This window comes from Mus musculus, chromosome 9 (assembly GCF_000001635.26).
Source record: "Mus musculus strain C57BL/6J chromosome 9, GRCm38.p6 C57BL/6J".
NCBI classification, from domain to species: Eukaryota; Metazoa; Chordata; class Mammalia; order Rodentia; family Muridae; genus Mus; species Mus musculus.
In genome coordinates this window covers 12552169-12840526 of record NC_000075.6, presented here as the reverse complement: position 1 = coordinate 12840526, position 288358 = coordinate 12552169, and the positions used below count along the sequence as shown (strand labels likewise).

Here is a 288358-nt window from a genome sequence, read left to right as displayed (position 1 = left end):
TAACACATTCACAAAGGAACTCACACAATATGTACTCACTGATAAGTGGATATTAGCCCAAAACCTAGGATACCCAAGATATAAGATACAATTTCCTAAACACATGAAACTCAAGAAAAATGAAGACTGAAGTGTGGACACTATGCCCCTCCTTAGAAGTGGGAACAAAACACCCTTGGAAGGAGTTACAGAGACAAAGTTTGGAGCTGAGATGAAAGGATGGACCATGTAGAGACTGCCATATCCAGGGATCCACCCCATAATCAGCATCCAAATGCTGACACCATTGCATACACTAGCAAGATTTTATCGAAAGGACCCAGATGTAGCTGTCTCTTGTGAGACTATGCCGGGGCCTAGCAAACACAGAAGTGGATGCTCACAGTCAGCTAATGGATGGATCACAGGGCTCCCAATGGAGGAGCTAGAGAAAGTACCCAAGGAGCTAAAGGGATCTGCAACCCTATAGGTGGAACAACATTATGAACTAATCAGTACCCCGGAGCTCTTGAGTCTAGCTGCATATGTATCAAAAGATGGCCTAGTCGGCCATCACTGGAAAGAGAGGCCCATTGGACACGCAAAATTTATATGCCCCAGTACAGGGGAATGCCATGGCCAAAAAGGGGGAGTGGGTGGGTAGGGGAGTGGGGGTGGGTGGCTATGGGGGACTTTTGGTATAGCATTGGAAATGTAAATGAGCTAAATACCTAATAAAAAATTTTAAAAAAATACTGATATTCTCATTGTTAGTTTTTACCATTCTTCTCTGTAAACAAACTGGCACCTCATTCTTGAATCTAACAAAAACTAATTAAAACTCACATCTTAGAAACTTTAAGATAAGTGGTGATTTAAGTATCAAACATCTATCCCTACGTGATAAGGAAGCTAGAAGTCCAAGATAGGGAGCATGGTTATATTCTTGGTGAGGATTCCCTTCTTGGTTATTTCCTCACAAGTCTTTCACTGATAAGTATTTAGGGAGCAGAGATTTAAGGGCTCTTATTTTATACTTGTGACCTCTCCTAAATCTAGGTGCCTCCTAAAGGCCCTACTTAAATGCTGTCACGTTTAGGATTAGAGGGTTTTTTGTTTGTTTGTTTTGTTTTTTAAGACAGGGTTTTTCTGTGTAGTCCTGGCTGTCCTGGAACTCACTCTGTAGACCAGGCTGACTCCAGTACAGGGGACGGCCGTGGCCAGAAAGAGAGAGTGGGTGGGTTGGTGAGCAGGGGGAGGAGGTAATGTAAATAAAGAAAATATCTAATAAAAAAAAAAGAAAAAACTATTAAAAAAGGGATTAGAGCTTTAACATAAAATTTGAGGAAGGGACAGAAACAATCATTCCACAGTATCTACCATGTGTCAAACATTCTAGATACTAGAGGTACATGAGTTTCTGACATAGCTTTACCTTAATGAAATCTGTGCTGAATTGAGAGAGCTGGGAAAGAATTATATAATAGAACTCAGGAAGGGGACAATGGCTAACAAACCAAGATTCTACATTATAGGTGGTCGTCAAGTAGGATTGTCACTTTTGTGAATGCCTAAGTGAGGATATCTCAATCAGGTCCCCATGGTCCTGACCATTGCCTCTGGTGTGATAGCTTCTGACTGTAGCTGGAACTATACACCAGGGAGAAATTCTCTGCCTACAATATTTTACTAGTTTTAGAGACATAAGCCAGAGAAAAGGACGTAGCATCCAGAAATAGTCTCTAAGTTATGCTGCATCTGAACCGATGGTTAATGAGCTCCATCTTTCATTGAGTTACCTATTCATTTTCTTGCCTTTCTCAACTTCCTTCACCTCTCACACAAAAAACTCATTTGCCCACACTTCCTACAGCTATTTCCCAGACTTGTTACTTGCTCTAAAATAGTGATGTTTGCTTTATAGAGCACATGGTATAGAGGAAGTAGCTGAATAAGGTGTCTCAACAAAGGAAATTTCATGTTATAATTTAATCCTGTGGCTGTGCTCATTCCTGATAATCAGTGTTGACGTTATCAGAGTTTAGTAGCCAGACACTTTCTTTCATGAACTGAACTTTTAAAGCCTTGTTTGGGATACCTTCACGTCCTCTGTTACCCAAACCTTCAGGCCTTAGGGTACCTGGAATTGAATGTCAGAAACAGTCAATTTATTTCTTTTCCATATGAGAAAAATGGTCTAAGAAGTGTTCACTCCAAGTCTACCTATTTGTCTCACCTTGACTGAATATTACTCACATTCCTTGCTACAAAGATGTCAATATACAAAGTAATTCAGTATAAATGATGATCCCAATCACCATTATTTTGATGTTAAAATCATATTTTGTTACCATTGTGTATGGTATTTTTTACTGTAGACTTAGGGTAAATAAAATTTCACAACTTAAGGAAAATTTCATTTATATCTATTATTTTTGATAGTTTTCTTTTTAAAATTACAAATACCCTTTTACGTCATTGAACATTTCTTTTTCTACTCATGAAATGCAACTGTGTTTTTTCTCTTTTTCTTGGAAGGTGGCACTTGTTTTAGATGCCTAGTCTTTAGAATTTGGCACATCTGTGATATGATCTGATTCCTGTCTTTCCATTTAGGAGACTATGAGGTAGTTCTTAACACCATTTTTACATTAAATTTCACCATCTATCGATTAAATATAAATAAAAACTATATTGTATAACTTTGTGAGTGAAACATAACTCTTATAAATTACTAGATCTTTAGAACTTTATCAAAAGTTATAAGATACTGAAGTAAAAAAATCTATGTAAATACTCTTTGTTCCTAATGATAAGCAAGCATTTGCAACATTCTGCTTTTGTGAATTGCATTACAGAAGGCATTACGATGAAAACAATCGAATAAAATCAACAAAAACATCTGCTTCACTCCTGGCCATGTAATGAAATTAATCAGGAGCTACTGACTTACAGATGGAGCACAAGAACCATAAACCATGTGACTTCAAATAAAAGAGATCTTTCGAAATTTGCCCCAATGAAAACATAGTGTTCAGACATATGAGGCATGGGCATGAATGGGAACAAAGGTGGAGCCATTGCCAGCAGGTAGAGATTTTGAGGAAGCACTACACAGGTTTCCTGTTGGACACTTGCTAGTTTATCCAGGGTAAAGTGTAAAAACACCTATGGTGTATACTTATTTTCTGTTTTAAATAAAGTAATAATTTTGATATTTTTGTAGGTTTTTAAGTACAATGTGCAGTATACACAATCTCATTTAGTCTTTTGAAATATGTGAGACCACTTTCAGCAAGTCTGGTGAACTTTTTTTTTTTTTTTTGATAGTAGTAGTAAGTGTAAAACTGGTTCAATTGGTCTACAATTGATCATCTTGCCTGAAGTAAAATTTTATCTCTTGCCATTGTCTCTAAAATTCTGAAGTATAACCATGTGTTTCCAGAGACTATGCTTAAAGGAGCCAATTTTCCTGGCACACTCAGAGTTATTACTAGTGAGATCCTTATTGTCAATAACTATTTGTGTCTGAGGGATGTTGGTAAAATTCTTGGTGCATAAGCATGGACAGCTAAATTTGATGTCCTGAGTGTACAAATAAAACAATCCAGATATTGTAAACATGCTTTTGTCCCAGAACTGGGCAAGTGAAGACAGGCGGGTTTCAGATCCCTCAGTATTTCTTCCATTAAAATCTCCCATCAGCCATCAGCTCTTGTGGGATGCTCTTGGCCAGAGAGTCTCTGTCTCAAAACACAAGATGAGGTGGTTGTCACCCAAGATTGTCTGAGGACATTAAATGCACAAACTCATATATGTGTGACCCCACATCTGTAAACCCACATGCACACACCACCACCACCGCTACCACCACCACCACCACCAGAAGCAGCAGCAGAATAGGAAATATTATTCTCCAATCCTCAGTTTCAATTCTATCTGTATATTTTATAAATGTACTATTGTCAAAATTAGAATAAACTTTAAGAAAATACCTACATTCCAATCACCTTTCATATTGCAATGCCATCGTATTGAATTTTAATTAAAACATCTTCAGAATTGGCTGACCTGAATTCAGTGGTTCAGTTAATAAGCATTTTGTATCTTTGTATTTTTTCCCTTTTGCCTCCTATTTTTATATAAGAAGTTGTTTACACCTAGACAGCAAGATTGCCATTTCTACAAATCAAGAAAATAAAGAGGAAGATCATTTTTATAACTCATAATATGCTTTGTGTTTTCACTTCTTTATAAACAATATTTGTTTATTTTTTAATTTTCTCTCTGTGTGTGTGTGTGTGTGTGAGTGTGTGTGTGGTTTGTGTGTGTGTGACTGCTTGGCATGCATGGAGTGCCTACTGAAGCAGGAAGAGCATGTTGTAGCCCCTGGAGCTGGAGTTACTTGCAGTTGTGAGCTGTCTAGCCTGGGTTCTGGGAAGTAAAATCAGGTTTTCTTCAAGAGCACGAGGTGCTGTTAACCACTGTATCTCTTGATACACAGAATCCTGAAAGCAAACATTAGGCTGAACTCAGGGCCCTTCATAGGAGGGGGAAGAAGTATAAGAGGAAGCAGGGTGATCTGGAGCACACCAGGAGAACTGGACTCACAGGACCTACTGACCAGGACTCACAAAATTTGCAGAGATTAGGGAGCCTGTAGGGGTCTGACTTAGAACCTCTGCATGTACATTATGACTGATTGATTGGTTTTCTTGTAGAAGTTCTAATGAGAGGGGCATCCCAGACTCTTTTGCCTACTTTTGAAACCCCAATATGGATGGTCTTACTGTAAAATGTTATGCAGTTTTTGGTTGATATCTCTGGGAGGCCTGCTCTCCTCTGAGGGGGAGGGGGACAGGTGGGGTAGATCTGAGGGCAAGGGAAGGTCAGGAGCTGGGGAATGAGAAACTACCACCAGGATGTAATATATGAGAGAAGAATAAAAACAAACAAACAAACAAAAAAACAAAAAAACAAATGAATGCAGATGAGGCAAACAACACTGGGTGTGTGAGCCCATTTTCTCAGTCATCCTTGCAGCACATGCTTATGCTTTTGTAACTCTACATATTTTATATCAGATTTTTACATTTTAAAAACCACTGAGTCAAATATTTGCATACTGTTAATTATTTCATGTGAGAAAATTTGCTTAATGCTTCCATTTTTCACTCCTGTGTTAAAGGCATTTGGTTGTAATTTTGTATCTTCAACTGTCAAAAGAGTCAGAGTGACATATCAGAAGGAAGAGTGAATGCATTTGCTCTCATTACCTCTGTAGGGGGGCCATTTTTTAATTTATATGAAGTTTCTAATGGTGGCTGACTTTTATGGTAAGGAAAAACAAATTGTACCCTAAGGTGATAGTCCCATCTTGATGGACTATAAAACAAGTTAAAAATTGGCCATTATGAACTATAATTATTTGTGGTTTGAAGCATGGTTAGTATAATTATTTGAATTATAAATATAAGATCGACTTACTTTCTGACACTGAGTGATAGTATATTCAAACCATAGCACCGCAAAAAAGGCAACACCCAAATCAAGGTCTAGTGTGTTTGTATTAATGGTATTTTTAAAAATTTTGTTTTGTTTTCCTTTAAATTATTTTCAAGAATTCCTGATTGTTGTATTTGAATAATTTCTGTTCCTCCCTCCCCACTTCCAGCTCCTCCCAAGTCCTCCCTGCTCTTTAAATTCATGATCTCTTCTTCTATAACTTTTACTGTGACATGTCTATATATATGCATTCATACAAGCAACATCAAATGGAATAAGTCCTAAAATAAAAGGGTACAAAAAATGTGCTCTCTTCAAAACAGGGCTGAATAGAAAGAGAAATCGATGCCTAGCTGAGCTCCATCAACAGTATGCCACTGTGTAAGCACATGCTCAAAGGTGCTGCTATGGAAAATAATCTTAAATGAGTTTCACCATCAAACCTTCCAGCCAGGAAAGACGCTATCACATTTTATAACTCCAGGTTCCAGCCTTCCCCATCTCCACCAGCCAAGCAAAATAAACCCCAGAAAGACAGTTTGAGCCAAGACAACTGGATGTGATTTAGATCCCAGTGCTCAGTGCAGGTTTATTTAAGGCCTTGTTGGAGTAGGTGTGTCACTTTAGATGTGGGCGTAAGACCCTCATCCTATCTGCCTAAAAAACAGTATTCTGCTAGCAGCGTTCAGATGATGATGTAGAACTCTCAACTCCTCTTGTACCATGCCTGTCTGGATGCTGCCATGTTCCTGCCTTGATGATAATAGACTGAACCTCTTGTACTAGCTGGTTTTCTGTGTCAACTTGACATAAGATAGAGTTATCACAGAGAAAGGAGCCTCCATTGAGGAAATGACTCCATGAGATCCAGCTATAAGATATTTTCTCAATTACTGCTCAAGGGTGGGAGGACTCAATGTGGATGGTGCCATCCTTGGGCTGATAGTCATGGGTTCTATATGGGTTCTTTCTATGGGAAAGCAAGCCAGTAACATTTCTCTATGGCCTCTGCATCAACTCCTGCTTCCTGACCTGCTTGAGTTATAGCCCTGACTTCCTTTGGTAATGAACAGCAGTGTGGAAATATAAGCTGAGTAAACCCCTTCCTCCCCAACTTGCTTCTTGGTCATTATGTTTGTGCAGTAATAGAAACCCTGATGAAGATACCTCTGAACATGTAAGGTAGCCCAAAATAAGTGTTTTCCTTATAAGAGTGGCCTTGATCATGGTGTCTGTTCACAGCAATAAAACCCCAACTAAGACAGAAATTGGTACCAGGAGTGGGTTATTGCTGTGATAGGCCTGACCATGCTTTTGTTTGGAAGAATGTGAATTTTTGGACTTTGGATTTGGAAAATGGTGAAATAGTTTAAATGGTCCTTAAAGGGCTATCCTAGTAGGAATATGGAAGACTCTGTTATTGAGAGTGATTTGAATTATGTGGACTTAGCCCAAGAGGTGTCAGTGAAGAATTTCAATATATGGCCTAGAGACTGTTTTTGTGGTATTTCGGTAAAGAATATGGCCATTTTTTACCCTTGCCTGAAGAGTTTGCCTAAGGCTAAAGTGAAGACCCTCAGATTAATTGCATTGACAAAGGAAGTCTTAGAAATTCATCATAGACTTTGTTCTCTGGTTAAGGCTCATGAAGTGCATATTGAATAAACATACCAAGCTTAGAAATGAAAAGACATAAAATATAAGATTGAAATATTAAAGGGGCACCAGGAAGTGAAATGGAGTTGAGTCCTATGTTTTAAGAAAGAGCAGATTAAGGGAATGAGACATTGGAGCAAGATCCTACCCAGCTAAATTTAGATCCAGGCATGGTAGTACATAACTTTAATCCTAGGAGATAAAGCCAAGCAGATCTCTGAACCTGGGACAGAGCTAGTTCTAGGTGAAAAAAAACAAAAAACCATTAAATCCAGGTCTGTTGGACTACACCTTTAATCCCAGTGGTTAGGAGACAAGCATGCAGATCTCTGAGTTCAAAGTCACTCTACAGAGCAAGTTCCAGGACAGCCAGGCTGAGCCAGTGAAGAAGTTGAAAAACAGAAAGCTGGTGATAATGTAGTAGAACAAGGGTGGCATTTTCCAGCCTCAGCAAGCAGCAGAACTCAGCAGATTTGGCCACGTGGCCCTGGTTTTAGTGTCCTAGAATAGAAGGACAATAGAAGGACCTACTGGGAAAATTGATGATGCTTTGCTAGAGCTAAGAAATTAGTGGTTATTAAGAAGAGATCAGCACCACTGAAGTGAAATCTTTTGAGAAGTATTTTCTGAGAGCACAAAGAAGCTGTGTTCCAGAGATAGCCAATGTTGTTCCTTGTGCTGCAGATCTACTCGATAATATGTAAGAGTCACCCAAGTGGTTTTGGTTTTGAAGGCATGAAAGGGTCATGAAGAGCAACTGAGGCTTAGCACTGTGAGAGGCCATAGAAGACCATTGGTGAAGGTACAGCCTCAGTTGCAGTGGATGTCCCAGTACTGAAGGGGTCATGCAGAGGAATTGAGGCTTGGCACCATGAAGAAAGTCTATGAGAGGCTTTTGGTGAAACCTAGTTGCAGCAGAAGACCCCAGTGTATTGGAGTTGCCATTACCATGTGGTGATCACCAAGAACAGCAGTAGCAGTGGAATGGATCAACCTGAGCTTAAAGTACTACAGAGGGCAGAGCTGAATATGTAATCAAGGCCTTTGGGGGAGCCCAGAAGATCATGTGTGGAACCCAAACATTGAAACAAGAAGATGTAACATTGAAGTTGCCTTGGAGACCCCAAGATTTTCAAGATACCAGAGCCATAGGATATCTGCTGAAGAATTCTGCTAACAGGGAGTGGAAACAGCTCAGGAGAAAGAAGTTTGTTGCAGTCAATAAAGAAAAAAAAGGAGTTGGAGATCTGAAGAGTGCTTTGATGTGAGGCATTGAGATGTAGAATTTGAGGTTTGCCCCTCTGGTTTCTGTTATTGATTTGGGGATTAGTTAAGTGATTGTATGAATCTCAAAAAAAACTTTGAACTTTGTCCTTTTAACATTGTTGAGACTGCTATAGATTATGAAGACTTTAGGACCTGAATTAAATGTACTTTTTTATTAAGCTATGGCTAGATATGTCCCTCATCGACTCATGTGTTTGAACAAGCCTATGGGGTCAGGAAGTGGGATGTGATGGTTTGTTTATACTTGGTCCAGGGTATGGCACTGTTAGGAGGCTTGGCCTTATTTGAGGAAGTGTGGCACTGTGAGTGTGGGATAAGACCCTCACCCTAGCTGCCTATAAGCCAGTATTCTGCTAGCAGCCTTCAGATGAAGATATAGAACTCTCAGTTCCTCCTGCAGCATGCCTGCCTGATGCTGCCATGTTCATGGCTTGAAGATGATGGACTGATTCTCTGAACATGTAAGCCAGTCCCAATTAAATGTTGTCCTTATAAGAGTAGCTTGATCGTGGTGTCTGTTCACAGTGGTAAAACCCTAACTAAGACAACAACTAAGGAATAAAATACCCATTCAACAAAGACAAACATAGAAATGGAACCTAGACCTATAATTATCCTAAACCTGGATGCCTACACACCATCCTATGAACAGAATCAACAACCAGGCCAACAACTCATCACTAGAAACCAGATGTCATAATATAGCAAGCCATGAAAATGCCAACATAGTTGAAGCACAATAAAATAACCTCAAAACATACTTGATGAAGATAATAATGGTTACTAAAGAGGGAATGAAAAAAAATCAATTAAAGAATATAGGGGAATGCTGATGCTAAAGTTCTATTCCCCAGTTGGTTCTTGGTTTGTCAGTAAAAAGCCATGGGCTAATTGCTGGGCAGAAGTAGGTGGGGCTTCTGGTTTTTTTTTTTTTTTTTTTTTTGGAGAAAAGGGGACAGACTCAAGGGAGAGAGGTGAGTTTTCCATGCTTTGGAAATCGAAGAACCAAGCAGCCATGTGAGGTCTCAGGAGGAGCAGGGACTGTGGCCACTCCTATAGGTGGTTGGTCAAGGATGCTTAGCAGGGACTAGATGTATTCTAGCATGAAAAATTTAGTGCAGGTGTGAGGTGCAGAGCTAAGAGTATTGATAAAGGCATGTTTTTCCAGATGAAAGATAGTAGTACCTAGGAATTGTGTCAGAAGTCAAGCTGAAAATGAGAAATATGTATGTGTGTGTGTGTGTTTGTGTGTGTGCGTGTATGTGTCTGTTTCTTTTATCCATGAATTCAAGGGAATCTGGATTGCAGCTGGTAGTTTAGCCATTCCTGGAGCTTAGGTGGGGTAGTGAAAAACTACAAGCAACAAAAGAAAGCAAATAAAGGCAAAAGAAAATAGAGTTGAAAGAAAAGTAAAAAAACTGGTTCAGATATGAAAATGGAAAGAGAAGCAGTAAAAAAAAAAACACAAAGTAAGAGAATCTTGGAATTGGAAAAATCTAGGTAAGTTAACAGGAACTACAAGTTCATCACTACAAAAGCATCACCAACAGAATACAAGAGATGGAAGAAAGAATCTCAAGTGTTGAAGACACAATAGGAGGAATAGATATACCAGTTAAAGAAAGTGTTAAATCTTAAAATTGCCTGATACAAATCATACAGGAAGTCTGGGATACTATGAAACAACCAAAAATAAGAATAGCAGGAATAGAAGAATCCCAGCTCAAAGGCCTAGAACATATTTTCAACAGGGTCATAGAAAAAAATTTTTCTTAACCTAAAGAAGGAGATGCATATAACAGTACAAAAAAACATACTGATCCTAAATATATTGTTCAAGAAAAGGAAGTCCCTTTATCACATAATAATCAAATCAATAAATATAAAGAACAAGAGAATATTAAAGACTGTGAGAAAACATAGATAAGTAACATAGAAAAGTAGACCTTTTGTGGTTTACATGTGAGAGTAATTGTGGGTTCATAGAATGAATTGGGTAGAGTACTTTCTGTTTCTATTTTGTGAAATAGTTTGAGGAGTATTGGTATTGGGTCTTCTTTGAGGGTCTGATAGAACTCTGCACTAAAGTCATCTGGTCCTCGGCATTTTTTGGTTGGGAGACTATTAATGACAGTTTCTATTTCTTTAGGGAATATGGGACTGCTTAGGCCATTAATCTGATCCTGATTTAACTTGGTACCTGGTATCTGTCTAGAAAATTGTCCATTTCATCCAGATTTTCCAGTTTTTTTGAGTATAGACTCTTACAGTAGGATCTGATGATTTTGGGGATTTCCTTGGTTTCTGTTGTTATGGCTCCCTTTTCATTTCTGATTTTGTTAATTAAGATACTGTTTCTTGTGCTCTCTAGTTAGTATGGCTAAGGATCTATCTATTTTGTTGATTTTCTCAAAGAACCAGCTCCGGTTTGGTTGATTCTTTGTTTCTATTTGATTGGTTTCAGCTGTGAGTTTGATTATTTCCTGCTGTCTACTCCTCTCAGGTGAATTTGCTTCTATTTGTTCTAGAGCTTTCAGATGTGCTGTCAAGCTGCTAGTGTATATTCTCTCCAGTTTCTTTTTTGAGGCACTCACAGCCTTGAGTTTTCCTCTTTGGACTGCTTTCATTGTGTCCCATAAGTTTGGGTATGTAGTAGCTTCATTTTCATTAAACTGTAAAAAGTCTTTAATTTCTTTCTTGATTTCACCTTGACCAACTTATCATTTAAGTAGAGTGTTGTTCAGCTTCCACGTGTATGTGGGCTTTGTATTGTTTGTGTTGTTATTGAAGACCAGCCTTAGACTGTGGTGATCTAATAGGATGCATGGGATTATTTCACTCTTCTTGTATCTGTTGAGACCTGTTTTGAAAAATAGTCAATTTTGGAAAAGGTACCATGAGGGGCTGAGAAGAAGGTATATTCTTTTGTTTTCGAATAAAATGTTCTATAGATATCTGCTAAACCCATTTGCTTCATAATTTCTGTTAGTTTCACAATGTCTTTGTTTAGTTTTTGTTTACATGATCTGTCCATTGCTAAGAGTGAGGTGGTGAAGTCTCATACTATTATTGTGTATGGTACAATGTGTGCTTTGAGTTTTAATAAAGTTTCTTTTATGAAAGTGGGTACCCTTGCATTAGGAGCATAGATATTCAGAATAGAGAGTTCTTCTTGGTAGATTTTTCCTTTGATGAGTATGAAGTGTCCTTCCTTATCTTTTTTGATAACTTTAGGTTGGAAGTTGATTTTATTTGATATTAGAATGGCTATTGCAGCTTGTTTCTTGGGACCATTTGCTTGGAGAATTATGTTCTAGCCTTTTACTCTGAGAAAGGGTCTGTCTTTGTCACTGAGGTAGGTTTCCTGTATGCAGCAAAATCATGGGTCCTGTTTGTGTACAGTCTGTTAGTCTTTGTCTTTTAATTTGGGAATTGAAACCATTGATATTAAGAGATATTAAGGGGGGGAAAGGTGGTTACTTCCTGTTATTTTTGTACAGTTAGAATTATGTTTTTGTGGTTATCTTCTTTTTGGTTTGTTAAAAGAAGATTATTTTCTTGCTTTTTCAATGCTTCAGACTCAAGCACATGGGCACAGGGGAAATTTGTGAACAGAACACCTATAGCCTATGCTCTAAGATCAAGAATCAATAAATGGGACCTCATAAAATTTCAGAGCTTCTGTAAGGCAACAACTGTCAATTTGACAAAAAAGCAACTAATAGATTGGGAAAAGATGTTTACTAATTTTACATCTGATAGAGGGCTAATATCCAATCTATACAACAAACTTAAAGGAGATAGACTCCAGAAAAACAAGGAAACCTATTAAACATGGGGAACAGAGCTAAATGGAATTCTTGACTGAGGAATACTGAATGGCTAAGAAGCACCTAAAGAAATGTTCAACATTCTTAGTCATCAGGGAAATGAAAGTCAAAACAACCCAGAGATTCCACCTCACACTAGTCAGAATGGCTAAGATCAAAAATTCAGATGACAGCATATGCTGGAAAGGTTGTAGAGAAAGTGTAACATTCCTCCACTGCTGGTGGGATTGCAAGCTGGCACAATCAATCTGGAATCAGTTTGGCGGTTCCTCAGAAAATTGGACATAATACTACCTGAGGACCCAGTGATACCACTCCTGTGTATATACCCAGAAGATGCTACAACATGTAATGAGAACACATAGTTCACTATGTTCATAGCAGCCTTATTTATAATAGCCAGGAGCTGGAAAGAACCCAGATGTCCCTCAACTGAGGGATGGATACAGAAAATGTAGAAATGTAGTACATTTACACAATGGAGTACTACTCAGCTACTAAAAACAATGGATTTATAAAATTCTTAGGCAAATGAATGTAACTAGAAAAAAAATCTTCCTGAGGGAGGTAACCCAATCACAAAAGAACATACATGGTATGCATTCACTGATAAGTGGATATTAACCCAGAAGCTCAGAATACCCAAGATACAATTCACAAACCACATGAAACAAAAGAAGAAAGAAGACCAAAATGTGGATACTTTGATCCTTCTTATATAGGGGAACAAAATACCCATGGAAGCAGTTACAGAGACAAGGTGTGGAGCAAAGATTGAACGAATGGCCATCCAGAGATTGCCTTACCTGGGGATCTACCCCATATACACCAAACCCAGACACTTTTGTAGATCCTAACAAGTGCTTACTGACAGAAGTTTGTTATACCTGTCTCCAGAGAGGCTCCACGAATATAAGTACAAAGGCAGATCCTCAAAGCCTCCCATAGGACCATCCCCTGCATCCTATCAGATCAACACAGTCTAAGGCTGGTCTTCAATAACAACAAAAACAATACAAAGCCCACATACCCTGATGAACAACAGCTGAACAACACCCTACTTAAATGATAACATGGTCCCCAATGAAGGAGCTAGAGAAAGGATCCAGGGAGCTGAAAGGTTTAGCAGACCCATAGGAGGAACAACAATATGAACTATGAACTAACCCATACCCCCAGAGCTCCCAAGGACTAAACTACCAACCAAATAGTACACATGGTGAGACTCATGGTTCTAGCTGCATATGTAGCAGAGGTTGGCCTAGTCAATCATCAATCTGAGGAGAGGCCCTTGGTCCTGTCAAGGCTCTATGTCCCAGTATAGGGGAATGCCAGGGCCAGGAAGTGGGTGTGGCTTGGTTGGTGATTAGGGGGAGGGGAGTGAGAATAGGGGGTTTTCTTTGGGGAAACCAGGAAAGGGGACAATATTTGAAATGTAAATAAAGTAAATATCTAATTTTTAAAAAGGGAGACCTATTAGAATTATACCTGACTTCTCAACATAGATTTTGAAGTCCAGAGGGGTCTGGATAGATTTCCTGCAGACTGTAAGATGCCAGCCCAGAGAACTATGTCCAGTAAAACCTTCAATCACCACATATGGAGAAAATATGTTCCATGAAAACATCAAAATTAAACAATATCTATCTACAAATCCTGCCCTACAGAAGTTACTAGACCACAAATTCTCACCCAAAAAGGATAACCACACAGATGATAGCATATTAAATAAAGAATCTCACACAGCCAACACCAAAAGAAAAGCAGCACACATCACCACCAGCACTCAAATAATAGGAATCAAGAATCATTGGCCATTATTACTTCTCAATATTAATGGGTTCAATTTCCCAATAAAAAGATACAGAATAACAGAATGGATGGGAAACAGGATCTGTCTCTCTGGGGCAAAAGAGAAACATGCTTTAAAATAAGATAGATACTACCTCAGAGTAAAGGGTTAGAAAAAGATTTTCGAAGGAAATGTTCCATAAAAACAAGCCGGTTAAGCCAATCTCATATCTAACAAAATAGAGTTCAAACCAAAAGAGAGAGGGGAAGGGAGAAGGACATTTTATACCCATCAAAGGAAAAATCCATCAAAGTGATCTTTCAGTTCTTAACATATGTGCCTGAAATGCAATGGCACCAAAATTTGGAAAAGTGAAATTACTAAAATTTGCATCACACATCAGCTCTCCTACATTGAGAGTGAACAATTTCAATACCCTGTTCTCACCAATGGACTGATCACTTAGACAAATCCCAATTAGAGAAATAATTGAGCTAAGAGATATTATGAACCAAATGGACCTAATAGATAACTGCTGAGCATTTTACCCAAACACAGAAGAATATACTTTCTTCTCAGCATCTCACAGAACTTTCTTCAAAATTGAGCATATACCCAATCAGAAAGTGAGTCTCAACAGATACAAAAGAACTGAAATAAACCCCTGTATCCTATCAGACAACCATAGATTAAAACATAATTTCAACAACAACAGAAAACCTATAAATCCTCAGAAATTGATCTTATCTCTACTGAATGAAAAATAAGTTAAAGTAGAATAAAGAAAGAAATTAAAGACATCATAGAAGTCGATGAAAAAGAATGTACCACATACCTGAACTTTCTGGACACAATGAGAGTAGTGCTTACAACAACAAATGCTTTTATAAATAAATTAGAGAGATTTCATAGTACCAACTTAACAACACAACCCAAAGCTCATGAACAAAAAGAAGGTAGCACACCCAAGAGGATTAGATGACAGGAAATAGTCAAACTGATGGCTGAAATCAATAAACAGAAACAAAGAGAATAATACAAGAATCAGGGAAAGAAAGAGTTGGTTTAATGTTTGAGAAAATGAACAAGATAGGAAAACTCATATTCAAACTAGTAGTTGAAGAGAGAAATTAATCAAAACAGAAATGAAACAGATGATATAACAACGTACACCTAGGAAACCTAAAATGTCTTTAGGTCATACTTTACAAAACTGTACTCCACAAAATTGGAAAATCTTAACGAAATGGATGATTTTCTAGACAGATACCACTGACCAAAGTTAAATCAAGATCAGATAAACAATTTAAATAGACCTATAATTCCTAAGGAGATAAAAGAAGTTGTTAAACATCTCACACACAAACAGACAGCCCAGGGCCAGACAGTTTTATTATAGAATTCCACCAGAATTTCAAAGAAGAGCTAATATCTATACTCCTCAAATTTATTATACAAAATAGATACAGAAGCGCCATTTATTTCTTGAGGCCACTGTCACCCTTATATACAAATCACACAAAGATTCAAAAAAAAAAGAAAGAGAATTATAGACTGACTTCCCTTATGAACATTGATGTAAAAATAGTAAATAAAATACTCACAAAGCAAATTCTAGAACACATGAAAAGTATCATTCACCATGTTCAAGTAGGCTTCATCGCAGAGATGCAGGGATGATTCACCATAGGAAAATCTATCATTGTAATCCACCATATAAAAATCATCCCCATCTCTTATTAGATGCTAAAAAAAGCCTTTGGAAATAATTCCAACACCTCTTCATGAAAAAAAGTTTTGGATAGTTCAGGAATACAAGGAACAGACCTAAACATAATAAAGTCATTTTACAACAACCCTATAGAGCCAACTCCAAGTTAAATGGGGAGAAACTCAAAGCAATTCCACTAAAACCAGGAACAGCACAATGCTGACCACTTTTTCCATATTTATTTGGTAAAGTACTTGTACTGAAGTATTACTTAAAACAATAAAACAACTACATGCTATAAAGGGGACACAAATTGGAAGAGAAGAAGTCTGAGTACTTTTATTTGCCGATGATATGACAGTATATATAAGCAGTCCCAGAAATTCTACCAGGGAACTCCTAGAGTTCATAAATACTTTCAGTGAAATGGCTGGATACAAGACATACAATAAATTAGTAGTCCTTCCATATACAAATGGGCTGACAGTGAAGTCATAGAAACAATGCCCTTCTCAGTAGCTACAAATAATATGAAATATCTTGAAATAACTCTAACTAAGCAAATGAACTACGTGTGTTACAAGAACAAGTCACTGAAGAAAGAAATTGAAAGAGATATCAGATGATGAAAAGATCTGCCATACTTATGGGTTAATAGGATTAACATAGAAAAATGGTCATCATACCAGTCAGAAATTCACAATGGAAAAGATAGCATCTTCAAGAAACGCTGTTGAGCTGCCTAGATGTCTGTATGTAGAAGAATGTAAATAGATCCATATATATCACCCTACACAAAATTCATGTCCAAGGGGAATCAAAGATTTCAACATAAAACAACATACATTGAGCCTGACAGAAGAGAAAAAATGATATTATTAAATGCACAAGCAAAGGGATGGAACTAGAAAAGATCATCCTGAGTGAGGTAATCCAGACTTAGAAGATCAAACTCACAGGCTGATATTAGCCATGAAGTAAATGGTAACCTTATGCTACAATCCACAGACCCAGAGAGGCTAAATACTAAGGATGGTTCATGAATCTCCCTGGGAGGTAGAGATAGAATAAATTTTGTGAATAGACTAGGACTGATTGGGAATGAGTTGGGGGGGGGTATGGAAAAATACAGTACAAGGAGAGAATGGGATGGTGGGCTTATTTTTAGGGTAAGGTAGAACCCTAGTGCAATGGAAACTCCTTGGAATCTATGAGACTCCTAATCAGAAATACAGAGCCCAAACTGGCCTCTTCTGTAGCCAGATGTATAGAACACAAGGCCTCAGAGAGCATTTTCTGATGCTGTAAAAGCTGACAGCAGCCTCAGCGTTGGGCCTCCACAGCTGTACTCCCAGCAGCTGCACTTCTCAAGGCCACAGATAGTTGTGAAAACCAAAGTTTTGAGAGTGGATACTTGCGAGTGATAAAGAACAACTCATGCCCACCAGCTGAGCCCGGGCCCTAGGTAACTATGAAAACTAGGCCATAGAGAGTGCTTATGTGCATGTGAGTGATAAAGAACTGCATGAAGTAATGTGTGGAACGCCCTAGTTGTAATCTGCTGAATTTAGCTTAAAAACTCTGGTCTGGCATGGCAAAATCGCTCAACTCTCTCTAGCTCCTTCACTGGGGGCTCTGTGTTCCATCCAATAGATGACTGTGAGCATCCACTTTTGTATTGGCATAGCCTCACAAGAGATAGCGATATCAGGGTCCTATCAGCAAAATCTTGCTGGCATGTGCAATCGTGTCTGGGTTTGATGGTTGTTTATGGGATGGATCCCCCAGCGGGGCAGTCTCTGGATGGTCCTTCCTTCCATCTCAGCTCTGAACTTTGTCTCTATAACTCCTTCCGTGGGTATTTTGTTCCGCATTAAGGGTCTGCAACCCTATAGGAGGAACAATATGAACTAACCAGTGCCCCCCCCCCCAATTGTGTCTCTAGTTGCATGTGTAGCAGTGGATGGCCTAGTCGGCCATCAATGGGAGGAGAGGCCCTTGGTCTTACAAAGATTATATGCCCTAACACAGCGGAATTCAAGGGCCAGGTAGTGGGAGTGGGTGGGTTGGGGAGCAGGGTGGGGAGTATAGGGGAGATGAAATTAGAAAAGGGGATAGCATTTGAAATGTAAATGAAGAAAATATATAATAAATATTAATATTTTAAAAAATCACTCAACTCATGAGGGCCCAGCAGAGTAACAGCATTGTGCTCAGAAATAATCTGTGTGGATCCCATGCTCACATGGACACCCGCCACTTGCCACTCAGACAACAAAGCCTGCACTGCCACAGCTCAGTTCCAGAGGATCTGAAAGCAAGGAACATCTAGTCGTGTTTACCTGTGAGCAGTCAGGCGCTAGGCTATGCCTGCCAGACTGAAATGTTAGTGAGGAGAGTGTGTGTGAACAAATGTGGGTCTCTTTCACCATTTATTTGCTTTTTGCTGTTTATTAATAAAATGTGTTAGAACCTTTTCCACCAGGTTTCAAAGAATTTGCTTTCCTTCCCGTTTTACGGCAGTTCATGACACAAGACCAGGCTTCCAGTGGAGGGACTGACACTTCGAGACAGCTACAAATCCTTCAATCTATAATTTGTTCAGCCTGCAAGATGTGTTTGGATAAAGGTGGTACAGAAATAGTGAGAGTAACTAACCACCTTGTTCCACCTTGAGACCCACACCTTGGAGGGAGCCCAAGTCTGAAATTGCCTGGATGGACAGGTTTCAGAGGCTGGATATCCCAGAGACCTAGGATAAAACCAAATACGATTAAATGAAGAAAAAAGAATCAATGAAATTGTTTCTAACAATATTCTCCTATACTCAGTGCCTAGTAGAATTGCTACCAGTTAGTATTCATTCAGCAACTTATGGGAGCATATGCAAATGCAAAGACTCACAGTTCAAGGAGCTCAAGAAACCCAGTGCTAGAGGAGAAGGACGAATAGTAGCAGTCAAATCAATCAAGGACACTGGAAGAACACAACCTACAGAATCAACTAAGCTGGTGGTGGGTCTCAAAGAGGCTGAAGTTACAAACACAGACCCTGTATGGGTCTGAGGTAAGTTCTCTGCTTATTTCCTATGGCTGAGTAGCTTGATGTTCTTATAAGAGTCCTAACAGTGGAGCAGGTGGTGTTATTGAGTTTTTTGCCTGATTTTGGAGCACACTTTCTCCTACTGTGTTGCCTAGTTCAGACTTGATATGACGGTTTGTGTGGAGATTTATTTTAAATTGTTGTGCAATGTTTGGTTGATATCTCTGGAAGGTCTGCTCTTTTCTGAAGGGAAATAGAGGATGAGTAGATCTGAGAGAGAGAGAGAGAGAGAGAAGGTCAGAGGAAGGGGTTAGGAGGTTTGGAGGGAGGGGAATCTACTTTGGGTATGAGAGAAGAGTAAAAAAGTACCAGTAGAGTCTTTACACACAGAGTTTGTCAACACATCAAGCAGTTCATATGTCATAATGAAGATGTTTTCACACTAGTACTGCAAATATTTTCAACATGTTAAATAAATAATAGAATAGAATAGAATAAATGACAAAAAGTCATAATCACTTGAATAAATGCAACATCTTTCTATGATAAGAACTAAGAAAAATAATAATGCAAGTATAGTATATATTGATATTGTCAAGGTTCTGACTGAAAAATTGACAGCCAATATTTTACAAAATGAAGTAAAATAGAAATTATTGATCAGGTCATGAATAAAGCAATGGTGTCTTCTCTTTCAAAATTTACTCAGTATAGTTCTTAACCCATTCAATTGAGCAAAGAAAGAAATAAACATGAAATAATTAAGTCAATCTATACCCATTTATAGACAATATCATCTTTTTTAAATTATAAAAAAAATATTCAGTTCATAGTTCTGGTAGTACAAAGTTGAAGGATCTTATCACAGGATAAAATCTTGTTGGTAAAGCCCTGAGCTGAAAAATGGTATGGCAGAGCAAGCAAGAGGGAAAGACAAGGTTGGTATCCATGTGTGTGTGTGTGTGTGTGTGTGTGTGTGTGTGTGTTCTGGTCACTCCCTTCTTATAAAGCCACTAGGTTTCAATCATGGGGCTCTACTGTAAGAATCTCTCTCTCTTTTTAAACTTTATACAAAATTTTGTTACACAAAGTTTGTTACATAATTGGATACTTCTCTACTTTTTTACACAATCATTCCCACCCTCCACAGAAGGCTGCTTCTGAACTCTCATGTGGTGACAGCACTACAATCCTGATGCTAACAGAACAGTAGAGATGCCTCAGTGATGTAAGTTGAAAGCAGGATACTGGTATATGGCTCTTGCTCCCAGCATCACAAATGCACAAATGTCTTTATTCAAAATTACAAAATATAATATCTATAGGCATGGACAATGACAGCAGTAAACCATTATATATTGTCAAAGGAAACCTGTAACTAATGGTTTCAGTGCTCTGCCAGTCTTTTCCTTCAGGTGACTTCTCAGAAGTTATCAGTGAGGAACCTGCCTTGAGCTTCCTGTTACAGTTCATTGATAAGGGCATAAGCACTATTCTCAGAGTTAGAATATGCCACCTCTCCTATCTCCTCCCTTTGTATCCATTGCATCCATTCCAGGGTCCTTCTCTTCTTTAAGAATTTCTGTCAGTGCAGTTTCAGCTGTGGTTAGCAAGGAGTCCACCCAGCAGAACCCAGTAAAGTAGTTCTTACAGCCTTTGTTGGATCAATGATTTTCTTTTCCACCATGTGTACAAAATCTCCAAGCATGGCACCATAACTAACTTTTGAGGAACTCTGTGGAATTTTCTCTATTAAAGATCCTTCAATACCAGCATTCTTAGCAATCATCATTGCAGGAATTTTAAGTGCTCTTTTAATAATTTCTATACCTATTTTCTGAACTTCATTAGCAGGCTTTAATGAATCCAAGGCTGAGATGCACCAAAGCAGAGAGCAGCCTCTTCCTAGAACAATGCCTTCTTCAACAGCTGCTCTTATAGCATTGAAAGCATCTGTAACTCTGTCTTTCTTCTCAGTCACTTCAACATCACTTCTCCCTCCAACCTTCAACACAGCTACTCCGTCTGAAAGTTCAGCAAGTCACTCGTTCAGCTTTTCCTTTTCATAATCACTAGTTGTGATGTCTCTCTGCTCAGTGAATTCTTGAATATATTTATCAATGTGAGCTTTGTCACTTTTTTTCAAAAGCATGGCTTCATCTTTGGTGACAATGACCTCTCAAAGTTTTCCTAAGTCATTCACTGCTAAGAGACTCTTAGATTTGATAATCACTCATGGGAAAGCAATAGGGTCAAACATAAGCATATAAAAATTAGTAGCTTTTTTATATCTTGGCATTGAAGTAATTGAACACATGTCAGGAAATACCCTCATTCATAGTAGAGTAAAAAAAAATACATGCTTACAATGAAAAGATGTTAAATACCTTTGAAATAAAAACTGAGAAATGCTTAAAAATTGTGTATGTCAGTAGGAAAAGAAAAGACTTCCCATGTTCACGTATGGGCAGAGTTAATATTATAATGGTTACAGATCCAACATAATTCCTATTAGAATTTCAGTGGCATTATTCATTTAAATAGAAATGATGATCCTAATACTGATTTAGAAACACAAAATATTCAGAATCACCAAAGCAATCCTGTGGGAAAGTAACAATGCTGGAAGGATCATGGTATTGTAGTTCTCACTATACATGAATCAAAAAGAGCACACCAAGGCAACCATATAGACCCATTGAATAGCATAAATGGTTTCTAAATCAGCTCACATAGCTACGGCCATAGGTATCAAAGATTATTTTGGATAAAATCCTCTCGGAAAAGTAGTGTTTACAGAAAACTGAACCCTTATAATTGGATAAAATTCTAGTCAAAATACATCAGACATTCATGTTTTACCTTTAACTTTGAAACTGATAACATTTGATGGCATAGACACTGACTTCATAAGTAGAACTCAAATAGCTCAGAGAATTAGAAGATTTGACAATAGAGTTTGCTTTGAACCACAAAGTTTTGCACAGCAAAACCAAAGCAAAGCAAAGCAAAGCAAAGCAAAGCAAAGCAAAGCAAAGCAAAGCAAAGCAAAACAAAGCAAAGCAAACCAAATTAAATCAAACTGAACCAACAAGCAAGCAAACAAACAAACAAACAAAAAAAACGAAACACCAAACACTATGGCAAGAAATCCAAAACTATCACGAGTGTGGAGACATTTCAGGATGGAGAAAATCTTGGCCAGCTATTCATACAACTGAGGGTTGATATCAATAATATATACAGAACTCTATAAATTAAACAACAAAAGAGCAAAACCCCAAGAGATAAATAAAAATTAGATGAAAACTTTCAAAAGAAATAGAAGATGATACATACAGCCAAGATTTATCAACCTTTTTGGATGCCATGCATATGAAAATGCAAAAGAAAACCACATTGTGATTTCATCCTCAGTTCCTGTGGCTGCACTCAAGGAAGTTATACAAAGCCAACATTTGCAGGGATATAAGAGGAAAGGAATTCTACACTGCTAGATAAAAAGGTTACACTGTGGAAAATACTATGTGCTTTCTTCCAAATACTAGAACGTGAAGATATCATTTAATCTATCCATACTACTGGATATAACTAGAGTCATCTAAGTCAACATACTACAGATCTATATTTTATTTATACACATAGATCACAGCCCTCATTGCAGTAGCCAAGTTGTAGAGTAAATCTGGTATCCATAAATAGGTAAGTGAAGAGGGAATAATATCTTCACAAAGATATGTGAAAATTTTAGAGAATAATCCACCCACAAGGAATAGAATTATATTTTATTTGAGTTTCATAAGAATTTTCCTTGTTGGTAAAAATCAGAAGCATTTTTATCATCTGCCCTATTTTGCTTCATGAAAATGTTATCCAACTTCTTTGATATGTCAAAATTGTCAGTATCTCCTTCTAAAATTTAAATACTTGATTATTTATGTGCTTGTCATTTCTTTACCCATGTCCATTCATCAGTGGATACTTAGATTCTTTTCATATCTTGACTATGTTAATCTGCTACTGATATAAATGCAATTACAAATGAAAGAGGAGGCATTGCAAAGGATAGCTCAGAGGTTGAAAGCATCATGAAGGGACTATTATAAATAATTATGTGACAACAATAGGATGGCCTAGTGGAAAGTGAAGAATCTCTAGGCACACGATATCTGCCAAGAATGGATGAAGGAAAATAAAGAATAAAAAGCAGGCCAATTACAAATACAGATATTATCTAAGTTGCAATTACAAACACAGTGAAGTAAAGTCTGAAACAGGTAGCATCATGGCAGAGTTTTAAAATGTTATCAAAGAACACCAGTCCCTTGTAATTGTTCCTGACAAAGAAGTAGATTCTCAAACAATGCCATGTCCGTATCTATTATGTGATCACTGTCTATAGACTATGCTTCCTCTCACCTTTTAAAATATCTTCTAGTGCCATTTATTGAGGCCATGTGAGATGTCTGTAATCCCAGGTAAATAAATTCTGGATGCAGGATAGCACACTTTTCATTAGTCATACTTTTCCTATTGCTGGGTGTAGTGTCGATGATGAATCCCGAAAATCCCTAACCTCTTGTTCTCCCATCTCTGGCTCTCAGACCCATCAGAGTATAACTGAAAGGGTCCTTTAGTATTTCTAGCTGTAGTTCACTGCTGTGACTGATCTTGTTAGATTTTTTGGTGGAGTGGGAGTATAGGAAGGAGGGATTGTCCTTTTGATATCCTTCTCATTTCTTGGTGAGAAACTTCACAAATTATGTGGGAGCCCCTTTGAGTCTATAGCTCAACAATGCTCATCTTTCTCTTGGTTGTTTAAATTCTACTTTCTAGAATTCATAAAAAAGATATAAACATATTTTAATCAACACTGCTCTAAGCTGTACTAATACTTCAGAAGTGGTTCTCCATTGCTGCACTATTCCTCTGGAATATATCCCTGGATATATCCCTGTGTATCTTCCCACTTCTGAGTTATCCCTCTGCATAGGTCCCTGTATATCTTCCCACTTCTGAGTTATCCCTCTGCATAGACCCCTGTATATCTTCCCACTGATGAGTTATTCCTCTGCATATGTCCTTGTATTTATCCCTCGTTTTCTGCTCTTCTGCATTTATCCCATTTTCAGTTATCCCAGACTTACCTAATTCTTAAAATGTACATAATAATTTCCAAATTACTTGCATATGAAAGTAGAAATGAAAATCTTAGAGAGATAATTTAGATTTTTAGTAGTAGTGGCTTTATCTACATTTGTATTATTGGGACAAAAATTCAATTTGTGATGGTTACTTTTTGTGTGTGGCTGTTCTGTGACAGTTTGAACCTTCAATCTTCTCTCCACTTTCTTTTCTCTCACTATCCCTGCATCCCACTCCCCGCCTCTCCTGTCCTCTTGCCTGCTCTCCACTCTCTTCCCTTTTCTCTTCCCTCTTCACCCCTCCTCATATCTCTCTTTCCCCACTGCCTCTCTGATTTCCTTCCTTTCCCTTCATCGGTACCTCTTCACCATGCGCTGACACAGTGTGGCTAATGAATCAGGCTCTGAGGTTGATGGTATGTTCAGAGGGATAAGGCTGTGCCTGTGTCCAATGCTATGTCTAGAGGAACCTAGTTAACAGTTAGAGATCTTAGGTCTCAGATAGTATTTGACTTGACCGGTTTCCATTACCACTGTTAAGTACATATAGGGAATATAGTTGTTCTCATCCATCCTGCTTAATTACAGAAGTTTTTAAGTATTTGGTGAAACTGAACAAATGTATTCCAAAGTGACATGCTGAGTAATTTCCAGTCCCTTGCAGCTGATACCTTTGTTTTCTTTGCTGTATTTGTTGCCTTTTCTCACCTGGAATGTATTTGGATGTGACACCCTTTTCTCTTCCCAATTACCTTTTTTTTTCTTCTCCTTTTAACCAGCTAGCTCTGTTTGCTTTTATTTTCAGTGCTTCCCATTGCTTTTGGCTATATCTATTTTGCCCCTGTCTGGAACTTAATTGTCCACCAATCACTAATATTTGCTTCATTTTTTATTCTAGTGATAAAATGGTATTCATGTTCTAAATCCCATATCCTTTAGAAAGCCTGTGTGGGTTCTTCCAGAACTCCCACCTTGCAGCTTTCTGTGGCTGCACCTCTACTGCTTTGTTTGCTAATTTTCTTGCCCTCAAAGGGATATGTGCCCCTTGGGCATGTTCTCTACAACTCTTCCTCCACAGCTTGGTAGAGAATTGCCTCCCTGTACCTACTCTGTACACACAGCTAAGGGGCTAAAAAAGTACTAAGTCAACAGCTGAGGTATCATGAAAGCTAACTTCATTTGCCCAGTTTCTCACATTCTCCCTTTCTTTTTCAGACTGCACTTACATTTTGAGCTACTAAATATGGGCAACACCTTGTTTACTTTTGCAAACTGTTGTTATACACCGTGCCTAGATTAGGAGTATTTATTTTGGTTAGGTATATGTTTAGTGTCTAGGAGCAAGTTCCACTTTCATATCTGCTTCTCAAATTACACCAACGTGACTGGTCCTACTTTATAAGTAATTTCTTCACATGGACTCATTATGCCCTTTGGACTTAAAACATAACTACAATTTTCTCTCTCTCTTTCTTTCTCTCTCTTTCTCTCTCTCTCTCTCTCTCTCTCTCTCTCTCTCTCTCTCTCTCTCTCTCTCTCTCTTTCTTTCTTTCTTTCTTTTCCAGAGCTGAGGACCAAACCTAGGGCCTTGCACTTGCTAGGCAGGTGCTCTACCACTGAGCTAATTTTCTTAACCCTGCATCATTCGTCATTCCTACACAGTCAATGCTGTGTTTGCTGCTCGCACATGTAGTTTTAAAAGAACATTTCTAGAAATAAAGAACAGACATAAAAATTTCATACTTGAAAGACGAGCTTGTTAATGCTTATCTTCTTGATAACTGTGTTTGCCACTTCTATTTCTCCTATGAAAACACTTTTCCAGATTATCTTTAGAGTAAACACTTTCCAGAACATTAATTCCCTCATCTAATTCTCACACTTACATGATGGGATAATTGTTGCTACCTTACCCGGTTTGCTGAGGAGGAATTCTATAGGTGGTGGCAATCTGGAACTGAGCTGTTATCACTCTTCCCCTAAGGATGGCTGCACACAAATCATCTCTGCTCTATTCCTTATATATGTTCCTGCCTCAGCTCTGCTAATGGCACCATCCATTATCCCAAATCCTGCAAGCTGCAGTAGGACCACAAATCTCATCCTGACACCCCAAACCAGAGAAACTGAGCAAGGATTTCTCTTATCTATGGACAGTTGAGAAAGACTGTTTTTCATTACTCTGTCCCTATGCCCAAATGTACCATCAAATATTTGAAACAGTGGTTCTAAGATTGAGAATCAACTGGCCAAGAAATCTATGAAGATGAAGAAAGGTCTGTAAAGACAGGATACCATGGCAAGGGGGCATCCCAGCACCTGTGACAGAAAATTTTTATTTTTAAGCTCAAGATGCAAGAGCATTCTGTCTGGAGCTGCAAGTGCTGGGAAGCCAACCCTAGTTCCAACAAAGGGGTCTTTTTCTCTAAACCTTGAGACCTGTGTGTGCACTGTAACATTTATGATACATTTGTCCTTTGGTGAACTAAAGTGGTTGACATTTCTACTTTAGGCTGTAAAGTACTGGAGGCTATTAAGTGGGTAGTTTAAAACTCTGTGGTTCATGAAAGAAAACAGTGAGAGGACCGTATTATCTGATCATTGTCACAGCCAGTTTGAGCCGCTTATCTGCTTTCTTTGCATCTGGTTGTAGAGATAAACTATCTTTAACATCATAGCCTCAATGTGCCAGTGAGCCACTGGAAGCTTTCTGATTGACATTCACAGAGACTTCTCAGTCTCCTGTCTTAACATTTCCTGTTGGGAATCAGTTACTAAGCAGGCTTTACTGCACCGTGGTTTTCCAGTGGTCCAGTAATTAGATTTGTGAAAATAATCTGACTAAAGAATAGAGACTTTTTTCAGTGTTGATAACACCTTGGCTATCTTCGTTAAAAATCTAAATACCATTGATTTGGGGGATTTAATTTATTACTGTGTAGGGCAATTCTTTATAAAGGAATCTATGCCTTTCCCAAGAGCATTCAGCACTCCAGTTGACAGAAAATCATTTAGCAGGAAAGGGAATGTTTAATATTGCCTTGGGGCATAACTCAGGTACTCACTTTAATACACACTTCTCATCCTGGAAGGAATTGATAAGCAACATCTCCCAAAGTAAAATATTCTGATGTAACTGAGCCTGGGATCAACAGAGATAAAAGTTTTTGAGGATAGATCAGTGCTGCTGGAGACTTCCCCTGAGGGGCTTTCTCTTTTACTTTGGGGCAAGTAGGAAAGCACGAAGGGATTTTCTGGATTCTTCATAATCAGATTCAAATCTCTCAGAGAGCAGTAAATAGATATTTGAAAAGATGGTTGCATGCATGGACTTTTGTTCCTTCACATTGATTTTCAGAAAGGCTGAAAATCAATGTGAAGTGAAACCTGCAAAGCGTCATGATGGAAGTGTTCAGCATTGTGGTGATTTAGAGCATCACTTGTTCTTAAGAGATCAACTGACCCTGTGTTCATGTTCCAGTGTTTTTATACATACATACACACACACACACACACACACACACACACACACACACACACACACACTTATATATAGTGTGTGTGTTGTGTGCAACTATTAATAGCATATTTGTTCACCCTCAAACATCTTCATATGTATGAGTTTTTATTTTTCTATATTTAAGAAGTGATATGATGATTAGTTTTAATTGTTAGCTCTATATAGAGTAGAATCATATTATAAGAGAATCTCAATGAGAGATTTGTTAGAGCAGGTTGAACTGTGGGCATGTCTGTGGAGGATTTTCTTGGTTGTTATTTGTTATAGGAAGATTCAAGATCACTGTGGATGGCACCATTCCCTAGGTGGGGAATCCTAGACTTTAGAGAAACAGAGAAAGTATTACACATATATGGATGTACGTCTTTCTGTGCTTGACCGTAGATGTAATATAGTCAGATAATGTAACCAAAATCCCCTTAGTTGCTTTTTGTCAGGAGCAACAAGAATCAAACCTCAATGAGGTCAACAAATATTATGAAGGCACATTAAACTTAGACCAGCTGCTTATTTTAGTGGGTTTAGAACTGAATAACATAACCCAAAAAATCAGACCCAGCTGAGTAACAGGGGCCTATGACAAAAGCATTCACAGTCTCCCTGCTTCAGTCAGGATAAGAACTGCTCTCATGTATATAGAAGGTAGATTCTTACATAGCTTCTTTTCCATGTCTTGTTTCCTACTGTGTCATGATGGGGTACTTATCTAGGCTGTGTGTAGACTTCATTCTCATTTCATTTCATAATAATAATATTATTATTATATTCAATGTGGTGAACTTTATCTATTGTACAGTTGATAAGCTTTTGGACTTTAATCCAATTGCTGGTTAGAATTGAGAAATATGAAAGCTTATTTTGAAGCTAACTGAAATAATTTTCATTAGTCATTCTAAATCACTTTAGTGTGTATTTTTCTATTTTGGGATATTGTTTACAGCTCTTGCATGATAGAAAATGATCTATAACACATAACATATTAAGTATACATTGTTGAAGTTGTGTAATGAAATTATAATTTAGGTAAATGTATATCATTACTTATAACTATATACACTTAAAACAGTCATATTTTCTCTTTTTATGTTTTATAATTTCACAGGATCCCTTTTTATTAGTTATTTTCTTCATTTACATTTCAAATGCTATCCCCAAAACTCCCTATACCCTACCCCCACCCTGCTCCCCAACCCAACCACTCCCACTTCCTGGCCCTGGCATTCCTCTGTACTGGGGCATATGATCTTCGCAATACCAAGGTTCTCTCCTCCCACTGATGGCTGACTAGGCCATCCTCTGCTACATATGCAACTAGAGACACAGCTCTGAGGGGTACTGATTAGTTCACATCATTGTTCCTCCTATAGGGTTGCAGACCCCTTTAGCTCCTTGGGTACTTTAGCTCCTTCATTAGTGACTCACAAGGTCCTTTTTAAATTAGATTTTGTTTCTCTTTCTTTCTTCCTTTCTTCCTTTCTTCCTTCCTTTCTCTTTCTTTCTTTCTTTCTTTCTTTCTTTCTTTCTTTCTTTCTTTCTTTCTTTCTCTCTCTCTTTCTTTCTTTCTTTCTTTCTTTCTTTCTTTCTTTACTTCCTCCCTCCCTCCCTCCCTCCCTCCCTCCCTCCCTCCCTCCCTCCTTTCTTTCTTTCTTTCTTTCTTTCTTTCTTTCTTTCTTTCTCCCTTTCTATTTTTACATGTAAAGTGCCTTTATTTCAAAAATCCATCTACTTTCTTTACTAGGAAATAATTTCCTCTTGTAAAACTCTCACATTATTCAAAAACAGAAAACTGGCTTTCAAACTATATGATTATTTATTTATTTATATTATTAATTATTCACTTTACATTCCAATCAGAATTCACCCCCTCTCCTTTCAGTCCCACCCTTACAAATCTCCCTTATTTGTGTCCCTTCTCCTCAGAGAAGGGGAGTTCCCCCTTGGCTACCACACCACCCTGGGACATCTGGTCCCAGCAGAACTAGGCATAACTTCTCCCACTTATGTCTAACTAGGCAGTCCAGGCAGGGGAAGGAGACCTAATGTCAGGGAACAGATTCAGAGACAGGTCCCACACCACTTGTTAGGGTACCCACGTGAAGATCAAGCTGCATATTTGCTACAAATATGTAGGGGTTCTAGGTCTAGCTCTTGCATGCTTCCTGGCTGGTGGTCTAGGCACTGTGAGACCTCATGGTCTCAGGGTAGTTGGCTTTGTAGGTATTTTTTTATTTTTTATTGGTGTCCTTGACTCAGCTGCCTTTCTCAGTTCTATCCCCTACTCTTCCACAGGACTCCCTGAGCTCCACCTCATATTTGACTCTGCGTCTATGCATCTGCTTCTGTCTGCTGCTGTATAAAGCCTCACAGAAGAAAAATATGCTAGGTTCCTTTCTACAAGCATAGCAGAGTATCCTTAATAGTCTCAGAGGTTGGCTCTCTCACATGGGACAGAACTTAAGTCGGGGCAGCCATTGATTGACTGTTCCTTTCGTCTCTGTTCTATCTCTATCCATGTACATTTTGTAGGCAAGACAAATTTGGGGTTGACGGTATTGTAGGTGGATTTATGTCCACCCTTCTCCTCTGGAAGTCCTGCCACAGGACTACAGAAGGGGACCAATTTAGTCTCTATATCCCCCTCTGGTAGGAATCTCAGCTACTGCCACCTTCATTTACTCTATATATCTTCCCCAGTCCCATGCCTCCACTTAGTCACTAGAGATGCCCCCATCAATTTTTATTCTCATTTACAGATTTCTCTGGCCCTGTCTTCAAGCACTTAATCACCATTCCATCCCCTCTCCCCACCCTCCTCTAGTCATATTTTCTGGATTGTTCTTTATATATTGCTTAGGAATCACAACAAATCACAGAAGCAATGATCCCAATGCTTCTGATTTTAACAGAAGATTAGAAGAACTCATAATCAGATGACGAAAAGAACTCAACTATTGGAAGAGCAATTGAAAAGATTAATTGAGCAATGCATTGAGCAATGCGATGTAACATGATATCAATAATATATTGAGTCATAAAAGATTGCTCCTCTTATTGACAATGCAGATAAGACTAATACATAAAATAACAATGGTAAATTTAAGTTAGATTTAATTTATTATTCTATGTATTGTGTGTGGGTGTGTTCAGGTGCCAGAGGCCAGAGAAGGCTGTCAGAGTTCTTGGAGGACAAGTCCCAGCATGCAGTTAGTTGTATGCCTCTTAGTGTGGGGTGCTGGAAATTGATCTCAGGTCCTCTTCAAGAATGCTATATACTCTAAAACTCTAAGCCATCTCTATAGCTGTTCCTTAGCTATTTTGGATTTAAAGTATCTTCTTTTATTTAAACATACAGATTTTAAGCCTATTAAGCTAAAGTATTAAGAATTTCAAGTGTGGGCTCCAAACCTCTATAAGAGAGAGAAACAAAATAATCCAAGTACTCAGACAATTTCTAAGTACAGTCTGCAGATTGTATCGATATGGCTTGTGTTCACTTCCATTGCTTACAAATAATGCTTCTTTGAACATAAGAGGTAGCATAGAATTCAGTACAATGCTAAGGAGGGATTACAACATTAAAGGTAACTTAATTGTTAGGAATCATCAAATCAGTACCCATGAACACTATAAACATTAGTGCCAACAACATGATGGCAGTGTTAAGAAAGAACATTTATGCGTGAGAACTAACCTCTAAATTTCATTTGCTCTGGAAGTCAGATACTACTTACCATAAGAGACATCTTATTTTACTTAGCAAGTCTGCTAAATGAAGTGGGAATTATAATAATGATTTCTGAAAGGTTTAATGACCATAATTATCTTGCACCCAGTTCCAAGTTTTTAATACTTCCCAGAGTCCTGCGGGATGAGCTTTTCTAAGCTTAATGTATCATTGATCTGTTTCAAGGGATGCTGATTTAATAAGGGGACCATCAGGATGGTCCTCTGGTGCACTCCAGTTTGGTACCACCTGTGCTAGACTACATGTTCACTTTTGTGGTAACTACTCATTTATTGGAAGCCACATGATTTGTAAAGAATACTTATTCACCTGAAGATACTCAGATTTTCTTTAGTGAAATAAAAATGATTCTATTGAGTTTGCTTGTTATTTGAAACAGAATCTACTGTATTTCTTCCAATAGTGAAGTACTGTCATGAACTACAATAAAGAAGAGCAGCTAATTCTTGCTTTGGATGTCCATGTGGACATAGGTATGCTCTAAGATAATTCAGTGATGTAAAAGTCATGAGTTGTTATGAGAAAGAAGTGCTAAACACGATTAAGATGTTGTATGTCCAACCATGTATGGCTTTCTCTAAGGTCAAAGATTGCTATTTAAGTATTGTCAATTAACTTCAGTAATAAAACTGTAACAGCGAAAGAATATAATTTGGATTGTTGGAAATTACAATTGGAAAGAAACACTCAGATTACAATAAAAGTGGGAGGCGGCGCCATCTTCAGCTCCAGACAGCCGGCCACCTTCCTGGTGAGAGCACGGGGGTCTGCCCGGCCTGAGAGGTTTGTGTCACAGGCGCCAGCAGGAGCCTTCTTGGCTCCGGGACTCCGCGGAGGGCAGGCTGCACGGGTGACCGTGTGGAATACAGAGGCCAGCCATTTCTGGTACGGGCGAGAGTCGCAGAGCCTCTGGGGCAGCGCCATCTTCGACTCCAGACAACCGGCCACCTTCCTGGCCAAAGCAACACAGCTTCTGGGAAAGATCCTGTTTTGGGCCTTCACCTTCAGCCAGGAGGAGGTCCAAACACCAGATAACTGTACACCTTCCCCGAAAGAGGAGAGCTTGCCTGCAGAGACTGCTCTGACCACTGAAACTCAGAGGAGAGAGCTTGTCTCCCACGCCTGCTGATTGAGGGTAACAAAATCAACAGAGGAACAATCTCTTAACAAAGACAACTATAACAACTAACTCCAGGGATTGCCAAATGGCGAAAGGTAAACCTAAGAATCCTACTAACAGAAACCAGGACCACTCACCATCATCAGAACCCAGAACGCCCACTTCGCCCAGTCCAGGACACCCTAACACACCTGAAAAGGTAGACCTGGATTTAAAAGCATATCTCATGATGATGGTAGAGGACATAAAGAAGGAATTCAATAACTCACTTAAAGAGATACAGGAGAACACTGCTAAAGAGTTACAAGTCCTTAAAGAAAAACAGGAAAACACTGCTAAAGAGTTACAAGTCCTTAAAGAAAAACAGGAAAACACAACCAAACAGGAAGAAGTCCTTATAGAAAAACAGGAAAACACATCCAAACAGGTGATGGAAATGAACAAAACCATACTAGACCTAAAAAGGGAAGTAGACACAATAAAGAAAACCCAAAGTGAGGCAACGCTGGAGATAGAAACCCTAGGAAAGAAATCTGGAACCATAGATGCCAGCATCAGCAACAGAATACAAGAGATGGAAGAGAGAATCTCAGGTGCAGAAGACTCCATAGAGAACATCAGCACAACAATCAAAGAAAATGGAAAATGCAAAAAGATCCTAACTAAAAACATCCAGGAAATCCAGGACACAATGAGAAGACCAAACCTACGGATAATAGGAGTGGATGAGAATGAAGATTTTCAACTCAAAGCACCAGCAAACATCTTCAACAAAATTATTGAAGAAAACTTCCCAAATCTAAAGAAAGAGATGCCCATGAACATACAAGAAGCCTACAGAACTCCAAATAGACTGGACCAGAAAAGAAATTCCTCCCAACACTTAATAATCAGAATATCAAATGCACTAAATAAAGATAGAATACTGAAAGCAGTAAGGGAAAAAGGTCAAGTAACATATAAAGGCACGCCTATCAGAATTACACCAGATTTTTCACCAGAAACTATGAAAGCCAGAAGAGCCTGGACAGATGTTATACAGACACTAAGAGAACACAAATGCCAGCCCAGGCTACTATACCCAGCCAAACTCTCAATTACCATAGATGGAGAAACCAAAGTATTCCAAGACAAAACTAAATTCACCCATTATCTCTCCACGAATCCAGCCCTTCAAAGGATAATAACAGAAAAAAACCAATACAAGGACGGGAACCACGCCCTAGAAAAAACAAGAAGATAATCCCTCAACAAACCTAAAAGAAGACAGCCACAAGAACAGAATGACAACTTTAACAACAAAAATAACAGGAAGCAACAATTACCTTTCCTTAATATCTCTTAATATCAATGGACTCAATTCCCCAATAAAAAGACATAGACTAACAGACTGGCTACACAAACAGGACCCAACATTCTGCTGCTTACAGGAAACCCATCTCAGGGAAAAAGACAGACACTACCTCAGAGTGAAAGGCTGGAAAACAATTTTCCAAGCAAATGGTCTGAAGAAACAGGGTGGAGTAGCCATTCTAATATCGGATAAAATCAACTTCCAACCCAAAGTTATCAAAAAAGACAAGGAGGGACACTTCATACTCATCAAAGGTAAAATCCTCCAAGAGGAACTCTCAATTCTGAATATCTACGCTCCAAATGCAAGGGCAGCCACATTCATTAAAGACACTTTAGTAAAGCTCAAAGCAAACATTGCACCTCACACAATAATAGTGGGAGACTTCAACACACCACTTTCTTCAATGGACAGATCGTGGAAACAGAAACCAAACAGGGACACAGTAAAATTAACAGAAGTTATGAAACAAATGGACCTGACAGATATCTACAGAATATTTTATCCTAAAACAAAAGGATATACCTTCTTCTCAGCACCTCACGGGACCTTCTCCAAAATTGACCATATAATTGGTCACAAAATAGGCCTCAACAGATACAAAAATATTGAAATTGTCCCGTGTATCCTATCAGACCACCATGGCCTAAGACTGATCTTCAATAACAACATAAATAATGGAAAGCCAACATTCACGTGGAAACTGAACAACACTCTTCTCAATGATACCTTGGTCAAGGAAGGAATAAAGAAAGAAATTAAAGACTTTTTAGAGTTTAATGAAAATGAAGCCACAACGTACCCAAACCTTTGGGACGCAATGAAAGCATTTCTAAGAGGGAAACTCATAGCTCTGAGTACCTCCAAAAAGAAACGGGAGAGAGCACATACTAGCAGCTTGACAACACATCTAAAAGCTCTAGAAAAAGAGGAAGAAAATTCACCCAAGAGGAGTAGATGGCAGGAAATAATCAAACTCAGGGGTGAAATTAACCAAGTGGAAACAAGAAGAACTATTCAAAGAATTAACCAAATGAGGAGTTGGTTCTTTGAGAAAATCAACAAGATAGATAAACCCTTAGCTAGACTCACTAAAGGGCAAAGGGACAAAATCCTAATCAACAAAATCAGAAATGAAAAGGGAGACATAACAACAGATCCTGAAGAAATCCAAAACACCATCAGATCCTTCTACAAAAGGCTATACTCAACAAAACTGGAAAACCTGGACGAAATGGACAAATTTCTGGACAGATACCAGGTACCAAAGTTGAATCAGGATCACGTTGACCTTCTAAACAGTCCCATATCCCCTACAGAAATAGAAGCAGTTATTAATAGTCTCCCAACCAAAAAAAGCCCAGGACCAGACAGGTTTAGTGCAGAGTTCTATCAGACCTTCAAAGAAGATCTAATTCCAGTTCTGCACAAACTATTTCACAAGATAGAAGTAGAAGGTACTCTACCCAACTCATTTTATGAAGCCACTATTACTCTGATACCTAAACCACAGAAAGATCCAACAAAGATAGAGAACTTCAGACCAATTTCTCTTATGAATATCGATGCAAAAATCCTTAATAAAATTCTCACTAACCGAATCCAAGAACACATTAAAGCAATCATCCATCCTGACCAAGTAGGTTTTATTCCAGGGATGCAGGGATGTTTTAATATACGAAAATCAATGTAATCCATTATATAAACAAACTCAAAGACAAAAACCACATGATCATCTCGTTAGATGCAGAAAAAGCATTTGACAAGATCCAACACCCATTCATGATAAAAGTTTTGGAAAGATCAGGAATTCAAGGTCCATACCTAAACATAATAAAAGCAATCTACAGCAAACCAGTAGCCAATATCAAAGTAAATGGAGAGAAGCTGGAAGCAATCCCACTAAAATCAGGGACTAGACAAGGCTGCCCACTTTCACCCTACCTTTTCAACATAGTACTTGAAGTATTAGCCAGAGCAATTCGACAACAAAAGGAGATCAAGGGGATACAAATTGGAAAAGAGGAACTCAAAATATCACTTTTTGCAGATGATATGATAGTATATATAAGTGACCCTAAAAATTCCACCAGAGAACTCCTAAACCTGATAAACAGCTTAGGTGAAGTAGCTGGATATAAAATTAACTCAAACAAGTCAATGGCCTTTCTCTACACAAAGAATAAACAGGCTGAGAAAGAAATTAGGGAAACAACACCTTTTTCAATAGTCACAAATAATATAAAATATCTCGGCGTGACTCTAACTAAGGAAGTGAAAGATCTGTATGGTAAAAACTTCAAGTCTCTGAAGAAAGAAATTAAAGAAGATCTCAGAAGATGGAAAGATCTCCCAAGCTCATGGATTGGCAGGATCAACATTGTAAAAATGGCTATCTTGCCAAAAGCAATCTACAGATTCAATGAAATCCCCATCAAAATTCCAACTCTATTCTTCAAGGAATTAGAAGGAGCAATTTGCAAATTCATCTGGAATAACAAAAAACCTAGGATAGCAAAAACTCTTCTCAAGGATAAAAGAACCTCTGGTGGAATCACCATGCCTGACCTAAAGCTTTACTACAGAGCAATTGTGATAAAAACTGCATGGTACTGGTATAGAGACAGACAAGTAGACCAATGGAATAGAATTGAAGACCCAGAAATGAACCCACACACCTATGGTCACTTGATCTTCGACAAGGGAGCTAAAACCATCCAGTGGAAGAAAGACAGCATTTTCAACAATTGGTGCTGGCACACCTGTTTGTTATCATGTAGAAGAATGCGAATTGATCCATACTTATCTCCTTGTACTAAGGTCAAATCTAAGTGGATCAAGGAACTTCACATAAAACCAGAGACACTGAAACTTATAGAGGAGAAAGTGGGGAAAAGCCTTGAAGATATGGGCACAGGGGAAAAATTCCTGAACAGAACAGCAATGGCTTGTGCTGTAAGATCGAGAATTGACAAATGGGACCTAATGAAACTCCAAAGTTTCTGCAAGGCAAAAGACACCGTCAATAAGACAAAAAGACCACCAACAGATTGCGAAAGGATCTTTACCTATCCTAAATCAGATAGGGGACTAATATCCAACATATATAAAGAACTCAAGAAGGTGGACTTCAGAAAATCAAATAACCCCATTAAAAAATGGGGCTCAGAACTGAACAAAGAATTCTCACCTGAGGAATACCGAATGGCAGAGAAGCACCTGAAAAAATGTTCAACATCCTTAATCATCAGGGAAATGCAAATCAAAACAACCCTGAGATTCCACCTCACACCAGTCAGAATGGCTAAGATCAAAAATTCAGGTGACAGCAGATGCTGGCGTGGATGTGGAGAAAGAGGAACACTCCTCCATTGTTGGTGGGATTGCAGGCTTGTACAACCACTCTGGAAATCAGTCTGGCGGTTCCTTGAAAACTGGATATAGTACTACCGGACGATCCAGCAATACCTCTCCTGGGCATATATCCAGAAGATGCCCCAACTGGTAAGAAGGACACATGCTCCACTATGTTCTTAGCAGCCTTATTTATAATAGCCAGAAGCTGGAAGGAACCCAGATGCCCCTCAACAGAGGAATGGATACAGAAAATGTGGTACATCTACACAATGGAGTACTACTCAGCTATTGAAAAGAATGAATTTATGAAATTCCTAGCCAAATGGATGGACCTGGAGGGCATCATCCTGAGTGAGGTAACACATTCACAAAGGAACTCACACAATATGTACTCACTGATAAGTGGATATTAGCCCAAAACCTAGGATATCCAAGATATAAGATACAATTTCCTAAACACATGAAACTCAAGAAAAATGAAGACTGAAGTGTGGACACTATGTCCCTCCTTAGAAGTGGGAACAAAACACCCTTGGAAGGAGTTACAGAGACAAAGTTTGGAGCTGAGATAAAAAGATGGACCATGTAGAGACTGCCATATCCGGGGATCCATCCCATAATCAGCTTCCAAATGCTGACACCATTGCACACACTAGCAAGATTATGCTGAAAGGACCCTGATATAGCTGTCTCTTGTCAGAGTATGCCTGGGCCTAGCAAACATAGAAGTGGATGCTCACAGTCGGCTATTGGATGGATCACATGGCCCCCAATGAAGGAGCTAGAGAAAGTACCCAAGAAGCTAAAGGGATCTGCAACCTTATAGGTGGAACAACATTATGAACTAACCAGTACCCGGAGCTCTTGACTCTAGCTGCATATGTATCAAAAGATGGCCTAGGCGGCCATCACTGGAAAGAGAGGCCCATTGGACACGCAAACTTTATATGCCCCAGTACAGGGGAACGCCAGGGCCAAAAAGGTGGAGTGGGTGGGTAGGGGAGTGGGGGTGTGTGGCTATGGGGGACTTTTGGTATAGCATTGGAAATGTAAATGAGCTAAATACCTAATTAAAAAAAAAACAATAAAAGTGAATGCTTGCTCCAATGCTTTCATTGTTCAAGGCTTCCAAGAGGAAGGAAAAGCTAACAGCAAAAACATTTCTCAATTCAAACACAAAGAGAGGGATTGATACAGATAAGTGGCCATAGGTTCAGATCATATACCAGTAACACATGCATGGCTGATCTCCAGGGCTATGGGGACAAGAAGAGCCCATGTGTATTAATTAAAATATTCTAGTTATTTTTCAGGTTTGGATCATTTAAAATGTTCTCATTCCTGTGTCATATTGAGAAGAACATATTTTTCCAGACACCAATCTCCTGATTCATTCTCTAGTGACTGTCTGAAGTTTGAAATGTCCTCAAAGTGTTCATTTGTGATCTGCTTTTCCACAATTTTCTTCAGAAAACAGAAGAAAAATGGTAAATGAGTCTTTATGAGTTGAACAACCTGGATTTGGTTAAGGGAAGAAGCATGTCTTTGGCTTTCAAACAGACAACAGAGAAAGTAATTTAATGATTGGCCCAGTTTGGGCATGCTTGTAATCCCAACATTCAGGATGCTGATGTGGAAGGATTGGAGTTTCAAGACTAGTCCTTTATACAGAGCCCGGGAAACCTACTGAGATTTTTCTATAAATAAGAGAAAAAAGAAAGCTTGAGCATTAACTTAGTAGTATAATGCCTCACTATCAAGAGCAAAGCTATGGGTTCATTTCTAGTACAGTGCCTCCCTATCAAGAGCAAAGCTATGGGTTCGTTTCTAGTACAGTGCCTCCCTATCAAGAGCAAAGCTATGGGTTCATTTCTAGTACTGAAAAAAAATTGAGCATGATAATTGTAGATGTGTCAACTGTCAGGGCCAAACATCAATAAGCAACTAAGTTTTCTTCATGACAATCTGTGGGTGAAGACTTGAAGAATTCTTTCACAGTGTGTGCTTTAGTATCGCAGTCTAGCTTGAAGACAGCATTTATCTGTAGGCTACTCCAAAACCCTGTGACAGGCCTAAGACTATATCCTCCTTGTAATCAAATAAGTGAAGTTTCTAGAACTTTTTGGCCACTGAAAGGGGCAAAAAGATGTTTGTTACAAGATATTGCTCATTGAATGGCAGCAATACAAGACACATATTCATCATTTCCTACTGGTTACCAGTCTCCTGGAGCGATGGAATAAGATCATATACAGGTTTATCACATCTATGAAAATTCAACTTGAAGAAAGTCAAATACTGTGTGTTTGTGTGGGAGTGTGTGTGTGTGTGTGGGTGTGTGTGTGTGTGTGTGTGTGCATCTTACTTAGGGTATCTATTGCTATGATGACACATCATGCCAAAAAAAAAAAAAAAAAAAAAAAGGCTAGCAGTGGAGAGCAGGTCTTATTTGGCTTACACTTCCATATTGCTATTTATTACTGAAAGAAGTCAGGACAGAAACTCATACAGGGCAGAATACTGAAGGTAGGAGCTGATGCAGAGGCTATGGAGGAGTGCTGCTTACTGGCTTTCTTCTTATGCCTTGCTGAGGTTGCTTCCTTATAGAACCAGGAGCACGAGCCCAGGCATGGCACCATCCACGATGGGCGGGGACCTTCCTCATTGATCACTAATTGAGAAAATGTCTTATAGTTGGCTGTGTACATGTTTGTGTGTTGCTTAAGATGCTACAAACACCTGTGTGTATTTATGGGAATGGAGGCCAGAGGTGAACATTTCTTGTTTTCTTTATCTTAGTTTTTTAAAGACAGGATCTATCTCCCAAAGTTCACAAAGTTGTCCAAGATGGCTGGCCACTGAGCCTCAAAGATTTTTCAGTACCAGTCTCACCCATAATGTGATTGCGGATGTATGATATGCACCTTATGTTTTATGTGGATGGTGAGAATAAAAGCTCTGATCTTCATATTTGCACAGCAAAGAGTTTACTGACTGAGCCATCACAGGCTCTAAAATTCATTATGGACCAAAAGTAATTCTACCCTATGTAAAAGGAGAAATTATCTTTATTGTTCTAGGCAGTAAAAATCTCCTCTATTGCATCTATAAAGAGACACTACATCTATTTTCCAGTGCTGTTCATTTCACACATGCCTTTGGAAAATATAATGCCCATATTCTGCTCACAGGAAGATAGAAACATGAAAGACACATGGAGAACTTAAATAGCCATGTTTTTTTATTAGGTATTTATTTCATTTACATTTCCAATGCTATCCCAAAAGTTCCCCACACTCTCCCCCACCCACACTCCCACGCACTCCCCCACTGACTCCCCCAGGCACCCACTCCCACTTCTTGGCCCTGGCATTCCCCTGTACTGAGGCAGATAAAGTTTGCATGACCAATGGGCCTCTCTTTCCACTGATGGCCGACAAGGCCATCTTCTGATATATGCAGCTAGAGACATGAGCTCCGAGGGGTACTGATTAGTTCATATTGTTGTTCCACCTATAGGATTGCAGATCCCTTTAGCTCCTTGGTTACTTTCTCTAGTTCCTCCATTGGGGGTTCTGTGATCTATCCAATAGCTGAATGTGAGCATCCACTTCTGTGTTTGCTGGGCCCCGGCATAGTCTCACAAGAGACAGCTATATCTGGTTCCTTTCAGCAAAATCTTGCTAGTGTATGCAATGGTGTCAGCATTTGGAAGCTGATTATGGGATGAATCCCTGGATATGGCAGTCTCTAGATGGTCCATCCTTTTGTCTCAGCTCCAAACTTTGTCTCTGAAACTCCTTCCATGGGTGTTTTGTTCCCACTTCTAAGGAGGGGCAAAGTGTCCACACTTTGGTCTTCGTTCTTCTTGAATTTAATGTGTTTAGCAAATTGTATCTTATATCTTAGGTACTCTAAGTTTCTGGGCTAATATCCACTTATCAGTGAGTACATATTGTGTGAGTTCTTTTGTGATTGGGTTACCACACTCAGGATGATGCCCTCCAGGTCCATCCATTTGGCTAGGAATTTCATAAATTCATTCTTTTTAATAGCTGAGTAGTACTTCATTGCGTAAATGTACCACATTTTCTGTATCCATTCCTCTGATGAGAGGCATCTGGGTTCTTTCCAGCTCTGGCTATCATAAATAAGGCTGCTATGAACATGGTGGAGCATGTGTCCTTCTTACCGGTTGGAACATCTTCTGGATATATGCCCAGGAGAAGTATTACGGGATCCTCCAGTAGTACTATGTCCAATATTCTGAGAAACCTGCCAGACTGATTTCCAGGTTGGTTTTACAAGCTTCAACCCCACCAACAATGGAGGAGTCTTCTTCTTTCTCCACATCCTCGCCAGCATCTGCTGTCACATGGATTTTTGATCTTAGCCATTCTGATTGATGTGAGGTGGAATCTCAGGGTTGGTTTGATTTGCATTTCCCTGATGAATAAGGATGTTCAACATTTTTTTCAGGTGCTTCTCAGCCATTAGGTATTCCTCAGGTGAGAATTCTTTGTTTAGGTGTCTTTTGCCTTGTTTTGCAATTTTATGAGGTCCCATTTGTTGATTCCCAACCTTACAGCACAAGCCAATGCTGTTCTATTCAGGAATTTTCCCCCTGTACCCATATCTTCCAGGCTACTCCCTACTTTCTCCTCTATAAGTTTCAGTGTCTCTGGTTTTATGTGGAGTTCCTTAATCCACTTAGATTTGACCTTAGTACAAGGAAATATAAATAGATCAATTCGAATTCTTCTACATGATAACCACCAGTTGTGCCAGCACCATTTGTTGAAAATGCTGTCTTTTTCCACTGGACAGTTTTGTGCTCCCTTGTCAAAGATCAAGTGACCATAGGTGTGTTGGTTCATTTTTGGGTCTTCAATTCTATTCCATTGGTCTACTTCTCTGTCACTATACCAGTACCGTGCAGTTTTTATCACAATTGCTCTGTAGTACAGCTTTAGGTCAGGCATGGTGATTCCACTGGAGGTTTTCTTATCCTTGAGCAGAGTTTTTGCTATCCTAGGTTTTTGTTATTCCAGATGAATTTGCAGATTGCCCTTTCTAATTCTTGAAAATTAGAATTGAGTTGGAATTTTGATGGGGATTGCATTGAATCTATAGATTGCTTTTGGCAAGATAGCAATTTTTACTATATTGATCCTGCCAATCCATGAGCATGGGAGATCTTTCCATTGTCTGAGATCTTCTTCAATTTCTTTCTTCGTAGACTTGAAGTTCTTATCATACAGATCTTTCACTTCCTTAGTTAGAGTCATGCCAAGGTATTTTATATTATTTGTGACTATTGAGAAGAGTGTTGTTTCCCTAATTTCTTTCTCAGCCTGTTTATCCTTTGTGTACAGAAAGGCCATTGACTTGTTTGAGTTAATTTTTTATCCAGCTACTTCATTGACGCTGTTTATTAAATTTAGGAGTTCTCTGGTGGAATTTTTAGGGTCACTTATAAGTACTATCATATCATCTGCAAAAAGGGATATTTTGATTTCTTCCTTTCCAATTTGTATCCCCTTGATCTCCTTTTGTTGTTGAATTGCTCTGGCTAGAACTTCAAGTACAACGTTGAATAGGTAGGCAGAAAGTGGGCAGCCTTGTCTAGTCCATCATTTTAGTGTTCTTGGATTGGTTACTGAGAGCTTTACTGAGTATTTTTGCAACGATATTCATAAGGGAAATTGGTCTGAAGTTCTCTATCTTTGTTTGGGTCTTTTTGTGGTTTAGGTATCAGAGTAATTGTGGCTTCATAGAATGAGTTGGGTAGAGTACCTTCTGCTTCTGTTTTGTGGAATAGTTTGTGAAAAACTGGGATTAGATCTTCTTTGAAGGTCTTATAGAACTCTGCACTAAACCCATCTGATCCTGGGCTTTTTTTGGTTGGGAGACTATTAATGACTGCTTCTATTTCTTTAGGGGATATAGGACTGTTTAGATTATTAACCTGATCTTGATTTAACTTTGTACCTGGTATCTGTCTAGAAACTTATCCATTTCATCCAGGTTCTCCAGTTTTGTTGAGTATAGCTTTTTGTAGAAGGATCTGATGGTGATTTGGATTTCTTCAGCATCTGTTGTTATGTCTCCCTTTTCATTTCTGATTTTGTTAATTAGGATGCTTTCCCTGTGCCCTCTAGTGAGTCTGGCTAAGGGTTTGTCTATCTTGTTGATTTTCTCAAAGAACCAGCTACTATTTTGGTTGATTCTTTGAATAGTTCTTCGTGTTTCCACTTGGTTGATTTTGCCTCTGAGTTTTATTAATTCCTTCTGTCTACTCCTCTTTGGTGAATTGGCTTCCTTTTGTTCTATAGCTTTTAGGTGTGTTGTCAAGCTGCTAGTGTGTGCTCTCTCTAGTTTCTTTTTGGAGGCACTCAGAGGTATGAATTTCCCTCTTAGAAATGCTTTCATGTGTCCCATAAGTTTGGGTATGTTGTGGCTTCATTTTCATTAAACTCTAAAAAGTCCTTTATTTCTTTCTTTATTCCTTCCTTGACCAAGGTATCATTGAGAAGAGTGTTGTTCAGTTTCCACATAAATGTTGGCTTTCTATTATTTATTTTGTTATTGAAGATCAGTCTTACTCCATAGTGATCTGATAGGATGCATTGGACAAATTCAATATATTTGTATCTATTGAGGCTTGCTTTGTGACCAATTATGTGGTCAATTTAAGAGAAGGTACCATGAGGTGCTGAGAAGAAGGTATATCTTTTTGTTTTAGGATAAAATTTTTTGTAGATATCTGTTAGACCCATTTGTTTCATAACTTCTGTTAGTTTCACTGTGTCTATGTTTAGTTCCTGTTTCCATGATCTGTGAATTGGTGAAAGAGGTGTGTTGAAGTCTTCCACTATTATTGTGTGAGTTGCAATGTGTGCTTTGAGCTTTACTAAAGTTTCTTTAATGAATGTGGCTCCTCTTACATTTGGAGCATAGATATTCAGAATTGAGAATTCCTCTTGGAGTATTTTACCTTTGATGAGTATGAAGTGCCCCTTCTTGTCTTTTTTGATGACTTGGGTTGGAAATCGATTTTATTAGATATTAGAATGGCTACTCCAGCTTGTTTCTTCAGACCATTGCTTGGAAAATTGTTTTCTAGCCTTTCATTCTGAGGTAGTGTCTGTCTTTTTCCCTGAGATGAGTTTCCTGTAAGCAGCAAAATGTTGGGTCCTGTTTGTGTAGCAAATCTGTTAGTCTATGTCTTTTTATTGTGGAGTTGAGTCCATTAATATTAAGAGATATCAAGGAAAAGTAATTGTTGCTTTCTATTATTTTTGTTGTTAAAGTTGGCATTCTGTTCTTGTAGCTGTCTTCTTTAAGGTTTGCTGAAGGATTACTTTCTTGCTTTTTCTAGGACGTGGTTTCTTTCCTTGTATTGTTTTTTTTTTTTTTTTTTTTTCTGTTATTATCCCTTGAAGGGCTGGATTCATGGAAAGATGATGTGTGAATTTGGTTCTGTTGTGGAATACGTTGTTTTCTCCATCTAAGGTAATTGAAAGTTTGGCTGGGTATAGTAGCCTGGACTGGCATTTGTGATCTCTTAGTGTCTGTATAACATCTGTCCAGGATCTTCTGGCTTTCATAGTCTCTGGTGAAAAATCTGGTACAATTCTGATAGGCTTGCCTTTATATGTTACTTGACCTTTTTCCCTTACTGCTTTTAATATTCTATCTTTATTTAGTGCATTTGTTGTTTTGATTATTATGTGTTGGGACGAATTTCTTTTCTGCTCCAGTCTATTTGGAGTTCTGTAGGCTTCTTGTATGTTCATGGGCATCTCTTTCTTTAGGTTTGGGAATTTTTCTTCTATAATTTTGTTGAAGATATTTCCTGGCCCTTTGGGTTGAAAATCTTCATTCTCATCTACTCCTATTATCTGTAGGTTTGGTCTTCTCATTGTGTCCTGGATTTCCTGGATCTTTTGAGTTAGGTTAGGATCTTTTTGCATTTTGCATTTTCTTTGATCGTTGTGCCGATGTTCTCTATGGAATCTTCTGCACCTGAGATTCTCTCTTCTTTCTCTTGTATTTTGTTGCTGATGCTCACATCTATGATTCCAGATTTCTTTCCTAGGGTTTCTATCTCCAGCCTTGCCTCACTTTGGGTTTTCTTTATTGTGTCTACTTCCCTTTTTAGGTCTAGTATGGTTTTGTTCATTTCCATCACCTGTTTCGAGTGTTTTCCTTTTTTTCCAGAAGGACTTACAACTCTTTAGCAGTTTTCTCCTGTATTTCTTTAAGTGAGTTATTAAAGACCTTCTTGATGTCTTCAACCATCATCATGGGATATGCCTTTAAATCCGGGTCTAGGTTTTCGGGTGTGTTGGAGTGTCCTGGACTGGCTGAGGTGGGAATCCTCAGTTCTGATGATGGTGAGTGGTCTTGGTTTCTGTTAGTAAGGTTCTTATGTCTGCCTTTCGCCATCTGGTAAACTCTGGAGTCAGGTGTTATAGTTGCCTCTGGTTAGAGCTTGTTCCTCTTGTGATTCTGTTATTCTCTACTAGAAGACCTGGGAGACTAACTCTCTCCTGAGTTTCATTGGTCAGAGCACTCTCTGCTGGCTCTCCTCTTTCAGGGAAGATGCACAGATATCTGGTGTTCAGACTTTCCCCCTGGCAGAAGATGAAGGCCTGAAACAGGACCTGTAGCAGAAGCTGTTAGCTTCTGTAGTCCACAATCTCACCTGTGCATACTAGTCTTGGTGGAGTCCGGGAACCAGTATGTCTCCTGCAGATGCTCTGGCAATTCCCTCCCGGGCTGGGCAGACACCTCTCCTCTGGCAGGGAAGGTGCCCAATGTCTGTGCAGACTGGTCTTCTTGGAGTCCACGAACCAAGATGTCTCCCACAGATGCTCTGGCAAAGCCCTCCCGGGCCGGACAGACACCTATCCTCTGGCAGGGAAGGTGCCCAGATGTCTGGATCCCGAAAAGGGGGCTGCCTCAGAAGCTCTGTGGCTCCTGCCTGTCCCAGAAGCTGTTAGCTTCTGTAGTCCACACTCTCACCTGTGCAGACTAGTCTTGGTGGAGTCCTGGAACTGCCATGTTTTTTGTGGTGTACATTTTTATTAGTTTATCTTTGCTTAAAGAGGATGTTGAGGGGTTGTAGTAGGTTATGGATAAGAAGCTAATGTAGCTTTAACCCTAAATAACTTGTCTCAGACATTTTATAAATACATCTCACTGTTTTAGTGATTTTTTTGGAATAACAGTATGAACTAGAAAGTTTGTACAAAATGTTGATCACATGAAATCTTTTCCATGATGTCCTTAATAGGTAGAAGCCAGAAACTGCTTACCATTTGTAGGATAGAAATATTTAACCTATATAGTCACTTAAAATGACGTTTAGATTCGAAAAAAAGGAAAAAAAATGACTTTTAGCTGAGAAGTATATCAAGAAGGCTATCTGTCATCTATCTATCTATCTATCTATCTATCTATCTATCTATCTATCATCTCTATCATCATTCATCATTCTGTTCTGTTCTATTCTATTCTATTCTATTCTATTCTATTCTATTCTATTCTATTTATCCCATCCTATCCCATTCTATCCCATCCTATCTTATTCCATAGCAGCATGAATTGAGTGTTATATGAGAAAAACACAGAAGAAAGACAGGTAAACTCAGACCCATCAAGCCATTTTGAAATATTGACAGGTAAGATTTCTGTGGATGAAAAGAATGCTGTGATAATGTCAAGCAATAGATATTCTAAGACATGGAAACTTGTGTGTAAAGTTTTGGTAATATATATATGGTTAGATTTTAGGGGAGGCTGGTGATATAACTATATGTCATTTTGGTATTTTCTTTCAATAGTCTTGAGGAGAATTGATTAAGGGAGGGATTGAGTATAGATCAGAAGATTGGAAAAAGAAGAGACTCTTAGAATTCTATTTTAATAATCAAGATCTGAATTAAGGGTTTTTCAAAGCAAATGGTGAGAAAGTGAGTTGAAGAGGATATTTGGAAGTAGAATCAATAGAGCTTGGTGAATAATTCACTGATGGGAGTTATAGATTCCAGGGTGACTTTATTGTGTATAACAGAAAAACTAGAGAAAAATATTGCCACTGGAGAAGGATTGTGTGCATGTATGTGCATGGAGTGAGAAAGGAATTATGAGGTAATTTTGGATATAGTGACTTTGTGCTAAATGAAATTTAAATAAGGTCCCTGCAAAATGGCAGCAACATAGGGTCAACAATAATGGTCTAGGTAACTTCAGCTTTTACGGGGGGCAGAGGGGTACTGAGATTAAAGATCATTAATTTATGTAATTGTTTCCTAATTTCTAGATGTTGATGAGTTCCACGTTTGACTATTATAAAATTTTAGGTAACTTCAGCTCTTATAGGGGAATGCTGAGAATAAAGAAATTAAACCATATGACTGTTTCACAATCCCTAGATGTTGATGAGTTCCATCTGGGACTATTATTTCTTCTGGAAATAAAACAAATAGTAAAGCCTTGGAGAAACAGAAAAAATGTTTTCTAATTACTTTTATCTGGCAATACATACTGATAACTTTTTAAAAAGGTGTCATTTCCAAATAAGATGAAAGATTGACTCTTCTAGAAAAGAAAGCATTAGAGTAACTGTTTTGTCGCAACTATGTACTTACCTTTATGCAATGGTTATGTTAAAGGAAAAAGTAACCATAGTTGTCTTTAAAGAACTATAAATGGGACTTTTTAAAAGAAGAAAACATTGACAGCTTTTATGTTTTGACTCGAAGAAAATGTACTTTCTTTTGAAAAATATAGTTATCTGGCCTACAGTGGATTCTACTTTGATTCTGATTGTTATTATACTTACTTTTAGGCATCTATTTCGAGGGTTTTATTATTCTGGTAAAGCTGTTTTAGTGAGTAAAAATCATTCTTTAGGAAGGTTAGTATTCTGTTAGCTTTATCAGGCTCTGCAGTGCATCCTTATGGACCTTTTAATCATGTTTCTCTTTAAGCATCTCAAGCAAATAATAGTTATATTCTTAGATGCAGTGAGATCTATTGGAATCTTCTAAGTGTCTAATCTTCACCATTTATTGGCCAGTTAAATTGTTTCTTTTGTCATTATCAGACAAAGAAATTCACAAGTATCTTTTGACTCTTTTTTTTTCCCCTAGGAGTTTGAAAAAAATGATGATCAATACATAATATAATCATGGCTAGGTAAAAGTCAACCTTGTCATATCTAATTGGCTATCAGGGGCCATGAGACTAAATAATGTGTATTGCTTTTGGCCCATAAACTATACCCTGACAGACAGCTTGGACTAAATTTCTATTAATATATTAATGTCTGTAGGCCTTCATCTATTTGAAGTGTACAGTATAAGAGTTTTTGACCTCCTATGATTATAAGAGCCAAATTAAGATATGTGACTTGTAGTTGCATGTTTGAATGCTATTTATAGTTCTTTTTTCTTTGGGAGTCTATTTTCTGATTTTTATCTTTCTCATATTTCATTTTTATTGGTATTTTATTTATTTACATTTCAAATGTTACCCCCTTCCCAGTTTCTCCTCCACAAAACTCCTGTCCCCTCCCTCCTGCTTCTATGAGGGTGCTTCCCAACTCACCTACCCATTCCCACTTCACCATCCTAGCATTCCCCTAGATGGGGTGTTGAGTCTCCACAGAACCAAGGGCCTCCCCTCACATTGATGCCAGATAAGGCTGCCCTCTTCAACATATGTGGCTGGAGCCATGGGTTTCTCCATGTGTATTCTTTAATTGGTGGCTTTTAGGTCCTCGGGGATCTCGTTGTTCGATATTATTGTTCTTACTATGGTGTTGCAAACCCTTTCAGCTCCTTCAGTCCTTCCCCTAAATCCTCCATCGGGGTCCACATTTTTAGTCCGATGGTTGGCTGCAAGCATGTAAATCTATATTGGTAAGGCTCTGGCAGAGCCTCTCAGGGGACAGCCATACCAGACTTTTGTAAGCAAGCATTTCATGGCATCAGAAATATTGTCTGGGTTTTGTGGCTGCATATGGGATGGATCACCAGGTGTAGCAGTCTCTGGACAGCCTTTCCTTCAGTCTTGCTCCACTCTTTGTCCCTTTATTTCCTTTAGACAGAAACAATTCTCAGTTAAAAATTTTGAGATGTGTGGGTGGACCCATCCCTAAACTGGGAGCCTTGCCTAACCTCTGGATATGGTTTCTACAGGTTCTCTCTCCCCTTTGTTGGATATTTTACCTAATGTCATCCCAGTTGGGTCCTGGAAGCCTCTTGATTTCCTGCATCTGGGACTTTCTGGTGGTTACCCTATTACCCACTCCCCATACTACACACCTAGGTTCAAAGTCCTGACCCTCTGTACATCTCTCTTATCTCCTCCCACATCTGACCCTACTCCTTTTTCCCCCTCTCCCTCCTCTATTCCTTCCTAGTCCCTCCCATACACTATCTCCATTGATTATTTTGTTCCTCCTTCTAAGTAGGACTGAAGCATCTACACTTTGACCTTCCTTTTTCTTGAGCTTCATATGATATGTGAGTTATATTGTGGTTACTCCAAGCTTCTTTTTCCTAATATCCAGTTATCAGTGAGTACATACTATGTATTTTCTTTTGTGACTGAGTCACCTCACTCAGGATGATATTTTCTAGTTCCATCCATTTGCCTGCAAGTTTCATGAAGTCCTTGTTTTTAATAGCTGAGTAGTACTCTATTAGGTAAATGTACCACAGTTTCTGTATCCATTCCTCTACTGAGGAACATCTGTGTTTCCAGCTTCTGGCTATTATAAATAAGGTTGCTATGAACATAGTGGAGCATGTGTCCTTTTTATATGTTGGAACATCTTTTGGGTATTTTCTCAGGAATGGTATAGCTGGGTCCTCAATTAATCCATTCTTATCTCCTTGTAGAAATCTCAAGCCCAAGTGTATCAAAGACCTCCACATAAAACCAAATATACTAAGTCTAGCACAAGGGAAAGAGGGAAAGAATCTCAAACACATTGACACAGGGGAAAATTTGCTGAACAGAACACCATGGCTCAGGCTCTAACATCAACTATAGACAAATGGGACCTCATAAAATTGAAAAGCTTCTTTAAGACAATGGAAGAAAAAGGCAACCTACATAATGGAAAAAGGTTTACCAACCCTACATCTGATAGATGGCTAATATCCAAAATGTACAAAAATCTCAAGGAGTTAGACTCCAGAGAACCAAATAACCTCATTAAAAATGGGGTACAGAGCTAAACAAAAAATTCTAAACTGAAGAATCTTGAATGGGTGAAAGGTACCTAAAAAAATGTTCATCATCCTTAGTCATTAGGGAAATGCAAATCAAAATGACCCTGAGATTCCACTTCACACCAGTCAGAATGGCTAAGATTAAAAATTCAGGTGACAGCAGATACTGGCGAGGATGTGGAGAAAGATGAACACTTCTCCTTTACTGATGGGATTGCAACGTTGGACAATTCTATTAGAGGTTACAAAATAAGAAAAGAAAAGAAAAGAAAAGAAAAGAAAGGAAAGGAAAGGAAAGGAAAGGAAAGGAAAGAAAAGAAAAGAAAAGAAAAGAAAAGAAAAGAAAAGAAAAGAAAAAAGGAAAGAAGAGAAAAGAAAAGAAAATTAAAACATCCCAGGGCAGGTATCATATGGATCTCAGCAAAGCTCTAAGGAGAATAAAGAAGAAAGTGCAAAAGGTAAAAACCAAGGAAGATAAGTAAGTAAGTAAGTAAGTAAGTAAGTAAGTAAATAAATAAATAAACAATGATGCCCCTTGAGCCACTTGGTGGCAGTCAGCCAGATGATTGGGAAGGAGATTTTGGAGCACACAAAAGAAAGAAGAGGAAATGCATGCAACATCCTCAGACAAGAGATAAACAAAGAAATGAAAAGTAATATTTTTTTCTGGGTAGTTCAGAAAAGTGGGTGGACTCATGAAGCCCTTGTATACTACTCATTAGGAGACTTCACTAATGTGTGGGAATCTTGAAAGGAAGGAACATTTTCTCATTATAGGGCTATTATTTCTGCTATTCCATACTGTAACATGAAACCATATTGTAAACCCATCTCACAATTCTTGCCCTATCTTTCAGCAGATTGATTTTTAGACAGGTCATGACTTGAGTCATAGATTAACTCCTCATAAAGAAGGTTGTGGCATAGTTCCACCTGGAGGTTGATTATAATCTTTGAGTAGCATTCTCCCCTGACAGAGGTTAAGCAGAAGACATTTATGAGATGGGCTGAAATTGGGGAACAGATATAACCAATTTTACCATGGAACTAGAGTTCCTTTAATTATGTATATTAAAGTTATTATTGTTTGCTGGCTTGTAGTTATTTAAATATAACATCTTTTCTATTAGTGCCATTAGAATGTGCATAGTGGACACCATAAGGAGACCTTAAACTCAGGTTTCCTCTACTTTGTGTCTCTCTTCACCCTCCAAAATCGTATCAACTTATCCATTAGGGGAAGGTAGAGAGTAATGAGATGTGTTGTAAATCTGTTTATATGGACAGACAGACAGACAGACAGATGATAGATAGGTAGTATTGCTGTGTATGTTTGTTTCAGAGTATACTTTCATCATGATTTTTTCAGGATTTATGGATCTTTATTTTCTGATGATGAAGGAACCTGTAGAACCTGCCTTCATATTTTACCTTAGGTTTGATGTTTATACACAGCTAATGTTTAAGAGCTATTCTTTGTAGTGGGTTTTGGTGTGCTCAGCACTGATTAGTATTCAAAGAGGGCTTCTTTACATTTCCTTGGCCATACACAGATGGCTAAACTATGATTTGAGAAAGTAGAACCCTAGATATCATGTTCTCAATAAGCACTTGTTGAGCCTTTTGGATATTAAGGTTTGTAAAAGACTTGTCTCTCACTCAGACTACTTGCTAGTTAATTTTAGTTGTGAATCTACTGGGAAACCATTATGAGACACAGGTCAGGGGAAGAGTTTTAAAAAATCTTATCAGGTTTTGGTAATGTCTAATCTACTATTTTTGGGGGAAGAGAGGATGATAAGTACTAAACTGGATTAATGTTGAAGTTTTACAATTTAATACTGTCTGTGGATCATTGACTGTATCCTTTCTCAAACAATTAGTTTCTTCTATTCTTACCTGCTACCAAATGCATCTTGGTTTTCATGATAGATATTTTATCTATATTATCTCTGTACAGAATCACTTTAAACACTGCACACATTTACTTTTCAATAGATCTTCTTTTCTGGATGAAACAACACTAATATAACTGTGAATGTGAAAATGATTAATGATCAGTCTTCCCCAGGAAGAAAAACAAACATATTTAAGAGGCAGAACAGGGAGATCATTTTCTTGGGCCAATGAGTTAGATATGTTCTGTGGAAATTTACTAAAATTAAAAGAATGTAAAACTCATCAAATGTCATTCAGTTTCCTGATATTTGATAATCACCACCCTTTCCTTCCTTCCTTGAGTTATACTATCTGACAATCAAAAGATCAGGAAGAGCCTTTATGAGGCAATTTATATTCTGCTGAATGAATTTGATATGTCATGTTCTTGTACATCTTACTTTTGTTGAATGATGGCCAGAGAAAAGATTCCCAAAGAGAGAGTGAACTGCATCCTTCTTTCTAGTAAGTAACAGTGATACTGCTGTGCTCTTTATAATGTAAATCTGAACTTGCCAGACTTAATTTAGTACTATCAGAAAAAGAATTATATAATAATTGAATTCCCTGTGGGTAATTATGTGGGTGTTCTCCAATACTTGGACCACAGCTTAAACATGATTTTCTGATACTTGTCTAATTAATGCTTTATCAGTATACACCTTTGATGTTTCCTTCATTATAATTGATATTAAGATTCATGTGTAGCTAATTTTCTGTAATATTTTCTTGTGCAACATGAAACTCATTATACATTTTTGTAACAATAAATTATTTCTTTACTTTAAGTATCTCCCTGCTTGGATTTCAAATCTTTTGCTAGAAATAGCTTTTCTTACACTGTGATGATAATGCTCTATGGATAGACGCAGTCCTGACTCTCTTGAGGTATAATGACACATCAGGTCAAAGGATGGAAAGCCCAGTCTGATCACACAGAGCCCCTGGATGCTAACTCATGCTTTGTAAGTCCATGTGCATGTCTGTGAGTGTGTGCCTGAAGAGGCAGTGGGCCTTTTACCGCAGGTACCTTTTTCTCACTTGATTGGTTTTGGATGTGAGTTCATGCCACTTGTGCCACTCAATTTTTAAGACATGTTTATGCTTGTTGGATGCCAGAACATAGCTATAGAACCTTACCTGGTGAAAGGATGTACTGACTGATGTACTCATTGTGTCCTGAATCTGGACATGGCCTTCTGCCTTGCTTTCCTGCTTTCCCAGATACAATTTTAAGTATGTGCCAGGCAACTGTGATTAAATTATTCTGTCCTGTGAAAGGGCTGCTCTGTTAATATTTAGTATGTGCTTATTGACATTTGTTTACATGATCGTGTTTTTTTGAACTCAAGAAACCTTCCTTGGATCATTACTTTCTTTGTTATAGTCATGTACACTGAAAGTGAAATAATGCTGTCTATAGCATTAATCTGAGGTTTGTCCCATTTTTCCAGGTCCTCTGATCTCAGGTGTCAGAGACACAGATCTGAATAGATCAGGGAAAGTCAACAAGTAGGAGCCATTACCTTGTGTTTTTGTGCCATGTTCTATCATTGGCCTAAAGTACACCAGCTAGATTAGGCCAAGTGGCCAGGAATCCTCCTGCCTCTGTCTCCACAACACTGAGATTACTCAAATCTCTACCACACCTTAAATTTTATTTTTGTTAGTTCTGATGCTTGACCACAGGTCCTTGTGCGTATGTGGAAAGCACTCTGCTACCTGAATTTTTGGTGTAACTCCTCTCTGGCCTCTGGATAGACTTCTCTTTGTTCTAGTGTGGATTGCATGGGGAAAGCAATTGTAATCACTCATAGTGACTGCCAATTTGAAAAGATCTAAGAGACACCCCCTTGAACATGTCTTGAGGGGACTTTCTAGTTTTTGCTAATTAAGGTGGGAAGACTAAATGTGAGTAGCACCGTTCCAATGTTGGATTTGGGACTGAATAATAATGAAAGAGCTGAACACTAACATCCATCTCTCTCTACTTCTAACTGAGGACATAGTACAACCAGCTGCCTCAGGGTCCTGCCACCATGACAGCCTGATACAGATGGGCTCTACCCTGCTTCCTCCCTTCCTTTCCTTGTTAGGAGGTTTATCATCTCAATGAGACAAGTAATTACTGTAGCCAGTAGCACACATGTGCAGCAAGCAGCACTGGTTGGGTTTCAGCAGGGAAGTAAACATTTATCAAACTTTTGGAAGTTCAGATAAAGATGAGAGAAAGATAGCTAGGGACCCTTCATTAATATATTTCTACTCTGAAAGCCTGGCATTAGTTACAGATTTGTGTCTTATGGAATCAAAGCATAACGTGCTTCATAGCTAAATTACAGTAACTGTGTTGCTACAGACTAATGAAGGTAAATTGACAGCTACGATGAAAGATACATCTATATTGGTAGTTACATTCCTATCTATGTGTTACTATTTGCATATATTTAAATAATTCTATGTGCATAATTGGTACAGTAGACTGTGTTCTGATTATATAATTATTTGACTGTTTGTATACCTTCCAGGTAAAATTTTCTTCTAATTTCAGTAAGGGTTTTTCACTTAATAAGACTCATTAATATTTACTTTCCATTACTTATTGTTCATTCTGGGCAGAAATAATTTCACTTGGAAATACTATAAGGTCAGGGATATTTCCTTAAAATACTACCATTTTACATGGGTAAATTCTAAAGGTCCTAATTTTCAACAGCATGCTTAATTATGTTTTCAGTTCTATTTTAACACACGGTTCTCTCCAAACCATGTCTCTTGCTCCATTCCCTCCTAAACTCTTAACCTTCACTCAGAATGGTATATTTTTTTTCAGTGATCCCCAGACACTCTGTTCTAGAACCTGCTTAACATACTTTACAGTGGTGGTAGATTGTAATGTTTCTACTCACATCAACATGTATTAATGCTGCCAATGGGTCTGTCCAATCCTATTCAACCCACTAACACTATTAGAAATACCCTTAAGTACAGAAATCAGGTTTTATTCTCCCATTTTTAACTTCATGGAGTGCCTTGTATCTTCCATGTAACATAACACAGTTTTGGAACTGTGTAACTTATTACTTCTGTTATCTTGGTGTCTTACAGTTTCATTGCTGTGAAAAGATCCATGACCATGTAACTCTTATAAAGGAAAACAAGTAATTGGGACTGGCTATAAGTTCAGAGATTTATCATGGCATGAAGCATGGCAGCATTCAGGTAGATATCATGCTGGAGAGGAGCTGAGAGTTCTATATTCAGAGCTACAGACATCAGAAGAGAGAGAAGAGAGACAATCTACCTGGGTTGAGCTTCTCTAAGTGATAGTGGCACACTTCTTTCAACAAAGCTATACATTCTTATAGTGCCACTCTCTATTGGCCTGTTGGGGCCATTTTCAAAGAAACACATTCCATTCCATGGCCCACATTGGCTTGTATCCATATCATAATGTTGCAAAAAACCGCATTTAGTGTAGCTTCAAAGGCCCTTTTAGTCTATTACAGTCTAAGTACTATTTAAAGTCCAATGTTCAAAGTCTCTTCTGAGACTCATGTAATATATTAACTGTAATGTGCTATAAAATCAAAATTGAAAAGCAGATCAGATACTACCAACACATGATATACGTATAATTAGTGTTCAAAGGAGAGTAAAAGGAGCATCATGAGGAAATTCTGGACCAAAGCAAGACCAAAAACCAACGGGGGAAACTCCAAAATATTTATTTCCGTGCCTGATGTCAAAGTGCTCTTCAGATCTCCAACTCCTTTCATCTTTGTTGACTACAACACATTTTTTTTTTCTCTTGGAATGGTTCTACTTCTTGTTAGCAGCTTTCCTTGGCAGGTATCCCACAACTTTCGCATCTCCAAATCTTGGGTTTTCAAGGCAATCTGGGCTTTATTTTCACAGGTTCATGTAATGATCTCTCTAGGACTCTATACTGGGGCATCCCTGACATATACCTGGCCTCATCAGCTTTTCATAGTCATGGAGGGGGAGACTCTAAAGTCAAACCATGTGGCCAAAGCTCCCAAATTTTGCTACTTGCTGGGGCTGGAAGATTCCTGCCCATTCAAATACACTTTCACCAGCTTTCTGTTTTCAGTGGTTTCCTTCATTGCCTATGTTTGGCTAGCCTGAAACTCCCTCTGTAGAACAGGTTGACATTCAACTCAGAAATCTATTTGTATCTGCCTCTCTTAAAAGTGTGTGCCACCATGTCTGTACCTAAACTTTTCTTTAATTCCTTTCCACAAATTGGAAGCATAGCTTGGTGGAGTCTTGCCCTGAGGTCATTACTTCCTTTATTCCATTTAGCATCATGCTTATCTTTAATCTGTTTATCTCTTTGAATACATTACACTTCCTGGTGTCCCTTTTGACTCAAACTGTAATTTTTAGTTTTTCTGCTTAGCTTGTTCCTTAAGACTGGCCACTAATAACCATAAGACAAAATCAATAATTCCCTGTTTGGAAATCTCTTCTGCCAATGCTACTACTAATCCAAAAGTCTTCATTTAGCCCCAGGGTTATGTTTTTTTGGATAAATGTAAAAAGCATTTCCATTCTTTGCCAAAAATATCACAAGATATTTAGGCCACATACTAATATTATTCTCCTCTGTAATCTCTTGAACCAGAACCCACAGTTCAAATATCTCTCCCTACCAGTGTCTGCTATGCTTGACTGGTATGACCTACTAATCTCACTTAAATCATTTAGCTGTTTTCTTAATCCAAAGTACCAAAGTCCATAGTCCTTCAAATAAAAGCATTGTCAGGTCTATCACAGCAATACTCTACTTCTAATATCTTTGGATCTCTTTTGCTGTGAAGAGACACTGTGACCACAGCAACTTCCATTAAAGAAAACATTTAATTGTTGAGTGTGGCTTGCAGGTTCAGTCCATTATCTTCATGGCAGGAAGCATAGTAGCATTCAGGTAGATATGGTGCTGGAAAGGAGCTGAGAGTTCTACATCTGGCAGGGAATGTGAAACTGAGCCTAACTTGAGCTTCTGAAATCTCAAAGCCCATCCCCCAATGACACACTTTTTCTAACAAGTCCACATCGGCTCTAAGGCCACATCTCCTAATAGTGCCACTCTTTGTGGGCCTATGATGGCCTTGTTAATTATCACCATCACATCTACTAAATGATTTGTTATTGGTGACAGGAAACACAGCCTTTTAATTGTCCCATATCATATTAAAATCTTAAAGATGAGTTTGTCACAGCGAGTTTCCTCAAGTAAACAGTGCATGGGACAGACAGCTTGGTGAATTAGTTAAATAAAATACATAGTTGCTATGTTTCTAGTTATTGATTGTTTGATTTATTAAACCTATTGCCAAAGTAATCAGTTTTGTTAAAGTAGCTACATTGTAGCTGATACATCACCACATACCATGAGCAATGCATTAACAGCAAGGAGTCTGCTTCATTACATAAGTAAGTTGTAACAAAGGAAGCTTTTTGGTTTTAATAGCATCATTTCTACAAAGAACTGAAATTACTTTTATTTTTCGTAGAGTGGCTTCTGATATTCAGGTATGTCTGACAGATAAGGGATTCTTATATTAGAAATTCTACCTGTGATGTGCCAAAGCAGACACTATCCTGTGCAATATTAGCAAATTTGGATAGACTTGCTTCTGAACCAGTTTTCTGATCTTAGATCAGTGAAAAAGTAACAAATTAAAGTAAATATTTAAAAGATGGATACTTCTAGAACAATTATTAGATATATGATTTACTTTAGTTTGCTTGGATAAAATACCATTTCACCCTGTCTTTCTCCTCTTGGAAGGGGGAGGGTCCACTGGCTATCACTCCACCCTGGCACATCACATTTCTGAAGGGCTAGGCACGTCCTCTCCCACTGTAGCCAGATAAGGCAGCCAGGTTAGGGGAACTGGATCCATAGACAAAATCAGATTCAAGGACAGATTCTGCTCCAGTTGTTGGGGGATCCACATGATGACCAAACTGCACATTTGCACATATATGCTGGGGCCTAGGTCTAGCCTGTTGTTTAGTGTTCAGTCTCTGGGAGCCCAGTTTCTGGGAGCCTCCATAGGTCCAGGTTAGTTGACCCAGTTGGTCTTCCTGTGGAGTCCCTATCCTCTTCTGGTCCCTCAGTCATTCTGCCAATTCTTCCTCAAGACTCCTCAAGCTCTATCTAATGTTTGGCTATGAGGGTATCTGCATCTATTTCTATCGGCTACTGGGCGGAGCCTCTCTGAGGACACTTATGCTAGGATACTGTCTGCAAGCACATCAGAGTATTATTAATAGTGTCAGTGATTCTTTTTTTTACATTGTTTAATACTAGCAAATGTTCATGAGTGACTAGGTTACCAATTATTCTAAATAAGTCTCAATTGAAGAACATTGATGACTGACACAACTTGGTAAATGATTCTTTTCACTCCCTCTTGTAGTAACAAGATTATCTCCTATGTAATGCTATAAAAAGTTATAGAGTGCTGTGTAAAGTGTCAGATTAGGGTTTAACTGCTAAAATGACTAGGTACCATGGATGTTGGTGAAAGCCAGCACCAGAGTGATTGCACAGTACAATGGAGCATTAAAAACATCACATTAATAAATTATTGGTTAAATATAAATTATAAAGGATAAATGCAGATTATATGCATTTAATATAAGTTATATATACCAAATATAATATATATTCTTTAGTGTATATTTTATATAGAGTGAATAAAATTATATATATTAAATATTAATAGTATAATTTAAAGGAAAATTATATATGTTAAATATAAATTATATATGTTAAAACATGAATTAAATATGAGCTAAAAGTATCAAATACGAGTCATAATCTATATAAAATACATAATTTTGCATGTCTACAAGGACAGGGAACTATGGAAATAACCCATGGAGCTCTAAAAAAATCAGTTGTATAAAATAAAAAGGAGGAATTGTATAATCCTTTTTTTTTTAAATTTTAACCTAGGATGTCAAGGGATTCTCTGCTGCTGAGTGTTTATGGCATTCTATAATTAGAAATCCTTATGCCCATGTAAAATGGAAGGACTTGCTTATGGGCATATGGCATAGTCCTGATCTGTTATTAATATGGGGAGAAGGGCATGTTTGTTTTTCCACATGATAGGTCAGTCAGCAAAAGCATGAGGTAATTCCTGTTGTCTGATAGGCATATCTTAATTATATTTCTAAAATATTGATTTCAATACAGTGGTAAATACTAATGTATATCCTCTTGTAAACTGAAGCTCACATTAGCTTCAAGAGCCCTAATACTTGGATTCACCTGTCACAGATCAAATGGACTCCAGATAAGAGTACACCTGCCTGTCCTTGAAAATTGGATTTTTTCCCCTTGGTCTTGGAATTTTTCACCTTACACAATGACTAGATAATTTTAAATTCTGTTCCTAGTCTATATTTCCGTAGATTTCACTTAACTGGTAGACGTTATCCAGGGATCACCTGTGGAGTTGCTGGACATGGTCTGTACCCACCAAGTTATGTCACTTGTCCCAAGATTTGCTTTAATATATTAGAACTAATATTTTTATACAATTAAAATTCTTGTACAGTTAAAATTCCCTCTTGGGATTTATGCAATTCCTCGTTGAAAGTGGAAAAATTTCAGTATTACTTTGGATCTTGGCTGTTCTGCAGTAGAATGTGGTTCGGATTCTTGCTAATTCTTGTATGAAGCACATGTTTTTGGTCTATTGAGGCACAGGCTGTAAGAGTCAGGAGGATGCTGAAGTTTCACCTTTAGCTTTTCCAGACTGAAAAATTCTGGATGTTTGAGGTAAACAATTTTCTGAGGTTTCATAGCTGGATAAAAAATAAAGGGGCCAATCACAAAATTTTCATTACTCTAATGTGTTATTATTTGATTCATGCTATTCTGACTCACATTGGATTCAGTCTCAAGTAGAGGAGAAACAAGCTGAAAAGGCCAGTGATAGCCCAGAAAATATGTGATAGCTGAAGCCTTTCACCGTCAGGCTTTCACCGTGATCTCTCCCATCCAAGTACTAACCAAATCTGACTCCGCTTAGCTACAATGTTCAGGGGAGATTGGATAAGTTCAGGGTGGGATAGCCACAGAACTCTTATCATTTAAGCCAAATTCTAAAATACAGTGCCTTACTATGTTTTATCTATTTATGACACTTCTTTCAACTTATTCCTATTCAATATACATGAATACACATTCATTTACATGTCTTCAAGCTACAATAAACAATCTATAACCAGTAACCTGTGTAGAAACCTTTTGGAAAAAATGGAGGGTATTAATATAAAATTCCTTTGAAAATTATGGGCTAGTCTTATGGGCCTTTGCTACCTCATGGATCTATTTTATTATTAGTTGAGAACAATACATTTAAAATGTTGATTATTTTTACTTGGTGTGTGTGTGTGTGTGTGTGTGTGTGTGTGTGTGTGTGTGGTCACAAAATGCCAGAGTAAATGTGTGGAGATCAGAGGGCAACCTGCAGGAGTCATTTCTTGCCTTCTACCATATGAATCCTAGGGATCACTCCTGGGTCTTCTAATTTGGTACTAAGTGCTGATCTACCTTGCCAGCTGGAGAATACATTTTAGATACATATTGTTTATATTACTCTTTTCTAAGTCAGTGTCTGAATCTGTACTTGCCTTCCTGAAGAAAAAATTAACTGCAATCATTTGTTTTCCTTTCCTGTTCTTCCATTTCTTGGAAAGTTGGTACTGGTGGGTCCCTTGCAGCTAGGCAAGTTGCACTTCCAATAGTGTTCTCAACCTGAGCCTGAGTGCCAATAGCTTACAGGCAGGACTTACAGACCCATAGGCTTACAGTTCTAGACCCTCAGAACTAGAGGCTATAGTGTGAAATTTCCAAAGCCACATTGTTGTAATTCCACGTGATTTATTGATACAAACATCTAATCATATGTCAGAGGCAGAGTTTTATTTCCAAGGACTCTAGGATGTTTGTACACATTTTAATGTGTTTTCTAACTTTTTGAAGGTTTTGCATGAGGTATTTATTGGTCTTTGAGTATGAATGAGGAATGTTTTCTTTTAAGAGGCAGGTCTCTGCTGTCATAGTGAAAGAGCTGCTGTAATTTTGTAAGTGAGCTTTTTTTCACTCCACTTCGAAACCCACTTAGTCTGCAGCAGATGGAGACAATGCACAGCCTTGAGGATGGGAGAATCTGTATGAATGAGAAACAAAGATTCAATTTTATACTCCCAAGGTCTAACACAAAGAAAATAGTTTCTTTTAAATCCCATACTTACTTTATTTAACCCAGTATGTCTAAAACATTATATTAACCAAAATTCAATGTGAAATTATTAACAGGATACTTCCCCTCTTTTTTTTATACTAACTATTCAATTTCAAAAGTGTCTTTTGAACATCTCAGTTCAAACAAGTCATATTCCAAGGGCCCAGTCCCCTTTTAACTTGTGTGTTTATTGTTAAGAACTTCTAGCTGAGTTTTTCAATACTGTCATTGAATTATTGTGCAGGGCATGTCTTGCTAAATCCCAGGAATTTTGTCTAATAGAGAGTCCTTGATTTAAATCTGTCCTTACAGTTTTCTCTGCCCATATGACAGAGAAAGCTCATAATGACTTGATTTTATTTATTTATTTATTTATTTATTTACTTACTTACTTACTTACTTATTTATTTTGAGCTCTTACTGAATCTTAGGCCCTGCTAAGGTTGTCATACCTTGAAGCTTAAATCATCTCCATACAGCCAGGCAAGTGATGCCACATTGCTATGACTCAAGCACCTTCACCAAGAAAATAATGCAGCTATCCAGCTAACTTCCAGGTGATCTGCCTGCACAAATTCCAGAAGAAACCTTACTCTTGTGGTCTTTCAGCATTGCTCCTTGGCTAGGCCCAGCGTTCTTATGATATCTTGAAACCAAATCTCAGCAGTAGCAAAACAAAGATGATTCGCTGGATTGGTTATGTACATCTACGTATACTGTAGGTATATCAAAGCTGTCTCTCTATCATCTCTCTCTCTCTCTCTCACACACACACACACACACACATCTATATTTGTCTATCATCTATCAAACTATTATCTTTCCATCTATATATATATTGAATTATCTATCATATATATCCAGTTTTTATTACATCTCATCTGCCTATTTATTGTGCAATCTGTCATCTACTTTTATCTATCTGTCTATCTATCTATCTATCCATCTATCATCTATCTATCATCTTTTTATCAACTATCAATCTTCAGTAATAGAACTTAATTTGAACAATGTTGAAAGTTGTATGAAAATTTATTTATTTTCATTGATTTTTTTTTGCTCACATGAGTAGTGACATTTTATTTTTATTTAATTTATTTTTTAGTTGATATATATGTAAAAAACTGTGCCATTATGGACAATACAGTGTTTCAAAGAATTTGTACATTGTAGGCTGATTAGATTGTTCTATTTAACATAATTCAAGTATGTCTCACCTCATATAATTCTCATTTTTGTGGTAAGAATATCCAACACCCACTCTTAATATTTTCTAAGAAGATAACACATCATCCTTAGCTTTAGTGATCCAGCTGTGTGTCTTTTGCCTTCAATCCTCCAATTTAGTGGCAATTTTTCATCTGGAAAGAATGAAATGATACTGAATGCTTGGCTTTGTTTGCAAACTATACTTCCTGCTCCTATTCCAGGCATCATTATTCTGTTGTCTGTGAAATTTACCCATTAAAGTTTTTACTAAATAGTTAACTTATCTATTATGCTAATTTTACAGGGATAAGAGCAAGGATAATTAATTCTTTTGTACATTAAAGAATTCCTAATCTGCAAAATAAGGTCTGGAGTGGAGACAGCACGACTCTGGAAATTTATCCATCATCATTTCTTTATGACATCATGAGTGATCCCTCTAATGAAGAACTATGCAATCAGCCAACTTGCACACCAACTTCTGTGCTATAAGCAGTGGAAAGCAGTGGGGAGAAAATGAATTATTTTCATATAGCTCTGGCCATACACACAAAAAGTATGTGAACGAAACAGACAGTTGCCAAATGTATTGTTTACTCACTTATCTATAATATTTTATTGTGAGCATATGTCAACCATAACAATGGTTAGTGAGTTTAACACAGTTTATAGTATGTAAGTAAGACTATCAAGAAAAAAATGGTTATTGTGATCCTGGGAAATCACTTTGTCTAGTCAGTGTGTATCTAAGAAGAGTGAATGAGTGTAGTTACAGAAATGGAAACATAGAGATGTTGAATATGCTGTTGGATTATCTTAAGTTAAACAATCCCTATTTTCTTAAGTTTTTTTGTGTTTTCAAACTTTTTTTCTGTAGATAGACATTATAAAAAGGAAGGGATGAAAGTTGTATCTTTGTCCTGGCATCATTTAAAATATTTAATACACATTAGCTACAATTATATAATAGATATTAACCACAAAGTTGAATACTAAAAAATCAAAATTAACCATTTTAAAGTATTGATATTTACATATAAATTATTACAGCTACTTTTGGTTTCAAGTTGCTTTATATATTACTAGTGTATGATACTATGAAGGTTCATTATAAATTATTTAGTATGTAAATATGAATGCAGTTTATTTTTGTGCAAATGAATAGCAAATCTCTATATTTTTTAAAAAATTAAGACACGATTACTACAATATAATTGAATTTTTATTACATTTATTTAGTGTATGTGTGTCTCTGTGTGTGTGTAAATGTGTAAGAAACTTAACACTTCTGTGGAGGTCACAGAATGACCTGCAGGAACTGTTTCTATTCTTCTAGAGTATGACTGTAGTGTCTGCTGTCAGAGACCCATTGCGTCGGCCAGCAACATTTAATGATTTAGAATCACCAGCAGTGTTTGTGATATGTGGTTAGTTGTGCAGTGGTGGAAGGATCTGAAATAGAGAGTTGTTAAACAGAAAGGCTCAGAGATCATAGGGAAACTACTAACATTTCTCCTAAAGCCAATGTCAATCTTGAGCAAATGGGAATTTTAAGGGTGTATCACTAAAGATCTGTGACAAAGGGGTACCTAATAAGACAGTGTTCCACGAGTATTTGTGGCTCATGAGTAGGCATCCCCTCTGTGAATGCAGAGGGAAACATCTGCTGGGAGCCTGGAATTGTTATTGGCCAGTTTGGTTAACTTTTGGAACAATCTGATAACAGATTAAATGACTAAGAAGCGAATCCCACTGGGAAAGGATGTGCCTTCACTAGAGATTGAGAGTCAAAGCCCTTCAGATCATGATAATAATTTATACTGAATTGAGTCTTATGGACCTTTCCTAATGATGGCCTTCTAGTCTCCAAGGCAGAAGTAATAGAAAGTGAACACTTTGGGAGATGTTTAGCTTGTGAGAGTGAAGCTGTTGTGAATGAATTTTGTGCCATTTGTATACAAGAGAGACCTCAATCCTGATGGCCCATGAACATGCAGTGAGGAGATTGGCATCTCTCAGGAAGTTAATCTTAATTAGACAGAAGATATGTTGAGATCCTGATGCTGAAATTTTTAGATTGGAGAACCATGAGAGAGAAACTGTAGTTTAAGCCATGCATTATTAGCTTTTTGATTTGTCATTTTGGATGTTATAAAGCATGGCTCATTTGTATTTGTCACATTTGATATAACTTCATATTTCAGAACTTTAACTGGGAACTATGTGGAGAAAGGAATTGCAGGTTTCTACCTGTGTATGATTGGCAGGGATGTGATCATACCTAATACTAAGTTTCAACAGTTTCTTACAGTTTCAACAGTTGCTTACTGTCTTCAGTCTTATGGTATCCGAGTTCTCGGTAAGTTGTGTGAATAGTGTGGTAATTTAGAGGTGCTATGCTTATAGAGTTTTGCTTCTTAGTGTCTTTGGTCAAAGTGAGGCTAGAAGAGTCAAGTCAATCACCATTGTTAAAACCATGCTTGCAGCCCATATATCCAATTCATTCCTGTTTTCTGAACTTGGCTAGATAACAAGGGGCTTAGATTCTCGTTCTTTCTCTCAGTCTAGGACAAAGAAAGCACCATTTAATTTACAAGTTTTCATGATGACTCTAAATGATGTGGGTACATTAACTAATATAAAACCTTAGTTTATTTAATTCAGCTCAATTTATCAATGTTCCATTTAATTCAATGAACATTTTCTCATCCTTTCTCTATTCATGTCACTACCCACATGCTGTAGAGGAAGGATTTTCTACTAGAGGTGAAAGTCATAGAAAAGACAACATCAAAATTTTAAAGATAGATTATGGCCAGAGAGACATGGTAAAGATAAAGGACAGTAGACAAAATGCAGTGATGTTAGTAGTGGTAGTTAGAACTCCTTGGTTGTTTTTTCATTTCCTGTTAACCTTTTACTATTTACTGGTACTTTTCATTGACTAAGTTCTCAAGAAGCCAGATAAGACACCATATAGAGGACAGTCATCCACTTCAAAGTCACCCAGTCCCATAATGAGAAGAGCTGACCAAGGACCATGAATAGATCTGTGGCCAATTACCCTCCAGTCTTTATGACCATATCCTGGTTCCCAACTATGACAGAGGCATTCTCTGAATCAGAGGACATGCCAGCCACCAGAACCACAGGTATCTTACCTGTCCTGATACTGTCTCCACTCAGAGCCTACCTATCATACTTCCAATGATCCCACCCTTCTTCATCAACATATTCCAGCCCCCAACTCCTACAAAGTACCAGAATGGAGCAGAGGCCATACTAGCTTCCAGAACATCAGGCTTCAATTCAGGTAAAGACCCTCATCTTAACCACAGGCCTTCCAGCTAGAATCCCAGAGAGCTTCCAAGGCAAAACCATCCATCAACAAAGATAAACCCAGGGAGCAAACTCTGAGGACAGTCCCATGATCCTCAGGACTCTCCACCTCCACCCAGGCACCCTAGCACTCCCAGGATCTTAGGATCACTGGTGAGTGGAACACATCTGTTATAACAGAAGCAGGACCGTCTGTGGCCAGCAGGTGTTGGGAGCCGCGCCCACATTCGCCGTTACAAGATGGCGCTGACAGCTGTGTTCTAAGTGGTAAACAAATAATCTGCGCATGTGCCAAGGGTATCTTATGACTACTTGTGCTCTGCCTTCCCCGTGACGTCAACTCGGCCGATGGGCTGCAGCCAATCAGGGAGTGACACGTCCGAGGCGAAGGAGAATGCTCCTTAAGAGGGACGGGGTTTCTTTTTTTCTCTCTCTTGCTTCTTGCTCTCTTGCTTCCTGCACCCTGGCTCCTGAAGATGTAAGAAATAAAGCTTTGCCGCAGAAGATTCTGGTCTGTGGTGTTCTTCCTGGCCGGTCGTGAGAACGCGTCTAATAACAATTGGTGCCGAATTCCGGGACGAGAAAAAACTGGGGACTGGCGCAAGGAAGATCCCTCATTCCAGAACCAGAACTGCGGGTCGCGGTAATAAAGGTTCCCGTAAAGCAGACTGTTAAGAAGGATTCAACTGTATGAATTCAGAACTTTTCAGCTGGGGAACGAGAGTACCAGTGAGTACAGCTTTACGAGGTAAGTCCGATCTTGAACTTTCTAACGAAATTCAAGACAGTCTATCAGAAGTAAAGTGGAATATGTTTGGCCTTGAATTTTTTCTGGTGTTAGGAGCCCTTTTGTTCCTTTTCACATGTTATCAAGTGGTTAAGATAGGGCGGATTCTAGATGAAATTCAGGACAAGCTATCAGAAGTAAAGCGGGGAGAGAGAGTAGGAACAAAGAGGAAATATGGTACACAAAATAAGTATACAGGCCTTTCCAAGGGTCTTGAACCCGAGGAAAAGTTAAGGTTAGGTAGGAATACCTGGAGAGAGATTAGAAGAAAAAGAGGAAAAAGGGAAAAGAAGAAAGATCAATTAGCGGAGGTTTCTAGGAAAAGGAGCCTGTGCTCATCGCTGGATGAGCTCGGGGAGCCAGCTCTTAGTAGCTCTGAAGCAGGTGAAGAATCCTCCTCTGAGGAAACAGACTGGGAGGAAGAAGCAGCCCATTACCAGCCAGCTAATTGGTCAAGAAAAAAGCCAAAAGCGGCTGGCGAAGGCCAGTTTGCTGATTGGCCTCAGGGCAGTCGGCTTCAAGGTCCGCCCTATGCGGAGTCCCCGCCCTGCGTAGTGCGTCAGCAATGCGCAGAGAGATGCGCAGAGAGGCAGTGCGCAGAGAGGCAGTGCGCAGACTCATTCATTCCCAGAGAGGAACAAAGGAAAATACAACAGGCATTTCCGGTCTTTGAAGGAGCCGAGGGTGGGCGTGTCCACGCTCCGGTAGAATATTTACAAATTAAAGAAATTGCCGAGTCGGTTCGTAAATACGGAACCAATGCTAATTTTACCTTGGTGCAGTTAGACAGGCTCGCTGGCATGGCACTAACTCCTGCCGACTGGCAAACGGTTGTAAAAGCCGCTCTCCCTAGTATGGGCAAATATATGGAATGGAGAGCGCTTTGGCACGAAGCTGCACAAGCGCAGGCCCGAGCAAACGCAGCTGCTTTGACTCCAGAGCAGAGAGATTGGACTTTTGACTTGTTAACGGGTCAGGGAGCTTATTCTGCTGATCAGACAAACTACCATTGGGGAGCTTATGCCCAGATTTCTTCCACGGCTATTAGGGCCTGGAAGGCGCTCTCTCGAGCAGGTGAAACCACTGGTCAGTTAACAAAGATAATCCAGGGACCTCAGGAATCCTTCTCAGATTTTGTGGCCAGAATGACAGAGGCAGCAGAGCGTATTTTTGGAGAGTCAGAGCAAGCTGCGCCTCTGATAGAACAGCTAATCTATGAGCAAGCCACAAAGGAGTGCCGAGCGGCCATAGCCCCAAGAAAGAACAAAGGCTTACAAGACTGGCTCAGGGTCTGTCGAGAGCTTGGGGGACCTCTCACCAATGCAGGCTTAGCGGCCGCCATCCTCCAATCTCAGAACCGCTCCATGAGCAGAAATGATCAGAGGACATGTTTTAATTGCGGAAAGCCTGGGCATTTTAAGAAAGATTGCAGAGCTCCAGATAAACAGGGAGGGACTCTCACTCTTTGCTCTAAGTGTGGCAAGGGTTATCATAGAGCTGACCAGTGTCGCTCTGTGAGGGATATAAAGGGCAGAATTCTTCCCCCACCTGATAGTCAATCAACTGATGTGCCAAAAAACGGGTCATCGGGCCCTCGGTCCCAGGGCCCTCAAAGATATGGGAACCGGTTTGTCAGGACCCAGGAAGCAGTCAGAGAGGCGACCCAGGAAGACCCACAAGGGTGGACCTGCGTGCCGCCTCCGACTTCCTATTAATGCCTCAAATGAGTATTCAGCCGGTGCCGGTGGAGCCTATACCATCCTTGCCCCCGGGAACCATGGGCCTTATTCTCGGCCGGGGTTCACTCACCTTGCAGGGCTTAGTAGTCCACCCTGGAGTTATGGATTGTCAACATTCCCCTGAAATACAGGTCCTGTGCTCAAGCCCTAAAGGCGTTTTTTCTATTAGTAAAGGAGATAGGATAGCTCAGCTGCTGCTCCTCCCTGATAATACCAGGGAAAAATCTGCAGGACCTGAGATAAAGAAAATGGGCTCCTCAGGAAATGATTCTGCCTATTTGGTTGTATCTTTAAATGATAGACCTAAGCTCCGCCTTAAGATTAATGGAAAAGAGTTTGAAGGCATCCTTGATACCGGAGCAGATAAAAGTATAATCTCTACACATTGGTGGCCCAAAGCATGGCCCACCACAGAGTCATCTCATTCTTTACAGGGCCTAGGATATCAATCATGTCCCACTATAAGCTCCATTGCCTTGACGTGGGAATCCTCTGAAGGACAGCAAGGGAAATTTATACCTTATGTGCTCCCACTCCCGGTTAACCTCTGGGGAAGGGATATTATGCAGCATTTGGGCCTTATTTTGTCCAATGAAAACGCCCCATCGGGAGGGTATTCAGCTAAAGCAAAAAATATCATGGCAAAGATGGGTTATAAAGAAGGAAAAGGGTTAGGACATCAAGAACAGGGAAGGATAGAGCCCATCTCACCTAATGGAAACCAAGACAGACAGGGTCTGGGTTTTCCTTAGCGGCCATTGGGGCAGCACGACCCATACCATGGAAAACAGGGGACCCAGTGTGGGTTCCTCAATGGCACCTATCCTCTGAAAAACTAGAAGCTGTGATTCAACTGGTAGAGGAACAATTAAAACTAGGCCATATTGAACCCTCTACCTCACCTTGGAATACTCCAATTTTTGTAATTAAGAAAAAGTCAGGAAAGTGGAGACTGCTCCATGACCTCAGAGCCATTAATGAGCAAATGAACTTATTTGGCCCAGTACAGAGGGGTCTCCCTGTACTTTCCGCCTTACCACGTGGCTGGAATTTAATTATTATAGATATTAAAGATTGTTTCTTTTCTATACCTTTGTGTCCAAGGGATAGGCCCAGATTTGCCTTTACCATCCCCTCTATTAATCACATGGAACCTGATAAGAGGTATCAATGGAAGGTCTTACCACAGGGAATGTCCAATAGTCCTACTATGTGTCAACTTTATGTACAAGAAGCTCTTTTGCCAGTGAGGGAACAATTCCCCTCTTTAATTTTGCTCCTTTACATGGATGACATCCTCCTGTGCCATAAAGACCTTACCATGCTACAAAAGGCATATCCTTTTCTACTTAAAACTTTAAGTCAGTGGGGTTTACAGATAGCCACAGAAAAGGTCCAAATTTCTGATACAGGACAATTCTTGGGCTCTGTGGTGTCCCCAGATAAGATTGTGCCCCAAAAGGTAGAGATAAGAAGAGATCACCTCCATACCTTAAATGATTTTCAAAAGCTGTTGGGAGATATTAATTGGCTTAGACCTTTTTTAAAGATTCCTTCCGCTGAGTTAAGGCCTTTGTTTAGTATTTTAGAAGGAGATCCTCATATCTCCTCCCCTAGGACTCTTACTCTAGCTGCTAACCAGGCCTTACAAAAGGTGGAAAAAGCCTCACATGTGATTCAACATTGTCTTGAGGCATGGAGTGCTTGGGGGAAACCCAGACTCCTTAAGACTGATAATGGACCAGCTTATACGTCTCAAAAATTCCAACAGTTCTGCCGTCAGATGGACGTAACCCACCTGACTGGACTTCCATACAACCCTCAAGGACAGGGTATTGTTGAGCGTGCGCATCGCACCCTCAAAGCCTATCTTATAAAACAGAAGAGGGGAACTTTTGAGGAGACTGTACCCCGAGCACCAAGAGTGTCTGTGTCTTTGGCACTCTTTACACTCAATTTTTTAAATATTGATGTTCATGGCCATACTGCGGCTGAACGTCATTGTTCAGAGCCAGATAGGCCCAATGAGATGGTTAAATGGAAAAATGTCCTTGATAATAAATGGTATGGCCCGGATCCTATCTTGATAAGATCCAGGGGAGCTGTCTGTGTTTTCCCACAGGATGAAGACAACCCATTTTGGGTACCAGAAAGACTCACCCGAAAAATCCAGACTGACCAAGGGAATACTAATGTCCCTCGTCTTGGTGATGTCCAGGGCGTCAATAATAAAGAGAGAGCAGCGTTGGGGGATAATGTCGACATTTCCACTCCCAATGACGGTGATGTATAATGCTCAAGTATTCTCCTGCTTTTTTACCACTAACTGGGAACTGGGTTTGGCCTTAATTCAGACAGCCTTGGCTCTGTCTGGACAGGTCCAGATGACTGACACCATTAACACTTTGTCAGCCTCAGTGACTACAGTCATAGATAAACAGGCCTCAGCTAATGTCAAGATACAGAGAGGTCTCATGCTGGTTAATCAACTCATAGATCTTGTCCAGAAACAACTAGATGTATTATGACAAATAACTCAGCTGGGATGTGAACAAAAGTTTCCGGGATTGTGTGTTATTTCCATTCAGTATGTTAAATTTACTAGGACAGCTAATTTGTCAAAAAGTCTTTTTCAGTATATGTTACAGAATTGGATGGCTGAATTTGAACAGATCCCTTCGGGAATTGAGACTTCAGGTCAATTCCACGCGCTTGGACCTGTCGCTGACCAAAGGATTACCCAATTGGATCTCCTCAGCATTTTCCTTCTTTAAAAAATGGGTGGGATTAATATTATTTGGAGATACACTTTGCTGTGGATTAGTGTTGCTTCTTTGATTGGTCTGTAAGCTTAAGGCCCAAATTAGGAGAGACAAGGTGGTTATTGCCCAGGCGCTTGCAGGACTAGAACATGGAGCTTCCCCTGATATATCTATGCTTAGGCAATAGGTCGCTGGCCACTCAGCTCTTATATCCCATGAGGCTAGTCTCATTGCACGGGATAGAGTGAGTGTGCTTCAGCAGCCCGAGAGAGTTGCAAGGCTAAGCACTGCAATGGAAAGGCTCTGCGGCATATATGAGCCTATTCTAGGGAGACATGTCATCTTTCATGAAGGTTCAGTGTCCTAGTTCCCTTCCCCCAGGCAAAACGACACGGGAGCAGGTCAGGGTTGCTCTGGGTAAAAGCCTGTGAGCCTAAGAGCTAATCCTGTACATGGCTCCTTTACCTACACACTGGGGATTTGACCTCTATCTCCACTCTCATTAATATGGGTGGCCTATTTGCTCTTATTAAAAGGATAGGGGGAGATGTTGGGAGCCGCGCCCACATTCGCCGTTACAAGATGGCGCTGACAGCTGTGTTCTAAGTGGTAAACAAATAATCTGCGCATGTGCCAAGGGTATCTTATGACTACTTGTGCTCTGCCTTCCCCGTGACGTCAACTCGGCCGATGGGCTGCAGCCAATCAGGGAGTGACACGTCCGAGGCGAAGGAGAATGCTCCTTAAGAGGGACGGGGTTTCTTTTTTTCTCTCTCTTGCTTCTTGCTCTCTTGCTTCCTGCACCCTGGCTCCTGAAGATGTAAGAAATAAAGCTTTGCCGCAGAAGATTCTGGTCTGTGGTGTTCTTCCTGGCCGGTCGTGAGAACGCGTCTAATAACAAGCAGGAGCAGGGACACAGGGACCCACCCAACCAGTGGCTCTGGTTCCTTCCAATCAGCGCTGGTCTACATTACTTCCAAATTCAGCAGACAGCCCTATGGAGAGTCACGACTTCCAGGAACTCTAACACTCCCAGGATCTTAGGATCCCAGAATCCCAGCAGCTTGGTCACACCAGGATCTCAGGGTCTCAGAGGAAGTTTGACTGCCAAGAACTCTGACACACCCAGAATTTCAGCATCACAGGATCCCAGAATCACAGGATCACAAAGAAAGCTGGACTCTGAGAAGTTCGGACTCAGATTCTGATTACAGAAGGAGAGGCTCCACTTATATATATTGAGAGCTTGGAGCAGTTGAGATAATCAGATGGCGGGAGGCAAGCATAAGAACAGAAGGAACAGAAACCAAGGTTACTTGGAATCATCAGAACCCAACTCTCCCACCATAGCAAATCCTAGATACACCATCACACTAGAAAAACAAGACATGGATCTAAAGTCACTTCTCATGATGATGATGGAGGACTATAACAGGGACATAAATAATTCCCTTAAAGAAATACAGGAGAACCCAGGTAAACAGGTAGAAGCCCTTAAGAAACACAAAAATCCATTAAAGAATTACAGAAAACACATCAATACAGGTGAAAGAATTGAACAAAACCATTCACAATCTAAAAATGGAAGTAGAAACAATACAGAAATCACAAAGGGCTATATAACTCTGGAGATAAGAAACCTAGGAAAGAAGTAAGGAGCCATAGATGCAAGCATCATCAACAGAGTACAAGAGATAGAAGAGAATCTCAGGTGCAGAAGATAACATAGAGAACATTGAAACAACAGTCAAAGTAAACACAAAATGCAAAAAGCTCCTAACCCAAAACATCCAGGAAATTCAGGGCACAATGAGAAGACCAAACCTAAGGATAACAGGTAAAGACAAGGAGGAAGATTTCCAACTTAAAGGGCCAGTAAATATTTTCAACAAAACAGTAGAAAACTTCCCTAGCCTAAAGAAAGAGATGCCCATGAACATAAAAGAAGCCTACAGAACTCCAAATCATTGGGACCAGAAAAAAATTTCTCCTGTCAAATAATAATCAAAACTCCAAATGGACAAAACAAAGAAAGAATATTACAAGCAGTAAGGGAAAAAGGTCAAGTGACATATAAAGGAAGACCTATCAGAATTTCATCATAGACTATGAAAGCCAGAAGATCCTGGGCAGATGTCATACAGACCCTAAGAGAAAACCAATGCCAGCCCAGGCTACTATACCAGCAAAATTCTCAATTACAATAGAAGGAGAAACCAATGTATTCCATGACAAAATCAAATTTACACAATATATTTCCACAAATCCATCCCTTCAAAGGACTATAATGGAAAAACTCCAACACAAGGAGGGAAACTACACCCTAGAAAAGGCAAGAAAGCAACCTTTCAACAAACCTAAAAGAAGATAGTCACATGAACAAACTCCAACTCTAACAACAAAAATAACAGGAAGCAACAATGACTTTTCCTTAGTATCACTTAATATCAATGAACTCAGCTCCCCAATAAAAAGACATAACTAACAGACTGGTTGCATAAACAGTACCCAAATTTTTGCTGCATACAGGAAACCCACCTCAGAGACAAAGACAGATACTACCGCAGAGTAAAAGGGGAAACAAGTTTTCTAAGCAAATTGTCCCAAAAAATAAGCTGGAGTAGCAATTCTAATATCAAATAAAATCGACTTTCAACCTAAAGTTATCAAAAAATATAAGGAGGGACACTTAATACTCATCAAAGTTAAAATTTACCAGGATGAACTCTCAGTTCTGAACATCTATGCTCTAAATGAAAGGGCATCCACATTCATTTAAGAAACTTTACTAAAGCTCAAAGCATATACTGCATCACACACAATAATAGTGGGAGACTTCAACACCCCACTCTCATCAATGGACAGAGCCTGGAAACAGAAATTAAACAGAGACACAGTGAAACTAACAGAAGTTATGAAAGAAATGGATTTAACAGATATCTATAGAACATTTCATCCTAAAACAAAAGAATATACCTTCTTCTCAGCACCTCATGGTATTTTCTCCTAAATTGACCATATAATTGGTCACAAAACAGGACTCAACAGATAAAAAATATTGAAATTATCCCATGCAACCTATCGGGTCACCACAGACTAAGGCTGATCTTCAATAACAACATAAATAATTGAAAGCCAACATTCATGTGGAAGTTGAACAACATTCTACTCAATGATACCTTGGTCAAGGAAGAAATAAAGAAAGAAATGAAAGACTTTTTAGGGTTTAATGAAATGAAACCACAACATATCCAAACTCATGGGGCATAATGAAAGCAGTCCTAAGAGGAAAACTCATAGCTCTGAGTGCCTAGTAAAAGAAACTGGAGAGAGTATACACTAGCAGCTTGACAGTAAAAAAAGCTCTAGAACAAAAGGAAGCAAGTTCACCTAGGAGGAATAGATGGCAGGAAATAGTCAAACTCAAGGCTGAAACCAACCAAGGAGAAACAAAAAGAACTATACAAAAAATCTACCAAACCAGGAGCTGGTTCTTTGAGAAAATCAACAAGATAGATAAACCTTTAGCCTTAAAAACTAGAGGGCACTGGGACAGTATCCTAATTAACAAAATCAGAAATGAAAAGGGAGACATAACAACAAAACCTGAGCAAATCCAAAACATCATCAGATCCTACTTAACAAAACTGGAAAACCTAGATGAAATGGACAATTTTCTCAACAGATACCAGGTACCAAAGTTAAATCAAGATCAGATTAACGATCTAAACAATCCCATAACCCCTAAATAAATAGAAACAGTCATTAATAGTCTCCTAACCAAAAAAAGTCCACGTCCAGATGGGTTTAGTGCAGAGTTCTATCAGACCTTCAAAGAAGACCTAATTCTAATTCTCCTCAAACTATTCCACAAAATAGAAACAGAAGGTACTCTACCCAATTCATTCTATGAAGCCACAATTACTCTGATACCTAATCCACACAAAGGCCAACACAGAAAGAGAATTTCAGACCAATTTCCCTTATGAATATCAATGCAAAATAATCAATAAAATTCTCACAAACCAAATCCAAGAACACATCGTCCATCAATATCAAATAGGCTTCATTTCAGAGATGCAGAGATGGTTTACTATATGGAATCCATCAGCATAATCCACTATATAAACAACTCAAATTCAAAAACTACATGATTGTGGGGCAATGGGCTATGCACAGACAGCCTTGTCTCCAGTGGAGCTTAGGTCTTGAAGCCCGGTGGGTGGCAATTTCCACCTACATGGGATGGAAGGCATTCAATCATATATCCTGGACCCCTGGCTCCTGTCGAAGTTACCACCCCCACAGCCCCCACAGGAGAGGCATGTGGCCATCAGTCATGTAGACAATGTCCCAAGCTTCTGGCATTCTGGCTAGACTCCTCCCCACAGTTACCTAGCAACAGCAAGATATCCCAGCCCACTAGAAGAGGGGCTGCTTGGCTCCATCTCACTCTCTCTCTAAGCTTTTACCTATCTTGCTCTCTAGCCTTCCTTCCTTCTCTCTCTCTCTTCCCTCTTCTCTCTACATGGCCATGGCTGACCTCTCCTCTCTCTTTCTAACTTTTCTCTTTCCTCCTGCTTTTCTACAATAAAGCTTTAAGACCATAGACGGTCTGTAACCACTGCCTTGCTTGAAGGATGAGATAGGCTTTCTTCTAAGGAGCTGCATCTAACCACACAGAAGCTCTTCCTATGCTGCAGCTATGGACAAGAGTAAGGACTCTCTCCTTCGTGGGAACCACCCAGAGTCCCCTCTCCCCTTGACCTCTGTTCCCTTCCTCTCCAAGGCCAAGTGCCATCGTAGGGCATCCTATTCTGTTCTCAGCTTCTCTGCCATATCCAGCATAGGATGCTGGATGCTGAGAACCTGGTACCTAGGGCTGCCACTTGTCCACTTAACACAGCCAGATGGCCACTGGGGGCTGCATGGAAAGCATGCACAGTCCTCCCACATCTATCTGCCCAGAGCACTAGAACTCTCACAGGATGCAGGCTCTCTCCCACTCCTCTCTTTCCCCACACCCACAGCCCTGCACATGATCATCTCATTAGATGCTGAGAAAGCATTTGAAAAAAATCCAACACCAATTCATGATAAAAGGATTGGAATGATCAGGAATTCAAGGCTCATACCTAAACATAGTAAAAGCAATATACAGCAAACAAGGAGCCAACATCAAACAAAATGGAGAGAAACTTGAAGCAATCCCAATAAAATCAGGGACTAGACAAGGCTGCCCACTTTTTCCCTATCTATTCAATATAGTATTTTAAGTCCTAAGCAGAGCAATTTCTCAACAAAAGGAGATCAAGGGGATATAAATTGGAAAAAAAAAAGAGGTCAAAATATCACTATTTGCAGATGATATGATAGTATATATAAGTGACCCTAAAAAATTCATCAGAGAACTCTTAAACGTGATAAAAAAAATCAGTGCAGTAGCTGGATATAAAATTAACTCAAACAAATCACTGGCCTTTCTCTACTCAAAGGATAAGCAGGATGAAAAAGAAATCAGGGAAACAATACCCTTAACAATAGTCACAAATAATATAAAATACCTAGGTGTGACTCTAACTAAGCAAGTGAAATATCTGTATGATAAGAACTTCAAGTCTATGAAGATAGAAATCAAAGAAGATATCAGAAGATGGAAAGATCTCCTATGCTCATGGATTCGCAGGATTAATATAGTCAAAATGGCTCTTGCTGAAAGCAATCTACTGATTCAATGCAGTCCCCATCAAAATTCCAACTCAATTCTTCACTGAGTTAGAAAGGGCAATTTGCAAATTCATCTTGAATAACAAAAGACCTAGGATATCAAAAACTATTCTCAACAATAAAAGTAACTCTGGTGGATCCCTGACCTCAAGCTGTACTACAGAGGAATTGTGAGAAAAAGTGCATGATACTGGTACAGCGAAAAACATGTAGATCAATGGAATAGAATTGAAGACCCAGAAATGAACCCACATACCTATGGTCTTTCACAAAGCAGCTAAAACCATCCAGTGGGGGAAAAAAAACCCAGCATTTTCAACAAATGGTGCTGGCTCAACTGGCATTTATCGTCTGGAAGAATGTGAATTGATCCATTCTTATCTCCTTGTACAAAGCTGAAGTCTAAGTGGATCAAGGAACTCCATATAAAACCAGAGAAACTGAAACTTATAGAGGAGAAAATGGGGAAAAGCCTAGAAGATATGGGCACAGGGGAAAACTTCCAGAAGAGAACAGCAATGGCTTATGTTGTAAGATCAAGAATTGACAAATGGGACCTTATAAAATTGCAAAGCTTCTGAAAGGAAAAGGGCAATGTCAATGAGACAAAAATGCCACCAACAGATTGGAAAAAGATCTTTACCAATCCTAAATCCAAAATGAGACTAATATAAAATGTATATAAAGAACTCAAGAAGTTGGACTCCAGAAAACGAAATAACCCTATTAAAAATGGGGTACAGAGCTAAACAAAGAATTCTAAACTAAGGAATAACGAATGGCTGAAAAAATGTTCAACATTCTTAATCATCAGGGAAATGCAAATCAAAACAACCCTGAAATTCCACATCACACCAGTCAGAATGGCTAAGATCAAAAATCCAGGTGACAGCAGATGCTGGTGAGGATGTGGAGAAAGAGAAACACTCCTCCATTGATGGTGAGAATGCAAGCTTGTACAACCACTCTGGAAATCAGTCTGGCGGTTCCTCAGAAAATTGGACATAGTATTGCCTGAGGCAATACCACTCCTAGGCACATACCCAGAATGTGCTCCAACATGTAAAAAGGACACATGCTCCACTATGTTCATAGCAGCCTTATTTATAATAGCCAGAAACTGGCAAGAACCCAGATGTCCCTCTACAGAGGAATGGATACAGAAAATGTGGTACATTTACACAATGGAGTACTACTCAGCTATTAAAAACAATAAATTCATGAAATTCTTAGACAAATTGTGGCTCTAGAGATATCATCCTGAGTGAGGTAAGCCAATCACAAAAGAACACACATCGTATTCACTCAGTGACAAGTGGACATTAGTCCAGAAAGTCAGAATATGCAAGATACAATCACAAACCACATGAAACTCAAGAAGCAGGAACACCAAATTGCAGATACTTTGATCCTTCTTAGAAGGGGGAACAAAACGCAGATGGAAGGAGTTACAGAGACAAAGTGTGGAGTAGAGACTGAGTAAATGACTATCCAGAAACTGATCCACCTTGGGATCTATCCCATATATAATCACCAAACCCAGACACTATTTTGGATGGCAACAAGGGCTTGCTGACAGGATCCTGATATAGCTCTCTCTTGAGAGGCTCTGTCAGTGCCTGACAAATATAAAAGTGGATGCTCACAGCAATCCTTTGGACTGAGCATAGTGTTCCCAATGAAAGAAGTAGAGAAAGGACCTAAGGAGCTGAGGGCGTTTTGCAGCCTCATAGGAGGAACAACAATATAAACTAACCAGTACCCCCAGAGCTCCCAGGGATTAAGCCACCAACCAAAGAGTACACATAGTGGGACTCATAGCTCCAGCTACATATGAAGCAGAGGATAGCCTAGTCAAAAATTAATGGTAGGATAGGCCCTTGGTCCTTTGCAGGCTCTATGCCCTAGTGTGGGGGAATGCCAGGTCCAGAAATTGTGAGTGTGTGGGTTGGTGAGCAGGGGGAAGGAGAATGGGATATGGGGAGTATGTTTTCAAAGAGGAAACCAGGTTGGGGTTAATGTTTGAAATGATATATAGAAGATATCCAATAAAAAAAAAGATTCATAGGAAAAAAGAAAAAGAAAGTCCTACCTGTAAAGGTACAAGAAGTTTTCAGAACACTAAATAGATGGGACCATAAAATAAGGTACCTCCACGACCATCCAGAGACATCCAGATCCCACCTGGGGATCCATCCTATAATCAGCCACCAAACCCAGACACTATTGCATATGCCAGCAAGATTATAGGTCCCTGATATAGCTGTCTCTTGTGAGGCTATGCTAGTGCCTGGCAAATACAAAAGTGGATGCTCACAGTCATCTATTGGATGGAACACAGGACCCCAAATGAAGGAGCTAGAAAAAGTACCCATGGAGCCAAAGGGGTCTGCAACCTTACAAGAGGAACAACAATATGAACTAACCAGTGTCCCCTAGAGTTTGTGTCTCTTGTTGCATATGTAGAAGAGGATGGCCTAGTACGCCATCAGTGGAAGGAGAGGCCCTTGGTCTTCCGAAGATTATATGCCCCAATACAGGAGAATGCCAGGGCCAGGAAGTGAGAGTGGGTGGGTTGGGGAGCTGGGCAAGAGGAGAGTATAGGGGACTTTCGGGATAGCATTTGAAATGTAAATGAAGAAAATATCTAATAAAAAAAATAAGGTACCTCCACTTATAAGAATCAAAACAATAAACTTACAGAATTTAAAAAAATATTAATAGTTGCAAGGAAAAGGACCAAGTGACATATAAAAGTACTGGAATTATTCCTGGCTTCTCATTATAGAAGATTAAGTCCAGAGAGGCTTGGACAGATGTCCTACAGACACTAAGAAGTCACTGATGCTAGATGTTCCATGACATAGTCAAATTCAAACAATATCTATCTACAAATTTATCAGTACAGAAGGTTCTAGACAAAAATTCCAACCTCCAAAAAGATAACTACTGTAATAGCACAGGAAATAAAGAATCTCATAAGGCATCACCTAAAGAAGGGTAGCACACACACACACATAAACACACACACATGCACACACACGCACACATACACACACACGCACACACACACACACACACACACATACACACACAGACACAGACACACACACACACACACCCACACACACACGCACACACGCACATACACACACACACACACACATCTTACACGCGTTCGCGACCGGCCAGGAAGAACGCAACAAACTGGAATCTTCTGCGGCAAAAGCTTTATTGCTTACATCTTCAGGAACCAGAGAGCAAGAGCAAGAGAGCAAGAGAGCAAGAAAAAGAACAAGAACAAGAAAGCAAGAGAAAGAATGGCAAAACCCCGTCCCTTTTAAGGAGAATTATCCTCCGCCTAGGACGTATTACTCCCTGATTGGCTGCAGCCCATCGGCCCAGTTGTCATCACGAGAAAGGCAGAACACATGGCGGGAAAACTGCCCCTGCACGTGTGCAGATTATGTTTACCACTTAGAACACAGCTGTCAGCGCCATCTTGCAACGGCGAATGTGAGGGCGGCTTCCCCCCCTCCCCCCCCCCCACACAAACCTTACCGTGACCACCACCATCATCACCCCTGCTACTTCCACCAAAATAACAGGAATTAAAAATCATTGGTCTGCATTCTAACCAGTACCCCCTCCCCCAGCTGTGTCTCTAGTTGCATATGTAGCAGAGGATTGCCTAGTCATCCATCAATGGGAGGAGAGGCCCTTGATCTTGTGAAGATTATATGACCCAGTACAGGGGAATGCCAGGGCCAGGAAGCAGGATTGTGTGGGTTGGGGAGCAGGGCAGAGGAGGGTATAGGGTATAGGGGACTTTCAGAGAGGAAACTAGGAAATGTAAATGAAGAAAATATGTAATAAAAATTAACATTTAAAAAAAATCATTGGTCATTAAGGTCTCTCAATCTCAATGGATTCAGTTCCCCTATAAAAAGACATACACCAACAGAATGGATGCAAAAACAGGATTCATATTTCTGCTGCATACAAGAAAGTCACATCAACATCAAAGATAGGCATTACCTCAGAGTAAAGGGTTTTAAAAAGATTTTCCAAGCAAATGGTCCCAAGGGAAAAAAGAAAACTGGTGTAGCCATTCTCATATATAACAAATGGACTTCAAACAAAAATTAATCAAAAAAGACATGGAATGACATGTCAGACTCATCAAAGAAAAGATCCAAGATGATATTTCAATTCTTAATATCTATGCCCCAAATGAAAGGGCACCAAAATTTGTAGAACAAACAAAACAAAACAAAACAAAACATTACTTAATCTTAAATCACACATCACCCTTCACACACTGATAATCAGAAATTTTAATACCCCATCATCCAAACAAAAACTAAACAGAGAAATACTTGAGCTAAGAGATATAATGGACTTAATATACCTAACAGATATCTACAGACCATTTAACTCAAACATAAAACTCAGTACCCCACTGAATTTACTCCAAAATTGGCCACATATTCAGTCACAAAGTAAGTCTCAACAGATCCAAGAAAATTCAAATAACACCCTCTATACAGTGCAACACCAAAGACTGGCACTCTATTTCAACAACAACAACGATTACAACAACAGAAAACTTACAAACTCAGAGAAACTGATCAATTCTCTACTGAATGAAAAATTGATTAAGGCAGAAGAAAATTGAAAACTTCTTAGAACTCAATGAAGATGAGCACACCACATACCCACACTTATGGAACATAATGAAAGTTGTGCTAAAGAAAAAATTTCATAGCACTCAATGCCTATATGATGAAATTGAAGATATCTCATAGTAGCAACTTAACAGCACACCTGAAAGCTCTAGAACAAAAGTTAGACAGCACACTCTTGACGAATAGATGGCAGAAAATAATCAAATGAAGAGTTTACATCAATGGAATAAACACAGAGGACAGGACAAAGAATCAGTGGGGAAAAAAGAGTTGATTCTTTGAGAAAAGCAACAAAATAGATTAAACCCCTGTCCAGACTTACTAACAGAAGGAGATAGAAACCCATTGGCCATATCAGAAATGAATATGATATTGTTTGTTGTAACAACAAACAACAAAACTGAGAAAATCCAAAGAATCATTAGGTCATACTTTAAAAACATTTACTCCGCGAAATTGTAATATCTAAAAGAAATTGATAATTTTCTTGATGACTTTTATCATTTTTTCTTGTTCTTCTATTCCAATTGTAGGCAGAGTTTGCCTTTTTTTTTTTTCAAAACTAAGATCACCTGGATGTATAGATGTCTTTCTGTTGAAGTCAATATTATTTAATCCCAGAGCAGGGCTCAGCTACCTTTCCCAGTGGTTTAGGTTCCTGAATAAAAGACACACATACACAGCCTTTATATTTTAATATGCTTTAAACAGCACAATAGCTGGAGAACTGCCTTACCTCCATGCTGTTAACCTCTACCTTCCATGAATAATCTCCAGTTAATACTTACTAACTTTATGTTCTATTGAGGCTGCTCTAGACTCAGTTGGGCACCCTCTGGGCCACACTCTCCCTGCTTCTTCAGAGGGCAGCCATGCCTCTCTGTCTTGCACTCCTCTCAGGCATGGCATCTCTCCTCTCCTTCACAGTCTCCCGGCATGGCAGATGTTCCTCTTGCTCTCCTCCTGATTCCTAAAATCTCTGTTTGTCCTTCCCAGCTATTGGCTTCTTTATTTCTGGTAAGTCAGAATCAACTGGGGCAGGTTCCCAGAAGCTCCATGCTCTCTAGTGCATTCCAATGCAAGCAGTTTTTTTTTTTTGGTGTGTGTGTGTGTGTGTGTGTGTGTGTGTGTGTGTGTGTGTGCATAATTAGCATTTGTAATACAAGCAGCTACATCTGTCCCTGGTGTGATTCATCAAGATGCAGGGCCTTTTCTATCTTTTTATAATAGAGACGATCCATTAGAAGCTTCTGGCAATGAACATGCAAAAGAATGCATGTATGAACTGCTTCTAAGGAAAGTGGGGGCTCTGCTTACATCATTTACCTGTGTTGAGTTTGCTTTTGTATTAGGGATATGGATGTGATTCAGGAAAAATGCTTAGTCCTGGGCATCTCCAACAAAATATTGAGAGAGACAACGGCTACATTTATACCACCAACCCACTCGAATACAGAGAATACAATGCAAACTTCCAAAACATGCATTCTGATATAAGTTCTTCATAGAAGGACTTTGTTCCCTCCCTCCCCGTGCTGTGGTGACATGAAGCGCTTCAGATAACCCACTCTGTTTTTCAATGTGTACAAAACAGAGGGTCCTATTAGCCTAGTGACCCTCAAAGCAAATGTGCTCAAATAGAAAGTTCACTTCAATCTGAAAGTTGCAAGTGTAATTTAGGGCCTTGAGCCTCCAGGTTTGCCATTAGCAGGGATCTTTCATCCCTTCTCTTTATTAAATTTTTATCTTTTTCAGTAACATCAATAATTAATGCAGCTACCAAAGCTTCTCTTTCTCTGAGGTGAATACTAAGTTCTTTGATGTAATTAATATATTTCATTCACCATTCAAGATAGGCTTCTGGCCTTTCTGAGGTTCATCTCTTCCCCTAAGTCTTTGCCCATTTGAAGGCTGTACATCTTGGTTGGTGGGGAAAGAGGAAAGCTCAATATCTGTTTGTGAGATGGGGAGGGTAAATGAGAGCACCTTCCTTGCCAGTTTGCCTTGGTCTCCTATGTGTGCTCTCACTGGCACAGACCTTTTATGCTTTACTTTCAGAAGTTTTCAGTGGGACATCTCTACTACTTATAAAATAGAAGGACCTTGCATCTTACTTGGATCTTGTTAGAAACATATACCTCAGCTCTCTTCTTTGGCTTTTACTTTCTGTGCATGACTGGGGTAGAAATATATGAAAAGTAGTTTGGTTATACACTACCTCCCACAGATCAATCATTAGAATACAGTTGAGGGAAAGCAGGCTGATCTGCCCACAATTAAGTCTATCCAATCCATCAAGAGAAACATAAATGACACATACCTGATATTCTGCTTCATTGTCCTAGAAGATGGAAGGATGGTGAAAAGGAACATGAGGTCATGTTTCCAGCTTTGAGTATACATTTATCTCAAAAATATTTCCTTAATCTCCTGAGAAATATTAACAGAAAACTTGTCTCTCTAATGTGTGTTGTATAAAAATAAGTCAATCTATTTGAACACTGCCAGTGTTCAAAATGTCAAAGTGTCATCTCTTTATCTTAAAAGTAACGCAAAGAATAAAATTCTTGAATTGTAGAATGAGATTTAATTGGAGGACAGGAGAGAAAAATATATGGGTAAAATGAATTCTATCAGTAATTTTAATTTTTGTTACACATGATCTATAAACTGGTTTAATTATTTTTATAAGTAGATAAGATATTAATTGTTAATGAATATATCAATTGATGCTTTATATTTTATTTTTATATATATTATGAATCTAGACTATTTATCAATCAAGAGAAAGCAGAAATAATTTTGTATTAGCTTATATCTTATGTATCAATATTGTGGCCTTAGTTCTAATAGTCTTAATGAAGCATTGTTTGGACTATAGGCATGTCTGTAGGGGATAATCTTAGTTAATTATTAGAGAAGACCCAGCTGGTCTGTGGTGGCGTACACCTTTAATCCCAGCGCTTGGGAGGCAGAGGCAGGCGGATTTCTGAGTTCCAAGCCAGCCTGGTCTACAGAGTGAGTTCCAGGACAGCCGGGACTGTACAAAGAAACCCTGTCTCAAACAAAACAAAACAAAACATCAAAAACCAAAACCAAACCAAACCAAAACAAAACAAACAACAACCAAAAAGAAGACCCAGACCATGGACAGGACAGATTTTGAACACTAAGAATGGGGAATTCAAGCTGGGTACAAACAAGTAAGCATGCATGCATTTATTTCTGTTACTGGTGTGGAATGAATGTGTGTGATCAGCTGTCTCGGGATTCTGCTGGTTTGACTTCTCTACTGTGATAGACTATAACCTGGAACTGTAAATAATCCTCTTTTCCCCTTAAATATATTTTTTCCAGTCAGGATATTTTACCATAGTGACGGAACTCAATCTAGAATAGTTATAATGTAGTTTTAGCTTTATTATGAGCTTTCTGTCTTTATGAACTGAGATAAGGATGTAGGGTCATTTACATTAACGCATAAAAATTTACATTCTTTTCCCTCTATTAACATTTTGTAAGTAATTAGTTTATGGGAAGCAACTAATTTAGAATATTGTTAATTTGGATTATATTTATAATTGTAAACTTATTTATGTCCTAAGGAGACCTTTTGTCACCTTGTCCCATTTGAAATGTATCCTCCTTTTGAAGAGCTTCCTTGCATTCCACAAGGTCACTTTTATTTTACTCCATTTCTAAGTCTTTCTTTGGAAGAAGACATGCTTATTTACTTATCCACCAAGTACCTGCTTCTCCATGTTCCAAACATGCTTTTATGACTCACGTTTATTCTCTAAGACATAGAACATATAGTGTTAGAATCTGACATGTTAATCTCAGTATAATTTTTCTTTTTATTTGTCCATTAACAATAATATTGGTGGTAAAAATGATTCGTAGAAAAAGATAGCTTTTGCAAGAACTGATGTGAAGAGTTATTTGTGAAATCAGTCCAATTGTGTGAAGTTTCTCAGCTTATAATTGATGTTTTAAATCACAGGTCATGTGGTTAAACCTCTGAGCACTTCAATAAAAATGATCCAAACTTTCAGCCTCCCACAGCTTTCAATTGCAGGCAGAGCTCCGTCTTGCCTATAAACTTGGGGTCAATAAACAGGTTAGAGATATTAGAGGAGAATTTTATTAAAAATGATATGGGATAGTAAGGAAAGGTTATCTAATTGTAAGAGAAAAATAGGGATCTGAAGAGATTTGGTATTTAGAAGCAGGGTATCTATGAGTCACTGGAAGAAGACTGGCCCAATGATGTCAACTTAGAATCCTGCATTAGATTGTGACCAGTTGATTTTTGAAACATTGTCCCCACTTCTAATGAGCTCCTCAGAAGCATATAATTTTCTTTCAGATGCACTAGCTTTATTTTTTTATTGGATAGTTTCTTTATTTATATTTCAAATGGTTTCCCCTTCCCCATTTCCCCCCTGAGACACCCTATCCTATCCTTCCTTTCCCCGCTTCTATGAAGGTGTTCCCCCACCCACCCACTCCTGTCTCCCCACCCTTAAGTTCCCCTACACTGGGGCATCAAGTCTTCACAGGACCAAGAGCCTCTCCTCCCATTAATGTCCCACAAAACCAACCTCTGCTGCATATGCAGCTGGAGCCATAGGTCCCTCCATGTGTACTCCTTTGTAGCCTCCCCTCCCCAGCCTGAAACCTGCCTGCTCAGGTTTCACTGCCACGCCCACTGCTGGAGCCTGCGCTTTGCTGTTCCGGAGCCATACACGTGGTCACCCTGCTACTGGACTCCAGGATTATTTGGCGGGAATCGGGCCCCTTCCCCTCCTTCATAACTGCGTGTCGGAATAGAAAAAATTGAGCTTTGATCAGAATGACTTTCTTAGCTACATCTTCCTCTGGCGCAGCCTAGCCCCTCTTCTCTTCCAGGTTTCCAAGATGCCTTTCCAGACTAGAAGCCAGACATGTGAGCCACTGGCCGGACACAACACTCCTTGGTTGGTGGTTTAGTCCCTGGGAGCTCTGTTGGTGGGGCGGGGGGGGGGGGGGGGGAGGGGGGTCTGGTTGGTCGATATTATTGTTATTACTATGGGGTTGCAAACCCACTCAGCTCTTTCAGTCCTTTCTCTAACTCCTTCATTGGGACCCCATTGGGGACCCCACTGTGGGACAGGCTGTGAGCATTCACCTCAGTATTTGTCAGGCTCTGGAATAACCTCTCAAGGAGGCTGATATATCAGGCTCCTGTTAGCATGCACTTCTTGGCATGCACAGTAGTGTCTGTGTTTGGTGACTGTATATGAGTTTGATCCCCAGGTGGGGAAGTCTTTGGATAACACTTCCTTCATTCTCTACTCCATGCTTTGTCTCAATATTTTCTCCGTAATTTTTTCCACTCTGTAAGAATGAGAAAAACAACCACACTTTGGTGGTCTTCATTCTTCCTGAGCTTTGTATGGTCTGGGAATTGTATCATGGATATTCCTAGCAGTGATTTGTTTGAGTTAATTTTATATCCAGCTACTTGACTAAAGTTGTTTATCAGGTTTAGGAGTTCTCTGGTGGAATTTTTGGGGTCACTCAAGTATACTATATTATCATCTGCACATAGTGATATTTTGACTTCTTCCTTTCCAATTAGTATCTCTTTGACCTCCTATTGTTGTCTAATTGTTCTAGCTAGAACTTCAAGTACTATATTGAATAGATAGGGAGACAGTGGGCAGCCTTGCCTAGTCCCTGATTTTAGGTGGATTGTTTCATGTTTCTCTCCATTTAGATTGATGTTGGCTACTGGTTTGTGGTGTATTGCTTTTACTATGTTTAGGTATGGGCCTTAAATTCCTGATCTTTCCAAGACTTTGGGGTGTTGGATTTTTTTTCAAATGATTTCTCAGCATCTAATGACGATCATATGGTTTTCTTCTTTGAGTTTGTGTATTTTGTAGGTTACATTGATAGATTTCCATATACTGTCCCATCCCTGCATCCCTAGCATGAAGCTTATTTGACATTGATGAATGATCCTTTTAATGTGTTCTTGGATTCGGTTTGTGAGAATTTTATTGAGTATTTTTGCATCGATATTCATAAGGGAAATTGGTCTGAAGTCCCTTTCTTTGTTGGGTCTTTGTGTGGTTCGGTTATCAGAGTAATTGTTGCTTCATAGAATGAATTGGGTAGAATACTTTCTCTTTCTATTTTGTGGAATAGTTTGAGGAGAGTTGGCATTACACCTTCTTTGAAGGTCTAATAGAACTCTGCACTAAACCCATCTGGTCCTGGGCTTTTTTTGGTAGGGAGACTATTAATGTGTGTTTCTATTTCTTTAGGAGATATGGGATTGTTTAGATTGTTTATCTGATCCTGATTTAATTTGGGCACCTGATATCTGTCTAGAAAATTGTCCAATTTACCAAGGTTTTCCAGTTTTATTGAGTATAGGCTTTTGTAGTACAACCTGATGATTATTTGAATTTTCTCAGTTTCTTTTGTTATGTTTCCCTTTTCATTTATGATTTTGTTAATTAGGATGCTGTCTTGGTGCCCTCTAGTTAGTCTAGCTAAGAGTGTACCTATTTTGTTGATTTTCTCAGAGAGCCAGCTCTGGTTTGGTTGATTCTTTGTATGTTTCTTTTTGTTTCCACTCGGTTGTTTTCAGCCCTGAGTTGGATTATTTCTTGCCCTCTTCTCCTCTTGGGTGAATTTGCATCTTTTTGTTCTAGAGCTTCCAGGTGTGCTATCAAGCTGCTAGTGTATGCTTTCTCCAGTTTCTTTTTGGAAGCAATCATAGTTATGAATTTTCCTCTTAGGACTGTTTTCATTGTGTCCCATAAATTTAATATGTTGTGGCTTCATTTTCATTAAACTCTAAAATGTTTTTAATTTCTTTCTTTATTTCTTCCTTGACCAAGTTATCATTGAGTAGAATGTTGTTCAGTTTCCATGTGTTTGTGTCTTTCCCACTGTTTTTGTTGGAATTTAAGACCAGCCTTAGTGTGTGGTGAGCTCATAGGGTGTATGGGATTATTTTAATATTATTGTATCTGTTGAGGCCAGTCTTGTGGCCAAGTATATGTCCAGTTTTGGAGAAGGTTCCATGAGGTGCTGAGAAGAAAGCATATATTTTTTTGGCTTTAGGATTAAATGTTCCATAAATCTCTGTTAGATCCATTTGCTTCATAACTTCTTTTAATTTCACTGTGTCTCTGTTCAGCTTCTGTTTCCATGATGAAAATGGGGTGTTGAAGTCTCTCACTGTTATTGTATGTGGTGCAATGTGTGCTTTGGGCTTTAGTAAAGTTTCATTTATGAGTATGGGTGCCCTTGCATTAGGAGAACAAATATTCAGAATAGAGAGTTCATCTTGGTAGATTTTTATCTTTGATGAGTATGAAGCATCACTCCTTATCTTTTTTGATAACTTTGGGTTGAAAGTCGATTTTATTCGATATTAGAATAGCTACTCCAGCTTGTTTCTTGGGACTATTTGATTAGAAAGTTATTTTCCAGTCTTTTACTCTGAGGTAGTGTCTGTCTTTGTCACTGAGGTGGGTTTCCTGAATGCAAAATTGGGTCCTGTTTGTGTAGCCAGTGTGTTAGTCTATGTCGTTTTATTGGGGAATTGAGTCAATTGATATTAAGAGATATTAAGGAAAAGTAATTGTTGCTTCCTGTTATTTTTGTTGTTAGAGTTGGAGTTTGTTCATGTGGTTATCTTCTTTTAGGTTTGTTGAAAGGTTATTTTCTTGCTTTTCTAGGGCATAGTTTCTCTCCTTGTGTTGGAGTTTTCCCTTCATTATTATCCTTTGAAGGGATGGATTTGTGGAAAGATATTGTGTAAATTTGGTGTTGTCATAGAATACCTTGGTTTCTCTATCTATGTCTTTCTGTGTATAGTAGCCTGTGCTGGCATTTGTGTTCTCTTAGAGCATATGTCCAGGATCTTCCTGCTTTCATGGTCTCTGGTGTAATTCTGATACGTCTTCCTTTATATGTTTTTGACCCTTTTTCCCTTACTGCTTTTAATATTCTTTCTTTGTTTTGTGCATTTGGTGTTTTGATTATTATGTGACAGGGGGAATTTTTTTTCTGGTCCTATAGGTGTTCTATAGGCTTCTTATGTGTTCATGGGCATCCCTTACTTTAGGCTAGGGAAGTTTTCTTCTTTAATATTGTTGAAGATATTTACTGGCCTTTTAAGTTAGAAATCTTCACTCTCTTGTATACCTATTATCCTTAGGTTTGGTATTTTCATTGTATCCTGAATTTCCTTGATGTTTTGGGTTAGGAGCTTTTTGTATTTCACATTTTCTCTGACTGTTGCTTCAATGTTTTCTATGGTATCGTCAGCACCTGAGATTCTCTCTTCTATCTCTTGTATTCTTTGGTGATGCTTACATATGGCTCCTGACTTCTTTCCTAGTTTTTTTTTTTTTTTCTTTTCTCCAGAGTTGTCTTCCTTTGTGATTTCTTTATTGTTTCTATATCCACTTTTAGATCCTGGATGGTTTTGTTGAATTCTTTCACCTTTTTGGATGTGTTTTCCTGTATGTCTTTAAGGGATTTTTGTGTTTCATCTTTAAGGGCATCTGTTTACCTGTGTCCTCCTGTATTTCTTTAAGGGAGTTATTTATGTCCTTCTTAAAGTCCTCCATCATCATCATGAGAAGTGACTTTAGATTCATGTCTTGCTTTTCTTGTGTGATGGTGTATCCAGGACTTGCTATGGTGGGAGAGTTGGGTTCTGATAATGCCAAGTAACCTTGGTTTCTGTTGCTTCTGTTCTTATACTTGTCTCCTGCCACATGATTATCTCAAGTGCTGCCTGCCCTTGAACCTGTCCTTCCTGTAATCCCCGTTGAGTCAGAACTCTTCAGAGTCCAGCTTTCTCTGTGATCCTGTGATTCCAGTATCCCGAGATTATGAAATTCTTGGTGTTTCAGAGTTCCTGGAAGTCAAGCTGCCTCTGAGACCCTGAGATCAGAGTGTGACCAAGTTCCTGGGATTCTGGGATCATGAGATCCTAAGATTCTGGGCATGTTAGAGTGTCTGGGAGTGGTATCTTCTCTGGGGACCATGGGGCTGTCTGCTGTGTTCTAGACCAATCTTTCTCTTGTTTGGTTAGAGTCACAGCAAGCTGAACAAGTATTTGACCAAATTCAACATTCCTTCACGATAAAAATCTTGGAACAATCAGGATTTCAAGGCCCATAACTAAACATAGTAAAAGCAATATACAGCAAACCAGTAGCCAACATCAAACTAAATGGAGTGACTTGAAGCAATCCCATTAAAATCTGGGACTAAACAAGGTTACCCACTCTCTCCCTATCTATTAAATATAGTACTTGAAGTTCTAGCTAGAACAATTAGACAACAAAAGGAGGTCAAAGGGATACTAATTGGAAAGGAAGAAGTCAAAATATCACTATTTGCAGATCATATGATAGTATAATTAAGTGATCCCAAAAATTCCACCACCAAACTCCTAGATCTGATAAATAACTCCAGCAAAGTGGCCTGATATAAAATTAACCAAAAAAAAAAAATCCCTAGCCTTCTTATAATCAAAAGATAAAGAGGCAGATAAAGAAATTAAGGAAATGATACCCCACACTAGCTTTATTAATAAGGATCTATTTTCATTTGATAAGTCAGGTGCTTTTGCTAAAATTGCTATATTTCAATTCAGAACATTAAATATAGACGTCATTAAGAGGTATTATTTCCAAAGTGTGACATTTTCATCTATTTTTTATATGCTACACATTTTAAATCTGTGTATATTGATAGTACACTAGTACAAAAATTAGAAGTTGAGTTAATGTTTTTTATTTACACTATTAATCAGGTCTGTGAGTATGGACAGATGACTTACCATCTTAGTCAGAATTTGTAGTTCTGTACAAAACATCATGATCAAGAAGCAAGGTGGGGAGGAAAGGGTTTATTCAGCTTATACTTTCACATTTCTGTTCATCACCAAAGAAGTCAGAACAGGAAGTCACACAGGGCAGGAACTTGGAGGAAGGAACTGATGCAGAGATCATGAATGTATTGCTTCCCCTGGCTACCTCAGCTTGCTATTTTATAGAACCCAGAACTACTAGTCCAGGGATGGCACCACCCACAATGGGCTGGGTCACTAATTGAGAAAATGCCTTACAGCTGGGTGTCATGGAGGCATTTCCTCAAGGGAAGCTCAATTCTCTGTGATAACTCCAGCTTGTGTTAAGTTGACACATAAAACCAGCCAGTAAACCTTCTGTGTGACCTTAGCTTCAAAGTGAGGATAAAGACAGCCAAGGAAGTATATTCATTCTTTAGCACCAAAGTTACTCAGAAGACAGAAATTATCTGTGTCTTGCCATATCTATATCCTGTGTGCCCATATATTTTACTCTCCAGTGTATCTTCCTTGCTATAATACTTGTATAAAAAGAAAGCTAGTAACAAAGTGGTGCACCCTTGAAAGACCTAGATAATTATAAGATATTTTCAGAGACTTTGCTCAGTAGGATTAGATTAGGATATAGACAATAGTTACAAGCAAGAGGCATCTCTTCATGTGAACTTGTGAAATTATCTCACCATGAAGAATTGTGCTATTTAGATGAAAATCCTTAGAAGATAAAACAAAAACAAAACAAAGGAAAAAAGATGAAAAAAGGTGATGAAATACAATAAGAAAATGCCAACAGTTAATAGGGGAAAAAAATAAAAGGCATACTTCATTGCCTCAAACAAAATTGTAGGTCTTAGTTTTCTATTTTTGTGATTAGATACCACAACCAAGGTAACATATAAAATTAGATATTTATTTGACTCATAGTTTCAGAGGGTTCGAGATCATAGTGGCGAATGTGGTTGCAGGTGTGCAGGCTTCGCACTGGAACAATAGCTGAGAGCTTACATCAGCAACAGGAGGCAGAGAGAGAGAGAGAGAGAGAGAGAGAGAGAGAGAGAGAGAGAGAGAGAAAGAGAGAGAGAGCTAACTGGGAATGGTGTGAGTTTTTTGCAACTTCAAAGCCAACTTCCAGTGACACACCCTCTCCAACAAGGCCACACTTCCTAATCCTTTCAAAAATAGTTTCAAACAGTTCTACCAAGTAGAGAATAAAAATTTCATCATATGAACTTGAGGACACTTCTTTTTCAAACCACTGCAAGGACTGAAGTATTTAATAGAACAAAAATAGTTTTTATGAAGTAATAACATTTTAGCTCCTAAGAAGTTCATAAACATCCATATTGTAGAAATATTATTATAGGGACACATAATCTAATGTTAACAAAATAAACAGAAAACACCCAAACAGCAAGCATATTATCATGTCCCATCTCCTTCAGAATTGCTGTAATGGATTTTGTTTTGTTTTGTTTTCGAGACAGTGTTTCTCTGTATAGCCCTGTCTGTCCTGGAATTCACTTTGTAGACCAGGCTGACCTAGAACTCAAAAATCTGCCTGCCTCTGCCTCCCAAGTGCTGGGATTAAAGGTATGCGCCACCACTGCCCGGCATCTTTTTGTATTTTTATTTCTCTTGCTTTTTATAATTTCTCTTATAATTTGTGAACCCTTCATTAAAATAAAATAAAAATTTTAGTTTGCCCTCAAAACTAAAATTAGAAATTGCTTGCAAGATAGTCTGTTTTCTGAATTTCCATATTTAACTGAGCTCAAACAGTTAAAGGGAAAATGATGAATATGTGGGTTGGGAATAGAGGAAACATCAGTGTCTGACGGGGAAAGAGATGTCCACAGAAGACAAGAGCTCAGTTTTGGAGCAGGAATGACGTAAAATATGTCTGTGAAACTTTAAACAAGGAGGCTTGTAAGGATCATCCTGAGGGAGGTAACCCAGAAAGATAAACACAGTAGATCCTCAACATTGAGACCCACACCACGAGAGGGAGCCCACTTTTAACTTTTTTTTTTTTTTCATTTTTTTTATTAGGTATTTAGCTCATTTACATTTCCAATGCTATACCAAAAGTCCCCCTTACCCACCCACCCCCACTCCCCTACCCACCCACTCCCCCCCCTTTGGCCCTGGCGTTCCCCTGTACCGGGGCACACAAAGTCTGCGTGTCCAATGGGCCTCTCTTTCCAGTGATGGCCGACTAGGCCATCTTTTGATACATATGCAGCTAGAGTCAAGAGCTCAGGGGTACTGGTTAGTTCATAATGTTGTTCCACCTATAGGGTTGAAGTTCCCTTTAGCTCCTTGGGTACTTTCTCTAGCTCCTCCATTGGGAGCCCTGTGATCCATCCATTAGCTGACTGTGAGCATCCACTTCTGTGTTTGCTAGGCCCCGGCATAGTCTCACAAGAGACAGCTACATCTGGGTCCTTTCAGTAAAATCTTGCTAGTGTATGCAATGGTGTCAGCATTTGGAAGCTGATTATGGGGTGGATCCCTGGATATGGCAGTCTCTACATGGTCCATCCTTTCATCTCAGCTCCATACTTTGTTTCTGTAACTCCTTCCATGGGTGTTTTGTTCCCACTTCTAAGGAGGGGCATAGTGTCCACACTTCAGTCTTCATTTTTCTTGAGTTTCATGTGTTTAGGAAATTGTATCTTATATCGTGGGTATCCTAGGTTTTGGGCTAGTATCCACTTATCAGTGAGTACATATTGTGTGAGTTCCTTTGTGATTGTGTTACCTCACTCAGGATGATGCTCTCCAGGTCCATCCATTTGGCTAGGAATTTCATAAATTCATTCTTTTTAATAGCTGAGTAGTACTCCATTGTGTAGATGTACCACATTTTCTGTATCCATTCCTCTGTTGAGGGGCATCTGGGTTCTTTCCAGTTTCTGGCTATTATAAATAAGGCTGCTATGAACATAGTGGAGCATGTGTCCTTCTTACCAGTTGGGGCTTCTTCTGGATATATGCCCAGGAGAGGTATTGCTGGATCCTCCGGTAGTACTATGTCCAATTTTCTGAGGAACCGCCAGACTGATTTCCAGAGTGGTTGTACAAGCCTGCAATCCCACCAACAATGGAGGAGTGTTCCTCTTTCTCCACATCCTCGCCAGCATCTGCTGTCACCTGAATTTTTGATCTTAGCCATTCTCACTGGTGTGAGGTGGAATCTCAGGGTTGTTTTGATTTGCATTTCCCTGATGATTAAGGATGTTGAACATTTTTTCAGGTGCTTCTCTGCCATTCGGTATTCCTCAGGTGAGAATTCTTTGTTCAGTTCTGAGCCCCATTTTTTAAGGGGGTTATTTGATTTTCTGAGGTCCACCTTCTTGAGTTCTTTATATATGTTGGATATTAGTCCCCTATCTGATTTAGGATAGGTAAAGATCCTTTCCCAGTCTGTTGGTGGTCTTTTTGTCTTATAGACAGTGTCTTTTGCCTTGCAGAAACTTTGGAGTTTCATTAGGTCCCATTTGTCAATTCTCGATCTTACAGCACAAGCCATTGCTGTTCTGTTCAGGAATTTTTCCCCTGTGCCCATATCTTCAAGGCTTTTCCCCACTTTCTCCTCTATAAGTTTCAGTGTCTCTGGTTTTATGTGAAGTTCCTTGATCCACTTAGATTTGACCTTAGTACAAGGAGATAAGTATGGATCGATTCGCATTCTTCTACATGATAACAACCAGTTGTGCCAGCACCAATTATTGAAAATGCTGTCTTTCTTCCACTGGATGGTTTTGGCTCCCTTGTCGAAGATCAAGTGACCATAGGTGTGTGGGTTCATTTCTGGGTCTTCAATTCTATTCCATTGGTCCACTTGTCTGTCTCTATACCAGTACCATGCAGTTTTTATCACAATTGCTCTGTAGTAAAGCTTTAGGTCAGGCATGGTGATTCCACCAGAGGTTCTTTTATCCTTGAGAAGAGTTTTTGCTATCCTCGGTTTTTTGTTATTCCAGATGAATTTGCAAATTGCTCCTTCTAATTCGTTGAAGAATTGAGTTGGAATTTTAATGGGGATTGCATTGAATCTGTAGATTGCTTTTGGCAAGATAGCCATTTTTACAATGTTGGTCCTGCCAATCCATGAGCATGGGAGATCTTTCCATCTTCTGAGATCTTCTTTAATTTCTTTCTTCAGGGACTTGAAGTTTTTATCATACAGATCTTTCACTTCCTTCGTTAGAGTCACGCCGAGATATTTTATATTATTTGTGGCTATTGAGAAGGGTGTTGTTTCCCTAATTTCTTTCTCAGCCTGTTTATTCTTTGTGTAGAGAAAGGCCATTGACTTGTTTGAGTTAATTTTATATCCAGCTACTTCACCGAAGCTGTTTATCAGGTTTAGGAGTTCTCTGTTGGAATTTTTAGGGTCACTTATATATACTATCATATCATCTGCAAAAAGTGATATTTTGACTTCCTCTTTTCCAATTTGTATCCCCTTGATCTCCTTTTGTTGTCGAATTGCTCTGACTAATACTTCAAGTACTATGTTGAAAAGGTAGGGAGAAAGTGGGCAGCCTTGTCTAGTCCCTGATTTTAGTGGGATTGCTTCCAGCTTCTCTCCATTTACTTTGATGTTGGCTACTGGTTTGCTGTAGATTGCTTTTATCATGTTTAGGTATTGGCCTTGAATTCCTGATCTTTCCAGAACTTTTATCATGAATGGGTGTTGGATCTTGTCAAATGCTTTTTCTGCATCTAACGAGATGATCATGTGGTTTTGGTCTTGGAGTTTGTTTATATAATGGATTACATTGATGGATTTTCGTATATTAAACCATCCCTGCATCCCTGGAATAAAACCTACTTGGTCAGGATGGATGATTGCTTTAATGTGTTCTTGGATTCGGTTAGCGAGAATTTTATTAAGAATTTTTGCATCGATGTTCATAAGAGAAATTGGTCTGAAGTTCTCTATCTTTGTTGGATCTTTCTGTGGTTTAGGTATCAGAGTAATAGTGGCTTCATAAAATGAGTTGGGTAGAATACCTTCTACTTCTATCTTGTGAAAAAGTTTGTGCAGAACTGGAGTTAGATCTTCTTTGAAGGTCTGATAGAACTCTGCACTAAACCCGTCTGGTCCTGGGCTTTTTTTGGCTGGGAGACTATTAATAACTGCTTCTATTTCTTTAGGGGATATGGGACTGTTTAGAAGGTCAACTTGATCCTGATTCAACTTTGGTACCTGGTATCTGTCCAGAAATTTGTCCATTTCGTCCAGGTTTTCCAGTTTTGTTGAGTATAGCCTTTTGTAGAAGGATCTGATTGTGTTTTGGATTTCTTCAGGATCTGTTGTTATGTCTCCCTTTTCATTTCTGATTTTGTTAATTAGGATTTTGTCCCTGTGCCCTTTAGTGAGTCTAGCTAAGGGTTTATCTATCTTGTTGATTTTCTCAAAGAACCAACTCCTCGTTTGGTTAATTCTTTGAATAGTTCTTCTTGTTTCCACTTGGTTGATTTCACCCCTGAGTTTGATTATTTCCTGCCGTCTACTCCTCTTGGGTGAATTTGCTTCCTTTTTTTCTAGAGCTTTTCGATGTGTTGTCAAGCTGCTAGTATGTGCTCTCTCCCGTTTTTTCTTGAAGGCACTCATAGCTATGAGTTTCCCTCTTAGAAATGCTTTCATTGTGTCCCAAAGGTTTGGGTACGTTGTGGCTTCATTTTCATTAAACTCTAAAAAGTCTTTAATTTCTTTCTTTATTCCTTCCTTGACCAAGGTATCATTGAGAAGAGTGTTGTTCAGTTTCCATGTGAATGTTGGCTTTCTGTTATTTATTTTGTTATTGAAGATCAGCCTTAGTGCATGGTGATCTGATAGGATACATGGGACAATTTCAATATTTTTGAATCTGTTGAGGCCTGATTTGTGACCTATTATGTGGTCAATTTTGGAGAAGGTACCATGAGGTGCTGAGAAGAAGGTATATCCTTTTGTTTTAGGATAAAATGTTCTGTAGATATCTGTCAGATCCATTTGTTTCATCACTTCTGTTAGTTTCAGTGTGTCCCTGTTTAGTTTCTGTTTCCATGATCTGTCCATTGGTGAAAGTGGTGTGTTGAAGTCTCCCACTATTATTGTGTGAGGCGCAATGTGTGCTTTGAGCTTTACTAAAGTTTCTTTAGTGAATGTGGCTGCTCTTGTATTTGGAGCATAGATATTCAGAATTGAGAGTTCCTCTTGGAGGATTTTACCTTTGATGAGAATGAAGTGTCCCTCCTTGTCTTTTTTGATGACTTTGGGTTGGAAGTCAATCTTATCAGATATTAGGATGGCTACTCCTGCTTGTTTCTTCATACCATTTGCTTGGAAAATTGTTTTCCAGCCTTTCATTCTGAGGTAGTGTCTATCTTTTTCTCTGAGATGAGTTTCCTGTAAGCAGCAAAATGTTGGGTCTTGTTTGTGTAGCCAGTTTGTTAGTCTATGTCTTTTTATTGGCGAGTTGAGACCATTGATGTTAAGAGATATTAAGGAAAAGTAATTGTTGCTTCCTGTTATTTTAGTTGTTAAAGGTGGCATTCTGTTCTTGTGGCTGTCTTCTTTTAGGTTTGTTGAGGGATTACCTTCTTGTTTTTTCTAGGGCGTTGTTCCCATTCTTGTATTGGTTTTTTTCTGTTATTATCCTTTGAAGGGCTGGATTCGTGGAGAGATAATGCGTGAATTTGGTTTTGTCGTGGAATACTTTGGTTTCTCCCTCTATGATAATTGAGAGTTTGGCTGGGTATAGTAGCCTGGGCTGCAGTTTGTGTTCTCTTAGTGTCTGTATAACATCTGTCCAGGCTCTTCTGGCTTTCATAGTCTCTGGTGAAAAATCTGGTGTAATTCTGATAGGCTTGCCTTTATATGTTACTTGACCTTTTTCCCTTACTGCTTTTAGTATTCTATCTTTATTTAGTGCATTTGATGTTCTGATTATTATGTGTCGGGAGGAATTTCTTTTCTGGTCCAGTCTATTTGGAGTTCTGTAGGCTTCTTGTATGTTCATATGCATCTCATTCTTTAGATTTGGGAAGTTTTCTTCAATAATTTTGTTGAAGATGTTTGCTGGACCTTTGAGTTGAAAATCTTCATTCTCATCCACTCCTATTATCCGTACGTTTGGTCTTCTTATTGTGTCCTGGATTTCCTGGATATTTTGAGTTAGGATCTTTTTGCATTTTCCATTTTCTTTGATTGTTGTGCCGATGTTCTCTATGGAATCTTCTGCACCTGAGATTCTCTCTTCCATCTCTTGTATTCTGTTGCTGATGCTCAAATCTATGGTTCCAGATTTCTTTCCTAGGGTTTCTATCTCTAGTGTTGCCTCGCTTTGAGTTTTCTTTATTGTGTCTACTTCCCTTTTTAGGTCTAGTATGGTTTTGTTCATTTCCATCACCTGTTTGTATGTTTTTTCCTCTTTTTCTGTAAGGACTTCTACCTGTTTGATTGTGTTTTCCTGTTTTTCTTTAAGGACTTGTAACTCTTTAGCAGTGTTCTCCTGTATTTCTTTAAGTGATTTATTAAAGTCCTTCTTGATGTCCTCTACCATCATCATGAGATATGCTTTTAAATCTAGGTCTAGGTTCTCAGGTGTGTTGGGGTTCCCTGGACTGGGCGAAGTGGGTGTGCTGGGTTCTGGTGATGGTGAGTGGTCTTGGTTCCTGTTAGTAAGATTCCTCCGTTTACCTTTCGCCATCTGGTAATCTCTGGAGTTAGTAGTTATAGTTGACTCTGTTTAGAGATTGTTCTTCTGGTGATTCTGTTACCGTCTATCAGCAGACCTGGGAGACAGATTCTCTCCTCTGAGTTTCAGTGCTCAGAGCACTCTCTGCTGGCAAGCTCTCTTACAGGGAAGGTGCGCAGATATCTTGTATTTGGACCTCCTCCTGGCCGAAGAAGAAGGCCCAAAACAGGACCTTTCTCAGACAGTGTGTTGCTTTGGCAGTTCCCAGGTGGTACAGACTCTCACCTAAGCAGACTAAATTCCTAAGTTCCTTGGAGTCCCGGGACCAAGATGGCGACCGCTGCTGCTGTGGCTTAGGCCGCCTCCCCAGCCGGGTGGGCACCTGTCCTCCGGTCCGGACGGTGGCTGGCTGTCCCCGGCCCACACAGGGTGCTGCCTCAGCGCCTCTGTGCTTCTGCCTGTTCCAGAAGCTGTCAGGTTCTCTGGCGCACCCTCTCACCTGTTCAGACTAATTTCCTAAGTTCGGCGGGTCTCGGACCAAGATGGCGACCGCTGCTGCTGTGGCTTAGGCCGCCTCCCCAGCCGGGCGGGCACCTGTCCTCCGGTCCGGAAGGTGGCCGGCTGTCCCCGGCCCACACAGGGTGCTGCCTCAGCCCCTCTGTGCTTCTGCCTGTTCCAGAGGCTGTCAGGTTCTCTGGCGCAGCCTCTCACCTGTTCAGACTAATTTCCTAAGTTCGGCGGGTCCCGGACCAAGATGGCGACCGCTGCTGCTGTGGCTTAGGCCGCCTCCCCAGCCGGGCGGGCACCTGTCCTCCGGTCCGGACGGTGGCTGGCTGTCCCCGGCCCACAAAGGGTGCTGCCTCAGCGCCTCTGTGCTTCTGCCTGTTCCAGAAGCTGTCAGGTTCTCTGGCGCACCCTCTCACCTGTTCAGACTAATTTCCTAAGTTCGGCGGGTCTCGGACCAAGATGGCGACCGCTGCTGCTGTGGCTTAGGCCGCCTCCCCAGCCGGGCGGGCACCTGTCCTCCGGTCCGGACGGTGGCTGGCTGTCCCCGGCCCACAAAGGGTGCTGCCTCAGCGCCTCTGTGCTTCCGCCTGTTCCAGAAGCTGTCAGGTTCTCTGGCGCACCCTCTCACCTGTTCAGACTAATTTCCTAAGTTCGGCGGGTCCCGGACCAAGATGGCGACCCCACTTTTAACTTTTTGTTTGTTTATTTTGCCATACGTGCAGACAGGAGCCTAGCTTTCATCAAAGCAGCTTCACCCAGCGACGGATGGAAACTAATAGAGAGACCCATAGCCAAACATTGGGCAGAACTTGGTGAGTCAATTCTGAGGAAGAAAGACAAGAAGAGTTGAAGAAACCAAAGGGTCACGAACACCACAAGAAAACTCACAGAATCAAGTAACCTGGGCCCACAAGAGCGCACAGAGACTGAACTGCCAACCAGAAAGCATGCATGGAACTTACCCAGGGCCTCTGCATATATCTTACAGTTATGCAACTTGGCCTTCAGTTGGACCTCAAACAATTGGAGCAGGGACTGTCTCTGATGCCTGCCTTTGGGTTTTTTTTTCCTCCTAACTTGGCTTGTCTAGCCTGAAAAGAATATATGCCTAGTCTGATTGCAACTTGATATACAAAGGCTAGTTCATAACTGTGGAAGGCCTCTGCTCTTATGAGGAGAAAGGGAGAATGGGTAGATGGGGAGAGAAGGTAGGTGAGAGTGAGGTACTGGGAGCAGTAAAGGGATGGGAAGCTGGAATATGAGATGTAAAGTAAATAAACTAATTAAAAATAGAGAAAAAAGAACATTGATATGTGGAATGGTAAACTTTTTATAAGTTACTTATCATTTGTGTTTTTAGTGTGCATTATGTGTATGTGTGTATCTGATGTGGGTATGTGTACGTGAATATGGCAGTTGCAGAGGGCTGAGGAATCTCATTTCTGCCCTGGACCAGGACCTAGTACTATAGGCTGTTACAAGTTTCCTAGCATATATACTGGGCCAAAATTGCTCCCTCAAGAAGAGCTATAAGCACTCATGACTGCTGAGTCATCTCTCTAGTATAGCAAGTTTCTTAATCAATATTTTTTTAAAAAAATAATTAATTAATTAAATGTTTACACTCCTTAAAAAAATGGACACCTTACCCCTGTCCACTCTCCTACTGTTCCACATAACATACCTCCTCTCCACCCCCTGTCACCACATGAATGTCCCCACCCCCGACCCGACCTGACCTCTAAACTTCCTGGGGCATCCAGTCTCTTGAACGTTTGTTAGGTGCATCATCTCTGAATAGACACAGACCAGGCAGTCCTCTGCTGTATGTGTCCTGGTAGCCTCATATCAGCTGGTATATCCTGCCTGTTTGGTGGTCCAGTGTTTGAGATATCTCAGGGGTCCAGATTAATTTAGACTGCTGGTCCTCCTACAAGGCTGCCCTCCTCCTCAACTTCTTTCAGTCTTTCCCTAGTTCAACAACAGGGGTCAGCTGCTCTGTCCATGTCCCGAGAGCTATCATCTCGCCAGCAAGAACATACGCAGACAACTGGATCCTTCTGCGCAATGCTTAATTGTGCTACCCCGAGCCCCCAAAAGGCGCTGCTTATATACACCTCAGTGTGGCATGTCCACACCTGATTGACTGCTCTCTCAGCACACCCTGGGATGGGCAGTGACTTGGTGCGAACACACTCTTGCACATGCGCATATTGCTTGTTTACCAGTTAGGCCACGCAGGCACAGCGGAAACCGCTTCCCACATGTCCACTGGTTAGGGGCAATTCTCTGCTTCTGACTCTTTCAGGTGCTTGTTGGGTCTTCCTCAGTGAGGTTATGCTAGGTCCCTTTTTGTGAGCACTCCATAGCCTCAGTAATAGTGTTAGGCCTTGGGACCTCCCATTGAGCTGGATCTCACTTTGGGCCTGTTGCTGGACTTTCTTGAGCCTCCTCTCCATTTCCATCTCTGTAACTCTTTCAGACAGGAACAATTATGGGTCAGAGATGTGACTGTGGTGTTGCCTGCTTCTCCCTCATTTGATGTTCTGTCTTCCTGCTGCAGGTAGGCTCTATAAGTTCCCTCGCCCTACTGCCAGGGATTTCATCTAAGGTCCCTGCCTTTGAGTCCTGAGAGTCTCTCACCTTCCAGGACTCTGGTGCATTCTGGAGGGTCCCCCCAACCTCCTATCTCCTGAGGTTGCCTGTTTTCTTTCTTTCTGCTGGCCCTCAGGAGTTCAGTCCTTCTCCCTCACCCAATACCAGATCAGGTTCCCCTCTCCCCCCACCATATCCGTCCCCCTTGTCCACTTTTCCTCCCAGATCCCTCCCTTCCTCCCTCCCCACTTGTGATTGCTTTCTCCTCACTCCCAAGTGGGACTAAGGCATCCTTACTTGCGCAGTTCAGCTTGTTGAGCTTTTTGAGTTCTCTGGACTGTATCTTGCATATTGTGTATTTTTTTTTTTTTTTTGGCTAATAACCACTTATTAGTGAGTACATACCATGCATGTCCTTTGCGGTCTGAGTTACCACACTCAGGATGATATTTTCTAGTGCCATCCATTTGCCTGCAAAACTCTAGATGTCCTTGTTCTTAATAGCTGAGTAGTATTCCATTTTGTAAATAAAACCTTGTTTTCTGTATCCATTCTTCTGTCATGGTACATCTGGGTTGTTTCCAGCTTCTGGCTATCACAAATATGGCCACTATGAACATAGTGGAACACATGCCCCTGTGGCATGGTGGGGCATCTTTTGATATATTCCCAAGAGTGGTATAGCTGGGTCTTCAGGTAGATCTATTTCCAATTTTCTGAGCAACATCCAGATTGATTTCTTGAGTGGTTATACTATTTGGCAATCCCACCAGCAATGGAGGAGTATTCCTCTTTCTTCACATCCTCTCCAACGTGTATTGTTACCTGAGGTTTCGATCTTAGCAATTCTGATTGGTGTAAGGTGGAATCTCAGGGTTGTTTTGATTTGCATTTCTCTGATCACTAAGGACTTTGAACATTTTTTAGGTGCTTTTCAGCCATGTGAGATTCTTCAGTTGAATCACATGATCATCCTCTTAGATGCAGAAAAAGCATATGACAAAATACAACACCCCTTCATGTTAAAAGTATTGGAGAGATCAGGAATTAAAGGCCCATACCTAAACATAATAAAAAGCAATTTACTACAAACCAACAGCCAATATCAAATTAAATGGAGACACACTTCAAGCAATCCCACTGAAATCAGGGACAAGACAGGGATGCCCACTCTTACGAGAGAGAGAGAGAGAGATATCAAGGGATACAAACTGGCAAAAAAGAAATAAAGGTATCATTATGATGAAATGATAGTATACATACAAATGACCCTAAAAAATTCTACCATAGAACTTCTCCAGCTGATAAACAAGTTCAGCAAAATGGCTGGATATAAAATTAACTCAAATAAATCAGTAGCCTTCTTTCATACAAATGTTAAACAGACTGAGAAAGAAATTAAAGAAACAACTCTTTTCACAATAGCCACACATAATATAAAATATCTTGAGGTAACTCTAATCAAACAAGTGAAAGACCTGTATGACAATATCTTCAAGTCTCTCAAGAAAGAAATAGAAGAACTTAGAAAATGGAGATATCTCCCATGCTAATGGATTGACAGAATTAACATAGTAAAAATGGCCATCCTACCAAAGGCATTCTATATATTCAATGTAATCCCCATCAAAATCCCAACACAATTCTTCAAAGACATTGAAAGAGTAATTCTCAAATTCATCTGGAAAAGTGAAACCCTCCTGAATAGGGAAAACAATTGTCAACAATAAAAGAACTGCTGGGGGAATCACCATCCCTAACCTCAAGATTTACCACAGAGCAATAGTGATAAAAATTGCATAGTATTGGTACAGAGACAGACATGTTGATCAATGAAATGGAATTGAAGACCCAAAGTAAAACGACATATTTACAGTTACTTGATCTTTGACACCAAAAATATACAAGGGAAAAAAAAAAAACATCTTCAATAAATGGTGCTGGCCTAACTGGCTGTCTGTATGTAGAAAAATGAAAATATTTGTCACCTTGCACAAAGCTCAAGTCCAAGTGGATCAAGGACCTCAACATAAAACCAGATACACTGAATCTAACAGAAGAGAAAGTGGGAAAGAGCCTTGAACTCATTGGCACAGTGGGGAAATTTCCTAAACAGAACTCCAATGGCTCGTGCTCTAAGATCAAGTATTGATAAATGGGACCTCCATGAAACTGGAAAGCTTCTGTAAGGCAATGGACATAGTCAGTAAGACAAATCAGCATCCTATATATTGGGAAAAAAAACTTCACTAATCCCACATCCGATAGAGGGCTAATATCCAAAGTTTATAAAGAACCCAAGAAGCTAATCACCATAAACCCAAAAAACCCAATCAAAATATGGGGTATCAAACTAAACCAAAATTTCACAACTGAGGAATCTTGAATGGCTGAGAAGCATTTAATCAATATTCTTATTAGTTAATTTTCATTTTCAATTTGTCAGTATAGGTGATTTGAATAAGGTAGCTAAGCTATGTACCACTGAGATTCATCCCAGCCTTTTCCCTCATTTTAACTATTATTTTGACATGTGGTCTAAGGCAGGACTTGAGCTTAGAATCCTCCTGCCTTAACACACACACACATATATGTATATGTGTATATATACATATATATATACACATATACATATATATTCACATAACATAACTGAGTTCTTAAAGAAATAAAAATTCTCAGTACAGTACCCCCATAGCTTTTTCCCCATTACTGTGATTCACCGAGTTTCACTGGAGTTGTTTATAGGAAAATGGGTGTAGGGTTAGCTACACCACTGGAAAAAAATATTTTTTTTTTTTTTTAGAAACCATTAACTTCCCTAAACCCTCAGAGAGGAGATGGACCTCATGAGCCTTTCCTTTCTCCATGCAGTGTATTTAAGGGTCTTCCCTTATGGAAGTTTTGTGCTAGATGTAACTGTCCCTGTGAGTCCATGCACTTGCCATGTCTTCTTAGAAACCACTTATCCTATTTTGTTTTGTTTTTGTTTTTCTTCTGTTGCTTTTCTGTGACATTCCAGAGAACAGAGGATATGACAAAGATTTCTCATAAGCCAACATATACAACCTAATGTGTCATCTATCTAAATAACAGTTATGCAAATGTATTAACAATGCATTCTGCTCAGGCAATAGAAGCTTCCATTTGCAGTGGGCAGTAACTGGTCAAAATGATAAGAATAAGTTGATTATTGCAGTCACAATAACCTGGTAAGAGGAACTGGCTGGGCCAGGTGCATCAACAAGTTCAGGTAAGACCCAATATTGTAGGATGTCTTGCAGAAAGTGGTGGGGGGAGAGAAGGTGCTTACATAGCTTTAGTGCCTTCTTGTGTAACTATGTTGTTCCATTTGAGATGGCTCATCTTGAGACCCATTTCTCAAATGACTGCAATACAATGGTCTCTCCTGTGACATTAGCAAGTATAACACACACAGTATAGCCCCTGGGTGATTCACACAGTTCTTTTGACTTAACCCTCTTAAGGCTTAAAAAAATGGTTGTCTTCTATGTGCTAATATTAATTCAATGATATAAATGGGACAATGAAGCAGAAATAAGTTGAATTAGAGACCTCCAACTGGTGGCCATTATTTTAAAATTCTTCTTTCATACTGGGAATGAATGAATTCAGTCTGCAAGGTTCAGTCATATCTCTAAGTCATGCACTTTATATTATCTTTAAAAATTTGGTTTATTTTTTCATACAGTAGGTTTTAGTCATATTCTTTTCCCTCTCTCGACTCAAATTTCTTTAAAGGGACAACTGTCAGCTATTTGCTGTGTCACAAGTTTATATTTTTTCATTGACTATATTAGATGTACATACACTATAATGCCTGATTTAATAATATATTTGTAATGACATTCTCAGACCTATTATCTAATGGATTTAAATCATACCACATTCCATTCTCTTTCCTTCCCTGATGATCCTCTTCTTTCCAAATCCTTCATCTACTTTCATAATTTTTCTGTTTGTGTGGTCTAGCATTTGTCTTGTAATTTTGATTTATTTAAATGTATATATTAAGAAAAAAATAAAATTGTCATAGATCTTCATATTCTTATGATTGGAACTCTTTCTTCACAATTACACAGCATAAATTCTTCCCTAGTTTAGTTATAGATGTGTATATGAATTAAAGCTTAAGAGCTACTGAGTGAGATGAACAAGGATTCTATGCATCATTTGGATAGGAGAGAGATTAGCATGTTACTGTGTCTTCTTGATATTCTGTGGTGAATGATGCTTTGAAGAACCTCAAACATGGACTCTCTCTCTCTCTCTCTCTCTCTCTCTCTCTCTCTCTCTCTCTCTCTCTCTCTCTCTCTTTCTCTCTCTCTCTCTCTTTCTCCTCTCTATTCTAAAAGTATATGTTCTTGTTACACTAATGTCCAGTCTGCTTTATTAACTCACTGAAATTCAATATACTCTATGTTGTGAATATGGATGAAGGAATAATTTACCTTCACTTTAAAGAAGAGATTACTTAAAAGTCCTTTTGTGGATAATAATTTATCTGTTCCTTTAAGAGAAAATCACCCCCACACACACTACCAACACACAAATGTGGATATCTGTGCTGCATTGGCTCAGGTTGTGAGTTTGCATGTGGGACTGTGAAAGGCAGCCTGTTTTGGTTGAGCAAGGTCTGGAGATCCAGTAGAAAACTCTACAAGGGACAGAACAGTGAGCCACGTTCCCAGAGACAGGTGTCTGACACCACATAGCCCCAAACTTCATAATCCTATGACTATCAGTGATTTAGACAAAGCCCCAAGCTCCTGGCATTCTAGCTAGACTCCACCCTCACAGTTACATGACAATAGCCAGGTATGATCCTTCCCACAGCTACCCTGCAACTGAAAGATAGGCCAGCCCACTATAAAAGGGGCTGCTTGCTCCCTTCTCTCTGTCTTAAGCTCTCACCTTTCTTAATCTCATCTCTAGCTCTCCTTATCCCCTCCTTTCACTCCCTCCCCAACCTTTCTTGCCACATGGCCATGGATGGCCTCTTTCTTTTACCTTCTTTATTTCTATCTGCCTTTTTACAATAAAGCTCTAAAACCATTGACTCTCTCTGCTCAGCAAGGCCCACTGTGCTTGAACGATGGAATAGGCTTTCCCCTGAAGACCCATTTCTATCCTCCTGCCAGAAGGCCTTTCTGCACTCCAGCCACAGACCAGACCAAAGACTCTCACCTGCATGGGAACCACCCAACGCCCCCTCGCCCCTGCCCACAACTGGGCTGGAAACTCCTCTGCAAGAACTTAGTTGAGAAAACCATTTCCTCATTCATAGCACAATTACAACAGAAAAAAAAAATGTAAGAAAGAACAGGAAAACATCGTACAAATGTAAGTCACTCTGCTTGATCCCAGGAAACTAGCCATGGATCTGGGGTCAAGAACTGATTCCAACATTGATTACTTAAGCAAATTAGTCTTTATGATATTAATTGTTTTAATATAAAAGCTTTGAAACAATACACACACACAAACACACACATGTCAGGACTGCTATAATGATTACTGAAGACACATAGATATCTGGCAGTGATTAGAGGTGTAAAAGTTTATTAGTTGGCTTTTCAAGTTTCTCTTCTGTCATCTGTATGTCCTTGAAGTCAGTTACATGTCCTTCTGTATGTTGAGGTCACAGACAGAGAAGAGGGAGGACGTTAATCAGTATGAGACACAAGTCACAGATTGATTCCAGGTAGGTGAGGCATTATGGGATCTTCAAAAAAATACCATCTACAGCCAAGGGTAAAATGTCACTCTCACAAATTGCAATCAATGTCATTGTCCTTGTAATTGCTCACTATGAGAGAGACTTGGCCTATTAAGAAGAGTCCTTGGGACAGGCATTCATAAGTAATGGTGAACAAAATCCACTTAGTATATTCTATTTTCTTTCTTTCTTTTTAAGTATATTCTTCTAGCAATGTTTATTTTTGGCTTTGGGAATTTAAAAGATGCTGAACTTCCATTATTCAGGATGACATCGCCTATGCAGATTCAAACTCAGACAGAATTCAAATTCAGACATTCCACATATGTTCTTCTCTTCATTTTCCAGAGTGCTTCAGCACATTGAAAGAGAAACCACAAGACAGGAATCACAGCATGTGTGCCTCACTGGCCAGGCCTGTATTACCAAGATAACTTTACCAGTGAGAGTCTGACTTTTCTTAAACTGCACAATTCTACCCCCACCTTCTCATGTGTTTATGATGCTGCATACTAATTAGCTTTGAATTATTTTCCTCTCTACAATGCTTTAGAATATATAATATTTTAATAGCATTATGATTTTAAAGCATTTTTCATATTTATTATTTCTCCTACTCCTACTAATAGATCACATTTGATTTGTATTTTATTTTTCTTGTACAATGTCTGATTATTGTCATAAATTTCAGATCCGTTAAACACCTTCTAGCACTTATTGTTATGGTACGCAAAATTTAGATTTTTATCAGATATAACCACGGAAAATAGATTAATGCCCTCCATATGCAGCCAAGTTTATCAAGTTTTTCTGATCCTATTGTTACTATAAAAGGTGAATAGAAAGAGTCAAGTATATCTAACTATTGCAAGGCTGATTAAATAATAGCATGGCTCTCAGGAGCAGGTATGAGAGATGTTTTGGATTTTCCACTGATTTCCTGACTGAAGGCCAGGATTATTTCCTCTCCTTTACAAAAAGAGGGCCTTGTCCAGTCTCACAGAGTTAACACAGTTGTTTTGAGTACTTGAAGTATTTCCTTTTCATTATCTGCCATGTATACTAATGTCACTAATTTAATTGGCATTTTTGGGCATTGATACATATTGTGATTGTCCCTTATATTTTCAATCTGTCTCTGATTGACCATAACCACATTTCAAACATTTTGTAAGAGGAAACATTTGGAGGAGAAATACCTTGGCATCAGGATATTTGATTTTTATTACTGGTTCTACAAAGAGGTTCAGAATCCAGATATTTCTTTACTACAATAAGAAATTCCACCAAAGCTGGATTTGGTGAGTGTAACTTTTTTTTACAAATTATTTTTCTTCATAACATCATTTGAATATTCTCAATATGGAGGGCATCAATAATAATAATACTGTGAGCAGAAGGTTGGAATACACTGGCTGTGTATTTGGTTTCAGGAAAGACCATGTGACATTTGCTGATAACAAATGTCCATATGAAACCCTCTTTTCAGTGTCCTTAATCTTGACACCTAGATAGAACTGTCAAGACCATCCATCTCTTTCTACAGCCTCTGAGCCTATTTCCAATACTTATGTTGCTTCTATTTATAGATGGGGGGAAAAGCTAAGTTGAAGAAAAGGAGATGTTTCTTTCTTAAAAAAAGAAGGCAATCTAAACATAGTAATTTATCTTTCCAGGATTTAATGAACTGATCTCATTCTAGCCTAAGCATTTAAACTTGTCAAAGAACAAGTTTTTGAGTAACATGTACTTCTGGCTTCCTTTGCCATCTTGAAGAGTAATGGGATCATTCCCCATATGGATTAGTTATGAATAAAATGACAGCTCCCTTGGATCCATGCAGAGGAAGTTCAGTTGATGTAGAAAAAGTATTTCAAGGTGACAGAATTCACTATTCTAAATGTTTCCTAAGGGAGTTCAGAGGCACTAATACTATCCATCGCACAAGCCTCTCTGCTAGGACCCTGCATAATCAAGGCATCAGAATTGACATATTTGTTGTAAACAATCATATTGGCAACTTTCTGAATCTGTAAATAGTGGCTAGGGCATGTATAATAATTTATAGATACAGAGATATGGCTCTTAATCTTGATGCAATCTACAGGGGGAAGAGCCCAGGTGCATTCATATGGAGTGCTCATTATTGGTGTATGACACACAAGACTCCTGAGATTCCTCAAGCTTCTGGGCTCTATGAGATGTTTGTAGCATATGTGCACCAGCCTTTCTCCCTTAGGTGAATCATCCTGGTAACAGTAATACTATACTTTCTTACATTTTCTTCTGAGATAAGTATGCATAACTTCAACATTTACTATTAATTAATAACACATTGTACATGGTAGACACTCATCCCAGAACCTTATACATTTCTAACTAATATTTACAATATCTTTATTAGAGAGAACCATTCTTATGGCCATTGCTTTATGGATGAGAAACCTATAACTCAAGAACACCTATGGGTCAGTGTTAGTTAATATTCTATAATAGGCTATTAGGTTTAAATAGGTTTAAAGTATGTTTGTGAACCTTATTCTTTAAAATATTTTTTATCCTTTTCTAGCTCTGTAAGAGTGGGCTAAAAATAGGGGTACAATTTTTGTGCCTTAGTGTTCTCCTTGGTAAATTGTGGATACTAATTGTTGCTATTTAAATGTGTATAAAGCATCAGAATACTGTGGCTCATAACACAAGTTGATTATTTAATCAAATACAGTATATTCAATCATTACCACATTCTCCATCAAGGTGATCTAAGGTTACAATATAAGGCTTTCATAAAACTACTGCTGCCAAACACAAGAAAATCAAGAAGAAGGAAGACCAACGCATGGATATTTCATTCCTCCTTATAATAGGGAACAAAATACACATAGAAGTAGTTACAGAGACAAAGTTTGGAGCTGAGATGGAAGGATGAACCATCCAGAGACTGCCCCACCTGGAGATCCATCCCGTAATCAGCCACCAAACCCAGACACTATTTCATATGCCAGCAAGACTTTGCTGAAAGGACCCCAAGGAGATATAGCTGTCTCTTGTGAGGCTATGCCGGGGCCTAGCAAACACAGAAGTGGATGCTCACAGTCATCTATTGGATGGAACATAGGGTCCCCAATGTAGGAGCTAGAGAAAGTAACCAAGGAGCTGAAGGGGTCTGCAACCCTATAGTTGGAACAACAATATGAACTAACCAGTACCCCCAGAGCTCATGTCTCTAGCTGCACATGTAGCAGAAGATGGCCTAGTCAGCCATCATTGGGAAGAGAGGCCCCTAGGTCTTGCAAACTTTATATGCCCCAGTACATAGGAATGCCAGGGCCAAGAGGTGAAAGTGGGTGGGTAGGGGTGCAGGGCATGGGGAGGGTATAGGGGACTTTCAGGATAGCATTTGAAATGTAAATGAAGAAAATATCTAATAAAAAAATTGAAAAAAAAACAAATAAAAAGAACCTGAAAAACAATAGCAACAACAAACTACTGCTGCCATCATCAGTGCTCTCAACTAGTGTTAGTATTTTACATTATAATTGATAAAAATGTTTTAGTAAAATGCAATACATTGTTATTTTACAATTTTTAAAAACTATACAAATCAAATATCACATTCTTGTGTCTGTTATGAATGATTTAATGAAGTGTTTCACACATGCATATTACTAGGAATACAACTAACTAAGCAGATGTTAGAAAAAGGCATAGAGGTTGTGATCTGATTACAAACCCCAAACTGAATCTCTTTGTGATGATCTTTTGTAAATACAATGTATGGATGTATGATTTCCATCAGGTCCACACCCATAATTTGCAGCCAAAACAATAAGGTATGCATTGCCAAATAGAGTTTCTTTGAGATTGTCCTCATGCCTCAATCTTATATCCTCTGTAGCTTGAGACAAGTGATCCTGCACTTGCTGTCATTATTAATTGTTTCTGCCACTTGGGAATAGAATCTCATATAAATACAGGCATTTACTGTATACTGTATAGATTTGGTTTGTTTCATGCTCAATAATTATTTTCAGATTTATCTATTCAGTAAAGAGTAATACTATACTATGACTTATGACTGTTACCAAATTGTACCTTACTTTATGATTGTGCCTAAGTTTATGCATTCACTTGATATATGCCTGGATGGCATGCAGATATGTGTTACTATAAATAAAAATACCTCTATTATTCCCATCTGCCATTTTATGGATGCTATTTTTGTAACTGCATTCTGTTAGAAAATTCCATGGCAGTAAACGAGTTAAAGGACTCAAGGAGCTGAAAGGGTGTGCAGCCCCACAGGAGGAACAAGAATATGAACCAACCAATACCCGCAGAGCTCCCCAGGGACTAAACCACCAACCAAAGAATACACATAGAGGGACCCATGGCTCCAGCTGCATATATAGCAGAGGATGGCCTTGTTGGTAGTAAGTGGGAGGAGAGACCCTTGGTCCTGTGAAGGCTCTCTGCCCCAGTGTAGGGAAATGCCAGAGCCAAGAAGTGGGAGTGGGTGGGTTGGTGAGCAAATGGAGGGGGGGAGGGGAAGGGAGATTTTTCAGAGGGGAAACCAGGAAAGGGGCTAACAAAATATCTAAAAACAAACAAACAAAATAGCAAAAACCACTACTACAACAAAAACAACAGTATCAGAAAGGGTCAGAGAATTTTCTGAATGAGTCTAACTTATTTTCATTCACATGAGCTGTTTGTGCCATGCTGATTACTCTGCCCCTACCACACTGGCAGTACTTTAGTTCTGGTCAGTCAGGAGCAGGGAAGAGGGAGCAGCAAAGATGTCCCTGTGTCTTGTCTTGTGTCTCTTAATATCCACTGTCTGTCAGTCTTGCTGCCCTGAACTTATTTGCTTCTAGCATTTTCTCTGGTTTAAAATTAATCAGATAATTTTCCTGTATTATTTACATAGTTTTTTTCATGTTGTTTATATATTGTCCTGGATACAGGTGTCCATGTTCTTTGCAGTCATTTAAATTCATTTTCATTTTCTCACTCTATTGCTCCCTGTTTCTTTTTTTATTAGTTAATTATTTTTTTACACTCCATATTTTATTCCCACCCCCAATCCCTATCTACCACCCGACTGTTCCACATCCCATACCTCCTCCTCAAGCCCCACCCCATCTGACCTATTAACTCTCTGGGGCCTCCAGTCTCTTGAGGGTTATGTGCATCATCTCTGAATGAACACAGACCCAGCAGTCCTCTACTGTACGTGAGTTAGGAGCCTCATATCAGCTGGGGTATGCTGCCTGCCTAGTGGTCCAGTGTTTGAGGAGACATCTCAGAGGTTCACATTAATTGAGAATGCTGGTCCTCCTACAGGATTGCCCTTCTCCTCGCCTTCTTATAGCCTTCCCTAATTCAACCACAGGGGTCAGCAGCTTCTGTCCATTGGTTGGGTACAAATGTCTGCATCTGACTCTTTAAGCTGCTTTTTGGGTATGTAGGTGGGCAGTTATGATAGATCCCCTTTTCTGAGTGCTTCATAGTCTCAGTAATAGTATAAGGCCTTGGGAACTCACCTTGAGTTGGATCTCACTTTGGGCCTGTTGTTGGACCTTCTTTTCCTCAGGATCCTCTCCATTTCCATCCATGTAATTCTTTCAAACAGGAACAATTATGGGTCAGAGCTGTGACTGGGAGATGGCAACCACATCCCTCACTTGATGTCCTGTCTTCCTGCTGGAGGTGGGCTCCATTAGTTCCCTCTTCCTACTGTCTGATATTTCATCTAAGGTCCCTTTTTTTGAGTCCTGAGAGTCTCTCACCTTACAGGTCTCTGGTGAGTTCTGGAGGATCCCCCGCCCCCAACCTCCTATCTCCTGAGGTTGCCTCTTTCTATTCTTTCTGCTGGCCTTCAGGGCATCAGTCCTTTTCCCTCACCCAATATCAGATCAGGTTGCCCTCTCTCCCAGTTCCCTCCCTTCCCCCATCCCTCATCACTCCCCGCTTCTGATTGCTTTCTTCTACCTCCCAAATAGGACTGAGGCATCCACACCATATTTGTCACCTTCCACAAAGCTCACGTCCAAGTGGATCAAGGACCTCAACACAAAACCAGATACACTGAATCTAATAGAAGAGAAAGTGGAAAAGAGCCTTGAATTCATTGGCACAGTGTGGAAATTTCCTAAACAGAACTCTAATGGCTCATGCTCTAAGATCAGGAATTGATAAATGGGACCTCATGAAACTGGAAAGTTTCTGTAAGGTAAAGGACATAGTTTATAAGACAAATGGGCACCCTATAGATTGGGAAAAAAATCTTCACTAACCTCACATCTGATAGAGGGCTAATATCCTAATTATATAAAGAACTCAAGAAGCTAATCACAAAAAAAAAAAAAAAAAAAAAACCTAATAAAAAAATGAGGTATAGAACTAAACTGAGAATTCACAACTAAGGAATCTCGAGTGGCTGAGAAGCACCTAAAGAAATGTTCAAAGTCGGTTGTGATTAGAGAAATGCAAATCAAAAAGACCCTGAGATTTCACCTTACACCAGTCAGAATGGCTAAGATCAAAACATAGGTGACAACACATTTTGGAGAGGATGTGTAGAAAGAGGAACACTACTTCATTGTTGGTGGGATTGTAAACTGGTACAACCACTCTGGAAGTTAATCTGGAGGTTCCTCAGAAAATTGGAAATAGATCTACCTGAAGACTCTTGTGAATATACCCAAAAGATGCCCTACCATGCCTCAGGGGCATGTGTTCCACTATGTTCATAGCAGTCTTATTTGTGATAGCAAGACACTGGAAAGAACCCAGATGTCCCAAGACAGAAGAATGGATACAGAAAATGTGGTTCATGTACACAATGGAATACTACTCAGCTATTAAGAATGAGGATATCCTGAGTTTTGCAGGCAAATGGATGATACTAGAAAATATCATCCTGAGTGAGGTAATTCAGACCCAAAGAACATGCATGGTATGTCCTCACTTATAAGTGGATGTGAGCCAAAAACAAAAAACAAAAAACAAAAAAACAAAAACAAAAACAAAAAACAAAACAAAAAAGAAAACAGAATACCCAAGATATTGTCCATGGAACTCAAAAAGGTTTCTCTTCTTCCTTTCCAGATGGGGATCTGGGGCTGAATTTTTAGGATGGTACTTTTTATGATTCAAGAAAGATCTTCCACTTCAGTCATTCTTCTAGGGAAATGCTCTCAAAGATACACCCTGAGGTATGCTTTACCAATGTCAAGGGCCTTTCTCTATGCAACCATATGGACAGAATTAATCATCACCATGATATAGAGTACACAGCCAAGCTCTTTCTTGTCACTTGTACTGGATAATACAATTTATGACTTGCATTTGTTTGTTTACCATTGTAGTGGGCAGAGGTCTTTTCTAAGAAAATCAAATCAGTTGGAATTTTGACAGTAGAAATATAATCTAAAAAAAAAAACTTAAAGTATACATAGTGACTGTAATAAAGGCATAACACAATACAGAAGGGCTGAGAGTCTGTTTCCAAATACATTTTTTTTTTTTTTTTTGCAGTGAGAAGATGTGGCTGGAACTTATCCATATATAGAGTAGATGAGTTTCCTTAAAACTCCTTAATTAGAAAGCTCTTGCTGGGATATCACAATGCACAACCATGGGCATGGCAACGCAGAAAAGGAGACAACAGTATAAATGTTAAGGAAAAAGAGAAAAAAAAGGTACTTTGAGGAACTTTGAGAAAGGAGAAATCTCAAGGCAGGAATTTTCATATTACTCAAGAATTATTCTGTTTAATATTGAAATAGTCTAATGAGAATTTAATTTTCTTCTTAGAAGTTAAATAATATGGGCAATAAAGTTGTCAATGGAAAAGCAGCATAGAATGATAGTTAAAAAATAGTAAGTTGCTTATATAGTGCTCACTTTTAGGAATAAAAAACACATGGGAAACAAAATCAATTCAACAGAAACTTTCAGTATTTAGACTATTGGATTTTATTTTTTTGTTATTTGTTAGAGTGTCTTAGAGTTAAGAAGAAAGAGTAACTGTGTTACTTATTTAAAATACAAGTATTATTTATTTTTGATGTATACATTTAAATTCTGTTAAGAACATCATCCATGGTGAAATATTCATTGCAGTCAGACAATTTACATATCCACAGCTTTTCCATAGTTGCAAATATTTTTGGCTAATACCACTGACAATACCATGACTTAATAAATTTTCAATCTATTATAGTACCCATGTAGTATCCCTGAAATGGACAAACATAAAACTTATCAGTGTGTAATCTCACACACTCCTCTCTAAACCACTCATATAGCAACCTATTAGCATCCCAAGACTCCAACCTTCATCTAGCTGCACATATACCTACTCTAGAAACTGAAAATAAGTTATTATCCTTAGCATTCCAGTGTAAATGCTCTGCTTATGTGCAAACATTCTGAAAAGCTGTCCAGGAATAAGATGAACATTAGGATAACTGGCCCAGATGGACTGAGTGCATGTGCAATCAGGGAAAACTATGTCCCAAAATGAGCTTTTAGGGAGAATCCTCTCTATACTATTTTTTTCCTTACCGTTGGTAAGGGCATGAGTCATGAGCAAAGGGTCACTAAGCTAAGTCTGTCAATCAAAATAGAGAGACACCCAGACTATGCTTATGGTAACAAAACTATTCTCTCTCCCGAACTCCATTAATAGAGGTTCTTGATAATGACTGGCACCCTTGATCATAGTCACTCTTGTGACCCATTGCCAATCTTGATGGTGTTTCCCTTTCTAATCTATATTATAGTTTTGCTTTCATGAAATTTTCCTCACTATTTTTATAAGGGAAACTTTGTTTTAATTAATTACTTGTATAAGAAACCAAGAACCTGGAAACCCTTGCCCAGATGCTGGCCACCAGCACGGAACTTGCTATTCATAGCTCTTAAGACTTTGTTGTTGTTGTTGTTTATTAGATATTTTCTTTATTTACATTTGAAATGTTATCCCTTTTCCTAGTTTCCGCTCTGACAACCCCCTATCCTTTCCCTCCCTACCTCTGCTCACCAACCCACTTACTCCTACTTCCTGGCCCTGGCAGTCCCCTATACTGGGGCATAGAACCTTCACAGGACCAAGGGCTTCTCCTCCCATTGATGACCGACTATACTAGTTGAGAGTCACTGTGACTTTCCACTTACCTCCTGTCTGAATTCTCACCTTTGTAGAAGTAGGTATGTATTTTAATCACACTCACAACTCTGTACCTGGATTACAGTGTCTGTCACATAATAGCTGTTCAAAATATTTGAATGGTGTTTAACATTAGAATGCAATGCTTTGAGTAACACTTATTTCCTGATATTATTTATTGTAAACTGTTGTCCCATCATGTTCCTAGAACATAGGAATTCTACAAAGGAAGAGTGTCTTCCCTAAATGTAGTCCTGTGATGCGAGCAGCACTCAAACTACAGTGAACCGCACCTTTAACCCCTACCACCCACTGCTTACTTTGAATTCTGGCTAGCACTGGTTTGGACTTCACATTACAGCTATCTTATACATCCATTTCACTGTGCCTATTGTTAGCTCATTGAAGTCAGATGTCCGTCTCCATTGCATGTCCTCTGAAGAACTTAGCATGCTGCCTCACAATCAGAGAAGGCTTGCTAAATTGAATTACACTGATAATGATCAAAAGGGTTAGGGAATAGAATGTTTCAGAACAGATTAAAAGAACACAGATTCTTTATCTCAAACAAGATATCAGATGCTATTTCAAGTGTCTACTAATCAATTAAGTCTGTTATATCCAGAATTGGGATTGAAGGGGACAGAGGGGCCCAGTGGCCCAGTTGTTAAAAATCCCTGGAAGAATAGTCAAGGACTCTTGGTCTTTGTGTCTTTTGATTGTGTTTTAGGAAATATGTCTCCCTGTTTCTACAATAGGACTCAAATAATTCTGTTCCAATTAGTACTTTTATTCATAATTCAGGAGCTGTCATTTATGTAGGGATCATTGTTACATGTGACTAGTAGATATTAGCCAGAATAACTTTAGAATATGATCTTATTTGTTCATTTTGCTGAAGCACATACACTGTATTAGCACCACAAATACTGTGAGCATTGCCACTAATGATATACCAAGAATCCAAAATCAAGGGGAAATAGAGGATCTGTTCTTTGCTGTCCCAAAAAGTTAATATTTGAAGACATAGTATCAATGCAAAAGAAATACTCATTTTAATGTAAAATATATTAAATGTGTATAATGTATTAGATTTTCAAAGAGCCCTCAGATTTGGAGGCAATAGTTTGTGTAAGCCTGTCACATTCCATAGACCTACAACATAAACCACAAGTATTTTTTAAGTTGTCTGGTAGCCATGTCACAAAATAAAAGAAGGAGTTCATATGATTTTTACCATGCTTTTTATTTATCTCAATATAGTCAAATTTTAATTTCCATATTGAACCAATATGAAACTTATTATTAAGGCAGTTTATATTCTTCTTTTTTATCCTTAAGGGAGGGAAGAAGTTATTACAGCTTATACTTCCAGGTATTAATCTATCATTGAGAGAAGTCAAGACTGGAACTTAAGCAGGAGCTAAAGCAAAAAACCATGGAGAAATGCAGCTTATTGGCTAGCTTTTGGCCCGGTCTTTTTCATATAGCCCCAGCCCTCCTATCTAGGTGTGGTGCTACACACAGAAGGCACTACCCTTAAATATCAAACATCAGTCAAAACAATCTCTTGCAGACATTGCTAAAGGCAATCTGATCAAGGCAATTTTTCAGTTGAGATTTTCTCCTCCCAGGTGACTGTTATATGACATTGACAACAAAACTGATGTGTAGGCCTAGATTTTTCAACATCTATTTTTTAAAACTTATTTTATTCATTTACATCCCAAATGCTTTCCCCCTCTGGATCCCTCTTCCAGAATTCTTCATCCCATTTCACTTTCCCTTTGCCTCTAAGAGGATGCTCCTCCCTGGCATCCCCCTTCCCTGGATATCAGGTCTCTATAGGATTAGGCACATCCTTTCCCACTGGGGCCAGACAAAACAGTCAGTCCTCTGCTACATATTTGCCAGGAGCCTTGGACCAACCTTATTCCTAGTAGCCAGAAACTGAAAGCAACCCAGATATCCCTCAATCAAAGAGGGGAAAATAGTTCATTTACACAATGGAGTACTATTAAGCTATTAAAAACAAGGACATCATGAATTTTGCAGGCAAATGGATGAAAGTAGAAAATATCATCATGAGTGAGGTAACCCAGGCAAAAAGGACATGCATGGTATGTACTCATTGATAAATGGCTATTAGCCCAAAAATACAGAATACCCATGATACACCCACAGACAGTAAGAAGTTAAACAAGAAGAAAGGCCCAAGTGTGGATACTTTAATTCCACTTAGGAGGGGGAACAAAATAATCATGGGAGGCAGAGGGAGGGGGTGACCTGAGTGGGAGATGGGGGGTAGGGGAAAAGGATGGGCAGGATCAAGTATGGAGGGACACAGGAGAGAAGCTCAGGAGGTCAGGAGAATGAATAGAACTATGCTGCTGTCAGGAGTGGGGAATAGGGGATGGTGAATGGTGGATAGGGAATGAGGGTGTGGAGGAAACCTCTAGAAAATCTCAGAGACTTGGTATGTGAGAGGCACCCAGTACTCAATGTGGGTCCTTAGCTGCAATGCCCAACAGTGAGGAGATAGAACCTGAAGCCCATCTCCAGTAGTAAGACAGGGACCCCAGTGGAGAGACAATGGAACAAATCCACCTTCAAATTTTTGACCTAGAATTGTTCCTGTATTAAAAAAAAATCCTCAGGGACAAAAGCAGAGCAGAGACTAAAGGAATGGCTGACTAGTGACCATCCCAATTTGAGATCTATCCCATGGTCAGGCACAAAATCCTGACACTCTTTCTGATGCAATGTTGTGTTTGCAGACAGGAGCCTAACATTGCTGTTTCGAGAGGCTCTACTAGCAGCTGACTGAAATGGATGAAGATACTTGCAGCCAATCATTGGACTGAGGTGGGGATCACTAGGGAAGGGTCAAGGGAAGGATTGAAGGAGCTGAAGGGTATAGCAACCCCATAGGAAGACGAACAAGTGTCATCTAATCTGGACCCCAGGGAGCTCCAACAGACTATGCCACCAAGAAAAGAGCTTCTTCCTCATCCTCCTCCTCCTCCTCCTTCTCCTCCTCCTCCTTCTTCTCCTCCTCCTCCTCCTTCTTCTCCTCCTCCTCCTCCTTCTCCTCCTCCTCCTCCTCCTTCTTCTCCTCCTTCTCCTCCTTCTTCTCCTCCTCTTCCTCCTCCTCCTCTTTGTCTTCTTTTTCTTCTTCCAACTGAATGTTCAAATTCTAGACTACTTCTAGGGATTATCAACTTAGATCAGCTATCATTCAAATATTCTGCAGTTGCAGTGGCTAGTTACTATAATATTTCACAATATATGTTCAGAACTTAGTAGTTAGATTTTTTTCAGTTAAGTGACAGTAAACTGTGTTTTGATATTTAAAGATATCACCAAATATGGTGGTAGGTGGTATATTAACAGGATGGGACATCACCACAAATGAAGAGAGGAAAACAGACATTTTGGTAAAAATCTCATGTGTTTGGGCCTGACAGGAGACTGGTCAAGAATGAAAGAATGGGTAGCTAAGATATTAACGTAAAATCCGCACTTCATTGTTACATGTAAATATTTGTGAAATTCTTGCTACATGTCAGGTCATATTCTGAACACTTTTTATATATTAGTGTGTTTAGTCCTTGCAACAGAAGCATGAAAATGTGACCATCATTAATTACATAAGCCTACTTTATAGATGAGAGAAGAAACATGAAGAGTACCAATGATCTACTCAATTATACATAAATATTAAGTGTGAAGAGCTGAACTTTGCTGCAGAATTTTATTTTTCACAACTATGCTGTCATCTGTAAGCCACTCCCTCTGCTGTACTACACAGACCTAGTGATGAATCTAATGTTCTGTGAAGATCATCAGAAGGTACACATTAGAGAAGTGCCAAGACTGTAAAAGGAACTAATGAGGCAAATGCAGTCACCTAAGGATAAAAGTTGATCAAGGACTAAATAAAATGCACAGCTATTAAAAAAAAAAACACACCAAAAAACAAAACAAAAGTGATGGCAGTGTATTACATTCAGAATTTTATTATATAGTATATGCATAAAGCCTCATGCCATTTTGTTAATAAGGGAAATAAATAAATTGAAAAACTTTTCACTCTACATAGTATTTAGCAATATCCAGAAAATACAATCAAATATATATATTTTATGTCTTGTTTAATGGGAGACATATTTACACAATTAACATAATGAAAGTCAAAGAATGAAAGAACTATACTATGTAAACATCTTGTTGCTGCAGCAATAGTAAAATAAATCAGCTCAAGAAATCAGTCCATGCCAGAGACAAGAAACAGTATGATGGTTTGACTAGGAATGGTCCCCAGAGGGTCATGTGTCTAGATCTTAGGTAATGACACTGCTTGAGAGGAATTAGGAGCAGTGGCCTTGTTGGAATATGGGTGGCCTTGTTGGAGTATGTCTGTCACTGGGGGTGTGGTTTAGGGTATCAAAAACTCAAGCCAGTTCTAGAGTCTCTCTCTTTCTAATGCCTACTGATTTGAATATAGAGCTTAAAAGCTCCTGCAGCATCTTTGGCTGCATGCATCCATGCTTCACACCATGCTGACAATGGACTAAACCTCTGAAAATATAAACAAGCCACAAGGAAATGCTTTTCTTTATAAGAACCCTCATGGTCATGGTGTCTCTTCACATCAATAGACCAAGAGAGGCAGAGTGGAAGACTTCTTTATTATGAGTTTTGTTCACCAAGAGACCTCACATTTTATTTATCCAATGAAACAGCCTCAGAAATTTTGAAGTAAAAAGTAAAAAGTTAAAAGACTAAATTAACCAATAATTACTATTTTTTTTTCTTTTACAGGGGCACTGGAAAAAATCAGAAGGAAAACTTGACTGTTAAAGTGAACAATCATCATGATACAATGTACCTTTAACTCCATGTACTCCAAATGCAGACCATTCATTCTTTCAGTTCCATAGAGTAAAATGGTTATATCCAATATCAGGAAGCAGCCTCAATTAAATGTAAATGCTTTAAGTTATATTTGGTAACCCTATTTAAATTAGAAATCAATGACACATTTGAAAATCTTCATGTATCTAGAAATGAACATATATTTATGTGTTGTACATATGTTGTAGAAATGTGAATCAAGTTAAAAACTTATTTCTAGTTGAATTCATTTGAGTTTATTGTTTTAAAATTCATGGCAAGTATATTTAATTGCCCATGAAATTAAGTTGAGGTATACAATTTTATAGTGCCAATAGGATTAAAATCAATATGCTAAGTATCTCAAGAAAGTAGATCAACAATAACATAATAAGTAAAAAGAAAGTAAAATTCAAATGTAAACTAAAATAAGTAACAGAGAAAACATGCTAAATATTAACTGATGACATCTGAGATCAGTAAAATAAACAAACATTTGTCAAACTAAACTCTTCATGTTGGCTTTCACAATGGCAAGACTATGCTTTGGTTTTCTCTATTTAGACAAGAATTAGCTTGTGTTGAAAAGCATTAGCTTTTCAGGATGCAAGCTGTGCAAGATCAATGCAAAATAATGAACAATTCTTGTATTTTCCCATGTCTAATTGATATACATATTTAGCATGCTACTCATTGTCCAATATGTTCTTTTACTTTGAGCTATATATTCTCCACCTCTTTCAGTGGTTATATAGAACCCTTGTGGACTTTAGATGGTATAACTCAAAACAGAATTATCTGGCTGAAAGAATTTCAGGTATTATAGCATGCTTCAACACAGTAATAGCCTTCTGAGCTCTCATGATAGAATCCCTGCAATCCAACTTCTCAAACAGACATTGTTTTCATCATGGGGACAGGTCAGCTCACAGACTTTATATTGTTCAACTGAAGAGTGACATATTTTGATGCATGTTGCAAGTTGAGTTAAGTGGAAATACTCCTCTTGTTTTTGATTCCTGTATTTTGGTGCTTGAATCTGAGACCCTAGGGAGTTAGCATACCAAACAATACATCCAAACACTAAGCTAGTTCTTCCGCCTCATAGTTGTATATATGTTGACCCTGATATATTTAGATTCATGCATGCTTTAGTCCTTGACCTTTCAACACTAAAACATAAAATAAATATATCATTAAAATAAATCTAAAAGGAAAATACCAGAAAGCCAAAAGACAACTTTGCCTATAAGAAAGAAAAATGTTAAATAACCAAGACTCTCTAGTCTCTAATCAAAAGAGGGACTAAAAATAGTCTCAGATAAAAAGAAGGCTCATCAGATAGCTGAAATCATTGATAAGGAAGTGCAGGCTGTAGATGCTTAGAGGCACATTTGAGGGAACAGATAAGAAACTGAGCATGGCCAATCACCCATAAAATTGGCCACCTCAGGCAAATTTCTGCCTTTGGGCTCCGAGAAATGCTTTCCAGTCATGTGTGAAGTATTAAGGTCATGTTAATTCTTAGAACTTTATAAAAAAAAGTCAAAGTATTATCAGCAAATTTTGGACAAAATAGTGTTTATAGCCTGTTTACTAGATGTAAGTTCATGTTAGATAAAGTAAAATGATAGATTATTCCAGGATGGATCTATGGGACATGCAATCAGATTAGTGATGTTGGAGGCATATGGTGGTTTACTAATTAATACCATTAATAATGTATTAGGTAAATTGCTCAGATGGGTGCATACCAGAAGATGACGATTCTAGGTAGATGAGACAAGATATATTACACCAAAACTCTATAAATTAAAAAAAAATTAATTGGAATTTCTTCATGATATGTTAGTAAATTATTTAATAAATCTCAAACAGCAGAAGCTGTAAATAAAAGATGTGATACATTATGCTTTATTAGGAGGGAGAGATGGATTAGTGAATAAGAGTGTCTGTTGTTCTTGTCAAAGATTAGAATTTAGTTCCAAGCAATCTAATCTGCACATATGTCTTATTTTCACCACTAACCCCAAACCCAGAAGTACTAATGACCTCTTCTGGCCTCCATGGATGCCTGCACATATGTGCATATGTACCTTTGACACGAATAAATATATAAAATGTTTGCTATGTCAATGATAATGCCATTTGCTAATCAGAAGACAACATTGAGAAGGTAATAGAGTGAGTGACAGAATCAATTTATCAATTTCCATTAATATTAGCACATTATATCACCATACATGGACTATCTATACACTTAGAGTAGGATTTTCATGTACACTTTTATTATACATGTGGTGTGTGTATGTGTGTGTGATGGACATCCTTATACCATTATGAACTAAAAACCAATAATTCCATTAAAATAGAGAAGCACTCTCCTATTTGATGATCAATGTGCAAACGTGGTAATTTTTAACAACATTATTAATTAGAAGAATCAAAATAATACTTCATTTTATACATACCTTACTGAAAAAATTGAGAAATCCGACATGTCATATTTATAAAACATTTTCTTATGCTTGTTGCAAGAACACTTCAGAACAGAACTTGTTATCTACTAAAGTTGAAAATATGCCTAGCCTAGGATATCATAATTTCTTTTATGAACATGTGAATAATGGGTGTCTTAGTCAGGGTTTCTATTCCTGCACAAACATCATGACCAAGAAGCAAGTTGGCGAGGAAAAGGTTTATATAGCCTACAATTCCACACTGCTGTCTATCACCAAGGAAGTCAGGACTGGAACTCAAACAGGTCAGGAAGCAGGAGCTGATGCAGAGGCCATGGAGGGATGTACTTGCTTCCCCTGGCTTGCTCAGCCTGCTCTCGTATAGAACTCAAGACTACCAGCCCAGAGATGGTCCCACCCACAAGGCTCCAGATGCCTGTACTCCACTGCTGCTGCTGCTGTTGGTGGTAATCTCATGGTACTGGCATCTCCAAAACACTGCATGACCCCTTCAGTCCTGGGCTGTCAATTGCAACTGAGGCTGCACCTTCACCAATGGCCTTCCATGGCCTCTCACAGTGCCTAGCCTCAGCTGCTCTGCGTGACCCCTTCATGTCTTCAAAACCAGTACCACCTGGGTGACCCTTACAAATTACCAAGTCCCACTGCAGCAGGAGTACAACCTGGCTATCTCTGGAACACAGCCTCTTTGTGCTTTCAGAAAACACTTCCCAGAAGATGTCACCTCAACGATGCTGGTCTCTTCTTAATCACTGCTAATTTCTTAGCTCCAGCTAACCAGCATCAATAGTCCCAGTAATGCAAAGTTTTTGCTTTAGTAGTTCTGGTATCTTGTTAATCACAGCTGATTCTTCAGCCCCAGCTAACCAGAACTACAGAATCTTCACAATCAAAACAGCAATAGCCCTGAAAAGAGTCTTTAATTTTCCCTCTGAAATTTCACAAGCCGATCTCCATCTTCTGCACTGTTCTCAACATTATCTTCCAAGCTCCAATACAACATCTGACAGAGCTCTTAACAATGAATGGATCTTCAAGCCCAAAGTTCCAAAGTCCTTCCACAGTCCTCCCCAAAACATGGTCAGGTTGTCACAGAAATACCCCACTATGCTGGTACCAATTTGTATTAGTCAGGGTTTCTATTCCTGCACAAACATCATGACCAAGAAGCAAGTTGGGGAGGAAAGGGTTTATATAGCTTACAATTCCATACTGCTGTTTATCACCAAGGAAGTCAGGACTGGAACTCAAACAGGTCAGGAAGCAGGAGCTGATGCAGAGGCCATGGAGGGATGTTCATGGAGGGATGTTCTTTACTGGCTTGCTTCACATGGCTTGCTCAGCCTGCTCTCTTATAGAACCAAGACTACCAGCCCAGGGATGGTCCCACCCACAAGGGGCCTTCACCCTTGATCACTAATTGAGAAAATGCCTTACAGTTGTATCTCATGGAGGCTTTTCCTCAACTGAAGCTCCTTTCTCTGTGATAACTCCAGCTGTGTCAAGTTGACACAAAGCTAGCCAGTACAATGGGTCAGTCATTAGGAATTTCAACATATATACATCAAGAAGTATGAAAAGTTACGATGATCTATATTAGAAAAATTGTATTACACAAATATTTATAGGTAAAAATTGTGTCAAAAAATTAGTACAACTATAATTGGATATGGCCCAGTAGCACAAATAAGTAAACTGTGTACCAAGGAGGCAATAAACATATAAATATGTAAAATGTGTAAAAATAAACCTAGTATCAAAGAAATACACAATGGAATATAATTTTCAATTTTCACATATGGAAATCTATGTGTTGGTCACATGTAGTCACAGAGTGTGACTCTTAATCCCTTGAATAGGAAGTAGAGTGTTTTTCTTCATCTCTTTTCATTACTTTTGGCTGAAAGTCAATTTTATTATATATTAGAATTGTAACTCCAGCTGGTTTCTTGTGTCTGTTTGCTTGGAAAACTTTTCTTTCAGCCCTTTATTCTGAGGTAATGGAAGAGGTGGGTGAAGGATTAAGGGATCTGAAGGAGACAAGGACTCCACATGAAGACTGACACAGTCAAGTAACCTGGACTCTTAGGGCTCGAAGAGAGCGATCCACTGACCAAAAAGCAAGCATGGGTTGGGCCTAGGCCCCCAGATGCCTGGTCTTCATGTGGGTCCCTCCACAACTGGAGAAGGGGTCTGTCTCTGGCTTTGTTGACTACCTGTGGCCACAGTGCCTAGCCTTACTGGGAGAGGATACACTTAGTTCTGCAGTGACTTAGGGTGCTAGGAAAGGAGCCTAATATAACTGTCATCACCCAGCAAGCAACGGACAGAAACTGGTACAGAGAACCAAAGACAAACATTAAGTGGAGTTTGTATAATCCTACAGAAGATAGAGAGAAAAGATTGAAAGAGTCACAGGGTCAAGGATACCACAGGAAAACATACAGCAACTACTAACCTAGGCCATAGGGACCCATGCATGAGAAGAAGCTAGGCCTCCTGCAATATGTCACAGTTGTGCACCTGAGTCCTCATGTAAAGATCCTAAAGTGGGAACAGTGGTGTCCCTGACTACACTGCCTGTATTTGGAGCCCTTTTCCATAACTGAGCTGCCTAACTCCAATAGATGTTCCTAGTCTTACTGCAACTGGATATGCCAAGGCTAGGTGATATTTATAGGAGGCCTCAGTTTTCTGAGAAGGGAAGGAGGAATGGGAAGGTAAGGTGAGAAGGAGGGATGAGGAGAGGAAGGAGGGGAAACTGTGATCGATATGTAAATAAATAACTTAATTAAAAATAAAACAATAAGAAGCACAGTTTCTCCTAAGTTGTAGAGATGAGTGTAATCTGCAAATGGCAAGATTTTTTTGCATATTTTTAAAATAAAATTTTATTTACCACTTCCCCAATGTGTGTGTGTGTGTGTGTGTGTGTGTGTGCCCCACCTTAATGCTATGGAAATGGGCCGTGCTACCAGCCCCCACCAGAGAATATTGGATTCACAGATGAAAAACACAGACACATACACATTGTTCAGATTCAACCTGCCTTATTGGCTCAATTTCTGGTCAACTCCAATCTACTGCAGCTAGCATGTCCTTCCTGATACTCCCAGCTCAGCTCCCCAACCTCCCATCTGGAGAAGTGGCCTATGGCCTCTCCTCCCAAGATCTCACATGACTGGTTGGCTTTTCTCCCTCTGAAGCATGGTGAAAAACCCTTTCCTCTCTTGTACCTATAGCTTGCCTGTGAGGACCCAGAAGACCTGTGCATTCCACACAGCACATTGGTTATTAGTATCTTTTTTCATGGATCAAGAACCAATTGGGGAACAAGACTTTAGTATTAGAACCACCCCTATTCAATAAGGTCAGAGGACAACTTATGTCCCTTAGGTTGCACACAGTTTCTCAGGCTCAGTAATAGGCTCTGTTAATTGCTGAGCCATCTAACCTGACCTCTTTTACATAATTGATGGTTGTCTTGGTTTCTTGCATTAGTTAGTAATTTTTATTGCTCTTTCTTTATAACAAATAAGCTTTACATATTTTAAAAAATATATTGTTCATCAAAAACTTTTTCAAAAATCAGATGAGAAGGAGCATAGAATTTTTCTTTTGAGAGTGGAGCCATTGTTCATGTCTGATAAACTAACCCTGTCCCCCAGTTTTTATTCTTGGAGTGAGAACTATACCACCACTAACAAGGCTATATATGAATGTGTACTAGCCTCTGTGTGAATGCACAGCTTTATAGATATTTGTAGATGCTGTCCTTAGGATCTCTAGTAGGTAACAAGATTCATCTTCACATTTCTAGTTCAAAGCCATCACCATAAAGAATGATTTTGTGTTCAAGATGGAGAGAAGGAAGATAGGATAATAACTAACCACAGGACTTCTTCCCTCTTCACTTTCACAGTCATGTGTAACAATGTTAGAATTTACTACTCAGGGCCTCACAGGAAATGAGTTTATCTACTGCACTCCAGAGTTCTGTTCTGAGATCTCTTGTGACGTGTTCTTTCCTACCATTTGGTTTTGTAGACTTCCTGATTCCCATGACTTAGATCTCAACTGTGTCTTTATTCCTTGCACACAGTTTCTCAGGCTCAGTAATAGGCTTGAAAGTAATTGCTCTAATTTAAAAACATTGAGGTTCACCTTTTGTGCTGTGAAATTTTGTCTCTGACAAATGCTTAGTGTCAGGCAATAGTAACTGTGAATTAATTTCCATTTTCATACTTTTTTAAAAAATAAATTCATTCTTTTTATTTAATCTTTTTTTTCACACTCCAGATTTTATTCCCCTCTTGGTCCACATCTGACTGTTCCATATCCCATACCTCCTCCCCAAAACACTGTCTCTACAAGGATGTCCCTACCCATTAGCCCACCAGACTTCTAGACTCCCTGGGGCCTCCAGTCTCTTGAGGGTTAGATGTATCTTCTCTGACTGAACCCAGACCCAGCAGTCCTCTGCTGTATATGTGTTGGAGGCCTCATACCAGCTGGTGTATTCTGCTTGGCTGGTGGTCCAGTGTCTGAGAACTCATAGGGGTCCAGGTTAATTGAAACTTCTGGTCCTCTTACAGGGTCACCCTCCTTCTCTGCTTCTTCCAGCTTTTCCCTAATTCAACCACAGGGGTCAGCAGCTTCTGTCTATTGGTTAGGTGCAAATATCTGCATCTGACTCTTTTAGCTGTTTGTCTGGTCTTTTGGAGGACAGTCATGATAAGTCCCCTTTTCTGAGAACTCCATAGCTTCAGTAATAATGTCAGACCTTGGGTCATCCCCTTGAGCTGGATCCCACTTTGAGCCTGTTGCTGAACAAGCCCACCTCCAGCAGAAAGACAGGGTCAAGTGAGGGATGGAGTTGCCATCCTGTAGTCAAAATTCTGACCCATAATTGTTCTTGTGTGAAAGAATTGCAGGGATGGAAATGGAGAGGAGCCTGAGGAAAAGAAGGTCCAATGTCAGTCCCAAAGGGAGATCCAATTATTTTACATTTTTAGCATGTACAGATTGAAATTTAAGGGTCTGTACCATATTCACCTTGGTTCTTTTCACATAGCAACATGCAACTAAAATTCATTCACACCATTCTGTGGACTTTGTGGTTCATTTTTTTACCCCTGAATAATATTCCATTTATTTATTTATATTTAATTTTGATGAAATCTAATAAATATATTAATCTAACAGCAGTACTGCTACCATATAGTCTTGTTCTGATATTAGTTGCCGAATTAGTTAGATAAACATGTAGAGACACAATTGCCTAACTTTGTGGTAAATCTATGCCATGATTACAAGAAAACTAACTGGCTCCCAAGTTGACTCTAACATTTCAGTTGATACCAGCAGCAAATGGAAACTGCATTTTGGTCTACATCCTACATATAGGCACTTCTGTCAGATTTTCAGATTTTCAGTTTTGGGTGTATGTGTGTGGGGGGGTGTTTTTCCTTGTTGTTTTAACCTTCCACTCTTCATGCTTCACTGAGAAACTTTATGAATGTTTCTCTGTCATTGGTCTACCTTTAGTAAGATGTGTCTTCTTGAGGACTTTATCTCTTGATTGTCTTGTTCAAAGAGTTGTTGCATACCCTGTGTAAGTCCTTTTAGAAGAATTTGTTTTGCAAACATTTTTCCCTCTCTGCTGGAGTTCCTTTTTACTCTATTTACTATGCTTATATAAAGCAGAAAGATTTAATTTTGTTGACATCTAATTTAGGAACTCATTCTTTCTTGAGCATCTTGCACTATTACATCTAACCCACACATCCTAATATCATATAAACTTTTCTAAAATTTGTGAAGGTTTCAATTTGTCAGTTATCACCATGATAATGCTTGTGTTCTTTTTTAAGAGGTATTGAGCATTCACATAGCATTATTTCCATGATTGCCTTTTGAATATGCATAGCAGGCATTTCAGTATCACCTATGAGTATTCTAGCCTATGACTGTGGGAGGCTTTCTTATTATCTTAGCCTTATGCCTTTCCTCATCTATGTTTATACCTTTCAGGATGTAGACTCTGTATACATTTCAAAAACTTCCAATTCAAGATATGATTATAAATTATTATTTTTTAATTCAAAGAAAAACTGTTTATTGGTGGTATAATTAATTAAAATTATCCTGGATATTATTACATTCATGCATTAGGTTTGGGCCACTATTTATTATTTCCTTCCCAATGTTATCAGCTAAGGAGGAACTAATAGAGAATATGCCAGTTTTCAGTAGCGAACCTCTTCAGGAGATAACCAACCAGCTCAACTAGTGCTGTGTTTTCTATGGGTTTCTACTCGTCCACTGAGATTTCCTTACACCTGAGTGATCCTCCAAGTTCAGGCACTTTGTACCAAAACAGGACCTTGTTTTTAGTGAAACAATGCATGCAGTCGATCATAGCATTTAAAATACAGTCAATTCATATGCAGTCAAATCTGGTTTACTAGAATCTGCACAAATGAATGCAATCTATAAGAGAAATGTTGGTGATGGCTCCATTGACTGATGCATCCTATTTAATTTTATTTCTAAGTTTCAAGAAGCATTGTTCAGGTTAGGGCATGTTAATCTTAAGATATTTTTGGAAACTAAATAGAAATGCTTGCCCTGAAAGTTCAGGAGAAAGGCCAAAATAAGGATTTAGACCCATCTATTATTCATTATATGCTATCAATTCCAAGCCAAATAAGAACATATGGAGAGAAAATACTGATCTGAAATTAATTAGGAAATGCTACACACCTCTGATAAATTTTCTGACCTTCTGTACATCTCCCCTGTATCCTCACATACCTGATCCTGGCTCCCATTTCTCCTCACTTTCATTTTTTTCCTCCCAAATCCCTCCCTCCTTCTATCTCTCATGACTATTTTGTTCCCCTTTCTAAGTAGGACTGAAGCATACATACTTTGGTCTTCTTTCCTCTTGAGCTTCATATGGTCTGAGTTGTATCATGGGTATTCAGAACTGTTTTTGTAATATCCACTTATCTGTGAATATATACCATGTGTATTCTTTTGTGACTAGGTTAGCTCACTCAGGATGATATTTTCTAGTTCCACTCATTTGCCTGAAAATTTCATGACATCATTATTTGTAATAGCTGAGTGGCACTCCATTGTGTAAATGTACCAGATTTTCTGTATCCATTGATCAAAGGTGTGTAGCAGTAGAGGATAGGGAACTGGGAGTAGCCACCAGACAGTCACAGATACCAGGAAATCAAGAGGCTCCTAGGACTCAATGGGGATGGGATTAGCTGAAATATCCAACAAAAGGGATAGAGAACCTGGAGAGATGATTTCCAGAGGTTTGGCATGTCCCGTGGTTGAGCAATAGTGCCACCCATCCATCTACAACATTTTATCCCAAAATTGCTCCTGTCTAAAGGAAATACAGGGACAAAGACTGGAGCAGAGACTAAAGGAAAGACATTCAGAGACTGCCCCACCTGGGGATCCATTCCATATGCAGCCACCAAACCCAAACAAATTGCTGATGCCAAAAAGTGCTTGCTGACAGGATCCTGATATAGCTGTCTCCTGAGAGACTCTACTAGAACCTGACCAATACAGATGCAGATAATCATAGCCCCTCACTGGACTGAGTCTGGGGACCCCAATGGAAGTGTTAGGGGAAGGGCTATAGGAGCCTATGGGGTTTACAACCCCCTAGGAAGAACAGCATTATAAAACCAGATACCCCAGACCTCCCAAAGACTAAACCACCAATTGAAGAGTATACATGGAGTGACCCATGGCTCCAGCTGCATATTTAGCAGAAGGTGGCCTTATCTGGCATCAATGTGAGGGGAGACTCTTGGTGCAGTTAAGGCTCAGTGCCCTAGCAGAGGGGAATGTTAGGGCTGTGAGGCAGAAGTGCATGGATGGGTGGGGGAGCACCCTCATAGAAGCGGGGGGGGGGGAGGGAGGGTGTTTTCAGAGGGGAAACCAGGAAGTGGGTAACATTTAAAATGTAAATAAATAAATAAATAAATAGTTTAAAAAGAAATTAATTGGGGTCAAGGACTCAGCCTTTGCCAAGGCCAGTATTTAAAGAATAAGAAGGGGGGGGGGGCGTCCTTGCTGCTGGTTCAGATGCCTAGTTGGTTAACTCCCATGAAGACTCCATATCCCAATCCATCCTAGAGGACCCACTGCACTCAGAACAGTTGGTAAGAAACCCCCTCACCCCCCCCACCCCAGAGTCCCAGAGCTGCTGCTGGGAGCCTGGTGGACTGAGGACTTATCACCCACCAAACCCTCCACCCTCCAGAATATCACTCCCCTTCCTTCCATTCTTTCCACCCCATCTGACTGATCATTGCTGTTGGGGCAGACTCCTAGTTGGTCTGCTCCCCTGAAGATTCCATATCCTGATGCATGATACATCATAGAGGATCTGCTGCACTCAGGGCAATTGGACCCACTGAACTCAGAGCAGTTGAGGAGTTGAGGACCCTCTGAACTCAGAGCAATTGAGAATCTGCTGCTCCCAGAGCAGTTGAGGATCAGCTACACTCAGTTGGACAACAGTTTGAATGCTCCATTGAAGACCCAACAGTCTAAAGGACTCCCAGATCTATTGTAGTCAGGAAAACAAATCAGCAGCTTCTCTGCACCTGTGAAGGTCCCCTAGGTAAAAGGCCCCACAGATGGTATGATACAGCCAGAGCCTCAAGCCTACCAGGAGACCTGAAGCAACCCAGGGACAAAAGAGGCAGACTCCATAGAGTCACCTAGAACAAAAAATGCCAGGGATATCCAGATCATGAAAGGCAAGCATGAGACCATAAGCAACAGAAGCCAAAATAACGTGGGCATCATCAGAAACCAGTTCTCCCATCATGGCAAGCCCTGAATACAGTAACACATCTGAAAACCAGGAATGTGTCCTAAAATCCTATCTCATGAAGATAATAGTGTCATTTAAGGAGAATATCAATAACTCACTGAAAGAAAAACAGGAAAACACAGATACACAGATGAAGGAATTAAATAAAGCAATCCAAGACCTAAAAGTAGAAGTAGAAACAGTAAAGAAAACACAAATGGAGGCAAACCTGGAAATGGAAAACCTAGAAAAGAGGTCAGGAATTACAGATATAAGTATTGCCAACAGAATAAAAGAGACAGAAGAGAGCATCCTAGGTGTAGTATATATGGTAGAAGAGATTGACACAACTGTCAAAGAATATTCAAAACATAAAAAATCCTAACCCAAAGCATCCAGGAAATTCAGGACACCACAAAAAGAGCAAATCTAAGAATAATCAGAATAGAGGAGAATGAAGTTTCCCAGCTCAAAGGACCTGAAGATGTTTTCAATAAAATCATAGAAGAAAACTTTCCCAACCTAAAGAAAGACATGTACATAAAGATACAAGAAGCCTTTAGAATACAAAATAAATGGAACCAGAAAAGAAAATCTTCTTCTCAGATAATTATTAAAATACTAAATGCACAGAACAAAGAAAGAATATTAAAAGCTGCAAAGGAAAAAGGTCAAGTAACACACAAAGGTACACCTATCAGAATTACAGCAGACTTCTCAACAGAGACTATGAAAGCCAGAAGAGCCTGTATAGAGGTCATGCAGACTCTAAGAGAACACAAATGCCAGCCCAGGCTACTATACCCAGCAAAACTCTCAATCAACATGGATGGAGAAACCAAAATATTCCAGGATAAAACAAAATTCAAAGAGTATGTATTTAACAACCAAGCACTACTGAGGATCCTGGAAGGAAAACTCCAACACAAGGAAGATACCTGCACCAAAGAAAGGACAAGATATTAAACAATATTAATGGACTCAACTCACCTATAAAAAGACATAAGATATGCAAAACAGATCCAGCATTTTGCTGCATACAAGAAACATACCTCAACAACAAAGACAGGCACTATCTCAGAGTAAAAGGGTGGAAAAAGGTCTTCCAAGCAAATGGTCCCAAGAAACAAGCAGGGGTTACCATCCTAATATCCAATAAAAGACATTTTTCAACCAAAAGTTTTCAATCATGATGAACAACACTTCATATTCATCAAGGGGAAAATCTGCCAGAGAAAGTCTCAATTCTTAACATCTATGCCCCAAATGCAAGAGCAGCCAAATTCATAAAGGAAACTTTACTAAAACTAAAAACACATTAAACTCCACACAATAATAGTGGGAGATTTCAACACCCAACTCGCACCAGTGGACAGGTCATTGAAACAGAAACTGAACAGAGTCACAGTGAAACTAAGAGAGGTTATGAACCAAATGGATTTATCAGATATCTATGAAACATTTCACCCTAAAAGAATACAACTTCCTCTCAGCACCTCATGATACCTTCTCCAAAATTGAGCATATAATTGGTCACAAAAAAAGGCTCAACAGATACAAGGTGATTGAAATAATACCATGCATCCTATCAGATCACCATGGCCTAAGGTTTGTCTTCAATAGCAGCAAAAACTTCAGAGTGTCCACATACACATGGAAGCTGAACAACTCTTTACTCAATGATAACTTGGTCAGGGAAGAAATAAAGAAAGTAATTAAAGACTTCCTAGAATTTAGTGAAAATGTTGAGATATCATGCACAAACTTATGGGACACAATGAAAGCAGTGCTAAGAGAAAAGTTTATAGTACTAAATGTGCTGATAAAGAAACTGGAGAGATTTTACACTAACAACTGAACAGCACAACTGAGAGCTCTAGAACAAAAAGAAGCAAACTCACTAAAGAGGAGTAGAAGAGAGGAAATAGTCAAACTCGGGGCTGAAATCAACCAAATAGAAACAAAGAAAACAATACAAAAACAAACAAACAGACAAACAAACAGCCCCAGCAAAACCAAATGCTGGTTCTTTCAAAGAATCAACAAGATAGATAAACCCATAGCCAAGTTAAGTAAAAAGCCAAGAGGCACTATCCAAATTAAGAAAATCAGAAATAAAAGGGAGGCAAAACAACAAGAAACAGAGGAAATTCAAAAGATCATCAGATCCTACTATAAAAGCCTATATTCAAGAAACCTGGAAAATCTAGATGAAATGGATGGTTTTCTAGACAGATGTCACATACCAAAGTTAAATCAAGAGCAGGTAAAATATCTAAACAGGCCCATATCCCACAAGGAAATAGAAGAAGTCATTAAAAACCTCCCAACCAAAGAAGCCAAGGGCCAGATGGATTTAATGAGAATTCTACCAGACTTTCGAAGAAGACCTGATACCAATTTTCATCAAACTATTCCATAAAATAGAAACAGAAAGAATACTACACAACTCATTCTATGAAGCCACAATTACTATGATACCTAAACCACAAAAGGACCAAAACAAAAAAGAAAACTTCAGACCAATCTCACTTATGAATATCGATGTAAAAATACTCAGTAATGCCGGGCATGGTGGCGCATGCCTTTAATCCCAGCACTTGGGAGGCAGAGGCAGGCAGATTTCTGAATTCGAGGCCAGCCTAGTCTAAAAAGTGAGTCCCAGGACAACCAGGGCTACACAGAGAAACCCTATTAAAAAAAAAAAACAAAACAAAACAAACAAAAAGAAAAAAACAAACAAAAAACCCCCACAAACCAAAACCAAAACCAAAATCAAAACCAAAACCAACAAAAACAAACAAACAAACAAAAAACTCAGTAAAAGTATTGCGAACTGAATCCAAGAACATATAAAAAACACCATTCACCATGATCAAGTAGTATTCAGCCCAGGTATGCAAGGTTGGTTTAATATACAAAAATCCATTAACATAAACCACTATATAAACAAACTCAAGGAAAAAAATCTCATGATCATCTCCTAAGATGCAGAAAAAGCATTTGACAAAATACAACATCGCTCATGTTAAAAATAATTAACTCAAACAAGTCAATGGCCTTTCTCTAAACAAAAAATAAACAGGCTGAGAAAGAAAATCGGGAAACAACACCCTTCTCAATAGTCACAAATAATATAAAATACCTTTGCTTGACTCTAACTAAGAAAGTGAAAGATCTGTATGATAAGAACTTCAAGTCTCTGAAGAAAGAAATTATAGAAGATCTCAGAAGATGGAAAGATCTCCCATGCTCATGGATTGGCAGGATCAACATTGTAAAAATGGCTATCTTGCCAAAAGCAATCTACAGATTAAATGCAATCCCCATCAAAATTCCAATTCAATTCTTCAATGAATTAGAAAGGGCAATCGGCAAATTCATCTGGAACAACAAAAAACCTAGGATAGCAAAAACTCTTCTCAAGGATAAAAGAACCTCTGGTGGAATCATCATGCCTGACCTAAAGCTGTACTACAGAGCAATTTCGATAAAAACTGCATGGTACTGGTATAGAAATAGACAAGTAGACCAATGGAATAGAATTGAAGACCCAGAAATGAACCCACACACTTATGGTCACTTGATCTTTGACAAGGGAGCTAAAGCCATCCAGTTGAAAAAAGACAGCATATTCAGGAAATGGTGCTGGCACAACTGGCTGCTATCATGTAGAAGAATGGGAATTGATACATTCCTATCTCCTTGTACTAAGGTCAAATCTAAGTGGATTAAGGAACTCCACATAAAACCAGAGACACTGAAACTTATTGAGGAGAAAGTAGGGAAAAACCTCGAAGATTTGGGCACAGGGGAAAAATTCCTGAATAGAACAGCAATGTCTTGTGCTTTAAGATTGAGAACTGACAAATGGGACCTCATGAAACTGCAACGCTTCTGCAAAGCAAAAGACACCGTCAATAAGACAAAAAGACCACCAACAGATTGGGAAAGGATCTTTCCCAATCCTAAATCAGATAGGGGACTAATATCCAATATATATAAAGAACTCAAGAAGTTGGACTCCAGAAAATCAAATAACCCTATTAAAAAAATGGGGCTCAGAACTAAACAAAGAATTCTCACCTGAGGAATACTGAATGGCAGAGAAGCACCTGAAAAAATGTTCAGCATCCTTAATCATCAGGGAAATGCAAATCAAAACAACCCTGAGATTCCACCTCACACCAGTCAGAATGGCTAAGATCAAAAATTCAGGTGACAGCAGATGCTGGCAAGGATGTGGAGAAAGAGGAACACTCCTCCACTGTTTGTGGGATTGCAACCACTCTGGAAATCAGTCTGGCGGTTCCTCAGAAAACTGGATATAGTACTACCGGAGGATCCTGCATTACCTCTCCTGGGCATATATCCAGAAGATGTTCCAACTGGTAAGAAGGACACATGCTCCACTATGTTCATAGCAGCCTTATTTATAATAGCCAGAAACTGGAAAGAACCCAGATGCCCCTCAACAGAGGAATGGATACAGAAAATGTGGTACATTTATACAATGGAGTACTACTCAGCTATTAAAAAAATGAATTTATGAAATTCCTAGGCAAATGGATGGATCTGGAGGGTATCATCCTGAGTAAGGTAACACAATCACAAAGGAACTCACACAATATGTACTCACTGATAAGTGGATATTAGCCCAGAAACTTAGGATACCCAAGATATAAGATACAATTTGCTAAACGCATGAAACTCAAGATGAACGTAGACCAAAGTGTGGACACTTTGCTCCTTATTAGAATTTGGAACAAAACACCCATGGAAGGAGTTACAGAGACAAAGTTTGGAGCTGTGTCAAAAGGATGGACCATCTAGAGCCTGCCGTATCCAGGGTTTCGTCCCATAATTAGCTTCCAAACGCTGACACCATTGCATACACTAGCAAGATTTTATCGAAAGGACCCAGATGTAGCTGTCTCTTGTGAGACTATGCCGGGGCCTAGCAAACACAGAAGTGGATGCTCACAGTCAGCTATTGGATGGATCACAGGGCCCCCAATGGAGGAGCTAGAGAAAGTACCCAAGGAGCTAAAGGGATCTGCAACCCTATAGTTAGAACAACATTATGAACTAACCAGTACCCCAGAGCTCTTAACTCTAGCTGCATATGTATCAAGAGATGGCCTAGTCGGCCATCACTGGAAAGAGAGGCCCATTGGACTTGCAAACTTTATATGCCCCAGTACAGGGGAATGCCAAGGCCAAATAGTGGGAGTGGGTGGGTAAGGGAGTGGATGGGAGGGTATGGCGGACTTTTGGTATAGCATTGGAAATGTAAATGAGGAAAATACCTAATAAAAAGCATATAAAAATATTGGAGAGATCAGGAATTCAAGGCCCATACCTAAACATAATAAAAGCAATTTACTGCAACCAACCGTCAATATCAAATTACATGTAACATACTTGAAGCAATCCCACTGAATCAGGGAGAAAACAAGGGTGCCCACTCTCCCCGTATGTATTCAATATAGTACTCAATGTATTAGCTAGAAAAATAAGACAAAAATAAAATAGAGATCAATGGGATACATATTGGAAAAGAAGAAATATAGGTTTCACTATTTACAGATGATATGATAGTATTCATAAGTGACACCAAAAATTCTATCAGAGAACTTCTCCAGCTGATAAACAACTTCAACAAAGTGGCCAGATATAAAATTAATTCAAACAAATCAGTAGCCTCCCTCTACTCTAAAGGATAACTAGGCTGAGAAAGAAATTAGGGAAACAATTTCCTTCACAAAAGCCGCATATGCCATAAAATATCTTGTGGTTTCTAACCAAACAAGTGAAAGACCTATATGATAATAATTTCAAGTCTCACAAGAAAGAAATTGAAGAAGATCTCAGAAAATGGAGAGATCTCCCATCCTAATGAATTGGCAGAATTAACATAGCAAAAGTGGCCATCGTACTAAAGGCAATATATAGATTCAATGCAATCCCCATCAAAATCGCAATATGATTCTTCAAAGACATGGAAAGAGCAATTCTCAAAATCATCTGGAAAGGCAAATAAACCAGAATAGCGAAAACAGTTCTTAACAATATAAGAACAGTTGAGGGAATCCCCATCCCTGGCCTCAAGCTTTACTACACAGCAATAGTGATAAAAACTGCATGGTATTGGTACAGAGACAGAAGTGTTGATCAATGGAATAGAATTGAAGACCCAAAAATAAAACCACATATTCACATCTACTTGATCTTTGATAAAGACATCAAAAATATATAAGGGAAAAAAGAAAGCATTTTCAATAAATGTTGCTGGTCTAACTGGCTGTCTGTTTGTAGAAGAATGAAAATAGACCTATATTTGTCACCTTGTACAAAGCTCAAGTCCAAGTGGATCAAGGACGTCAAGGTAAAATCAAATATACTGAATTTAATTGAAGAGAAAGTTAGAAAGAACCTTGAACTCATTGGCACAGGGGAAAATTTCTTAAACAGAACTCTGATGATTCATGTTCTATGATCAAGAATTGATAAATGGGACCTCATGAAACTGGAAAGCTTCTGTAAGGTAAAGGATATAGTTGATAAGACAAATCAGCAACCTACAGATTGGGAAAATCTTCACAAACTCCACATCCAATAAAGGGCTAATAGCAAAAATGTATGAAGAACTCAAGAACTTAATCACCAAAAAAAAAAAAAACCCAAACAACCCAATCAAAAAAATCGATACCCCATTTTTCGATATAGAATTAAACCGAGAATTCATAACTGAGGACTCTTAAATGGCTGAGAAGCACCTAAAGAAATGTTCAAAGTCCTTTGTGATTAGAGAAATGCAAATAGAAAAGACCCTGAGTTTCTACCTTACACCAATCAGGATGGCTAAGATAGAAACCTCAGGGGACAACAGATGTTGGAGAGGATGTGTAGAAAGAAGAACTGTCCTCCATTGCTGGTGGGACTGCAAACTGGTACAACCACTCTGGAAATCCATCTAGAGGCTCCTCAGAAAATAGATCTACCTGAATACCTTACACTACCCTTGGGAATATACCCAAAAGATGCCCAATAATGCCACAGGGGCATATGTTCCACTATGTTCATAGTGGCCTTATTTGTGAAAGACAGAAGCTGGAAACAACCTAGATGTCCCACGACAGAAGCATGGACACAGAAAATGTGGTTTATTTACACAATGGAATACTACTCAGCTATTAAGAACGAGGACATCCTGAGTTTTGCAGGGAAATGGATGAAGCTAGAAAATATCATCATTAGTGAGGTAACTCAGATCCATCAGGACATGCATAGTATGTACTCACTAATAAGTGGATGTTAGAAAAAACAAAACAAAACAACAACAACAAAAACCCATGAACATACAGTCCACAGAACTCAAAAGTTCTATAAGCCACCACTGCCCAGAAACCCTGTCTGGAAAAAACAAAAACAAAAACAAAAACAAAAACAAAAACAAAACAAAACAAAACAAAAAAAAAAAAACCAAAACCAAAAGCAAACAAACAAAAAATAGCTCTACAAGCTGAAGTGCCTAAGTGAGGACAACTCAGTTCCACTTTGGAGAGAGAAGAAAGCAATTACAAGTGTGGAAGGACCTGGGAAGGATTTTAGACAGGGTGTGATGGGAGAAGGAGAGGAGAGGGAACCCTGATCTGGTATTTGGTGAGGGAAAAGGACTAAAGTCCTGAGAGCCAGCAGAAAGAATGTAAATATGCAACCTCAGGAAATAGGAGGTTGGAGGGACCCCCCAGAATGCACCAGAGACCTCAGAGGTGAGAGATTCCCAGGACTCAAAGGGAGGGACCTTGCATGACAGTAAGTGGAGGGAACTTATAGAGCCCACCTCCAGCAGGAACCTAGGACATAAAGTGAAGGAAGGGGTTGCCCCCCCCCCCCGCCAACTCACAAACAGTCACATCTCTGACCCATAATTGTTCCTGTCTAAAAGAATTATAGGGATGGAAAAGAAGAGGTGCCTAAGGAAAAGAAGGTCCAGCAACAGTCCCAAAGTGAGATCCAGCTTAAGGTGAGTTCCCAAGGCCTGACACTATTACTGAGGCTATGGAGCACTCACAAACAGGGACCTAGCATGACCACACTCCAGAAGACCCAACAAGCAGCTAAAAGAGTCAGATGCTGATGTTTACACCGAACCAATGGACAGAAGCAGCTAAACCCTGTTGTTGAATTAGGGAAGGTTGAAAGAAGCTGAGGAGAAGGGCAATCCTGTAGGAGGATACACAGTCTCAATTATCTGAACTCCCATGATCTCTCAAACACTGCACCACCAGCCAGACATCATATGCCAACTGATATGAGGCCCCCAACATACATACAGTAGAGGATTTCTGGATCTGTGTTCATTTAGAGATGATTAACCTAAACCTTAGACTAAAGGTCCTTGGGAATTTAGAGGTCAGATGGGGTAGGACGTGGAGGCATCCCTGTGTATATGAGTGGGGGGGGGTGTAGGATTTGGAACAGATGGAGGGTGGTTGGGGGGTAGGCAGTGAATGGTATATGGAGTATAAAAAATCAATTAAAATAACATTAGAAAAAAGAAAAAAAGAATAAGAAAGGGTCTTTACAAAAGATACTGAGGACGGTGAGAATGAAAATAATAAGAAATATGGGGTTGACAAGGTCTATAGCAAACAACACAAACACTTTAAATAAGAAGGGATAACCAAAGTCCAAACCCAAGTGAGCTCTTAGAAAGTGAGCTCTTAGAAAGCATTTAGAAAGCATTTGCAGTAGGAAGAGAGGACCTTGACATCAATGTAAGTGAGGAGGAAAGGAAAAGAAGTTGAGCTATGAAACATCACCAGGACAGGTGAGGCACAATCTTGGAGAATATATATCAATAGTGATATGTACATCTGTGAATTCAATTATCTAATTCATTAAACATAAGATATGTATGTATAAATGCTATATACATAAAATCAGGTATACCTTCATGCAAAATTAAGTATCAGTAACGTGTCGATTAGAAGTATGTGTAGCCACCATATTGTAAAGTAGATAGGTGAGGTAAACATTATCAAAAGTTTACCATTCTGGCTTTATTTAAATAACACAGAAACTATTTTATTGCACAAAGCATCTTACTAATCTAGGAATCTCAACATTCATGTAGGACAGTGGTTCTTACCCTTCTTAGCTCTGTGAGCTTTTAATACAATTCTTTATGTTATGGTCACCCTCAATCATAACATCACTTTCTTTGCTAATTCATAACTATAATTTTGCAACCATTATGAATTGTAATATAAATATCTGTGTTTTCCAATGGTCTTAGCTGACCCCTGTGAAAGGGTCATTTTACTCTCTAAAGGGGTTGTGACTCATAGGCTGATAACCGCTGACATAAGATGTCTTAAATCACCTTGTTGTTAAGTTTGTTGGTGATTGTTTTCAGTTTTAACACCATGCATGTATTGAATCAGAAAAGAGGGAGTTCTAATATAGCATCTTTCCCCACCCTGAGGTAGAGTAAAGAAGTGGTAAGGAGCTCATGTTCTGATATAATTTTTATGACTGTGATCATGTTGTTCAAATAAGAGGAAGAACTAAACTTTCATTCTAGAAATTTAAGGATGGCAAAACTAACAAGGGAAAACAAACATGGCACATATACCACTGTTTGAAGAGGTCATTTTTTTTTTACATTTTTATCTATTTTATTTATTTTTCTTTATTTACATTTCAAATGTTATCCCCTTTCCTCAGTTCCCCTCTGAAAATCCCCTATCCTCTCCCCCTTCTCCCCAACCCACCCACTCCCATTCCTGGTCCTGGCATTCCTCTATACTGGGGCATAGAACCTTCACAGGACCAAGGGCCTCTCCTCCCATTGATGAACGACTAGGCCATCCTCTGCTACACATATAGCTAGAGCATCAAGTTCTACCATGTGGGTTTAATTTTTTGGATTGGTGGTATAGTTCCAAGGAGCTCTGGGGGGCATTGACTAGTTCATATTGATGTTCCTCCTATGGGGCTTCAACCCCTTCAGCTCCCTGGGTATTTCTCTTGATCCTTCATTGAGGATCTTGTGTTCCATCCAATGGATGACTGTGAGGTATTTTTTAAATCATATCAAGGTATTAGAAAAAATATTTTTTGAAAAAGTTCAGGTGTGAATGGATGCAAAATTATAATCTATACTTCCAAGAAACAAACCTCAACACTAAACATAGACATAGCCTCTGATCAAAGGTTTACAGAAAGGTATTTCATGAAAATAAACATAATAAACAAGCTGGAGTAGTTATTTTACTATGTGACAAAATGGACTTCCAATCAAACCTAATAAGAAAGGATAAGGAAGAATATTACATATTTATGAAAGGGAAATCCACACAAGAACATTTCAATTCTTAACATTATGCTCCAACCATAAGGGCACCCAAGTTTCTAAGAGAAACATTACTACAGCTTAAATCACATGTTGACCTTCACACATGGACAAGGAGAGACTTCAATTCCCCAACCAGTCTTACCAACAGATAGGTCATCTAAACAAAAACTAAACAGAGAAATGCTGGCACTAACTGAAGTTAGAAAACAAATGGACTCAATGAACACTTAAAGAATGTTACATCCAAAACTCAAAAGAGTATACATTTTTCTCAGTACCTCATTAAACTTTCTACAGTAGTGAGTACATATTGAGGCAGAAAGCAAGTATCAACAGATATAAGAAAATTGAAATTGTATCCTTTTTGACAACCATGATTAAAGGTGGATATCAACAACAATGGGAGCAACAGAAAACTTGCAAAATATTAGAAACTGAATAATTCTCTACTGAATAAAAATAAAATTTAAGAAGAAATTAAAGAATTAAATTAAATTAAATGAATTAAAATGAATATAGACATACCAAAACGTATGGAACACAAATAAAGCTTTTCCTACAGGAAAGTTCATAGCAATAAGCGCCTACATAAAAAAGTAAAGACAACATATACTAGCAGCATAACAGCACAGCTGAAAGCTATAGGAAGAAGGAAAGAAAGAAAGAAAGAAAGAAAGAAAGAAAGAAAGAAAGAAAGAAAGAAAGGAAGGAAGGAAGGAAGGAAGGAAGAGAGAGAGAGAAAGAGAGAGAGAGAGAGAAAAGAGAAAAGAAAAGAAGGAAGAGAAAAGAAGGAATAAAGAAGAGAGGAAGAAAGAAAAGGAAGTCCAAAATGAGTAGAGGGCAATAAATAATCACACTAGGGGTATAAATAATAAAAGCAAAACAAAAAATAAACAATAAAAAGTATCAATGAAACAAGGCGTTGTTTTCTGAGAAAATCAGCAACATTGACAAATCCTTAAAAGAATGAAATTACAGAGAGAGCATATCCAAATCAACAAAAATAGAAATAAAAAGGAGGACTTAGCAATAGACAATGAGAAAATCCAGAGAATCATAAGTACATACTTTTAAAACCTGTGCCTCACTGTACCTCACCAAATTGGAAAAATCTAAAACACACACACACACACAATTCCATTTACCACATTTAAATCAAAATCAGATAAATAATTTAAACAGAGTTATAACCTCTGGTAAAATGGAAGCAATCAAACGCAGTAACAAGAACAAGAAGAAACAAAAAAACCAAACCAAATCAAACAAACAAAACCCAAGCTCAGATAGTTTTAGTACAAAATTCTACCATACTTTCAACGAAGAGTTAATATCAATACTCCTCAAATTATCCCATAAATAGAAACAGAAGAAAAATGCTCAACTCATTTTACGATGCTACTGTTACCCTTATACCCAAACCACACAGCAAATCAACAAAGATAATTACAGTACATTTTGCCTTATGGCCAGAGCTGCCAAATTATCTGATAAAATTCTTGGAAACTGAATCCAAGAGCATACCAAAAAAACCATCCACTATGACCAACTAAGCTTTATCACAGAGATGAGGGAAGGGTTCAACACATGTAAATTAGTAAATGTAATTGACCATATAATAAAACTGAAAGAGAAAAACACATGGTCATCTCACTAATGCAGAGAAGACTGTTGACAAAACCCAACATCATCTTAAGATAAAAATGCTTGAGAAGTTAGGGATACAAGGGATACCAATAAGGGTGTGTTACAGACAGCCTATAGCCAATATCAGCTTAAATGAAATGAAGCTCAAAGCAATTCCATAAAATGAAAAACAAGACAACTCTTTCCATATTTATTCAATAGAGTAGTCAGATTATTATCTATAATAAGACAGTTGAAGGAGTTCAAAAAGATACAAACTGGAAAAGAAGAATAATTTTTATTTGCAGATAATATGATAGTATATTTAAATGGTACTAAAAATTCCAACAGGATATTCTTACAGCTGATAATCACTTTCGGCAAAGTAGGTGGATACAAAATTAACTCATAAAAATTAGTAGCCCTTTAGTACACAAACAACAAACTGTCTGAAAAAGAAATCAGGGAAACAAAAACCTTAATAATAGTCTCAAATAATACAAATTATCTTGGGGCACCTCTAACCAATCAAGTGAAATACTTGTGTAATAAAAACTTAGAGTCATCGAAGAAAGAAATTGGAAAGGATATCAGAAGATGGAACAATTTCCCATGCTCATTGGTCAATAGAATTAATACCATAAAAATGGCTATCCTACCAAAAACAAAACAAACAAAACAAAACAACAACAAAACCCTACATATTCAATGTAATCCCCATCAATATTCTAACACAAGAGTTTACACATCTTGAAAGGGCAATTCAGCTACACATCAACAAACAAACAAACAAACAACCCAGGATAGCTAAAATCCTGAATAATAAAAGAATTACTGGAGGTGCCCTCAATTTGAAGTTTACTGTAAAGCTACCATAATAAAAACTACATCATATTGGCATAAAAGGCAGTCATGTTGATCGAAGGAATTGAATACCTGGATATATAGCCACACACCTATAATCAACTAGTTTTTAATAAAGAGTTCAGAAATACACAATAGAAAATAGTATCATCAAGAAATTGTGCTGGTAAAACTGGATGGCTGCACGTAGAGGAATGCAAATTGATCCATACTTATATCTCTGCACTTCAAATAGATCAAAAACTCTAACATAAAACTCTGAACATGATAGATAGAAGTGGGTGCCTGTCTTGAACACACTGGCACAGGAAAGGATTTTCTGAACACAGGCATTAAAATCAGTAATTAATTTTGTGTGCTTTTATTTGGTTACAGATTTGTGCTTTCTTTAGGGGAATGTTTTATTTTATTATATTGGTTTTGGAGGGCTTTGGTTTCCTCTGAATTTTTTATTGTTTGCTTGAGAATGAACTTAAAGTTGGTTGGGTAGAGAGGAGAGAAGATGCTGAAGGGCTTCAGAGAGGAGAAGTAATATGATAAAAATATATTTAAATTTTAATGATAAAATTATAATTAAATTTTTTCAAATTTATTCTTAAACTTTCTTACTTTTTGTGAGGTAGCTTCAATGCTTTTTATTAAGACATTACTAAGGTTGATCTCAAAACAAGTAAAAAGTGGAAAGATTTAAAAGTAAGTATGTCTGTGACTATATGTGTGCAGGTTTCTCTAAGGGGAAGTATAGCCAGCATATGCTTTAAACAATGGTGTGAAATAGAAAATTTGGAAACATGTACTTAAGAAATGGCTTTGGATAATTCCTATGCTGGTTTGAGTCCTCAAAATAACTGTACATTTTCTTCACTTTAGAAAAAATTTTCCACTAGTTTTCAATTTAATAGAGGAGATGGGAGCTCTCTATGGACCCACAGGGCATTGATTGGCAAGATATTGTAAGGTCAACTTCTCATTTGTAACTAGCTCACACCATATTTTTTTTTCTGATTCACTGTATGCTGATGGTTGCTGTCTCTATAGCAACTTCTTCTGGTCCATCATCAGTTGTGTTTATTCTTCCTTAAATCATGCATGGATTACTTTGACTCCTAGCTAGAATCTTGTCTGATTTCCCTGGAGATGTTACTATGGATTCTTGACTATAAGCTATTTTGTTCATGGATCATAAAGGCTTGCAGCCACTCAAGCAACTCAGGCCAGCATGATGTGTGTTAGGTAAAAATCTATCTTTTATCACTGCGATCTACCTTAGAACCCCTGCAATGTACATATTAAAATAAACTGTGAGTTAGATTATGCTTCTGGCATTACTTCCCTGGGTGAAATTGACTGTCATATCTGTTCATTTTAGATTGAGTAGACCACACAAGCGGTTTCAATCAAGTCCAGCCTGTTAAACTAGTGAGTAAGTTTGAGGTAATGTGGACAGCTCCATCATGGGAAAGCTCAGCCCAGCATGGGTAAAAGCTCAAGGGTGCTCCTGTGCTGCAGTTCCACAGGTAACCTGAAGGGGCGCACTCTACCCAACAGTTGTTTAGCATTCAGGAGAGCTCAGGAAGGGGCCTCAGGAGTCATAATCGTCCTGAGTTGATTCTCAGAACTTTCTTGATGGTTTCCTGAGTCTTGTGAGTCTTCCTGCTCCTTCCAGGAGCAAGGATTCAAGGATCCAATTCGAAAGCATCAGCCTCACAAGGCAGCTTCATTCATAACCCTACAACTAACAACTGTGTAACTGTGTAATGACTACACAGACATCTCTCCTGAGAATTATCTTTATATATGAAATGGAAATAAATAAATATTCCATATGTTTGTAGCATTCATTTGTGGCAAGAAGTTCAAATATGCAGTACTTTACTTTCAGTAGGATAATCACTTTGTCCATGAGATAGAAATCTACCATTCATTGTGGTAGAATAAAGAGGGATTACCACGGTTCTACCCATGTGCCAGAATTGTGAATAAGTCAGTGTTTGTGCATGCATCTAGTTTTTGATGTGCTTAATAAGTACACAGTATGGAATCAGGGACTGAAAATAATCTGGTTATTATTTCATTATTCTACTTAAAGACTGACCACAGATCTATCAACAAAGGCAAACTCATAACATATAATTCCACATTACAAATGCTTTTAAAGTTGTTCAAGAGAAAGGAGACAGCAACTGTGAGTGAGACATCTTGAAGGCTTTCATAGGCAGCCTGACACTGGAATCGAAGCCTTTCCCCCTCACCACCTCTATGTGAACCTTGAATTTCCTTGGAGAATTACTGACTTTGAACATAAGAGGTGTAAAATACCCCCTAATTTGATGGCAGCAAAAGGACAGTTCAGTAGTTGGGAACCTGGCTGAAAGACAGGTGATAAGGATGGGACTCCCCTGGAAACAGCACGAGTGTTTAAACCTATGTTTTTAAGGCTTTTTGTCTTGCCAACTGCTCTCCAAGCTTGACAATTTCTATTGTTTAAAAGAATTTATTGGGCAAAATTTGCCCTTACTCAGAGGTACATACTCACTTACCTCCTGAGGCTACCATTCTAATTTACTTTCTATTATTAGCTGCACCACATTCAATGCCTGCATTTTTAGAACCACCTGAAATAGAACATGGTTAATGCAAAATTACTCTTTCAGATGAACAGTATATTTTTTCATTAAAACATTTCACTTTTTTGAAAAAATTCCCATAACCTTATCACTAGTCTTAAGATCTGTTTAAATGAGTGTTACCTTAACTATAAATGAACAGCAGGGGGGAAAAAATCAAAACAAAACAGAACTAACACTCATACCAAATGAGGTCAGTAAAGAAGGGCATTTGCTTTGTGAGGATTTAAAGATAAGTGCAGATAAATTTCAGCTAAGACACGTTAGTTATTAGCCTTGAGCACAGGTTAGCTCTACTGGAAAATAGACAGCAGCTGGTTCTGTTGGGAATGACCTACATTGGACAAGCTAATTGCCCACAGTGTCATGACCCAGCTAAGGAAAGGTCATCATGTCAAGGGAGTTTAATTGGTCCTTCTGAATACATTATATTGCAGTGCACAAATGGAAATGAAGTGGAAAATATTTCTTTCTAAAAAGATGAATATAGGCTAAAACCTGATTATTAATTTCAAACTGCTAAAGTCCTTTAAGCCTCTTTACTAATTTTATAATGGCTCACAGTTTTCCCCTGTGGATCTGGTCATGTGGCTTTGTTCACCTAATTTAAACAGTCCCATTTGACATTTTGGGGTTATCTAATAATGGAGTCAGCCAGGCAATCAGCTTTAGCATTATGTGTTTCATGAGTGAAAGGGAAAAGTTCTAACTGTCAGGCAGGCTAGATTTTACTTCATTATTAGCATTTCATGGGAGCAAAGTGGTATCAGTGATGGAAGGTAGGTTCAAACACTGTGATTTTGCTAATAAGGAAAAGCATACTTCACCCTCACCACAATGCTATTAAACAAAACGTCAATGCAGGCAAAATTCTTTGTCTTTATGAGACTTTTGATTTCTAGTACTGGATTCATTAACGGCTCTGAGAAGAATAGGAATGATTATAGCTCTTATATAATCTGCGACTGTAATTGACTAGTGAAAGAGTAAACAGCAGTAAAATTAGACAGGGGTCTAATGTGGGAGAGAAAGGAAAGGAAGGAAGTCTCAGTCACACTTAAATGTGTCATGGAGTGTACTGAGAAGAGAGGGCGCTGGCATTTAATGAAATTACAGACTCAACTCCTTCCATTAACTTGAATCATGGATTTCCTAACAGGGGAATTACTGGCAAGGGAGACTTGCTGTGAAAATGACCGCAGTTCCACATCCATCAGCTTAACATCTGAACAAAAGGTAGAAAAGTGCTGTGAAGCTAGTCTGCCTTCTTTCTTTTGTGCTGTGACTGCTTTCAGCTTCTTTGGGAGCCCTACACTTTTTTTCTACCCTCATTACCTGCATTAGCAAGGTTGAAATGTAATTGTGTTTCCCCAAAGAATCTAAATATCCCCATCATTTTATAGTATTTGTGCATGGGAAGGTGAGTCCTAGGTTTCATGACTCTAGGAAAGCTCTGCCTATGGCTTCCACTGGGATGAGCAGATTATTGGAAAAATTAAAAGAGTAAGAAATTGATAAACTGAGAACTGGAATTATTTTATCAGTATAAATATCAGCTAATATCTGATATCAGACATTTAAAGAAGATATTATTTAGAGTCAAGTTAGATTTGGAAACTATATCCTTGATTATGTAATCTCAATTATTTTCATCTAAAAATACCTAAAGTGGTACCACAGGCAATTAAAGTCAACTGATCAAGAGCTTACCATCAAATATCCATGAATTCTAAATGCCATCTTGTTTTTCCTGAACCTTAGAAGAGCTATTTACTTCTTCAACAAACTGATTTATTTCCCTCCTTCAAGGTTACATGGAAGAATAGTCAGAAGAAAATATGTCTCAAGGTCTCTGAAAGAATATTCACATTTATTATATATATATTTATTTATATTTATTATATATATATATATATATATATATATATTCAAGGTCTCTGAAAGAATATTCACATTTATTAGATTGAGCCGAGTAGGTTTTCATTCTATCCACTCAGCTCTTCCTGTTTCTATTGCTGTTATCCAATTCTGCATAGAAATGTGGTTAGACATAACTTTTAAAGTATTTTTACTTGTTTTGGAAAGTTGGAGGCTGAATTAATTCATAAGTAGCCAAATGTCACTAGAATATCTCTATCTCTCTATATTATCTCTCTATAACATCCTCATATATTCACATTAAATTCACACAAACTGTTCCATTTAAATAGTATAAGAAAAACACTTTAGAACAAAACTGTAAAGAATGTTTGAAGTTGCACTGTTCAGATAGTCAGAAGCAGCCTGGAAGAGACAAGGCAAGTAATCACCCAGTGCTCTCAGCAGGGCCCACTTAGTAGATATTTGGGAGGTATCCTGAGTGACAGAGTTTGAAAAGGATGTGAGTGAGTTCTCCAAACCTAAGTAAAACAATGTGAGTTATGCCCTGACTATTCACTGCTAAATAAAATAAATTATAATGTATTTTCTTAAGAGTTAGGATTTCCACAGTAGATTAGTATGATAGTCTGGGACCAGAAATGTTCATGAACTGTGGTTAAGAAGCCATTCTCTTAGACGAGTAAGGAGGATCAGCAGGTGACAATGCTTGCCATAAATCTTGGCCAACAGGGTTCTCTCTCTCTTTCTCTCTCTCTCTGTCTGTCTGTCTCTTTCTCTCTCTCACTCTGTCTCATTGACATATATAAGCACGACTGTCTAAGGAATATCACTGGTGCTGGAACCTTTCCTTTCTGACAAGGCTTCTTCCATATCTGGCATGTAGTTGGCTGATATTTGGGTGACATTGTGATGTGGATTACTTGTGGATGTCTGAATGCTTTGCAGGCATAAAATATGGCTTCTTCTTCACTGTGAGTAACTTCAGAAGACATCGAAGCAGGTGCCTCAATGTCCAAGTCTTATTTCCATGTCTGAGTGCTAATCAGACTATGGTCTTTATTTAAATAGTAGGAGCTACTTGCTGGTAGGGCAAAGGGCAAATCTGTGCGTACTGAGCAAACTAAAGAAGAAATTCAAATTTCTGCAATAAAAGAGTCTATATGTATATGCTCAATCCTCATTCCTATCCCCCATACCACTGCATAAACTTACCTTTTTGTTATCTACTCAAGGGAACATCAGTGGCATGGATAATCCAAAACCAATTAAGAATACATTATATATTGGGGGGCGGGGAAGGAGTAATTGCCACTTTAATTATGTCTAGCCAAATTGCAATTAGTTTTTGTTCACTGAGAACACACCTGTTAAGAGATGACTCAAATGAGGTAGCTAGAATATGAAGATAGACTTAAAGGTTCTTCTCAAAGGTTCTTTAGAGAATATTAAGAAAAAATAAATATCAAACCATTGTCAGCATCACATCCTCTTTGATTATGACTGACATGCTGATAGAATTTTAATGTAGGATGTGTGCTTCCATAACTGTATGCTATGCCTATTGTGTGGAAAAATCTGATTTCAGTAATAGATAGTAGTGAGTCCAGCTCTAGAATGCAAAAAAAAAAAAAAAAAAAAAAAAGAAAGAAACAATATTTCTGTGTATTATGTTGTATAAATTACCTAATCCTGACCCGGGGTTTCTACCCTGCCTTGATCATTCAGTTCCTGAACGAAAGACACACATAGCCTTTATATTTACAATAAGCCTTAAACAGCACAAAATCTGGTCAGAAACCTAACCTCTATGCTATTAGAAGCTATTTTCCTATCAATAACCCTTAGTTATTACTTAATATGTTTCATCTGGGATGCTCTTAACTCCAATTGGCCAGCCCTCAGGGCCATGTTTTTAGGACTCACCTAACCCATGGTGACTTTTTCTCCCCTCCTTCATCTTCTTCTTCTTCCTTCATGGCTCTCCTCTGACCCCCAGCCTGGGAACCATAAACTCCTCCTCCATAAATCAGCTGTCAGCATTTTATTTTCCCATGAGAAATCATTTGGTGGCAAGGTCACATAGTGTCTACACATGGACTCTCTTTTCTCTAGGGCAACCAGGCTTGAAGAACCAATATTAGCATTAGAATACAAGCAGCATCAGGCTAACCCACTACAGTATCAGGAAGAGGAATAGACAAAAGGCAGAGTGGGAGAAAAGACATTGAAGATGACATATTCTTGAAGAGAAAAAGAAACATGGGGTGTTTACTGGAAGATCATACAGATGTACTTTGGAATTCCACTCTAGTGATCTGCTGGTGTGTCCTAAGTCTCAGGGAATGTTTCTGAGGAGTAGTTAGAAATTCAGTTCTAGACCTAGAAGAGGATTGTACCTTTGAAAGAGGCTCACTCATTAACTTTAATAACTTTGTTTTATGTATGTATATATGCATATATGTGTACATATATATTCATAAATACGTATATATCTATGTGTCTGTCATCTATCTTCTTGCATTCTTCTAAGTATGCATAATGTTCATATACATATGATTTTAAGGCAGACCATTTAGGGTCTCTTCTTGAAGAAGACTATTTTTAATATTTATTTTTAATTAATTTTATTGGTTATTTCATTTATTTACATTTCAAATGTTATCCTCTTCCCAGTTTTCCCTCCAGAAATTTCCATCGCCCCTGCTTCAATGTGGGTGCTCTCCCATTCACCTGCTTACTCCCACCTCACCGCCCTAGCATTTCCCTACATTAGGGCATCAAGCTTTCACAAGACAGATAAATGCCAGATAAAGGTGGAGCCATGGATCCTTCCATATATATATTTTTGGTTGGTGGTTTAGTCCTTGGAAGCTATGGGGGATTTGGTTGGTTGACATTGTTGTTCTTCCTGTGGGGTTGCAAACCTCTTCATCTTTTTCAATTCTTTCCCTAATGCCTCCATTTGGGGTCCCTGTGCTAAATCCAATGATTGGCTGCAAGAATCTGCCTCTGTATTGGTCAGGCTCTGGCAGAGCCTTTCATGAGATAGCAATATCAGGCTCCTGTCAGAATATACTTCTTGGCATCAGCAATCGTGTCTGGGTTTGGTGTCTATATATGGGATGGGTACCCAGGTGGGGCAGTCTCTGAATGGCCTTTTATTTAGTCTCTGCTCCACTGCTTGTCCCTGCATTTCCTTTAGACAGGAGCAATTCTGTGTTAAAATTTTTGAGATTGGTCGGTGATTTTTAAGAAAAGCAAATGTTCCAAGTGGGGCTTTCACATGAATACCTATGATATTGCTTTGTTTTAGTTTCCCAATAATGCATTTCTCATGATTTTTTCTATTCAGAATTTTTTAGGCAACAATTCCATATTGTTGCGTGCCGTCCAGCGGCTCGAGAGGAATGGGGTACGGCTAAGATGGCAGACTTGAGCTGAAAGAAAGGGAACTAGATGGACAAACTAAGCTAAGACAAACCAAATTCTGAACAAAGCTCAATTTTACTATTTGGTGCACTGAGTTATGAAGGAGGGGGAAGGGGCCCATTCCCACCAAATCATCCTGGAGTCCATTTTCAGGTGACCACGTGTTTGGCTCCTGAACAGCAAGGCGGCAGGCAGCAGCAGTGGGAGTGGCAGAACTTTAGGGCGGCAGGCTCCACCCCGATGCTCTCTTCGTGCTAACAGTGAAACCTGAGCAAACAGGTTTCAGGCTGAGGGGGTGGGCGAGGTTATATCTCCTCCCTGTTGTTAAAATAAAAGAGAAAAGGCTGGCCTGAGCAAACAGGTTTCAGGCTGAGGGGGTGGGCGAGGTTATATCTCCTCCCTGTTGTTAAAATAAAAGAGAAAAGGCTGGCCTGAGGCATAGAATTTATTTATGCTCAATAGTTCTGCCTGAATTCTTAGGGCCTAATGAAGAAACCTATCTCAATGGTATTTCCTATCTGTTCTTATGGTAAACCGTATCTGGATAAGACTGTCCTTTCTGTCCTAGTAAACATCTAGCAGACTAACCCTGAGCTGTTAGCTCTGTCTTTTATAATGCTAATTAGTTACTGAATAGGTAACTTCCTAACTGAATACCAAGTAGTCAGCTACACTGTCTTTCTAGGGCGTTGGAACACTGTCAAAGACTGACTGTACATTTTGAAAGACACTTTATTATGATAACACTGAAGGAGATTACATGGATTCCTCTCCGAAGCCTTGGATGACAGGCGGGGAACAGAGAGGAGGGGGTGACGATCGCGCTGTAGTACAAGGCCAATTGGCTTGTTAGGGTGGGAGGCTGTGAAGGACTTGCCCTTCTCATGGTACGGTCTCCAACCTCCCCCTCCCACTATTAATTAAGCTTAATAAGGCCACGCTTAACTGAGGTGATCAAATGATTTTCTCATCCTTGGATGAGTGGGCTTTTACCATGGCTGGGGGGATATTGACCCGATTCCTCCTGTGGGTGCTGTCACGACCCACAATCATGGCTCTTGGTATCTTATGGGGAGGGGAGGCAGAGCCTTAGAAACATATTCTTGGTTGTAACTGGAACTAGATACCAACCTCCATCTAAACTGGGTGTATCTCACAGGGAACTCAGAAATGGTCAAGTTGGACCTTCCCCTGCAGTATAATTTCTGCACCCAAGCTGATGCCCATACTGTATTCATATGATTATGAATCAGTATGCACAGTTCTGAATGCTGTGCAGCTCCTAAAGGAGAATTGTCAACCTCAGATTCAGCAAGGCCTCAACAAGAATTATGTCACTAGTAACACCACAATCTGTGGCTCTAGACTATATTAGGAGGTGGAGGTCACCCTCCTCATCTCTGTTATTTCCACAGGGGACCTTGCAATAACAGCAAGGGTGGAAAACCAAAGACCAGCTAAGGGACTAAGCCCGTCTATCAGAATGAAAACCAATTTCTTCTAATATTTGAAATTTCCGCCTTTCTAGCCCTAGTAGCAAACCTTAACCACAAATCAGACCAAAAGCCACAATATGTGCTAGAATGTCTTTAGAATGAAAATAGTAGCTTCTTCCTGCATGCTCTTGGGGGCAGGAATGCACACCCACTGCAGTCCTGCTAGAGGGTGTTGATTGGCCTGCTTGGAAAAAAACAAACAAACAAACAAACAAACAAACAAAAAACAAGATCCAGACAATGAGAAAGTAACAATGCAAAGCTTCTTTTGGGGAAGTCCAGGTACTTTATTCAGTTGCAAATTAGCAAGGCTAAGCTCAGTCTCTGGCCTCCTTGTGGGGGAGCTGGCTCTGAGAGTTGCAAGAAAACAGCTTTTCTGGGAGCCTGTGTTCCCAACTGATTTCTAGGCAAAAGAGGAATTTTAGCCCTAAGAGTGATACTTACAAGAAGATTCAGGATCTGTGTTCAGCTGATGAATTAATCTCTTGAGCAGCCATCGTGCTTCATTTTCTTCTCGTGAAAAAACACTTTCCCCAGATTAGAACTGGATCTGGACCCTTCCATTCGTTGGTTAGTGGGTCCTTCCATTTTACCAATGCATAAGAATTAGAAGTAACTGGATGCCATTCTTGATCCACTGCAGACTGACCTTTAATAGCAGCTTGCAAAAAAATTTAGAACAAATAAAGCAAAGGCAACATGTGCCTTTGGTTACCTTGGGGGATATAACTGCCCCTGTTTTGTCTTAAAAAGCCAATTCTTTAAGGTGCGATGAGCATGTTCAACTATTCCTTGTCCCATGGGGTTATAAGGAATTCCAGTTTTATGTTCGATACCGAATTCTTAACAGAATGAAATAAAATTTTTACTAGAATAGGATGGCCCGATATCTGTCTTAATAAGTTTAGGCAATCCCATGGCATTAAAGGCTTGTAGGCAATGATCTATCATGTTTTTAGAAGCCTCTCCTGTATGCAGAGAAGCAAAAAGAAATACTGAACAAGTATCTATACAAACATGTATATATTTTAATTTTCCAAATTCTGCATAATGGGTTATATCCATTTGCCAAATATGATTAGGCATAAGACCTCTAGGATTGACTTCTAAATGTGGCACTGGAGATAATGTAATACATTTAGGACATTGTCTTACAATCATTCTCGCTTGCTCCTTAGTGATCTTATGTCGGAGCCTTAAGGTATGGCTAGAGAGATAAAACATTTCATGGTCACCTTTGGCCAAAACAACAGGATCTGAAATTAAGGCTTCTCCTATTAGAGCTCTGTCAATGCAATCATTGCCTTCGGCTAAAGGTCCAGGAAGACCAGAGTGAGATCGTATGTGGCCAATATAAAACGAATTTTTCCAGGCAAGGATGATGTTTTGCAATTCTGAAAATAAGGATCCTGAAGTCATTTGAAAGTTAAACATACCACAGGTCTCCAATAAGGGTACTGATTGCACAACATATAAACTGTCAGTAAAGATATTAAAAGCCTCATGTACAGACTGAAAGACCTTCAGTACTGCTGTTAATTCGGCTAACTGACTTGAAAGGCCAAGAGTCTCTATGATAACTTGTTGATTATTAATAAGATATCCAGCTCACCCTTTAGAGGAGCCATTAGTAAAAATCTATAGAGCACTATATAAAGGCTGTAAGGAAGTCATTTTAGGAAATATCACATCATGAACATTCAACATTTTTATCAATCTATCTTGGGGTTAGTGGCTGTCTATAGTTCCGCTAAACCCTATTTGTGCAAGCAACCAATCTGTACTATGCTGTTTCAGCCAAGCGTCCTGACTTACACTGTAAGGCTGAACAATAATATCTGGCTCCTTGCCGAAATAAGTTAATGCCTGCTTTCTTCCAGTTATAATCATCTGGGCCACTGCTTCATGATATGGCAAGATATTACTTTTAGGAGAAATCCTTGAATGTACCCACATTATAGGGAATTTCTGCCATAGCAGTCCCATAGGCACGTGAGTCATATTAAAAATTAACAGATGCAATGGCAAGGAGTAATCTATATAAGTGACAAATTGCTCTTCAATAGCTTTTTCCACTAGCTGTAAGGCCAGCAATCCTTCTGAGGTTAGGGATCTATGGGAAGTAGGATCAGAACTCCCTTTAAGAATATCAAATAGGGGAGTGGGGGTGGGTGTAAATGAGCTAAATACCTAATAAAAAATGGAAAAAAAAAAAAAAGAATATCAAATAGGGGTTGGCGAGATGGCTCAGTGGGTAAGAGCACTGACTTGCTCTTCTTGAAGGTCATGAGTTTAAATCCCAGCAACCACATGGTGGCTCACAACCAGCCATAATGAGATCTGACGCCCTCTGCTGGTGCGTCTGAAGTCAGCTACATTGTGCTTACACATAATAATAAATAAATCTTAAAAAAAAAAATCAAATAAAGGTTTCAACTCCCCTGTAGTGAGCTTTAAATAGGGGCGAAGCCAATTAATATCACCTAACAATTTTTGAAAATCATTCAAGGTCCTTAAGTTATCTCTACGAATAACAATCTTCTGGGGAAAAACAGCTTGATCAGTGAGTCTAAAACCTAAATAATTATAAGAATCCTGAGTTTGTATCTTTTCAAAAGCTATTTGCAATCCTTTATCAGCTAAGCCTTTTTGTAAGTCTCTATAAGCAAAATCAAATCCTGGGGGTCTTTTCCCGTTATCAAAACATCATCTGTGAAATGAATGATGTAAATCTTTGGCCATTGTTGTCTAACAGACTGAATGGCTTGTGCCACAAACTTTTGACATAAGGTAGGACTATTAGCCATCCTTTGCGGGAGAACTTTCCATTGATATCTTTTCATAGGTTCCTTAAAATTTACAGAAGGAACACTAAAAGCAAATCTTTCACAATCCTTTGGATGCAAAGGGATGGTAAAGAAACAATCTTTCTGATCTATCACAATTTTATAATATCCCTTAGGAATGGCTACTGGGGAGGGAAGCCCTGGTTGTAAAGTTCCCATAGGTACCATAGTTTCATTAACTTTTCTTAAATCTTGTAACAGTCTCCATTTACCTGATTTCTACTCGATAATGAAAATTGGTGTATTCCAAGGAGAATGAGACCCCACCAAATGTCCGGCTTCTAACTGCTCCTGCACTAGCAAAGGAGCGGCTTCAATTTTTTCTTTAGGTAAAGACCACTGACCTACCCACACTGGAATATCATTAAGCCATTGGATTTTTTCCGCGTGGGATTCAGGCAAGATAGTGGCCGCTACTGAAAATACTTTAAACCTCTTGTGTTAGAGTGAGGTTTAGGATCCTCAAAAGACTTAATTTCCTGTCCCTTCTTTTTTAGTCCATGACCAGGCAGAGGTCCCTGCTTAGTCTGCTTAGTCACCATCTCATTAGAACTGTACATTACAATGCCCATCTGTGACAACAGATCTCTTCCCCACAGAGTTACAGGCAAATTTGACATAACATACAGCTGAATTTTTCCTGATTTTCCACCCCCATCTCTCCAGGTTAGCAATTTGGAACTACGTTTTGGGTTATTAGTGTACCCACTTCCTTGAAGGTGAGTTAAGGAATCAGTCAAGGGCCAATTTGAGGGCCAGTCCTGCCCTCTTATAGTCTTTACATCGGCCCCAGTATCTATTAATCCTTCAAAGCTCTTTCCATCAAATGTCAATTTAAGGTTAGGTCTCTGATTAGTAATAGATTGAACCCAATTTACGCCAGAGGAGTCAAAGCTACTTTGTCCTCTCTCATTTTTAAAGAACCTATACGGTGACTGACATAAAGGGATCAAAGTAAGTTGAGCAATTCTCTGATTAGCCGGTACAGTTATAACACCATGAGGGGAAGCAGCTATGATTTTAATTTCTCCCTCATAACCATTATTTATAACACCTGGATAAATCTGCAGGCCTTTTGTAATAGAACTGCTTCATCCTAAAAGAAAGCCATAGGTTTCTACAGGTAGTGGTCCAAAGACTCTGGTAGGTGGAGTTTGGACTCCCATTTCTGGGGTTAATACTGTGTGGATGATGGAATCGAGGTCCAGTCTTATATTTCCTGGGTTTGACCTGACAAGCTTAAAATCTGATCTTGTTGGCTGGGAAGCAGATTTATAGCCCCATAAACTGTTTTCTTCGAGTAAGTCGGGGTCTGGGGCTGACCCCCTTCCCTTGTTTCCCAGCACCGGGCGGCTCAGAACGCCTGGCTTAGACTTGTACTCTCTGGCCCAGTGGTGGCCCTTCCTGCACCGGGGACAAATTCCTGGGGTACAGCCTGCTTGCCCACTCTCAGCACCTTTGTTCTTAGGACAATTACTTTTAAAATGATCCAAACTTCCACGTTTAAAACATGCATTATTCCCTCGTTTCCGCTAGATCATAGCTTGTACATGGGTCCCTTGCAAAATAGCACAAGATGGCTCTATGTCTGTGCAAAGACGTACATATCCCACCAAATCTGTCTGTCCCTTATGGGGTTAAATCACGGCTTGGCACATTGTGTTAGCATTCTCATAAGCCAATTGCATAACGAAAGGACTTCCCTTTCCTACTTTCTAAAGATTCTACTAGCTGAAATCAAAAGCCTGTCCACAAAGTTTTGGTAAGGCTTATCAGAACTCTGCTGAATGCTAGCTAAACTTCCACCACTATCTTCTTTAATGGGTAACAGTCCCCACGCATGGCATGCCACTGCCGAGATCTGCGTGTACACTGTAATGGGAAAATCAATCTGATTTGTCTGTCCCTCATATGGACCCTCTCCTAAAAGCATGTTGCTATCCCAGTCTAAATTACCAGCCTGAGCATTTAAAGTGGAAGTTTTCTTACTGGCGTCTTGCCATTCAGAATCCCAAACCAAAAAAATCTCCTGACAGGGTAGCCTTACAAAGAGTCTTCCAATCTAGGGGGGTTAAGTGTGACTCCACGACTGTATCCAGTAACGTTTGAGTAAATGGAGCTGAAGGGCCATATTGCACAACAGCTGTTTTTAACTCTTTTATCAACTTGAAATCCAAAGTCTGGTAATCAACTACCTCGACCACAGGAAAGGCTAGCATATCAGACGTATTCTGTCCTCTCCCACGAGCCTGACTCACAGCTCTTTCTAGCGGCACCTGGTAAACTTCAGAAGAGTTACTCTTATCCGCTTCTGACATCCTTTTTAGCTCCCGAAGCTCATTAGTCAACTTCTGAAGCCTAATTTCAAACTCTAATTTGCTTAGTCGTGTGTCCCTATGAGTAGCACCTCCTGAGGTGGGGACTATAGGTGGAGGGGGAGACTCGCAAGAAAGCCAATTCTCATCAAAATAATGGGCAGCTCCTCTATCTGAGTGATTTCTGTTAGAAATTAGTTCATCATCAGAGTTTCCACATTTTTCAATTTTAGAGTTAAGAGGACCCTTTTCTGAGAAGGCCCTCTCTGATAGGTGCTCTTCCTGAGATTCTACAAGCTCTGCCTGGGTACAATCTAACCCCGGAGAGGTAACATCTTTGATAGCATCATTTACGAGTGCCCAGAGGCCTAAGGTGAAATTATCTGCCTGAGTGATTTTCAAGGCCTCACCAACGTTCTCACAGGTTCTGCAATCTACAGTTTCTTCTTCCTTGAACCATGGGCAGCAGCTATCTATCCTAACTAAAAAATTTCTTACCAATTGTACTTCAAGCCCTACTCTTCTAGCCTGAAACAGCTCCTGAAAACTACGGATGACCGCCTGATCCATAACTTCCAACCCTACCTTCTCTTGCCTGAAACAGCTCCTAAAAGCTAGGGACAACTGCCTTATTCCAGTTTCTAGTTCCGATTAATACGCTGCTGACCAAAGCAGAACCGGTGTTGGGTTAGCACCGATTCAAGCTTAGTTCGTATCCTACGGCACCCTCAGCAACACTTTAAAAATGAAATTTTAAGCTAGTGCTAGCATGTGTACCTGTTTGTTGCTCTGGTGCCTGATACAAAGACCATTTGCTTTTCCTTTTCCCGTGGAGGTCCACACAGACAGCGTTCTCTCAGCGTCCTTCTGCCATTCTTCAGGTCCCTGTTCAGGCACCAAACTGTTGCTTGCTGTCCAGAGGCTCGTGAGGAATGGGGTATGGCTGAGATGGCAGACTCGAGCTGAAAGAAAGGGAACTAGACGGATGAGAGAAAGAACGGAGCTAAGACAAACTAGATTCTGATCAAAGCTCAATTTTACTATTCAGTGCACTGAGTTATGAAGGAGGGGGAAGGGGCCCATTTCCACCAAATCATCCTGGAGTCCATTTTCAGGTGACCATGTGTTTGGCTCTGGAACAGCAAGGCAGCAAGCAGCAGCAGTGGGAGTGGCAGAATGATAGGGCGGCAGGCTCCACCCTGATGCTCTCTTCCTGCTAAGGGTGAAACCTGAGCAAACAGGTTTCAGGCTGAGGGGGTGGGGGAGGTTACACCATATCCGACATGTGACTATTTGAATGTTCCTGCACCGTGGTGTCTCTTTTCTATAGCATGCTTCCAAGTTTATTCCTAATAATCGGGAAGCATCTTCATGAAATTATAGATTGGTATACTAGGCATACCCTATGTGATAGATGCACAGAGAAGTGTTAGGAGATCTTGAATACATAAATAAATACATTCTTATAATCTAATTAAAGATGTGTGATAAAGTTCCTTTCATTAGAAACCAGTGTTTTCTCTTATTTCCCCCAATGCTCTCAGGCAAAAACAAAACAATCTTCTATCCATTAAGCAAAGATTCCATTCTCTCTCTCTCTCTCTCTCTCTCTCTCTCTCTCTCTCTCTCTCTCTCTCTCTCTTTCTCTCTCTCTGTCTCTCTCTCTCCTCTCCTTGTTCTTCTTTCTCTGTCCCTTGCTTCTCAACCTCTCTCCCTCCCTCCTTCCTTCCTTCCCTCCCTCCATTCCTCTTGCTTCACTTTCTTCCTCTGTTCTTTCCTCTTGAAGGAAATGTACTTTTGACACCTGCTTTTATGTAAGAACAATTTCTGTAATTTTAATTAGGCTAAATACTTTTCTTAAATTTTCATCCTTTTAGGGAGAGTTTAGAGGTCACTAGATAGATATCTAGTCAATATGTAAACTTACAGTCTATGAAAAAAAGGAGTATTAGTTTCATGTGGGGAAGGAAAGCTAAATTATTTTATTTAAATATTAGGGAGGATCATATGTCATTTTATACAGCTTCAAAGCATAGTGTGAACCACATGGGAAATGAGAGGAAGGGAATGAAACAGACAGGGCTACTTAAATTATTTTTAACAATTTAATAATTTTCAAAATATTTCCTAATTTCCTGGAAGGTCAATGCTCATTTGATTTGTGAGGAAGGAGAAAGCAGAGTGGAACAATTGTCTTTTATTCTCCAAAAGGGGTGAGATCAGTGCTTCCTGGTTGATGAAGTAATTTGTGCTGAATTTCATGAGATTGTGTCTCTTGAACTTTCTTTGCATGAAGAACAGACACTTTGTGAGCGGATAGATTTCAGGAAATAGTTGGTGCCATTAAGACTTGTGATGATGTCTTAAGTAGTAGAGTCTAGAATGAAGAATGAGAAAGTATCACAGATTAGCTACAAGGAAAGCTGAATCCAGGAATATGCTTTTGCTTAAATCTAGTGTCATACATTAAAAGAGAACAAGGAGACATTATAGTGCCTTCTCATGTTTTATGGTAACATATTAGGGTTACAATGTGCTTTGAGATTAAAATAATTGTTTTCATTTGTATAGTCCTTTGTTTCCTGATAAGGGAAACAGGAAATTCCCAGTATATAATTCTGTATCTATAGTTTGTTTGTCGTCCATTTAGAAAGAAAGGACATAAACACACAGAAACAGGTAAAAATAAAACCTGGAAAGACTACATTTTCCAGTGAGCCTGTTATGCATGCTAAACAATGTGTCTGCACTGCACAGAATTTGTCATTTGGGGTATGGGGATGTAGGAAAGTTAGTGAGTGATTAAGTGATAAATCATGAACATAGGTTTGAGCCCTATCACAATATAAACTGGGAGGGGTTCAGTCTTTAACTGATGTTATTTCTGAGTAGAGACTGGAGAAGGTCAAGAATTTAAAGTCATCTTGGGATAAATGCAAGTTCCAGGCCAGTCTTAGATACAAATAATCTTGTTTTAAAGTCAAACCAAAATCATAATTGTTGACACCAGGCTGTGCCCTGCTCTATGTTCTCTACATTGTATACAATGTGAACCTTTACTATGACTCTGCTCCTGGGTAGACCCGAGGACACTATCATTGGTCCATCACCACCCACAAAGCACAGACTGATAAATCATTTATTTGGGAGAGACAAGATGTGTAGCCCTATAAACTTTCTGGAGTAAATTTGGATTATAGAAACATAAGAGCATATAAAACCCATATTAGGAATATAAGACAGAAAGACTGAAAGGACATAACAGATGACAGAAGAGGTGTAACTCCCCAGTTGAGTCCAGAAAAACAAGAACATACACCATTGAAAAGTCTATCACCCACACTTACTTGTCATGACTCTTCAGTGTTTGCCTCAGGGTACCAATAAACACAGACCTCCTGCCTGTCACAGGACTTCACATTCTTGTTGTTGACATGTTTTTAAGACCCAACATCCATTTCTCTATCCATCTCTTTCTCATAGACCTGACCTTTCTCCTTCATCTGCACAGTGGAACTCAAGTCTATTGATCATCTCAGAGGAGCAGCAGTCAGCAGTTCTAAAAGGTTTCCTACCTCCCTCAATCCCAATTTGCATCACTATTAGTTTCCAGTTTGGCTTCTTAGCCTTCCATGAAACCTTCTGCCTATTTGACACTTTGTGTCATACTTCATCCAACATATTTAAAATTGCATTATTGTGTATCTTAGATAGGGTTTCAATTGTTATGAAGAGATGCCATATAAGACAAGGAAACTCTTATACGTACTAGTTTAACTGGGGCTGGCTTACATTTTAGAGGTTTAGTCTGTCCATTATCATCATGGGGGGGGGGGACATCATGTACACAGACATGAAGTTGGAGAGGTATCTGAGAGTTCTATATCCAGGTCAGCATACAACAAAACATAGAGTGTGTCATAGGACCCAGCCTGAGCATCCGAGACCTCAAAGCTTATCTGAAGGGACATATATTCTTCAAAAAGGGCACACCTACTCAAGCAAAGCCATAACTCCTAATAGTGCCACTCCTTATTGGCCTATGGGGGTCATTTTTATTCAAATCATGACACTGTGTAATGGTTAATGTGTGGTCTGAGAGTTAATTTTATTATGTCTGTAGTAAAAGAATCTTTCATTGTTTTTGCCAAACCTATTATGATTAGCAAGTATTATCTGGCAAATTGTTGCCATATAAATCACTATCCTGTATGTTGTGACCATAAAAAGAGAAAGAGCTATAAGAATATGTTCTGGTGGGGTGTGGGGAAAGAGCGTGCCTCAACAGGCCTGTGCCCAGGCATTCCTTCCCACTGAGACACCAGCCACACGATAATATAGTATAGGATAGAGTTTATTCAGGGCATGGGGAGGGGAATTAAGGGGGTAGCAGAGGCAGAGAAAGTCAGAGCAGAGAGAGTAGAGAAGTAGAGGCTGGCCATGACCACATGGAGAGAGGGTAGAAGGGAATGGGAAGAGATGGGGAGCAAGGGAACAAGAGGCAAGAGAGAGAGAGGCAAGACAGCAAGAGTGGCAAGAGAGAGAGAAGGGGCCAAGCAGCCTCTTTTATAGTGGACCAGGCTTATCTGGCTGCTGCTAGTTAACCATGTGGAGGAACATACCTGGCTGTTGCTAGGTATCTGTGGGGGTGGAGTCCACATAGAACACCAACACTGTGAATTTATTGTTTTTCAGTAGTTCCGATGTTGTAGAAGGACACAGATATGCTCATCTATGTTTCTAATACTCATGACAAGAATATGTCTTTAAGAGCTGCTTGTTGTAAGTCATCTGATCAGAAAAATGTAACTCATTCGCATGCTCATGAGTTTTCAGGTTTTCTAAATGCTAAAATGATACAGCTCATAGCCTGAAAGATTGCTCAGTGGTTCAAGTTACTTGTCAAAAGTTACAGACTAAATTTGATCACCAGGACCCATAGGGTAGAGGGGCAAATATGACCACTACAAGTTGTATTCTTTTTTTTTTTTCAATGTATACTTTTTATGATGGTTCTTAAGTGCTTTAACCTCCCTTTTTACCACTTCCAGAGGTAGTGGAAAAGAAACTATAGGGGAAGTTGACCTGTTTAGGAAGGTTCTTTGGAGCAATTCCCTTCTGCGTTGTCTGGAAATCAGCAGTTCAGTTCACAGGTTAACAGCAACAGCTCTATCGACTCACAAATACTTCAGGGATATACCAGCAGCCCAGTTCAGTAGAATTGGGATGTGAGACAGGAATCAGTAGTGGTGGAACTACCTAATAGAATCAGCTAGGCTTCAGCCTCCACAGCATGAGTCAGCAGAAGGAGGGACCAGGGATAACAGGAATGCCAGGAGTTCTCAGCTGTGCCTCTCAGCAAAGAGTAAAATTACATCCAGAAAATATCAAGAAACTATAACTGCAATTTATACAGAAAAAAACTAAGATTTCCCCCAAAGTTTTTTCTTACGATTTGAGAATTACATATGGAGCTGGGGAGATGGCTCTGTGTTTAAGAGAATTACATATATGTATATAATGTCTTTTGATCCATTCCAGGTACCATTCTCTCTTGTACAATTTCTTCCTTACCTCCCAATCATTTTCTCTTCCAAATTAAAACCTCTAAGTTAACTTAGTGCTGCCAGTATGTGGATGGGTAGAGAGGCATCTGCTGGAGGAATGGGAGTCTCTTGGGGACTGCATCTCTGAAGAAAATTAAATCTCCTTCCACAGAAGCCCATATTTGTTTATTCATCCTTTTTAGGAAAACTCAATCACTATCTTGTTTATTGCATAAATCTGTGAGGCATGTTTAAATTCTATTACTTGAGACTTTGGGCTACTTCTTGATAACATGCTGTCAGAAGCAACGCAACTGATCATACTGTATTCCTTGAATCTTGGTTATCTCAATAACATGCTGCCAGAAACAACACAACTGATCATCCTGTATTTCTTGAAACTTGGTCATCTCTATTAGCTATTCTATTTTAATTATTTAATTACACCTATTAGCTATTATTTTTTATTTTTTTATTAGATTTTTTTTTTTACGTTTCAAAAGTTATCCCCTTTCCTAGTTTCCCCTTTGAAAATCTCCTATCCCCTCCCCCTTTCCCCTGCTCCCCAACCCACTCACTCCCACTTCCTGGCCCTGTCATTCCCCTATTCTGGGGCATAGAACCTTCACAGGACCAAGGGCCTCTCCTCCCATTGATGACTAAGTCATCGTCTGCTACATATACAGCTAGAGCCATGATTCCCACCATGTGTTTTCTTTGGTTGGTGGTTTAGTCCCAGGGATCTCTGGGGGTACTAGTTAGTTCATATTGTTGTTCCTCCTATGGAGATGCAAAGCCCTTCAGCTCCTTGGGTACTTTCTCTAGTGCCTTCTTTGGTGACACTGTACTCAGTCCAATAGATGGCTGTGAGCATCCACTTCTGTATTTGCCAGGCACTGGCATAGCCTCTTAGGAGACAGCTTTATTAGGATCATGTCAGAAAGTTGTTGACATCTGAATTATTGTCTGGGTTTGGTGGTAGTTTATAAGATGGATCCCCAAGTGGGGTAGTCTCTGGATGGTCATTCCTTCAGTTTCCCTAATTTCTTTCTCAGTCTGTTTATTCTTTGTGTAGAGAAAGGCCACTGATTTGTTTGGGTTAATTTTATATCCAGCTACTTCACTGAAGTTGTTTATCAGATTCAGGCGTTCTCAGGAATTCTTGGGGTCACTTATGTATACTACCATATTGTATGCAAATAGTGATACTTTGACTTCTTCCTTCACAATTTGTATCCCTTTGATCTCCTTTTATTGTCAAATTGCTTTGGCTGGGACTTCAAGTACTATATTGAATAGGTAGGGAGAGAGGTGACATCCTTGTCTAGTCCCTGATTTTAATGGGATTGCTTCAAGTTTCTCTCCATTTAGTTTGATGTTAGCTACTGTTTTTGCTTCATATTGCTTTTATTAGGTTTAGATATGAGCCTTGAATTCCTGATCTTTCCAAGACTTTTATCATGAAGGGGTATTGTATTTTGTCAAATGTTTTCCTAGCATATAACGAGGTGATCATGTGGTTTTTTTTCTTTGAGTTTTTTTATATAGTGGATTATGTTGATGGATTTCCATATATTGAACCATCCCTGCATCCCTGGGATGAAGCCTACTTGATCATGATGGTTGATCGTTTTGATGCATTCTTGGATTTGGTTTGCGGGAATCTTATTAAATATTATTGCATCAATATTCATAAGAGAAATTGGCCTGAAGTTCTCTTTCTTCGTTGGGTCTTTGTGTGGTTTAGGTATCAGAATAATTGTGGCTTCATAGAATGAATTTGGTAGAGTAGCTTCTGTTTCTATCTTGTAGAATAGTTTGAGGAATACCTTCTTTGAAGGTCTGATAGAACTCTGCACTAAACCCATCTGGTCCTGGGCTTTTTTTTTTTTTTTTTTTTTTTTTTTTCTGGTTGGAGACTAATAATGACTGTTTCTATTTCTTTAGGGGATATGGGACTGGTTATATCATCAATCTGATCCTGATTTAACTTTGGTACCTGGTATTTGTCTAGAAAATTATTCATTTCATCCAGATTCCATTTGTGTTGAGTATAGACTTTTGCAATAGGATCTGATGATTTTATGGATTTCCTCAGATTTTGATGTTATGTTTCCCTTTTCATTTCTGATTTTGTTAATTAGGATACTGTCCCTGTGCCCTCTCATTAGTCTGGCTAAGGGTTTCTCTATCTTGTTGATTTTCTCAAAGTACCAGCTCCTGGTTTGGTTGATTCTTTGTATAGTTTTGTTTGTTTGTTTGTTTGTTTGCAATTGGTTGCTTTCATCCCTGAGTTTGACTATTTTCTGCTCTCTACTCCACTTGGGTGAATTTGCTTCCTTTTATTGTAGAGCTTTTAGGTATGCTGTCAAGCTGCTAGTGTGTGCTCTCTCCATTTTCTCTTTGGAGGCACTCAGAGCTGAGTTTTCCTCTTAGGACTTCCTTCATTGTATCCCATAAATTTGGGTATGTTGTGGCTTCATTTTCATCAAACTTTAAAAAGTCTTTAATTTCTGTATTTCTTCCTTGACCATGTGGTACTCATTATCATTGAGTAGAGTGCTGTTGAGCTTCCATGTGTATGTGGCCTTTCTATTACTTATGTTGTTACTGAAGATCAGCATTTTTTTCTGTGGTGATCTTATAGTATGCATGGGATTATTTCAATCGTCTTCTATCTGTTGAGGCCTGTTTTGTGACTGATTATATGGTCAGTTTTTGAGAAGGTAGTATGAGGTGCTGAGAAGAAAGTATATCCTTTTGTTTTAGGATGAAATGTTCTGTTGATATCTGTGAAATCCTTTTGTTTCATAACTTCTGTTAGTTTCACTGTGTCTCTGTTTAGTTTCTGTTTCCAGCATCTGTCTATTGATGAGAGTGAGGTGTTGAAGTCTCCCACTATTATTATGAGTGGTGCAATATGTACTTTGAACTTTACTAAAGTTTCTTTAATGAATGTGGATGCCCTTGCATTTGAAACATAGATGTTCAGACTTGAGAATTCATCTTGGTAGATTTTACCTTTGATGAATATGAAGTGTCCCTCCTTATCATTTTTGATAACTTTAGGTTAAAAGTTGATTTTATTTGATATTAGAATGGCTACTCCAGCTCCTTTCTTGGGACCATTTGCTTGGAAAATTGTTTCTCAGGCTTTTACTCTGAGGTAGTGTCTGTCTTTAGCCCTGAGGTGGATTTCCTGTATGCAGAAAAATGTTGGGTCCTGTAGCCTGTCTGTTAATCTATGTATTTTTTTTATTGGACAATTGATTCCATTGATATTAAGAGACATTAAGGAAAAGTAATTGTAGCTTCCTGTTATTTTTCTTGTTAGAATTGGGATTCTGTTCCTGTGGCTATCTTCTTTTAGGTTTGTTGAAAAATTACTTTGTTGCTTTTTCTAGGGTGTGGTTTCCCTCCTTGTGTTGGTGTCTTCCCTTTATTATCCTTTGAAGGGCTGGATTTGGGGAAAGATATTGTATAAATCTGCTTTTGTCATGGAATACTTTGGTATCTTCATCTATGGTAATTAAGAGATTTGCTGGGAATAGTAGCTGGGCTGGCATTTGTGTTCTTTTAGGGTATGTATGACATCTGTCCAGTATCGTCTGGCTTTCCTAGTCTCTGGTGAGAAATCTAGTGTAATTTTAATAGGTCTGCCTTTATATGTTACTTGACCTTTTTCCCTTACTGCTTTTTACATTTTATCTTTGTTTAGTACATTTGGTGTTTTGATTATTATGTGTCGGGAGGAATTTCTTTTCTGATCTAGTCTATTTGGAGTTCTGTAGTCTTGTTGTATGTTCATGGGCATCTCTTCCTTTAGGGAAGTTTCTTCTATAATTGTTTTGAAGATATTTATTGGCCCTTTAAATTGAAAATCTTCATTCTCGTCTATACCTAGTATCATTAGGTTTGGTCTTCTCATTGTGTCCTGATTTCCTGGATGTTTTGAGTTAAGATCATTTTGCATTTTGCATTTTCTTTGACTGTTGTATCTATGTTGTCTATGGAATCTTCTGCACCTGAGATTCTCTCTTCCATCTCTTGTATTCTGTTGCTGATGCTTGCTTGATTTCTTTCCCAGGATTGTTATCTCCAGAGTTGTCTCCCTTTGTGATTTCTTTATTGTTTCTACTTCCATTTTTAGATCCCGGGTGGTTTTGTTCAATTTCTGTAGCTGTTTGGTTGTGTTTTCCTGTAATTCTTTAAGGGTTTTTTTTGTGTTTCTTCTCTAAGGGCTTATACCTGTTTCCCTGTGTTCTCCTGCAAGGAAAGCCATCCTTAAGAATAAAGGTAGCACTTGAGTTTGAGTTGAGTCAAGTATAGTAGGTTTGCCTTTAAGCCGAGATCTTCTGAAATTGCTGAAGCGAATAATATTGATTGCTGATAAGAGTAGCATGTGATGATTACAAGTTTCTAAGTGCATCTTAATTTAGTAAGATTTTCTGTTTCGTGATTAACTGCAACTTAACTTATAGGAATGCAGTAAAAGAGTCATCTTGTATATGTTGTCTTTCACATGGAAACAAACTACTACAAAAAATCTTAAGATGTTGGAAGTATTTGAAGGCATGATAGAATCACACTTATATTAGTGTAAAGTGTGACATGGTGTTAAAATTTTAAAGTAGCATCTAAGGGTCACATAGTAGAACTGTAGGAAGCACAATGTGTAATGAATACAGACATGACTTCCTTTGTAACAGATGATTTCGCAAAGTGTTTCTTAATAGGCTTGTACTATGAAAAAGCACAACTCATTTAAAATTCATATACCAGTATTAAAAAGGGATTCATATCCACTTCAAATATTAGAAAGTTTTTGTCGAGTCTTTGTGTCTCCTCCTTAAGAATTTCTAGTGTCATCCATTCATCATGTCATCTACTTTGTGTATTTAAGGAGAAAGAAATGTAGATAATTACCTTCTATGTGTTATAAGATAAAATTAAGAGTATTTTCAATTTCTTGACAACAAAACTGGATTGAATTTTGTGATTCTCTAAGGAATTGTGAGCTTCAGACCTTTATCATCGGACTACCTTTCACAGCCATCTATGACAAAGTTATGAAAGAATTCATTTTCTCCCTAACTAAAGAGTTCTCACATGCAAGAAGTGAAGAAGGGAGTCTATACCCATGCAGAGAGCTACATGAATACTCTGACCCTTGATAAATGAAATGTTTTATACCTAGTTTTCTACGTGCTAATTTTGGTTATACCACAGAATGGTTAATGAATTGATGAATTGAGTTCTTTTTTACTTCATAAAAGTATACCCAAATGATGCAATGGCACAACAAATAATCGAGATGATCGAATAAACAAGCATCCTACTGCTTCTTTCTTCTTCCCTTTAACTTCTAGGTCACCATCGTCAGAACACAGGGCAGCTTTATTCTTTTGTGGAGTAGAGTCAAAGCTCACCTTGCACAGGAGATTGAATGACTTCTAATCTGAGCAACTTGCCCTGGGTGTGCCTATAAATAGCTCTATCAGCTGTAAAATATTTGACCAGTATTTAAAGTCATTGAACAATTAAATCAAATTAGTTCGTTCACTCTATTAATTCAATATCATAATGGAAAGACGGTTTCTTTGGATAATCAGTAATCTTAGATTAAAATTCAGACTCTTCTCTTTACTGGCTTTATAGTCTGGGCTGAATGGTTAAAACTCTCTGAGCTTTAGTTTCATTATGTATAAAGTGGAAATTATAATATTAACAGCTGTGTTAGAAGGGCAAAGTGAGATAAAATATGTGAGAAGGGTTTCTAATAATGTTTGAGTACTGGACAGATGTTAACCTCCCCTTTTTATTACACTAGGACTCATCCCCGTATATAGGTGACAATATAGTTACTGAAATTATTTTACTTTATTTTATTTAATAGATTTATTGGTTAAGTTAAAATGGTGAAGCTATTTCTCTATGTGCACAAATTCAATATCTTGCTTCTATGTAGACTTTAATTTACTGGACTAATACCAAATGCTCAATATTATTAATGTAAGATTATGTGCTGATAGCAAATGAATTTATATTATGCATTGCTCTGCTAAATTTTATACCTCTACAAAAGCCTACTTTTAAAATAATCTTTACCAGTTTAAACCAGAAATAATCCTCTGTAAAGAGGGTTAGAAAAGACTTTTGTAAAAAACAAAATTCTAGCTTATAATAATTTAAACAGTTTTGACTTCCTCTTCACATATGCTGCCTTAGTGTATTTAATAGTGTTATTATTTCTGATTGTTTGTGCCCATCTGAAAACATGGACAAATTATTGTAAAGTATATTTTTGTAGATAAAATTAAGAATGGATATCAGGTACTAATGGTTTAGCATGCACCTTAAGTTCAGTTGGTATAAGACAATGGCAGGGGCAGAGATGTCAGTAACTTCTCTGTAAGTTAAGTAGGCTCCTAGGTCAACAGAAACTGTTGAGGTTTGGTCCTTTACTGTGTATTGTGATGCTAAATACTGGCCCCCAAGATCTGGTTGCCTCCAGGGATTAGAAAATCCTCACACATATCAGGTGATGCTATGTAACTTTCCTCTTTAACTTAAAACTATTGGTTGAGTAATTGTGCCCATGGCTTATGGCTGGGCAGAAGAAAAGTAGGCAGAGTTTTGCTTTCCATGCTTGGGGTCTGAAGCAGAGACCACAACAGGAAGAGAGGGAAGGTGGGAAGAGAAGACTCCATGGAGTAGATTAATCGTGAAAATATGGTCATGAGAGTTGACCAATTGGAGTACAAGTTGCTAAGATGGAAAATGGCAAGTTATAACTTGGGGTTACTATGAGGGTTGCAGATACTAATAGCATATAGGGTTGATATCTAGTGCTATTAAGGCTTATTTAAATATAACATTTTGTATCTTTTATTTGGGAATTAAATGACCAAAGGTTATGTAGAACTCCCCAATTGATATTAAATATTTACAACAGCACACCTGCAGGCATCCTTACTAGTAGAATTCATAAGAGAATAATCTTCACATGGCAAGCCATGAGTTTGCAGTTTGTTGACAGTGACCTTATAGAAACAAATGTGTCCTCCATCCTCTTCAGCATCGCATGGAGGCTAAGACTATGTACACAACAGCTTGTGAGAGGTTCCTGAAGGTATTTACAGAGGTGCTCTCTCTCTCCAACACCCAAAGCAGTCTGCATATTTATCCTCAAATCAGAGCAATGAGGAAACAAATTCCCACTGGATGTTGGAGGAAAGATACTAAAATAGAACATACAAGATTTTTATAAAAAGACCTGACTAGGAGGCTGGACAGATGGGTCTGCTGTCTTAAGCTTTGCTTAGTAATTGATGCTAACCATGAAATATTAACAAATTCACTTATGTGCTAAACAACTGTGGATTAAGTGGACCATGCCACCAGACAGAAGAACTGGCAAGGTTGAGCAAGTCTAAACACTGCAAAATATCAGAATTGAGAATGGTAGGCATGGAGCCAACTTTTTGCCAAGCTACCTGATCTGGAACATATAACCATGACTCCCCAGCTGAGATGACCATGACATGACAGTCTGACAAATAGCATAAAGACCTGGAGTTCTCCATGCTAATTAAGTATCTGGATAGGTCCCGAGTGTTGAGCCAATGCATTTCTCTTTCTGGTGATTCCTTCCTGTAAAAATGTTTAATCCCTGTGTCACACCGAGTAAGATGTGTGCATTCACTGATGCCATAAAATAAAGCAGTTTGGACAAGCAATGATTGCTGCAAGGTGCAGGTGCAGGTCCAAGTGTAAATCTCTCAGAGAAGTTCTCTCTTCCAGCCCCTCTATTCTCTTGGCACTCACTTGGAACCAAACTGGATTATGCCCCTTCTAGGCTCAGCCATCCCCTCTAGGTTATTGGGTGTCCTGTGTCCACTCCACCACAGGGCTTTGACCACTGGTGGAGGTGGGACAGGAGTTTGACTGCACTTACCCCTTGCTGGTGCTGGGAGGGTCAGGCTATTGGAAGCGATGGGACATTGCTCTGGGGGTGGGGGAGCACAGTCTGAGGTCCCCGGAGACTGCCAAAGCTAGGTCTCACGCTCTTGGCCACCCAGGCGCTGCTGGATTCAACGGAAGCACTGGGAAGAGAATGGGGGCCCACAGGCTGAATCTAGCTTAGGGCCAAAGGGACAAAGAAGGGAAAGCTGAGGCTGGATCCTGTGGGGAGTAATCCTTGGCTTGCTTGACAGGCAGCTTGGCTTGGTGGAGATCATGACTGGTAGTGCTGAGAGGCCTTCTGTGGAAGATTAGGCATCTGGCTCTCTAGGCGAATGCCTGTTCCATTGCTCCCCATGGCAGATCCCAATGAAAAGAGACAGTCAATGGTTTTAAGGCATTTATTGTCATGGCAGAGAGTGGCAATGAGTAAAACCATACCCCATTTTCTCGGGGCGGACTTGAGGTTAAATATATTTTGTAGGGAGGAATGTCTGGGAAGGGGAGTTTATTGGCTACATCTCTAGGCTGTTAGGTACTTCATTAAAATGGAGATCTGTCTTGAGGCTATATAATCTGTGGTCATGTCCTCTACCTGTGGAAGAGCTTGCCCTTACATGACATGTGGCCACAGATCTATGGAGGGCTATGGCCTCGTGTCAAGAGCCTAGTGTCTGGGAGTGTGGCAAAACACCTACTGCCCCCAGCCTGTGCTCAACCAAGAAACAGACTCCCTTTCATGGGCCTACAGTCCCCTTTCTGCGTGGCACTTAGAAATCTTAAGGGGAAGTGCAATCCCAAGTTCCCAACTCCCTGAGGTCTGGGTACACAGGAGATCTGGGAACCACAGCATCTATTCAGATCCTGCTGTTTCTCATCTGGGGAAACATAGGCTGGGGGACCCCTATTATAGACTGTGTTCTGCTTGCTGGCAGGCAAGGCAGACATGCAACTGAAAAACAACTTTCTAGATGATTCTCAAAAGTCCTGTGAAATCGATAACATGATCATCTCCATTTTATAAATGAGGTATAGAAAATGTGAAAACTTAGCAGTTTCTGGGTTTGAGGAGAGCTGAACCCAGACAATGATGATTAAATGTTGTGCTTATTGGAAACAGTATTGTAGATTGTATCTTCAAGCATTCTAATTTGATAATCATTTATTTGTTTTTATGGCTTTCATTCTGCAGCATCGGGGATCAAATCCATGGCTGTGTGTGTCAGGCAGGCACTAGCTATCTGTTAATGTCTTCAGCACTTGATATTATTATGCCATTAGAATAGATTTTATATATTATTAATATTGAATGCTACAGCTATCTTCCTCTTCCCATTTGTGTCCCACAAAGTAATATAATATTTCAGATTTTAAATTAGATACCATCTGGCATGTTATGTTTCAAGATTGGAGGACTGGCTTGTATTACTCACTCTTAGAACCCAAGTTGGTCAGTGAGGCCTGCAGTAGCTGCTCTGTGTGCTTGTGTATGTACAACACACACACACACACACACACACACACACACACACACACACACACACGTGTGTGTGTGTATTAAACACAGTCATGTAATTCATTCATATGAATTCATTTAATGAGACTATATGACTACTTTACCTTATTCCCCATGTTTGATATCTTTTAAAGTTTAAAAAATGTTTAAGACTATAATATAATTGCATCATTTCCCCTCCATTCCCCTGCCATGTACTGCTTACTTTCAAACTTATTGGATCTTTTTCTTTAAATTTTTAAGTGTGTGAGAGTTCCCAAACACGTAAATGCAACATATTCAGTCTGTATAATGATACTTATGATGATATTACCATTTTCCTCCAACTAAATTAGAGGGCCATGGGTTCAACTTTATCCTAACTCTTTCTGGTTAATCTTTCCTCATGAATTACATCCTCATTTTGTTAACATTTATATCTGTTGATATGAAAATGAGCAGAAGTGAACTCTGTGGACACTGAGTTGAGCCTCATGACACTATTAATTATGGTGATGATGGTGACTATGGTGCTACAGGTGGGTTTTTCCTAGGATGCCTCTGTTTCAGTGAGGTGAGCTGAGGGAACTTGACCTTTCAGCTAAACTGTTCTGGGAGAGTCTGGACTGTCTGAGTGACTCCTGTCCTCTAGGCATTCCTCTTTTCTGATTGGAAGCTACTTAAATGTTGTGGAAAAGAGTTGAGAGTATTCAAATATTTTCATCTTAAAAGGCAAATTTTTTATCTCTTATTTTGGATAATCAATAATCTATCTTTTTGTAGATTTCATCCCTTTAAATATAATTGGTTTTAGTATTCCTTTGCTAAGTTCTGTCACCACAATTTCTCTGTATTTTTATATCATTTTGGATAAACAGTTTATCTTCATTTCTCTAGCATGCTTGATCAATTCATGTGGGTTCTTTAAAATGACACTTATCTTTGCATTTAGAGCAATTTGTCCTGACATATCCCAAACATCATAATTGTTTCCTGTACATATTTTTTTTTCACCTCAAAAGTCTTTATATAAAGGAATTTTCTCATTTGACAATTCTACTGTAGTCTTTGCAGGCTCCTTACCTGTTCTATAGTATGTTATGTATGTTATATTTTAGAATTTGAGAATAATGTTAAACTTCAGGTGCTTGTGCCACCATGTATGTCTGTGGACAAGACATAGACTTGTCACTCACATACAGAAGCTAGATGAGGGGCTGAGACTCCCTGGACTTGGAGTTAGAGATGTTTGTGAATTGCTATATGGGTGCAGAGCTTTTTCCCCAGTCCTGTGCTAAGGAATTACTAAATGAATGTTATAGATACCATGTTGGCATTTAGATATCAAAATAATTCAAACCAAATAAGACAACACCAGTCTTTGTCAGAACAGACTGGCCCATATAGGACCAAGCCCAGGCCCATCATGACCTGGTATGATGAGCCTATGCAAAGAGTTCACTGAACTTTTATGCAGCGTCATATTTAAAAAAAAACAAAAACAAACAAACCAATAAAAACCAACTCAGCTGCCTCTCACTGGTTTCATAAGAGTTAGAATACAATTTTTTCTTTACTACATTTTAAATTTTTTCTTGATTTCTATGGAAATGTTACATAAGCAAAATTAAACATGTGAATTAAGAGGAAAATTATTTAATAAAATATTAACTATAATGTTACAAAAATATGCCTGCACTTACTGTCTCAAAACTTGAATAGCATAAACATGCTGCAAATTTACAACTAAACCTTTTGAAAAGCCCATCATGAAGGAAAGCCATACAGTGTTTATGGACTGAAGAAAGCATACAAAATGTATCTCTTCTGTCAAAACTTATTGACATATCTAAAGCAAACAAGCAAGCAATCTTTGCCAAAATTCTTACAATAATTTTGTTAAACAGGTGTAGGTCTGGGTAACTTTTTTTCTAAAAGTTAAAGGAAGATACATATTCTGAAATAATAATATTATTATTTGATTAATTTTGGAATAACTAATAACTTTTCAACTTACTTATGCTTGTTCAATAGAAATGAGAAATACTTAAGCAGTGTTTATAGTTAATCTATGTTTTGATCCAAGTTAAATCTTATCTCTTGTATTTATTTTATCTGGAAACATTAGTTAAGAAGAGTGGGTAACAGAACCAAATTTTTCTACGTGTAGCTGTATTCTAATTAAGAAAAAGGACAAATATTTTAAAGGTTCTATACTGGATAGCAATAAAAATATAGAAAAAATCAAATAGTGAGAAATACAAAATTTTACTTTTCATATGAATTGATCATAACCCCAATGCAAAGATGAAACAACAACAACAACAGCAACCAACTTGTGAGCAGGGTGACTGGGAGAGGATGATGAGAGAGGCAGATGCTGCAGCAATATGATGAAGTAATAAGGAGCAGATGAGAATGTCCATGGCATGATCCAGGACTACAAACATGGAGGAGATAAATAAGAAGAATGGGAGGGAAAGGACAAAAGTTCTTATAGGGACAGGGTAGTGGGGTGGCCAGGATGTGTGGTGTCAGTGGGCTTCAGGATAATCTAGGGTATTTAATTTCTGTATGAACTTTGAGTTTTGCAATTAGTAAGAGTTAAACATCTAATAGAAGTAACACACATAGCTGTAACACAGTTTGATTTAACAACTATGAACACACTGATTTCTGCATATTAAAGTGACCTTGATTTGACTTTAGCAGTGGAAGTTTCTTCAGTTCAGGCAGCTTCATGCCATTAAACCTCTGTGCCAGCCATCTAATCTTATAGCACCTTCATGTCTCATTAACTGTTTCCTTTAGATCTAAATTCTGTATAAATATCTTGATATTTCTTTTTTAAGTAAGTAAATTGAAATAATGTCTTCAGTTGCTTTGAAGAGATAATTATCAAACTGCAACATTTTGCATAGAAGTTATAGGTATGAGCAACTATGTACAGTCCACCAGACTATGCTTTTCACTGTACTTTTTATCGTTTTGTCATGAAAGTAAACGGTTGTATCTCAGCCTGCTCTGAAGATTACCTGTATGTTACCGAGCGACTCACTTAAATTTCTGACTTTTAGTTAGAGCTTTTCTAGATATTTAAAATATGCCTTCTTCAAAGTTTTTCTGAGTAACTTGTAAAAAATTATATGATGAAAATATAAAATCTGGTGGCCCCTATAAATACAGTGTTCTAACTCCATCTCTCTCATAATCTTGGAAGATTATTGCAGGTTCAATATCAGAAAATCACTTTTAGAAGAAAATAAATACACTCTTAGTGTATAAAATAAAATTTAGGATACTTTAAGAAACTTTTAGCACCAAATTTTCTCTTTTAAATGATCTAATGTTAGTCTATACCAGCAAGCTTGGATGTAGATAGTCAGCCTGTGTATGTTTGGTAAGATTGCCAACTCAGAGTTTCACTGTAGGGTAAGGCAGGGTAGCCCCAAGAGACTGTTTGTGCAGTGGGTGTGCAGAATTTGCTATGGGAAGTGAAACTAGTGTTTATATTGAAGTAGCTTCAGTCTCCCAAATGGCATTAAACAACTAGACAGAAATCTGTAGCAGCTAAACTACAATATCATTAAAGTCACAAGAATCTCCAGTGCAAATAAAAAGAATAAATTCCTTTGCTGATCTTACTGAGACACAGATATGTCAAAAACAAAGAGGTTGATGTCACTCACAAGCCTTCAGCTCGGAGGCTGAGACACAACTGACTTTTTACTTTTATGGCAAAAACATAAAAACTACAATGAAAATACAGTGTCTAGTGGACTGTGCACAGTGGCTTATACCTTTAACCTCAACACATGGAAAGTAGAGGCAGGGGGATCTATGTGCGTTTGAGTCCAGCCTGGTCTGCATAGTAAGTACCAGGACGTGCAGAGGTATGTAGAAAGACTGTCTCAAAATCAACCAACCAACCATCAACCAACCAAACAACCAAACAAACAAACAAACAAACAAATAAAAAATAAAACTGCTTCATTTCTTCATGTTCCTCAAGAAGATTTTGTGATATTTGAAGAAGGAAAGAAAGAAATCATTTAGGTGAACCAGCACTGACAGAGTCTTTTCTGTTTCTTCCTAGAGCAACTGACTAACTCTCTTCTTTCTTTATTCTCTAACTGGAGCAATAAACCATCAAGGCTGGTTTGACCTTCCTAAATATTTTCTTTTTATTATATTTTAGTATCTCATGTTTCAGATTTGTCTTAAATATCATTGTTAACAGGATAAATTAAGCGTTACTTTTAGGGAAATATTATTTAAATTAAATAGATTTTACCCCATTTTAAAAGTAAGTGGTCATCTTCCAAAAGTCTAATTTTTAATCTTCTTATTATATATAATTTCTTGAATTCATGAAAGGACATACATTCTTGTAACATAACTGATTCTTAAAGGCTGTGGCTAAATGAAGCTTTATCCTTGGTTAAGTTTTTAATGATGCTAAATAAGGCTTTATTTTTGGTAAAGTTTTAATGATTGATTTTCAAGATGTCTTACTCTTCTGTATTGCAACACCATGTACCTCTGATAATATCTTTCTTAGTTTCTCTACTTTTAACTTTTGAGATAGTCTATCTGTAAACATAGAGATCACTGAATTGGCTAGATTATCTTGCCAGCAAGAAGTACCCCTGTCTTTGCCTCTCCAGTGCTAGCATGGACAAGTTTGCATTACCTTGTCCAGGCTTTCTGTTGGCATTAGGGATAGATCTCAAGTCTTCTTTGCTGGCATAAAAAAGCATTTCACTGACTGTGTTACCTGTATATCCCTGTAATCTTCAAATTTTCAGATCTCACACCCATTACATTCTTAAACTTTTGAAGATTTTAAAGACTTTTATTTATGTAGGTCATATGCATTCATATTGAGCATATTAAAAAACTGGAACTGATGATATTTACAAAACAAATCATGCAAATTTATACAACACAGTACTAACTACTAACACATTCACTTCAAAAATATACTATTAGGAAAAAGTTAACTGCTTTCCAAAAAGAAAATAGCAAGAGCAATGGGTTATTTTTCACCTTTGCTTCTCATTACTCTCTCAGATAGGTTACTCTATTTGTTCTGTATCTAGTCTAAGGATATAACCTGTCTTTTGTTTCTTTTAAGCTTTATTTTTTTTTATTAGATGTTTTCTTCATTTACATTTTAAATGTTATCCCCTTTCCTAGTTTCCTCTCTGAAAAATCCTCTCTACCCTCCCCACTTCCCCTGTACTTCAACCCATCCACTCCCACTTTCTGGAATCTTTGCAAGACCAAGGACCTCTCCTCCCACTGATGGCTGACTAGGCCATCCTCTGCATATAGAGACATGAGCTCTGGGGGTACTGATTAGTTCATATTGTTGTTTCTCCTATAATGGTGCAGACCTCTTTAGTTCCTTGGGTACTTTCTCTAGCTCCTTCTTTGGGAACCTGTCTTAATGGAAATATATGAGGTAAGATGGTCTCAGTTATACAAAACATTGGAAAAGATAAGGGAAATTTAGTAATCTATCAGATAATTTTGGATAATTTTAATGAATATAGATTCTGAAACAATAAATTTATTTATTTTGCTACATAAATGCAATTTTGAATTTGAAAAGATAACTTACTTAACCATGATTTTGAAAACATATGCTTTAGTCATTGGGAAAACATTTCTTTATCTAGTTCTATAGGTTGCTATGTAGAGAAATGTTCCCTTTGCAATGTGGAAGAAACACGTTCATTACTTCTCTGTCATCAATGGAGGAGTAGTACAGGTCAAGATATACCTTCTTAACTGCAACAATAAAAGGTGAAGTAAAATATGTTAAACAATTCTAAAGATCACAGGTATCAAGTACCAGTAAGGGGAGGGTTGTAATTCCCAGAAGATGGGGCATTTAAACATCCTGCTTGCTCCCTCCGGAGAGTTTCCAGCTCATGGCATTAGGAAGAGACACACTAGCTGAGTCCTGTTGAGAAGATGAATCAAGGGCACCAAGAATGCAAAAGGAGTTTGAGTTCTGAAGAAAAGTGCCAAGATTCAGGAGGTGCCGAAAGAGGAGTGGAAAGGGTCACTCTGATATCTCATCTGGGAATGTGCTAGTGATCAGAAATAAGGAAACCCTTCAGAGCTGAACTAGACTAGTTTTGTTCCCACAAGCATGTGCTTTATAAGCATCAACATACTTCAAAAGTAACCGTCTACATTTTGCATTAAAGGAAAGAAACCCATGGTCAACACTGCTATATCCCCCACCTAACTAATATTAAAAATAATTCCTGAAAAGGGCAAATTGGTCATATATTACTTATGTTTATAATAATTATCAAGAGTATCTAGGAAATAAAGAACTGTACAGTACTTAAGGTATACCTAAATTCCACATCCAATTAAAAAGAATTCCTAACTTTTTGAAGAATTGGAGGGGAAAAACCCTAACATGTAAATATAATCCATGAATTGTATCTAATCTAGGAACAGCTTGGCTTATTTATAAGTAAGGAGATATGAATGAGGATCATACCTCTGCTCCCTGTTTTATTATGCCACAGCAAAGGATGAATGTTCCCCCTTTAAAAGATGCTACTAAGATCGACAATTTGTAAATGAGACCTCATGAAATTGAGAAGATTCTGTAAGGCAAAGGACATTGTCAATAGGACAAAAAGACAGCTGAAGAATGGGAAAATTTTTTTACCAATTTCACATCTGATAGAGGACTAATATCCTAAGTATATAAAGAATGCAAGAAGCCATATATTGACAAACTAAATAATCAAATTAAATATGGGGTACAGATCTAAGCAGAATTCTCTACAGATGAAACACAAATGGCTAAGAAATACTTAAAGCAGTGCTCAACATCTTAGCTATCACGGAAATGCAAATCAAAACAACCCTGTGCCTCCATCTTGCACCTGCCAGAATGGCATACATAAATAAATAAATAAATAAATAAATAAATAAATAAATAAATAAACGTGACAGCTCATGCTGGTGAGGATGTGGACCAAGGGGAACACTCCTCTATTTATGGTCACAGTGTAAATTTATACAATTGCTCTGTATAACAATTTGGCAGCTTCTTGGAAAATTAGGAATTGATTTACCTCAAGACTCAACTATACTACTCCTGAGCATATACCCAAAGGATATGCCATCCTACTATAAGGACACTTGCTCAACTATGTTGATATTAGTCAGAAACTGAAAACAACCCAGATGTCCTTCAATTAAAGAATGGATAAGGAAAATATGGTAGATTTACACAAAAATCATCAAATTTGCAGGCAACTGGATGGAGGTAGAAAAAAAAAAACATTTTGAGTAGGGTAACCCAGACTCAGAAAGAAAATATGGTGTATATTCACTCATAAGTGCAGACTAACTGTAAAGTAAAGGATACTCATGCTATAATCTACAACTCAGTGAGGCTAAGTAATAAGGAGGGCTCAAAGGTTGTAAATCTTCATGGGAGCAAGAAATAGAGTAGGTTTTGTACGTGGACTACTGGCAGGTGGGAATGGGAACAAGAGGGTTTAGGTGGGGGAGAGATGGAAGGATAAAGTACTGGGAGAGATGACAGGAATTGGGGTGCATTTCAGGAGTGAGGTAGAAACCTAATACAATGGAAATCTCCTGAGGTCTTTGAGAGCGACCTCAGGGAAGACTCCTAGTAATGACGTATAATGAGCCTGGGTCAGTTATCTCCTGTGACCAGAAAATACTTCCAGTTGTGAGACTGGGACAACAACCCAGTCACAAAACCTTCATCCTACAATTTGTATTGCCTGAAAGATGTGCTGGGATAAAGGTGTCACAGAACTTGTGGAAGTGAGCAACCAGTGACTGGTCCAACTTGAGTCCCATGCCATGAGAGGGAGCCCAAACCTGACACTGCCTGAAGGTCTAGGGTAGAACCAAATAGGACTAGGAAAAAATTCCAATGGTATTTTGCTAGTCTCATAGACATGAGACTAGCATAATCATTATCAGAAAAGCTTCATTCAGCAAGTGAGTGGACCAGATACAGGCACCCACACCCAATATTAGGCAGAGCTCATGGAAGAGTGGGAGGAAGGGTTGTAGGAGCCAAGAGTCATCAAGAATACCATTCTTCAGTCTCTGTTCAACATTTTATCTCCATATTTCCTCCTGTGAGTATTTTGTTCCCCCTTCTAAGAAGCACTGAAGCATCCACACCTTGGTGTTCTTTCTTCTTGAGCTTTATATGGTCTGTGAATTGTATCTTGGGTATTCCAAACTTTTGGACTAATATCCAGCTATCAGTTAGTGCATACCGTGTGTGTTCTTTTGTGACTGTGTTATTTCACTCAAGATGATATTTTCAAGCTCCATCCATTTCATAAAGTCATGTTTTTTAATAGCTAAGTAGTACTCCATGTGGGCAGGTAGAGGAGTACCCTCAAAGAGGGAGTGGGAGGGAGGATGGGAGAGAGTGTTCTAAAGGGGAGACTTGGAAAGGGGATAACATTTGAAATATAAATAAAGAAAATATCCAATAAAAGAAAAAAAGGAATAGAAAAAAAGAGAGACCATAAGAACATAGAATACAACTGATAGAATTAACTAAGCTAGGCTCAAAAAGGCTAACAGAGACTGAAGCAACAATCAGAGAGCTTGCATGGGTCTGATGTAGGACCTCTGCATATGTTATGGTTGTGAGACTCCTAACAGTGGGAGTAGGGTATATCTTTGATGTGTTTGCCTACCTTTGGGAGCCTTTCCCCCTACTAGATTGCCTTATTCTGCATTGATATGATGGTATGTACCCTAGTCTTATTATAATCTGTTATGCCATGTTTGGTTGATATCCCTGGGAGATCTTTTCTGTTTTGAAAATAAACAGAAGAGGAGTATATCTGGGGGACGAGAGAATGCAGGCAGCTAAAGGAGAAGAGAGAGGAAAACTCTTGTAGGGATGTAATATATGAGCAAAGAATAAATAAACAAGAAAAATCATAGATGAAAATGGCAAATGTTCTAACAAAGTGGATTAAGCTATTCAATTTTTTTTTAATTTATAGTTTTTGTTTTAGTTTTTTTTTTTTTTTTTCAAGCTATGGTACTACCGAGAGAAATACATTGTTGCCTACATTCACCCCTAAACTCCCCCAAAGGCATTTGGGAGCTAGCTATCTTTGAAACAAATTTAACTCTAAGAACAAAATAGTTCTTAAATTGTGGTAATTAAATACAATTTCAAACTTAAATAAGTTGGTAACATAGGGAGAGGAGGAGGAGGTGACTCTGAAAGCTGCCCCTGTTTGCAGGCATGCTATATGATCTGCAGTGATATGATACAAAGCTGCTGCCTGGAAATTCTCAAGAGTCTACATGGTTACCTCTGTGGATATTGTCACTAATTTGAGTGTATTGATGAACTACAGAAGTGACAACATTTACTAAATAAACTGAAAACAAAACAGCACAAACCCCTCCCTTTTTTCCCTCTAGGCAATATCTACCAGTATCATATTGAAGTTACTTAAATCTACTTTCAACCCCTCCCTTCTGGGACTCCTAGTTAGTTAATGGACCAAAAGACAGAAATAGAAGAACCCTCTGGAGGGTGAGCTGATTATTGATTCTGAATGGGGTACATGTCTAGCCGAGGGATAGTTTTTAATGAATAGTCACCCACACTGTAACTCTTGCTCTGATGAATCTCAGTGACAGTGACAGGAGCACAGATGTGCCCTGGGATGGGAATGCATATTTTTAAACCCAAAGGCTGCCTAAAGTACTTACACCCATGTGTGTTCAGCTTACCCCACCTTTCCATTCTGAATGCATTTTGGGAGCTTGGGGATATAATCCAAAATTCAGGCCTCAGTCTTCCAGCATCTGTTGTTCCTGTGTCCTCTAGGGTTTTCCACTATATAAATGCTTTTGACTATATAAGTGGAAAATCCTTTGATCCATTTGGAGAACTTTTAAGTGTTAAGCAATTTACTTTATCTTTTATTTTCCTACACAGCTCATATTTATACCACATATATGAGGGTCTTTTTTTCCCCTTACCCCTGTGTGTGTCTTACTTAGGACCATCAGAGATCTTTGCAGGGCCTCATGGAAACACAGTTCATTCCTAGAACTTGTCTTCCCTATACTTGCTATACTGACATCTCACTCCTGAGTTCCTATGTGGACATCCTTTCCAATGATACCTGTTCAGAATTAGGTCATCTGGTCCACCACACAGAATGTTACTGTGCCCCTTTCTCGGGACATGAGACAGAGTATCTGTTTCTTGTTGTTTTCTATTGTGTCGTCATTTGATTGAGAGCTCTATACCATAAGCATGATACATGTCCAGCTACAATTTGAATATTTGTTGAAAGAATAAAGGAAGAAAACTGCTTCATCTACACACCCAAACTTTATCACACAATTTGCAGTGCAATGTGAATCACAAGTTCTCTGTATAAAAAATTCTATCCATTGTGGTGTATCCTCATTTGAATACCTCTTGATACCTGCTGAGAGCCAGCCTCAGTATGAGGAGAGTCCTGAAAAAGGAATGAATGGGAATGGAACTAATTGAATAATGACTTGGAGTCAGTAATAGATGCAAGTTGTCAGTTCAGTTACTCTTTCTCTATTCCCTGAAAATTCTTATCATTTTTATTCTTCTCCTTAGTAACCAGAAAACCTAAATCCAGTCTTTTATCTACTGAAGCTACATCATCAAGGCTTGATCATTGTTAATAACTGTAAAGACTTCTTAAATATACATAAATTCTATGAGTCCCAGATCAATAGTCCCAACCCCTGTTTCTTAAAGCAGAAACTAAACACAAAGCAAAAGCACATTTTCTTATAGGTTTGCACAGTCTGTTCTTCAGGAGTAGCTCTTGTGGTTTCCTGGTACAGCAGACAGCAATCTTTGGTAACTATTTTTATATAGGAATAGAAAAATGGCAGACTATTATAATTAAAAAGATTCCTTACAAAGTTTTGAATTTTATGTAAGTAAAGCAGTTAGCTCTTTCTAATATCTTTCCAGGCATTATCATCTCCAGTTCTTCAAATAGCTAGAATTAAGTACTAACTTTATATGCTTATACATCATCTTTTAATGCTCTAATCGTCATTTCTTCATTCTAGAAATTCCTTGGGCTCATGTACTCTCCTTCTAATTCTGTTCTTAAATCATATAAAATTCCTATTTTTATTCTATTAATACATTTTCTTCATGAGACCACTCTTAACTCTTTTTTCTTGATGTCCCAAAGTTCACCATGGCTATTTAATGAAGCAGTCATTGGACCAGAGGGTACATGTGTCTCCTCATGATTTCAAAATCAAGGCCAAGTCTGGCAATGCACTATTTATACAAAGGACCATGTAGGCTTTTATGGCCCTGGTGGTTATGCTGTCTAGATCCTTTCCACGGTCCTGAAAGCCAAGGTGAAGGCCTGTTCTTCATCCTTCACATCCTCATGACCACCTCCATTCCTCATTCCTGAAAACCAAATCGGTTTCAATTATTATGGTGTGATTAGCTCTGAGTAATGGGGGAAGTATTTTCTCTAGAGAGAAAGATAAAAAGTAGAGTAGGAAAGATAAAAAGTAGAGTATGAGAATGTATGTATAACTCCATATCAGCTTCAGAACAACAGCTATTATCAGCACAGGTCAGTATCCAGACCCAGAAGATACCCTAACCATTTCTTTCTTTCAGGTGAGTTTGTAATGCTTTGCTATCTAAAATAATAGAATACAAACATTTGTGTATTCCATACTTTGTTCCCTGCAATGACCTTTGAATGGAAACAGCCATTTTGCTCAGTGTCAATTTCACCTTCCATTTTGAAAGTTCCAAGTTTAGTGTTGGTGGTCAAAATATGGATCTGAAAAGCCCCAGAGTTCTCTGTTAATTTTTCTCATCTCCTAGAAATAACATTTCCAGAAAAATGTCTTGAGAACTTATTGTATTATTCTAGGTGGTCCCAAGAATGCTCTATATCAGATATAGCTTTAGGTTTGAATGAGTAGATTTACTACATATATAACTAGATAAAAATAAAAGAAAAATACCAAGTAGTATCTAGTTAGTTGATTAAAACGACACATCAGGTACTCAAAACCTTCAGCAGAAGGTGATCCAAGAAACCCCTTTGAGGCAGCTACCTACTAGCACATCTAACAAAGCTCAGGACAGAGCAGAATCTCCTTTCCTTGGTGAGGATTTTAAGTGAAAGAACAAATAGCAACTGTTAGAGATAACGTCACTAAACTGCACATTTGATCACAACATTCAGCAGAAATGCCTGGGAAATTGAAGCAGTCAGATGGAGTTGCATGGGAGCTCTCTGCCTGGTTTGGGCTGCCAGTGTGAGAACTCCCAAGGCCAAACTCTAACTGCATGCACTTTCTATCAAGGGGCAAACACTAGTAATCACTGTTGAAAATGGCTCTCCCTCCAGCTGGTTTGAAGACACAATGTTTGCTGCTGTCTTCTCTCCTTGTTACAGAGTTAGATGCCATTGTATTCCCAGACTTTGGAGAATGCTTTGGAATGAACACACTTTTAACTGGATAGGGGGAGGGAGCAACACTACTTCCAGAGCCAGGATGTAAGTAAGCACATATTACATGTGACAATTCACCATTGCATGTATGGTGACTGTTTACCTCATACTGTCAGAGAGCTGAGATCCTGGTCAAGGTCACTGTCATCCATCCATCCATCCATCCATCCATCCATCCATCCATTCATCCATCCATCCATCCATCCATCCTCTGTGTGTGTGTTCCATAAATTGATGCCATAGGGTGGCATTAGGTATCATTTACAGATTTTACTTGCTGTAGGGTTTGTCACTGAACCTGAATCTCACCAGTTCACTAGATAGATAATACTACAGAGTACCAGGATTTGGCTGTTTCTGTCTGAATCCAGTGTTGGTGTTTTGGTCTTTTGTGGGGTTGGAGAATGCAAAACAGGTCTTCCTGCTTCCATCAAGAGTTTGAGCCACTTTCCCAGCCTATCCTTACCTTTAATCACATGTACATATTAGAATTTATGAATATAGACATGTTTGTAGACATATCCTATGTTACTATATATATCAAAACATATGTAAAAAAATAAACAAGAAAATGTCCATCAATACAAATTCAACTATTCTCCAAATGCAACACATTGATGTCAGGATGCATTTATGAACTTGTGTGTGTGTCCCTCAGATTCTTCTTCCACACATGGTGATCCAACAATGAAAAAATAAACCAAGAAATAGTTAGTTCTCCTGGATTTATTACCACTATTTAAAGAAAGAAAACATGTAACAATTTCAAAATGGTATAGCAATTTCAAGACAGAAATCAAGTGGACAAGATAGGGAGCCTAATTGGGTATAAGATTCACATATGTAAGACAAACTATGGGAAAAACACTTTAAGAATTGAAGTTGAAGTGGTTTCTTGTATGCAGTGGAGGAGTTAATTTTTAAGGCACCCTTAATCTGCAGTGGTGCCTTCTTTGTGGTTCACTTCCCTTCTGCTGCCACAGCCTATTTTGAGGGCTGGTGAGATGGCTCAGTGGGTAAGAGCACCCGACTGCTCTTCTGAAGGTCCTGAGTTCAAGTCCCAGCAACCACATGGTGGCTCACAACCATCCATGAGGAGATCTGACTGGTGTGTCTGAAGACATCTGCAGTGTACTTACATATAGTAAGTAAATAAATATTTAAAAAAAAAACAAACAAAACAAAACAAAAAACAACAACAACAAAAGAAACCCAAAGATGTCTGATCATTGAATTTACTTCTTTTTTTCTCTTTTTTATTAGATATTTTCTTCATTTACATTTCAAATGCTATCCCCAAAGCCCCCTATACTCTTCCCCCACCCTGCTCCCCTACCCACCCACTCCTGCTTCCTGGCCCTGGCATTCCCCTGTACTGGGGCATAATATGATCTTTGCAAGACCAAGGGCCTCTCCTCCCTTTGATGGCCGTCCAGGCCATCCTTTGCAACATATGCAACTAAAGACACAGCTCTGGGGGGTACTGGTTAGTTGGTATTGTTGTTCCTCCTATAGTGTTGCAGACTGCTTTAGCTCCATGGTTACTTTCTCTAGCTCCTTCTTTAGGGGCCCTGTGTTACATCCAATAGATGACTGTGAGCATCCACTTCTGTATTTGCCAGGCACTGGAATAGCCTCACAAGAGAAACCATGTCAGGGTTCTTTCAGCAAAATCTTTCTGGCATATGCAATAGTGTCTGGGTTTGGTGGTTCTATGTGGGATAGATCCCCTGGTGGGACAGGAAACTTATTTCCTTAAAACATGGAAATTACTACCTTGTAGAAAGTTCTGTCTCCTTAGTATAGTGTTTATAAGTCTCTTCTATCCCTTTTAAACGCTATAGCTGGTAGATTCAATCTCTTCATAATGACTAACATTCTAATAATAAATAAAAGTCATTGGATGCCTTCATATCAGCAGTTTCTCTTACTTCTGATGCTTCTGCTTCCACAATCCTTTGCCTTGCCTCAGTTTATGTATCCATTTTCAGTGTTTATAGCACTAATCTTTTTGTTTTAAGCTCTTTCAGACAAGTAAAGATTTTATTAGATTTTTTAATTCTATTTTTAGTTCATACTTATCTTGAGAATTTCATATATACATGGAATGTACCCCTCACTTCAATTCTTCCCTCATCCTTCCAAGTACCCTCTAAGACTCCAGACCTCTTCCTTTATTAATATAATTGTTATGTCCGGTCTATTTGCCTTTTTTCTAAAGCATTACTGTTATGAGGATTGCTATGAACCTTTTTCACATATTTATTAGAAATACAAACCTACTCTACTTAGGGTAGAATATATTTTTCTTTGGCATTGTACTTGTAAGACTTTTAGCTCTGACTTTACTTCCCTCAATATATAGAGGATAATGTATATAAGTATTTCCTTTTAAATTTACTTTATTTCATTTTAACTTATGTGTGTATCTGCATATGAGAATGTATGTATAACTCCATATGCCCTCAAATGTCAAAGAGGGCGTTGGAGCCCTTGAGATGAATGTTACAGGATTTTGGATACTGGGATTGTAACTGAGATCTTCTGGAAAGTCAGCAAACTCTCTGGCCTGCTGAGCCATCTATTCCCTCATTATTTCTTATTAAAGCTATCATTGCTGGTTACCAGTTTTGAGGAACATAAACATTTTGATATGTTTTCAGCTCGATAATGACTTCAATTTTTGATGTAAGGCATTACAAGGAAGTAAGGGCTTTATTACTTTTGGGAGTGGCAATATTCTTGTTTTAGCAAGCTTTTGTTTTTATTATAGCTTTTAGCTCTAAGTAGATACTTAAGTACTTATTTATAAAAAAATAATCAAATGAGCCACTAATGTGTAATAATAAGGAAGTGTGATATGATTTCCCTGATCCTTCTGGTTTTAAGGAAGTAGTAAAAGACATTTAAAAGTATAATTCTTTTCATCAGACAGAGGGCTTTTAAAATCAGCACTGTTTTTAATTCATCTATTTTTATTTCCTCCATATACAATAATGGTTTCTATTTCTTTGACTGGGTCTAACTAACTGCATACAAATAGGCCCTATATCTTTTTATAAAGCAAACATCAATTACACAAATAATACTATCCACTATTCCCACATTATTGATAGAATTATTGCAGCTATGCGGAACACACAGTCTACTTCTTGCCAAATACCATACCCAGCAATTTTCAGTTACATCCAATCAAATGTAAAATTAATTTAATTATTTATAAAGTCAGGGCTGTAAAAATTTGATGAAGACTAATCATATGTTCTTAGTCTGTGCATATCTGGTTTTGACAGTTCATGTAATGAATTTAATGCTCAGTAATAAAAATTCATTTAAAAAATACCTGGAAAGAGGAAAAAAACTCCAGGTTTCTCTATACTTGTTCTTTGGGAAATTTGGGATCAAGAAATAATCTATGTGTATGACTTAGTGACAGGTATTAATCTAGTGTGAATACCATTACATCTCTTATATGATACAAAACCTATAAACCACCATCAATTTGAGTTCCATTTTATCACTTGTGCTTATAAGATTTCCTAGTACATGTGTTTCAAATATATATTTGTTTGTTTGAAATCTAGCAATTATCAAATTTCAACTGTTTAGGAAACTGCTCTCAAACAAGACTGTGTATCACAAACACATGTAAGATGATAATTCTCACAAAAGCCCAGGTTTTTAATTCAGGCAAAACATTACATGAACACACACTGTTATGTCTTACTAGGCAATCAGGGGATATGCCCATCTTCAAGCCCTTAAAATTTATTGTTCTGTACTATCAGATGAAAGCCTCACTTAAAACTACTAAATTCTTTGGAACTGGAGACCACTTGTTTCTGTTCCAGAGGACCTGACTTTAATTCCCAGCATCAACACTGTTTGGGTCAAAACTACCTACACTTCCAGATCCAGTGGAACTGACCCCCTCTTCTGTCTTCAGTGGCACCTGTACACACCTGGAAGGCACACATAGACACATACACAAATTAAATAAAAATGTAAAATTGCCGAATTTCTTATAAACACAATTCTATGTATTTTGTCTGTTTGTTTAAAGAAACAGTATGAGCAAACATTAGTAGTATTCTGAAAAAGTTGGAAAAGAACTTAGGAGTACCTAAAAAATAACTACATGTGCTTTTTGAGAATGCTTTAAAGATATTATTTTAATGTAGATATGACAAATCCATAGTCAAAGGACAAAGTTACCTCCTGACTTTGAAAGGGAATAAGGCTGAAGCTGTTGTGTTGTTTTCTGTAAGATCCAAAGATTCTAAACTCTCTCATTTTACACAATGTCATCAAAACAAGGATTTAATTGGCCACAATGTAGTTCAATTGACCCAATAAAAAGAATCATTGATTATAATCTTTTTAGAGCTGTAATGACAGCCATTTTTTATCATATTGGCAGGCAAAATTGCATTTTCTTCGTCTCAGGTCACTTACTACCCAAATGAGCAATTGTTAATGGAATCAGATCATTAGTTCCTGCTATACTGATTTCTGTGTCACCACATGAGTGCACATTTCAGTGGCAAGAGAATATTCTAGATGGTTTTTTCTTGTGCTCAAGGAAGACATTTGGTTAGTTTTGATAAATTACTCCATTTATAGCATGAAGAATTATCTAAGTGAAATTGCTGACCACCAAGTTGAGAACGCTAACGACAGAGAGAGACTGACTCATACCTGTTGAAGAACGAGGACAAAATCTAAATTATTCATGTTAAGGCAAAGTAGAAATCGTATTACTGATAAGGTAGAAATAAAACCCACATGAACATGTGAGCGATTGCTGAGAACCTTCCCTGTTCTCCATACTGCACTGTTACTTAAAATACATTTGTTTAAAAGAACTCCAATGAAAATATTGTTATTTCATGGTTAAAATGGAACACTGTGTGCTAGAGCTGATGACATAGCAAGAAGGGTTACAAATAGATATTATAAAACCTCATTCTAGTTTATCTGCTTAACAGGCTACATCACTTGACTCACTTGACTGTCCATGCCCAGTCAGTCTCTGTTTCCATGGAGGTGCTTTGTTGTTAGTTGTTATTCCTAGAAGTATAATTGTATTATCTATTAGAGTGTCTCTTCCTTGAACTATAAGATAATTTAACATGTAATTAAGGTATATTAGGCTGGGCGTGGTGGTGCATGCCTTTAATCCCAGCACTCGGGAGGCAGAGGCAGGCAGATTTCTGAGTTTGAGAACAGCCTGGTCTACAAAGTGAGCTCCAGGACAGCCAGGGCTATACAGAGAAACCCTGTCTCGAAAGACCAAAAATAAATAAATAAATAAATAAATAAATAAATAAATAAATAAATAAAAATTAAGGTATATTAGGAAATCATGTTCTAAGTGAATGGCTGAATAACTGATTGGTGCCTTGTGGTTTTCAGTAAGGTATAAATAATGATATTATCGAGATCAAAAATATTAGAGTTAAAGAAAAAATTTTCATGTTTTCATTATTTTCTCTCATCATATTGTTATGATTCCCATTACTATGACAAAATCCCAGGGCTATACAATTTGCAGAAAAAAATGTTTTATTTATTGGTTCTCTTATTGGTTTGGCATATGGCTTCATGATAGTAGATGTGCCTGTGAGGAGAGATCACAGGTTATACAGAAAGCCAGGTGGTGAGAGAGCCAGTCTTGGTCTTTTATAACTTCCTTTTCTCATTACTAAAAAGGTCTCAGGAAACTATCTGAATCCCTTTATGACCTAGTAGACTCTATCTATTGAAAGGCAACACCTCTTAACATCTTCACACAAACCAAACTTCTAATATATGAGTGGGCCACTTGAAACTCATCTAAACTGTAGAACCTCTTATTTCTGGGATTTCTATATATAATTGTGCTGTTATAAATAAACTGTGAAGTACTTGTTATAGTTTCAAGTTTTCTTGAAAGCTATGGCTGAATGGATTGGTGTCAGTTAATATTCAAAATATATAAGTCTCTGGTCAACTATTTTATAGAATAAAATCAACCATGAATTAGTGTTATAAATTTTAGGTCATATCTTTGTTCTGAGCTTACTAAAGCTTCTTTTTAAATATGCACAATTCACTTTTGTTGGCCATAGAATAAAAAATAAGTGATGCATTCTGCTTACTGATAGTATTTCCTGAGCATATGTAGTCTATGTCATAGTCAAAACATGGGCAATAAATATATAAAATAATATAACCACAAACACACACATAGGCTCAGAGTTGTGAATGGATGCGCATAGATACTTACAAAGTGAAGTATTATTGGGTCAGTGCATTTTAATACCCCAGGGTTAATCAATGTCCTATTAGAATCCTCTTGTTTAGAGATAACCCCAACATGTGGTTGCTGGGAATGCCATCATGTGGTTGCTGGGATTTGAACTCATGACCTTCAGAAGAGCAGTCGGCACTCTTAACTGCTGAGCCATCTCTCCAGCCAGGTCCTTATATCTCTTAATAGCAATATAACACAGTCAAAATATCATTATATGTAGAACAGTCTTTGACAAAAATCCAACGTAATTCAAGATAAAGGTCATGGAAATATTATTGGTATAAGAAACATACCTAAGCATATTAACGGCAGTTTATGGTAAGCCAATATCCAGCATCAAGTTAAATGAAGAAAAATTCAAAGAAATTTAACAAAAAATAAAAACAAGACATTTTACAATAGCAAAAATGGCTGTCCTAAGTTAAACAATATACAGATTCAATGGAATCCCTATCAGAATTCCAATACAGACTTTGAAGAGACAATTTTCAGCTTCATATGAAATGCAAAAACCCAGGATAGTTATTACAATCCTGGATAGTAAAAGAACTGTGGGATACATATCATCATCCTTGATTTTAAATCATACTTTAGAGCTGTATTATCAAAATGACGTTACTGATCAATGAAACTGATTTCCAAACCAAGAAATACGTCCTCACATCTATGAACACCTGATTTTGATTTAAAAAAAATGATAAGAAAATGTACTGGAATTGTTTCAGCATTTCTACCCAATGATGTTGGTTGAATTGGATAGCTCTATGTAGAAGAAGCCAAATAGATCCATTCTTACCAGCCTGCCTTGCTCTCAACTCTAAGAACACATCATAAGCCATATACAGAGCCTGCCTTGCTCTCGACTCTAGGAACACATCATAAGCCATATACAGAGCCTGCCTTGCTCTCGACTCTAGGAACACATCATAAGCCATATACAGTAAACCTGAGAGAAGACAATGTGGGGAATAATCTTGAACTCATTGGCATAAGAGAAAACTTCCTCAACAGAATATCATTAGCATAGGCACCAAAACCAACAATTAATAAATGAGAATTTATAAAACTAAAACCATGACAAAGGATGCTGTCATTTGGACGAAGCAGCAGCCTATAGAATGGAGAATGATTTTACCAACTACTAATGTGATTGAGTACTAATATCTAAATATTCAAATAACTAAAAAAAGTAAATATAAAGAAAAAATGCAATTAAAAATGGGGTAAAGATATTAGTAGAAAATTACTTAAAAATAAGATTCAAACTCTGAGAAACACATGTTCAATATCCTTTGCAATTTAGGAAATGCAAATCAAAACTACCCTGAGATTTCATCTGACACCTGTCAGAATGGCAAAGATCAGTAAAACAAGTAACAGCAAGGATGTGAAATAAATGGAACACTCATCCATCTCTGGTGCTAATTAAATCCTATAGAGCTGCTATAGAAATCAGTGTGCCACTTCTTCAGGAAGACGAGAATCGATATTCCTCAAGATCCAGCCTTATCACCGTCCATATACTCAAAGTCAGGTTTCACCCCACCTCATAGATACTTATTGGAATATGTTCATTGCTGCTATACTCATAATAACAGAAAATGGAAATGATCTAGATTCCCTAGATATATGAATGGATAAAGAAAATGTGCTACATTCATACAATATAGAATTACTCAGTTATGAAAATAGTAAAATCATGAAGATTTCAGGTAAATAGATGGAATTAGAAGAAAAAAAAACTATCCTGAATGAGGTAAACAATCCCAGAATGACAAATATATGTATTTGCCTATATGTGGATATAAGCTATTATGTCAATGAAAGCAAACTACAACCTTTAGAACCACAAAGGCTAAGTATAGAGTAAGGGATAGAGAGAACTTATGAGAGAAGGGAATTGATGGATAGTTATGGATGGCAGGGTGGGTGGGTGAGATGGGAGCATAAAATGGGAACGAGAGTTTAGGATGGGACAAGGGAAAGAATACAGGGTCAGATAGCTAAAATACAGGTAATGGAAGGGGTAGTGTGAAAACCTAATACATACATAAAGGTATATACATACATGAAGAGAATCTATATGAAATTGCTCAGTAATGGTGAGACAGAGAACTAGTTAGCCATCTCTTGTCATCAAATAAAGATTCTAGTCCCAAGATTGACCTAGGTGCAATTGATTTGTTACAAAAGTCCTAAAACAACCATGGAGCCCTAAAACAACTCAAGCTCTTGCCAATATTGCAGGCCACTCTCCTCAAATTAATGACAGGACACCACCGCTGAAGGTAATACCTACACAACTCACTGAAAATGGAGAAATTGAAGTGGTTCCTATAAAGAGTCTCACTCTCACATACTAGAATCTTTGGTACAGTAATGTACTCTGCATGATACCTAAAGAGAAACATAAAAAACAGACTCAGCCAGGATTCTTTAAAATCTACAATAGTGTCACATCTGCCTGATATGCTAGAATAATAGTGACACAAGCTAGTGGGCATAACCAAGCAATATCTGCTTTGACTTAAGATTCACTCAGTGATATAGAACCCACACCAGACACTGCTTGGGTGGCCCCGAACCAGAGACTCTAGATAGTCCAGAGGTTTAGGGTAAAAAACAAATACTACCATTTCTAGAAAAAGTAGCAATAAATGGAATTCTAATGACATTGTTTTATGTACTCATAGAAGAAAGCCACATTCAAAGAAGATTCCTACTGCAGCACCTATTGAGGTCACACACAAAAACCTGCAGCCAGGAATGTTGCACACACACACACAGACACACTGACACACAGAGACACACAGACAGAGACACACACAAACACACACACACACACACACACACACACACACACACACACACACAGAGAGAGAGAGAGAGAGAGAGAGAGAGAGAGAGAGAGAGAGAGAGAGAGACTAAGCCCTAAATGGCATTTCTCTATAACATCCTCCCATCAGGGCCTATAGAACCCTGTAGAAGAGAAAGAATCTATGAGCCAGAAGAGATAGAGAACACCAAAAAAAAAAAAGAAAAAAAAAAAAGAAAGAAAGAAAGAAAAGAAAAGAAAAGAAAAGAAAACAAGGTCTTCTAAGTCAACATGACCAAAGCAAGCACATAGGAACTCACAGAGACTGAGGCATCATGAACAGGGCCTGTAGGAGTCTGGAGCAGGTCCTTTGCATATATATTATGACTTCCAATTTAGGGTTTTTATGAGATTCCTAAGTGTGTGAATATATGGTTCTCTGTTTCTTGTGTCATCTTGTGGGCTCTTTTCTTTGTTTTGTTTAATTTGTCCAATTCCTTTGTGTTGGTTTTTTATTTATCATATTATGTTATATTATTTTATATTATATTTTCATATCTCAGAATCCTGTTTATTTTCTAATGAGAGACAGAACAAGAGTGAACCTAGATGGCAGTAGAATTGGTCAGGAATTGGAAAGAGTAGATAGAGGGAAAATGTAATCAGGATATAGTATGTGAGAAAAAAATCTATTTATAATAAAAGAAAAATTAAAATATAGGAAACTAAATAAAAATGGTGAGGAAGTATGAATCATAAGAGACAAAAGTTGAAAATTGTAAATGGCAAAAATATTCTTTGGGTAGTGGGAAAAATAGTATACTATATAAATCTATAAAAATAAACTTTAATGCTATTTTTCTTCATGCTAAGTTAAGCATAGTGAAGGAAATATGCAATTGGCTCTATAAAAATAACAATTATATGAGATTAAACAATACCTACTGCCTCCGAAGTAATTGTGTTGGAATATGAAATATATTTTGAACTCCAGTTAGCCTTTCTCTTCTATAGAAATCTCAAGTTGAACTCTCACCCACCACATATCCATCTCCTTGGCATATTGCTATCCAGTGCTGTGAAAAGATAGACACTTCAAGAGAAAGCACATTAGTTAAGCATCAATTGCAACTTAATGGGCCAAGGTATTTGAATGATACTCTACAATGGCATTATAAATCTATTCTTTAGAGTGCTGAGGGAATATGCTGTACCTCATTTCAAATCTCTGATGTGACTTTGATATCAATAATCCTTTCTGTAGAAAGCCAATTGAATAGATAGGTATATTTTGAGAACAAATAGTCCAGAGTGAAATAAAAAATACAATAAGATAATGGGCTCGATATTAGAGCAAACATCATTTGTGGTGAGAAAGGTATGACTGGGAGAGATAGAAGAGAGTCTAACAGAGAATAAAAATTAATATGAACACATGAATCACAATTGCTGTGTTATTTTTCTGCCACCTTTACTAGATGCTCACATCAGTTTCTCTTCAATCACTTGAGTCACCGGTGGCATTTTTATGTGTCTGAATGTGAAGTCTAATGCAGCCAAGTGAGTAATAGCTAGCTCTAATTCTGGCTGGGGATATCCTTCAGTGGAAAAACTGCCTGGACAAAACTTGCTTTACATATCATGCACCCACCCCAGTTTTCTTTCAGTTAGTCCACATAAGAAGCCATTTTGTCACAGAAGGACAAAATAGGATGAAAATTTAGGGACATAGAGAAAATGTGTTAATATTCTTCTCTCATATATATTTGTAGGGTGACCTGTTTAAAATTTGTAGGTAAACCTAAGCATTTAAGATAAAGTGTCATGGCAACAGAAATGGAGTGATAAAAATTCAAAATTAGACATTAGTGCTTAGAACAGGACATACTGTAGAATAAACAAACCAAAAAAAAAATGTGAAGGTATAGAGAGCATCTCTTCCTGTCCATAGGAGGGAAGCATGCTTTTTTCCTTAATAGCTCTCTTGCTTTGTATTCATATATTCAATATATGTCAACTGCATATACCCTGTATGCCAGGTTTCTTAGTCTTGATTTTGCTACTCTATAAAAGTACCCAAATTATAAAGAGAAGAAACACATTTTCATAGTTCTAATGACTGGGTTGTTTGAAGATAGCAGGTCAGCTTGTGATTGTCATTTGCTGAGGACCTTCTCACATCTCCTGGTAAAAGGCAAGATACCAGGTGAATATATGTGAGGGAGAAAACATTGGGGTCTAGACTTGCTTTACAACAGTCCCCTTTTCAGTAACATTTCTAATGACCGTAGACTTAATTCATTACTGAGAATTGAGTCATCGTGAACAATAAGTTAATAAAGGCTCTGACTTTTTCTTTTCCAAATCCTTTTTAGAGGGAATAAATTATAGTATGATATGGAGCCCTAGATTTTTTTTTGAAATCTTCAGTGGACAGCATATAGTGAAGCCTGCAGCCTCAAAGCTATAGGGTGACTGAAAAGTAGAAAAGAGAATGACTTGAAATAAAATTATTTACTGAAGTAAAAAGTGATGCATAACATATGTTTTTAAAATAACTATAGAGAAAAGAATATGGAGAGGTGATATGATAATATAAATAGATCTGCAATTTAAAAATGATATCTGGATGTTCTTTATAGAAAGGGGATGTGTGGCAAAGACCAAGAACAGGTAAGCAGATGAGTCATTGGCATGTGTAGGTAAGCAGACATTTAGGTTTAGGGAAGAACAGAAATCTTCAAGGCAGCGTGGGCCTGGGGCAACAGAGGAGCAAAGAGACTAATAGGACAGCACTAAATACATAAGGAAAGAAATTATCTTTGAGAAATTATAAGCAGAATAAGGAAATACCTATGAGTCAGTTAAATAGGAAAAAGCACAGGAAAGTGACAATATTTAGCAAATGGAGACAATGAGACAGTGATGACTTTGCAACAGTCGCCATTTTCAGAAACCTTTTCTGGAGACTTCATTGAAAACAAATGGTAATGGATACATATTTAACAATTGAATGATGACAATGAAAAATGATTGGCTACTATAAGCAGTTAAGCTTCCAAAGGATACAAGAAGGAAAACTAAATAGCATGGATTTTAGAAACACAAATGTAAAAGTAGATGAAAATAACTAGACAAATTCTAAATTTGCTTGTTAGGCTTTTTTTCCCCCCTGGGTTCAGCCATTTCAGGAACAGAATCCACATTTTGTTTCTGGAGGGAACAAAACTGAGTTAATATTCCCAGGCCCCAGACACCAACTTTGACCTGGTTCTTTAGATGTCTCATGTTTGTCTGTTAACCATCAAAGGATGCAAAGACAGATGTTGCCATTATCCTGTTATCTAACTAAGGCACACAAGTCATACATGTCCTGCCTGTCTCAACTTAATTGACTTTGGGCAGCTTGCTCACTCCTTTGTTCCCTTGTGATTCTGAAATCTGGATCTCCTAGTTCAATTAAATATGTGCAGCTTGCCCACTCCTTTGCCTTATGCCAAGATAACTTAACTTGTTTAACCCCTTGTGTCAAGACATGATTAATGGTTAATGGAACAGCCTCACTTTTTATTCACATTCTTTATAATTGTTTGATCTCCCTTTGAGGATGTGATTCAGATCCCAAACTGGCTACCTTACTGCATGCACAGAAAATAAAGCTTTCATTTCAAGTCTCTGTCTCTGAAGTGAGTTTTCTTAGCTTCCACCCTGAACCCAACACATTTTTGTATGAGTTCATAAAAATACATAAATAAATGGAGAAGAACTGGAATCAGAAGTGGGGTTTGCTAAGTAAAGGAGCAGGAATTATAATGAACTATTTGATGGTGGAAATTACTCCTTTCCAAGGACAGAGGTTAGTAATGTAGTAAAGTTGGGGGAAGTGAGTGAGTGTGTGTGTGTGTGTGTGTGTGTGTGTGTGTGTGCCTTTAACAAGGGTAGAGGATAAATATAAGTCATAAGTACTGTGGATTTGTTGTCTTTTTTTTGCTTATATTATGTTAATTGGGTTCCCAAATTACATGGGAGTTAACACATCTGCATGTAAGATGCTGCGGGTCCCTGGCCCCAATTGGCTCTAGTTGGTAAATGAAGTTGCCCATGACCTGTGGCTGGTGGGACTGTAGATTTCCTGGGCAAAGGAACTCATGGAAGAAGAAGGATTTTTAGAATCATCATGCCAGGAAAGGAATAGGATTCAAGCTTGAGAGTTGCAAAAGACAGAGAACCATCCGTGTAAGATCTGGGTGAAAATGGCTTCAGGGTACCTCCCCAATTTGGATCTGAGGTAGCAAAGATGAAATATAGACTTTTAGGAAGTAATAATTCAGGAATATTGGAGGGGGGGCCTTAGCAATATGGAAGTTTGGAAGTGTCCCAACCATTGAGCTGCTTAGGGCATATTAAAAATAAGGCTCTTGTGTGTGTGTGTGTGTGTGTGTGTGTGTGTGTGTATGTGTGTGCCTGTGTGTGTGTGCCTGTGTGTGTGTGTGTGTGTGTGTGTGTGTGTTTTTCTAGAATCTGGAAAGTTGGGCAGTAGTGAGAAGTGCTAATGAGGAGTTCAGAGCAGATTACCATATTACCACATCACATAATGGTGGCCTTTTGGACGGATCTGGTTCACTCAGAACATTATGCGGGAAAGTAGAGAATGCAATGTCAGGCATGCAGAAGGTTAAATAGTAAATAGACATGAACTAAGAAATTTTAGAAACAAATTGTCATCTAACAGTGAGTGGCAATGGAAAATTTTGGATAAAAATTAATAAAAGAAGAGTATGAACTGCGTTACTAGGCAGTAGAGTAGTAGTAAAGAGTTGTGCAGCCAGATTGTGGAATGGTCCTATAGTGATGTTTTCTAGAACAAGACTGCTAATTTTAAATGATACTCTAACACTTGCATGTACTTTCCACCACATTCAGAGGATGAGCACAATTGGTGTCTATGGATGGATAGATGTATTAGAGGCTGAGGTTTTGTTGAGCAACAACAAAGTATGATTCATAAAAGACAATGGAATTAAGGGAAACAAAGAAAACACTAATAATTTAGAGTAGAATGAAGCTACTTAAGGAATACATTGAATATAGAAAGGAATTTACCAACCAACAGTGATAAGACAAGATCTATGGTTAGCTTTGTCTAGACAGCTGGCTCATTTGAAGGATAACAGAATGTACAGGATGGCAATGAGAGAATTGAGGTTTTAGAGAAGCCATGAGCACTGTGTACTGAGTGTCTTGCCTTAGCATATAACCATGGCTGTGAGAATCTAAGATGAAAACAAACTGTGGATTAGAAATGGCTCAACACCATCAGAAAATATCTGTGTAAAAATATCCATGGAAGTTAAGATTGCAACAGCAGAAGAGAGAAAGCATGTGGCTGAATCCCCTATACTGCCATCAGTTACTGACTGAGTCTTCCAACGAACCCTCAATGTCAACCAGACTAAGTCCAAGAAGGAGATAATTGGCTGTGAGAAACTGAAGACTTTTGGTTCTGAGTGTTGACTATCAAATCCACTCAGCAGGACTTATTCACATAGGCCTCTCTCGCTACAATAGCCTGGGCAGGGATTTAATAGAGTGTCTTAAAGTTAAGTGAATCATTATCCTTTAATGGAAGGACCCAGCAGGTTAGGGCACTGGAATGATTTTCTACAGAGATCATGTACTGTTTTTGTTTTCTGTTTTCTGATGTTTGGTGATTCTGGGAACCACAGACACCTAGAGATACTTTAGCCTCCCAAGAAGAGTTAATTTTTTGATAAATAAGTAATGTGTGTAAGAAGATGGCTTTGGTATGGCATGCAGGGAGATCACAGACCTAGCCACCTCCTTTATCAAACTCTCATAACTTAAACCAGTAGTCTCTTTATTGTAAATCAATTATTGGTTAAGAACTGAACACCTAGGGAATGTTACAGTGTTTCTTAAAACCTAGATGTAAATTATTTGTCGAAACTAAATTACTCAAACCATCTATCTCATAGTATCTTATGCCTAACAGCTGATAAAAACCATATATGCTTATATAAATCTTCTTTGTCCTTGCAACCTTCTGAAATCTGACTGACCCAAATCCATGTTTCCATGTGGTTTTGTACATGGTAGTATGCTTCATTCTCTTGGAATTGAAAGTAATATGTTATGTCAAGTGCCAAACTTCTCCCGATCTATTGTTTTTACTATGCTTGAATAGAATGAAATGTTCAATATATTAGCTAGTATTTTAGTAGCTTTCATACCCTTTCTATATGAACAAATACCTAGCAGAAAAACAATGCGAGAGAGCAAGGGTTTATGTTCAGTAACTGTTTAAGGTGATCCAGGCCATTTTGGTGGAGAGACATAAGAGAAGACTATAGTATGAACTTTACTTCTCACACTGGTAAGAAGAGAACACTTGAGTCAGAAGTAGGGCTGGACTATAAAACTAATGGCCCTTTTCCTGTCGAGCCACTTTGTTTCATTATTTCCTAACTTCTAAAGATTCCAATTCTCTAAAGATGATGCTGCCAGATTGAACAAATATTCAACGTAAGAGCCTGTAGGGGACATTTCATATACAAATCACAGTATTTCAAACTTTACCCAGGTTGGCTTATATGTCAATGTAAACTATATCCAGGTTTACTACAAAAGTTCTTACGGTCACTCTACACATAGTCCAAAACCTCTATAGTTCCTTGTTTAATGCCTGGAACTCATGGTGACTTCAGGCAAAGTCACACTCTACACTTTGTGATCTGTGACCTGTGGCATACATGGCTTCTCTCTCTCTGTCTCTCTCTCTCTCTCTCTGTCTCTCTGTCTCTCTGTCTCTGTCTCTCTCTCTCTCTCTCTCTCTCTCTCTCTCTCTCTCTCTCTCTCTCTCTCTCTGTGTGTGTGTGTGTGTGTATGTATTGTATGAATGTGTTACTTCTTGGGAATAGTTTCTCAAAGGAGGCGACTAATAGGGAGCTTGCTATTTTGGTAAAGAGCAGAAATTAGGATTACTTCTGAATAACATCAAATTACTTACATCTAGTCTCCACTAAGGCAATGGCAGAAGATGTGGGGCATGAGTGACTGTCTTCCTTGAGTAGTGCTGCAATAGAGTCCTATAGGTGTTTAAAACTAGGGGTGGTGGGAGTAGTGGTGGTGATATTTAATTAATGTAGAGGAAATGAAGTCCCTGTGCTCACAAATAAGCACTAGAGAAACCAGGGAAGTTGAGCATTCAACCTTGTCTCTCTAAAGGAAAGGATATGTTTGCCTGTTTTCCAGCAGAAGACTAAGAGTAGATGTTGTTAATAACCTGGTGATCTTTTGATATCTGTAGATTTTTGGCTTTACCCAAATCCCACAGAATCCTAAGGATTATTCTCAGTCTATAGAACCCATGCTTATGGAAGAGGTCTGTGTATGTTTGCAGCAGAATCTTATTCCAGTCCCGTTCTTCCTAGACCATTAGCATGAGCATTGCTTCTCAGTCGATAGAAACTATTTTATGGAAGAAGACATAAGTATTTTGCAAAGGACATGTACTTTGGAATGGAACTTCAATGTAGTTATGCCTTGAGCTTTGTTGTAATAATTATCACAAGGAAACTTTTCCCCAAGTTTGCACTGTGTTTATATATGTCAAAATACACTGTATAGGGTCAGATTCTAGAAGGTTGGACCAGTCTAGGTAACTAAGTTGTTTTGTTCCAATTTCTTTCTCACCTTTCTCAGATAGTCAGGGATACCAACAATGTAGGTGCTATTTAAAGTTGTCCACCTTTGTGTTAACCTTCTAGGATTCTAATATTAAATATACTAGGTAAGTGACATTTCTACTAAATATTCAATGGAAAAATGATGTTGGGGTATATCGTTCTGTCAGTTTCAAAGTGGTAGGCTCAAGGTTAATAGCTTAAGGTGTGGCCAGAGACAGTTTTCTGTTCTTCTCATCCATTTATGACAAGTGGGCTTTACAAGAGGCTTCTGAAGCAAGGATCTGCTTCTGACTCCCACATGTGCCATGTGCTTTGCAGTTTCAGAAAGCTATTATTTGGAGATAAAGAGCAAATAAAAAGCAGATGTTAGAGAGAGGGAGAAAAAGAGCTATTAAAGTAGAGGTGAATTCTGAAGTTTTAGCCAAAAGAGGGCACATCTCCCACCTCAGAAGGCAAGCTGAGAGAAAGGATTATCAAACACAGCTGAAGTCTGCTTTATCCTTTTGGAACCTTGCTCACTTTTGGACTTTCAGAATCCTGTGGTTTTAAACATTTATTTTATCTTTGACATTAATCAGTGGGGAGGAATAAGACGTGCTGACAGATCATATCTCTCTGACACATTCTATCAAAACTTGAAACTTGGTGCTTGGCAACAAAGCCATGTCACAAAGTAGAAGCAGAATAAAGAACTCAAAAAAAAAAAAAAAAACCAAAAAACAAAACCAAAAAAAAAAAAAAAGCCAAAGCAACAACAAAAACCAAAAACTAAAACGAAAACCAAAAACAAAAATCCTCTACTGTCATACCAACTCTCTGAACTTAATGACTACCACATTCACTGTCTTAAAACGACTTCCTTTATGAAAGAAAGTCTTTTATAGGGAAGCAGAAATTTATGTATTTAATTATTAAATTCTTTTGAAAATATTTGTTTAAATTTTATTTTTGTTTGTGTCTGGGTGAATATGTGTATATGTATGAAGATGCTCACTGAGGGTAGGAGTGGATATGAGATTCCTGGAGCTTGAGAGGCAGGATGCTAAGAGCCATCATACATTAGTGATGGAAACACAATTCTGGTTCTCTGAAAGAACAGCAAGTACTCTTGCATGTTGATCACTAAAAGAAACAATAGCAGAAACAGCAACAAAATAGTCATCGTGACAATAAGGCTTTACAGTTCTCTGAGTGGAGATAGATATAACTTCATGGTTCTATTTATCCATATTGCAATAGAAATCATACTCCCTGACATCATGAAAATTGGCACATCTATAATTATTGATCAAACCAATCATATGACCTCTGAAAATCATGAGGCCCTTATTGTGTGCTAGACACATGCTAAGAACTTAACATAGAACATTGTGCTCCTCTTCTAACTAAGACTTTGGAACACTGACTTGTCAGTGTTCCCTGGTGGTTGAGTAGTAGTGACCACTTAGTTGCAAGGACTCAGAACTGAGACTATATATAGCAGGTTTAGGAATCTACAGATTCCTCTGAAGTGACAGGCACTAAAGAAACGTTCATGATTATTACAGTGCTGTGCATTGTTTTTATGTATTAGCTGGTTTTAGGGGATATGTGTCTTAGTAGAGACACCATATAAGCAACTGAAGAAGAATGCAAGTAGGGTTTTGTACAAGCTGTCAGGGCTCAGATAGTTAGGTAGTACTACTGAGGGTCATATCACTACACCAGTACATTCCAAGGAGAGGTACCACCTATGTTTTTGTGTAATACTGTGGAGTGCAGAGATTGGAGTAGTGACAGATTTCCAGGTAGATAAGTAGCTTGAGCACAGTAGAGTGCCAAATAGAAGAAGCTTTCACCAGAATATAAAATCTGGGGTGGATGTGTATTGTACGACACTTAGCTTGGTTTTATTTGGACAGAAATGCAATCAAATCTTCAACTTTCCTGGGAACTTTATGACTTTTTGGTAGCTATACTGTCAAAAATTCTTACTTAGTATTTACCCATATTTCAATATAAATCATACTCACTTAAGTATTAATTGAGCAATACTGTTAATGGGACTCTTCTTGACTGAAGAAGGTAAAGTAATCAGTTTGCAAAGATGAAGATCTTTAAAAAAATTAAGAGACAAATCATAATGATGATAGTGCTTATCAAGAAGGCTAGTATTAGGGGATGAGAGATGGTTCAGTTAATAGGAGTACTTGTTAATATTCCAGAGTACAGAGTTTGGTTTCCAGCACATACTTTGGACAGCCTATAACTACTTAAAACACAAGCTCCAGCGAACACATAGCCCTCTCTGTCCTCCACAGTCACTTTAAACCTGTGGCACACACACACACACACACACACACACACACACACACACACACAGAGAGAGAGAGAGAGAGAGAGAGACAGAGAGAGTCAGAGAGAGACAGAGAGACAGAGAGAGTCAGAGAGACAGACACAGACAGACACAGACACACAGACAGACACACATACACACACACATACATACACACACACAGACAGAGACAGGGACAGAGAGGCATATAGATATAGACAAAGAGGCACATCCACACACAGATAAAGATAAATAAAAGACTGGGTTTAATGTGATGATAACTGCTGCGTACCTCTTTCCAGTTTCCAGAGAAGACATGGCTACAGGGTTTTTTGTTTGTTTGTTTGTTTGTTTGTTTTTTGTTTTGTGGAAATATTTCATATTAATATAAACTAGAAAACATTGCATATGCTTCACACTACTTTGATCATTCAATCAACTATGTGCCTAACTGCATCTAGAGTTATATTCCTTTGGTAAATATAAAAAAGTTATCACTTCTGAGGCTTATGAATAACAATCTTGTCTGCCTTTAAAAATGGAGAAGCAAAAAAAAAATTAGAAAAACTTTATTTCCTACTTCAACTCCATTTGACAAAGCTCTGCTTTTAGAGCTTTAGATTTTTCTTATGAAGGCATAATGGAGGGTTTCCATTGAGTTCCTCAGTTGTTTTAGTATTATAATTTAAGCCAATGGTAGCTCTTTGAGCTCCATAGCAGCTATTACAATGTACCTAATGTTATTAATATTTAAGGAGGAGCCACTCAGATTTCAAATATGAGACAAATTGAAATTGTAAGTATTAATTGAGCACCACTGTTAATGTTACCTTTGTTAATCTATGGTGAAGGCAATGTGCACTGCTTCATTAGCTAGAAACCTTAAATTATAGCGGCAGAACCATCTCAGATTCTAGCAGCTTGTCACATATAGTGATATAACAAATGACATTGCACTCAAAGCTTGAAAAGTTAAAATTTTCAGACAAGTAAAAGTAAAAACCATCTATCTAGTTGTTTGAGTGGTAGACAAGAACACGTCATTTGTCTGTGTAGCTATTCTTCCTATGACTAAGTCTTTAGTTAGCACGCAGAAAGCACCAGGTATGCAAGCACAGATGCTCCTTAAAATAAAATCTAAACATATCTGCTTTTGTGGAATGATGTGCTACAAGTCTTGTTCAGCATGTATCTCAAGAGGTTAGAACATCTGTCTGCTTCTGTCAATATATTAGTTTCTCATATAATGTTTACTCTTGATTTTACCGTGATTGGTTGATACTAGTGTTTGCAACTTTTATAAATTCTCCATATGCAATAAGGGATGTGTGTATTTGTGTGTGTGTGTGTGTGTCCCTGAATTTTCCACAGTTTTCCTTACAGCATGTTTGAATGACAGGGATTTTTACTCTATTACTCTATTTCTAAATCAAAACTAGAACTTCATATAAAATTTATGGAAATTAGGACGTCAGGAAGAGGTATCTGGAAGGAAGGACTGATACACTCATCCAAGCAATAATGATTTCTGTGGTGTCTTCACATGATTCCAGCTGTCCCACAACACTAATATCAAGTTAATAATTCATTCTGTTTGTTATGAATCCTATTTTCCATACAATTTCCATATGCTTTTACACAAAGCCAGAAATGGTTTCTTCTGATTTTTTTCTGTAGTTTTATTCTGTTTCCTTGCTTCAGTAGATATTCAATTCCATGGCCACCTAACACAGGACTTACAAGCTGGTAAACTGAGGCATAAATAATAGAAGGTAATATTTGTAAGAGTATGAGAGCTAACAGTATCTTTTTTTACTCATACAGTCTTAGTCAAATGACACTAGTCATTTCCCATGTTATGCAAATGGGTCTACATGGCCACAGCATGGATTGTGTTATAGTTTTTATAAAGTATGGTTAAATTTGAGTATAATAGAGGGAAGAATTAACCCATTTATTACCAGTTAGGCAGTATTCCATCTGATATAAGATAATCAGGGCTAGCTCATAGTGAAACTTCAAAAATGTTTGTAGGTTTGCAAAATGGGAAAATCTATAATATTCATAAATGAAAACAAATTTTTAAAAGGTGAATGGAAAAATAATTCATTGATTTTCCCTAGGATATTTTTAAATAAAAATATTGGATATAAGTATATAGGGTACAATTATATGTGTATACATTTTTATAAATGTATGTGTGTACTGATCACATAACATGAGTGATCAAGGTTACGCATTAAACTCATTGCGTTTTAATAATGGGAGGTATTGAAAACTCTCATGTACCTGTTTACTTTTCTGGGTTTTCAGGGACTCTACTCAAAAGCAAATGAATCCAGTCAAATAACTTCAGTCATTTACCGTTGGTTGCACATTTACCTCCTTTTCCTTTTAGCTTTTTCTAATGGTTTACTTAGATACAATGTCACAGATCTTAAGTGCACACAATTGCAGGGTTCTTTCCATTCAGGTCAAGGCTTAAAGCCCTTTTTATTTGTTCTAAGAATTAAGTATTTGGATAGATGCATATTATTTAAATTATTGCTACACTGGACTTTCATATATAACTTCTACAAACATATAGGACTGTTTTTCATTTGGCTCTTAAGAACTTTGCATAAAATTGAATGAAACCATGTCCTATTACACTTGACAGTTCTTTCAAAGAATGCCAAGTTTAAGCAAATACAAACATGTTAAACTCAAATTTGGCTTAGAAATGAAAGGTGACAGCTCAACTCTGAAATGTTTCCATTACTTTAAATCTAAAGATCAGTTAACTGAAAAAAAAAAAAAGGTGGAAATGGAAAAGACAGAGTCATGTGCTAGGGTAGTTTTATACAATCAACATGTCAGGAACCATTCATCTGATGTCTTGTAATGGATCAGACTATCATGTATGAAATAAAAGTTAGAAACATGTGAATACTATAATGAAACATGATTCATGCTTTATCAATATTGTAAAAAATTAATTAAGATGATGCAAAAGGGCTAAATGATGTAGTCAAAAGTCTATTAGACTTCATGAAAAACAAATTTGGAATTAAAATTAAAGACTGAGGAGGCACACATTTGTAATCTCAGCATTTTAGATATAGAGACAAGAGTTTCCGGAATTCAAGGATATTCTTTGCTCTAGAAGCTGATCAGAGTTAGCCTAGGATACATGAGATAGTATGGAAATTACTTGAACTCCAACTCTATCAAAAGGCAAAGGCCAACAAAAGTAAATCAAATTATATTTTTGGTGAATTATAAATAATTATAATTATTACATTTTATAATTATAATTATATTCATATAATTATAATTATTTTATAATTTAAAAATCTTACTTATTAAGTTTGAACTTATATTTTATTGTGTATTACATATAATAGAATACACAGGATATTAGTAGGGTTTAAAAATGTTCCTGAATATAATGTAGAATGTTATAAAAATATTAATGACCCTCAATTATCTTAACTTATTAAGTAGCCTTTTATTTGGAAGTTAGTCTGATGTAGTAAATGTAAAGAGAAAATTTGACTAAAGTATTTACTTATTTCTAGAGATACAGATTACATTTTTGTTTTTCTTTTAATTTCATGGAAAATTCATTCACAGTAAATATTAGTGGAAAAAAAATCTAATAAATTTTTGATTCAATTTCGAGACAGGAGTAAACTAATATACTTTAGTATCTTTTTAATATAAGAATGTGATTTTATATTATATTTAATAAACATTTTAATCAAATATAGCATATGTTACCTGTTTAAATTTTTATAATATAAATTATGTTTTAAAATTTTAGAAAATTATTCTGAGAAAGATATATTGGAGGATATATTTTTAAGTTGTTACTGGTTCTTTATGAAAAAATCATATCATGTGCACCAATCTTATTCATTTTCCTGCCCCCTCATTCCCATCTTTCACTCGTGCAATTTCCACCCCGAAATAAAAAATAAATCTTTTTGTAGAAGTTGTAGTGTATTACAGTGTGTCACACAGCATACCCTTTTGTCTATTTTGCTTGCAAATGTTCTTTGCAATAGTGATTGGTCTGGTTCAAGGCCTCTGACTTATGCTAGACTATCAATTCTGGATTCATTGGAACTCCTCTCAGATATTCTGTTGTTGTCCTGCATTGTGGAGATCATGCAGTTTTGGATTTACAGGACCTGCCTCTTTACTTACTCTTTGATGGGGTGGGGCGACTTAATGCAGGATTTGTGCCTGAGAGGCATCGAAGTTAGTCAACCCACCAACTCTCCAACACCTACACCACTGGGTGAGCTCTCAAGCCTTGCTAGGGTAGCTCATCCAATGGGGAAGCCAACAAGGGACAGAGCCAGCTCTCCCACTCTTGTCCAGCTCATCCATGCCCATGACATCAGGGCCAGCTCTACTTTGCTGACCAGGCTAGGTGTAGGGCCTCTTCTCCAAAGTGTTGTAGCTAGAGAGGGGCATTACCTTTTCTCCCACTCTTGTGACCCTGTGGCCAGCCTTTCTACCATAGATGGCAAGGGATGAGCACTGGGGAGGGCCAGCTGCAGACAAACTGTAGTGGCAGCTCTTGCATGTTCATGCTTTAGAGGCAGGCTCACTGCACCTCCACTCCACTAAAGCCACCAGGGACATCTCTACCTTGCTGCCGATGTGAGGTGCAGAGTCTACTCTTCCAGGTGCTACAGCAGATAAGGGTCAGAGACAGCTTTCCTCTAATACCCTCCAGGCAAGCTCTTCCCTGATGAGGGGTGGTGCCAGTTCTATATAGCTATGAAACACCAACATGGTCTCAGGGGACAGCCCAGACCAGGGATGATTGCAACAGACCCAGACATGGCTCTTGTGTGTGTGTCAGTACAGGGCAGGACCTCACGATGGTCTTGTGACATCACCAGCTACTCACATCAGGCTGTTCCTCAGTACCCTGAGACTCCAATACTGCCTCTATTGTCCACACATCCTTCTGCTTCTCTTTCTTCTAATTCTGCACCACTTGCTTGCTTCTCCTATTAGTCCCTGGTGTCTCTGAGTATCTGGGTGCATCTCAGGAGTGCTATGCCATGCCAAATGCAGTGTGGCACTAGGCAGACATCATCACTAATGCACTCACCTGGGTTTGTGCAGTGCAGCCTAGCTCTCTGTCCAGACAACATGGTACTAAACTGGTGGTTGTATCTGGCTTACACTTTACCTGGGCCTAGTGACACCAGACTGGCGTGTGTGTGTGTGTGTGTGTGTGTGTGTGTGTGTGTGTGCCTGTGTGGGAGAGGGTCTTATCTCCAAGGATACAGTTTAAAACCTTAAAATATTTCTTCTGTATATCTGAGAAACCATTATAGATATTTATAATAACAAATAAAAACAGAAAACATAAGTTGCATAGCGACCTTTAATTTATTTCATGGAAGTTTTTAGAAGCCAGTTAGTGAACTTCTGTTGAGTATGAAAAGAAATGATATTTTAAGCTCTGTTATTATGGAACAAACCCCAAATAACAAATGATCTATTCTTTCCCATAGAAACACAAATTTAGTCTTCAAGAGTTTCGGTATTAGATTTTATTTTCCAGATGCATACTAGTGTAATTTTCTATACAAACCATACTACTTCTTGCCCTCATCACTTCACCAGTTTTGAAGGGCTTTCCCTCTCTCCATTTGAATGATGGTCTGTGTCTCTATGCCCAGTCTTTATTTTTCACCCTCATTATCTCAAATTCTTTCTGAAAGGTTATGTCATAATTTCTATCTCATGAAAATTCCAATTTATCTCCTAATATTATTATATAATTTATAGTAAAAACTTTAACTTTTTGATAAATGATAAGAAATAAACTCTTACTTATGAGGGAGTCAATCCCAGACATGGACAGACCATCTTCCTACCTAACATGGTTTAGATATATCTAAGGAAAAAATTCCTCACCAACCTTACAAAACCAAACCCTAGTAAGTTTTCATTTTTGTTTGCTCCCCTGCTCATGTTATCCTAAAAATGAGAGGTTCCATGCCAGACTGCCCCACCTGGGAATCCATCCTATATACAGTCACCAAACCCAGACATTATTGTGGATGCCAAGAAGTGCTTGCTGACAGGAGCCTGATATAGCTGTCTCCTGAGAGGCTCTGCCAGAGCCTGAAAAATATAGAGGTGCATGCTCACAGCCAACTTCTGGGGTGAACACGGGGTCCCCAACAGAGGAGCTGGAGAAAGAACTGAAGGATCTGAGAGGTTTGCAACCCCATAGGGATAACAACAAAATCAACCAACCAGATCCCCCAGAGCTCCCAGGGAATAAACCACCAGCCAAAGACTACACATGGAGGGACCCATGACTCCAGCTGCATATGTAGCAGAGAATTGCCTTGTTAGGCATCAATACAGCAAAATGCCCCAGTGTAGGGGAATGCCAGGGCAGGGAGGCTGGAGTGAGCGGGTGGGTGAACACCCTCATAGAAGCAGGGTGAGGTGGGATGGTATAGAGGGTTTCTGGGGAGGGGGGTGGAAACTGGTAAAGGAGATAACATTTAAAATGTAGACAAAGGAAATATCCAATAAAAATGTAAACACAATGATTAATACATTTTTTAAAAAAGGAAAAATATAAATTTCAAATGACCTTGGTTAGTGAGTTCTCTTCCCTGCTTAACTACAGGTCAGCTAGATGGTACCATGGCCTCACTACCATTCTGGGCATTGCATCAAGAGAGTCTGTAGATGACTCACAGCTCTGACAATTGGGCAATTCTGTCTAGATATAAGAGCGTGCTCTTCTCGTCATGGCATTGAAAGACATAAAATACCACATGTTATTAGTATCTTAATTATATTGTCCATTTCCCTTTGTTTAATCCCCCATATTTCTTAATTCAGGGCATAATAAAGAGCAGCAGTGCAGTAAAGTCATGACCATGCTGCTAAATCCATCATGAGAAGCGTTGTGACCTTTCTTGGTTAAAAAAATAGCTGTGTTGTGATGTTTATTTGGTATCTCTTGATCATCTGATAAGTTTGTCTACTACCTATTGACAGAGAAGCTTATATGCTTATTTCCGTTTCATAATCTAGTATGGCACACTATAGACAGGCTGCCAAGGGATGTCTAGAACAGAGTGAAAAGTCAGATTATTTTACCCAAGTTTAAGCTATATTTGCTGTTTTTGTCATAAAGAATCAAGAATAGGCTTTAATTTATGTAAAAATCATCTAATAAAGGACAAACTTTATATGAAGCCCTTTTGACATAATCATCATTTAAATCAAAATATTACATGCAAGGTAGATATTGTTCTTATTTGCTGAATAGAAGAATGGTCCAGAAAAACATTCCTTTGTTAGAACTGTACAGGTCATAAAAGGTGGGTGACATTGGTATAACCCTGTCATCTCCAAGTCTTGGTAATTTTCACCATGCCACTGTGCTTCAGCAATGTCTTTCCTCCAGTACTGCCATAACAAAAAACATTCTATATTTACATACAAATCCATATGAAATTCCTCACTAATTTTGAAATGAGATACATTTCACTATATTTATGGAAAGGAATGAAATACCTTGGAGGCCCAGGTGCCTCATTATTGCAAGAAGAGGCACTGGAATGAAGAATATGAGAACCAGACTTGGCACTGGAGAATTGCTATGTTTAAACACACAGAAAATGTCATTTCCAGCTTTTCTGGTTTTAAAGTGCAATATGAAGAGAAGATGCCAGATTGTCTCCAGGGTGCAACAGTGATCCAACCTGATTAACCTTGAGCAGCCAGTGCACTCATTGCTTTTTTTTTTTTTTAAATCCAATAGGAAATAGTGAAAAGTTTCTATGTCTGAATATAGCCACATATGTTACTTTCACCATGTGTGATTTCTTTTCTACCTCGTAGTCCCAAAATGCTGTTATTTAGCACATTCCTCAGTGGGATTTGCTGTGATTCAATTAGTTTATTTTTGTTTTTTTCTGATATATTCTAGTTACTCTTAGGCATTTGGGACATAAATTGGTAAATTTTTATATTGCCTACCGAGGATCCTAATACTGAACAGTAGCCTTATTAACAAGACTTAACAATTGTTGAGCAAGTTTCTAGGAAGAGGCAACACATTCTGAATGGACAAAGAGGAAATTTTTATTGGGCTTTAGACATGGTGAGGGGCACTTGGAGATTATTAATAAGTGATGTCATTATTGTGACAGTGTCTTTCTGTAGACAAAGAATAGGTGAAAAAGGTAATTGCAATTTGAGTTAACATCCTGGATGCTACTCTAAGGTGTCTAACAATTCTGTAAGATATATTCAAGAAGAAAATATGTTCCCAGGCTCCTTATTATTTAACTATTAATGATTAAATGGGGAGAGACTTCAGTAGGTTCTGAATGAGTTAACCACACAAGCTGAGAAGATTCTCCCCCACAGTTATGGCTAAGCCTGATAGTTGATTTGTTGAGATCTGAAGTCAACTAAAAGAATGGATGGGTGGGAAGGGTACTTCTAAGATAGAATACCTAAACAGAGAAGATTTGCTCCAAAATTAGGTGGCTCTGTCCAGTGGCAGACAAGTTATAAAAGGTCCAAGGGAAGTCTTCTTGCTTTGTCTCCCTTCTTTCACAGTTGGCTGTTGGATCTGTTGTTGCTGTTTCTTTCCTGACATTGAAATCAGCTTCTTGGGAGAAAAAGTAGACTAAACCCTAAGGGTTCTCTAGGAATCTTTCAGGCATTCAATACCTGATGGTGATTAGGGAGGTATATAGCCTTGTATCATGAGCACATCTTAGTTCTCAGCCTCTCCAGCAAGCAGATGGCCACTGTTGGCTTACTTAGCCCAGTCATATAAGCCACAGAAATAACTTTTTCATATTATGTGTTCATTCTGTCAGTTCTGTTACTCCAGTTCATCTCCACTAATGTTCTTAGAGTCCAGTTCTTTTTTGATGCTGTTATAATTTCTATATTCTGTATTGTAAGGGACAAAGTGAGAGGAGGGGGGAGGGTAAGAAAGAAAAGATAGAATACTTTTAAAAGTTTGGTCTTACTACAACTGTACTTAGAAAAAAATGATAATAACCTCTGGTCAAATATTTATTGCTCTCTACTAAAACATTTACAATACAGCTGCTTAGGTTATTATACTTATATCAGGTTACACCAGGTTAGATGTGTATGTTCAGGGGGTCTGACACATTGTTTCCCTGTGGCTACAGTGTGGAATTGAAGTGGGCATCCTTGTCAGGTAGGCTTATACCCTGTCTAAGAAAAAAGTGTCCTCTATCCATGTAGTCTCTAGGCAGACAAGCTGTGTGGTGAATGGGGTACTTGGTAGTCTTGCATGCTCTCTTAAGACTTTCTGGAAAACCTTTCATTCATTCTTGAAGAATCATTTTGTATATAACTGTCTTCAGGATATCACACATTAAACTTGGAAGAGAAACATAAGAAAGGAGAAATATTAAGAAAACCCTGTTGGAAAGTGACATGATATGATGATACTATCCTGTAGAATCTATGATGGTTTTATGTGTATGTGGATGTTTGTGACTGTCCATGTATGTGTGTGCATGTGTCCCCATGCATTCAGAGCCCAGAGAACAATGTCAAGTGTTGTTCTTCTGGTGCTGTTCACATTTTTTTGTGAGTCAAGCCTTTTTATAGGCATGGAGTTTACTGACTGGGTTATCCTAACTGGCCAGCAAATCCAAGAAATTTTCTATATCCATGTAAACAGTAGAATTACAAGTTCTTGCTTCCATATATGGCTTCTTCACATGCTTCATGATCTTGAACACAAGATCTAAGACTTGCATTTTAAGCACTTTAGTAACTGAGATATCTACCCCAGCCCTACTTCACATTTAGCTGTACAAAACTGTCACACACCATTGTCCCAATGAGGAGTGGAAGACCCTAGATACGCCTTTATGTCCCCAGGTCCTATTTCCTTTACTGTTTTCCTTCATAGTCTTGACTCAGTGTGACTGTGGACATATTTAATAAATCTAACACATTTTAAGTCCACTTCATATTGATATAATTTTGTAAATCTAATGATAGATATGATGACATAGCAATTAAAGGCCTCATTTTATTCTGTAATTTTCTATAGGTAGTTGGTGGCTAACTCTTCGAAGCCTGATGTATAGAGCAGTCTATGCATCTTATGGAGGAGGGGGACACTATTACTGCATTAGTCTCCAAGCTTCTGTCATTTAATGACCAGCTGCAGGGCTCTCCTCAGTCCCTCATTCTAAGATGATGAAGCATAACGAATCCAAAATGAGGGAGGAAATTGATTCTGTTGGGCAGTAAAATATCTGAGAACTGCCTGGCAGGTCAGGTACATATTGCTATGCCTCACTAGTCCTGTTTCACACTGTTGTATGTCTCCTTATTTTTTCATGCAAAGAAGCAAATAATTTTGACTTAGCTGTTCTGCAGAGTTTATGATGATCAGATAGATGATCAGTATTTCTGGATTTCTAGCTGTAGGCAAGAAATGGTTTATTAAAGTTCTATTTTCCCTACATAAAATTGGGTTAGTGGTTTGCCTTTTCCTCATGGGATTATTGGCTTCTCTAGGGAGTAGCTCCATATGGTGGCCATTGTATGTACTGCCAGCAAATGTAAATGCAGCTGTTTTCTGGGTATGTGTACTCTGGTCTTATCATAAGGACTATAAAGTCCTTGATTTTTTTTGTGTGTGTTGATAAAGGTGTTGCCTAACAAACTTTTCTTGGAGAAATGCAAAACTCATTTCCTCTTACCCCAGAAAAGGAGCTTTTGACAAACAAAAGTTCATATACACCAAAGTACAACATGGTGAATCTATAAGTTTTCTGGGATTTCTTAAGGGAATATGGGTAAGAGCAATCAGGTATTTGCAATTGCTTAACCCAGAGACCAAGCCACAGCAGGATACATTATGACCAGCTACCAAGATACAACACATTCCCACTGTCACTATGACTTACACATCCTCTCCCTGTACATGAACTAAATCTCCTTTTAAAAAGGTCAGTCCTTTCTTTCTTCACTCTCCTTTTCCATTAACCCTCACCCAAAGGCAGTCTCTCTATCCTCTCCCCAATAGACCTCCAACCTGAGATCTATCACAATATGTGACTTTATGGTCTCCATTGCTTAGATTATAACACAGGTTCAAGTGTCTTCTCTACGTTTAGATCATTTTTATTTTTAAAGATTCTGGACACCTCAGCACCTCAACTGTCTCTGTTTCTTCCAGGCAGCTCAGCTTATTTGAATATGTCTTTTAGCAATTCTCTCTCTCTCTCTCTCTCTCTCTCTCTCTCGTGTGTGTGTGTGTGTGTGTGTGTGTGTGTGTGATATGGTGTGGTATATCTTTTGGGTCCATCCGTGGTTATATGTCCTTTGCTTCTTCTCTTCCAGGTGTCTGGAACAGGTGGAGTTCTGCAGGATCCAGGTCAGGCTGGGAGTGAGTACTGGTGTAGATAGCAGGAGGCAGGACTTTTCTGAGGTTCATAATGTTACAGTACTTTTAGATGAATGCCTTTGATGATTTTCAATGAAATGCTTCTCTTAGATTATATTAGCTTAAAATAAAGGATATACACACATTTATTCAGGGTGGAATTGAATGCATATATTTTAATTGGGATGAACCAAGGATGTATGACTTTGGAGAGTGGAAAAGTGTTTTCAAGATAAAGGAAAATCATTGTTTAGCATGTAAAGTTCTCTAAATACTTCATTTGCGTGGAGAGGCATAAGAGGAATGCAGGTACTTTCTGGGTGGGTTCTTATGGAGCTGGGGGAAAGGAAGCTGAACCTGTAACTTCACCAAGGCTAAGTGACATTCCACAGGTATAGGGTGGGGATTTTCCCCCAACAAAGTCAGAGAAGAAGAAGCCCTGTTGGTAAAGGGAGTCCACCATTTTCCACTGAGCCCAGGGATTTTTGATAATGTCTGACTTTGATCTTCCTTAACGGAGCCCAACACCTGGGAGTCAGGGAAGCCTAGAGAATATAGTAAGTTTCAGACACTGAGGCTATTGAGTTGTTTATTTCCTGACCCTAAGAAGCTTTCCTGTTGGATGGATTATTTCTTCTCTGCTTAGAACACCTGCTCTTTCCTTTCCCCATTAACATCCTCTTTAAAAAATAGGTTTCCTTATAAGATGAAAAGATTCACCTCAGAGCACATTCCTATAAAACAGTGTCTACAATAGGAACATTGTCCATGGTCGATGATTTTCAGCAATACTGTTGAGGATGTTGTTGAGGAGGGTGGTTGAGAGGCCACCACCCTCCTCATCCACACCTTACTCAAGGCACCATGATTTCGATGATCCACCCTTTTTGCTCTGTCCTTTTATATTTTGTCTTTACAAGCTCAGAAAACACAAACGTCTTTCATCAAATGACTTTTTAAATATAACACAGACATGTAAAATGAATACAAGTTTAAAATGAATTTACTTTTAATATTTGAATATTTCTTACATATTATACAACTAAATAGAAGATGATGCATTTGAGAAGTTGCTATATGATTAAATAATCATACCTCGACATTATTTCAATTCAGGTTGTGGAAGCCTGTGATGTCTTAGAATTTCCAATATTTTAAAAAGTAGCAACATATGCCCAAGTTAATATACAAATGAGGGACCCAGACAGAATAAACGAATTTTCATTAGTTATAGAAAGATTTATTTACTATTAGCTATATAATTTACTGCTTACTTCCCATTTGAAATAAAAAGCTGGGAATTGTGTCTTATTAGAATCAAGCATTCTGTAATTTTGGTGGAAAGTGTATTTCTGTGTGTGTGTGTGTGTATGTATGTGTGTGTGTATGTCTGTATTTGTGTGTGTTTGAACTTTCATTATAAAAAGAAGCTGAAAATATCATGGGTGTTCATTTTCAGCAACTTTCTGGGGTATTATGATAATATCTGTAGAAAGAGGCTGGGAAATATATATATTAATTTTGCTATATAGATTATGGTAAAATCAAAATTTTCTTGCAAACTTTAAGGATGTATGGGTGACAGCTTCTGTTCAGAGTAACTTGCAACAGAAAGCTAAGTATCTGATTGAGGCGACATGTGACAGTCTCTCTGGTAATGTGCAGGGTACCCATAGAGTGAGTTGGATTGTGATAAATAAATAAATATATATATATATATATATATATATGTGTGTGTGTGTGTGTGTGTGTGTGTGTGTGTTTATTTGTGTTTAATATACTTTTATAAAAGTCTTGCAAATCAATAAATAAGCCTTTTAAGATGGCAAGTAGCATAGTCCATGTGATTAAACTGGGTGAGTAGAAACACCAGATGCTGCCTTGGACTTCTGTAGTGTTGGGAATTTGTTATTTTAACTGACAAACACAACAGCTGCAAAGATTATTTTTATGTTCATTATATTTACTGTGTTACTGAGAGAATTAGAAGCCCCTAAAGTGTATCTTAAAAGATTTTATTGCTCTGTAACAGACGTTGTCACTTTAAACTCCATTAGTATAGCCCCTTGGATTAGTAATTATGTTCTTAGGAAGAGACAAAAGATGTGGGATTGAGTCTCCATCCAGCCCTGTACAATTAGTGGTGAGTGCCAGCCTGTCCTGAGGGAGAAAGGATGGCATTCTGAAGATCAATGACGTTATTAGACAGAACTAGTAAAACCCTCTCTTCAGACTCATGTGGTACATATCTCCAATTCACAACTTTTCTAGTATTCTATTTCCTTATGGTTTAGAGCAAGCTAGATATCTCTGGGAGAAGAGATACTTGTTGCCCAGCCTCATGACCAGAGTGGACCCTGGGATCCATATGCAGCTTCACCACATATAGCAAATTTACATATTTTTCTCTGAGAAGAACATAGCATTTTATGTGCTCTAGAACGGTGTATGTATTTGAAGTAAAAAAAAAAAAAGAATCGTTTTTTATAAGTTTGAGGCTTAATTTGATATCCAAAATATTTTTATATGATTTAGGTCTATGCATCTTCAGTACATGTTACTGAGAATTTTAAATATGTTTCTAAACCACACCTAAATACATTTAAGTAAAGAGAATAATTAAAGGAAAAAACAGGAATTTTGTGTAATTGAAACATTTTTATAGTTATAAAATAAGAAATGCAAACTACCACTTTGGTACTACTTTTGAGTTTAAAAAACTTCACACATCACAGGGTTTGTAAAGGCATGTGCAAGGAAAAAAAACTTAATTCCACATAAACATTGACATAAAATTTATGTTCTCTCACTGAGTGTTGTTTCACATGTCTTTAATACCAGTACTCATAAGGCAGAAATGGGCTGATCTCTGTGAGTTCAAGGCCAGTAGGGTCTATATAGTGAGTGTTGGTTTATCCTCCACTTATTAGTGAGATTCTCTCTCTCTCTCTCTCTCTCTCTCTCTCTCTCTCTTTCTCTCTCTCACACACACACACTCATTGTGTAATTGAAATATTTTCTAGTTATGAAATAAGAAGTATGAAATATGACATAATAAATGTGTGTGTGTGTGTGTGTGTGTTTGTGTGTGTGTGTGTATGTGTGTGTACTGTATGCAATGAACACTAATAGAGATTAATACATTTGATAGTTTGGGCACAACTTTGAAGAAAATTCTGTGTTGCTTTTTAGAAAATAGTTTTCCCCTCAATGTTAGAAAAGAAAGGAGGAAATACTATTGATCTCAAAGGGGCAATAGTCTCCATCGGTAAAATGGAAGAGTCTTTTAACTGAGCAACATCGTTCCCATGTTATGGAAACTATGCCCTGTTTACTTTCACCCTTAACCTTAAAATGCCTTGAAGAGAAAGACTACTTAAAAACAATGTCACTGGAAACTGCAATAGCATTGTGGCAAGTAGCAATGAGAAAATCTACAGTATCTTTGTGACACCGAGTATACTATCCTCAGAGTGACCTTGGATGGGCACAAAGCGCTATCTCAGTAGAATCAAGTAGTATCAGCATGCTGATTTACTCATTTAAACTCTTTGTTTATATATTTGCATATTTCTCTCTTTTGCCTTAATGATTCTATACACGTGTACAATGCATTTGGCTGCATTTTCTTCCATTACTCTTTATCTGCCCCCATACCCTCTTGTTGACCTTTTTCTTCTCCCTAGATACGTTTACTTCTACTTCCTTTGTCTTTTTGTGATCATGTCTTCTTCGGGTAGTCACAGTTGTTGTATGTTTGTAATGTAACAGTCACTCATTCTAGAAGATAGCATCCCATAGCACTCCTTATTGTCTGGCTCTGGCCATTCCCCTCCTTCTTCTGTGATATTCCCTAGACCTTTCCAGGGTTTAAAAAGTGACACACTTTATTATGACAGTATGTCATGGAAAAATCTTGTTTCCTAGGACAGGGTTGTTTGGTAACCTTTCAGTAAAAATGATACCTGTTCCTTATGCCATGAACAAAAGAATATTGAAAATTAGCTGAACCAAATACACACTTGAAACCTAATATAGATAATATTTAGATATATTTTGCCTGTAGACATTAGTACTTAAACTGGAATTGAAGATAGTATCCATGGATTTTAGCCCATAAAATTAATCAAAGGGTTTTATGAAACAAAGTAGTGTGTTCTCTTCTCACAAAGTAATATTTGTATAAAGTAAGGGATGTGCTTACAGGTGAGTTGTGGCTCTCTAAGTACTCAATAATGATCTTCCAGTATTGTGATCACTATCATCCCTCCATCTCATCATGATTAATTACTTTATTCCCTCCCTTCTCTCATGTTGCTATGTCCTTATACCAAGAACATAGCTGTTACATGATGTTTGGGTAACAGTAAGTTTAGAGGAGATTTCAGATCTGTTTGGTTCTTTCCATTAAGTGAAATCCCATATTAGTTTCATGCATCCATGGTAATAGGATTAAATATATTCATTAAAAGAGTGTACACATTACCTGAAATACATAAATTTGGACCTATAGAGAATGTTCTATTTTTATATTGCTTTAATATTTGCTTGGGCAGTTTTATATTTTATAAAGAGATAAGATAAAAGCAGCATGTGCATTCATGTGTGTTGTGGGGGAGGAATTTACAAAGGCTCTGCTCATTGCCTGTTCTCACATGTTTATAAAGCATTGTTTACAGTAGTGTGTTTTCTGTTTAGTGAAACCTAAAATTACACATGGAGAAATGCAAATTTCTTAACAAAATCTTATTTTATTATTAAGCCAGCCTCATTGGGAAGTGAGAAGCCCTGGCTCTAGAAAGTAATACAGAAATAGATTTTTTTTTTTTTCCATTTGAGACTATTAGGTGTATACCCAGAATTCTTGAAAACAAAACAAAGAAAAGAAGCATGTTTTCATTGTGGCCTTAGCCAGGGCACTTCTGGTTTCCATGAGAAAACTGCAACATGGACATTCCAAAGTATGGAGATCCTTGCCAAAATAAACAGTGGACAAGGGGCAGCTCCCAACTGGGGGCCCTGAACAACACCTTGTAGCCTCAGGGTTATGGGAAAGAGGGGATAGAGAGAGATGTTCCACACAGGCGAGAGTCTGGGCAGTGGGCCTTGATGAGCAGAGACAGCTCTATAAAACTAGAGTTTTATTGTAGAAAGGCAGGGAGAAAGGAGAGAAGGTGGAAAGAGAGATAGAGACTGGCCATGGCCAAGAGGAGAAAAGGGGGAAAGAGAGAGACAGAGGAAAGGCTAGAGAGTAAGAAAGAGAGGGGGGGAGAGTATGAGGAGAAAGGAAAGAAGAGGAGAGTAGGGGGATTAAGAGCAAGAGAGCAAGAGAGTGAGGAGGGGCCAAACAGTCCTTTTATGGTATGGTGTTATCTTTACTGTTGCTAGGTAACTGGGGAGGAGTCTAGCCTGAAGGTCAAAAGCTTGGGACATTGCCTATGTAACTACTAGCCATGCTTCTCTTGTGGGGGGCTAAGGGGGTGGTAACTTCAACAGGAGCCAGGGTTCCAGGAGACAAGAGAGAACTTTTTCCATCCCATGTAGGTGAATTATCACCACCGGGTCCCGGGGATCAACATCTAGTCTCAAGTGGAAACAGACTGTCTGTGTATAGTCCAATGCCCAACAATGCATTGCATGATTATTATGGAAAAGAGATTAAAAATATTTCTTACAGAGTCTAGGTTGGGAATTATTAGGAAAGGAAATGATGCATCTGGTGATGATGTCTGATCTAAAACAGACAATGCAAAGAAAGGGAGCAAAGTTGTCACCTGGAATCTGAGATGTATCCTTTTGAAGCAGTAAAGCCTGATTTTAAGTGAGATGTTCATTAATGCCACCTTTTAACATGTACAAGGACTAAAACTACCATCACCTGACATGCTTCCTTCTCTTAATTGTCTCAGTCATGCATGGGGCACCTGATATCCTCCAGCTCGTTCCATTTGCATAGGGATTTCAAAAATTGATTGCTCTTAATAGCTGTATAGTACTCCATTGTGTAAATGTACCACATTTTCTGTATTCATTCCTCTATTGAGGAATATATGTGTTTCCAGCTTCTGGCTATTACAAATAAGGCTGCTATGAACATAGTGGAGCATGTATCCATGTTATATGTTGGAAAATCTTTTGGGTATATGCTCAAAAAACAAACATATATCTAAGTGTAAATATAGACACTATGCAATATTTGTCATCCTGGAGTATGGTTTATTTCATTTATTTATCTCTAATTTCATCTATTTTCTTGCAAAGGTCACAAGTAGATTTTTTTTTGTACTATAAACAGTTCTGTTGTGCATCTCTAACATTTTGGCTCATCTATGTTTTGTGCTGTTAAACTCCTGGAATGATTCCAGATTGTGGCTCTCATGAATAGCATAGCAATAAACACTGATGAACAAGCTTCTCTTACACTAAACAGTTAAGTTTGCAGGGCCATGGTCACACCGCGAGGTCCCAACACACTTCAGAAGAATTACATATCTCAGCTCAAGTCTGTTGCCATTAAAATGTGGAAAACTCTTAAGTCCCCATGCAGTGTTGGCTTTGATAATGGTGCTTGCCATAATAAATCTGAGTGCAGATGATATTTCAAAATAGGAAAGACAGGATTTGAGCAGCTGTACATTTCTCTTCTAGAAGGAAACAAAGGAAAGCATATCAGATATTTCACTTTGTGTGAGTAATCCAGTAGATGTGAATGCTCAAGGCAAGTTTGTTGAAGACAATCATATGTGCTGGGCAGCCTAGAAGGCATGTCCGAAATTCTGGTGCCCAAAGGTCTGGAGATTGTAAAAAGCCAGTCAAGCCAGGCGGTGGTGGCACATGCCTTTAATCCCAGCACTTGGGAGGCAGAGGCAGGCAGATTTCCAAGTCTGAGGCCAGCCTGGTCTACAAAGTGAGTTCCAGGACAGCTAGGGCTATACAGAGAAACCCTGTCCATTGTGAGCATAGGCCCCAGGAGGAGAAATGAGGTCTTCTGTTAACCTATCTGGGACACTTTCAGGTAGCAATGGTCATGAGATGATTCTGAGGATAACAGGAAGAAGTGAATATGCAACCTCAGATTGAAGAGCAGCTGGATGGAAGCTTCTGAGGGTCTAATCATGTTTTGGCAGTGATGACAGATTTTGCATGAACTGTAGATTTCTTTAAATGTATAGAAAACTCAGCTTGGCACAGGGAGAAGAGAAACATTAGATTTTTCCTTCTACTTAGGAATAATGGAAGACTCCACAGAGGTTCTGACCTATTTTGGAAATAAATGGGAAAGAAGTATTACCAGGATTTCATGGAAATCCAGACCAAAGAGTCTGAATAAGGACTGTCAGAAGAATTACAAAGATGCCAAGAGAAAATAAAACCCAAGTAATAATGCCAGAATTTACTTCTGTTCCATATGTGAGTGAGACTCCTCCAAAGACATTGATCCAGAAAATAGGCTTAGCTGGTAAGAATCTTCAGAGTGAAAAACAAAACAAAATAAAACAAAACAAAAACAAAAACAATTTCTACAAGGAATACTCTTCTGGTTGCTATCAGTTTCCCTACATTTCCTTCTTTTGGAAACAGACACTGAGCCTTAAGCCAAAGTTCTCCTCCCTTCTTGAGAAACTTCTGACCTTTTGAAAGGACAGCTGACAGAACCTCAAGATCAGATAATAGTATCTGCAAACCTCCTGAGAAAAACCACAGAATGATCCCTGAGCTAAGAGTAGATAGCACCTTCCCGGGCAGTTCTGCAGAACCACCCCTGCCCCCTGGGCTGAGGTACGGGCAAGTTCCTCCCTCTCTACTTCCTCCTTCTTACCGCTTATATTCTGTAACCTTGCTCACAATAAACAGACCTTGACAATCATTGCTTGGTCTCGCTCCTTCTTTCCTGCCGTTTTTTCTTTCAGGCATGGTCCCCCTCGGAACCCCCCAAATAACTGAGTCCTGCGGGTAGGGACAAGTGGCGTGCAAACGTGAGGCCCGAGGTATGGACCCTCGCTGGACGGAGCCCATTTTCCTGAGAAGGTCACTGTGAGGAAGTCCTTTTGAGAAGCGTTCTCACCACTCATGAGAGAAAGTAATCCTTGGTAAGTTTACATTTTTCAGTCCTATAAAATAGGCCAAAAACTTCCTAAAGAGGCACGCTTCATTAAGGATCTCAAAGCCTCTCTCGGGGAAAGAGTAGTTAGAGTTAAAAAGAAAGATTTGACAAATTTTTTTTTATCTTTGTCTCCCAAGTCTGTCCATCGTTCATAATAGATGGACCAGAGATTCATCCCCTTAAATGAAAAAAGGTAGGACGTGATCTTAATGATCTTTTAAATAAAGAAGGACCAGATATAGTGCCTACTCAGACCTTTCAGTTATTGGGGTCTTATTAGAGATGTCATTAAGTCATCCTCGGCTGAGGCAGGTAAGATTGTTCCATTGGCTGAGGATTTCCTTAAACCAATTTCTTGCTCGGCCTCTGTAAAGTTTGGAGACCCACAGTTGCCACAACCTTCCTCACCATGCCCCTCCATTATTATTGATATGTCTTCCTCAGAGGACCCAGCTGTTCGCCCCCAAAAGCCTGTCCAACCCTTCTATCCTCAACTGCCCACTGATGCATCCAGTGAGCCAAAATTACACGAATCAAAGCTTACCTACCCCATTTTTAAGAAGCCTCACGACGACCAGCTAAGTCCCTCTGCAGAGAGTAATTTGGAGGAAGAGGCTGACCGATATTGCAACCATGATTGGCCACTCATTTCGAACACAGTGGCACCGCTCCTGAACTTTGTGCACCGGTGGTCATTCCACCGCCTCCACTAGGTGATTACCTTTTACAGGCCAAAAAGGCTATCAAAACAAATTTCTGACCTTAAAGAGGTCCTAAATTTACAGAAACAGTTTGCCGATCTCTCCACAGAGACTGTAAGACAGACCGTTTTCCCTGGTCTATTGATGGCTCCGGTCCCTTTCCCTGCCTTCTCTGGCGGCCATCAGGCACCCAGGACGCCCAGCTCACCATATTCTCACCCTAACAAAGCCTCCCAAAAATCTCATTCTAACAAAACCTCCCAGAGAGTTAGTTAAAAAAAAAAATCCTTGATGTTCCCTGTGTTAACCCACCAGAGCGCCAAAGAGGCGTCTTCCTCAGAGGAGGACCCTGCTGCTGATACAGAAAAAGTTGACGAGGATGAAAAAACAAGCAATAGTGAAACTGAAAATGTGACCTCAGCCTCAGCTCCCGAGGCCCCGCTGGGAGAGATGACTGAGTATAAAAGATTAAAGTTTAAGCCTCTTAAGGATCTTAATACTGCAGTCAAAAATTATGGTCCTAATGCACCCTTTACTGTTTCCATGCTTGAAGTCCTCTCCAGAGGGGGATACCTCACTCCCACTGAGTCGTTTAGAGTTACCCAGGCAGTTTTGACTCGTGGACAGTTTTTGTCTTGGAAAGCTGATTTTCTAGATAGGTGCCAATCTCTCGCAAGGCAGAACCAGAGAGATCCCAAAGCGCCTGCGGCTGAGTGGACTCTTGATAAACTCAGAGGACAGGGGAAATATATGTGTCTGAGAAGTGCCAAGTTAAATTCCCCACCGGACTCCTAGCACATGTTAATGAGCCTGCCCTTGGGGCATGGCGGGCAGTCCCTTCAAAGGGCTCTATGACTACCTCATTGACCAAAATTATTCAGGGAGCTCAGGAGACTTACAATGAGTTTGTGGGAAGACTCTTAGAAAATGCTGAAAATGCCCTGGAAAATAATAGCAAGTTTATAAAACAGTTGGCCGATGAGAATGCCAATTCTGCCTGTAATGCTGTTCTTCGAGGCCAGACTAAAAATAAGACTCTTGATGATTTCTTGAGACTTTGAGGTGACAAAGATACCTTCACCCATAGGATCTCGAAGAACCTTTCTCATAATGTGAATTTGGCTGTGGGGGCTGCCCTGCAAGCTGTTGGTCCTTCCAAAAGTTGTTTTAAATGTGAACAGCCTGGACATTTTGCCAAAAAATGCCCCCTGACACAGGGCATATCGACTGCTATGCCTCGGCCCCTAGGGCCAACACCCCCAATGCCTAATACTATGTGCCCTAGGTGCAAAAGAGGCAAACATTGGGTGAATCAATGTAGATGCAAGACAAATGCCATGGTCCATCCTCTGCCATCCCTTCAGGGAAACGGCTTGAGGGGACCAGCGGGCAGACAATAATGCCTCAGCCTGTGGCTGCTCCACTCACTTCTTCAGAGCAACCCCAGGGAGCGCAGGACTGGACCTGGGTACCTCCAACCAGTACAGTCTTAAAACCTGAAGATGGTGTTCAAACCTTACTTATTGGTGTTTTTGGTTCTCCTCCCCCTAATATGTTTCTTCTCATTCTGGGATGTGCCTCATCCACCATCAAGGACCTCATTGTTCACCCTTCCCTGGTTGATAATGACTTTACAGGAGAAATTAAGATTTTAGCTAGTTCCAGCTCAGGGCCAATCTTACTCCCTCACAGACAGCTGGGTTGCACAGGCTTTGCCCCTCCCATTGAACACCCAGAACCTGGTTATTGGGAGGCATCGGGAGGCCTCTCAGCCAGGGTCCTCAGATCTTTTCTGGGTCCAGATTGTGTCTAGAGAACGTCCTACGCTATGACTTAAGTTAGAGGGGTGATGGTTTGAGGGCATTGTGGATACGGGGGCTGATGCCACCATCCTGGCAAAAAATTCCTGGCTCTCGGCTTGGCCACTTCAACCTTCCCTTACACATTTACAGGGCATTGGCCAGTCTATGTTCCTGTGACCTGCTGCTGCTATTGCAGCTTCCCTGCATCAAATTTTTAATTATACCTAGGTGATATTGAATGGTGCAGGAGATGTTGCCAACTCCACCTCCAGTATTGCCCAGGGGTCTTTTGGCCCACCCTGGAGGTATATCTTTGCCGATTGGCGTTAGGGGTCAGTCCTGACTGGGTGACACCTGATCATTCCCCCCCTCCCCCCCCAGCCCAGGGCGCTTGAATTGAAGGATTCCAAAACTGATCCTGGTTGTAGTAATTCTGTCAGGAGAGCCGCCCTTGCCCTATTAAAGTGGGGACTTTATGTGTGCCCCGGTGTACATAGAGATCGGTCCCTGGCCAGAGGGTGCGGATATGAAAAGGATTTTTATTGTGCCGCCTGGGGGTGTGAGACTACGGGAGATACCTCCTGGAATCCAACTTCCTCTTGGGATCTCATTACAGTTAAGAGGAGGTATCCAGTAAACCAAAGTTGGTGAATAAAATTCCTTTGCAAGAAAACGTGAGGTCAAGGGGAAGTGATGGGTAGTCTGTAGAATATGTCCTTAAAACATGCTTGTGTTTAGTTTTAGGAGGCAGTGGTTTTCTTCTGTTACTTGGCAAAAGGAAATAAGTATTAAGATGGAGTTCTGTCTATGCCTGTTCCTGAGACAATGTGTGAAAATTTGTACTGTCTACTCCAGGCCTTAAGAATAGAGAGCATCACTGAGGAAGTGAGTGTGGCCTTATAAGTTTAAAAGCCAATCAAGTGAACTTTCCTCTAGGAATTTTGGAGGGGAATGAAGCCTGTTGATGCCTTGATTTTTTAGGCCCAGTGAGGTACTTTTGGACAGATATCATTCATAACTAGAACGTCAACAATATTTGCTTGATATTTAATAGTGATAAGTAAAAATGAAAGCAATTTTTCCTTTTTACTTACCTATAGGTTTATAGATGTTGTACATAGTAATGGGCTTCTTAAAGACGTGTTTTTTTTTTTCTACTAGATATTGTCTCTTAGTCACATCCAACCCTCCTTTGCCCTTCTTCTCTCTCTTTCTCTGCCTCAATTGTTCTTTCCTTTTAAAAGAAGATTAAGAAAATTTCACAATAGGTGTTGGAAGTATGAGAAGAATTAAACAAAGAGATGTGACTGAACTTGGTTTCCAATTCACAAACTGCTTCTGCTGTTGAAGATATACTTTCAATCTCATATTTAGGAGACCAGATGTGCTAGTTGATTTCAATAACATTGTGACAAAGTCTTGACACAAATTCCTTAAGAGAGAATGGATTTATTTTGATTCTTTTTAAGGACTACAATCAATGTCATGGCAGGAAACACATGGTTTTCATAGTGGTCTGTTTTGGTGTGGCAGGACATTGCTGACAATACTGCTGAGACTAGAAGTACATGCAACCTCTTAAGCCTATATCCCAAAGTTTCCAGAATCTCTTAAATCTTCTCTCTATCTTGGAATGCAGAAGAGTTCACTTTGGAGGATATATCACAGTTGTCAATGATTCCAGGCTATCTATGAATTCATTTTCTTTAAGCTTCTTCCTATTCTTCAATGATTATATATATATATATTCATAATAATTTTGCTCACCAGATTTAGACAATGTGATGCAGTCAATGCAAAGGAGTAATAGCATAGTGACAGATTAAGAGTTTTGAAGGTCATTTAGGAGGAAGGTTAGAGGTAAAATCATTGTGTTTCCCTTACTGCTGATGTGAAGATAAACTATAGCTGCTTATAAAGACAGAGAGATTTAAAAAAAAAACTTGCACATTAAAAAGTGCTTACCACTTTTCAGGGGAATGTAAAGTAGCTGGCATTAAGAAATTGCAGGAGAAGCAAGAGCCCTGGCTACATATAATCATTGGATCAAGTCTAAAATAATTCACTGCCATTCTGTAAGACCCATCCATCTTCTCTCAACACTAATCTACCTTCTGCTACTTAAATGGAGACAGGCTAGAGATCATCACCCCAACATCCATCAAGCCTTCTTAGAGAATTAATTGTTCTGGTTCACTGAGGATATAATATTGGATTTGACTTTTGGCCTAGACCTGAAATGCAAAATAGCATCCTTTTCATGAGTTAGGAAACTGAAGTAGGGAATCTGTTAGCTGCCACTGTTTGTTCCTTTGTTTTCAACCAGCACACCTGGAGAGATGGCTCAGTGGATAAAACACTCACCATAGAAGGATCAGGTATTGGAAGAAACAAGAATGATAGACAGAGGATCAGGAAATTGAACAGAGGCATATAGCAATGGGAGATGGGGAACAGGGGGTAGCCACTAGACAGTCCCAGATACCCAGGAAAGCAAGAGGCTCCCAGGACTCAATGGGGGTGAGATTAGCTGAAATACCTAACAAAGGGGAGGGAGAACCTGTAGAGACCTTATCCAGAGTTTAGGCAAAGCTCCTAGTTGAGAGATGGGGCCACCCACTCATCTCCAAATTTTTAACCCCTAATTGCTCCTGTCTAAAGGCAATAGAGGGCCCTTCCGGTCCACTCCAGCACCAGGGTTCCTTGCCAGCAGAGTCTCCGGACACCCGCAAGGACCCACACATGATCCCCCACGGGACCTTAAGACCTCTGGTGAGTGGAACACAGCGTCTGCTCCAATCCAATCACACAGGACCTGAGACTGAATTAACTAGAGAAGCAGATAACCTGGCCTGATCAGGGGCACAAGTCCCTTCCGGGTCCACTCCAGCACCGGGGTGCCTTTCCTGCCTTGTCTCCGAACACCCGCAAGGACCCACACAGGATCCCCCACGGGATCTTAAGACCTCTGGTTAGTGAAACACAACTTCTGCCAGGAGGCAGGTTTGAACACCAGATATCTGGGAACCTTCCCTGCAAGAGGAGAGCTTGCCTGCAGAGAGTACTCTGACCACTGAAACTAAGGAGAGATCTAGTCTCCCAGGTCTGCTGATAGAGGCTAACTTAATCACCTGAGGAACAAGCTCTAACCAGAGACAACTATAACAACTAGCTTCAGAGATTACCAGATGGCGAAAGGCAAACGTAAGAATCCTACTAACAGAAATCAAGACCACTCACCAACATCAGAACACAGAACCCCCACCCCACCTAGTCCTGGGCACCCAACACACCCAAAAAGCTAGACCTGGATTTAAAAGCATATCTCATGATGATGGTAGAGGATATCAAGAAGGACTTTAATAACTCACTTAAAGAAATACAGGAGAACACAGCTAAACAGGTAGAAGACCTTAAAGAGGAAACACAAAAATTCCTTAAAGAATTGCAGGAAAACATGAACAAACAGGTGATGGAATTGAATAAAACCATCCAACACATAAAAAGGGAAGTAGACACAATAAAGAAAACCCAAAGTGAGGCAAAGCTGGAGATAGAAAACCTAGGAAAGAAATCTGGAACCATAGATGCGAGCATCAGCAACAGAATACAAGAGATGGAAGAGAGAATCTCAGGTTCAGAAGATTCCATAGAGAACATCGGCACAACAATCAAAGATAATACAAAACGCAAACAGATCCTAACTCAAAACATCCAGGAAAACCAGGACACAATGAGAAGAACAAACCTACAGATAATAGGAGTTAATGAGAATGAAGATTTTTCAACTTAAAGGGCCAGCAAATATCTTCAACAAAATTATAGAAGAAAACTTCCCAAACCTAAAGAATGACATGTCCATGAACATACAAGAAGCCTACAGAACTCCAAATAGACTGGACCAGAAAAGAAATTCCTCCCGACACATAATAATCAGAACAACAAATGCACTAAATGAATATAGAATGTTAAAAGCAGTAAGGGAGAAAGGTCAAGTAACATATAAAGGCAGGCCTATTGGAATTACACCAGACTTTTCACCAGAAACTATGAAAGCCAGAAGAGCCTGGTCAGATGTAATACAAACACTAAGAGAACACAAATGCCAGCCCAGACTATTATACCCGACCAAACTCTCAATTACCATAGATAGAGAAACCAAAGTATTCCACGACAAAACCAAATACACACATTATCTTTCCATGAATCCAGCCCTTCAAAGGATGTTAGCAGAAAATAACCAATACAAGGACAGAAATCACGCCCTAGAAAAAGAAAGAAAGCAATCCCTCAACAAATCAAAACGAAGACAGCCACAATAACAGAATGCCAGCTCTAAAAACAAAAATAATAGGGAGCAACAATTACTTTTCCTTAATATCTCTTAATATCAATGGACTCATTTCCCCAATAAAAAGACATAGACTAACAGACTGGCTACACAAAGAGGACCCAACATTCTGCTGCTTACAGAAAACCCATCTGAGGGAAAAAGACAGACACACCTTAGAGTGAAAGGCTGGAAAACAATTTTCCAAGCAAATGGTCCAAAGAAACAAGCTGGAGTAGCCATTCTAATATCTAATAAAACTGACTTCCAACCCAAAGTTATCAAAAAAGACGAGGAGGGACTCTTCATACTCATCAAAGGTAAAATCCTCCAAGAGGAACTCTCAGTTCTGAATATCTATGCTCCAAATACAAGGGCAGCCACATTCATTAAAGAAACTTTAGTAAAGCTCAAAGCACACATTGCACCTCACACAATAATAGTGGGAGACTTCAACACACCACTTTCATCAATTGACAGACCGTGGAAACAGAAATTAACAGGGACACAGTGAAACTAACAGAAGTTATGAAACAAATGGATCTGACAGATATCTACAGAACATTTTATCCTAAAACAAAAGGATATACCTTCTTATCAGCACCTCACGGGACCTTTTCCAAAATTGACTATACAATTGGTCACAAAACAGGCCTCAACAGATACAAAAATATTGAAATTGTCCCATGCATCCTATTAGACCACCATGGACTAAGGCTGATCTTCAATAACAACATAAATAATGGAAAGCCAACATTCACGTGGAAACTGAAATGATACCGTGGTCAAGGAAGGAATAAAGAAAGAAATTAAAGACTTTTTAGAGTTTAATGAAAATGAAGCCACAACATACCCAAACCTATGGGACACAATGAAAGCATTTCTAAGAGGGAAACTCATAGCTCTGAGTGCCTCCAAAAAGAAACTAGAGAGAGCACACACTAGCAGCTTGACAACACATCTAAAAGATCTAGAAAAAAGGAAGAAAATTCACCCAAGAGGAGTAGACAGCAGGAAATAATCAAACTCAGGGGTGAAATCAACCAAGTGGAAACAAGAAGAACTATTCAAAGAATTAACCAAACTAGGAGTTGGTTCTTTGAGAAAATCAACAAGATAGATAAACCCTTAGCTAGACTCACTGGAGGGCACAGGGACAGCATCCTAATTAACAAAATCAGAAATGAAAAGGGAGCCATAACAACAGATCTTGAAGAAATCCAAAACACCATGAGATCCTTCTACAAAGGCTATACTCAAAAAATCTGGAAAACTTGGACGAAATGGACAAATTTCTAGACAGATACCAGGTACCAAAGCTAAATCAGGATCAAGTAAACGATCTAAACAGTCCCATATCCCCCAAAGAAATTGAAGCAGTCATTAATAGTCTCCCAGCCCAAAAAACCCTAGGACCAGATGGGTTTAGTGCAGAGTTCTATCAGACTTTCAAAGAACATCTAATTCCAGTTCTGCACAAATTATTCCACAAAAAAGAAGTAGAAGGTACTCAACCCAACTCATTCTATGAAGCCACAATTACTCTGATAGCTAAACCACAGAAAGATCCAACAAAGATAGAGAACTTCAGACCAATTTCCCTTATGAATATCGATGCAAAAATACTTAATAAAATTCTCCTAACCGAATCCAAGAAAACATTAAAGCAATCATCGATCCTGACTAAGTAGGTTTTATTCCAGGGATGCAGGGATGGTTTAATATACAGAAATCTATCAACATAATCCATTATATAAACAAACTCAAAGACAAAAATTACATGATCATCTTGTTAGATGCAGAAAAAGCATTTGACAAGATCCAACACCCATTCATGATAAAAGTTTTGGAAAGATCAGGAATTCAAGGCCCATGCCTAAACATGATAAAAGCAATCTACACCAAACCAGTAGCCAACATCAAAGTAAATGGTGAGAAGCTAGAAGCAATCCCACTAAAGTCAGGGACTAGACAAGGCTGCCCACTTTTTCCCTACCTATTCAAAATAGTACTTGAAGTCCTAGCCAGAGCAATTAGACAACAAAGAAGATCAAGGGGATACAATTTGGAAACGATGAATTCAAAATATCACTTTTTTGCAGATGATATGATAGTATATATAAGTGACCCTATAAATTCCACCAGATAACTCATAAACCTGATAAACAGCTTTGGTGAAGTAATTGGATATAAAATTAACTCAACTAAGTCAATGGCCTTTCTCTACACAAAGAATAAACAGGCTGAGAAAGAAATTAGGGAAATAACACCCTTCTCAATAGTCACAAATAATATAATACATCTTGGCGTTACTCTAAGGATGTGAAATATCTGAATGATAAGAACTTCAAGTCTCTGAAGGAAGAAATTAAAGAAGATCTCAGAAGATGGAAAGGTCTCCCATGCTCATGGATTGGCAAGACAAAATTGTAAAAGTGGCTATCTTGCCAAAAGCAATCTACAGATTCAATGCAATCCCCATCAAAATTCCAACTCAATTCTTCAAAGAATTAGCAAGAGAAATCTGCAAATTCATCTGGAATAACAAAAAACCTGGGATAGCAAAAACTCTTCTCAAGGATAAACGAACCTCTGTTGGAATCACCATGCCTGACCCAAAGCTTTACTACAGAGCAATTGTGACAGAAACTCCATGGTACTAGTATAGTGACAGACAAGTAGACCAATGGAATAGAATTGAAGACCCAGAAATGAACCCACACACCTATGGTCACTTGATCTTCGACAAGGGAGCTAAAACCATCCAGTGGAAGAAAGACAGCATTTCAACAAATGGTGCTGGCACAACTGGTTGTTATCATGTAGAAGAATGCGAATTGATACATTCCTATCTCTTTGTACTAAGGTCAAATCTAAGTGGATCAAGGAACTCCAAATAAAACCAGAGACACTGAAACTTATAGAGGAGACAGTGGGGAAGAGCCTCAAAGATATGGGTACAGGGGAAAAATTCCTGAATAGAACAGCAATGGCTTGTGCTGTAAGATTGAGAATCAATAAATGGGACCTCTTAAAGTTGCAAAGCTTCTGGAAGGCAAAAGACACCGTCAATAAGACAAAAGACCATCAACAGATTGGGAAAGGATCTTTACCTATCCCAAATTGGATAGGGGATGAATATCCAATATATATAAAGAACTCAAGAAGGTGGACTCCAGAAAATCAAATTAAAAAATGGGGCTCAGAGCTGAACAAAGAATTCTCACCTGAGGAATACAGAATGGCAGAGAAGCACCTGAAAAAATGTTCAATATCCTTAATCATCAGGGCAATTCAACCTGAGATTCCACCTCACACCAGTCAGAATGGCTAAGATCAAAAATTCAGGTGACAGCAGATGCTGGCGAGGATGTGGAGAAAGAGGAACACTCCTCCATTTTTGGTGGGATTGCAAGCTTGTACAACCACTCTGGAAATCAGTCTGGTGGTTCCTCAGAAATTTGGACATAATACTACGGGAGGATCCCACAATACCTCTCCTCGGCATATATCCAGAAGATGTCCCAACAGGTAAGAAGGACACATGCTCCACTATGTTCATAGCAGCCTTATTTATAATAGCCAGAAGCTGGAAAGAACCCAGATGCCCCTCAACAGAGGAATGGATACAGAAAATGTGGTACATTTACACAATGGAGTACTACTCAGCTATTAAAAAGAACGAATTTATAAAATTCCTAGGCAAATGGATGGACCTGGAGGGCATCATCCTGAGTGAGGTAACCCAATCACAAAGGAACTCATACAATGTGTACTCACTGATAAGTGGATATTAGCTCAGAAACTTAGGATACACAATATATAAGATACAATTTGCTAAACGCATGAAACTCAAGAAGCAAGAAGACCAAAGTGTGGACACTTTGCCCCTTCTTAGATTTGGGAATAAAACACCCATGGAAGGAGTTACAGAGACACAGTTTGTAGCTGTGACAAAAGGATGGACCATCTAGTGATTGCCATATCCGGGGATCCATCCCATAATCACCTTCCAAATGCTGACACCATTGCATACACTAGCAAGATTTTGCTGAAAGGACCCAGATTTAGCTCTCTCTTGTGAGACTAAGCCAGGGCCTAGCAAACACAGAAGTGGATGCTCATAGTCAGCTATTGGATGGATCACAGGGCCCCCAATGGAGGAGCTAAAGTAAGTACCCAAGGAGCTAAAGGGAACTGCAACGCTATAGGTGGAACAACAATATGAACTAACCATTAACCGGAAGCTCTTGTCTCTAGCTGCATATGTTTCAAAAGATGGCCTAGTTGGCCATCACTGGAAAGAGAGGCCCATTGGACTTGCAAACTTTATATGCCCCAGTACAGGGGAATGCCAGGGCTAAAAGGGGTAGTGGGTGGGTATGGGGGACTTTTGGGATAGCATTGGAAATGTAAATGAGGAAGATATCTAATAAAATATTTTAAAAAAACAAAAACAATACAAAACAAAACAAGCAAAAACAAAAAATAAAGGCAATAGAGGGACAAAGTATGGAGCAGAGACTGAAGGAAAGGCCATCCAGAGACTGCTCCACCTGGGGATCCATGTCATATACAGACAGTAAACCCAGACACTATTTGGATGCCAAGAAGTTTTTGCTGATATAAGCAATGTCTCCTGAGAGGCTCTGTCAGAGCCTGAAATATACAGGTGGGGATGCTCGCATACAGTCATTGGACTGAGCACGGGGTCCCTAATGGAGGATTTACAGAAAGGACTGAAGGAGCTGAAGGGCTTTGCATCTCATAGGAAGAACAATAATATCATCAAACTGCCTGCCACCCCAGAGCTCCCAAGGAATAAACTGTCAACCAAAGAGTACTCATTGTGCAACCCATGGCTTCATCCGCATTTGTAGCAGAGGATGGCCTTGTCTGGCATCAATGGGAGTTGAGGCCCTTAGTCCTGTGAAGGCTCTATTCCCCAGTGTAGAGGAATGCCAAGGCAGTGAGATAGGAGTGGGTGAGTGTGTAGGGGAGCACCCTCATAGAAGTCTGGGGAGGAGGGATGGGATAGGGGGTTTCCAGAGGGGAAACCAAGAAAAGGGATACCATTTGAAATGTAAATAAATAAAATACCACCCCCCAAAGCAACTAGAAACAAACAAACAAACAAAAAACATTCACCATATAAGCATGAGGACCTGAGCTTGGATTCCTAGAATGAACATAGAGTGAGAAACTCAGGCTGAGTTTGTAATCTCACTCAGCACACCTAAGATGAGAGCTGAGGTGGAGAGAGATGAAAGAATCCCCAGAATTGAAGTGGGTGAGCAAGTAGCCTAGTATACATAGTGGGGATAAATAAGTGACTTGTTTTCCATAAAAGTGGAAGCCAGGACAGACACTCAAGCATAAGTGAAAAGTATACTTCAGGATTCCTGTTTGCCCAAGTTTTAAATTTCTCCCATTATTGTGTAACCTTAATATATAATTACATATGTTGAATTTTCATTATAATCATACAAAGTCAATATAATTAGTATCTTCATTGTATACATGAGTTACTGCTTAGACAAGGAAACATAGGCAGCATTTGGAAGTTTAGGAACTATCCATTAGAGCAACTTCTCCAAATTTTTCTGTTAACTTCCTAATAGGTCCTCTCTTAGCCAACACACTGATTTTCTAGGAAGAAGTATGACAAGATCAAGAATTTGACTGTCTGTAATCTGTACCTTCTATGTCTGATTTATTGATATCTCAGTCAGTGGCTGAGTGAATTGCTAAAGATCATCTTAAAGAACACAGGGCAGACTAAAACTATTGATGTAAGTAGGCTGATAAATCATGTCAAGGAATAAATACTATTTAAGGTTTTGAGATATAATACTTTTGTGTTAATTCTGTGCTGTTCCATTAGGAATAGCCAGCTCAACCCCAGTCTCTGGATCCTGAGTACAATTGTAGCACCTTTTAGTAGAACATCAACACCCACTCTCTGATAAGGAACGACTAGAATGGTCAAATTCTATGTGACACTGTATGCCATTTCTTCATGTGGTTGAGTAATATTGCTTTGAATCCAGCCACAAAATCAATTCAGAACATTCATCTTGCATGGATTATATGTGGTCACATCCAGTTTGGTGTCAGTCATCATTGGATTTACATGAGTTTTTACCACACACCAGCTAGGCAATCTCTGGGAAGTTATTTAACCTTCCTAAATCTCTGATATATTGTCCTACTTTCCTTCCCTATTGTTTTGATAAAATATTCTAAGAGCAACTTGGGAAGAAAAGAGCTTATTTCTTCTTTCAGTTCACAGTTCACAGTTCATCACTGTCAGAATCCAACGCAAGGACTCAAGGCAGGAACCTAGAGGCAAAGACTAACATAGTGGCCGTAGAGGAATGTTGCTTAGTAGGTAGATCTCTGGACTGCTTGGCTGTTTTCTTGTATAGGTCAGGTTCATTTGTCTAGGGATGGCACTGCCAACAGCAGTCTGGGCCCACTGACATCATCAATTAGCAATTTGAAAAAAAATGATCCACAATGATGTACTCAGGACAATATGATATCAGTAATTCTTCAGTTGAGGTTTCCTCTTCCAGATGACTCTAGGTTAGTGTCAAGTTAACCACTCAACTAGAGCTCACTGCGGAGTTAAGGGAAACTCAAGTAAACATATTCTTAGGAAGTACCACAGATATACTGAGTAGCTGACAGTCAAGCTTTGGCAGTGGATGTGAAGATATAAACTTTATGACTAACTATATAAGATTGAGAGAATTCTTCACCCATTAGAATCTGAAATATCTCAGATGGCATTAAGTTAGGGACTGAAAAACAATGAGATCTATCTGCTTAAACATCTGTGAATACAGAAGAAATATTAATGGCACGAAACAAAACAATTTTTTTTTGTTTTCTTTCTACCATTATCTGCCTCCCTTACCCTTCAAGGAGTCTATTACCCCCACTCTGCTCATGTTGAACTCATTTAGCAGGAGGCATATGGGTAGGAAAATTAAATACGAATTTCTCAAAATTTATAAAATATGATGTCATTTAAGAAGGCCTAAAACACAATCGAACAAAAACTTGGGCTGGAGAGTTGGCCAAGTAATGAACAGTGCTTTATATTCTCAAAGAGGAACAGATTCTGGTTAATAGGACCAAGGTGAGGAAGCTGACAGTTGCTGTTACTTTAGTTCTAGCAGATTTAACCCTCTTTTGGCTTCTGGGGACACCTGTATATGTGTACACATACTGCTATACAGATATGCACACATACAAGCATATATATAGACATGTATACATATATACTTACACATCATTAACAAACAAAATTTAAAAACTGTTACCAGATAACTTTGAAGTTAAAGGCTTTTAATTTATACTTTATTATAACTCAGGAAATAAAGGCTAAAAACTATCTTTAGGTTATGTATAACCAAAAAAAAAAAAAACCCCAAAAAACAAAAAACAGTAAACAAAAACAAAAACAAAAAAACAAACAAAAAACCCCAAAATCAAACAAACAAAAAACCGCAAATGTCATCCTCTTTTCATCTAAATCTCACTGGGCCTAAAGATGTGAACATGGTGTGGTATTTTTTACGTTTGACTGTTCAAGGAATCTTGCTACCATCAGAAACTATACTTGTAAAAAGTGGTTCTGAAAAGAGCAACATAAAACACTTTTAAACTCACATGATGACCATACATAGATCTTAAGCTATGTTAAAATATACATCTTCAAAAATAGCTACAAATATTCATCCCAGGTAAGAAATCCAAGTGGATGTAGTCATAAACTTGGTGAGAGGAATTGGCAAAGTCATTTTCCCACAGCACAAAACATTCTAGAGTATTATCTGAGGGATGCCTTTCCTTGTCTTCCACACTCCTCACTGTAGCTCTGCACAGCCTTCAGCTGTACTTTCTTTATCTTTGCTCTTCTCGGGTCTTAAAATAGATTTTGGTGAAGCCAGCTGTTCATGAAATAGAGGCCATAGAGGGAGAGAGAAAAGAAAAAGCTAGCTCAGGAAAGCAGAGAGTCTTGCTTAGCCTCTGCATAGTTGCTATACTAATCAATATCACAGTAATTAAAATCACCCGTGATTAATGGGCTGGTGTTCGGTTAGAGCTTTGTTTTCTGTAAAACCACTTCACAATCTATTTGTCTAACTACCCAGCAGGATCAAGCTTCAAATCACCAGGCTACCTTTTTTCCTTAATTTCCATTTGAACCATTCTTGTCTACAGAATTACTTTGCCTTAATATGCAATTGTAGGGTTTCCCATATAGTAAATGAGGAAAAGTCCATTTTTTTTTCTCAAAAGCAGACTGAAATGGAAATTCAAGGATTGCCACTTACTCTGCCAACAATTCACTGAATACATCTTCTTTGTAGTAGAATCCCCTGGGATATCAGAACTCTGACAGGCTATATCCATAATGCTTGTGACCTGTAGGTGGCACCTATTTGCATTATTTTTCTCCTCAAGACACAATAATCAATGATGTTATTCTCCTTTTGTCTAACCAACCATGAATAGAAGTCTAAATCTTGAGTTTCAACTCTGGTCCTTGATTAATTCAGTCATGGAGATTTCACATTTACATACACACACACACAGCCACAGAAATTACATATACAAACACCTTACATTTTAGAAAGGCAGCACCTTTAAGGAAGCAGCTGGATAAACATTACCTGTAGTTGCTCAAATAGCTCCAAAACTTAAAATAAATATTACTTGTCTATTATATGTCTGATACATTTTACTTTCATGAACTCAACATGATATGCTTTTATAGCATTTACAACAGACGAGGTCCCCAAACAAGTTTAAACATTGAGATTCTTTTGAAGATGGGTTGGTCAGAAAGCACTTTAGAGAATCTAAATTCGAAGGTTAACTCATACAGCATCAGTGAATTCAAGTATTTAAGTCAGGATTTTAATTAAATTCTTTGCAATTAATTGCAAATTAAATTTAAACATTTATTTCTCAGTCATACATTCTTTTAACTTTATGATTCTTTGAACTATTCTTTAAGAAGACAATGACCATCAGGCAGAAATAGCATAGCAGTAAGAACTTCATGAAATTCCTAGCCAAATGGATGGACCTGGAGGGCATCATCCTGAGTGAGGTAACACATTCACAAAGAAACTCACACAATATGTACTCACTGATAAGTGGATATTAGCCCAAAACCTAGGAAACCCAAGATATAAGATACAATTTCCTAAACACATGAAACTCAAGAAAAATGAAGACTGAAGTGTGGACACTATGCCCCTCCTTAGAAGTGGGAACAAAACACCCATGGAAGGAGTTACAGAGACAAAGTTTGGAGCTGAGATGAAAGGACGGTCCATGTAGAGACTGCCATATCCAGGGATCCACCCCATAATCAGCATCCAAACGCTGACACCATTGCATACACTAGCAAGATTTTATCAAAAGGACCCAGATGTAGCTATCTCTTGTGAGACTATGCCGGGGCCTAGCAAACACAGAAGTGGATGCTCACAGTCAGCTAATGGATGGATCATAGGGCTCCCAATGGAGGAGCTAGAGAAAGTACCCAAGGAGCTAAAGGGATCTGCAACCCTATAGGTGGAACAACATAATGAACTAACCAGTATCCCGGAGCTCTTGAGTCTAGCTGCATATGTATCAAAAGATGGCCTAGTCGGCCATCACTGGAAAGAGAGGCCCATTGGACAAGCAAACTTTATATGCCCCAGTACAGGGGAACGCCAGGGCCAAAAAGGGGGAGTGGGTGGGTAGGGGAGTGGGGATGGGTGGGTATGGGGGACTTTTGGTATAGCATTGGAAATGTAAATGAGCTAAATACCTAATAAAAAATGGAAAAAAAAAACTTCATTAATAGAATTCTTAGTAATTTAATACTATTTTTATAATTTTTAAAGACAATACTGTAAAAGGTGACTTACTCAGGAGCCCCAAAGAACCTATAAATCATTCTTGTATACACTTACCAAGAACATACAGTCACCATCTTAGAATAGCATGATTAAACTCATGACTTCTGTGTGAAGGTTCTATAGGTGTGGTTGTTTGAATAAGAGTGGTCCCCATAGGCACATATGTTTGAATGCTAGGTCCCTAGTTCACATATTGTTTGGGGAGAGTTAGGAGGTGTAGCCTTGTAGAAGGAGGTAAGTCCTTGAGGTTTCAAAAGCCCACACCATTTCCTGTAAATCTCCCTCTCCCTGTCCCTTTCCATCTCCCTCCCCTCCTATTGTCCCTCTCCATCTCCACTTCACTCTTCATCTCCCTCCCCATTTCATCTGTCTTCTATTCCGTTTTTCTCCCTCCCTCCTGCTTTCTCATTCTCTGATTCTCTCTTGCTCTCTGAGATGTAAGCTCAATGCTGTCCCAGCTGTCATGCCTTCACTCCACCACCATGGACTCTAAAGGTTTAACCATCTGCAACTGTAAAATCTAAGTTAAACAATTTATTCTATAAGTTGCATTGGTCATAGTGTTTCATCAGAATCAAAAAAATGTAACTATGGCAATAGTCTTCAGTAGAAAGATCTCTTTAGAAAAACCTGCAAGGGAGGCTGCTACCTTAATGGCACATTCATTGCCTCTCCATTTGGGAAGGAAAACATCAGAAGATGTAAATGTTGTGGACCCCAGCTCTATGTACCTGTGAAGTCAGGACTTGTTCAGGCCTTGTTCATACTGTCATGGTCCATGGATACATAACATAAGATGGGACTTTCTTGGTTTTATTTATTTATTTTTGTTTGTTTTTGTTTTTGTTTTGAGACAGGGTTTCGCTGTATAGTCCTGGCTGTCCTGGAACTCACTTTGTAGGCCAGGCTGGCCTCGAACTCAGAAGTCTGCCTGCCTCTGCCTCCCGAGTGCTGGGATTGTGGCGTGGACCACCACACCTGGCTAAGATGGAACTTTCAATGTTGAAGAATAAGTAGTATTAGAATCCTTGAGAGAAAATACTTTGATCTGTCAACAAGTTCATCAATTTGATGCCATGGAATGACATTTTGAGAAGTTTCTGAAGTGAAGAATGCCTGTTGTCATTTGTAGCATTTGTTTCTCTGGACAACAGTACTCCAGGAACAGAAAGACATTAATGAACTTAGTTCAGTTGTTAATTTCTGTCACTGATGATTATAAACTATATGACTAGATGCTAAAATGAAATAAAAATTGAGAAAGCACAGTCTGTAATATTAAATATAAAATTTTCCCAAGAACCAGTTATTTGTACCAATCATTGGAATAGTGTAAAGTGTTTTATTTTTTTGCAGAATTTTAAAGCACTTCTATTCAGTTCTAAGTTTTTATTACTCCAGATTAAATCTAGGAGGGAAACATATTCCACATACTTGCATTCTGCATTTTGAACTTGGTTTACATAGCAGCGGTAGGCACTTAAGCATCATGTTCCTGACAACTTTTTAGTCTCTTGGCCCCAAGTCTACCTATAAATCTAAAATGAAAGAAGTCTTTTAGGGAATGACACTCAGTTCAAAGTAGGATCCCAGAAGAATAAGAGAGAGAAAGAAATTCATTCTGAAAATAAGTGATCTGTCTATCTTCCATCTTCCAGACTCATATGTATGGAAGCTAGAAGCATCCTCTGATCATTAAGTGCCATGTGGCACTAGATGAGAAGTCCATGAAGTGGTCAGGGACAGTGGCCAGAAAACATTTATTAGATGAACAAAATCCTCTGTGTGCTGCCTTATTTCCACTCAATCTATTTCCAGAATCAATGCCTGGAATTCCCCCCACTTTTGCTGCTCTGTAATTATTTATTTAAGTGCAACATCACAAGGTACAATGGATCACTTGGAGGTAAGCATTTTGCCTGGATTGGCTCATGATATCCCTGGAATCTTACTTTTAAGCCTTATTTTGTGTGTTCTTGGTAATCTGTGGGATTATATGCAAGATCTTCCACAGTGATTATATATGTTGTTTACTTGATGAAAATTTCAGATGTAAATTAAACTTCCGGAATGAAGACATTGGTTTACTATAGGGTGAATAGGGCATCAGTAATGTCTTATGTTTCTATTTTCAGACTACTAATGGACGAAAGTTAAGTGGTGACCTGTGTAGGCGCAGCTGTTGAACACTTGCCAGTGCTTGCCTCCATCTCCACATGTTAGTCTCAGAGTGGACCCTCCAGGAACTCTGAGTCTTTTAGACCCCTCCTAACACTGGATTCCCTACTCTTGAAGCACTGAGCATTCATGTTTTATGTAAGAAGATGCATTTTATAGGTTTTTGCCCAGCAGTGAGTACAAGTGAAATATAGATACACAAAGGCAATCTTCTTGTCAGACTACTTCAGTTTACTCTGTAATGTAAAACAAAAAAGGCAGGGAATAGCCATAATAACTGCAACTTGGAAGCCACATGGTATTTTTATTTAACAAGGATCACACTTGTGCAGATGATCAAGAATATTCTTTACCTTTCTTTCTTAAGATGCACTCAGCACGAATATTTCAGCAAAAACTGATGTGAAAAATAAAACAAAATTGTGTAGAACACATTTTAAAGATTTGGCAGCCACACATATGGTTAAAACTGGCAATCATGCATACTTTATGTTTTTTTTCTCCCATAATAACCTACAAAGTAACATTTGTAGTCTTTCTAAACTATAGAATATAGTTTAGAAACCTGAAAAGAATATGAAGAAAATATATGGAACTGAACAGAAGTTATGTGGTTGTGGGACATTGAATAAAACCTGGATGCTATATTCCAGTGAGATACCAGGAATGCTGAACCTCTCAGCATAAGAAAAGCAGCTGGCTTCAGAGAAGGTCATCTTATCTGCATAGCAATCATTTTAATTAGTAGCAATTATTGTCCCATAAATTTAGCTTTCAGTGGATAATGCTGTCTGCTGAGAATGTTCTTGTTACATATTGCTTCTTACCAAGGAAGACTAATTTATACAGCAGCTAAAAGATCTGTTCAGAATATGCAGGTCATAAGGCAAGCGAGGGTGATTTGGGTAGGCATTTATGCTTCATAGATACATTGTGATGCACTTTTCTTCAGCCATCTGCCTAGTGAGATGGCTGCCTGCTTTCCTTCTCGTTCCACCCTGTGTGCTTTGTTGCCTTTCTGGACAAGCTCAAGATTAGAGATGCTCAAATTCTGTTCCACAAAGACCGAATACCAACCTGAATATACCAAAATGGTAAGTCTGGAGTACTCCATAGTCTAAGAACCTTGGAGCTTTCCTGCACCCATTTTTAAATATGGTGAGTGCACAGCATAAAAGCAATTTACATTCTTATTTGAATCCCTGTGTGAAAGACCAGTGCAGAGGTCTGCAGTTCTAGGCCCAAGGAAAGGCACTTATTAAGACTCAGGTTGAAAATATGGTATATAAAGAAAAGCATTTGTTTCTCTAAATTGATTTTCATCTTTTCTTTGTCAATTATTGTAATTTCTGCATTTGTGATGAAAGCTTTAGAAGGCCATTAAGTCCCAGTGGGCACTCTTTTCTAATATATGTTTATATGGAAATGTAGACCTGTAAATTCCACTGTTCGACTACTAATATACATATGAAACTATACGCATTTGAGCAGTTAAATGGAGCTTTATATCACAGTTTACCTTGAAAAACTAGGTAACACATATTCATTAGTGAAAAGTAGTATTTTGATAGCTTTGATAATATCACAGTAGCTTTCTAGGTTTCCTACTGATCATCTCTTGCCTGTGTGTGTGTGTGTGTGTGTGTGTGTGTGTGTGTGTGTGTGTGTGTGTGTATAGAGTATTTAATTGAAATTTAACTGGAGATAATGGTACATGTTATTTGGGAATCACAATTTTTTTTTACTTCTTCTCATGTAAATTTCTTTATCTAGTAGTTATGAGTAAAGTTGACTCTTGATTTGGAATTTTCATCCTGGAAATTTTTCTGTCTGAACAGTCAAGACATGAGTTTGCCAGCAATAGAGTAGGAAAAGAGGAAATTAGGTATGGATGTTGATATAAAACAGAAAATTGAGATGCTTATATTCTTCACAGTTTTTGCCTATTTTGTTTAAATTTTTGGTTTTGGTTAGTTTTGAGACTGGGTCTTAAAGGTGTGTCTAAAAATTCACTATGTAGACCAGGCTGGCCTCAAATTCACATAAATATGTGTGTCTCTGCCTTCTGAATACTGGAATTAAAGCCAACTAAACACCCATACCTGCTGATAAGCGATCTTGAAGCACATTTATGTACACTGGATATTTCAATGTATAATTATCATCCAATTTGGATTAAATGTTTTAAATATTTACTGTTTTTAAAATTATTAGTTTAAGATAAACATGCAATTAATGTATTTGAGCTATATTCCCTCCCTATTTCTCCTCCTAACTCATTCAGGTACTTCCAGCCAAGGTCTGTCCATCTCCCAACATTTTATGTCTTTTTGTTTCTTTGACATAGTGTCTCTCTGTGGAGTACTGACTAGTCTCTCCTTGACTCTGTCATAATATTTCTTCTTAATCTCCCAAGTTCAGGGCTGTAGGTTTATACTACTCTGCTTGCTTAAAAGTGGCCTTTAAAAATTCTAATGCACAATTTCCAGTTTTTACCTATATTTTACAAAATCTTGGCATTGGAGGTAGGGGTATGCTGTGTGAATTTCTATACATTCTACTTGTGTATTCCTAAATTACTTGCTCTTAAATTTATAAGTGTTCTGAAAAAAAAAAGATGTAAACGTCTAGATGTTCCATTTTTTCCAGTTTTCCTTATCCATGAGCCTTTCTGTATGCATCAATCCATTTGTTGTGTACATTTCTTTCCACAGTGAATTAATTCTTCCAGTCTTTCTCTACCTAGCCAGTACACCCATGTCCACACCAGTGTAAAAGGTGGCTTCTCACTCTTCAATGGTGTTCATGTAGAGAACTGACTTATTCTGAAATGGGAGACTAGCAACCTATTAAAGAAAGCCAATGACTGACTTTTAGGGAAGTTAAAAGCCCAGATCCTTAGTGTCTTAATAAGACCAGTCTTGTAGTATTTGTCTAATTTTGCTGTTTCTTATGACTACCATGATCCAAAGGGATATGCTTAAACAATTAAAATTAAAATTCTGTTTCCTTATTAGGAATAGTGAGTTTGGACCTGGAAGTGGCAGGATCACATGATATAGTTATTACCTAAAGAGACCATTCACATTCAATATATTTCCATAAACATACCAAACCCTATTATAGAAAAATAATCGTATTGCAGAGAAATGTTCCAGCACATCATTGTCATAAAAATAAAATTCGATTTGAAATTCTATGGTAGCTTCTAGAAAAAGGCTTTTAAAAAGGAGAAACATAAATTTCATTTCAATGATACGTTATATGGTATATCCAAATTTGAATTTATTTATGTATTTGTGGTGGTAGGATTGAACACTCTTTTAGCATGTAACACCATTTGAAAGAAAAAAATTATATCATTTAATTCTTTGTCTTAAAACTCAAGTCTATAATATAAACTTAGAGAATGTCTTAATTGGATAACAGTCTTTGAGAAAACTTGGTGGGATTTAGGTTTTAGAAAAGTCAGGGTTGAGACAGTGAAATTACAGTTTTAAATTGCAGATTTCACCCAGAGTGACACCAATTTTAAAATACGATTGAATTAAAGTCAACATAAAATTAAGTGATTTCATTTCTGAGTTACCTTATCCACATTCAAGCATCCAGCATCTAGCATGCACTGATACTCAGTAGTGACTACAGTGGACACAAGACCTTGAAGCTCTTTAGTCTACATTTGAAGTTAGGGTCTAGCTCTGAATAACATAATCTTTTTGTAGCTTCATTTCTGCTCAAACCCACATCTTTTTCTCTTTCCCTGGAAACACTCACTTAATAAGGTATACATGCCCTAATTTCTCAGCCTTGACTGTTTTTAGGATACCTGACCTAAGACAGTAATTTTTGTCCATCACTTCTATTAATGTTAATATATTTCAATTATTATCAAAGCCCTTTTGTAGAATGTAGTATACTACACTTAAATATGGAATACAAGAATTTAAGTGATTATGATTTTCTTCCCCTGTATTGAAAATAATTTTTCATACTATATTTAGTTTACAGTTCCTGTGCCACCATCTCCTAGTTCCTCTCTATCTTCCCATCTACACAATGCCACTCATTCTGTACCTCTTTAAAAAACATACAAACAACAAAAAAAATAATTAACAACAAAACAAAAAATGCTCTAGAAACACACACACACACACACACACACACTATAAAACCACAAAATTGGAAACAATGATATATAAGCAAAAGACCTGTTAAGGTAAAAATGCCAAAACAAAGCAATGTGAGACGAAACTTCTCCAAAACCACCATTAATTTCATTTTGTGTTGGGCATCTCCTGCTGGGCATGGGACCTGTCCTTAAAGGTGGTTTGAATATTCAGTGAGATTCTGTCTTAATTGGGGTTTTACAGCTCTGAAAAGACACCACAATCAAGGCAACTCTTCTAAGAACAATGTTCAATTGGTGCTGGCTTACAGGTTTAGGGGTTCAATCCATTATTGTCAAGGAGGGAGCATGTCAGTATCCAGGCAGTCATGGCAGACAGGAGAAGCTGAGAGTTCAATATCTTGTTCTGAAGGCAAAAAGGAGAAGACTGACATCCTCAGGATGCTAGGAAGAAGCACTCAAATTCTGCTCCCACAGTGAAACACTTCCTCTAACAAGACCATGCCTACTCTAATAAAGCTACACTTCCAAATAGTGCCACTCCCTGGGCCAAGCATATTCCAACCACCACAGACTCTAATGGAGAAAACTACTTTTTCTTTAGTAGATGGTTTTCAGTTGGGGAGAGCTTCTTGTTTAGAGATAGGAGCTTGTGGCCATTTCTCCTTCTCAGCCCTGAGACTCTATCTGGCTTGGATATCTGCAGACCCTGTGTATGTTGCCACATTCTCTGACTTTTTGACTTTCATAAGAGCATTTGTTAGGCATGAAGGCTTGACAGTAATGTTATTCTAAACACCTATAAATGTTTATATGTAATGCACTTTTGTTTTTATGCATTTTGTTTTTAGAATACTACCTCAATCATGGTAGTTTACATAGTTAAAGTATAAATATTATTACCATATGAAATATACAATTGCTGTCCCTAATATTTTGGAACTGCCAGAAACATCAAATGGACCATGCTACTTCTTTTTTTTCTTCCATTTTTTTCAATTTTTATTAGATTTTTTTCTTGATTTACATTTCAAATACTATCCTGAAAGTTCCCTATACCCTCCCTCCCGCCCTGCTCCCCTATCAACCCACTCCCACTTCTTGGCCCTGAGCATGCCACTTCTAACCATGGTTTTGAGCAGTTGGAAAAAAGTGGTACTACAATTTTAACAAAAAAAGAGTTCAGATTTTCTTTCACTAAAAAGATATAAGAGCCAAACTGAAGTTATATTGGATGTATCATTCAATAAACGGCATATAATAATAGTTTCACAGGGCATGTATGATTTTCATTATTGTTAATTATACCTACTGAAAAATACCCAGCATATGTGAAGAGAAAAATGGCCCAAACTAACTCAAGCAGGACATGAAAATAACAAGAGTTTGGGCCACAGGAGGCTGTGGTGTCACCATGAGTATACACAATGGTCCCTTCCCAACACACTGGCCACCTCTGACTTCTTGAATGCTGTCACTCATAAGCATTGTATTTCTTTAGTTTTTGTGTTTCAGAAGGGAAAATTATGGACACAGGAAACTGAATATAAGTTTTGAAATCTACTTTTATCTTATTCTTATTGAATCTCAGTCTTACATATAAAAGAGATACCTAGTATAAAGGGAGAGGTAGGTAGATAGGTAGATAGATAGATAGATAGATAGATAGATAGATAGATAGATAGATAGATAGATGATAGATGGATGGATGGATGGTAGAGATGGCAAATAGATGATAGATAGTACATGATTGACAATAGAGAGATGACAGGATGATACATAGATGATGATTGATATATAGATAAAGAGATAGTGGTTGATTGTGATGATAGGACAGATAGATACATACATACATATATACATACACACATATATAAGAATATTGACAGACAGGTAGTTAGAAAGACAGACCAACAGACAGATAGGCCGAAAGACAAACAGGTAGATGGGTATATAGATAATAAAGATAAATAGATGATGATAGATACAAAGATAGATAATAGATAGAGTGCTTAACATGATTATGTTTAATTTTGTGTTTATTGGTGTCTAGAGATTCACAGAGGATGAACCTACATAAAGTGAGCATATCACTCTGAGGCTTATTTCCCTCAGATAGTGGCAGCAACTGTAATGAACTGACAAGAATTCCTGAAATATTTAGAACTGTGAATCTGAAGGATTAAAATGAGTTGATTTGACTCTGAAAAAGGAACACAAGGGAAGAGAAAACATTGAAGTACTGCATAGTGTGCTTGTGGCACACTTTCTCATGGTCCAAGGTGAAGGGGGAGACAGCTCCCTGGGGGGTAGGAATTACTTATTTCTCAGCATTGCTTATGGTGGCTGGGTACAAAAAGAATTGTAACTGCATTTGAATTTTATGGAGTCAATAAAATCAGGCATTGACCTGGAAGTCTTTACTCAGAAAGAGTCAATTTATGGGCACTGTAATTTGTCTTCTTTTAACTCTGTTGACTAGTTAAAATAAGCAAATCAAAGGTGCAAAGATTTATTTCTGCTTAAAATTAAAGAGTACAGTCTATTATGTGGGGTGGAAAAGGGCAGCAGGAGCCTGAAGCAGCTGGTCACATTGCATTCACTTTCAGGGCTTGAGAGTGAAGGATGCTTGCTGCCTGGCCCCCTTTCTCCTCCTAAGTAGCCATGGAGACTAGCTACAGAATGAACCACCCACAGTGCCATTTCTTCATGCCTCAATCAATGCAGTCAGATGACCCTTCACAGTCAGGACTTAAAACCTATCTCCCATGTGATGCCAGCTTCTGTCAGGTTGACAAAACTAACCATCACAGTGTTTGTCACCTCTTGCACCTTTCTGAGACAAACATTATTTGAAATGGTCTGAAGTCAAACCACCACAGTCAAAGGCTGCGTGGCTATCATGTTAGTGTGAATTTGGTGGTTGGTAGAAGAGATCATGCCAATGGAGAATTTTCTAACTGGTGGTGTGTTGTGAATATAGTTATAAAGTGCAGGTCAGCAGGCAGGGACACATTCTCAGCATGGTGCATCTCCACTTGGTTCTGCCCAGTTGTGCACACTGATAACATGTACAGGCCCAACACATGCAAATTCTACAGATAGTGGTTTTAAAAATTTGGATATTTTCTTTGTTTACACTTCAAATGTAATCCCCTTTCCCAGTTTCCCTTCTGTAAACCCCCTATCCTATCCCCTCTTACCCTACTTCTATGTGGGTGTTCCCCACCCACCTACCCATTCCTGACCTAGCATTCCTCTATACTGGAGCATCAAACCTTCACAAGACCAAGGGCCTCCCCGCCCATTGATGCCAGATAAAGCTCCTTTAGCTCCTCCAGTCCTTCTTCTAACTCCTCCATTGGAGGGTTTTTATTATAATGAAGAATTTATTTACACTTAACCAAGTATTTAATGGTAAGAACAGTTGTTAACTGAGAGTAAATGCATAAATATTCTCTTGAAATCCATGGAGGTTACCCAAGAGATCATTTGCTGTTCAGTGGCTCCTTTTCATTAAATCCTAAAGTTCCAGGTCAAATTATTTTGCCAACACTTTCAGGGTGCATTTTAAAGAAATACTTTGGGTGATTACTATGAAGTCACAACTTTGTGACTATATTCTAAAGCCAAAATCGCCACTACCGAATAACTGAAAAGTAAAATATGTGCATTTGCTTTGTTCTCTGTGGGCATTCATAAGAGTTTTGTAACAGTTTTCAAAGTAGCATGATTAATGCCTATCTATGTTATTCTTCAGAGCATTGGAAAAAAACTGATAAAAAACACACCCCTTTTCATATTTCTTCTTCATAATAACTTATAAGGGAGTGAGCAAATCTGATAAGAAATTCATCCTTGAGGGTGTTGGGTGGGTTGGGGAGCAGGGCAGGGGGAGGGCATAAGGGGCTTTGGGGATAGCATTTGAAATGAAAATGAAGAAAATATCTAATAAAAAATTTATCCTCTATGATCTGACAATCTTGAAGTGTCCAAGTCTTGCTTTGCTCCATCTTTAAGTTACCAGCCAAGCATCACCCTTTCAATGTGAGCTTCTTTGATTGACATGCACAAAATTTCAAGCCCAAAGTGCCTCTCATTAACTTAATGTTTTACTCATAGGACTTGCAACCACTTAATTTTTATTTGTGTATTTGACCTTCCCTGTCCCCTTAGATGACACCAGAAAATCTGTAAGGCCAGGGACATTGTTTCAATATCTGCAGTGTCTCTGGTACCTGAAATTGTGTTTGACTCAGAGTAAATAAAACCTATTCAAAAATGTTCTCAGTTTCTATGAAACTGCTATTCCTTCTATAATAAAAAAATTAAATTGCTTTCTTTTTCATTTGGAACCCTGAACATTTTCGATTTGATAAAAATAAAAGCATCTTTTATAGATGAAAACATTTGTTTCTGAGTACTTGAGTCATCTGCCTCTTCTGAAGACCTGTCGTTATTGTTCTCCGCTCCATGTCTGCCTTTGCTTGGAATAGAGTAGCAAATGTTGTGTGCTTGGGTCAGCCTTTTGTTTATTTTGTTGTTGTTGTCTTGTGTTCATATCTTAATTGTAGGGACTTTGCAGACATCACTTTGCTAAGTGATTATTTTAATAGAAAGTTTCCCTGCCCAATCCTCCGGTGTTGACTGATTATCCAGCTGCAGGTGTGTATGTGTCTATTATTCTCCCAGGCCTGTTACTGAACAACATGTTTACTTTCTTCCCTTTTTACTTTGAACCTCCATGGACCCTATTATAAGCTGCACAATCAGCTCGTCTTGAGTATCTTCTGTGTGGTATTCAGAGCCGTGTACTCTTATTTTCAGTAAGCCAATATTTCATGTGCTATATATGATGTCTGCATGACTAGGAGGAGGCATGTCAAAGAAGCTGGTACACGGCTCACTATGAGGTCTCCATATATTTTTGACATGTAGACCCATGAATAGATAACACATCAGACCCTGTAACATTATTATCACTGCATTTGGAAGGAAAGTTCAAACCATTGCCTGAAGAGAGTGTTAGTATAAGGTGTCAGGATATACAGACATAAAATTACTGGAGGTTGTGACATTTGATGTGCACTGAATATATGTGTAAAGGGGAAAAGCGGGGATAATGACTAAAGAAATTTTTCCAGAGTAAGATAATATTTACAAACAACACAATGTAGTCTAGAATGTGGTCACACTGGAAATATTCTTTATTGAGTGTACTTCTTGCCTTTCTTCAGAAGGGTTTGGAATTCTCTCCCTCAGAATAGTTCAAGCTACCAGCTTTTAGATCTCATGCCTTGTTATATCATTCCTCCACACTTATTACTGACATAATTTTCCTACTGTCATATCACTGAATTAGTCAGGATTGTAGTTGAAACTAGTCATGATTTCCTTGCATACAATAGTTCAAGATATTTAGTGTAGGATGCTACTATAAGCAAGAATCTAAGGAAGATGGTTGATTGCTATTCTTGCCATACAGTTTACAGAGCACACACCTTAAGAAGGGATTGTCCTCTAATTTGGGCATTTCTTGTGCTTTTCTCATTTAGCACAATGACACATGAGAAAGAACATCTTGGTCCCTTCTGTTGGAAGGATGTGCTTCTTGTATTATCTCTGAGAATGAAACCATTCCCATGTGCTTTTGGTGCCTCCTAAGCAAGTCAGGAATTTTCTGCATGTCTCCGGTTGTATTTCAACAGCTGTACAGGTCTGGGAAGGCGTATTAAAATAATTACCCTTTCCTGTCTGAGGTTAGTCATCATATATACAATCTTTTCTAAGAGAAATGAATCATTTATATAAAAGGGAGAAACCTAATTTTGTGGAGCCATAGGAGACCCCAGGTTGCAGGTGGAATTTTTGTCTTTCAGGATAAATGAAATTGGGGTGCAATGATTTTCACAGGAGTCACTGTCACAAGAAATTAACTTCATAAAATGTTTTTTTCCCAGGGTGACATAAGTTCTTCCTCAGGTGCTTGATTGGTTTGTAATTGCTCTGTCTCTGCAGCTGTGTGGTCAGTGGGATACAGTCATTCACTAAACTAGAACTGGTAGGCATGGGTCTGCTTCCATTTCTTCACACAGGACTTTTCTAGTATGGGATCCATTGAATGTTCTTTCTTTTTATTCTTTCCCTTCCTTGATCACAGGAACTCCAAATAAATGCAAAATTTCATTAACATAAGCAAGAGAGTAGCTCTGAGAAAGGGAAGAAAAACAATAATACTTTATTTTTTAAATGTAAGACAGAGAAGTTTATTATTCTATTCATTTAGATAATTTCATGGCCTTCTAATTATGGTATGGTTATGTGTTTTTATTTTCTAGTTAAATATAGGTACAGCTTAACATGCACACATGAAAGAGGGAGAAAGAGAGAGGGGGGGGGGGCAAGTAGATGATAGTTAAGTAAACAAACAGGTTGATAGATGAGAGATTGTGTTTCACCCAGTAGTACAGGCTGAACTGGAAACTGTGCTCCTCCTGCCTCAGATCCAAAGTGCTGAGAATACAGGCAGGCACTACTGCACCAAACAAAGTAAAATATTCTTGGCCTATTTTAATACATTGACTTTCTCATTCCTCCTCTGTGAGTTAGAGGAGTTCTGAGGTCAATTTACAGAGGAAAACTAACAATGACCTTCGGAAACTAGTGAGGCAATGCTCTCAGCAGAGAGGTGTTGGTAGCAATAGGCAGAGCAGAGCACATCATTTTAGTCCTCTGTGCTCTTCATCCTCTTGCATTGTCTTTAATTACTGTATTCAGGTCTGTACTTCATTTGTCTTACTACCAACTTCATTTCTGTGAAATAGTAATATGTAGATCCATTTCAGTTTAGCATCATCAACTGTGTTTCAAAGATAATTGCAGACAGGAGGTATAATGGGCAAAAATAATAGCACGTTAAAAAGAAAAAGTGATTTTTTTAAAAATGATGATTAAGGATGTTGAACATTTTCTCAGGTGCTTCTCAGCCATTTAGTATTCCTCAGTTGAGAATTCTTTGTTTAGCTCTGTTCCCCATTTTTAATAGAGTTGTTTGATTTTCTGAAGTCCATCTTCTTGAGTTCCTTATATATGTTGGATATTTGTCCCCTATCAGACTTAGTATTGGTAAAGATCCTTTCTGAATCTGTTGGTGGCCTTTTTGTCTTATTGACAATGTCTTTTGCCTCACAGAAGCTTTGCAGTTTTAAGAGGTCCTACTTTGTCGATTCTTGATCTTGCAGTACAAGCCATTGCTCTTCTGGTCCAGGAATTTTTTTTTTCTGTGTCCATATCTTTGAGGCTTTCCCCCACTTTCTCCTTTATAAGATTCAGAGTCTCTGGTTTCAATGTGTAGTTCCTTGATCCACTTAGACTTGAGCTTTGTACAAGGAGATAAGTATGGATCAATTCGCATTCTTCTACATGAAAACCTCCAGTTGACACAGCATCATTTGATGAAGATGCTGCCTTCTTTCCACTGGATGGTTTAGGATCCTTTGTCAAAGATCAAGTGACCATAGGTGTGAGGTTTCATTTCTGGGTCTTCAATTCTACTCCATTGATCTACCTGTCTGTCGCTGTACCAGTACATTACAGATTTTATCACAATTGCTCTGTAGTACAGCTTGAGGTCAGGCATGGTGATTTCACCAGAGGTTCTTTTATGGTTGAGAATAGTGTTTGCTATCCTAGGTCTTTTGTTATTCCAGATGAATTTGCAAATTTCTCTTTTTAAACTCTGTGAAGAATTGAGTTGGAATTTTGATAGGGATTCCATTGAATTTGAAGATTGCTTTCTGCAAGATAGCCCTTTTGACTATGTTAATCCTGCCAATCCATGAGCATGGGAGACCTTTCCAACTTCTGAGATCTTCTTCAATTTCTTTCTTCAGAGACTTGAAGTTCTTATCATACAGAACTTTCACTTCTTTAGTTAGAGTTACACCAAGGTATTTTATATTATAGTTGACTATTGTGAAGGGTGTTGGTTCCCTAATTTCTTTCTCAGCCTGTTTATCCTTTGTGTAGAGAAAGACCAGTGATTTGTTTGAGATAATTTTATATTCAGCTACTTCACTGACATTGTTTATCAGGTTTATGAGTTCCCTGGTGTAATTTTTAGGGACACACATATATAGTATCATATCATCTATAAATAGTGATATTTTGACTTCTTCCTTTCCAATTTGTATCCTCTTGATCTTCTTTTGTTGTCTAAGTGCTCTGTCTAGGACTTCAAGTACTATATTGAATAGGTAAGGAGAAAGTGGGTAGCCTTGTCTACTCCCTGATTTTAGTGGATAGCTTCAAGTTTCTCTCCATTTACTTTGATGTTGGCTACTGGTTTGCAGTATATCGCTTTTTTATGTTTAGGTATGGGCCTTGAATTCCTGATCTTTCCAAGACTTTTATCATGAATGGGTATTGTATTTTGTCAAATGCTTTCTTCATATCTAATGAGATGATCACGTGGTTTTTGTCTTTGAGTTTGTTCATGTAGTGGATTACATTGATGCATTTCCCTATATTAAACCATCCTTGCATCCCTGGAATATTTGATCATGATGGATGATCATTTTGATGTGTTCTTGGATTCAGTTTGTGATAATTTTATTGAGTATTTTTGCATCGATATTCATAAGGGAAATTGGTCTCAAGTTCTCTTTCTTTGTTGGGTCTTTATGTGTTTTAGGTATCAGAGTAATTGTGGCTTCATAGAATGAATTAGGTAGAGTACCTTCTGTTTCTATTTTTTGGAATAGTTTGAGAAGAATTGTAATTAGGTCTCTTTGAAGGTCTGATAGAACTCTGCACTAAACCCATCTGGTCCTTGGCTTTTTTTAGTTGGGAGATTATTAATGACTACTTCTATTTCTTTAGGGGCTATGGGATTGATTAGATCATCAATATGATCCTGGTTTAATTTTGGTAGCTGGTATCTGTCTAGGAATTTGTCCATTTCATCTAGGTTTTTCAGTTTTGTTGAGTATAGCCATTTGTAGTAGGATGTGATGATGTTTTGGAATTACTCAGGTTTGGTTGATATGTCTCTCTTTTCATTTCTGATTTTGTTAATTAGGATAGTGTCCCTGTGCCCTCTATTTAGTCTGGCTAAGGGTTTTTCTATCTTGTTGAATTTCTCAAAGAACCAGTTCCTGGTTTGGTTGATTCTTTGAGTAGTTCTTTTTGTTTCCACTTGGTTGATTTCAGCATTGAGTTTGATTATTTCCTGCCATCTACTCTTTTTGGGTAAATTTGCTTCCTTTTGTTTTAGAGTTTTTAGTTGTGTTCTCAAGCTGCTAGTGGATGCTCTCTCTAATTTTTTCTTGGAGGCACTCTGACTTATGAGTTTTCTTCTTAGGACTGCTTTCATTTCATAAATTTGGGAATGTTGTGGCTTTATTTTCATTAAACTCTTAAAAGTCTCTAATTTTTTAAATTCTTCTTTGACCAAGGTATCATTGAATAGAGTTGTTCAGCTTCCACATTTTGGTCTTCCTTTTTATTGAGCGTCATATGGTCTATAAATTGTATATTGGGTATTCCAAACTTTGGGGCTAATATCTACTTATCAGTGAGTGCATTCCATGTGCGTTCATTTTTGTCTTGGTTACCTCACTCAGGATAATATTTTCTAGTTCCATCCATTTGCCTAAGAATTTCATAAATTCATTGTTTGTTTTTTAATTTTTAAATATTTTTGTGGTTTTTGTCTTTGAGTTTGTTCATATAGTGGATTACATTGATGGATTTCCCTATATTAAACCATCCTTGCATCCCTGGAATGTTTGATCATGATGGATGATCATTTTGATGTATCTCTTTGACTTTCTTCTGTTGTCTAATTGCCAAGGCCAGCATTTTGAGTTCTATATTGAATAGGTAGGGAGAGAGTGGGCAGCCTTTTCTAGTCCCTGATTTTAGTGGGATTGCTTCAAGTTTCTTCTCAGGGCCCCCAATGGAGGAGCTAGAGAAAGTACCCAAGGAGCTAAAGGTATCTGCAATCCTATAGGTGGAACAACCATATGAACTAACCAGTACCCCCTGGAGCTCGTGTCTCTAGCTGAATATGTATCAGAAGATAGCCTAGCCGGCCATCAGTGGAAAGATGTACAGTACAGGGGAATGCCAGGGCCAAGAAGTGGGAGTGGGTGGGTAGAGGAGTGGGGGGGGGGAGGGTATGGGGGTATTTTGGGATAACATTGGAAATGTAAATGAGGAAAATATCTAATAAAAAAGTCATTGTTTTTAATAGCTGTGTAGTACTCTGTTGTGTAAATGTACCACATTTTCTGTATTCGTTCCTCTGTTGAGTGGCATCTGGGTTCTTTCCAGCTTCTGGGTATTATAAATAAGGATGCTATGAACATAGTGAAGCATGTGTCCTTGTTATATGTTGGAGCATCTTTTGGGTATATGCCCAGGAGTAGTATAGTTGGGTCTTTAGGTAGTACTATGTCCAGTTTTCTGAGGAACTGCCAGATTTATTTCCAGAGTGGTTGCACCAGCTTGCAATCCCTCCAACAATGGAGGAATGTTTCTCTTTCTCCACATCCTTGCCAGAATCTGTTGTCATCTGAGTTTTTGATCTTAACCATTCTGACTGGTGTGAGGTGCAATCTCAGGATTGTTTTGATTTGCATTTCCCTGATGAGTAAGGATTTTGAACATTTCTTTAGGTTTTTCTTGGCCATTCAATATTTCTCAGTTGAGAATTTTGCTCTGTAACCGGTTTTTGATAGTGTTATTTGATTCTATGGACTCTATCTTCTTCTTTTTTAAAAAATAATTTTTATTAGATATTTTCTTCATTTATATTTCAAATGCTATCCTAAAGTCCCCTAGACCCTCCCCTCGTTCTGCTTCCCAACCCATCCACTCCCGCTTCCTGGCCCTGGCATTCCCTTGTACTAAGGCATATAATCTTTGCAAGACCAAAGGCCTCTCCTCCCAATGATAGCCAACTAGGCTATCTTCTACTACATATGCAGCTAGAGACACTAACTCTGGGGTACTGGTTAGTTCATATTCATCTTCCTTCTATAGGGCTAACAAAATCAGCAACCAAAGGCTGACACTATTGTATATGCCAGCAAGATTTTGCTGACATGACCCTGATATAGCTGACTCTTGTGAGGCTAAGTCAGTGCCTGTCAAATACAGAAGTGGATGCTCACAGTCATCTATTGCATGGAACACAGGGCCCCCAATGGAGGAGCTAGAGAAAGTACCCAAGGAGCTGAAGGGCTCTGTAACCCTATAGGTGGAGTTTAACTTTTTTAGTCCTTGTATATATTGGATATTAGTCCTCTATCTGATGTGAGGTTGGTTAAGATCTTTTCCCAATCTGTTTGTAGCTCTTTTGTTCTGTTGACAGTGTCCTTTGCCTTACAGTAGCTTTGCAATTTAATGAGGTCCCATTTGTGGATTCTTGATCTCAGTGTAAGCCACTGGTGTTCTGTTCACAAAAATTTCTCCTGTGCCCATGTGTTCGAGGCTCTTCCACACTTTCTGTTCTATTAGTTTCATTTTATCTGATTTCAAGAGGAGGTCCTTGATCCACTTTGATTTGAGCTTTGTACAAGGAGATAAGAATGGATTGATGTGTATTCTTCTACATGCTGACCACTAGTTAAACCTGCACTATTTGTTGAAAATGCTGTCCTTTTTCCACTGGACGGTTTTAACTCATTTGTCAAATATCAAGTTACCATAGGTGTGCGGGTTCACTTCAAGGTCTTCTATTCTATTGCCTGTCACTGTACCAATATCATGCAGTTTTTATCACTATTACTCTGTAATACAACTTGAGGTCAGGGATGGTGATTTCCCCCAAAAGTTCTTTTACTGTGGAGAATAGTTTTAGTTATCCTGGTTATTACAAATGAATGTGCAATTTTTTCTTTCTAACTCTATGAAGAATTGAGTAGGAATTTTGATGGGGATTGCATTGAATCTGTAGACTGTTTTTTGGCAAGGTGGCCAATTTTACCTCATTAATCCTGCCAATCCATGAGCATGGGAGATTTTTCTATCTTCTGAGATCTTGGATTTATTTCTTCAGGAACTTGAAGTTCTTGTCATATACATCTTTCACTTGCTTGGTCAGTGTCAAACCAAGGTATCTTATATTATTTGTTACTATTGTGAAGGGTGTTGTTTCCTTAATTTCTTTCTCAGCCTGTTTATCCTTTGACTAGAGGAAAGCTACTGATTTGTTTGAACTAACTTTACATTCAGTCACTTTGCTGAAGTTGTTTGTCAGGTTTAGGAGTTCTCTGGTGGAATTTTTAGGGTCAGTTAAGTATACTATTTTATCAACTGCAAATAGTGATATTTTGAGTTCTTCCTTTCTAATTTATATCCCTTTGACTTTCTTCTGTGTCTAATTGCCAAGGCCAGCATTTTGAGTTCTATATTGAATAGGTAGGGAGAGAGTGGGCAGCCTTTTCTAGTCCCTGATTTTAGTGGGACTGATTCAAGTTTCTCTCCATTCAGTTTGATGTTGGCTACTGGTTTGCTGTATATTCCTTTTACTATGTTTAACTATGAGCCTTGAATTCCTGATCTTTCCAAGACTTTTACCATGAATGGGTGTTGAATTTTATCAAATGCTTTCTCAGCATCTAATGAGATGATCAAATTTTTCCCCCTTTGAGTTTGTTTATATAGAGGATTTTGTTGATGGATTTCTGTATATTAACCTTTCCTGCATCACAATCAAGCCAACTTGATTGTGGTGAATGTTCATTTTGATGTGTTCTTGGATCCAGTTTGTGAGAATTTTATTGAGTATTTGTCCATCAATGTTTATAAGGGAAATTGGTCTGAAGTTCCCTTGCTTTGTTGAGTCTTTATTTGGTTTAGGTATAAGCATTACTGTGGCTTCATAGAGTAAATTGGGTAGTGTTTCTTTAGTTTCTATTTTGTGGAATATTTTGAAGAGTATTGGTATTAGGTCTTTTTTTGAATGTCTGATAGAATTCCGTACTAAACCCATCTGGTCCCAGGCTTCCCCCCCCCCCCCCCCATTGGAAGACTTTTAACATCTGATTCTATTTCCTTAGGGATTATGGGACAGTTTAGATGGTTTATCTGATCCTGATTTAACTTTGGTACCAGGTATCTCTCTAGAAAATTGTTCATTTTATCCAGATTTACCAGTTTTGTTGAGCATAGGCTTTGTAGTAGGATCTATTGATTTTTTTGAATTTCCTCAGTTCCTGTTGTTATGCCTCCCTCTTTGCTTCTGATAATGTTAATTTGTATACTGTCTCTGTGCCCTCTGGTTAATCTGGCTAAGGGTTTATCTGTCTTACTGATTTTCTCAAAGAACCAGTTCCTGGTTTTGTTGATTCTTTATATAGTTCTTTTTGTTTCTATGTGATTGTTTTAACCCTGAGTTTGATTATTTTCTGCAGTTTACTTCTCTTGTGTGTATTTGCTTCTTTTCAGGTGTGCTGTCAAGTTTCTTTTCCGGTCAAATCTATTTTGAGTTCTGTAGGCTTCTTGTATGTTCATGGGCATCTCTTTTTTTAGGTTAGGGAAATTTTCTTCTATAATTTTGTTGAAGATATTTACTGATCCTTTAAATTTGGAATTTTTGCTCTTTTCTATATCTATTAACCATAGGTTTGGTCTTCTCATTGTTTCCTTGATTTCCTGGATGTTTTGGGTTAGGAACTTTTTTCATTTTTCATTTTCTTTGATTGTTGTGTCAATATTTTGTGTGGTATCCTCTGCCCCTGAGATTTTCTCTTCTATATCTTGTATTCTGTTGGTGATACTTGCATCTATGGCTCCTGATCTCTTTCCTAGGCATTTTATCTCTAGGGTTGCTATCCTTTGTGTTTTCTTTATTGCTTCTTTTTCCATTTTTACCTTCGGGATTTTTTTTTTCAATTTCTTCACCTGTTCTGTTGTATTTTCCTGTAATTTTTAAAGGAATTTTTGTGTTTCTTCTTTAAGGGCTTCTAGTTGTTTACCTGTGTTCTTCTGTATTTATTTAAGAGAGTTATTTATGACCTTTTTAAAGTTATCTATCACCTCTATGAAATTAGAGTTTAGATCTGAGTCTTGTTTTAAAGGTGTGTTTGGATATCCAGGCCTTGCTGTGGTGGGAGAACTGGGTTCTGATAATGTCAAGTAACGATTTCTTATGTTCTAGTGCTTGCTTCTCACCATCTGGTTATTTCTGGTGTTATGTGGTCTTGCTGTTTCTGACTTAAGCTTGTTCCTCTTATGGGCCCATGAGCCTTAGATCTGTCAGAACTCCTGGGGAGACTGCTCTCTCTGCGGATTTGGGTATGGGCAGTGGGACACCCTCAGCTCTCAGGCACAGCTGAAGTCTAGAAGAATCATGTCCCCAGCTGCTCTGCTGTTTCTGTGCCCTGTGTGCACTTGGTGGATCCCTTTTTAGACAGTTATTAGAGCCAAAGTGGCAATCTCACCTGTGGGCTTAGGAATGGGAGCACTCCTGGTAGACCAGCTCTCTCCAGACTGGCTTTGGGTTGCAGAGGGCTGTGGGATGATAGCCTTAGGTCTGGTTTGTTTAGATTTTTATTTATTTATTTTATGTATGTGAGAACACTGTCACTTTATTCATATATACCAGAAGTGGGAATCAGATCCCATTGCAGATGGTTTTAACCTACCTTGTGGCTGCTGGAAATTGAACTCAGGACCTCTGGAGCAGTTGGTACTCTTAGCTGCTGAACTATCTCTCAAGCTCTGATTATGTCTTAAAAAATCATATTGGAGATCACACTTTTGCACATTGGTTATACTTTTGATATCTGCTTTGTTCACTGTACAATGTGCTATTTTTCTCACAACTAATATGTACATTACATGGAGACACTCTAAAGTCATTCAAGAATTTTGAGTTAATTGAGCTTAGCTAAAACAGATCACCCACTGTTGATAAATTTTACTAGCAACAAATTCAAGAAAAGGTTGTCTTCCTTCCTTCCTTCCTTCCTTCCTTCCTTCCTTCCTTCCTTCCTTCCTTCCTTCCTTCCTTCCTCCTTCCCTTCTTCTATTTTCCCTTCCTTCCTTCATTGTGAAGTAGGGATGATACTGTAGCCCTAATATAAAATAAGTATTCTCAGAAGGAACAACAGTAAAGATTTGGTTACGTAGAGCTTCACTTCAGATCCTCAAGTTTGTATGCTCATGATCCTTCATGCCAGAAATACTGTATACTTCCCAATTTATGTCAGCACTAACAATAAACTGTAAACCTAAACTTTTGATGAATTTCAGACACTTTTATATCTGTTCTTCTGCCTTGTGTAAATATTATGCTAGAAAACACTCTAGTCCCTCTATTTATACTTAACAAAGCATTACAACTTCTATCCCCATGTCTCTCCTGAATTTAATCAGCTGCCATTGAAAAATAGTATCAGAAGAAAACATTCAATGGTTATTAAAAGATTATTATTAAGACAGAACCCATTTTTTATTTATAACAATAGTTTTTATGAAGTTGTAATAGAAAATTTTTACAGAGTACAGATATTCTGAGATAAAATTAGGGCAACACAATGCTTTTCCTCTAACCTAAAAGAATTATCTAGAAAATAAGGCAAATTATATGTTCATTTGTGGACATGATGGACCATTTTGGTACGGAAACATTGAGAGACATTGACTGAATTTAGAATCATGAAGTCAGCAATGACCTGGAAAAGCCTTCAGAACTAGACGAACCCAACCTTGAGAGAGTAAGAGTCTCAAAGTAGTTGGCAGAAAATATATATCAACCATGTACTTTAAAATATTTTATAATGTAAAGTTTTAATAATGAGATGGAGATAGATATACATGTGTGTGTGTATGTGTGAGCATTGGTATGTAATAAGTGTGCATGTATATTTGTTGTGTGTGCATGTGTGTGTGTGATTGTAGGTGCATATGTGCATATGTGTAAGTGCATTCATGTCTCTGTGTATGGTGTCTGTGCATGTATGTGCATATAAGTGTGTATGCAGGTATGTGTATGTGAGTGTACCTATGCTTTCTTTATGTAATGTAATATGTATATGTGTGTTTTGTGATGTATGTGTATATATACATATATATAATATATAATATATAACACACACACACACACACACACACACACATATATATATATATATATATTAGTTTGTGTGTGTGTTGGGAATATTTATGTATTTAGTGTGTGTGTGTGTCTGTATGTGTCTGTATATATATAAAATATGCCACTGGTACCATAGTGGCACAGATGTCATGAAAGTAACCAACCAGGCTCTGATTGATCTATTGAAAGCCTATTCCACATGATGAAATTTATAAGTGGTACCATTGCTAAGGCCAAGAATTTGTGATTAGAGTGGTTTTCTCATTCTTTGCCAAGGCATACACAAAATTCATGTAAGAAATGTCATACATAAATTAATGAAAATTCTGCCATAGGTAAGAACATGATGCTGGACATAGAACCTCTATTCCATTTGATTTTGGCATGTCTATCAGGTGGTTAAAGCCACTTCTTCAGGTGTCACAGCCCAAGCTAACTCCAGATGCCTTCAAAACAGGATTATTTTTTTTTAGTATTTATTTATTATTAGATATTTTCTTTATATACATTTCAAATTTCCAATGCTATCCCAAAAGTTCCCTATACACTCCCCCTGCCCTGCTCCCCTACCCACCCACTCCTGCTTCTTGGTCCTGGCATTCCACTGTACTGGGCATATAAAGTTTGCAATACCAAGGGGCCTCTTTTCCCAATGATGGCCGACTAGGCCATCTTCTGCTACATATGCAGCTAGATACACGAGCTCTGGGGGTACTGGTTAGTTCCTATTGTTGTTTCACCTATTGGGTTGCAGACCAATTCAGCTCCTTAGATGCTTTCCCTAGTTTCTGCATTTTGGGGCCCTGTGTTCCATCCTGTAGACAGATGACTGTGAGCATCCACTTCTGTATTTGCCAAGGCACTGGCATAGCCTCATACAAGACAGCTATTCCAGGGTCCCTTCATCAAAATCTTGCTGGCATAAGCAATAGTTTCTGGGATTGGTGGCTGATTATGGGATGGAGCCTCCAGTGGGGTAGTCTCTGGATAGTCCATCCTTTCATCTTAGCTCCAAACATTGTCTCTATAACTCATTTCATGGGTTTTTTTTTTTGTTCCTTATTCTAAGGAAGAACGAAGTATCCACCCATTGTTTTTCCCTCTTCTTGATTTTCTCATGTTTTGCAAATTGTATCTTGAGTGTTCTATGTATCTGGGCTAATATCCACTTATCAGTGAGTGCATATTTAATGACTTTTTTGTGATTGGGTTACCTCACTCAAGATGATATCCTCCAGATACATCCATTTGTCAAAGAATTTTATAAAGTCATTGTTTTTAATAGCTGAGTAGTACTCGATTGTGTAAATTTACCACATTTTCTGTATCCATTCCTCTGTTGAGGAACATCTGGGTTCTTTCCAGCTTTTGGCTATGAACATAGTGGAGCATGTGTTTATACTACCAGTTGAAACTTCTTCGAGGTATATGCCCAGGAGATGTACTGCTGGATCTTCCAGTAGTATTATGTCCTGAAGAACCTCCAGACTGACTTCCAGAGTGGTTATACCAGCATGCAATCCCACTAGCAATGGAGGAGTGTTCCTTTTTCTCCACATCCTTGCCAAACTGTCATCCTTCTATCACCTGAATTTTTTACCTTAGCCATTGTGACTGGTGTGAGGTGGGATGTCAAGGTTGTTTTGATTTGCATTTCCCTGATGATTAAGGATGTTGAACATTTTCTCAGGTGTTTCTCAGCCATTTAGTATTCCTCAGTTGAGAATTCTTTGTTTAGCTCTATACTCCATTTTTAATGGGGTTATTTGAATTTCGGGAGTCCAGTTTCTTGAACTCTTTTAGATATTGGATATTAGTCCCCTATCAGATTTAGAATTGCCAAAAATCCTTTCCCAATCTGTTGGTGGCCTTTTTGTCTTATTGACAGTGTCTTTTGCCTTACAGAAGTCTTACAATTCTATGAAGTCCCATTTGTCATTTCTTGATCTTACAGCACAAGCCATTGCTGTTCTGTTTAGGAATTTTACCCCTGTGACCATATCTTTGAGGATTTTCCCACTTTCTCCTCTATTAATTTCAATATCTCTTGTTTTATGTGGAGGTCTTTGATCCACTTTGACTTAAGCTTTGTGCAAGGAGATTAGAATGGATCAATTAGCATTCTTCTACATGATAACTGCCAGTTGTGCCAGCACCATTTGTTGAAAATGCTGTCTTTTTTTCCACTGGATGGTTTCAGCTCCCTTGTCAAAGATCAAGTGAACATACATGTGTGGATTCTTTTCTGGGTCTTCAGTTTTATTCCATTGATCTACCTATCTGTCTCTGTACCTGTTCTATGCAGTTTTTATCATAATTTCTCCGTAGTACAGCTTAATGTCGGGCACGGTGATTCCATCAGACGTTCTTTTATTGTTCATAGTAGTTTTTGCTCTCCTAGGTTTTTTTATTATTCCAGATGAATTTGAAAATTGCCCTTTCTATCTCAGTGAAGAATTGAGTTGGAATTTTGATGGGGATTGCATTGAATCTGTAGATTGCTTTTGGCAGGATAGCCATTTTTACTATATTAATACTGCCAATTCATGAGCATGGGAGATCTTACCATCTTCTGAGGTCTTCTTCAAATTCTTTCTTCAGAGACTTGAAGTTCTTATCATACAGATCTTTAAATTCCTTAGTTAGAGTCATGCCAAGGTATTTATATTATTTGTGACTATTGTGAAGGGTGTTGTTTCCCTAATTTCTTTCTCAGCCTGTTTATCCTTTGTGTAGAGAAAGGTCATTGATTTGTTTGAGTTAATTTTATATCCAGGTACTGCAGGTTTAGGAATTCTCTGGTGGAATTTTTCAGGTCACTTATATATACTATCATATCATCTTCAAATAGTGATATTTGACTTCTTCCTTTCCAATTTGTATTCCCTTGATGTCCTTTTGCTGTCGAATTGCTCTGTCTAGAACTTCAAGTACTATATTGAATAGTTAGGGAGAAAGTGGGTAGCCTTGTCTAGTCCCTGATTTTAGTGGGATTGCTTCTAGTTTCTCTCCATTGACTTTGATATTGGCTACTGGTTTCCTGTATATTGCTTTTATTATGTTTAGGTATAGGCAATGAATTCCTGATTTTTCAAAAACTTTTATCATGAAGGGGTGTTGGATTTTGTCAAGTGCTTTCTCAGCATGTAACGAGATGATCATGTGGTTTTTGTCTTTGAGTTTGTTCATATGGTGGATCACATTGATGGATTCCCATATAATAAACCATCCCTGCATCCCTGGGATGAAGCCTACTTGGTCATGATGGATGATCATTTTAGTGTGTTCTTGGATTCGGTTTGCCAGGATTTTATTCAGTATTTTTGCATCAATATTCATAGGGAAAATTGGTCTGAAGTTCTTTTTCTTTGTTGGATCATTGTGTGGTTTAGGTATCAGAGTAATTGTGGCTTCATAGAATGAATTGTGTAGAGTATCTTCTATATCTATTTTGTGGAATAGTTTGAGAAGAGTTGGAATTAGGTCTTCATTGAATGTTTGATAGAACTCTGCACTAAACCCATCTGGTCCTGGGCATTTTTTGGTTGGGAGACTATTGATAATTGTTTCTATTACTTTAGGGGAATTGGGACTGTTTAGATCATTAATCTGATCCTGATTTAAATTTGGTACCTGTTATCTGTCTAGGAAGTTGTCCGTTTCATCCAGGTTTTCTATTTTTGTTGAGTATAGCCCTTTTTTAGTAGGATTGGATGATGTTTTGGATTTCCTCAGGTCCTGTTGTTATGCCTCCTTTTTTTAAAATATTTTTTATTATTACGTAGTTTCCTCAATTATATTTAGAATGCTATTCCAAAAGTCCCCACTTCCCTACCCACCCATTCCAATTTTTTGGCCCTGGCATTCCCCTGTACTGGGGCATATAAAGTTTGCGTGTTCAATGGGCCTCTCTTTCCATTGATGGCCGACTAGGCCATCTTTTGATACATATGCAGCTAGAGTTAAGGGCTCCGGGGTACTGGTTAGTTCATAATGTTGTTGCACCTACAGGGTTGCAGATCTCTTTAGCGCCTTGAATACTTTCTCTATCTCCTCCATTGGGGGCCCTGTGCTCCATCCAATAGCTGACTGTGAGCATCTATTTATGTGTTTGCTAGGCCCCGGCCTAGTCTCATAAGAGACAGCTATATCAGGGTCCTTTTAGCAAAATCTTGCTAGTGTATGCAATGGTGTCATCGTTTGGAGGCTAATTATGGGATGGATCTCTGCTTTTTCATTTCTGATTTTGTAAATTAGGATACTGTCCCTGTGCCCTCTAGTTAGTCTTTCTAAGGGTTTATCTATCTTCTTGATTTTTCTCAAAGAACCAGCTCCTGGTTTGGTTGATTCTTTGAATAGTTCTTTTTGTTTCCACTTGGTTGATTTCAGCCCTAAGTTTGATTATTTTCTGCTATCTACTCCTCTTGGGTGAATTTGCTTCCTTTAGTTCTAGAGCTTCTAGGTGTGCTGTCAGGCTGCTAGTCTATGCTCTCTCTAGTTTCTTTTTGGAGGCACTCAGGGCTATGAGTTTTCCTCTTTGGACTGCCTTCATTGTGTTCCATAAGTTTGGGTATGTTGTGGCTTCATTTGCATTAAATTCGAAAAGGTCTTTAATTTCTTTCTTTATTTCATTCTTGACCAAGGCATCAATGAGTAGAGTGTTGTTCAGTTTCCCCGTGAATTTTGGCTTTCTATTATTTATGTTGTTACTGAAGATCAGCCTTAGTCTGTGGTTATCAGATAGGATGCATGGGATAATTTCAATATTTTTGTATCTGTGGAGGCCTATTTTGTGTCCAATAATATGGACAATTTTGGAGGAGGCCTCATGTGGCACTGAGAAGAATTTATATCCTTTTGTTTTAGGATAAAATATTCTGTAGATATCTATTAAATCTATTTGTTTTATAACTTTGGTTAGTGTCCATGTGTCTCTGTTTAGTTTCTGTTTCCAGGATCTGTCCATTGGTGAGAGTGCCGTCTTGAAGTCTCCCACTATTATTGTGTGGTACAATGTTTGCTTGGAACTTTACAAAAGTTTCTTTAATGAATGTGGCCCTTGCATTTGGAACATAGCTATTCCGAATTGAGAGTTTGTCCTGGTAGATTTTACCTTTGATGAGTATGAAGTGCCCCTCCTTGTCTTTTTGGTAACTTTGGGTTTGAAGTCAATTTTATTTGATATTAGAATGGCTACTCCAGCTTGTTTCTTTGTACCATTTGCTTGGAAAATTGTTTTCAGCCTTTCACTCTGAGGTACTGTTTTTCCTTTTCCCTGAGGTGGGTTTCCTGTAAGCAACAAAGTGTTGGGTCTGTTTTTGTAGTCAGTCTATTAGTCTATATATTTTTATTGTGGAATTTAGTCCATTGATGTTAAGAGAAATTAAAGATAAGTAATTGTTGCTTCCTGTTATTTTTTTTTGATATAAGGTTGTTTAGATCATTAACCTGATCCTGATTTAACTTTGGTACCTGGTATCTGTCAAGGAATTTGTTCATTTCATCCAGGTTTTCCAGTTTTGTTGAATATAGCCCTTTGTAGTAGGATCTGATGATGCATTGGATTTCCTCAGTTTCTGTTGTTATGTTTTCCTTTTCATTTCTGATTTTGTTAGTTAGGATACTGTCCCTGTGCCTTCTAGTTAGTCTGGCTAAGGGTTTATCTATCTTATTGATTTCCTCAAAGAACCAGCTCCTGGTTTGGTTGATTCTTTGAATAGTTCTTTTTGTTTCCACTTGGTTGATTTCAGTCCTGAGTTTGATTATTTCCTGAAGTCTACTCCTATTGGGTGAATTTGCTTCCTTTTTTTTCCTAGAGCTTTTAGGTGTGCTGTCAGGCTGCTAGTGTATGCTCTGTCTAGTTTCTTTTTGGCAGCCCTCAGAGCTATGAGTTTTCCTCTTAGGAATGCTTTCATTGGAACACTCATATAATGAAATACAATGGTCATTAAACTAAGCCGAACTAGAAAACTAGAAAGATAATGTTCATGGAGGTGTTATCTATGTAGGAGCTACTATTCATGTCAGTATGTCATGTGCTCAGTAGCCTTAGAAATGGGAAAAGGGTTTGTACCTGCCTCCTTCTGCCCTAGCATTAAAAAACAAACAAACAATGTTTTGCTTTTATTCTGTGAATCCATTTTGCTAAACCCTTGTAATTTATGCTCATCTCTGTATTTGTTTTTAAATGTATTTATATCTTTTTTTTCAATTATAATTTGGTCATCTAAAGCTGTGAGTGGGACTCTTGAAAATTCTAAAGTATGTGGTACCCTAAAAAGCAAGACTTAGTTCCAGGATTACTTTAAGAATGAAGTGACATTCGAATTTTTAGTTTTCTTTTTCTTGTGCCATCACTATTTTTTTAAGGTAGAGTATCTGATTCAGCATAGTGCTATGATACCTAAATTTATAAACAAATATTTGTGAAATATTTAATAGGATTACATAAATTTCTATAATTTCACATATATTATAGAATATACTTGTGTGGCATTTTATTTATTTTTATTTTAATATTCCAGTATAATTCTGTAGGAATAAAAGTGCTTCATGTCAGATCTTTTATTTGAGAATGTCCTCTTCATTTGCTGGCTAAAGCTCCATACCTGTGGAAAGGTGTCTCCAGAAGGCTCTCATTCCCTTGTCCAGCCAAGGTTACCATTCCAGAGAGTTAAACTAAAGAAACTTTCTGAAGTTTCTCCCATCTTCAGTGCTTGAATCTTAGATGCATGGTTCAATTTCTCAGAGTATTATATCAGGTAGAGTTTGAAATATTTCAGAGACAAGGCTATCAAAGTAACCATGTTCCTAATTTCAGAATAGTGTTTATACTTCCAAAATGCACCTGCAATGTTTTAAAATGCCACACATAAATTATTGAAATTTTTGCTATAGGTGAGAACATGATGCTGGACATAAGAATTTGATATTGAAGTACCTCTCAGGTGGGAGAAGTCATTAATCTAGGACTCACAGCTTCAGGCTGATCCCACAAGCCTCAGCAACAATAGAGCAATATATGAACCATGCATGGCATCTGGTTTTACCTGCCCAGAAAACTATGTATTCACATCTCCCCGACTCCACATTTAATAAGGTGATGGAGCTCCTACCAGCAATCCATTGTTCAGGATGGTTATCTACAGTTCTAAAATTATTTATGTTCTTTCTCTCCCTCTCCTTTCCCCTTACCCTGACTCACCAGCTTCCCTTTCCCATTCCTTTTCTTCTCACCCCTCCTCTCTGATCTTTCTTTCAATCAACGAAGGCAGCTGAATCTTCAGACTACATCAGTGTTTCCTCTGGTTGGAGTACCCTTACTGTACAGGTTGCCCAGTTATCTCTCTTCCCTCAGTCAATTCTTCAGGAGAGGTCTTTCCATTTTATTTTTCAATTGCAGACCCAGCAGAGTATCTGAGTCATAGAAAATATCCAATTAACATCTCTAAGTGGATGAGAATAATGGCTCATCTTCTCCTCATTTTCAAGTTTCTAGAACATTCTTTCTCTGCAATTTTAGTAATTGCATATAATTTTGGTTAACAGAAAATAATGTACCATTATAAAGTTAAACTAGACAAGGAATGGAAAGATTATTAAATAATTAACCAATGAAGGAATCTCTAGGATGAACAACAACAACAAAAAAGAAGTAAAAGCGTTAAAAGTATATTCTGACTTATATCTGCTGAACACCCTTTGGAATGTGTCCTATCTATAACAACCACTAATAGTTCCATGATATGAAAAACAAGGAATCAGACAAAGGATTCATTCAACTTCATTGTCTGACAGTTTTAGACTCACAGAGAAGGGTGAAAATGTTTCTGTGGATTTAGCATTGCAGGTATTACACTGAGCCTAGAAGTTTGTAGGGACATGTTTTCTTTCATAAGAGAAAATTATAAAAATCATGTGTGGAAAGTTCATTGAAACACAATTACTAGACTCATTGAACAGGTAATGTTATTAACACACTTAAATGTTTTGCTTATTGGAAATATAATTTTATAAATATAATGTAAGTCATCAGTATGGCTACCAGGTGATTTGTAAATGGTTACAACTAGCTGAAAAGCAATTTGAAGTCCATTACCTTCTCAATTCGTCAGGCAAAAGGTCCCTAAGGCGTTTGCAAGAGTATGCTCAAAATGGAAACATCCACTCATTAGTAAAGTAGTTTGGAAATTCATTTCTGTTGATAGCCATGTAGAAAAGGTGGAGAACCCAGTATGTCATTCCTGAGTCACTTTCATTCACTATTAAGGCAAAGTCAGTTAAACTTATACAGCCAGGAACAATAAAGTCATACTCAGATTTCCAAAGCAAAAAGTTCAATTTATTTCTATCATTCCTAGACCATGTTCTGTGGTTAATAAAGATAAAGATTGTGTGTGTGTGTATCATATACATATATACAATATAAATGTATACACACATATTATGCATATGTACCTATATAATGTAATAATATGTATTATATATGATTATGTGATATATAATATATTATATATAACATATGTATATTATATATATGTGGAATAATATAATATATATTATAATATATTATAACATGAATTTTCTATACACTTTTGTAATTTATATATAACATATATGGAATATTTATGTATATATTTTTATTCAAATATTATTTTCTATCTTTGTTCCATTAGCTCAATAGTCCTTCAGTTCTTCATAGCCTTTTAGATTTATATGTTTCTATTTTCTTCTTTTGTGTTTTTTGTGAAGCATCTCTTTCATATCTTTATAGTGATTTACTGAATTTGTATGTTTCTCAGGATGGTATGGATACTTTTACTGTACTTCTTATAACCCATGAATATTTATATCCATTTACCAATGCTTTTGTGTTTTAAGTGCAGAGATTTTTTTCACCATATTAACTAAATGCAATCCTACTTTTATCTCTGTTTTGTAGCATAATGAATCACTAGAAAGTCAAACTTGACAAGGAATGGCAAGAAATATTAAATCATTAACTAATAAAGGAATCTCTGGGATGAACAACAACAACAAAAAAAGGAATGGGATTAATTGCATGATAATTTTCAGAGAATTTAAATTAGAAAATTATTGAATTTGAGTGTGTATGTGTGTCTGTGTATTTGTTAGTAAATATATGCACTTTTAGATTGTAAGTAGCTATATGAGTTTATATATGTGTGCAAATGTGTAAGTGCATGTATATGTAGGTTTGTTGTTGTTTGTATATGTGTGTGTATGTATGCTTATGTATGTATATGTGTAAGTATGTATGCATGTATGTATGCATGCATGTGTCTACAAATTTTCTTGTGTCCTGAAAACTCCTAGTTCCTAGTGTTAGTAACTCAGTAGGACACTCAGAGTTGGATCTGGGTTAGAAATGTATGATTTAATGTTTGACTTATGTACAAAATTGCATAAATAGATATTTTAACTTAATAAGAACAAGAAATTTATTTGGAATATAAAAGTTTTTATGTGTGTGTATGTATGTATAAATATATATATCTGTTTGTAGCTTGTGTGTGTCAGAGCAAACATTTGGAGGTATAAGAACAATAATTCCTTCTTTCTACCATGTGGCACCTGGAGAATGAACTTCAGTCATCATTCTCAGAAGTAAAAGCCTTTATCCACTTAATCATCTTATTACCCTATGAACAAATCATTCTTGAGATGAATTTTAGTTGTTAAAAATACAAGTAATATAGATATTATTTCTAATTTTTCATTTAAAATAGTCTGTGAAGACATCACAAAACTGTTCATGATAAAAATATTGAAAAGGGCCATTCTGGTCCCACCAGCACCAGGGTAGCTAGGGCGCAGAGTCAGCTGACACCTGCCAGCTACCCACAAGACCCGCCAAGGGGTCTTAAGACCTCTGGTGAGTGGAACACAACATCTGCTCCAATCCAATCACACAGGACCTGAGACTGCATTCATCAGGAAAGCAGAAAACCAGGCCTGATCAGGGGCACATGTCCCTTCAAGTCCACACAAGCACAGGGGTACCTTGGGTGTGGAGTCTGCAGACACCCGCAAGGTATACACAGGACCCTCCATGGGATCTTAAGACCTCTGTGAGTGGATCATAACTTCTGCCAGGAGGCAAGTTTGAACACCAGCTTCCATTTTTCTAGAGCTTTTAGGTGTGTTGTCAAGCTGCTAGTGTGTGCTCTCTCTAGTTTCTTTTTGGATCTACTGAGAGCTATGAGTTTCCCTCTAAGAAATGCTTTCAATGTGTCCCATAAGTTTGGGAATGTTGTGGCTTCATTTTCATTAAACTCTAAAAAGCCCTTAGTTTCTTTCTTTATCTCTTCCTTGACCAAGGTATCATTGAGAATAATTCCATTACTTATGTTGTTATTGAAGATCACCCTTAGTCCATGGTGGTCTGATAGGATGCATGGGATGATTTCAATATTTTTGTATCTGTTGAGGCCTGTTTTGTGACCAATTATATGGTCTATTTTGAAGAAGGTACCATGAGGTGCTGAGAAGAAGGTATACCCTTTTGTTTTAGGATAAAATGTTCTGTAGATATCTGTTAAGTCCATTTGTTTCATCACTTCTGTTAGGTTCACTGTGTCCCTGTTTATTTTCTGTTTCCACGATCTGTGTGATGAAAGTGGTGTGTTGAAGTCTCCCACTATTATTGTGTGAGGTGCAATATGTGCTTTGAGCTTTACTAAAGTGTCTTTAATGAATGTGGTTGCCCTTGCATTTGGAACATAGATATTCAGAATTGAGAGTTCCTCTTGGAAGATTTTACCTTTGATGAGTATGAAGTATCCCTCCTTGTATTTTTTGATAACTTTGGGTTGGAAGTTGATTTTATTTGATATTAGAATGGCTACTCCAGCCTGTTTTTTCAGACCATTTGCTTGGAAAATTGCTTTCCAGCCTTTCACTCTGAGGTAGTGTCTGTCTTTTTCCCTCAGATGGATTTCCTGTAAGTAGCAGAATGGTGGGTCCTCTTTGTTTAGCCAGTCTGTTAGTCTATGTCTTTTTATTGGGGAAATGAGTCCATTGATATTAAGAGATATTAAGGAAAAGTAATTGTTGCTTCCTTTTATTTTTGTTGTTAGAGTTGGCATTCTGTTCTTGTGGCTGTCTTCTTGTTGGTTTGTTGAGGATTACTTTCTTGCTTGTTCTAGGGCGTGATTTCTGTCCTTGTATTGCTTCTTTTCTATTATCCTTTGAAGGGCTGGATTCGTGGAAAGATATTGTGTGAATTTGGTTTTGTTGTGGAATACTTTGGTTTCTCCATCTATGGTAATTGAGAATTTGGCCGGGTATAGTAGCCTGGGCTGGCATTTGTGTTCTCTTTGTGTCTGTATAACATCTGTCCAGGCTCTTCTGGCTTTCATAGTCTCTGGTGAAAAGTCTGGTGTAATTCTGATAGGCCTTCCTTTATATGTTACTTGACCTTTCTCCCTTACTGCTTTTAATATTCTATCTTTATTTAGTGCATTTGTTGTTCTGATTATTATGTGTCAGGAGGAATTTCTTTTCTGGTCCAGTCTATTTGGAGTTCTGTAGGCTTCTTGTATGATCATGGGCATCTCTTTCTTTATGTTTCGGAAGTTTTCTTCTATTATTTTGTTGAAGATATTAGCTGGCCCTTTAAGTTGAAAATCTTCATTCTCATCAATTCCCATTATCCGTAGGTTTGGTCTTCTCATTGTGTCCTGAATTTCCTGGATGTTTTGAGTTAGGATCCTTTTGCATTTTGTATTTTCTTTGACTATTGTGTCGATGTTCTCTATGGAATCTTCTGCACCTGAGATTCTCTCTTCCATTTCTTGTATTCTGTTGCTGATGCTCGCATCTATGGTTCCAGATCTCTTTCCTAGGGTTTCTATCTCCAGTGTTGCCTCGCATTGGGTTTTCTTTATTGTGTCTACTTCCCTTTTTAGTTCTAGTTCATTTCCATCACCTGTTTGGATGTGTTTTCCTGTTTTTCTTTAAGGACTTCTACCTGTTTGGTTGTGTTTTCCTGCTTTTCTTTAAGGGCCTGTAACTCTTTAGCAGTGCTCTCCTGTAATTCTTTAAGTGACTTATGAAAGTCCTTCTTTATGTCCTCTATCATCATCATGAGAAATGTTTTTAAGTCTGGGTCTAGATTTTCGATTGTGTTGGGGTGCCCAGGACTGTGTGGGGTGGGAGTGCTGCGTTCTGATGATGGTGAGTGGTCTTGATTTCTGTTAGTAGGATTCTTACGTTTGCCTTTCGCCATCTGGTAATCTCTGAAGCTAGCTGTTATAGTTGTCTCTGTTAAGAGCTTGTTCTTCAGGTGACTCGGTTAGCCTCTATAAGCAGTCCTGGGAGGGTAGCTCTCTCCTTAGTTTCAGTGGGCAGAGTATTCTCTGCAGGCAAGTTCTCTTCTTGCAGGGAAGGTCCCCAGATATCTGGTGTACGAACCAGATTCCTGGTAGAAGTTGTGTTCCACTCACTAGAGGTCTTAGGATCCCGTGTGGAATCCTGTGTGGGCCCTTGCGGGTGTCAGGCAACTCCGCTGGCAAGGTACCCCGGTGCTTAAGTGGAGTGGAAGGGACTTGTGCCCCAAGTCAGGCCCGAGTAGTCTGCTTCCCTATTTACCGAAGTCTCAGGTTCCGCGTGATTGGATTGGGGCAGGCGCTGTGTTCCACTCACCAGAGGTCTTAGCATCCCGTGGGGAATCCTGTGTGGGCCCTTGCGGGTGTTGGGCGACTCCGCTGGCAAGGTACCCCGGGGCTCAAGTGGAGTGGAAGGGGCTTGTGCCCCAGGTCAGGCCCGGGTAGTCTCCTGGCATAGCTTTCATAGTATCAGCAAATGATATGAAGGCTGCTCAGAAGGAAAAGTTATCAACATTTTCAGCCAGTTGCAAACTCTGTAGCAATAATGATTGTCTCAGTAAGATATACCTGTGCATACAGTAGTGGCACAAATGTTATGGTTGTAACCACTTGTTTTGTGATAAGACTTAAGGTTCACTGCACATTAAGAAATACATGCCTGATACTATAGATGTTGCCAAGAACCCATTTTGGGGAAGATTATAGGCCCCAGGAATAAGTCTATTTGAATTATTTTTGTTGAATAGATATAGTATCAAACTTCCATTTAAACTCATATCTGTACACCCACATATTTACACAGTACTCAAACCTCATGAGAGAATTGTTCTTTCTGCCTTGCATGACAGCTAACATAGACATTTACAATTGATTAAAGTACAGAGAATAAATGCCAGGAGAGTTCTCAGCCATAACTAGGACATCTTTATCTCACTGCTATCCATGGCTCAAGAAGCATCATTGAAAGGGAGGCTGAAACATTTAAGAATTAAAATCTGTGGATACTAGAATGAAGAAGAATGTTGTTGAAATGAAAGGAACACTGTACTCATATACAGTATGGAAATGCCTGCACACAACCAATGTGTAAGATCAAGTCAATCAGCATCCTAGCACAGAAGTGGAAGTGGCTCATCACTTCTGGATAAAATAGTCATTTTCTTTAAGAGTGTGGTCCCTAGTTGGTTTGCCACAGTTATCTGGATGACTACATACCTCTGTACAAATTTTAATCCATTGGTTACAAGCAAACCAAACAAAACTAAATCAAACCATAAACCAAACGCCAGAAGTATAAAAAAACAAAAACGAAAACTAATGATGTGAAGATAAAAGGGCTGGAGAATGGAGGTTCAGGTAGACTTGAAAGTAGTTATGGGAAGAAATATAATCAAAATGCACTGTGTTGTATAAAATTTTTCAAAATGTAATATAATTAAATTTATTAAGATTTAAAAAATAAAGCAGAATACAAAGTTCAGGTAGCTAAATGACCTACTTAATAAACCTAATTTTATATTTGCGTGCATACATATCTACCAATATATAATATAAAAGGCAAATGTGTGTCAGTAATGCCAAGTGAATTGTAAGCAACATATATTTTTTACTATGATGGTTTAAATTTTCTAAATTTTAAGAGCTAGAATATAGATGGCTTCTATACATGTAATATAGTACATTATTTTCAAAATAACACATTATATTTATTTAATTTTTCTCATTTTATAGATGATAACAATGAACAAACCTATAGACTTGGTCAAGAATTTATATTACCTTGGGATTGCAGAAGTATCAGTTAATATTTTCTTCCAATTTAAGAACTTTTCAGAGGCTGAAGAGATGACTCAGCAGTTAAGAGCACTGACTGCTCTTCCACAGGTCCGGAGTTTAAATCCCAGCAACCACTTGGTGGTTCACAACCACTTGTAATGAGATCTGATGCCCTCTTGTAAGACATCTACAGTGTCTTACATATAATAAATTAAATAAATCTTTTTTTAAAGAACTTTTCAGTTCTTTTTTTTTTAAGCTCAATTTTCTATTATTTACTGATTGTTTTGTATCCTGAAGGCCTTGTGTTTCTATCTTTGAAATGAACTTTTATTGTATTCTGGAAGCCACTTAAAATTAGAACATTAAAGGGTCTGATCATGAATTTGTGGATGTAGAATTTGTCTAACATTAGAGTCTGCACAGAATAACAAGACATCTCTGACAGTGAGATATCTCTGTAGATAGTGTGTGTAGGAGTTTCCAAGGACTAGGAGGTGATAGAATATAGAACAAAGAGACAGATTTAAATAATGGCTTCACAATAGACATCAGATGGGAATCTCAAGGATACTGATTCAAGCTGGAAAATTGATAGATTAGAAGTAATGTATTTAATTTGGGGTAACATTAAAATCACTTTAAATAGCAGGGTATAAGATATATTTAAGAGAAGCTGACTTTGGAACTCCTGGGAAACAGAGTAACCCAGAATGCTCCAGGAATGAGCAAAACACCACTTCTCTTGTTCAAATCAAAGATAAACAAATATGAGTTAAAAGTATTTTGAGTGTATATAAATGTTTTGAAACCCCATTGAAAATAGAATAAAAGAACCAAATATAGGTGGTCTGAATCACAAGATTATCTAAGTCAATATGGATTTATTTTTACATGGGTGTGAAGTTACTTTCCTAAATGAATTATTGCTGTTCTTTTAAAATATAATCATACATTTTAAACAGAGAGGAAATAGGAACCTGAACATGCCAACTAATTAGATTTAGGATTGAAAGTGTAAAGGTATAAATTTTAGATTTATAATTCTAAATTTAAAAAATATAAACATACCTTCTAAATTTGGAAACAAACCTAGTGTTGGAGTTTGTCAAAAGACCATCACTCACAAAGACCAGAGAATCACCACTACTGCAAAGTGCAAGAGGTTTTTATTGATCCAACATGTCGAGGAACCCCTCTCAGCACACAGGCCAGAGGAGAGACCTGGAAAAAACACTTTTTTATACCTTGTAAGGGGCAGATTTAGGCAACAAGGCTGGCTGGTTTATTCTAATTGGTATAGCAAGTAACCTTTTTAGGCATTGGTTGGTTTGCATAGTGACTACCCTTGGCCTAGTAACTCACTCTCCCTGCCCCATGGTGGGTTATTATGATTTGGTCAGCAAAGCAGTAGTACATTTTGAACTTATGGGTCAGCTATTAACTTCACAGCTATTAACGTCACTGGAAATCCTAGCAAGGTCAGGGAGGTTTGTATTATTTGTCAGAATTCAATATGGGGCAAGAAAGGGGAATTTCTCTGGGAACTGCTATCTTGTTATGGTTATTTTTCTGAGAACAGCTCTTTTTGTTTTGGCAGCTGAAGACTTAGTCATTTTGACTGCTATGTTTCTGAAACTCCTTTTAGAGGGGGAGGTGCTATGTGGTCTTGAACTTATTTTGGATTCTACACTAGCAGCTGGGGTTACATGCTATGGACCAAGTTTCCCAGGTTATGAACTCTATAACAAATTGTACAGAGGAGGTTAAAAACCCTCTTGGCCTGAAATCACTCCTGGTAGTTTGAGTAAGTTTGGTCCATAGGGCATGGTCCTATTAGGAGGTGTGGCCTTGTTGGAGGAAGTGTGTCACAGTGTGCGATGGGCTTTGGAAGTTTCTTTATTTCTTTTAACTAGACATTTTCTTTATTTACATTTCAAATGGTATCCCCTTTCCTAATTTCCTCTAAAAATTACCTATTCTCTCCCCTGTCCCCTGTTCCCCAACCACCCACTCCCTCTTCTTGGCCCAGGAACAACATCCTCTCCTTCCTTTGATGACCAACTAGGCTATACTCTGCTACATATGCAGCTAGAGCCATTTGTCCCTCCATGTGTTTTCTTTGATTGGTGTCTTAGTCACAGGAAGCTCTGGAGTTACTAGATAGTTCATATTGTTGTTCCTCCTAGGGGTCTGAAACCACTTTAGTTACTTGGGTCTTTTCTCTAGCTCCTTCATTGGTGACCCTGTGCACCATATAATGGATGACTGTGAGTATCCACTTCTGTATTAGTCAGGCACAGGCAGAGCCTCTAAGGAGACAGCGATATCAGGCTCCTGTAAGCAAGCTATTGTTGGCATCTGCAATAGTGTATGGGTTTAGTGGTTGTTTATGGGATGGATCCACAGGTGGGGCAGTCTCTGGATGGTCCTTCCTCCAGTCTCCGCTCCAAACTTTGTCTCAGTAACTCCTTCCATGGGTATTTTGTCCCCCCTTCTAAAAAGGATCGAAGTGTCCACACTTTCCTTCTTCTTGAGCTTCATGTGTTTTGCAAATTGTGTCTTGAGTATTCAGAACTTCTGGCCTAATATCCACTTATCAGTGAGTGCATATCATGTGTGTTCTTTTGTGATTGTGTTACCTCACATGGATGATATCCTCCAGATCCATCCATTTGTCTAAGAATTTCATGAATTCATTGTATTTAATTGCTGAGTAGTACTCCATTGTGTAAATGTACCATATTTTCTGTATCCATTCCTCTGTTGAGGGACATCTGGGTTCTTTCTAGCTTCTTGCTATTATAAATAAGGCTGCTGTGAACATAGTATAGTAAGTGTCCTTATTACAATTTGGAGCATCTTCTGGGTATATGCCAAGGAGTGGTATTGCTGGGTATTCTAGTAAAAATATGTCCAATTTTCTGAAGAACCGCCAGACTGATTTCCAGAGTAGTTGTACCAGCTTGCCATCCCACCAGCAATGGAGGAGTGTTCCTCTTTCTCCACAACGTCTCAAGCATCTGCTGTCACCTGAGTTTTTTATCTTAACCACTTTGACTGGTGTAAGGTAGAATCTCAGGATTGTTGGATTTGAATTTCCCTGATGATTAAGGATGTGGGACAATTTTTTATTTGCTTTTCAGTCATTTGGTATTCCTCAGTTGAGAATTCTTTGTTTAGCTCTGTACCCCATATTTAATAGGGTTATTTGGTTTTCTGGAGTTGAGTTCTTTATATATATTGAATATTAGCCCCCTATTGGATTTACGATTGGTAAAGATTTTTTTTCCCCAATGTGTTTGTTGCTGTTTGTCATATTGACAGTGTCCTTTGCCTTACAGAAGTTTTGTAACTTTGTGAGGTCCCATTTGTCCATTCTTAATCTTACGGCACATGCCATTGTTGTTCTGTTCAGGAATTTTTCCTCTGTGCCCATATATTCAGGGATCTTCCCTACTTTCTCCTCTATAAGTTTCATTATCTCTGGTCTCATATGGAGTTCCATGATCCACTTAGACTTGAGCATTGTGCAAAGAGATAAGAATTGATCAATTCAAATTCTAAATTTGAATGTTACTGAATAGGTAACCTTCTCACTGAATTCCTACTGAATTCCAAGCTCATTGGCTTCAAGGATTTTCTAGGACATTGGAACACTGTGGAGGCTCACCTATGTTAAAATTCAATCTTTAAAGGCACTTATAATAAAACAATACTGAAAGAGAGCATACACCAAACTAATGCGGAGATAGGGTTGGAGTATATGGGCTATGAGAATGCCAAGGTTCCAGGAGGCTGAGTTTCCTTAAAACTCTTTGCCTCTTGATTGCCTCTAGGCCTTTTGACCTTGAAAGGCAGACTTGACTGGAGTGGGCATAGCAGGTATATCTTTTTGTTTTTAGGATAAAATATTCAATAGATATTAATTAAATCCAATTTATTTCATAACTTCTGTTAGTTTTACTGTGTCTCTGTTTAGTTTCTGCTTCCCAGATCTGTCCACTGATGAGAGTAGGGCATTGAAGTCTCCCACTATTATTGAGTGCAGTGCAGTGTGTGTTTTGAGCTTTACTAAAGTTTCTTTAATGAATATGGATACCCTTGCATTTGGAGCATAGATGTTCAGAATTGAGAGTTCATCTTGGTAAATTTTATCTTTGATGAGTATGATGTGTTCCTCCTTATCATTTTTCATAACTTTAGCATGAAAGCTGAATTTATTAGGTATTAGGATGGCTACTCCAGCTTGTTTCTTGGGACCATTTGCATGGAAAATTGTTTTCCAGCCCTTTTTCTGAGGTAGTGTCTGTATTTGTCACTGAGGTGGGTTTCCTGTATGCAGTAAAAGATTGACTCCTGTTTAAGTAATCAGTCTGTTAGTCTATGTCTTTTTATTGGGGAATTGAGTCCATTGATATTATGAGATATTAAGGAAAAGTCACTGTTGCTTCCTGTTATTTTTGTTGTTAGAGTTGGTGTTTTGTTCATGTGGCTATCTCCTTTTAGTTTTGTTGAAAGATTACTTTCTTGCTTTTTCTAGAATGTAGTTCCCTCCTTGTGTTGGAGTTTTCCCTTTATTATCCTTAGAATATCTGGATTTATGGAAAGATATTGTGTAAATTTGGCTTTGTCATGGAATATCTTGCTTTCTCCATCTATGGTAATTGAGAGTTTTGCTGAGTATTGTAGCCTGGGCTGGCATTTGTGTTCTTTTAGTGTCTGTATGACATCTGCCCAGGATCTTCTTGCTTTTATGGTCTCTAGTGAGATGTCAGATATAATTCTGATAGATCTGCCTTTATATGTTGCTTGACCTTTTTCCCTTATTTCTTTTAATATTCTTTCATTGTTTTGTGCATATGGTGTTTTTATGTGAAAGGAGGAATTTCTTCTCTGGTCCAGTCTATTTGGAGTTCTGTAGGATTCTTTTGTGTTCATGGGCATCTTACTTTAGGTTGGGGAAGTTGTCTTCTATAATTTTGTTGAAGATATTTAATGGCCCTTTAAGTTGGAAATATTCCTTCTTGTCTATACCTATTATTTTTAAGTTTGGTTTACTCATTGTGTCCTGGATTTCCTGAATGTTTATGTCTAGTATTTTTTTTACATTTTGCACTTTCTTTGATTGTTATGTCCATATTTTCGATGGTATCTTCTGCCCCTGAAATTCTCTCTTCTGTCTCTTTTACTCTGTTTGTTATGCTTGCATTTATGGCTCCTGACTTCTTTCTTAGGTTTTCTATTTCCAGAGTTGTCTCCCTTTGTGATTTTATTATTGTTTCCACTTCCATTGTCAGACCCTGAATAGTGTTGTTCAATTCTTTCATCTATTTGTATGTATTCTCCTGTATTTCATTAAGGAGTTAATTTATTTCTTTCTTATAGTCCTCCATCATCACAATGAGCAGTGACTTTAGAGCCATTTCTGGCTTTTCTGGTATGATGGTGTATCCTGGGCTTTCTATGGTGAAAGTGTTGGATTCTGCTGATGCCAAGTAACTTTGGTTTCTGTTGCTTCTGTTCTTATGCTTGCCTCCCACCATGTGTTTACCTCAAGTGCCCCCTGCCCTCGATATATATGATTAGATCCTGTCCTTCTTGAAATCCCAGTTGAGTCAGAACTTCTCAGAATCCAGTTTTCCTTTTCATCCTGTGTTTCTGGGACCTTGTGATGCTGAGATTCTAGGTGTGTCAGAGTTCTTGGCTATCAAGCCTCCTCTGAGACCCTGAGATCTTGGTGTGACCAAGTTCCTGGGATTCTGGGATCCTAAGATCCTTGGCGTGTTAGAGCTCCTGGAAGTGGCACCTCCTCGTGGGTCTGTCTGCTGAGTTTGAAACCAAGGTAGACCAGCACTGACTGGAAGGAACCTGAGCCACTGGTTAGGTGGTGTTCCTCTGTCCATGCTCCAGCTGGCCCCAGGAACCCCCAGTTCTGTAGGAACAGATGTTGTGGTCCACTCACCAGGAATTCTAAGATACTGGGCCTGCTAGGGCACCTGTGGGGTGGAGAGTCCTTTGGGGATCATGGGAATGTCCATGAGTTCAGGCCCCAGGTGGCCTGGAATTGGTGCTGTCCTAAAGGAACCTGTGGAGGTTTCTGTGGGGAATTGCAGGCTGGTATCCAGTTGAGCTGAGGTCTGAACTCTGGCTGTAATAATTCACCTACATGACATGGTAGGTGTTCCCTTATGCTCCTGGAACTCTGGCTCCTGCCTAAGTTACTGCCTCCCATTGCCTCCACAAGAGAAACATGGTCAGTAGTCTCATAGACAATGGCCCAAGCTTCTGAGCTTCAGGCTAAACTCCTCCCCAGTTACCTAGCAACAGTAAAGACCATAAAAAGGGCAGTTCAGCCCCTGCTTGCTCTCTCACACCTTTGTTCTCTCACCTCTCACTTCTCTCACTCCTCTCTTCTCTTTCCTTTCTCTTTGTCTTCTCCTCTCCTCTTCTCTTCTCTCCTCTCCTTTCCTCTCCACTCTCTGTTTTCCTCTCTCTCTTTCTCCCTCTCTCTCTCTCTCTTTCTATCTGTTTCTCTGTCTCTGTCTGTTTCTCTCTGTCTCTGTCTCAGTCTCTGTCTCTCTCTCTGTCTGTCTCTCTCTCTCCCTTCTCTTTTTCTCCCTGCATTTCTAAAATAAAGCTCTTAATGCATAGAGAGTCTCTGCTCCATCAAGATCCACTGCACACTCTTGTCAGTGTTGGGAACCTCTTCCCTCATCCCTCTCTCCCATAACCATGGGGCTGCACAGTGTGGCCCTGGAGCCCCCAGGTTGGGGGCTGCCCCTTATCCACCCCCTGTCGAGTGGGTCAGAGGCTTGGATGCCCACCCGGGGCTGAGTCGAAAGTGTCTGGCAGCCCTCCCTTTTCCGCCTGCCCAGAGCACAGGAGGAACTCTGGCTGGATGTGGGCTATCCTTCCCTCCTCCACTTCCATAAAGCCTCCCCCCCCTTTTTTTGTTCCCATCAGGTTTCTTTCTATACTTAGGCTGGACTTATTGCAGAAGAGAACTTCCTTCTAGCTGCCTGAGTATGCCAGTTTCTCCTGCTGGTTTTAGATCAAGATCTAGAACTCTACCTCCTCCAGTACCATGTTGTCCTGCATGCTGCCAAGCTTCCTGCTATGATGTTAATGAACTAAACTTCTGAAAGTATAACCCAGCCCCAGTTATTTGTTGCCTTGGTTATGATGATACTTCACAGGATTTGTAACCCTATGAATACTATCCTGACTGATATAGTGACCTCCCAAGAGTCTAGGTTTACCAAAGATTCTCTGGAAACTAAAGTATAACTCTCATATGCTTCCCATTGCACAGGAGAAGCACTTGGTATGGATGAGCCTCTGTAGTCATTCTGGGAGCAACTTAAATTTTGTGAATTTGATCAGGGTGGAAACTTCCAAAACATTGCCAAGACTTTGTTCCAGCTCTTAAGAATGGCAGATACATCTTTGCTTTGTCAACTTTTGTGTTGTTGCCTGATTGTTGAATTAAAATATCCTTCTTAGTTCTAAAGCAGACTGTAGGCTTGTTTCTATAAATCATATCCTACAACAAATCACTGCTTGTAGTTTTCCAAAGTAGAAGTTATTTCAATATGCAGGTCTTAAAGCATGTAATAATGACTAGGCAGGGTACATTGCCTATAAATATGTCTGTCTCTTAAAATCCTTGCCACTCTCTTTTCTTCTATTTCTTCATCCTATTTTCCTTTTTATTTTATTATTTTTCTAGTTTATAGGAAAATCTAA

General features: G+C 38.4%; 1 pseudogene; it reads right to left on the bottom strand.

Moving 5' to 3' along the window:
- Gm7570 (predicted gene 7570) lies at positions 20308-21002 on the bottom strand (annotated as a pseudogene).